Source organism: Lutra lutra, chromosome 14, assembly GCF_902655055.1.
Source record: "Lutra lutra chromosome 14, mLutLut1.2, whole genome shotgun sequence".
Classification (NCBI taxonomy): Eukaryota; Metazoa; Chordata; class Mammalia; order Carnivora; family Mustelidae; genus Lutra; species Lutra lutra.
Window position 1 is genome coordinate 7,327,007 of NC_062291.1, and position 288,358 is coordinate 7,615,364.

The 288,358-nt window shown below is 43.6% G+C and overlaps 3 protein-coding genes and 1 long non-coding RNA gene across 11 annotated transcripts; 3 read left to right on the top strand and 1 right to left on the bottom strand.

The window, feature by feature from the left end:
* Positions 1 to 9,333: 9,333 nt before the first annotated feature.
* LOC125085046 (translation initiation factor IF-2-like) lies at positions 9,334 to 48,626 on the top strand (the record flags this gene model as incomplete). The annotated part of the gene is made up of 6 exons (XM_047703173.1): positions 9,334 to 10,462; positions 17,424 to 17,543; positions 21,298 to 21,381; positions 32,704 to 32,786; positions 40,019 to 40,092; positions 48,565 to 48,626. Coding segments are annotated over exons 1-6 (1,389 nt in total), but the record flags the coding sequence as incomplete, so codon positions are not given.
* LOC125084693 (uncharacterized) lies at positions 48,627 to 59,932 on the top strand. Of its 3 annotated transcripts, XR_007122670.1 has the most exons (7): positions 48,653 to 48,682; positions 48,811 to 48,857; positions 49,956 to 50,141; positions 54,374 to 54,530; positions 55,280 to 55,397; positions 55,580 to 56,417; positions 58,468 to 59,932. It is a non-coding gene; the product is annotated as an uncharacterized LOC125084693 (long non-coding RNA). The 3 variants fall into 3 exon arrangements; XR_007122668.1 differs by lacking the exon at positions 49,956 to 50,141 and having other exon boundaries at positions 48,627 to 48,682; XR_007122669.1 differs by lacking the exon at positions 48,653 to 48,682 and having other exon boundaries at positions 48,704 to 48,857.
* Positions 59,933 to 85,471: 25,539 nt separating this feature from the next.
* GPR137B (G protein-coupled receptor 137B) lies at positions 85,472 to 133,885 on the top strand. The gene is given in 8 exon segments (XM_047702364.1): positions 85,472 to 85,572; positions 85,574 to 86,006; positions 106,439 to 106,488; positions 112,525 to 112,747; positions 114,977 to 115,126; positions 117,881 to 118,009; positions 130,595 to 130,719; positions 132,327 to 133,885. Coding segments are annotated over 8 exon segments (1,308 nt in total). The 5' UTR covers positions 85,472 to 85,486; the 3' UTR covers positions 132,439 to 133,885.
* On the bottom strand, positions 123,647 to 201,252 carry ERO1B (endoplasmic reticulum oxidoreductase 1 beta). Of its 6 annotated transcripts, XM_047702358.1 has the most exons (17): positions 200,941 to 201,252; positions 192,953 to 193,072; positions 189,107 to 189,190; positions 178,859 to 178,900; positions 177,666 to 177,748; positions 169,917 to 169,990; positions 163,358 to 163,478; positions 163,182 to 163,228; positions 160,219 to 160,230; positions 158,307 to 158,333; positions 153,725 to 153,817; positions 153,349 to 153,595; positions 151,953 to 152,022; positions 149,525 to 149,611; positions 148,273 to 148,406; positions 143,571 to 143,627; positions 123,653 to 123,992 (listed from the first exon to the last, which is right to left on the bottom strand). In XM_047702358.1, the coding sequence occupies exons 1-17, from the start codon at positions 201,037 to 201,039 to the stop codon at positions 123,806 to 123,808; spliced, it is 1,584 nt and encodes a 527-aa protein (XP_047558314.1). In that variant the 5' UTR covers positions 201,040 to 201,252; the 3' UTR covers positions 123,653 to 123,805. The 6 variants fall into 6 exon arrangements, with proteins under 6 accessions (XP_047558317.1, XP_047558316.1, XP_047558318.1 ...); XM_047702361.1 differs by lacking the exon at positions 151,953 to 152,022 and having other exon boundaries at positions 123,647 to 123,992; positions 153,453 to 153,595; XM_047702359.1 differs by lacking the exon at positions 192,953 to 193,072 and having other exon boundaries at positions 123,652 to 123,992.
* Positions 201,253 to 288,358: the final 87,106 nt, after the last annotated feature.

The window sequence follows — 288,358 nt, forward strand, 5'->3', positions numbered from 1 at the left end:
GGAGTGTTCTCTCTCTCTCTCTCTCTCTTTAAGATTTCACTTATTTATCTGACACAGAGAGACAGAGAGAGAGTGCAAGCAAGGGGAGTAGTGAGCATAGGGACAGGGAGAAGCAGGCTTTCTTCTGAGCAAGGAGCCTGTCATGAGGTTCAATCCCAAGGCCCAGGATCAGGACCTGAGCCGAAGGTAAGTGCTTAACTGCCTGAGCCACCCAGACACCCCGAGGGTTGGAGTCTTAACTGACTGCACCAACCAGGTGTCCCAAGGAGGCTTTATTTAGAGGTCATGGAATTGAGGACAAACCAGCAAAAAGACTGAGAGGAAAGAAAAACTAAGGTATAGGATCAAAACCAGGGAAGTCATGTGAAGAAAGTGTTTCAAGGAGAAGGTGCTCAGCAGTGCGAAATGCTGCTTTAGGTCAGATCAATGAGTCCTGAGAACTGGCGTTGGTTATAGCAATAAAGAAGTCAGTGGGGAGCTTCCCCAAGAGCAGTTTTGGTGGGGCAGTGGGGGCAAACGTTTAATTTAAGGGAGTTAAGGAGAGAACAAGAGGAGCAGAACTGAACACAGCAAATATAGATAACTAGTTTAAGGAGGGTTCTGTAAAAAAGAAAGACATGGCAGAAATAGGGTCAAGAAAGTGTTTTTAAAAGGTGGGAGTACTTTCACCATGTTTTTAATACTGAAGGAATCCATCAGCAGAGTGGGAAATCCATCATGCAGAACACAATGAGAGAATTGTTAGAGAAATGCCTTTTGGTTGGCAAAGGGAGCAGAGCTGGGTGTAAGGGTGGAGGCACAGGAGAAAAGGCAGATGCTGGTCAGTGGGTAGGTGAGGGAGTGGCTATACTTTGGTTTCTATATGCTTTTTGGAAATGAAATAAAATTTCTGGTTAACATATTTCTTTTATAAATACAAAGATAGCCATGGCAGAGGTACTGACCCTGGGATGAAAAGAGTATCTTTATAATCTGAAAAGTCTGCACATTGCTAATGATGTCACCATGAACAGTGAGACGATGGTGTACTAATATTCCAAGATAGCCCAGTGGCTTTTCTCCTAAATAATTCTTTCTGACACCATTATCTGGACATTTTAAAGTGTTTTCCGTACAAGTCTATTAAAATAACCCCACGATAATTAGTTCTTTTTATCTACACATCAGCCAGTTGTTAGTTTAGATCTTTGAGTCAGAAAGTTTTTCTTGCTATCTCTTTTTTCTCAAAGTGTGTTACATTCCTGTTTCTTGGGCATTAGTATGTGTAGTCTAGTCTATTTCAAAAGTTGGTAATATATGGCTATTGATTGTTCCAGTCATTCAATTTGGAATCTATAGCTACTTTCCAGTTCAAGGTATTAAATGTGGGAACATGGGATAATGGGCCATTTGCTGAATTGTGGGTACTGATGCTCATACTGCAAATGGGAAAGGATAATTCTAAAATGTTTAAACAATGTTAGGAAAAGGCTTTTTGTTTGTTCATTGGTTGAAAAAAAAAGTTCTAAGTAGAGTGCTCTGTTTTTTGAGTGGAATCACTGAAAGTCAGGATTGAAAAACTCTAAAAAATCACCTGGTCTCATCATTCATTTGATTCTTATGCTCCCTTATAATCCCCCCCACTCCCCGCCTGCTGAGTGGTGGCCTGTCCTTAGCTCCATCACCAAGGAAGTGACTACTTTATTCCTCTACGTCATAGAAATTCATCAACAAAAACACATTAGTAGCTTTCTATTCAAAATTACTTTTTGGAACAGTCAAGAGATTTTCCAGTTGTTACTCAAAAAACACAAATCAGAATTAGGCTCTTTTATGTAGATACAAAATGGGATGTGCAGATGGCATACATATCTTGTGGAGTAGGGGGAGGTGCAGAGAATCCTCAGCTAATCCTGGTCTGAAGTGCTAGTCCTTTCATAGGTGAGTGTACATACGGGTATACGGAGTCTGAGCTGTAGGGTGCTATCCCAAAGGAAGGCTATCTTCATTTTCTTTCTTTCTTTTTTTCAAGATTTTACTTCTTTATATGATGAGAGAGGGAGAGAGAGAGATTGTGTGCGTGCGTGTGTGTGTGTGTGTGTGTGTGTGTGTGTGCACGCATGCGCACAAGCAGGGGGAGGCACAGGCAGTGGTAGAGGGAGAAGCAGACTCCCCACCAAGTAGGAACTAGCCCCATGTGGGCTGAAGGAAGATGCTTAACCGAATGAGCCACCCAGGCACCCTATACCTTCAATTTCTTCCATAACCTTGACAGTGCTATAGACACTTCTCTTGTCTCTGCCTTAGTACAAGATATCCATATTGCTACATTCAAAATCCCACCCTCCTGTGTCATAATTGTGGTCAGAAGTTTGAACTGATGATCATTAACGTTTAGTAAGATAACTGGACACCACTACACATCTTTTTTTTTTTTCTCTTGAAATCACATCATGTAGAGTGAAGAGAAAGCTTATTTCAGTTTAGTTGAATTTGATGTTTTGCTTTGTTTTATTCTACATGGTTAGAATTAATTCCGACTGATACAGATTTTTCCATTTATGACATGAACCTCGGGGCAGGAAAGTTGATGAAAAAATGATTTCACTGAGGAGAGAGACACAAATCGAGCACAGGATTTTTAAGGCAGTGAAACTATTCCATCTGATTGGACAAGGGTGGATACTAGTCATTACACATTTGTCAAAACTCATCAGATGTGGGCGCCTGGGTGGCTCAGTGGGTTAAGCCTCTGCCTCGGTTCAGGTCATGATCTCAGATTCCTGGGATGGAGCCCCACATCGGGCTCTCTGCTCAGCAGGGAGACTGCTTCTCCCCCGCGCTCTCTGCCTGTCTCTCTGTCTGCCTGTGGTCTCTGTCAAATAAATAAATAAAATAAAAAAAATCTCATCAGATGTATAACACACAAAAAACAAACCCTAATATCAACTATGGGCTTTGGGTGTTAATGATGTATCGATGTTGGTTCACTGATTATAACAAATACACCATTCTAGTAGGGGATGTTGATTATTCAGGAGGCCGTGCGGGTTGATGGGAGGGGTATAGGGGAACTGTATTTTCCACTCCATTGTGTTGTGAACCTAAAACTACTCTATTAAAAAATAATTCTGCAAACCTTTCAGATACAAACATAGGTTTTTGAAGAACTAGAACCTCTCATTTCCAAAAGTGTTCTCTTGTCATTAAAAACCTTAGAGCCATTCTTGATAAATTAGTAAATTGCTATACATGGCAATTAAAATAGTACAATGAAGGCATTTGAAAAGAGGACTTCTTTGATAAATAATTTTGTACGGCGAAGAATCACGCTAATTTAGTGGTATGATAAGCCCAGGGATGTCTGGGAAAAAGCACCACAGTCTAGGAGCATGAGATTTTAAGACATTTTAAAAACAGAACCTGAAAATTGGGGAAAAGATTGTCTCAAGTAATTGTAAAGTTATCTTTAAAATAACTGAATATTTTCTCTGTGTTTTCTGACTGTTTTATAACCCAGTGGCAATTGCAGCCTTGTAAAAATTGGTAGTGTTTTCTAAGAAATTGTAATTGATTTTATTTTTTTAAAGATTTATTTGTTTATGGGGGGGGGCAGAGGGATTGGGAGAGAGAACCCCAAGCAGACTCCATGCTGAGCACAGTGTGTGATTGGAGGCTCCATTCAAAGACCCTGAGATCATGACCTGAGCTGAAATCAAGAGTCAGATGCTTAACTGAGCCACCCAGGTATCCCTGTTGATTTTATTCTATAGCAATATAGTGAATCCTTGGGATCATGGAAGAAAGGAGAGGCATAAATGACCCATTTCATTCTTGGGGGACTAGAAGAGTCCCAAGGATGTCATAATGTGGTGGGTCATCCTGCTTCTGTGGGGGACTGTGGATAGTCACAAACAATGAGAATACCACTGGGATTCCAACCTTAAGAGGAATCATGTAAAAGGTACTTATAGTGCCTTGAGGAGTATATGCTATGTTCCTCTTTTATTTATTTTTTTTCAGAGAAGAGCATGAGTTTTATGTCAGATTCTAAATGCAAGATACACATCCTGCTCAAGTAGAAGGAGAAGATCCTTAAAGTCTGTATCTATGAGAGATCGTCAGAAGTTCCTAAACAGGAGAAACAAAATAACATAAAATGGAAGCCAGCAAGTATGTGATTCTGTTAAGGCCAAATGGAATCCAAATCTGAATCAAGATGTTGGCCAGTAAGAGAAGTCAAGGCACAGGAGGTAGGGAACCTACACAATAGAAACCAGACTCTAGGGCTGGAGGGAATGGGGAAGAGGAGCCGTAGGGCAGCAGTCTGGGGGCAAGCGTGAACGTGAGCCTCGGAAAACAAGCAGCAGCACCGAGCAAGGACGAGGCAACTGGCTGGACTCAATATGCATATGATACTGATCTCGGGAAAAAAACAACTGGATCTGGAAAAAAATGAAACTTCTTGAGATTCTAATTACTGCATGGGAACACACTGACAGGTGGGAACTCAGTTGGGGCCAGCACAGAAACACCTCCAGCCATCACCAATGGCTACCAGTGTCCTTCCCTGCCTTTGCCTCCCTCCCTCACTGTCTCCATGACCTTGGCCCTCTCTACTTCCTGTAACATTCATCTTCACATCGTGAGAACATCTGCGGTGGTCGCCCTCACACACTGTGCCCTGGATCATACGCAGAGTGGACTGCAGTGAGAGCTGGACCAAAGTCAGATAGTCCCAATGTGCAGGCCAGTGACATAGAACTTTGGGATTATGTGAAGTCTTTGGCATTATAGACATTAGGTGGGAGAGTGAAATTGGCAAAATAATGATTCTCATTTTCCCAGTTATCACATTTAATAGATTTCCCCTGTGATCGCATCATATATTAACTTCTAATATAATGCCATGTGTTTGTTACGAAAAGAAAGTTTTGTGCAAACTGCATATATCTCCGGGTAAACTCCTTCAGAAATGGAAATAATTCTAACGGGCTCAAGTTTATCAGCTTTAATGCTATTAAGTGAAAATACGTGAGCATGTCACAGCTGAGTAAATATTAAAGAAAACCAGTGAATGCTTTATATATATAACTAAGAGCAAGCCACAGGCCAGCCAAGGTCTTTCATTTTAATTTCTTTTAATCCTTATCCCTTGTCAAAAGAACAGGAGATGTCCTCAGTAAAATTCAAGAAATCCTATCACCAAGCCAAAATTCCCTTCATAACTAAGTTACAGGTGGAAATTCACTTTTTAAAAAATTGCCATTGGCAGGTTGTTAACACAGCAGTACTATCTGCAAATACATTTGTTTAAACACAACAGACTGCCTCTACTCAGCAGGCTCATTAATCACAATTCAGCTTGCTATCAGGAGTGAAAATTACTGATGGTATTAAATTTCCACCCCATTACCTTGACTTCCATTTGGAACCACACATCAATGATTTCCTTCACTAGAAGTCACGAGTTCACCAAGCCAAAAAATCATCAAGAAAACACAATACATTTGATGGTATCTTGGAAACCTACAGACCCAGTGCAAAGTCTCTTAAGCATTATAGTAATCTGCTCAAGACCATTCTCACACCATTGCTTCAACAACCTTGGGTGTAGACATTTCAAATAGTGTTTGAGAAAAAAACAAAATGCTTAAAGTAATGAATTTCCAGTAATGGGTTTCAACCAATCCTCTGACAAGTCTGTTACTGTCCTCAGTCTTTTTGATAGTTCCCAAATACACCTCTGTTTAAGGAACTGGAATCCCTCACCTTAATGAAAGGTTGTCAGTTTCTTCTTACTGCCTTCTCCAGGAATGTTCCTGTCCAATGACCCTATTTCCCAGATGTCCACAGGAAACGTTCGGGGGTACCCAATCCAGGATTGGTTCTGAGACAGATATCTTCTGAGAGAAATTGAGATTGTAAGAAATAGTAACCAATACATCAACCAATTCATCAACTATTGTTCATGGGAACTGAGATAGCCACTAAAGAGAATACAGTATAAGAAGACAGAGTCTTCTGAAACCTTACCGTCTAGATGTCTATAATACATGTAGGTGCAGCAAAAGCTAACTCTTAATACGGAATAGCAGATTGTTCATGCTAAATAAGTATCATGGGTGGGAACAGCAATAAGGCTCTAGAAAACTCACTCTAGAACACGGGATGAGATGGGCCATCCTCTCAGAGAAGGGAGAGGTATGGGGTACAAAGGATGGGAAGGGAAACAAAGGGATAGAAAGGGATGGGGAATCATTTGTTTTTGAGAACTAAATGGAGAGATACTGCAACAAATATCAGTTTGGTTTTGTGTGTGCTGTCAGTGTGTCTATATTTCAAAAACGAGTAAGATTAACCTTAAGCACATTTTGACACTATTCATTTTAAAACTTGGGGTGCCTGGGTGGCTCAGTGGGTTAAAGCCTCTGCCTTTGGCTCAGGTCATGATCCCAGGGTCCTGGAATCGAGCCCAGTGTCAGGCTCTCTGCTCAGCAGGGAACCTGCTTCCACCTCTCTCTCTCTGCCTGTCACTCTCCCTACTTGTGATCTTTGTCTGTCAAATAAATAAATAAAATCTTTAAACAATTTTTAAAAATAAATAAATAAAAATAAAAGCTAAACCACACGAGTCATCCTCGGGACACATAGGCTGATTCTGTTTGGCTCCATTAAGAATCATGGGGAAAAGAGTCATGGCTAGCCCTAGTGGAATTACTATCTACACTAAGATTGTTCCTCCAGGCTAACCCCCTCCCATAATCTGTCCCAACCAAATCAATGACAAATTCTCATTGTTTGTAATAAGGGCCTTGTATCGATTAGCTTCATAGCTGGCCTTGCCCCTTCTCAGATTAATAGATCTGGGAGGCCCATAAATTCTTCAATTTCCAAAGTGATGTCACTTTTAAGATACCTTAGTTCCAGAAAATTAGGTCCATCCAGTCCAGACGTGGCTGGTAAATCATAAATTACATAAACTACAAAAGGCAAATTGTTGCTATTTCCAGTATCTGAATACAACCATGTCTTCTTGAAGGGAAGGGTCATTCCTGACCAGCATCTCTTCCATTTTCTTTCTTTCTTCTTTCTTTCTTTCTTTCTTTCTTTCTTTCTTTCTTTCTTTCTTTCTTTCTTTCTCTTTAGATTTTATTTGTTTACTTGGGAAGAGCACATGCATGAGCGGTGGGAGGGGCAGCAGGAAAGGGAGAGAGAGAATGTCAAGGCTCCACATTCAGTGCAGAGGCAAGGCAGGGCTTAATCTCATGACCCTGACAGCATGATCTGAGTCGAAATCAAGAGTTGGAGCTCAATTGACTGAGCCACCCAGGCGTTTCCCCCACCCCTTCCCTTTCTACTAAGAATTGAAGGGAGTAGCACTCACTGTTGATTTGTGTAACATTTTGCTCATTCCCTGTAGACTTTCAGGGTTGTCAGTCAAGGGTCTTGTTCCCTCCCTCCAAGCTAAATTCTAGAAGGAATTTGAATTTTGATAGGAAGGACAAAGGACTACAAGCAATTGGCATTGATGGGTCCAATGGCAGTGTCCTGGGAAAGACTCTGTTTGGTGCCCCTGAAAGCTGTCCTCATGAACTTGCCTTCCTGGAAGCATGAACAGTGAAATCTTCCTTGGTACTATAAGCACGTCTACATTTTCGTCATTTGCTATTTTTTCTTGAAAAGTTTAGCAGGAGCTGGTTTTTCTTTCAACCAATGAGGATTAGTGTTGGCACTTTCTTTCCTCTGTCACAACTTCCAGCCACAGCGTTCAAAGTGGAAAAGTTCAAACTGAGTGTCATCGTGGAACTCTGCTGCAAGCAAGGATGACATCACTGGTACTTGAACAACGCTGGTTTCAGTGTTGTTGATTTTAGGGAAAGCAAAGGTACACAAAGAGGCAGGGGGAGAGGACAAATGGAGCAGTCTGTTCACAAAGGAACAACCCCCCCACACACACTCGTAACAATTAACGCTAAGACAGATCTCGGTAGACGTCATTAGGCATGCATTTGGGTGCACCATATCTCGTGCAAAACACCAACACTTTCTAATTTCACTTGCTTGTTACTTCCTGGGTTTGATAACCAGGAAGACAATAGCTATTGGACCCCCGCACTGGAGTTCTGTGACCCCTTACTTCCTTCCAGCCACTGACCACTCAAATTGTTCTGCAGGAACAAATCTAGAAGGACTCTAACTACAGACCGTGGTTGCTGCCCTTGATTTCAAAAGCACTAGAGGACCTGAGATTTTGTAATAAGAAAATGTATAACCTAAACTTTTTTTCCCTAACCTTTTTTTTTAAAACCAGAACAAAAAATCACCGGGATTTTTTAAATAACATAATCCCACAAAGTATGTGTTAGCAATAAAACCAAACGTGGTGCAGAGATGAGGAATCTTGAAAAAAAAAAAAAAAAACAACTCCATTGGATTGGACAAGAGAAAAGCTTTAGCAGAATTGGGAGAGATCACATTTATATAAGGGACAAAAGGAAATGGGAGGATAGAAAATAGAGGTTTGGCAAAGAAAAGAGGAAGCGTGAAAAAGTAGCTGGAAGGGTCCAACAAAAATTCCAAGTTGCTGAAGAGGAAGAGGACTGACGTGGCTCAGAAGGGCCCTGCACCTGGCTGAATGCTCTGTTGTCCCTGGTTCAAATTCTTACCATCTTTTAAACCAGGACCCTGAATGTTCATTTTGCACAGGCCCCTCAAATAATGAAAGTGCTCAGAAAGGTATAACACACTATGTGTTGGCTGATCAATGTTCCCCAAACATGTGTACACCCTAATCCCCAAAACTTGTGAGTTTGTTACCCTATTGGCAAAAAGGACTTTGCAGATGTGATTAAGAATTTTGGGGTCTGGTGCCCACCTACCTACCCAATAAACAAGCTCTGTCTCCTGAAAATTTAAAAAAAAAATTTTTTTTTTGAGGTGGATAGATTATCCTGGATTATCTGGGTGGGCCCTGTGTAATCACAGGGGTCTTTATGAGAGGGAGGCAGTAGAGTCAGGGTCAGCAAGAGAAAGAATATAACAGTGGAAGCCGAGGGAGTGAAGATGTGACAGTGTGGTGTACAGTTATGAGCTGTAAGGAACGCAGGTGGCTTCTAGAAGCTGGGAAAGGCAAGGAAACATTGTCCCCTAAAGCCTTTAGGAGATGCAGCCCTGCTACTCTAATTCGGACTTTTGATTTTCAGAACTCTAAGATAATGTCTTGTTTACACTACTAAATGTGTGGTCGTTTGTTACAGAAGCACTGGGAGTCTAATACACACCGCATACGTGTAAGCCGGTGTATTGCTAGTTTTCTAGAAATCAAGGCTATTAATAAAACGAATAGCAGCTGTCAGTTGAACTTCCTTTGTGCTGGCGCCATCCTAAGCCCTTTATGTACAGTCTAATGCAATCCTAAAACAGGGTTTGGGTCGGGGATTATTCACGACGAATAGACTGAGGCTCGCGGAGGTTAAGGAACCTTCGTCCGTCTGAAGCCCCATGAGAAACTGGGATGTTTCGGAGGCGGGGGCGGAGCCAGGCCGCAGCCCTCCCAGATCGTCCGAGCGCTCGTTCCCACCCCACAGGTTATGATCAACTCCGGGACTCGTCCCCTTCTTCCGCGCGCGGTCCGCTCCGCAGGGAGTGGGAGCGGACCGAGAAGGGGACCGCGTCCACGCCTGCGGCTGTGAAGTCGAAGAGGAGCCGAGGCCGCCTCGACGAGTGGCCGGTGCTTAGCGAGGCCCCGTCGGGCGCCGGATGCCGCGGCCGCCGCAGGAGACGCAGAACGCGCCCCGGCTCGCAGTGGAAGGCCCCGCGGGCGCGTCCCGGAGTCCTCGGGCTGTGCGGCGTCGGGGACCGGCCACCTAGGCCTGACCCCCGGCCGGGATTCCAGGAGGCACCACCGAGGAGGGGTTGGCGCGGCGGCCGGCCGAGGGGGCCGGAGCCCCTCCCGCAGCGCCTCTTGTTTTGGAGCCTCGCGTGGTCCTGTCCCACTGGCCGCCGCGGGGGAGGCGGAGCGGCCGCCGCTGCAGCTCCAGGGCTACCCTCGCCGCCGGCCCTGCCCCCCAGCAGGAGGTGGGCCCGCGGCCGCGCAGGGACCACAACTCCCACAAGGCCCCGCGCTCGGCGGGGGCGTGGCCGGGGCGTAGGGGAAGCTGGGGGCGGGGCAGCCTGGGAGATGAAGTGGGGGCTCCCGGCTCTCCGGCCTCACTCGCAGCTGCCGGGAGCCGGGGAGGGCGTCCCCTGCGTCCGCACGGCGCGGACCTCTGACCCTGGAGCCTCTCAGCCGCCGGGAGCCATCCCCTTGGGTCGTCGCCCCGGCCGTCCACCCTTCCCGGCCCCGAGGGGCCCAGCCGGCCGCGCTGTGGGGAGATGTCAGCATGAGCCGGGGGGCCCGGCGGGCCGGCGCCGGGCGGGGGCAGCCGAAGTGCAGCTGCTGGTCACCCTGAGCTTCCTCCCGCGCGTCGTCGAGGCCCAGGTGAGCCCAGGGCGTGCGGGGCGGGGCCGCGGGGCCGCGGCTTCCAGGCTCCCCACCCCACCGCCGGCCCCGCCCCCCCGCAGGAGGCGGGCCCACGGGCGCCCAGGGACTACAACTGCCACAAGGCCCGGCGCTCGGCGGGGGCGTGGCCGGGTCGAAGGGGAAGCCGGGGGCGGGGCAGCCTGGGAGATGAAGTGGGGGCGCCCGGCTCTCCGGCCTCACTCGCAGTAGCCCGGAGCTAGGGAGGGCGTCCCCTGCGTCCGCTCGGCCTGGACTTCTGACCCTGGAGCCCTTCAACCGCCGGGAGTCGTCCCCTTGGGTCGTCGCCCGGGCCGCCCACAGTTCCCCGGCCCCGAGGGGCCCAGCCGGCCGCGCTGTGGGGAGAGGTCAGCATGAACCGGGGGGCCTGGCGGTGGGCGGCCGCAGTGTAGCTGCTGGTCACCCTGAGCTTCCTCCCGCCGCGTCGTGAGGCCCAGGTGAGGCGAGGGCCGGCGGGGCGGGGCCGCTGGGCCGGACGCGGTGCTGGCGGCGACCGGGCCGCGGCGGGGGCGCGGGCAGGGCCGGGCTGGACCCGCAGGAGGTTTGGGAACCGCGCGGGCGGGGGCCGTGACCCGAAGCGCCGCGTCCGGGGGCGCCTGCGAGATGCGCGCGGTGACTGCCGGGCGGCGACGCTCGTGGGGCCGGCGGCAGGATGAGGGCGGCGGTGACCATTCCCGGAGGCGTTTCCGCTTCTCTTTCTGGTTTGTGGGGCGGCGGGGCATGTGCGGGAGACCGGGCGGGAGTGGGGACGCCGTCCGCTGTGTGGGGAGGGACGCGCGGACTGGGGGAGCTCGACCCTCACCGGGGGTTCCCCGCGTCCCGCAGGAGTGCCGCGGGCGGGGAGGGACGCCAGACTCCGCGTCCTGGAGCTCTTGGGCTGGAGAGCCCCCTGCTGCGCCCCGGCACTGCCGTCCCTCGTTCTCGGGGCGGCCGAGTTCTCGCCGGCTGAGCGGGTCTGCGGGGTCCGGGTGGCCTGAGGGGCAAGCTCGCGGACACTGCGGGTCGGTGGCGGTTGACGTGGGGAGAGTAGGTCGGCCCGGGGGGCGCCTCGTGACACCTTCAGGACAGAGTGCGCTGGAGGTCGAGGGTGTGGGAAGCCAGAGCCTTTGCCCCGAGAACCCCGTTCGCTGCTTTCCTGCAGCAGCAGGTGCGGCTGTGCCCGGTCGCCCCTGCTGCGAGGCGGCGGAGCCGCTGGGAGGGCAGGTGTCTTGGTGGCTCGAGGGCGAGGGAGATGCTGTTTGAAGCGGTAGGTGCTCCCTGCTGAGCACGGCTGAAGCCGTGAGTGCAACCGTGTAAACGTGCATTTCTGACTTTGTTCACACACTTTCCTCCTGGCGTTATGGTGTCGTGCACTAAATCCCAGAAGGCATGAACATTATATTTGTGTGGATATTTTTTAAATGAATGATTTGGTAAAAATCAAAGGGGCAGACTTTCGGCTTCGTTATTGGTGAGCGTGTTAAAAATGCAGATTCTCTGGCCCCGTTGCCACCTGTGCTGATTTAGTGGCTCTGGATGGGACCCAGCGATCAGCAATTTTAAACAGGCCTTGTTTGTAAGGAACTGCAACGCAGTTATCCTCTGAACTACCTTGTGAGCCCTGCTTAGATAACACTGAACGAATGGAAATCTGGAAATCTTCTAAAAAGTAAATTTTTCAAATTGTCTTTAGCAAAATTATCTTCTAGCGGTGATAGTTTTGGGGTATACATTTAGATGTTTTTCTAAAAGGAGACTTTTCTCATTTTTTTCTTTTTATAGCCTATGTTAATTGTATACTTTGTCATCAATCTGGAAACTTCACTTTAGGTTTTTCTCATCTAATTACATGTGTTACTGTTTTATAATTGCACATTTACTTTTATTATATCCAAATGAATATGTATCATTTTATCATGTCCAAATGAATACATATAGTTCAAAAATTAAAGGTTGGTGCATATTCAAAGGAACATTTTGTGAAACCGTCCTCAAAAGTGGATACATTTGGTTTTTGTTTCCAGTGGTATTTTCTAATACAGTGTTGGAGCATATCATAGATAGTATTTAATCTCCAAGTGTTTCAATATATATTATCTCATTTTATTGGATCTGTCTCCCAGAAGTGGGGCTGGTTTACTGGTAAAAGCAAATATTCATTTCCTCTGGAAGAATTTATTTTCAACCCAGGCCCTAAGGAATTCTTGAAGATACAGTGTCAAGGAGAATAAGCAGCTAATAGCCAAAATCACCAAACACTAGGCACCATGAATGAGGTATTAGAAATATAGACTATGGAAAAAGACCCGTGATTTCTAGAGCTGCAATTAAAAACTCAATGGGTGGATTAGATAGCTGATTATATCCAGCAGAAGAAAGGATTACTGAATCATGCTACCATTTTATGTCTTTTTCTACTTAATCCTCCAACACTTCCCCTTTTCTTACCTTCGTATTTCACTAACAAAATTGGGAGTAATCAGTGTAATCCATATGTGTTTACCTATTAGTTTTTGAATCCACATGTCATGACTTCCGATGGATTATCATAGATGAACTGTAAACTCTTATCAAAGGTCAATCCCTGTCTCTCCTGCATTAGGTCCCATTCCCTCTTTCAAGCATAGGGCTCAACAACTCTTCCCTTTCTCTCCTGGATCATTAGTTTTTCCTTCTCTGATGGACTGTTACTGTCATTCTAAAACATGGTGTTAATTGTAGTTTGCAGTTCCCTCTCAACCTGCCCAACTCTCCTGGCTCTGCTCCATTTTTCTGTTCTCTATCAAAAAAACACATCAAAGGAATTATCCTTACTCCTTCCACGCTGGTTCTCTCTTGAACGTACTCCAGCTCCTCGGAAACTGCTCTTAGAAAGGTCCGTGGTGTCTTCCTTGTTAAAGCCAATAGTGAGTTTTTAAACCTTAGCTTTACCTATAGACAGCAGTTTTTTCCCCAGGGTTCATCACTTACTCTCCTTGAAAGACTTATTTTCTCTGGGCTTCCAGGATGCTGTCCTTTTCTGATTTTGTCTTGTCTTTCTGGCTAGTCTTTCTGGTATCTTTTGCACTGTTCTACCCAGCAGGTAGAACAGTGCAAGGCTTATGTGAGGTAGATTCTCAAATATGTTTAATGAATGAATGAATGGAAAATAAAAGCATGAATTATTCAGAAGGAAGCTCAGCGAGAGAATGGGTTAGTAAATGTTAAAGAGAGCTTAAGAGACACAGTCTAATATAAAATGTCAGGTTGGATTTCCAGAAGAATGTACCAGAATAGTGAAAAAGTATTGAATCCTGCATGTTAATATGAAAAAGACAACCCAGTAGAAAAATGAAAACCAGGTATTTCACAAAAGAAATGCACATGTCTTATGGAACATAAAACATTCTACTTCATCAGTACAAAAATCAGATACTCTTTCCTGCTTACTATATTGGTAAAAATTTTTAAAATATCAAATAATTGTGGTGCCCGGGTGGCTCAGTTGGTTAAGCAGCTGCCTTTGGCTCAGGTCTTGATCCTGTGGTCCTGGGATCGAGCCCCACATCAGGCTCCCTGCTCAGCGGAGAGCCTGCTTCTCCCTCTCCCTCTGCCTGCCACTCTACTTGTGCTCTCTCTCTCTGTGTCAAATAATAAATAAAATCTATAACAAATAAATCTATAATAAATAAAATAAAAATAAGATCTTTTATTTTATTTATTTGACAGAGATCACAAATAGGCAGCGGGGGGGCGCGGTGTAGCAGGCACCCTGCTGAGCAGAGACCCAGATGCGGGGCTCAGATCCCAGGACCCTGAGATCATGACCTGAACTGAAGGCAGAGGCTTAACCCACTGAGCCACCCAGGTGCCCCAAATAAAATCTTTAAAAAAAAATATCAAATAATGGTAAAGATAGGATTTAGCAGTAACTTCTATCTGCTGTTGGTAGGATTGGGAAGTGGTATACCTATTTTGGAAATGAGCTATAGTAATTTCACTTGTAAGCATATAAGCTGGAGAAACTCTTATAAATATACATAGGGAGATAAAGAAAAAAGTGTTTGTGTAGCATTGTTCTTTAACTTAATCAGGGAACAACCTAAATATGGATTGCATTAGTTTCCTGTTGCTGCACTAACAAATTACCACAAATTTAGTGGCTTAAAATAATACAAATTTATGATCATGTAATGCTGTAGGCCAGAAGTCTGAAAATGGGTTTTACAGGGATAAAATAAAGGTATCAACAAAACTGCGTTTCTCCTGGAGGCTCTGGGGGAGAATCACCATTCTTTCCCTTTTCCCGGCTTTTAGAGGCTGCCGGTGTCCTTTTCCTTTGTCTTAAAAGCCAGTAATGTAGCACTTTCTAGTCCGACTCTGACACTGTCTTCCTCTTACAAGGATCTTATTATTGAGTCTGCTTAAATAATCCAGTATTAACTATCATGTCAAGATCTTAATCACATATGCAGAGTCACTTTTGCCATGTACTGTAACATATTCACTGGCTTCTGGAATTATGGCATGGATATCTTGGGGGGCCATTATCCTGCCAACCTTACAGGTCAACAATAGAGTAAATACACTGTGATATTTTTATATAATACAACATTTACAGCAGGGAAAATGAATGACCATAAAACTCATTATGGTGGGTAGCTGTCAAAATATTAGCAAAAGAAGCATGTCATTAATATTAAAGTTCAAAAACAAAAAGAACCCTCTGTATTGTTTAGGGATATATCCTATGTGATGAAATTGCAAGGAAAAGTAATTAACAGAAATAAGTTATTCTACCTCCAGGGGGAGGGAGATGGCTATAATTAGAAGGGGACTTAAAAGATAATAGCCGTGGGGTGCCTGGGTGGCTCAGTGGGTTAAGCCGCTGCCTTCTGCTCAGGTCATGATCCCAGGTCCTGGGTTCGAGCCCCACATCGGGCTTTCTGCTCAGCAGGGAGCCTGCTTCCTCCTCTCTCTCTGCCTGCCTCTCTGCTTACTTGTGATTTCTCTCTGTCAAATAAATAAATAAAATCTTAAAAAAAAAAAAAAAAGATAATAGCCGTATTCTATTTCTATTTTTTTGAAGATTATTTATTTTAGAAAGAGAAGGGGTGGAGGGTGGGAAGAGCGGGAGAGCAGGTTCCCTGCTGATCAGGGAACCTGCAGGGACAGCCTGAGGCTCCATCCCAGTACCCTGAGATCATGACCTGAGCTGAAACCAAGAGTCAGATGCTCAGCCAAGAGGCACCCAGGCACCTCTCTATTTCTGTTTTTAAAAAATTGGTGAGGGCGCCTGGGTGGCTCAGTGGGTTAAGCCGCTGCCTTGGACTCAGATCATGATCTGGGAGTCCTGGGATCGAGTCCCGCATCGGGCTCTCGGCTCAGCAGGGAGCCTGCTTCCTCCTGTCTCTCTGCCTGCCTCTCTGCCTGCTTGTGATCTCTCTCTGTCAAATAAATAAATAAAATCTTTAAAAAAAAATAAAAAATAAAAAAATAAAAAATTGGTGATATGCAGACTTTTGTCTTAGTATTTAAGAGTTAGAAATAAGTATGTGATAATTTTGTATACCTTACCCCAGCCTCTGCCACAATTAAAATATTTTTTAAAAATATGGTGGTTTACTAAAAAGGAACAATTTAAGAAATATTTGTAAGAAAGTGCAGTCACTGGATAAAGTATTTTTAAAACCTAGAAAGTTGTCAGTTGGTATTTCTACTCCCCCGCCCCCACTCTCCACAATTACTTAGAATTTGAAGTTTTACAAATAGTAAGCTAGAGAAATGGAATAAAATTCAATAGAGTTAGTGACAGGATCTTAGTAACTAGGATAGTAAAGCATCTGGGATTCTAGAGCCAAAATTGTGAACGATCCTTTGTTCTTTAAAGATAATATACCTCCGACTCTTTGTGTTGTAGGGAGTTTGGGGACATATTTGCATTCCTAGGGGGAAAACATGAGAAAGAAACAACTGGGAATTTCTGGTTTCCATTTTCTGATCATCTGTGCATAGATTCCTCTAATGGATCACACGAATAACAACCTGGGTCCCTCGCCCCCCCTTTTTTTCTTTTTCTAATTTTAATCGAGGTAAGTGCAGGTTCCATGCAGTTGTAAGAAATAATACAAAGAAATGCCACGTACACTGTATCTAGTTTCACTCACTGGTACCATTTGACAAACATACAGTGCGGTATTATCACCAGGACATTGACACTGATGCACCTTGCTGATCTTATTCAGATCCCTCCTAGTCTCCCTCGTGTCTGTACCTATTCTGTCCACCGCCGTAGTTAAGATGCCAAACAATTTCATCACCACAAGGATCCTTCCTCTTGACCTTTTATAAATAATTTTTTTAGAGAGGGATTGGAAAGGGACAGAGGAGGGAGAGAGAGAATCTCAAGCAGACTGCCCACTGAGCATGGGCCCATTGCGAGTCTCAGTCCAGTGACCCTGAGATCATGACCTGAGCTGAAACCAAGAGTCAAAAGCTCAACCGACTGAGCCACTCAGGCACCTCTCTTCTTGCCCTTTTATAACCACTCTCCCTCCTTTCTACCCCTCTCCCTGACTCCAGTTCCTCTCCCTACTCCAGTCCTTAAGCCCTGGTAACCAATAAACTTTTCTCCATTTAAAAAATGTCTTAGGGGCACCTGGGTGGCTCAGTGGGTTAAGCCTCTCCCTTTGGCTCAGGTCATGATCTCAGGGTCCTGGGATCGAGTCCCGCATCAGGCTCTCTGCTCAGCGGGGAGCCTGCTACCTCCTCTCTCTCTCTGTCTCTCTGCCTACTTGTGATCTCTGTCAAATAAGGCACCCCTTTAATGTTATGTATCTTAAAAAAGACTAGTTACCTCAAATGAATAAACTATCTTTTTATACAATAGTACAGATTTGCTAAGGTTGAAATATCTATAATTTACATATTTTAAATTTTATATGTATATATTCCCCACCCCCAGGTAACCGGAGTCTTGGATGATTGCCTGTGCGATATCGATAGCATCGATAACTTTAACACCTTCAAAATCTTCCCCAAAATAAAAAAATTGCAAGAGCGAGACTACTTCCGTTATTACAAGGTAAAGTTATAATTTTTGATTACATTAGTAGCAAAAAGTTTTACATAGCTCTCTACAGATGTGACTTTTATGACCCTTTTGAAAACCCATTTTGACTTCTCAAAACACTCTGTGTTTTTTGTAATCATTGGAATATATTAAGTATTGTAGTGAAACCTGATCGTCTTTTTGAACACTAAGAACCTGAACCCTCATTCTGGGTTTGGGAAATTCCTCATCTTTCAATTTTGGGACAGAGACTACTTCTACAGAAGCTGAAAGTGCCACAGACTTATCTGTCAGCTTTCGTTGTAATTTAGGCTCCACCATCTAGACCCCTCCCCAGGCTCTGTGTTGTGCTGGTGGCCCCTGTCCTGTGTTAGTGCTGTTCTCAGTATAAGTACCACAGCAGCACATGGTTCCTTCTGGAGCTCACTGGAAGGGCTGCTGAACCAGGCTGAGGGCACAAGCAGAACAGCTTTCGTAGTAATACTGCGGAGTTGATTCTTAAATTGAGTGCTCTGCTCTAGACCTTTACAGAATAACCAATGCTAGTTTAAAGGTAGCAACAATAAGCAATATTCAAAAGCAGTATTTTAAATTGAAGAACAATATTTTAAAAGCTGCTGTTATGCTTTGTTTTGCTTTTGCTCTCAGTATTCAATTGAGTTTATAATTTCTTTGATATTCATTTTTAGTTTATTTTAAAAATTGAGCATGATTTTCTTTTTTATCCTGATTCTATATAACTATCATAGTCTTTAAATATTTCTGAGGATAAAAAAGAAATTAGAGCAGGAACTAATAGCCATTATTTTTATGTCACCACCAAAATTTTGGCACCATTAGCCATTGCCCCTCTCCTTTTATTTTTGAAGGTGACAAAAAAATTTATTACGTCGTGTACCTAGCAAGCAATTCAATAGCCATTTCCCTTGTTTTTGCAACACTCTATATCAAATTTCTGGACAAAATTCCTCCCTAATTTCTGGAAAAACACTTACACAGGTGTCTAATTGGTCTAATTGACCAAAAGAGGGAAAGACACTTTGGTAACAATCGTATTTGCATAAATATAAGGGGGAGTGATTGTTTCTCAAAGGAACGTTAGGGGTTACAGGAGGAGGAAAAATGGAATTTGTGGGGCACCTGGGTGGCTCAGAGGGTTAAGCCTCTGCCTTCGGCTCGGGTCATGATCTCAGGGTCTTGGGATTGAGCCCCACATCCAGCTCTCTGCTCAGCAGGGAGCCTGCTTCCTCCTCTCTCTCTGCCTGCCTCTCTGCCTACTTGTGATCTCTGTCTGTCAAATAAATAAATAAAATCTTAAAAAAAAAAAAGAAAGGAAGTTGGATAGGCAAACATAACAGTGTTCTAAGAAAACGTTCTAATCAATTTGATGAAATTATTCCATATGTAATGGAAATATCCACTTACTTCCCAAGGGAGGGTAATGCAGTGATGTAGTTAATGCATTTGTCTCCAAGTCAAGGATATTCTGGTGATGATTATTCCTTTCCCTTGTTCTGCCAACCTACGAATTAAACAAAAAGGACATGTAACCACCGCCAGTATACTTTCCATACAGTAGGGGGAGAAAAAGAAAGCAAAGAGAATAGGTTAATTTTAAGCATGTGCAAACATACTTATGATTGAGCAAGGATACCTCAGTGGAAGGCAGTCTACCCCTGTCAGCTGCTTAGTTGGCTGCTGAGTTGGTATTTACAGTTTCTTATACTGTCTATTCCATTTCTTTATTCACCGAATATTTATTGAATAATTACTTTGCAATAGGCGCTCTTTTTTAAAGAGTTTTCCTATTTTTATTATTATTATTTTTAAAGATTGTGTGTATGTCAGAGAGAAAGAGAGCACAAGCAGGAGAAGTGGCAGGCAGAGGGAGAAGCAGGTTCCCGCTGAGCAGGGAGCCTGATGCGGAGCTTGATCCCAGGACCCTGGGATCATGACCTGAGCTGAAGGCAGACGCTTAGCTGACTGAGCCACCCAGGCGTCCCACAGTAGGTGCTATTCTAAGTGCTGTGGATACAATAGTGAATAACACAAAGACTCTGACTTCATGAAGCTTTTATCCAGATTAGGAAGGCAAACAATAAACAGTGAAATATAATTTCATATGGTTATTAAGGTTAATGCTATGGAGAAGAATCAAGTAGGAGACAGAATAAATTAATGGGGTGGGGAAGTTAGGTAGCTTTACTTTTAAAGAAGATGATCAGGAAAGGAAGGTATTCGTGCTGTGCCATTTGAGTAAAGACCTACATAACGTGAAAGCCATGAGAAGATACGGAGAGAGAACATTCCAGGGAAGGAGAGTAGAACTACAGGTATAAACGTCTTGAGTGCAGGCATAAAGGTTGAGCGTGTTTGAGGAATAAGTTCAGCCTGGCTGGAGCAAGGTGAGTGAGATATGGAGAGTTGGAAAGTAAGAGCCAGATGAGAAAATCTTATGTAAGGATGTTGAATTTTAGTGTAAGTGTAATAAGCTTTTGGGGGGACTTGTACAAGACAGACTCTCAGGGTGTGAGATAGGAAATAGAGAACCATGTAGGTTTTTGCATGAGACCCGATGGAAAGTGATAGAGGTTGGACTAGGGCGGTAGAGTTGGAAGAAGTGAAAAGTAAGCAAACGAACATCGTATATAAGAGGTAACACCAACAGACTTACCTGATGGGGTGAATGTATGCTGTGAGAGTAGAAGTGAAATCGAGGATGATGTGGAGTTTTGAGCGTATTACAGAAAAATACATCCTGACCAAGTCAATCTTATTCTAAGAATGCGGGAACAAGGCTTTTAGGTCTTCAACACAGTTCAACACACATTCCTGATTTTTAAATATTTAATAGAAATGATTACTTCTTAACACGATCATTTATATCCTAACTTTAGCATTGCCCCCAACTTGCTTGTTGGGAAATAGTTGAGGAATTCTCACTTAGGTGAGGGATCCAGGGTACCCACTCTTCTTTACTGCTGGAGATAATATTTAGCATACCAAACAAGAGAGAGCAACTAGAGGCATAAACATTTTTGAAGAATAAGTAAAACTATCTCCATTTATAAGTGACAAAATGATACTAGAAAACTCAAATAATGAACAAAAATGATTAAAAAATGCATTAAGATAGCAGGCTATAAACTTAAAATACAAAATCCCATATCTTCTTAAATGTAAACAATAAGCTATAACAAACAAAATCCCCATTTACACTGAGCAGTCAAGAAGGTCACTGTCCGTCGGCCCCATTATTTTCCATCACGAAACTCTGGATGTTCTTTGTAGCACTTTCTACAATTTGTAATTAAACAAACATGTATAATTTCTATTCCCTCCAGTAGACTCCAGCTGGGTGAAGTACTTTTTTATATCTCTTCTTTGCCGTAGACCCTACACAGTGCAGATAGTGGGTGCTCAGTGTACACTGAAGCGGGTGGATGCTCGGGAGAACCCTAACGGGTAAGGTGTGACAGAAATCAGAGTATAATGCTGCCCAGGGTCTGCAGGTGAGCAGTGTACTTGGACTTTATTCCTTTTTTGAAGTGTCAGAGGACTAATAACAGTTATTTTTTTAATTAATATTACAACTAGGTGTTTGAAAAACTGCAGTTTAAAAGTTTGAACCCTATAGATGCCACAGGGTAGGAAGCTTTTTCTTCTTCCCATCACCACGTCAGTGGTGCGCAGCACAGGGACCCCTAGAGAGTGTTGAAGAACTGTGCCATACGTGTGCTAACGTTTATCCACTCTTTCTCTCCAGGTCAATCTGAAGCGACCATGTCCTGTCTGGGCAGAAGATGGCCATTGTTCACTAAAAGACTGCCATGTGGAGCCCTGTCCAGAGGTAAAATAAATTAAAAAAATAATAATAATAAGGAAAACATTGCTTCCTCTTGGGCTCTTAGTAAGCATGAATTTATATTTTAGGCCACTGTTAATGGATTTAGACTTGTCCTCAAATTCATAAGCTGTCAGCTCTTTCTTTTTAACCACATTATTGAAGGTTTATTTTATACTTGTCACCAAAATGGGTTTGAAGAAACTCTTGTACCCAGTAGTATTGATCTGTGGTGGAAGTATAGTATGGTTCTAAGCCAGATGGAAGCCTGGGCAGCTTGTTCTAGGACTGGATCTACAATTGACTAACTCTTATTTCATGCTTTATTGAATATGCTTCTTATTTCATAAGAAAAGTGATGCTACCAGACCTTAACTTTTACATTTAGAGTGGGAATTAGAGTGATTTGTAAAGTAGAGGAATTTCAGGCTTGGTATGAGGTCTTCACTTGGTGGTTTTGTTCTATTAAAAAAAAAAAAAAAAGCTATACTTATTTTAGACTTTTGTTTTAGACATATACCATAATTAATTCTTCTTAAACAGTAATTCATTATAAGCTCTGTTTTCATTTCACTTTTTACTTTTCTTACCTAAACAATTAATCTAGTTTGTTATCCTTAAAAATGGGGAAAAAACCTTAACCAATGTCCTTTCTAAAGGGCCAATTTAAAAAATCCTCCTCGGGTGCCTGGGTGGCTCAGTGGGTTAAAGCCTCTGCCTTCGGCTCAGGTCATGATCTCAGGGTCCTGGGATCGAGCCCCACATCCTGCTCTCTGCTCGGCAGGGAGCCTGCTTCCCTCTCTCTCTCTGCCTGCCTCTCTGACTACTTGTGATCTCTGCCTGTCAAATAAATAAAATCTTTAAAAAAAATTAAAAAAAAAAATAAAAAATCCTCTTCATTTTCCTTTAAGAATAAATTTTTTTAAACTTTTTAGTCTGAAATAATTTCAGACCTACAGAAAAATTGGGAGAATAATACCAACAGTCCTCATTTATTTTTATTCAGATTCCCTGAATGTTTATCACATTTGCTTTATTACTCTTTGTATATATTATTTTCTGAACTATTTGGGTGTAAATTACCAACAAGGGGATACATTACCCCTAATTACCTGTGTTTCCTTAAAAACAAGATTATTCTCTTATGTAACCACAACGTAACTAACAAAATCGGGAAGTTAACATTTTTATAATACAAATGTCTAATCTGTAGACCTTAGTCATATATTACTGAATGACTTAATAATGTGCTATATACCTGAAAAGAAAAAAGTGTTAAAATACAGTGTTACATTCACTTCATGTGTACAAAATAGTGCTTCAGTAGTTCCATATACTACTCATTGCTGATGAAGATAAGTGCACTCTATCCACTTCACAGGTTTCAGCCATTGCCTCCTCCTTATCTCCTCTCTGGTAACCATCTCTTTTGTTATCTAGTTAAGAGTTTGTTGTTTTGGTTTGTCTCTCTTTTTTGTTCTTGTGTTTGTTTTGCTTCTTAAATTCCACGCATGAGTAAAATAGTATGGTAATTCTTGTTCTGTAACTGGCTTGTTTCCCTAAGCATTATACGCTCTAAATCCATCCATGTTTTGCAAATGGCAGGACTTCATTCTTTTTTATGGCTGAATAATATTCCATTGTATATGTATACACCACATCTTCTTTATCCATTCATCTATAGATCAACACTTGGGCTGTTTGCATGGGTTGTCTATTGTAAATAATGTTACTCTAAACATAGGAGTGCAGGGTGCCTGGGTGGCTCAGTGGGTGAAGCCTCTGCCTACGGCTCAGGTCATGATCTCAGGGTCCTGAAATCGAGTCCCGCATCGGGCTCTCTGCTTGGGGGGAGCTTGCTTCCTCCTCTGTCTCTGTCTGCCTGCCTCTCTGCCTACTTGTGATCTCTCTCTGTCAAATAAATAAATAAAATCTTTAGAAAAAAAATAGGAGTGTATATATCCCTTTGAATTAGTGTTTTTGTATTCTTTGGGTAAATACCTAGTAGTGTAATTGCTTGACCATCGGGTAGTTCTGTTTTTAATTTTTCAAGGAACCCGTATGCTGTCTTCCACAGTTACTGCACCAGTTTGCATTCCCACCAACAGTGCACGAGTGTTACTTTTTCTCCACGTCTTCGCCAGCACTTGTTTCTTGAGTTTTTGAGTTTAGTCATTCTAACAGATGTGAGGTGATAGTTCACTTTGTTTTTGATTTGCATTTCCCTGATGATGCGTGATGTTGAGCATCTTTTCATGTATCTGTTGGCCATCTGGATATTGTCTTTGGAGAAATGTCTGTTCGTGTCTTCTGCCCATTTTTTAATTGGATTATTTGGGATTTTTTTTGGTGTTGAGCTGTATAAATATATAATTTGGATAGTAATCCTTAGTTGGATATGTCATTGCAAATATCTTCTACAGTTAGTTAGGTTGTCTTTTAGTTTTAATGGTGGTTTCCTTTGCTGGACAGAAGTTTTTTATTTTAGTGTAATCACAATTGCTTATTTTGCTTTGTTTTACTTGCCTCAGGAGACATACCTAGAAAGATATTGTTATGGTCAACATCAGAGAAATTACTGCCTGTGCTCTCTTCTAGGAATTTTATGGTGTCAGGTCTCACATTTAGGTCCCTAATCCATTTTGAGTTTTTGTGTGCAGTGTAAGAAGTCCCGTTTCATTCTTTTGCATGCAGCCATGCAGTTACCCTTTGTTGAAGAGACTTTTTCCCATTAAATATTCTTGCCTCCTTTGTCAAAGATTGACAATAGCATCATGGGTTTATTTCTGTGCTTTGTATTCTGTTCTGTTGATCTAAGTGTCTATTTTTGTGCCAGTACCATACCTTTTTGATTACTACAGATTTGTAATATAATTTGAAATCTGGAATAGTGTTCCCTCCGGTTTTGATTTCCTTTTTCAAGATCGCGTTGGTTATTGAGGGTCTTTTGTGGTTCCATACAAAGTTTAGGATGTCTTTTTTCTAGTTCTATGAAGAATGCTGTTGGTATTTTGATAGGGATTGCATGAAATGTGTAGCTTGCTTTGGGTAGTATAGAAATTTTCACAATATTTGTTCTCCTAATCCGTGAGCATGGACTGTCTTTGCATTTCTTTGTGTCATCTTCAGCTTCTTTCATCAATATTTGAGTAGTTTTCACAATCAGGTCTTTTCACCTCTTTGCTAAGTTTATTCATAGCTGTTGTATTATTTTGGGGACTGTTGTAAATGGGATTGTTTTCTTAATCTCTCTTTCCGCTGCTTCCTTAATAGTGTATAGAAATGCAGCAGATTTTTGTACATCGATTTTATGTCCTGAAACTTTACTGAATTCATTTTTAGATGTAGTCGTTTTTTGGTGGAGTCTTTAGGGTTTTCTACACAGAATATCATGTGTTCTGCAAATAGTGCAAGTTTGACTTCTTCCTTAACCAGTTTGGTTGCCTTTTATTCCTTTTTGTTGTCTGATGGCTGTGGCTAGGACATCCAGTACTACGCTGAATAAAACGGTTAGAGTAGATATCCGTGTCCTTTTTCTGACCTCAGGGTAAATGCTCTCAGTTTTTCCCCCATTGACTATAATGGATTTTCTATATAATGCCTTTATTATAGTTGAGGTATGTTTCCTCTAAACCTACTGTGTTGAGGGTTATTGATCATGCATGGATGCTGTATTTTATTGGATGCTTTTTCTGCATCTGTTGAAATCTGAAGCTTCTTTTCCTTTGTCTTACTGATATGATGTATCACACGGATTGATTTGTAAATATTGAACCACCCTTGCAACCTGGGGGTAAAGGTTAATCAGGGAGAATGATTTTTTTTTTTAATGGATTGTTGGGCTTGGTTTGCTAGTATTTTGTAGAGGATTTTTGCATCTATGTTCATCAGAGTTATTGGCCTGTAGTTTTTTTTTTTTTTTTAATTAAAAAAATATTTTTGTTATTTTTTGTAGTTCTGGTTTTTGTTTTTTGTTTTTTTTTTTTTTTTTTAAGATTTTATGTATTTATTTGACAGATATCGGAAGTAGGCCGGGGTGGGATGGGGGCAGGGGCATGGAGCTGGCTCCCTGCTGAACAGAGAGCCTGAGGCAGGGCTCAATCCCAGGACCTTGGGATCATGACCTGAGCTGAAGGCAGACACTTTAACCCACTGAGCCACCCAGGTGCCCCTGTAGTTCTGTTTTTTTTTTTTTTTAAAAGATTTTATTTATTTATTTGACAGAGAGAAATCACAAGTAGGCAGAGAGGCAGGCAGAGAGAGAGGAGGAAGCAGGCTCCCTGCTGAGCAGAAAGCCTGATGCGGGGCTTGAACCCAGGACCTGGGATCATGACCTGAGCCGAAGTTTTTTTTTGTAGTTCTGTTTTTTAATGGTGTCTTCACCTGGCTTCAGTATCAGGATAATACTGGCCTCAGAGAATGAATTTGGAAATTTTCCTTCCTCTTCATATTTTTGAAATATTGTGAGAAGAATAGGTATTAACTCTTCTTGGAATGTTTGGTCGAATTTGCCTATGAAGCCATCTGGTCCTGAAGTTTTGTTTGTTGGGAATTTTTATTTTTATTTTTTTTAAAGATTTTGTATATTTATTTGACAGAGAGAGATCACAAGTAGGCAGAGAGGCAGGCAGAGAGAGAGGAAGGGAAGCAGGCTCCCCGCTGAGCAGAGAGCCGGATGTGGGGCTCGATTCCAGGACCCTGGGATCATGACCTGAGCTGAAGGCAGAGGCTTTAACCCACTGAGCCACCCAGGTGCCCTATGTTGGGAATTTTTTGATTACTGATTTAATTTCATTGCTGGTTATCAGTCTGTTTAAATGTTCTTTCTTCCTGTTGCTGTTTTGATAGATTATATATTTCTAGAAATTTGCCCATTTCCTCCAGGTTGTCCAGGTTTGGAGTATGTAATTTTTCACAATACTCTCTTGTAGTTGCTTGTATTTCTGTGGTGTCCATTGTTACTCTCATTCGCAATTTTGTTTGGGTCCTCTCTCTTCCTCCCGCCCCCCCCCCCTTTTTTTTTAATGAGCCTGGCTAGAGGCTTATCAGTTTTGTTTATCTTTTCTAGAAACTAGCTCCTGATTTCATAGATTTCTTCTATTTTGTTTGTAAAAAATTTTCTGTATCATTTATTTGTGCTCTAATCTTTATTATTTCCTTCCTTCTGCTGGTCTTGGGTTTTGTTATTCTTTTTGTAGCTCTTTTATGTGTAAATTTAGGTTGTTTGAGATATTTCCTGCTTCTTGAGGTAGGCCTGTGGTGTCCTAAACTTCCCTCTGAGAACTGCTTTTGCTCCATCCGCAAGATTTTGGACCATTACGTTTTCATTTTCATTTGTTTCCATGTAATTTTTTATTTCTTTGAGGTCTTGGATGACTCATTCATTGTTAAGTAGCATGTTGTTTAACCTTGATGAATTTGCGCTCTTTTCAGATTTTTTCCTGTGGTTGACTTCCAGTTTCATAGTATGCTGGTCAGAAAAGATGCATGGTATGACTTCGATCTTCTTGACTTTGTTCAGGCTTGTTTGATGGGCTAATCTGTGATCTGTTCTGGAAAATGTTCAGTGTGCACTTGCGGAGAATATGTACCTGCTGTCTTAGGATGGAATGCTCTGAAAATATCTTTTTAAGTCCATCTGGTCTGGTGAATGAAGCCATTGTTTCCTTGTTGATTTTGTGTTTGGACGATCTGTCCATTGATGTAAGAGGGGTGTTACAGTCTCCTATTGTTATTGCATTCCTATCGATTAGTTTTTTTATGTTCGTTGTTAACTGTGTATTTGGGTGCTCCCATGTTGGGTGCATAACTATTTATAATTGTGTATTCTTGTTGGAGTCTCCCCTTCATCATCATATAGTGTTCTTCTTTATCTCCTGTTAGTCTTTGTTTTATTTATTTATTTTTTTTTTAAAGATTTTTTATTTATTTATCTGACAGAGATCACAAGTAGGCAGAGAGGCAGGCAGCGAGAGAGAGGGAAGCAGGCTCCCCGCTGAGCAGAGAGCCTGATGCGGGACTCGATCCCAGGACCCTGAGATCATGACCTGAGCCGAAGGCAGCGGCTTTAACCCACTGAGCCACCCAGGCGCCCTAATCTTTGTTTTAAAGTCTATTTTGTTTGATTCAAGTATTACTACTCCAGCTTTCTCTTGACATCCATTTGGATAACGAATCTTTTCTTCATCCTCTTACTCTCAGTCAGCAATTGTTTTTATGTCGGAAATGAGTCTCTTGTAGGCAGCATTATAGATGGATCTTGTTTTTTTATCCACTCTGTAATCCAAAGACACCCTATGTCTTTCGATTGAAGTGTCTAGTCCATTTACATTCAGAGTAGTTCCTGGTAGATATAAATTTAGTACCAAGTTGTTACTTGCTTTGTGATTGTTTTGTAGTTTTTCTCTGATCTCTCTCGCTCTTTTTTGTGGTGTTTTGGCTTTCCTCAGTGATATACTTGGATTCCTCTCTCTTTATTCATTGTATATCTATTGCTGGTTTTTTTTTTCTTTATTTCTTTATAGTGTAACAGAATTCATTGTTTATGCACCACACCCAGTGCTCCATGCATCCGTGCCCTCCTTAATACCCACCACCTGGCTCCCCCAACCTCCCACCCCCAACCCTTCAAAACCCTCAGGTTGTTTTTCAGAGTCCATAGTCTCTCATGGTTCATCTCCCCTTCCAATGTCCCTCAACTCCCTTCTCCTCTCCATCTCCCCATGTCCTCCATGCTATTTGTTATTGCCGGTTTTTGATTTGTGGTCACCATTAGGTTTGTATGTAACATCTTCTGCATATGGCAGTCTGTGCTAAGTTGATGGTCATTTAAGTTTGAACCCATTCTTTATTCCTTTTTCTGCTTAACATTTTGGACATATGGTGTCATATTTTGTATCCTTTGTGAATCTCTTGACTGATATTTACAGATATACTTATTTTTAATAATAAGTATTATTTCCTACTCTTACTTACAGTTTTTTCTTTCCACTCAAAGAGTCCCCTTTAACATATGGCTGGTGTAGTAGTCATAAACTCCGTTAGTTTGTTTGTCTGAGAAACTTTTTATCTTTCCTTCTATTCTGAATGATAGGCTTGCTGGAGAGAGTATCCTTGGCTACAGATTTTTCTTTTCAGCACTTGAAATCTGTCATGCCACTCTCTTCTGGCCTACAAATCTTCTGGTAAAAAATCAGCTATTAGCTCTATGGGGTTTCCCCTTGTATGTTACGGTTTTCTTTTCTCTTGCTGCTTAAAAAAATTTTTTTTCTTTATCACTACTTTTTGCCATTTTAACTACTATGTGTCTTGGTGTGGATCACCTTGGGTTGATTTTGTTGGGGGATCTCTCTGCCTCCTGGATCTCAGTATCTGTTTCCTTCCCCAGATTCAGGAAGTTTTAGCTATTATTTCTTCAAACAAAATTTCTGTTCTCTTCTTTTTCTTCTTCTTCCAGGATTCCTGTAATTTGAATGTTATTACACTTAATGGAGTCACCGAGTTCCCTAAGTCTATTCTCATTTTATATAACTTTTTTTTTTCTCTCACATGCTTGGCTTGATTACTTTCCTTTACTCTGTCTTCCAGGTTGTTAATTCATTTGCCTGTTTCCTCTAGCCTACTATTTATTCCATTTAGTGTATTTTTATTTTCATTTCTTGTGTTCTTCATCTCTGATGTGTTCCTTTTTATTTCTGTGTTAGGGTCTCACTGATGTCCTCCATTCTTTTCTCAAGCCCAGCGAGTATGTTTATGATCATTACTTAAAATTTTCTGTCAGCCATACTATTTATATCCATTTCACTTTGGTCTGTTGCTGTGGTTTTGTCCTGTTCTTTCATTTGGGACATATTCCTTATCTCATTTTGTCTGATTCTCTGTATCTGTTTCTGTGTGTTAGCGAAGTCAGCTCTGTATCCTCCTCTTGAAGTTCATGGTCTTATGAATAAGATGTCCTGTAGTGTGCCCTGTGGTAGAGTTGTCCCCTATTCTCCGGGACCTGGCACTTCAGGGACTGTCTCCTGTGTGTGTTGTATATGCTCTGCTCTTGTGTCCTGGCCAGCTTTTCCTTTAGTCCAGTTGTCTAAGAGGCTCTCTTAGCTTGTTGTGGGCTGTGTTTGGTCCCCCGCTGGAGTGCTGCACATTTTAACAAGGTGTGTGCTGGTCTATTTGTGAAACGAGACCTATTTCCTGCACTGGCCGATGGAGGGCTGTGTGGGTGCGGTACCAGTTTCAACAGGATGTGTCTTGAGCTTCTTGCAAGGTCCACAGCTGCCCAGACTGAGGCCCTGCAAAACGTGTGGGTCAGGAGAAGCTGCGCTGGTGATGTTTACTCTGGTCTTCCGTGGGAGGGGATCCAAAAGCAGAACTGACACAAATGTGTCGAAAAGGGGACCTTACTAGGTGTAGGTGGGTGGGGCTCAGTGTAAGCAATTTAGCTAGGAAGCGTTGCATAGTGCTGGTTCCCAAAGGTGCCTATGTGTTTATGCTGTGAGTGGGGGTGCCGAGGTGAGGGAAATGGTGCCTGCCTCCTTTGTTCCTGGAGGCGTCTCCCTGTGATTCCTGCCTTTTGGGACATGCTCTGAGATTAGTAAGTCTCCCTCCTATATGCCCTAGGTGTTTTTCAAATTGCTGCTTCTATGTTGTAGCTACCTGGGCTGTTTGTCCCTGTCCCCCGTCGTCCCCCCCCCCCCCCCGCGCTGTCTGTTTTAAGGGCAGGAACTCTGCTTCCTAATGCATTTCAGCCCTCCCAGAGTGGAGGTGCTGATTTTTAAAAACCAGGCTTCAAGTCCTACTGGTTGTAGGAACTCCTGAAATTTGGAGGCTCTGGCTTTCAAAACCAAAAGTTATGGGGATTGGTCTTCCCGTGCATGTGTGATAGTCTGTTTCTCACCCTTCCCCATACCTCCAGTTCTTGACTGCGGACAGCCACGGCCTGTTCTGTTGCCCACCGCATCTCTACCCTTCCTACCCAATTCGATGTGGCCTCTTCTCTGCCTTTAGTTGCGGCGTTTTTTTCTGCCAGTCTTTGGGTTGTTTTCTAGATTATTTGTGTGAAGTTGTTGTTCTCTAGTTGTATCCATAGGATGAGGTGAGCCTAGGGTCCTCCTACCCCATCATCTTCCCAGCCTCAATCCCAGCTGGTTTATTTCATTCTTGATTTAGTTATTAGTTTTACATTTTCATTACTTCTAATAATTCTCTTCTGTGATTGTTATGTGTTATTCGTGATAATATATCTGTGATGCCTACCCCCGTATTTCTAAAAGGTTTATTGTTAAGATTTGCATAAGTCAAGTTATTGTATTTAGCATCAAACCTTTAGAAAAGCTGCTAAAGATTTTGATTTTAGCATATTATACTACACTAGTCAGAGGACATACTGTAGCCAGCAGTCACTTTTGGTTAGTATTTCTTCCACATTTTAAATTCAGGTTCGTGGCTGTTAGATTTGACTTAAGTTTTATAGTCTTCTCTCTTCTGCCTTCTGGTAGATGTACTAGCAAATACTAAAATAATAAAATGCTGGCAACAGGTAATGTTTTAATCTATTAATCTTTTTATTGATTAGGGAAATATCTCTTATCATTATTTATATTCTTCCACCTGGCAGGAAGATATTTATTCTGAGTATTCGGTTAAATTTACCTAAGCTAAAGTTTACCATGACACATGAAAAGATTTTAGTAGGTATTTTGCTATACCATAGATTCTGAATTGATTAGTTTTTTTTTTTAAATACTTTATTTATTTATTTGACAGAGAGAGATCACATGTAGATGGAGAGGCAGGCAGAGAGAGAGAGAGAGAGAGAGAGGGAAGCAGGTTCCCTGACGAGCAGAGAGCCCGATGCGGGGCTCCATCCCAGGACCCTGAGATCATGACCTGAGCCGAAGGCAGCGACTTAACCCACTGAGCCACCCAGGCGCCCCTCTTTTAAAAAAATTTATAGCTGATTTGGACACTGTTATTCTGTATATGTCGTTCAGTTTGCTAAATTAAGATTTACAAGTCCATAAATGGGTTTATTAGGTAGTATGAAAACAGTTTGAATGTTCATTTTTTCATCATAGAATAAAATAGTCTCTGTATTTGAGCAGTGGCATTACTAATTTGTGAAGAAATCTCAAGAAAAAATGAAGATAACTTCGTAAATTTTTCTTGTTATTCTTTTAAGAGCAAAATTCCAGTCGGAATTAAAGCTGGGTGTTCAATAAGGCGAGTCACTTTTCTTCCTTGAATATTTTTGCTTTACATTGTGAAACTTACCATTTCCTGCTTGACAGTGGTTGCAGAAGAGAACTGTTCTGGATTTAGTTGGCAGTGGGAACATTTTGCTCCATAGTCCCACCTTTCTAATTCTTGCCGCAGGCAGAGAGCTTGTTTTTACAGTTAAATTCTATAGATTCTTTTGAGATACATCAATTCTGTCTTCTGTAGAAGAACTATAGTAGCATAGTATAGCTACAGTATCAGATGCTCTGTGCAACAGGTGTTTTATCATGCATGTATTTTTAGTCTTGTGTTCCAACTAGTCAACCTGTCATCTTCAGGATTATACTGTATAGGGTACACAGTTATCAAGGTATTTGGGCATAGTACTTTTAAATGGCATCAAAATTTTTTTATTTTAAAAATATTTTTTCAGTTATTTTTTATTCTTCATTATGCTTTTGAACATTTGTCTCTGTTGATATATGTAGCTTTGTTAATTTTAATAGTTGTGTAGTACTCATTGTATGAGTATCTCCTTGGTTAGCTCTTCCTCTGCTGATGGGCATTTCAACTGTTTGGAGTTTTTTGCTATTATGAACAGTGATGTGTCAGCATTTTCATCCTTTGTCTCATTGTGTACACATGTAAGAGTAGATAGGTAGATATTTAGGTAGATATTTAGAAGTAAGGTTGCTGGGCCATTGATTATGCCTATATTAGCATGATGAGATAGTACCAAATACTTTCTCAAGTGGTTGTACTTCATTTTTGGTTTTGTTTTTTAGTGTTGCTCTGGATATGGTTTCAGTTATAAGACTGTTGGTTCAAGGGTTTATTCATTTTTATAGCTCTAGATAAATATTGTCAAATTACTTTCCCAAGAGGGTTTTCTTATTTTACATGATCACCAACATACCAGTGGTAATTGTTTTTAATGTCTTCTTTAGTTGGTGGGAATTTGTGACTCATTTTGATTTCCATTTGTTACATATGTGAGAGGTTTTGATACTAGGATGTATCTGTGTCATCATTGACAGATTAGATTGCCAATGGAACTTGAAATAAAGAGAAAGCTAATAATTCTTACTAAACTTACTATGTATTTCCTTTCAGTACTCGAAAGTGGCAAACAATACCAAAGAATTAGAAGACTGTGAGCAAGCTAATAAACTGGGTGCCATTAACAGCATGCTAAGGCAAGTTTAAAAAATATTCTCTTATTTAGTATATTTATATCAGAAATATTCTGTTTTTCTTGTGATTTTGATGAAGCAGTAAAGTTTCAAGTAATTCTTTTTTTTTTTTTCAAGTCACTCTTAAAAGAAGTTATTTTCATCCTAAATTTCATGATTGCTTTGCTTCCTCCTCTTAGTGGATTTGTGCTTAAATTTCAAAAATATATCATCAATAGTGTCTTTATCAAAATGTAAAAATATAGAAGATTGTTCTGCTAGCAGGACTTATGGATCCATTCTTCCTGGATATTATAGTAAAAGGAACTTGAACCTCTAAGTCTTTTGTAAATAGTAATTCAGTGTGTGTGTTACATTTTGAACAGTTAAAATTATGATTACCGTGACTATTAAGTTTCATAGATTTTTTTTTCCTATTGACTTTTCCTTATTTTCTCTACGTAAAACCTGCTTATGAAGGCCAACATAATTTGTGAGTGGTCTCAGATTATGCACTATGAAATGACTGAACATATCTATCATTGAGAGTAGGGAATGGATTATTACTAATCTTTTTAATTTCCCTATTTGCTTAGGTTGGCATTTGTGTACTATAATTGTTAGACTTCATAAAGTTATCAGTCATTATTAAAATATTTTAATATAGAAAACTAGAGAAGATAATATAATAAGATAACATAATGAGATAATAAAATAAATTCATTCCAAGTGAATAGATATTAACTTTTTCTACTGTGTTTTTAAAAAGAGAGAAATATAGATAAATTTGAAATCCTCTATACCCTATTTCCCAATTCTATTTTCTTTCCTTCTTAGAGGTAACTACTGTCATGAATCCATCTATGGTTTTGTTTTTATTATATCTATAAAATGATGGTTATTTTACATATGATTTTATTTTTTCCTTATATAAAATAATACTGAATTTAACATCCAAATTTATTTTTACACTGTACATTTTGCTTTCTAGAGCTGTGTTAAAACATGGGAGATTTGTCTCATTCTTTCAGCTGATGAATGGTTTTTATCAGATGACTATTACCTATTTTACTTATCTGTTCCTCTACTGATAGACATTTGAAGTATTCAGATTTCTTACTTCTACAAATTATGTGACCTTGAGTGCCTTGATAATTTTTTTGGCGTACACTAGCAAGTTTGGCATGCACTAGCGAGATTGCTGAACCTTATGATGCCCCCGTGTACCTGTTCTTGATATTGCCTGAGGGCTTTCCAAAGTGCTTGTACTACTGTGTACTGCCTCTGGGGCTGAGAACTGGCTTTGTTCTCTGCATCCTTGCCAAAAATTAATAATGTTTGCAGATGAAATAGCATCTCATTTTTGTTTAATTTGTATTTTGTTGATTACTAGTAAGTTTGAGCATTTTTTAAATCTGTTTATTGCAATTTAGTGTTTCTTTTTTTGGGGGGTTTCATATTAGTGTTTCTTAATGAATGCCTACAATATGTGTCAAGCACTGTTCTAGAGTAGTATTAAGCATATAGTGGTGAACATGACAAATTCTTTTTCTTATGAAGCTTTTCTTTGGAGATCTGCAGTAAAAAGGTAAAATATATAAGAAGTAAGGAAAGTGGTGATGAGTGCCTGGGAGAGAGATAAAGCAGAGACGAATGACAGAGGGCTAGGGGTGGTGTGGATGGGGTTGGGGAAGTGGCACTGTTTTAGATTGGGTGGTGAGAGAAAGCCACAGCGATAATGGGACATTTGAACAAAGTGCCCATGAAGGCATAAGTCGTAAGTCATAATATGGCTGCCGAGGGAGAAGTATTCTAGGCATGTATAATTGTTAGTAAAAAGGACCTGTGACAGGAGTGTGCCTAGATGATTTGAGGAGTCCCAAGAAGGCCAGTGTGGCTGGAGTACAGTGGTCAGGGGCAAAGTAGTAGAAGACTTAATCAGAAAATGCTAGGGATGGGAGCAGGGGTGGGGTGGGGTGGAGGGCTTGAAGACAGCTACGAATGCTGCTTTTAACCTGAGTGGAATGAAAAGTCGGGGGAGGACTGGAGAGAATGCTTTGAGGCAGCCGGGTGCTATGTTATGTGGTTATTGTACTAATCCAGGTAAGACAGAATGGTGATAGCTGTAGAAATGATGAGAAGTGGTCAGATTCTGGACAGATTTTGAAGAGTGAGCTGACAGGATTTGCTGAAGGATTTGATGTGGGGCATGGAAAAAGATAGGAGCTATAAATGACTACAAGATTGGAAAGTAGAGGCCTCTGCTTCAGCAGCAGCCTAGAGAGCAACAGGGAGCACATCGCTCAGCTTTCCCACGTGTTGCCACCTTCTGTGGAGCCTCTGCCTCCTCTGCTGCACCCCCGGCTTCCTCCTCTCCAGGCTGCGGTTAACCCGTACGCCCACTGGGCTCCACAGTGGCGACCCCAGCATCATGATGAGTGATGATTAACCAGGTGGTGATGTAGACTTATTCTGTATACCTCATCATTATGCTGAGGATTTGGAAAAGGTGTTTATTCCTCACGGAATTATGGACAGGACTGAGCAGCTTACTGAAGATGTGATGAAGACATGGGAGGCCGTCACATCGTAGCCCTCTGTGTGCTCAAGGGAGGCTATAAATTCTTTGCTGACCTGCTGGATTGTATCAAAGCACTGAACAGAAATTGTGATGGATCCATTCCCGTTGCTGTAGATTTCATCAGACTGAAGAGCTACTGTAATGACCAGTCAACAGGGAACATCAAAGTATATGATGGAGATGATCTCTCAAATTTTTTTTTTTTAAGATTTTTATTTATTTGTTAGAGAGTGAGACAGAGAAAGAAAAAAATCAAGCAGGTAGAGTGGCTGGTAGAGGCAGAGAGAGAAACAGGCTCCTAGCTGAGCAAGGAACCCAACACGGGACTCGATCCCAGGATCCTGGAATCATGACCTGAGCCAAAGGCAGTGGCTTAACCGACCGAGCCACCCAGACGTCCTGATCTCTCAACTTCGACTGGAAAGAATGTCTTGATTATTGAGGATAAACTGACACTGGCAAAACAATGCAAACCTTGCTTTCGTTGGTCAAGGAGCATAATCCAAAGATGGCCAAGGTCGGAAGCTTGCTGGTGAAGAGGACCCCTTGAAGTGTTGGCTATAAATCAGACTTTGTTGGATTTGAAATCCAGACGAGTTTATTGTAGGATATGCCCTTGACTATAATGAATACTTCAGGGATTTGAATCATGTTTGTGTCATTAGTGAAACTGGAAAAGGAAAGTACAAAGCCTAAGATGAGAGTTCATGTTGAGTTTGGAAGCACCTGGAGTCCCATTGAAATTATCGGTAGAATGTTCTAGGTCTGTGGCCCTCTGCTTAGTAGAGCTTTACTGCATGTATCCTCTCCGAATTTTATCCACTTTGTATTTTAGAAATGTCCGTTGCTGCATTCCTGAAGTCTTTATTCCCAGTACGAGCCTATAGACTTGTCTGTTCCTCTTTGTGTGGAGTGTTGTTTGACTTGTGAATGAAAAATAATCTCTTAAACCACACCACTGTTGAATGAAAATATTAAAATTTTATCTGTAAGAAACATTTAAAGAGAAGATATATTAGTTTTTTATTTTCTTTCTTTTTTTTTAATTTTTTTTTTAGATTTAATTTATTTATTTGACAGGCAGAGATCGCAAGCAGGCAGAGAGGTAGGCAGAGAGAGAGGAGGAAGCAGGCTCCCCGCTGAGCAGAGAGCCCGATGCGGGGCTCGAACCCAGGACCCTGAGATCACGACCTGAGCCGAAGACAGAGGCTTTAACCCACTGAGCCACCCAGGCACCCCTATATTAGTTTTTTAATTGGTATTTTAATTTTTATATATTCAAGAAAGAACAGAAGTGATTGAATATTGTTAACTATATACCACTGTGTGTTTAGAAGAGTAAGGAACAGTGAGTTTTTGTATCAGAGACAGCATCTATAGTATTAATTCTGTTGGGTAAACCATATGTCTTGGAATTATTTTACTGTTTCAGTAGAATTAGCTGTTTTCTCGTGTTTAGTCAGATGATTTCCAGGGAATCTGTGTCAACAGTTCCTTTTAAATACAAATCAATAAATTCCAAAAAAAGTTAAAAAAAAAATTTGGAACTAGAAAACTAGGAGTTGCCGTTTACTGAACTGGGGATACTTGCAGGAGGAACAAGTTTGATGGAAAATTTTAGTTCAGTCTTGGACTTGCTACATTTGAGCTGCCTATGAGACATCAGTTGGAGATGTTGAGCAGGTAGTTGGATCCACAAGTCTCAATTTCAGGGGAGAGATAAAATGTGGGAGTCATGTGTGAATATATGGCATTTTAAAACCATACGACATTACCCAGGGAAGAATATAACTAGAGAAGTTATCCAGGGATTGGGACTTAAGTCACTATAGAATTTTAAGGTAAAGTGCCTTTTTATATTCTTTGCTGTTGTTTCTCCCTGGTGAAACAACATTGGCGTTGGCATGGGGTGTGGACGTGGGATAGTATGTACTTCTAAAATACTATGAATTTGGGGGCGGCTCAGTGGCTCAGTGGATTAAGCCTCTGCTTTCAGCTCAGGTCATGGTCTCGGGTCCTGGGATCGAGCCCTCTTCGGGCTCTCTGCTCAGCAGGGAGCCTGCTTCCCCCTCTCTCTCTGCCTGCCTCTCTACCTGCTTGTGATCTCTCTCTCTGTGTCAAATAAATTTTAAAAAATAGATTATTTGTAGGCATTCCTCACACAATCTGAACATAATTCTTTGGCTATATGCATTGTTAGGGCTTGTCTTTTAATTTTGCTTATAGATATTTTGTTGAACAGAGTTATTTTTAAATTTTTAAATCCAAGTATAACAGAAACATAATAAAGTATACAACTGTTAAGCATAAAGGTGAGTTTAATTTTACAAAGTGAACCCAGCTCTGCAACAACCATCCAAAACAATGTACTTGCTGCCCTGAAGATTGCTGTGTGTACTTTTCTGGTCACTACCACTGTCCAAAGTTAACCGTGATTTTGAATTACAGTAGCAGAAGTTAATTTTGCCTATTTATATAAAATAATATGGAATGTATTTTTTGTGTCTGGCTTATTTTATTAAGTATCCTGTCGTGAGAGTCATTCATGTTCTTGAACTTAGTAGTAGCATTTAATTCTTTTTTCATTGGTTTCCATGGTTAAAACTGCACCAAAATGTTCCCATCCTATCATTGATAGTTGGAGTTTTCCACTTAGCAGCCAGTCCAAAAAATATAGTGGCGGACATTTGGTGGTTGCATTTGGTATGCAAATCTATATAGAATATACCTAGAGGTGGAATTAAGTAATACTGCCGAGTGGTTTTCCAAAATGACTCCTAAAATACATTGCTACTGGTAGTGTATGAGAGTTCCTCATTCCACAACTTCTCCAGCAGTTGGTACTGTAACTTTTTTTTTTTTAAGATTTTATTTATTTATTTGATAGACAGAGATCACAAGTAGGCAGAAAGTCAGGCAGAGAGAGAGGAAGGGAAGCAGGCTCCCTGCCGAGCAGAGAGCCTGATGCGGGGCTCGATCCCGGGACCCTGGGATCACGACCTGAGCCGAAGGCTTTAGCCCACTGAGCCACCCAGGCGCCCCAGTACTATAACTTTTAAACAGCCTTACTGAAATTTAATTGACATGCAGTATACTGTACCTATTTAAATATGCCACTTGATGTTTTGACAAGTGTGTACACATGAAAATCAGTTTAAACAAGATAGTTATTTTTCTACCACCCTGAAAAGTTTTCTCCTGCTCTTTGGAAATCGCTCTGGCCCTTTCCTTCCTGCCCCTGCATTGCCCACTTCGAAGGCCACTGCTTTTAACCCAGCACCATCTTGACAGGAAGTCCCTGGTAAAGACTAGGAAGTTGTGGCGTAAGTAGCTTGGCATTCGTCTTCCAACTGACTTTTAGAACAGCTAGACTACTTCCCTTCAACCCACCTACATAAGCCAGACCGAGCCAGCTCTGTTCGCATTAGATTAGCCTTCCACATCTTTTCTGCTGTCGTGGCTTTCAGGCAGGGTTTAGGATGAAACGATCAGCAAAGCATCATCACATAAGAATCCTCAGGGATAAAAGTTCCTCATAATCGTATTGTTAACAAGAAAATAGGAATTTATGTCACAATTGCTTTGTTCTTGACTATTTTCAAAGAGAAGACTTCTCTAATTAAGTAACATAACTGTAGTTACCATCTGAGCCGTAACTAGAACTTGCCTTCTTGTTTTATCGCATCCTGTATTCCAGCTGAGTCACCTATGATACAAGTATTTTCATGAACTTGTATTATTAAGTTCATTGAATATTCCCATAGGAGGAAAAAAATTCCCACTGTGAATTAAATCGGCAACGTTTATTGATAGCGGAGTTTGTGCAGCCAGCCTTATGTGGACTTCTAGTGGTTATGTCACGTAACGGTTTCTCACATACAAAATAAATTCTTGGCTATGATAGTAACATATTTAGGAACTAAGTGATTTGTACTTGGTACACAAATAATTTTTTTACCTTGTTTTTTTTCCTGTTGTGTAGCAAATAAAGAAGAAGGTAATAGCTCTCTTATAGATGTTGCTGTTATGTATTTAAGACAGAGATGGTCTGAATATAGGTTAAAGTGAATATAGGTCAGAGTTTACTTGAATGACTGTAGTTGTTCCAAGATCTCCAAGTAGAGATCTTGATCTTCTATTTTATTAAATGTGAGGTAGTATGGAAAGTGAATGATACGCCATGATTAAAGTGACATTGGTGTTACCAGTGAATACCACGTAGGAAGGGAGATCCTAGAAATGCAGTTTTTGGTATTTTTGTCCTATAAATACAGAAGCAGTTTAAGTTAAAGGAATTATGAATGTAAGCTTAATTCCTACTTTAGAAAAAAAATGATTGCTGCTATTTCTAAGTTAGTCGAAAAGGCTAGGTTGACTTTTGTATTTTACTACATCTCCTATATTTTTGTCAATTAATTTTCTAGTGAAAATTATTACTGAAATAGGGCTCACAGTTTTAGTAGAGTTAAATAGAAATACTTCATGGAAGTTAGTATCTATATTTTTCATGTAACTTGTTTATCATTCCTTCAGGTAACCACTAATTGAATTTATGAAACTATCTAAATTAAAGACATGATCTCAGATTATCTGTTTTTAATTATATAAGATACAGTGTAACATTTTCCATTCCCAATTTAAATCATTTTTCTTTTTTATTCCCTCTTTCTCCTAGTAATCAAAGCAAAGAAGCGTTCATTGACTGGGCAAGATATGATGATTCACAGGATCACTTTTGTGAACTTGATGGTAATAAACTATTGTCATGAAGTTATTTTAACCTTCATCCTTTTATAAGAAATGAAAATCAGTGAAAACATAAACAGTTATACCTTGAATACACTGGGTATTGCTGAGTGGATCTTATTATTCAGAATGGCATTTATTGAGAGCTTATGTTCTGGCCGTGTGCTGAGTGCCTTAAGTACATTATTGCTTCTCTTTTAGTTACCTTCATAACTGTGTATTATTTCATGTCCGGGGAAACTGAGTCTCAAGAAGACTAACTTGCCCAGGATCACACAGTAACAAGAGGCTGAGATAGGATTCAATCCCAGATCTGACTGGACCCATACCTATATTTTTCCCATCATGACACATCATCTCCTATGGACCTCTATTTCAAGCCACTTATTTCAGGTCTATGAACATATAAACACGTTCACACTGGAATTTTCTGGAGGTCCCAACCAACATAAAAACACCTTGCAATTTTGGGAAGGACTCTAAATTGACTTCCCACAAGCCTTTTCCCAAGAGTCCCCTGGAATAGTATGAAGAGAGGGCACTGTTCAGCAGTAACTACCATGACTCTTACTTCAGAAGGTAATTGAAGGGACTCAAAAATTTTGCTCTAAGGAGAATATTCCCAAGAATTGGGCCGAGTAAACTTAAATCATTCACTTGGTCTCTCTTCACTTTTTACCTTGATATCATAGGTGGTGGAGAAGAATTTGGGGTTCAGGCATGCATGGCTGGAGGCAGCAGGAGTTCCTCAAAACTTGGAACGCACTCAAGTAGTCATAGAGCTTCCTAGAGGGTTTTAGGGGATCCATCTGTAGAATTGTGCTCGTCCTCCAGTCTGCAGTGGGGCAAGTTAAGAGTGAGCTGCTACAATAGCACAGCAGATTGAGAGGTTGCCAGGATGATATCACCATGGCTTCTAGGGTTTCAGCAAGGACATTTTTTGTTTTTCAAAGATTTTATTTATGAATGTATGTATGTATCTATCTATCGAATGTGAGCAGCCGGGAGGGGCAAAGGGAGAGGGAAAGTAAGAACTCAAGCAGTCTCCGGGCTGAGCATGGAACCTGACTCAGGGCTTGATCTAACCACCCAAAGATCATGACCTGAGCCTCAATCAGGAGTCACACTTTCAGGCGCCTGGGTGGCTCAGTGGGTTAAAGCCTCTGCCTTCACCTCAGGCCATGATCCCAGGTTTCTAGGATCGAGCCCCGCATTGGGCTCTCTGCTCAACATCGGGCTCTCTGCTCAACGGGGAGCCTGCTTCTTCCTCTCTTTCTCTCTGCCTGCCTTTCTTCCTACTTGTGATCTCTGTCTGTCAAATACATAAATAAAATCTTTAAAAATAAATTTTTTTAAGAGTCACACACTCAACCAACTGAGCTGCCTAGGCAATCCCAGCAAGGATTTTTTTTTTTTTTTTTTTTTTTTTTTTAAGATTTTCTGTAGTTGACAGAGAGGGCACAGCAGGGGGAGCAGCAGAGGGAGAAAGAGAAGCAGACCCCCACCCCCCTCCCACACCCAGGTGAGCAGGGAGCCTGTCACAGGACAGACCTGGGATCATGACCTAAGCCGAAGGTAGATGCCTAACCAACTGAGGCACCCAGGAACTGCCCCTGCCGCCAGAAGAATACTTTTAAGAGATCTGAAAAAAAATTTCTTTGGGTATCTGGATAGAATAATGGGAAATTAATAAAATACTCCTGTTACGATATTTAGAATTGGCAAATGTTTCATCAAAGCAAGCTGTTGTACCTAGGTTAAGGATTGACATCACTGCTTACCCTTTAATTTGTTCTCCGGTTGTCATTCTAATTATGCTTAGTGTTCAACACGCACAGTCCCTTCTTGCCAGCTTATCCTTTTACCTATTTTTTGATTAAAATAAAAAACGTTTAGTGCTTAATTAACAGATTTTTAAATTAAAAATCATTTCTGTGAATATTTCTTATAGTAAATAATGTCAGTATATATTTCTTTTATAGGTATTTAACAAAAAATGCTACTCCATTCCAGAGATCACTTGGTATGAGCAATGATGTACTCAGTCACCTCTCATCAATATAGTGTTAACTAATTTTTTAACATTAGCTTCTTATATTATAAAAATGGAAGAGATGTCCTACAAGAATTTAGGATTTCATAATTTAAAAATTAGTAATTTCTATATTATGTGTAGTCCTGAAACCTATAAACCATTTTACTGGTTGGATTACCGCTACTTCTCTGGGTGGTCATCTTTGTGTATGTCCCGATGATTTATATATACAATTTTTAAAAACACTTCAGAGTAGCTTTAGAGTCAACATCTAGTTATTTCAGTTATGTAAAACCTTTTGATTAAAACAATCTAAAGAATATTCACCCCAGTTTATTGGAATATATCTCTACACCCCTGTTCTCCGTTTTGTTTTTGTTCTTTCTTTATTTGAAGAGAAGATGATCCTTATAGATCAAATAGTAGATTTTTAAATAATTTAACAGTTTAAGGTAAGCTCCTCTCCCTACTCCTGTTTTTTTGTTGTTGTCGTCGCTGTTGTCTCTATGCGTGGCCTCTTCTGCTTCGGGATTCTGCTCAAATGTCACCTTATCAGAGAATCCTGCTGTTGCCTGCCTCTAGAAAACAGCAACCACTCTCAGTGTGAGTGTTGACACTGCTGCCCGCTCTGAGTACCAGGAATGACCAGAGAGTGCAGGGCAGTTTATTTAGTTAATCTGTTTATTGTCTGTCTGCTCCAACTAGAATGTCAGCCGCCTGAGGCTTTGTCTTTCAGGTTCACTGCTTTATCCTTAGTGCCTAGAACAGTGCCTGGACTTGGTACTTGCTCAATAAATGTTTGCTGAATGAAGTTGTTGGTTCATAAATAACCTATATAGTATGACAGATTTTTACTTTTATATTTTCCCTTAAAACGTGTTCATTAGGGGTACCTGGGTGGCTCAGCCAGTTAAGCTGCTGCCGTCTGCTCAGGTCATGATCTCAGGGTCCTGGGATCAAGCCCCACATTAGGCTCCCTGCTCAGTAGAGAGCCTGCTTCTCCCTCTCCCTCTGCCTGCTGCTATGCCTACTTGTACTCTCTATCTCTGTGTCAAATAAATAAAAACCTTTAAAAATTAAAAAAAAAATGTTCATTAATAAACTTAACGTATTGTCTAAAACAGTTTCCAAATCTGGCTGTGTGTCAGAATTACTTGGGTGCTTTATAAACTATAGGTCCTCCTCACCTGAATATTTTATAATGCACTTTAATAATGCATTACTAGCAGTCAAAGTTAGAGTTGGTGATAGAGGCTGGGAGGCTCAATCTGAGTCTAAGGCAGTATTTTTTATCTGTGTCCATAAACAAAAAGACTGCACGCTAAGTTGACCTGTGCTATGTTTGAAGAGATATTTGGGTTAGGAGGTGTGGAGGACTGGCTCGCATCCTTGAACATGCCGTGTAGCCTCCTAACACTAATACGCAATTAAGTGACCATGAAAAGAAAATTCATTTGGGGAAAAAAGGTATACTTGAAAAGGAAGAAAAAGCATTAGTTGAAATTGATGAATTCCCAGAATTAGGTATTTTGATTCTGTGGACATTCTTCGAATCCTTTGGGAATGGTTAGCACGGTCAGATGGAACAGTTTGGGAAGAGCTTTACAAAGGGAGCAAGAAGAGAAAGCTTTGGGGAGGAGGAAGACCTATTAGGGGTCCAAAGAGCATTATGCAAATGAATGCTACGCCCTGCAAATGGAAAGAAGTTGTAGTTTCTGAACAGGCTAATTAAAATCGTGTCACAGGTGGCCCCAGGGGAAGGATGGGCGTACCAGCACTGGTGTGTTTGTAGGGGAACTCAACCTGTGGATGCTCCCTCACCCCAACTTCCTCATCTAGTTGCCATGAAGTTCTTGTCAGTGTAGATCAGGGCTTGAGAAACGTTTTCTTCTGTAAATGGACAGATAGTAAAAAGTTTAGACTTCGTGGACTGTATGGTTTCTCTTGCAACTACTCAGCTGTGCCATAATTGTGTGAAAGCAGTGAATGAATGTGGCTTATGTTCCCATAAAACTTTGTTGACAAAAAGTATACAGACCAGATTTGGACTATGGGTCATAGTTTGCTAATCCCTTCTATAAATTAACAAGACCAGCCTTTCATGATTTGAAATAGTATTAAAATTTTTAAGAACCACTTAAACCAGCAATGCACTTTTTTTTTTTCAGCATAACAGTATTCATTATTTTTGCACCACACCCAGTGCTCCATGCAATCCGTGCCCTCTACAATACCCACCACCTGGTGCCCCCAACCTCCCACCCCCCACCCCTTCAAAATTCTCAGATCGTTTTTCAGAGTCCATAGTCTCTCATGGTTCACCTCCCCTTCCAATTTCCCTCAACTCCCTTCTCCTCTCCATCTCCTCTTGTCCTCCATGCTATTTGTTATGCTCCACAAATAAGTGAAACCATATGATAATTGACTCTCTCTGCTTGACTTATTTCACTCAGCATAATCTCTTCCGGTCCCGTCCATGTTGCTACAAAACTTGGGTATTCATCCTTTTCTTTTTTCTTTTTTCTTTTTTTTTTTTTTTTTACAGCTTTATAAACATATATTTTTATCCCCAGGGGTACAGGTCTGCGAATCGCCAGTTTTACACACTTCACAACACTCACCATAGCACATACCCTCCCCGATATCCATAACCCCACCCCCCTTCTCCCAACCCCCCTCCCCCCATCAACCCTCAGTTTGTTTGTGAGATTAAGAGTCACTTATGGTTTGTCTCCCTCCCAATCCCATCTTTGTTTCATTTACTCTTCTCCTACCCCTCGACCCCCCATGTTGCATCTCCTCTCCCTCATATCAGGGAGATCATATGATAGTTGTCTTTCTCCGATTGACTTATTTCGCTAAGCATGATACCCTCTAGTTCCATCCACGTCGTCGCAAATGGTAAGATTTCATTTCTTTTGATGGCTGCATAGTATTCCATTGTGTATATATACCACATCTTCTTTATCCATTCGTCTGTAGATGGACATCTAGGTTCTTTCCATAGTTTGGCTATTGTAGACATTGCTGCTATAAACATTCGGGTGCACGTGCCCCTTCGGATCACTACGTTTGTATCTTTAGGGTAAATACCCAGCAGTGCAATTGCAGGGTCATAGGGTAGTTCTATTTTCAACATTTTGAGGAACCTCCATGCTGTTTTCCAGAGTGGTTGCACCAGCTTGCATTCCCACCACAGTGTAGGAGGGTTCCCCTTTCTCCGCATCCTCGCCAGCATCTGTCATTTCCTGACTTGTTAATTTTAGCCATTCTGACTGGTGTGAGGTGATATCTCATGGTGGTTTTGATTTGTATTTCCCTGATGCCGAGTGATGTGGAGCACTTTTTCATGTGTCTGTTGGCCATCTGGATGTCTTCTTTGCAGAAATGTCTGTTCATGTCCTCTGCCCATTTCTTGATTGGATTATTGTTCTTTGGCTGTTGAGTTTGCTAAGTTCTTTATAGATTTTGGAACACTAGCCCTTTATCTGATATGTCATTTGCAAATATCTTCTCCCATTCTGTCAGTTGTCTTTTGGTTTTGTTCACTGTTTCCTTTGCTGTGCAAAAGCTTTGATCTTGATAAAATCCCAAAAGTGCATTTTTGCCCTTGCTTCCCTTGCCTTTGGTGATGTTCCTAGGAAGATGTTGCTGCGGCTGACGTCGAAGAGGTTGCTGCCTGTGTTCCTCCTCGAGGATTTGATGGATTCCTTTCTCACATTGAGATCCTTCATCCATTTTGAGTCTATTTCGTGTGTGGTGTAAGGAAATGATCCAATTTCATTTTTCTGCATGTGGCTGTCCAATTTTCCCAACACCATTTACTGAAGAGGCTGTCTTTTTTTCCATTGGACATTCTTTCCTGCTTTGTCGAAGATGAGTTGACCATAGAGTTGAGGGTCCATTTCTGGGCTCTCTATTCTGTTCCATTGATCTATGTGTCTGTTTTTGTGCCAGTACCATGCTGTCTTGATGATGACAGCTTTGTAATAGAGCTTGAAGTCCGGAATTGTGATGCCACCAACTCTGGCTTTCTTTTTCAATATTCCTTTGGCTATTCGAGGTCTTTTCTGGTTCCATATAAATTTGAGGATTATTTGTTCCATTTCTTTGAAAAAAATGGATGGTACTTTGATAGGAATTGCATTAAATAGCAATGCACTTTTGATTCAATTAAGGGAATACACATTAAGGACATTGAGAATATAAGTTTTAAGTTAAACATTGATATACTTGATTTTACTCTTGTGATTTTCACTTCCTTAAGGTATAATGATTTAAAATGTAGTTTAATATCTTAATCTTGTTATTTTTCCTTATTGGTTGTTTAATTGCTTTTGTTGGGTTGATATTAGCCTGAGGTGTATATTCATAGATGACCCCTCATATGTGTAACTTACATGCACACATACATTCTTTATACATGTGTACGCACATATCTCAATGAATATATATGCTTCTGGTAGGTTTAGTATTTGTAAATAATCAGATCAGTTTTGCAAATGAGCTTAATGAAGACCACCTCAGAGGAATAAAAAATATATAACAGAAACTAGTGAATTGTAAAACTTCTGTTGAACTTTAAAAGCCACACTCCATAATATGAATCTTTCTTTTTTTTTTAATGAATATTTTTTTAAAATTACTCTTTTTAACTCTTGAACCAGTCCATGTCCTTGGACTGTTTCTGTAAATCCATCTGTAAATTACCTATTTTCTGTGCCTTAACTTAGTGGAATATCTATCTAATGTTAGGGCAGAAATAGAGCCAATATTCTTCAGTTCATGTTTCTATTGTCTGTAAGTGAGATCTAAACTCGTTTCTTCGGTTCTTCCTACTTCCTACAGAAGTACCAAGTACTTGGATGGTATGGATCAGGATGTGCCGTTTTCCTCTTAGAGTTATGGATAATCTCAGTTATGGTCACTGAATGCTCAATGATATTGTTATTTAAAAGGAAAATACACTATTAGTAATGAAAAAAAAGAGGGACCATATTTTAATGGCCATATTTGGCCCTGTTTAATTCAGGTGCCTGCATACTATTGATTTAATCTCATGACATGAAGAGGTAGGACACATACAAATAAAGGAGTACCTCTGTGTCACACAGATAGTTCTTTCGTTTCCATGTCTTATGATATTATGATCATCAACGTGTGAAGCATGATCGTTACACTTTTTCTAAAGGTATGAAAGCATGTATTCCCTTTCTATCCAGAATGTAAACCTTGATAATTAGACCATTTCCTTTATCTTTTGTATCCTTCAGAGACCTCTATTAAATGTCCAAATAGTGAAGAACTAGTAAAAACTCATTTGGATTTCAACACAGAAAATAGTTATTTAGGGGCACCCAGGGTGTTTAGTCGTTGAAGTGTCCCGACTCTTGGTTCTGGCTCAGGTTGTGACCTCGGGGTCATGCCATGAGGCCCCGTATGGGGCTCTGCATTCCGCGCTGAGTCTACTTCAGGTTTCTTGTTCCCTCTCCCCTGCCTTCGCCCCTCCCTGCTTGTGCGCTCGCTCACCGTCGCTCTCAAATAAATAAAATCCAAAAAGGGACGCCTGGGTGGCTCAGTTGGTTAAGCAGCTGCCTTCGGCTCAGGTCATAATCCCAGCGTCCTGGGATCGAGTCCCACATCGGGCTCCTTGCTCATCTGGGAGCCTGCTTCTCCCTCTGCCTCTGCCTGCCATTCTGTCTGCCTGTGCTTGCTCTCCTCTCCCTCTCTCTCTCTGACAGATAAATAGATAAAATCTTTTAAAAAAAATCCTAAAAAAATGAAATAAAATAAATGGTTAATTTATATGTCTTAACAATTTCCTGAAGTTGTGTCTGCTGTATATTGGCTTGAGAGGGCAAAAGTACTCTGTATGAACAGTGATAGAAAACAAACTGTAATGTGTATTTGTTTAAACTAGAGCATTGTGTAGTTCTAAGATCAAATTTGAATCCCGAAGTTATTGAGCCATTTATTTCATAAGTCCAGAGTAAGAATAGCAGGAAAATCTCTCTTTTTAGTATACTATATGCTAAAAAAATGTTCTGAGCCTGTGTTTAGGTAAGTGTTTGCATAGGGAAGAAATCAATCAAGTAGTAGAACAGGTTCTGATTCTGTTAGGTCTTTTCGATCCCAGTTGGTTAAAACGTAGGAATGATGAATGCCTCTCAGAAGGGAAGGGGTGTTCTGTTCCTTAAGAGAGCACTGAGTATCCAAAGGAAAGGGAGGAGTGTTTTTTCCTCTCCGGAGTGTAAGTTATCCCGGGTCAAGTACAGTGGCCATTGTGCTAACCACTCCTACCCGCTCTTTCGCTTAAATTGGACGTTACTTGAAAAGCATAGCCTTTCTCTGACCTTTGAGTAGTTATGTTTGCATTACAGTGTTACATTTCAGACAACTGGTGACCTATGGGTGGTTTTGATGAATTGTTTCTTGTTCAGATGAGCGATCTCCAGCTGCTCAGTATGTAGACCTGTTGCTGAACCCAGAGCGTTACACCGGCTATAAGGTCCTCTGCGTGGAGAGTGTGGAACAGCATCTACGAGGAAACTGTTTCAAGTAACGGAGGGGGTAGGGGAAAGAGGAGGAATGGCTAAAGGGAGGGTAGAGGAAGGGGAGTAGGATTCTGTTGGGAAGAAAATTATGTAAAACCATTTTATGTTTGAGTTTCACACTTGCTTTTTCAGGCCTCGATCTGTTTATCGTCCTTTAAATCCTCTGGCACCTAGCCGAGGTGGGTGTTTCATACATTTCCATGCTTTTAGAGACTATTTTCAAAATTTCTTTGTACCTAAACTTAATCTGAGTAAGTTTTCAGCTATTTTATATTTCCTTTAATTTGATCAAAAGTAAAAGTTTAGTTCACAGTTCAGTATCGTTTTCTGCATGTTTTATGTAATTGCGGGCATTTATTGAGTGCCTGGTATGTGTCAGGCCCTAAATAAAAGAGGAGTTTCATGGTAAATAAATAAAAATATATGAGTAATCCATGTAACAGAGGCTTCTCAGGGAACTCTTAAAAAATCTGGATGCCCAGGCCCTACCCCAGACTAGTGAAATCAAAATCTGTGGGATTAGACCCAAGTGGTGGTTATGGTCTTTTTGTGGTTTTTTTGTTTGTTTGTATTTTTAACTATCCAGATGATTCCAATATGCAGGCACCTTTGAGGACCAGTGGCTCCCAACGTGCTTCTCAGACTTGAGTGTGCATATAAATTACCAGGCAGAGCCTTGTTGAGATACAGGTTCTGATTCTGTGGGTCTTGAGGGAGGCACAGGATTCTAAGAGCTCCCAGGTGACGCCCAGCGTGCTGGCTGTCCACGCACCATGTCTGAGTGCTAAGGATGCAGAGTTGTTCAGATACTCGTGATGCCCGCAGCAGAAATGCTTTCCGGCAGGGTCCCCTGATTGCCCCGCTGGGCTGTTGAGAGCACATGCAGTATGGCCGGAGCAGGAACCAAACTTGACAGTTCACTGAATTTGTTTAAATTTAAGACTGAAGCAGTGCAAAATATTTTGTCATTAAACAGAATTTTATTGTTTTGATAGCTCTGGCCTCACACTCTGATAGCTCTGGCCTGTACGATTATTGCCTTGTAGCACATGTCTGCTTTTTACTTTTAAAATGTGGATCCTAGGGAAAATTTTACTAGCAATTCGCCTTAGAAAAAAAATTGGAAATTATATATGTGGCTGGTATATTATTTCTGTGGGACAAGCATTTTTGGAGATTAATCAAACTTACTGAGCACATACCAGTGTGTTGTCAGCAAGGAGCCAAACCCTGGGAGCAGCCCTGTCATTGACTTGCCATTCTCTTGTTTTCTTTAGACCAGGACTGATCTAAGAACTTGAATTCCCTGGTCTAGTTGTATCTTTAAGACATTTCTGAGACCCAAAGAGACACAGAAAGGTTAACCGAGGGGACTGCCTTCAGATACTGTCTTATAATGCAGCAAATGTTCTTCCGCAAATCATTCTGATACTGCTGGAAAAGGGAATTGGATCATGAAAAAGGTGTGCATGGTTTCTTATCCTTTGCCTGTTTTACACTTATAACTTATAAAAATGGAAACCACACACATACACACTTATAAAAATGGAAACAACACAAACGTTATATAAAGTAAAAAGAGAAAGCTCCCCCTGCCCTGCCCCACTCCTCTGTTCCATATATAGAATTTGGTAGGTATTCTTCAGGTCTTTTTAATGATCACTTGTGGTTTTTCGTTGTTCGTTTTTGTTTGTTTTTATTTTTAGGATTGGAGTTAAATATTTTTTAAAATAGAGGTATAATTAACATGCAACATCACATAGTTTCGGGTGTTCTGTATAATGTTTAGATATTGGTGTATATTGCAGAATTATCACAGTAAATCTAGTTAACCTCTGTGACCATAATTATAGAATTTTTATTTTTGTGATGAGAATTTATAATTTTCACGATACAGTGGTTATTAACTGTAGTTGACAAGCTGTACGTGACAGTCCTAGGACTTACAAGCTGGCACCCTTTGACACCCTTTTGCGTGTCTTGCCCACTCCCCACCGCCTGCCTCTGGCAACCACCCATCTGTTCTTTGGATCTATGAGCTTGGGGGTTTGGTTTTGCTTTTAGATTCCACGTGCAAGAGAGCACAGTATCTGTCCTTCTCTGGCTGACTTCCCTCCGCATGAGGTCCTCAGAGTCCGTCCATGTGCTTGGGGAGTGGCAGAATTCCTTCTTTTTTGTGGCTGAATAATATGATCACTTCCTTTAAAGCAGCGCATATTGTCAATTTAAACGAAACCATCCCATGCTAAGAAACCCCTCACATCCATGTTGTGACAAATTACAGATGTGAGACCACTGGAAAGATGAGAGGAAGGAGAGCAGCACTTAGGAAAAGACAGAGGCAGAGACGGGGGAGGGAAACCCGTCCTAGAAAGGAGGGAGACGGAGACCGGGTGAGGGAAGACGGGGGTCCTGGTTGCAGGTGAGAAGTCCATTCAGCAATCAGGGTGCTCGGGCCAATGCTGTCTGCGTGCTGTTCCCGCCGGGGCGGCCAGTGTTGGCTCCCAGCTCTTCAGCCTCTTAGCCTGGCTGCATGCTCCTCCCGAACCTAATGGTGAGGCTCTCCGGGCTGCCTCCTCCCACAGCTTTTGAAAAGTCGGTACCTTTCATTCCTGCTCAAACACAGGGTCGCCTCGGAAGCAAGGTACAGCGGCCCCAAATAACCTGTCCCTTAGCCCCCACCCCACCGGCCTGAATATCCCCCTGGGGACAGAAGCCCGAGACCCCAACACAACCTCCACTCCAGGCAGTGCATTTCACTTGTCCTCACGACTTGCAGAGGTCGTCTGATGGGTCCAGAGAAACCCGCCTACGTTATGGCCCGCGTGCTGTTGTGATGTTAGGAACCCTTCACCTCCCCAGAGTTTGGAAGGTCACCTGACCCATTCCGGAGGGCTGTCCCAGCCACCACGCCCACTTCTCCTGCCAGCCTGGGACTCTGCCTGCAGAGGGAATTCCCTCATGGCTGCCAGAGGCATGACACTCTAACTGCCCCAGCTGACCTGAGCAGGAGCCCCAGCAGAGGAGGGAGAAGGGACACGGCCCTCGGCTCAGAGAACGAGCCCACATGGCGCTCCACGAGACACGACATCCCTCTGGGAGCCGCCCAAGACAGCGCAGCTAGGACAACAAACTCAGAGCCTTCATCGTATCACAAAGGGCTATAAACGATGAGCCACGGGGCTTTCTCAGACCTGAGAAGGGGCTGTGACCAGCAGGTCAGGCTGACGCGGATATGGGGTTGCTATGGCCCCACCCAGCACCGTGGGCCACCGAGCACAGACCTCTCGGCAGAGGCCAAGGTCCGCACATGCTGGGTTTCCCAGGAGGCATTCCCTGCCTCTCTCCGGCAGCACGTCCTGGGAAGCAGGAGGATGCCTCCAGGGGTGAGATGATCCCTCAGTTCTGAGGGCAAGACTGGAAGCATCTCTCTGTCCGTTGGCTTGGCCCAGCCCTCCACAGATCTCCTCGTTCCCAGCAGGGACCTGGAACCCACAGTCTCCCCTTCCCACGGTTCCCCAGAACCATGCTCCTCAACAGGAGGCTGCCAGGGCCCTGAGAGAGGCAGGCCAGGACTCCCAGAGGGCAGGGGCACCCGGAGCATACCGATTTCCCTCACAAACACCTCCACAGCGCTCTAGATGGGCTCAGACTGATGCTCTTGGAGGCCGCCAGGATGACCCCAAGGGCCGTATTTCTTCACACCTGCAGGTGGAAAGAGACAGGGATCAGGGCGTCGAGAACCACCTCCCTCCTCTCTTGGAACCGACTGAGCTTCTGCGGGCAAAGCCCCGGGGATCCCCAGAGGGTCTGTGTGAAGCGGCATCCGTCCTCCTTCCCTGATCGGGGACTTTCTTCCACTCAGCACAACAGCAGACCCACCCAGTCCCTCACCCAGAGCTGAGGGTCAAGGGGACAGCAGGCTCTCTTCCAGAGGAAGAACAGAGGTGCCAGAACACAATGGCATGGTCTTGCCATTCCTCCAGAATCTCTCTGTGAGAACAGATGGGGAAAGACCCCAGCATCGGAGCAAGAAATGCACTCTTTGGACTCTTGAGTATTTTAAATTGTCATTGTCCAGTGGCTTCTACCTTGCGTTTCTCCTTGCAGCACTACTGAAAATGTCAAAATAACTGTTCCTCCAAGAATGCAAGTCAGCCATCAGGACTACCCAGAAATGAGACCTTAAGTCCCATCGAGACTGGCCATCCTCAATCTTCTTAGCGGGATGAGTCTGAAGACTCAACTAGCTTGGATGATCCAGGAACTAGGATACTGCCACCTTCCAGGGGCAGAAGGGACCCGAAGCAGGATGCCAGCCACCCAGACAGTGAGAAGGATGGTAGGAAATCCCACTCGGATCCTTGCTGTTTTCCCCGTTGGAAGGATGGCAGGAGAAGGTGGACGAGAATTCTCAAGGAAGATTCGGGACGATGGAAGCTTTGCTAAGAGAGCCACTCTGAAACTAGAGTGTGAAGGACAATCAGGAAGGAAACCCTAGGCACATCTCCTGTGTCAAAGGTCCGAGCACTGTGAACTTTTTGACGTCCGGCCCGTGGACCTGCTCCGTGGCAGATCCACCACCACCTGGGACACATCCCTCGACTCTGGACTGAAAGAGAGACAACGCAACGCCTGTTAGCTGCCAGCACTCATCGCCGTCCTTGCAAAACACGTGCCTGTGCTTTTCCCTCACGAACCTGTCCTCCCTGCTCAAAATCGGGAGCACACCTGATTTCTCTCCACTCTGTGTCTCCCAGATGACCGTCCCAGAAGTGTCCCATTTTTTTTCTTTTCTTTTCCAGCACCCACTTCTTGACTGACACAAAGAAGTACCAAGGCAAAGGGCCACGGTACGCTATTCATACATCGTCAGGTGACGGCAAAACCTCAGAGGAAACGTTCAAATGCCAACGTCCACCTCACCTGAAATTCAGATTCCTGAAATCGAGGAGTTTCCAATTCAGTCTTTTTGCAAATTTCTTTCCAAAGAACCAGCCCCGGCTGTCGGAAATAAAATGTCTGTTTTGGGGGTGCCTGGGTGGCACAGTGGCCTAAAGCCTCCGCCTTCGCTCAGGTCATGATCCCAGGGTCTTGGGATCGAGCCCCACATTGGGCTCTGTGCTCCGCAGGGACCCTGCTTCCTCCTCCTCTCTCTCTGCTTGCCTCTGCTTCCTTGTGATTTCTGTCTGTCAAATAGATAAGTAAAAGCTTTAAAAAAACTCTATTTTGACAGAATGTCAGAAATCCATCCAATTTCCTCCATTGTAGTCTCTAAGATACTCTAAATAGCTAGACTTGTCTTCACACCACCACCACAAAGGAAACGCTTGCCAAGTCAAACTCCAATTAATTGTTATCCGACATTTGCCAAAAGGACAGAGATTACTGGATATTATTCAAAACTTAATTTCTTAAAACTTAATTTCTTAAAAAATCATTAAGAAAGGTTTCCAAAACTGCCAGAAAAATGATCTATTTAGATATCAATTGGGTAAAAGGGTATAATTAATTGTGTTACCTGAAGCAGCATGACGATTGTATTGTCGTGTGTAAATACATGCTGTTACTAGTTTGGTTTTGTTCCCCCTCCCATCGTATTACGTTGCAGATCTCATAAAATACCTTAATTTACGTATCATTTTTATTAACTTGTTTGTTTATATTGTAACGATTTTACTCACTTCTTTGGCAGAGAGAGAGAGTTCCCAAGCAGGCAGAGCGACAGGCCGAGGCGGGGGAGAAGCAGGCGCTTCTTCACTGAGCAGGGAGCACGACACGGGCTGGATCCCAGGGCCTGGACCTGAGGCGAAGGCAACTGCTGAGGCAAATGAGAAACCCACGTGCCCCAGGTAGAAAATATTGTAAATAAATCACATTATATTTGCTGCCTGTAAATGCCTACATCCCCTGGGTTGTTTTCCAACGAGTTCTCAGTGGTCAATTTCCAAGAGACCACACGGCAGTGGCCAGGCCCGCAGGGACTTACAATGGATGTGGGTCCCCTGCATGCCAAGCTCCCAGGAGTGCACACAGAAGGGGTGAAACCAGCAGAGAGGTTTGGGGTCCAAACACTCCAGAGTGCACAGACTGAGCTCGGAAGCCAAGAGGGTCCTACCCAGCTGTCACCCGCCTCATCCTCTGTGCCCGTGCAGGGACACCACATGTGCATGCCATGTGTACAGGCCCTGGAGGTGCCATCCAGTGCTGGAGATGACCCCTGTCCACAAAGGGTGACTCTTCCTGCAGACCAGAAATGGAGGATGGGGGGCAGGCAATAGGGAGGTCAGTGCACTAAGGGGCCTTGGAAATCAGACATGCACGGAGAATCCAGGGTTTTTCAAAGGGTATCTGTCCCCTGCAGAAAGGGCACCTTGCGATCCATATGAATGCAGCTCACTGAAAAATGACAGACATAGGTTTGTATCCTTAGCTCGTGGCTCAGGCAGTCCGCCCCACAGACAATATTAGGAACTGTCACCCTTGGCTCCAAGGGGCTCTGGGAAGGCACGCAGGGCCTTCCTGAGGAGGTGGGCCCCGCGGGAAGCCCTTTCCATAGTTTTCCTTTTTTACATTATTTACCTGTTTTCTATCTTTGCAGCGTGACGGGATTCACTGTTCTTGCACCGCACCCAGGGCTCCATGCAATCCGTGCCCTCCTTAATACCCACCACCTGGCTCCCCCAACCTCCCACCCCGCGCCCCTTCAAAACCCTCAGGTTGTTTTTCAGAGTCCATAGTCTCTCAGGGTTCACCTCCGCTTCCAATGTCCCTCAACTCCCTTCTCCTCTCCATCTCCCCATGTCCTCCATGTTATTTGTTATACTCCCCAAAGAAGTGAGACCCTATGATAATTGACTCTCTAGGCCTGACTGACTTCACTCAGCATCATCTCTTCCAGGCCCGTCCCTGTTGCTCCACAAGCTGGGTATTCATCCTTTCGGATGGAGGCATCCTACTGCAGAGCGTATATGGACCACATCTTCCTTATCCATTTGTCTGCTGAAGCGCATCCCAGTTCTTTCCGCAGTTTGGCGACCGTGGTCTTTGCTGCTATAAACATTGGGGTAGAGATGGCCCTTCTTTTCACTCCATCTGTATCTTTGGGGTAAATACCCAGTATGCAATTGCCAGGGTCCTTATTCGACACAGCAGGCATGACTTGGGTGAGGGCAGAATGAGAAACACTCCCCCTGAGCAGGGAGCCTGATGTTAGGTTTGATCCCAGACTCCAAGAGCAGGACCTGAGCTGATGGCCAATACTTAACCCCCTGAACCACCCAAGAATTCCTGGAGCGACTTTGTGAAACAATCTCGTATAAATAGGAGTTTTCCAGAGTAGCAGATAGTAAAATGAACATTTCAGTCTCCTAGTGCCCTCAGGAGTATCCTTTTTAATGTCCAAAAATGGAGTTAGTTAACTTACAGCGCAGTATTGTGTTCCGCAGTACAATTCAGGGACTCATCACTTCTCTCCACCACTCAAGAGCTGATCACAACAAGTGCGTTCTTCAATGCCCATCATCCTTTGACCCCTCCCCAACCCACTTCCCTCCAAGACCCCACAGGGTGCAGGAAGGCCTTCACCCTGAGAGTTCTGTCATGAGCCATCGCCACGGTGACCTGATGACACGCATCCAACCTTCCGTTCCAACTGTCACTCTGTGAGCCGAGCCCTGGCAGTTTGGTGAACAGGAGTAAAGCTCCCCACGATGGAAAACCTCAGCTGTTGTTGTACGGTATGTGCCTATCGATGTTCTCAATTCTCTTCTCTCAAGCTGGCTGCCTCCCTTTTACAGAGACAGGCTTCTTCTCTTTGGCTTTTCCTTTCCACCCTCTGATTTCTCCTCCCGGTCGATGCCTGTATCTGTTGGTTCGTCTGGGTTATTCATTGGATTCTTGGGGAAAGCTGCCTTCTGAGATCGCTTCGACGTTCAGAAAACCGTACTCTTTCTGAATACCCATGTCGCACACAGTCCTACGGGGACAACACACAGGTCACACGCCACACTGTTGTCCCTGGATCAGGAGAATCTTGGTGCGACCTAGCCAACACATTTGAGGGGAACCAATTGCCGGTCACCTCTTCCCGATGGAGACGACAACATCGGAGAGGAACGGTCAGCGGTTGAAAGGCAGCTGTCTTTAGAAGGAGAGATGCTGGAAGATAGCGGGGTGGTCCCATGGGTTGATGTGGAGGGTTTCACGGGCCGTCAGCTTGATGCCTGGGAGTGCACGGGAACGGGCTGTGCCACCGGGTGGGTGGACCGAACACATGGCAGCTGCACAGTGTGGCCAGTCTGCTGGTCTCAAAGATAATGCTGGGCTGGGTTCTCAAGGCCCGGCCTAGGGAGGGAGACAGGAGACTGTTGCCTAAACCTACAGTCTCCACAGGGGATCATGAGACCTGAGAGTAGACAGGGGATGCTGGCGAAGAATGAGAGAGTAGGGAGGGACTCACTCCAGCCAGGGTAGCCTCACTTCCATCCGGGCTCCTCAGGCCATTCAGCATCATCCATCTCCATCCTGAAACCAACCACCCCCAGCCCACATGGCCACCTCCATGTCCGTTCGTACCATCAACTGCTCCTCGGATTGGCCAGTTCAAGGCAAGCGAGTTCTCGGCGGGGTCCTCTGTGACCTCTGGTAGTTTGAATCAGCTTGGGAGCCAAGCAGAACCCCAGAGACGTGGGGTGCAACTGGCCCTCAGGACGGCCTTGGGCGACCGTGCTGACCTTGCAGAGAGGTGAGGGAACGTGGCCCGTGCCACACGTTCCTGGTTCTTCACTAGGGCCCCATGGGGCAGAAACCACCACATAGTTGATGTCAGGGCCCCAAACACAGAGGTGAGGGAGAACTGAGTTTGGTCTCGTGGCACTCACTCTCCCCTACAGAAACACTGGCACAGAGGGATTTGAGACTGTGAGGGCAGCTCCTGGTTCAGGGCTTCAGGACGTTTTCTCAGGGGCCGTGGGTTGGTTTCAGGGCCTGGGGAATCTCCAGCCACAGGGAAACGACGACATTCCTGTCCCAGATCCCATCCCTCATCAAGGTGGCAACTCTGGATGGTCCCTTCACCGCCCTACATTTCAGAGCCCTCCACTGTCCAAGGGGGCTTCCAGCCCGTTGCCACTCCCATGGGCGCTGCTTGGGGGAGGAAAGGAAAAAGGCACACGGATTCTCTGTTGGCTGTCAAGCATCGTTTTCATGGGATGGATAACTAGGGGGCTTCCATCCTCCCGTGCGGTGGAGCCATCCCAAGTCCCACGTCGGGCTTCTTGCACAGCCAGCCGTCTAGCCGAGTCCGGAGGCAGTCCGTTCCTCAACACCTGCCGAGCGGCTGGGAAGCATCCCGTCCTCCCCTAGGTCCCAGGTGCTCCTTGGACTCAATCACTTGGGACACCGTGACGGCACACCAACGTCTAGGCCGGAGGGCAGGGGAACGGGGCACAGAGGGTTCTGGGGAACACTCTCGGGTAGGTGTGGCTGCTCAATGGGATGTGAACCCAGGCCATCGGGCGTGCTCATGGCGCTCTGTTGCATTTCTGTCCTGTCTCTGCTCCATACAAGCCGTTGCCCACAGAACCTGTGGGTGTGGGAGGGGTCGGAATTCAGAGCACAGCACACGGCCATCTCTTCCTAAGTGCCACCTGGAGGGAGGAATGCCTGCTGGGCAGCTGGCGAGTAGGGGCAGGAGACGGATGGACTAGAAGGGAAGAATGTCCAATCCCCCTATGGGCTTTTGATGACAAGATGCTGACACTGCTCTCTATTTCTTGCGTCTCCCAGAAACCTGTGGGGAGCTTCTCCCTCAGAATTTGGAGCCACCCACAACCATGCCGGACCCTCCACAACCACCCATGGAGAGAGTCCGGTTCTCCCTCCACGATGAGGTCTACTCCTTCAAGGTCACCGACGAAGGTACCTTGGAGATTGACTCATTACGTTGCTTGGAGACGCATTCTTTCGTTCAGTAGCACGGACATCACCGAAGCTTTTAAAACTGCTGAGACACATTGTCCTCTGATTTCACTGGTAGCCGTTTCCCTCTATGCTGTCCGTTCCCTTTTAAGTCCACAAGTCACAATGAAATTCTCATTCAAACTGGATCCAAGGGGCACAGGAAAAAAGTGTCTACTAGCTGAAGGGATGGATCTTAGGTCTTTCTGGCACACACAGTTCCCTATAGGTCTCCCCAGAAAACATGCTTCTTAGATGTGTAGGAAGGAAGAGACTATGCTTTCCACCAGGAACGCTGAACAGAATAATGGAACAGAATACGATAGGAGGTTTCACGATCTCCCTCCTCCCCCCCAATCTCAAGGGTTACCCTTGATTATTCCCACTCATGGTCTCTCTCTCTGTCTTTAATTTCTCTATAAAGGTATTGTTCTTTAAGTCATATAAACCAGAGTTCTAAGCCACCTCTTTGAATCACTCTTTCCTATGTAGATGTGAGATATCTGTTAGTAAACTTGTGCTTTGGGGTATTCTGTTTGTTTGTTTTTGCCTTGTTAATCTGTTATTGTACAGTGTCATCTGAGAGTCTATGATGAGTAGAAGAAAATTCTTTCTTCCCCTACAGTCAGTCCAGATTATGTGTGCGTTTGTTTACCTGATAAGCTCCTGGTCAAATGGCCTGTGGCATAACAACATCCTCTTTCTAGTGTCGATAGGGGTCAGTCTCGGAGTGCTGGGGTCTACATCCACTGTAGTATCTCTAATAAGTACAAAGTAAATTTTTCACTTTTTCTGCATGGAAAGAAGTCTCCCAAAGATATGTATTTGGGCATATTAAGTGTCACATGTCTGTTGACATGTTAAAAGTTTCTTCCTTGAAACAGTTGTCACAGATCAAGATGCCCCACTCACCAGTGACCATGACCTCCATCTAGATTACTACATTGGACATAGATTTACTTTGCTGTTTTCTCATGGCATCTCTTTTTTAAATTATTTTTTTATTCAAGTATAATTAACCCTGTGTCATATTAGTTACAGGTGTACAATATTTAATGATTGAACAATTCCTCTACATTTTTCAGTGCTCATCAAGATAAATCAAGATAAATGTACCTTTAATTCCTTTCTCTATTTCACCCATAGCCCCTCCCATGTCCCATCTGGCAACCACTGTTTGTTCTTTGTATTTAAGAGTCTGGTTTTTTTAGTGCACATGGAACATTCTCCAGAATAGATCACATTCTTGGTCCTAAATCAAGTCTCAACCGGTATCAAAAGATTGGGATCATTCCCTGCATATTTTCAGACCACAATGCTCTAAAGCTAGAACTCAATAACAAGAGGAAATTTGGAAAGAACCCAAATACATGGACACTAAACAGCATCCTTCTAAAGAATGAATGGGTCAACCAGGAAATCAAAGAAGAATTGAAAAAATTTATGGAAACAAATGATAATGAAAACACAACAGTTCAGAATCTGTGGGACACAACAAAGGCAGTCCTGAGAGGAAAATATATAGCTGTACAAGCCTTTCTCAAGAAACAAGAAAGGTCTCAGGTACACAACCTAACCCTACACCTAAAGGAGCTGGAGAAAGAACAAGAAGAAACCCTAAACCCAGCAGGAGAAGAGAAATCATAAAGATCAGAGCAGAAATCAATGAAATAGAACCAAAAAAACAATAGAACAAATCAACGAAACTAGGAGCTGGTTCTTTGAAAGAATTAATAAGATTGATAAACCCCTGGCCAGACTTATCAAAAAGAAAAGAGAGAGGACCCAAATAAATAAAATCATGAATGAAAGAGGAGAGATCACAACGAACACCAAAGAAATACAGACAATTATAAGAACATACTATGAGCAACTCTACGCCAACAAATTTGACAATCTGGAAGAAATGGATGCATTCCTAGAGACATATAAACTACCACAACTGAACCAGGAAGAAATAGAAAGCCTGAACAGACCCATAACCAGTAAGGAGATTGAAACAGTCATCAAAAATCTCCAAACAAACAAAAGCCCAGGGCCAGACGGCTTCCCGGGGGAATTCTACCAAACATTTAAAGAAGAACTAATTCCTAATCTCCTGAATCTGTTCCAAAAAATAGCAATAGAAGGAGAACTTCCAAACTCATTTTATGAGGCCAGCATCACCTTGATCCCAAAACCAGACAAGGATCCCAACAAAAAAGAGAACTACAGACCAATATCCTTGATGAACACAGATGCAAAAATTCTCGCCAAAATACTAGCCAATAGGATTCAACAGTACATTAAAAGGATTATTCACCACGACCAAGTGGGATTTATTCCAGGGCTGCAAGGCTGGTTCAACATCCGCAAATCAATCAATGTGATACAACACATTAATAAAAGAAAGAACAAGAACCATATGATACTCTCCATAGATGCTGAAAAAGCATTTGACAAAGTACAGCATCCCTTCCTGATCAAAACTCTTCAAAGTGTAGGGATAGACGGCACATACCTCAATATTATCAAAGCCATCTATGAAAAACCCACCGCAAATATCATTCTCAATGGAGAAAAACTGAAAGCTTTTCCGCTAAGGTCAGGAACACGGCAGGGATGTCCGTTATCACCACTGCTATTCAACATAGTATTAGAAGTCCTAGCCTCAGCAATCAGACAACAAAAGGAAATTAAAGGCATCCAAATCGGCAAAGAAGAAGTCAAACTCTCACTCTTCGCAGATGATATGATACTCTATGTGGAAAACCCAAAAGACTCCACTCCAAAACTGCTAGAACTTGTACAGGAATTCAGTAAAGTGTCAGGATATAAAATCAATGCACAGAAATCAGTTGCATTTCTCTACACCAACAACAGACAGAAGAAAGAGAAATTAAGGAGTCCATCCCATTTACAATTGCACCCAAAACTATAAGATACCTAGGAATAAACCTAACCAAAGAGACTAAGAATCTATACTCAGAAAACTATAAAGTACTCATGAAAGAAATTGAGGAAGACACAAAGAAATGGAAAAATGTTCCATGCTCCTGGATTGGAAGAATAAATATTGTGAAAATGTCTATGCTACCTAAAGCAATCTACACATTTAATGCAATTCCTATCAAAGTACCATCCATTTTTTTCAAAGAAATGGAACAAATAATCCTCAAATTTATATGGAACCAGAAAAGACCTCGAATAGCCAAAGGAATATTGAAAAAGAAAGCCAGAGTTGGTGGCATCACAATTCCGGACTTCAAGCTCTATTACAAAGCTGTCATCATCAAGACAGCATGGTACTGGCACAAAAACAGACACATAGATCAATGGAACAGAATAGAGAGCCCAGAAATGGACCCTCAACTCTATGGTCAACTCATCTTCGACAAAGCAGGAAAGAATGTCCAATGGAAAAAAGACAGCCTCTTCAGTAAATGGTGTTGGGAAAATTGGACAGCCACATGCAGAAAAAATGAAATTGGATCATTTCCTTACACCACACACGAAAATAGACTCAAAATGGATGAAGGATCTCAATGTGAGAAAGGAATCCATCAAAATCCTCGAGGAGAACACAGGCAGCAACCTCTTCGACGTCAGCCGCAGCAACATCTTCCTAGGAACATCACCAAAGGCAAGGGAAGCAAGGGCAAAAATGAACTTTTGGGATTTTATCAAGATCAAAAGCTTTTGCACAGCAAGGAAACAGTGAACAAAACCAAAAGACAACTGACAGAATGGGAGAAGATATTTGCAAATGACATATCAGATAAAGGGCTAGTGTCCAAAATCTATAAAGAACTTAGCAAACTCAACAGCCAAAGAACAAATAATCCAATCAAGAAATGGGCAGAGGACATGAACAGACATTTCTGCAAAGAAGACATCCAGATGGCCAACAGACACATGAAAAAGTGCTCCACATCACTCGGCATCAGGGAAATACAAATCAAAACCACCATGAGATATCACCTCACACCAGTCAGAATGGCTAAAATTAACAAGTCAGGAAATGACAGATGCTGGCGAGGATGCGGAGAAAGGGGAACCCTCCTACACTGTTGGTGGGAATGCAAGCTGGTGCAACCACTCTGGAAAACAGCATGGAGGTTCCTCAAAATGTTGAAAATAGAACTACCCTATGACCCTGCAATTGCACTGCTGGGTATTTACCCTAAAGATACAAACGTAGTGATCCGAAGGGGCACGTGCACCCGAATGTTTATAGCAGCAATGTCTACAATAGCCAAACTATGGAAAGAACCTAGATGTCCATCTACAGACGAATGGATAAAGAAGATGTGGTATATATACACAATGGAATACTATGCAGCCATCAAAAGAAATGAAATCTTGCCATTTGCGACGACGTGGATGGAACTAGAGGGTATCATGCTTAGCGAAATAAGTCAATCGGAGAAAGACAACTATCATATGATCTCCCTGATATGAGGGAGAGGAGATGCAACATGGGGGGTCGAGGGGGTAGGAGAAGAGTAAATGAAACAAGATGGGATTGGGAGGGAGACAAACCATAAGTGACTCTTAATCTCACAAAACAAACTGAGGGTTGATGGGGGGAGGGGGTTGGGAGAGAGGGTGGGGTTATGGATATCGGGGAGGGTATGTGCTATGGTGAGTGTTGTGAAGTGTGTAAACCTGGCGATTCGCAGACCCGTACCCCTGGGGATAAAAATATATGTTTATAAAGCTGTAAAAAAAAAAAAAAAAAAAAAAAAAGAAAGGATGAATCCCCAAGTTTTGTAGCAACATGGACGGGACTGGAAGAGATTATGCTGAGTGAAATAAGTCAAGCAGAGAGAGTCAATTATCATATGGTTTCACTTATTTGTGGAGCATAACAAATAGCATGGAGGACAAGGGGAGATGGAGAGGAGAAGGGAGTTGAGGGAAATTGGAAGGGGAGGTGAACCATGAGAGACTATGGACTCTGAAAAACGATCTGAGAATTTTGAAGGGGTGGGGGGTGGGAGGTTGGGGGCACCAGGTGGTGGGTATTGTAGAGGGCACGGATTGCATGGAGCACTGGGTGTGGTGCAAAAATAATGAATACTGTTATGCTGAAAAAAAAATAAAAAAATTTAAAAAAAAAAAAGAGTCTGGTTTTTGTTGTTTCTCTTTTTTTCTTTGTTTGTTTGTTGGTTTTGTTTCTTAAATTCCACATGGATGAAATTACATGGTATTTGTTTTTCCCTTCTTGATTTATTTCACTTAGCATTAGAATTAGAATCCTAGAGGCTTCTAGTTTCATCCATGTTGTTGCAAATGGCAAGACTTCATTCTCTTCTAAGGCTGAGTAATATTCCATTGTATATATATACCACTTTTCTTTATCCATTCATGTACCAAGGGACACTTAAGTTGCTTCCATATCTTGGCTATTGTAAATAACACTGTGATAAATACAGAGGTGCATATATCCTTTTTAATTAATGTTTTCATTTTCTTTCAGTAAATATCCAGTAGTAGGTCATATGATAATTCTATTTTTAATTTTTTTTTTAAGATTTTATTTATTTATTTGACAGAGAGAGATCACAAGTAGATGGAGAGGCAGGCAGAGAGAGAGAGGGAAGCAGGATCTCTGCCGAGCAGAGAACCCGATGCGGGACTCGATCCCAGGACCCTGGGATCATGACCTGAGCCGAAGGCAGCGGCTTAACCCACTGAGCCACCCAGGCGCCCTATTTTTAATTTTTTTTGAGGAACCTCCATACTGTCTTCCACAGTGGCTACACCAATTTGCATTCCTACCAACAGTGCATAAAGGCTCCCTTTTCTTCACATCCTTGCCAGTGCTTCCTATTTCTTTTTCTTGTCTGATTGCTGTGGCTAGGGCTTCCAGTGTTATGATGAATAAAAGGTGAAAGTGGACATCTTTGACTTGTTTCTGACCTTAGAAGGAAAGCTCTCAGTTTTTTACCATTGAATATCAAGTTAGCTATGGATTTTTCACATAAGGCTTTATTATGTTGAGGTGGTGTCTCTGAACCTACGTTGTTAAGAGTTTTTATCATGATTAGATGTACTTTGTCAAATGCTTTTTCAACATCTATAGAGATAATCATATATTTTTATCTTTTCTCTTATTACTGTGGTGTATCATGTTGATTGATTTGCAAATATTGAACCAACCTTGTATCCCTAGAATAAATCCCACTTGATCGAGTGATTTTTTTTTTTTAATGTATTGCTTGCTTTGGTTTGTTAATATTTTGTTGAGGGGTTTTGCATCTATATTCATCAAAGATACTGGCTTGTAGTTCTCTTATCATTTTTTGGAGTATCTTTGTTGTCAGGGTAATGCTGGCCTCAGAATGAATTTAGAAGTTTTCTTTCTTCTTCTATGTTTTCAGAATAGTTTTAGAAGAATAGATATTATCTCTTCTTTTTTTTTTTTTTTTAAAGATTTTATTTATTTGTCAGAGAGAGAGAGAGCACACACAAGCAGGCAGAGAGGCAGACAGAGAGAGAGGAGGAAGCAGGCTCCCTGCCAAGCAATAAGCCCGATGTGGGACTTGATCCCAGGACCCCAGGATCATGACCTGAGCTGAAGGCAGTGGCTTAACCAACTGAGCCACCCAGGCTTCCCATATTATCTCTTCTTTAAATGTTTCATGGAATTTGCCTGTGAAGCCATTGGGTCCCAGACTTTTATTTGTTAGGAGTTTTGTGATTACTGATTTAATTTCATTGCTAATAATTGGTCTGTTTAAATTTTCTATTTCTTCGACTCAATTTAGAAGGTTGTATGATTTTAGGAATTTATCCATTTCTTCTAGGTTGCCCAATCTGTTGGCATATAATTTTTCATAGTATTCTCATAATATCGTGTATTGCTGTGGTGTGAGTGTTTATTTCTCCTTCATTTCTGATTTTATTTATTTGAGTCCTCTCTTTTTTTTTTCTTGATAAATTTGGCTACAGTTTTATCAATTTTGTTTAATTTTTCAAAGAACTAGCTCTTAGTTTTATTGATCTGTTGTGTTGTTTTTTAAGTCTTCATTTCATTTTTTTCTGCTCTAATCTTTATTTTATCTTTCCTTCTACTGGCTTTGAGTTTGGTTTGTTCTTCTTTTTCTAGCTCCTTTAGGTGTAAGGTTAGGTTGTTTCTTTGAGGTTTTTCTTACTTCTTGAGGTAGGCATGTATTGCCATAATCTTTCCTCTTAGAACAGCTTTTGCTGCATCCCCCAAATTTTGGACTGTTGTGTTTTCTTTTGCATATGTCTCCATGTATTTTTGATATCCTCTTTGATATCTTGGTTGAAAGAAATTGGTTAGTAGCAGCATGTTTTTTAGCCTCTATGTATTTGTGTCCTGTCCAGATTTTTTTTTCTTGTAATTGATTTCTAGTTTCATACTATTTTGTTCAGAAAAGAAGCATGATGTAATTTCAACCTTTTTTAATTTATTGAGACTTGTTTTGCCTAACATGTGGTCAGTTCTGGAGAATGTTCCGTGTGTGCTTGAAAAGAATATGTATTCTGCCATTTTTGGATGGAATATTATTCTGGATATATCTGTTAGGTCCATCTGGTCCAAATGCAAAACTACTGTTGCCTTCCTGATTTTTAGTCTGGATGATCTATCCATTGATGTAAGTGGGGTGTTAAAGTCCCTTACTATTATGTATTACTGTATTATTATGTATTACATTTTCTTACTTTATGTCTGTTAGTAGTTGTTTTATATATTTAGGTGCTCCCATGTTGGGTGCATAGATTTTTGTAATTGTTAAATTTTCTTGTTGGACTGTAGTTACGTAATGTCCTTTATCTCTTACGACAAATAGACTTCAAATTCTATTTTGTCTGATATAAATATTGCTTTCTTTTTGCTTCCATTTTCACGATAAAGGTTTTCTCATCCCTTCATTTTCCATATGCATGTGTCTTTACGTCGAAGTGAGTCTCCTGTAGGCAGCATAGATGGGTCTTACTTTCAGTCACTCTGCCTTTGCACTGGAGCATTTAGTTCATTTACATTCACAGTGATTATTGATTGGTGTGTACTTGCTGCTGTTTTGTAACTTGCTCTATCATTTTTGTAGTTCTTCTCTGTTCCTTTCACCTCTCATTCTTTTCCTTTGTGATTTAATGGCTTTCTTTAGTGATATGTTGGATCTTTATTTTTTTGGTACATCTATTATAGGTGTTTGTTTGTGGTTGCCATTAGGTTCATATATAGCATCTTATGCATTTAACAGTCTATATTACATTGATGGTCACTTAAGTTTGAACGCATTCTTAAAGCATTACATTTTTATTCCCCTTCTTATGTCTTTATGGTATCATACTTTACATTCTTCTATTCTGTGAATCCCTTGACTGATTTTATAGATAAAATTGGTTTTACTGCTTTCATGTTTTATCCTTTGAAGTGGTATTGTAGATGATTAATCTACCTCTTTTATTAAGTTTGCATTTACCTGTGAATTTTTTCCTATCCTATCCTAACTTTATTACTCCTGATGATGGTCTTTTTTGTCCACACAAAGAATTCCCTTTAACATTTTGTATGCCTGGCATAGTAGTCATGAACTCCTTTAACTTTTGTTTGTCTGGAGAACTCTTCATCTTTCTTTCCATTCTGAATGATAGCCTTGCTATAGGCAGAGTACTCTTGGTTGCAGGGCTTTTTTTTTTTTTCTTTCAGCACTTTGAGTATATCATGCTACTTTTTCTAGCATGCAAAGTTTCTGCTGAAAACTCTGCTGAGCTTTATGGGGTTTCCCTTTATGTAATTGGTTTTCTTTTTTTCCTACTGCTTTTGAAACTCTATCACTACTTCTCATCATTTTCATTATTTTGTGTGTCTTGGTGTGGATCCACTTGGGTTGATTTTGTTGGGGGTTCTCTGTGTGTCCTGGATCTGGATGTCTGTTTCCTTGCCAGATTCAGGAAGTTTTCAGTTATTATTTCTTCAAATAAATTTTCTGCACCCTTTTCTCTCTCTTCTCCTGGGATCCTTACAGTCCAAATGTTATTACGCATGATGATGTCGCTGAGTTCTCTTAACCTATTCTCATTTTTAAAAAATTATTCTTTTCTCTTTTTGCTCTTCAGCTTGTTTGCTTTCCATTATCCTATCTTCCATCTCATTGATGTGTTCTTACACCTACTCTAATCTGCTTGATTCCCTCTAATGTATTTTTAATTTTGTCTCCGAGTTTTTTCATCTCTGATTTGTTCTTTTTAATATTTTATTTTTCTTTCTTTCTTTCTTTCTTTTTTTTTTTTTAGAGAGAGAGAGGGAGGGAGAGAGAGAAAGCATGAGTGGGGGTTGGGAAGGGCAGAGGGAGAGAGAATCTTAAGCAGGCTCCTTGCCCAACATGGAGCCCGAGGTGGGGCTTGATCTCATGATACTGAGATCATGACCTGAGCTGAAATCATGAATCAGACACTTAACCCTACAGAGCCACCCAGGCACCCCACTTCTTTTCATATTTTCTCTTTGTTTAAGTCTCACAGAGGTTCTCTACTCAAGTCCAGTGAGTGTCTTTTTTTTTTTTCTTTTTTCTAGTGAGCTTATCTTTATGACCATTACTTTGAATTCTTAATCAGGCATGTTGCCTATCTTTGTTTCATTTAGCTCTTTTGCTATGGTTTTGTCCTGCTCTTTCATTTGGGACACATTCCTTTGTCTCCTTATTTTGTCCAGTTTTCTGTATTTACTTCCATGTGTTAGGAAAATCAGCTGTGTCTCTTGATCTTGTAAATAGTGGCCTTATGAAGAAGAGGTCCTGTGGTGCCTTGTAGCATAATATCACCTGGTCACCAGACCAGCATGCTTCAGGGGTGTCTCCTGTGTGGGTTGAGTGCACACTACTGTTGTAGCTAGCCACATTTACCTTCAGTCCAATACTTCCAATGGCCCATTTTGCCTTTGGTAGGCCCACTGGGCAGGGTTTGGTCCCTGTGATGTTAGGGGGCCAGTCTGGGGTTCTGTAGGCTTGTAGTTGGGTAATGTCAGCAGCTAGACCAGATGCCTGTCCTCAGCCCATCTTCTGGGGCTGTGGTCTCACTGACTGCAGGGTAGTCTCCCTACATTGTCCATTAAGAAGTTTCTGTTGGTGGGCAGGCTGGTAGCCAGACCAGATGTCTGCCCCTAATCTGTTACTGGGACTACAGTAATACTGTTGTATGACTCTCCCCAGGGCAAGAGTCACTTTAGAGGGACACCTCTGAGTGATGTGATTTGGATGGGACAGATTCACAGAAGAACACTGCCCCAGGGCTGCAGTGTCAGCAAGATGGGTGAAGGGTATTCACACTGGTTTCCAGAAGTGTTGGTCTATCTAGGTGGAGGCAAGGGATTGGATGGGGGAGAAATGGTCTCTGTCAGCTCTTTCGTTCTTGGAGAATCTCCCAAAGATCCCTTCCCCCTCAGCACACATTCTGAGGTTAGCAACTATTCACATACACCACACGTGCTTTTCAAACTGCTGCTGCTAATGCAGTATCTTGGTGGAGTTGTTTGTTAGGCTTTTTCTTTAAGGGGTAGCACTCAGTTTCCGATCACCCTCCAGGTTTTCCAGAGCTAAGCCGCATAATTTTGAAAGTATCCAGAGTTAAGCCCTGCTGATTGTAAAAACTTGAAAAGTTGGGGCGCCTGGGTGGCTCAGTGGGTTAAGCCGCTGCCTTTGGCTCGGGTCATGATCTCAGGGTCCTGGGATCGAGCCCCGCGTCAGGCTCTCTGCTCAGCGGGGAGCCTGCTTCCTCCTCTCTCTCTGACTGCCTCTCTGCCTGCTTGTGATCTCTCTCTATCAAATAAATAAATAAAATCTTTAAAAAAAAAAAAAAACTTGAAAAGTTAAGCCCCACCGGTTTTGAAAACCAGTGGTGATGGCGACTTGTCTTCCTGGCGTAGGTTGCCTATGTCTGTGATGCCTGGTGAGGAGTCTCCTCCTCAGATGTCTCCAAGCTTGTGTCCCTCCTGTTTGTGGTCAGCACCGTCAGGAGTTTGGTTCCCAACATGTCTTACCCCTCCTACCATTCTCACTTCTTTCTACAATTAACCATGGAAAGTCTGTTCGGTCAGGTCATTTTCTGAGTTGGTTCAGCTGATGTGTTATCTAGATGTGTCTGTGGGTTGAGATGAACGTAGGAGCCTCCTACTCCACCATCTTCCTCAGTCCTCCTTATGGCATCTCTTTTTTTTTTCTTTGTAGAACTTACTACAACATGTAATGAGATGCTCATTTAATTATCAGCCTGTTTCTCCCAATAGAACATAAACCCACAGAGGTCAGGGACCATGTGCATTTTGTTCACCAGAGACGTAAAACATATTTGTTGAATGAATGCTATAATGACTTCCGTTATCTGCAGACTCCGAGGCTCAACCGTGTATGTAGTGATGACGGCCTCAAACTAGAAATCAGAGAACCAGGCCCCCAGTTCAGGCTTAGCGTGTTGAGTGATCAGTCCACAAACTCTCTCTTGGCCTCTGTTTTTCACTTGCAGAGCAATGACAGTGTTTTCAGTCCCACATATTCTTTTTTTTTTTTTTAAAGATTCCATCCATTTATTTGACAGAGAGAGATCACAAGTAGACGGAGAGGCAGGCAGAGAGAGAGAGAGAGAGGGAAGCAGGCTTCTTGCTGAGCAGAGAGCCCGATGTGGGACTCGATCCCAGGACCCCGAGATCATGACCTGAGCCGAAGGCAGCGGCTTAACCCACTGAGCCACCCAGGCGCCCCAGTCCCACATATTCTTAAAGGAGGTTAGGTAAAGGTGGGATAATTTTCCATTTACCTTGTTGTTAAAATTAAAGCCTAATATGAACATGATGAATGACAGGTCCCCTTGGCCGGGCGCAGGAGTGGTTCATGTCTGACTTTTATTTATTTATTTATTTTTATTTTTAAAGATTTTATTTATTTATTTGACAGACAGAGATCACAAGTAGGCAGAGGCAGGCAGAGAGAGAGGAAGGGAAGCAGGCTCCCTGCTGAGCAGAGAGCCCGATGCGGGGCTCGATCCCAGGACCCTGGGACCATGACCTGAGCTGAAGGCAGAGGCTTTAACCCACTGAGCCACCCAGGCGCCCCTGACTTTTTTTTAAACTTAACTTTTGTGAATAGGCCATACAGACACATGGTTCCCCCCCCCCCCCAAAAAAAAAAAAAAACCAAACATAAAAATAGAGGCCCCTGGGTGACACCATTGGTTAAGTGTCTGAATTTTGATTTCGGCATGTGTCCCGATCTAGGGTCGCGAGATTGAGCCCCACGTTGTGCTTCAAACTCAGCACGGAGCCTGCTTGAGGTTCTCTCTCCCTCTCCCTCTGCCTGTCCCACTCGTGTTCTCTCTCCACTAAGATAAATAAATAAATCTTTTTAAAAACATTAAAATATACAAAAAGACATGCAGTGACGATCCTCCACTTCTCTGTCCCTATCTTCCCAGTCCCACTCTCAGCTAACCATTACTGCTGGTTTGTTTTGTAGCATTCGAGAGGTTTTTTTCTTTTTTTAATCCATATACAAGAAATTTTCCCCCACAGGAATATGTCTTATACCTGCAAGTTTTCCAACTACCTTGCTCTGTGCCCAATACTGAGTAAGGCTTCAGTAGATATCTGTTGATGAAATTAACTAGTAGGTATTGTAACACAGATCGGGCAAGAAAGAACATGACTTTGTCGTGTGTTTTAAGGACGGTGATGTGCTGGATATGGACTGTTGCAAAGAAGAGTCCGCCAGCATCTTTCCTGCTCTGTTCAAGACCACCTCCTCCATCTGGGCCTTTGTTTGCTTTGTTTTGCTTTTTGTCTTTGTTTTTTAATGGAGCTAAGCACTTTATTGGGAAATCTTGATTCATTGATTGCTACAAAGATAAAATTAGTCACTTCATGAAAAGGCCTTGGAACAGTGTCTGGCACAAAGCCAGAACCCAGTGGGTCCTAGAAATTAATATCGTGTGCACTATTACCTCCTAGCCAGGACTCACTTCAAATCACCTATTAATCCTGTCCACCCAGAATTCAGATGTGGAAGTCCTAACCCCTACTGCCTCAGAGTGTGACTGTATGTGGAGATGGGATCTTTAAGGAGGTAATTAAGGTAAAATGAGGTCATATGGGTTGGTCCTAATCCAAAATGACTGGTGTCCTTACAGGAGAAGATTAGGACACAGACTCACACAGAGGAAGACCATGTAACAACCAGGGAAGTGGCCGTCCATGGGCCCAAAGAGAGGCCTCAGAAGAAACCAAACCTGCGGACACCTTGATCTTGGACTTTCAGTCTCCAGAAATGTGAAATGATGAATTTCTATTGTTGAAGCCCCCTACTCCGCGGGACTTTGCTCTGGCAGCCCTGCAAGACTCACACACCTTGCTCAGCCCCTCATTTCCCAAACACATTAAACTAGAGAAGTTTCCTTGTTTTTTTGTTTTTAAAGATTCCATTCATTTATTTATTTGACAGAGAAAGACACAGCAAAAGAGGGAATACAAGCAGGGGGAGTGGGAGAGGGAGCAGCAGGCTCCCTGCTGAGCACGGAGCCCGATGTGCGGCTCCATCCCAGGACACTGGGATCATGACCTGAACTGAAGGAAAAGCCTTAATGACTGAGTCTCCCAGGCTCCCCAGAGAAGTTTCCTTCTTTTGTCACCTGTGAAGGAGTTTCTGTCCAGAAGGGGGGGCAAGAGGAATATGAATCCCAAGGTGGGCCGCAGGGCATCTGCCCCAGGAGCCCTCCAGCTGTGCCTGGGGATGGAAACCTGTTTCCTGGCCAGCTCTTTGCAGGAGTGTGGGCAGAGCTGAGCAGTCACATGCCTGCTGTGGGGAGAAGCTGACCCTCCAGGAGGGGACAGAGAGCAGACACCTCCAGGGGTCCCACCCAGGGTCCTGCCTTCACCCCAACCCCTCCAGCGCCAGCTCCACCTCTGCCTCCCTGAGCTTTGATTCCTTGGCGAATCCATCCCGCTTCTGTAGTAAGTTCACGGGAGGTGGTTTGTGACATTTGCCGCTTAGAGGTCCTAATACAGTCTCTACGGAGTAAGATCCTAACTCTGGGCAGCTTCCGTGCACAGCTGCTGGCCAGGCTCCTCCCTTTCACTGCGGCCCCGCCCTCATGCAGAAATGCTCTGGGGACTGGGGAAGGGCCCGGGGAGGAGTCCTCTCTCAGCCTTGAGCCTCCAGACAGGCCTGCACCCAGAATACGCACGCTCAGCCCTGCGGTGCTTGTTAGCACCCACCAGGTCTACCCTGCTGGTGACTCCTCTCAGGTGCCCCCCCACCCCCGTACACCCCCCACCCCCACCAACCCCAGAGATGGAACCTCCCTCCTCGGAGCTTCCCTGGTCACGTGGTGCACATGCGTGTCTTGGCCCTGCGCTCCTCAAGGCCAAGGCCTGGGCTAACTAGCTCTGCGTTCTCAGAACCTGCCACGGTGCCTGCTGCCTGGGGTGCAGGCGATCAGCGGGGGAGTCTGTGTGGCTCCCAGCTGGCCCTCGGCTCGCCAAGATGCATCCTACTGGCCAGCATCGGATCTCTTACTACTTGCTGTTTGCAGCGTCAAGTGGGATCAAAACCTCGACCAAGCCTGTGAAGCAGCTCATAGTTAAAATGCCATTGCCAAGTGCTTACTTGAGCAGGTCTCACTGGAGTGCAACAGAACAGACTGCCCCGGGCCCTGGGGCTCGCCACCCTTGCCGGGCTGACCAGAGTCCAGCAGGTGGCTACATATTAAAGGACAGCAGGTCAGGTGGGGGCCAGTTACAGTTTATAAAGTCACCTGCCCCAGTGGCCCAAGGCATTGGCTGTGGTCTCATCCTGGATGGGTAGGGGTGGGGGAGGGGATGTGGGGGGTCATCACTGTGCTTTGGGGCAGCATTGTGCCTGGCTCAGAGCTAGACATGAGGCTTCCTAGTCCAGCACTGCCCTCAGAGAGTTGTGTGCCTTCAGGGAAGTCTCGTAACCTCTCTGAGCCTTTCATCACCATTGGCCAGAGAGCACAGCATGTTAAATGAATGGGGATATGCTTAGGAATGCGTGAAATACTATCCTTGAAAAGGTTTTCTTCTAACACCTTAGAGATGATTGTTGTCGGTTTGTTTGCCTGTTTGCTTTTCCTCAAGCATATTTACTTCCAGTCCTTGGCCCTTGTCCCCCAACCTTCTCACGCTCCAGCCTCTGGGGATTACCAAACCTGCTTCCTGTCCTTCCTCACAGCCCATGCCACCTGCCGTATCCGATCCCTTTTCTTTTCTGTCCACCAAACCTCTCTTTTTCCGTGCACTCCTGGTTCTTCCTTGTCCCCTCAGCCCTCCCCAGTGCTGCACTTCCTTCTCTTTCCATCTTAAACTCGTGATTCTCAGCCCCAGAGATGAGGCATCACACAGTCTCCAAGTAACCGCTCATTTCAGGGCACGTGCGGCTGAGTCACTTGCCCTGCAGGGGAGTGAGATCAGAGGGGACGGATCAGCCTACCCCCCTCACCGCCAATGGTCCCCCATTGCCGTCGCAGGACCATCAGTAGCAGCACTGTTCCCTGCCCCCAGATGGTGGAATCTTCCAGATACAGGGCTAAAGGCTCATATGCATATTTTATTTCACTTTTTCACAGTCCACTGTGGGTGGATCACCTCATCACCTAGTTTGGACACCAAGAACCAGGGTTATCAGCAAGGTCGTGTGTAAAGCAGTGAGGCACAGTCCCTGTCGGTTCCACCTGGGGCCCAGAGGGACCCATTTCTGACCCATTTCAAGCAGCTTAGCACTGGGCTTGCCAATGGCCTACCTCCTCCTTTGGGGCTTCTGCGAGCTCCAGGAAGCCGCCTGGCTCAGCCGTCTGCTCAGCGGGCTGATGGGGGGCTCAGGCTGCGTGCCCTTTGGAGGAAGGCTCTCAGCTACCTTATCGCAGGAGACTGTCCAGAAGCTTGGTTGTTGAGTCTGTGCACGCAGAAAGCCGCCAGTGTCCCCTGACCCGAATGTGCTGAGGCAGCATGGTGTGGCCCAGCCAGGGCCGAAGAGCTTGTGGCGTGGCTTTGTGCTCTTCCTGTGGGCAGAGGGGAGTGGCTTAGCCACCCTCTAGATCCTTCGTTTAGCTGGTGCTATGAACCGAATTAGGTCTCTCCCAGAATTCATGTGACAAAAGACTCACCCCCATGGGATTGTGTTTGGAGTTGGGGCCCTTGGGAGATAATTGGGTCAGGAGAGATGATGAGGCTGGGGCCCTCGTGGTGGGATTAGTGTCCTTGTAAGAAGCAGCGCCAGAGAGCTCACCTCCACTCCCATGTGTGGAGACGCCGCAAGCCAGTGACTGGGGAGAGTCCTCGCCAGGACCCCCGGTGCTGGCATCCTGGTCCTGGACTCCCAGCCTCTAGAGCTTCAAGAAAATGCCTTTCTGTCGTGTAAGCCACGTGGCCTGTGTTACTTCATTATGGAAGCCCAAGCCAACTCCTACATTTAGTTTCCTTATTCTCGGGGCAGTGCAGGGGTCAGCATGATTGCTGTGGGATTATTATCCTCGGTGTGGCTTCCCATTTTGGGAGCACCATGGACAAGCATTTGGCTGTGGATCTGCTACTAGAGCCTCTGCCCCGCGTTTAAATTCTCTGTCTCCTCTAGAAGCGTGGGTCTGTTCCCACGGCATCTATCTGCTGAAATCCTACCAGCCCTGACCACGTGGACTGCCAGGAACCCCACCCCGCCCTCCGCAGGGTCCCTAAGTTTGCCTGTTTTCCTTCTGTTTCTCTCCCTGTTGGCCTGGTCTCCAGACTGCATAATGGTGGAGGCTGCTCCCTGGCACCGTGGGCAGGGAGCGCATTCTTCCCTTTCCAAGTAGAAAACGTCACTGTGCCCAGCCTCACAGGAAAAATGCAAATGAAGCTCTGGGTGTGGCCAAGCCTTGGGGCCCCAAGTGCTGACCTGCGTTTTTTCCTGCTGTGGCCTTTGTTCTCCTTTGCAACAGATGGGACTTATAATATAATATAAAAAGAACTTAAACTTTTCATAGCCCCTGACAGGGCCATCACCACCCACTGGGTTATGAGAGCCATTGATTCAGACTCCTTAACACTCAGCACTGCCCAGGAGACCTGGACATGCCCCCAAAACTGTGAACCATAAGTGAGAGCAAGCTCACTGATGTTTTCCCAACCGGGCAGGAATCCTAAACATCGACATAACTCCAGTTAACTAGCTGTGAAGTCGCAGTTCGCCTGACCTTCAGTAATAAAACTGGTATCCGATTAATCGTGCTAGAGAAAAGAATGACCTTTCTACTGTCTCCACAGACGATGACACTGCAGAGTCTTTCTTCCGTGAAGAGGTGCAGGCAGCCAGAAAATATAGGGAACAAAGTGTGTGGAAATGCCTCAGACAATTCATTAGTAAAATCGCTGCATTCTTCCTCTGGATTTTGTAATATTTGTGGGACTGCTTAGCTTCTTAAACTTTAACTAATTTTTATACTTGTAGTTTTGTTTTTCTTTCCTTAAAGAAGGTCTCCCAACAGCAAGGAAGCTTCAGGACCCGTGAAACCCAGCTCCAGCCCAGCCTCTGAAACTTTCTCCAAATGACTTGGGACGCACACGCTTCACCTTCCTTCCTTCTGCCCTGTGCCGTGGCCAGAAGCCAGCCTTTCTGCAGAACAGATTCCAGCTACTCTCAGTGGCTAACCCTGTGCACGCCCGGGAGACCTGGGGTATAATTTTAATGACTAATTTTCCCTGCTGTGCATGAACCTTCTACCCCTGAATAAGATATGGTTCTTCTCAGGCCCTGAGACATTATGAAATGCCACAGATGGACTCGACTTTCTCTGCCCAGAGGAAAGCACTGCATTTTCTAGAGACAATAATGGGATATGAAAAGGATGGGGGGCAGTGGAAGGCTGCTTAAACGACTTTCCAAGAAATCCTGGAAAGAACTGGATTGAGTTTTTCCCCCGAAATTTGAGCAAACCACTGAAAAGTACTTCCCTGGAGCAGGGTATGCTTTCAGGTTTTCAACAGTAGTTAACTTTTCGTTCTGTTTTCAGGCAAGTAGGCAATATTCTATGCTCTTGACCTCTGTGGGCCCCAATTTGTACTAAATCCTTTTTTTCCCCCCAGATCCACTTAATATCAAACTTTTAATGAGATGATTGAATTATGAAAAGGGCACTTCTGAGCAACCCTTAGGAGGGCTGTACTTTCTGTCTGTTTGCTTAGAAACCGGTTAAGCATTGTCCTAGATCTGGAGTTTGTTACCCATAACCTCACTGTGGCTACCTGACTGAGTTAAAATCTGATATGCTTCCTACTGCGGGGGGGAATGAAACCTTTTTTTTTTTTTTTAAAGGATTTTATAATTTATTTGTCAGTGCACAAGAAGGGGGAGCAGCAGGCAGAGGGAGAAGCAGGCTCCCCACTGGGCAGGGAGCTGATGTGGGACTCCATCCTATGACCCCGAGATCCTGACCTGAGCCTAGACCAAGAGTTGAATGCCCAACTGACTGAGCAGCCCAGACGCCCCGCTAGTCTTTTAATTTAGGAATTACAAGCATGAGGGAAAAAAAATAGGTGCGTAAGTCATTCATATTTCATAACAGGTAAGATTTATTTGTTGAAATAGGAACTTTTGCCCCAGAGTAATCTGAGCCAGCGAAACCCTTCTCACTCACACTGCTTCACCTACTCCCCCTTGAATCTCTCAGCGTTCCCGAAATCTTTGAAACCCTTAGCGTTGAAAGTTTAAGACTGCTGTTTAGACCAAAACCCCCACAAGAAATGGCTAAAACAGAAAGGACAGCCAGCGGGTCAGTGGCTCGTCTGATCATGAATCAAACACCTACTACGTGCTGGTCACGAAAACGAGGTGATCATCGTTAGGCTTTTCTGTCGGTTTCGGTCGGCAAAGCAGTCCCAACCTATCCTCGCTGAGAGCAGAAGAGGAATCTTTCAGGAGTGGGATCTGGCAAGCCACATGACACAAAGTTTTTAGGGGTTGAATTTTTAAAATGTAAACCAGCAGTAAATCTGGGGCAAGTGGGACTGTTGAGAGGTTTTGTCTAACAACCTACACCTATGAATATTGATAAGTGGCTGTCGCCCGGGGGTGGGGGGGCACGCCTCCTTCCGCTGACTTCTTCCCCCATGAGTGTGGGCCTTCTGGGCGCCTTTATTAATATCCTAGATGGAGCGGGCTCCGGGGGTTGTGTGGTTTCTAATTATCCTACATTTCTGCAGAGGAATCAGCATGGAATAGGGTGCCTGTCCTACTGACTAGGATAGGGTGCTTTTCCCCAGGAGAGCACCAGCAAAGATCTGTTTATCTAAATGAGCTCCTTCTTGCCTTGGAAGTCTTAGTCCTCTGGACAGATGCATTTTAGGGGGCATGGAGCATGGGGAGGGTATGCAAAGTCCTGCAGGGTGGGGACACTGTGGTCTGCAGGCCCAGGGCACTTGTGCAACTGGTGGGGGAGATCCTGGATAGCTGTACCCTCAGTTGGGACAGGAAGTTCAGAGCTGGAAGAGATGCCTCATGGCAGCAGGACCTCAGCAACCAATCAAGGGGCAAACAGATTTCCTTCTTTGGATGCTTTCTTCTCACCCTTTAATATTTGAATGAATTCTGAGGACAGCTGACAGATAATTTTTTAAAATGATGACGTCACGCAAATGTTATGTCTGTTTCCCCAAAAGTCGATTCTGAACTTTTTTTTTTTTTTTTTAAGATTCTTATTTATTTATTTGACAGGCAGAGATCACAAGGAGGCAGAGAGGCAGGCAGAGAGATAGGGAGAAGCAGGCTCCCTGACGCGGGGCTTGATCCAAGGACCCTGGGATCATGACCTAAGCCAAAAGCAGAGGCTGAGCCACCCAGGCGCCCCTCGATTGTAAACTTTTAACCATGTGGAGATGATGATCTGGGAAGGTCTATAACAATGCAGGAAGATCTCTGTCTCCACGTTGGCCCAGCAGCATCTGAACTCCCTTCCCACATTGGGGAACTTCCTACATTAGGAAGTAGGAGTTCCCACCATAGACAGTGAAGATGCTAGATGCTTATGTTTCCAGCCACCATGGCTGCTAGGATATGGGAACTTGGTCTGGGTTCTGCCAATCAGATGGCCTTGCCCCAGACTTTGCACTGAAAGTTCTTGATTCAGAGAAGCGTGAACTTCATCCTCTTACTCTAGAGAGAGAGTCCCTTGCCCAACATCCTTTACAACCCTTTCCCTCATCTGCCCCTACTATAGAACTCGATCATGCCAGAGGTGTGTTTTCTCAGTTCCCTTTGCATCACTAGAGGAGTGTATGATGCACTACAGGTGGAGGTCTGTCTTGAGATTTCTGGGGAAAAAAACTTATCTTCCTGCTATGGAAGTCACCCTTTCTGTCTTCTCCCGATTTCTGCCTTGGCCATGAATGTCTTATCTAGGGCTGCAGCAGCCATGTGGCCACCACGAGGGCACAGCACTGAGGAGCTGTCAGAGCCGGTGTGCCGCTGGTGGTAGAGAGATCAGAAGAGCCAGAGTCCTTGGCAGATTTCTTGGACAGTCGAATCCATGTTTGGCAGCAACTGACTTCTACAAGACCAGTGCTCTAACCCCTGAGCTATGGAGCCTGCAACTGACTTCTAGATATGGGAGAAAAAGAAGCACTTCTTTTTAACCTATTAGTCAGGTTTTCTGTTCTCTGCAATGATTTTCATTCCCAGCAGAAACAGGCAGTTCCCAGTGTCCAGCGCTGGTGCAGTCTGTGATGCAAAGTACCGCGTGAGAGCCGGTGGTGGTAGTACTCGGTTGTTCCGCAGCATGGTTTTGGGCATCATTCCTCTCTCGTAGCCTCCAAATTCCACATTCCTGCAGAAGTCCGGAAGATCTTGTAAGCCACGTAATGCACTTTTTGATACATTCTTTTTCTGCTTAAACTAACCAATGTTAATAAAAAATTAAAAAGATGAGATCTTAGCATGGGTCCTGATCCAATATGATGGCGACCACATAAAAGGAGGAAAATTGTACAGAGATGCCCAACTATTTCTATTGCTTGCCACCAAAAACCCTGAGAAATACAGAAACTGACACCAAGAGGGCTGGCCGCAACACCCCCTCAGGAAATGGGGGAGAATTTGAGCTTGATTATCTAGCCTTGTTGGATTTAATGACGATGAAAATTCAAGTCATATTAAGGCAGCTCATGCACAAATGATTACTTGTGGTAGCTTGTAGCAATTATCCAGTACAATGAAGGTCCCACCGAAGTTAGGGCATTGAGAAGCCTAGTGGTTGCTTCCAGAGCACAGCATGAGGGCACAAAGAAGTCACAAACTGTGGGGTAGAGTGGTTGATCCCAATGGCTGGAAAGATTAAGTGGCGAATGACCAAGTCTTAAATGATAGTTCAAGGCACAGTCTGAAAACAAGGGGCTTTCAATGATTACTGAAAGACTATCTTATCTTTTGCAACAGCATCTGAAACCAAAAGGCAGATGTTGTGGGTTCCTGATTCACAACATCTGTTAGAGTCACAGCCTCCTCTCATCTCTCACTGGTGGTGAGGAGACTGATTGGAAAGAGTGGGAATGGGACACGTGGGACTGAGGATTCATAGTGGACAAATCTTCCCTTATGTTAGGAAGTAGCTCCTTCTCCCTATTGTTCTTCACTTGCTTGAAGACCTATAATGTTACATTGCCAGTGGGCGGGGGGGGGGGGTGTCCAAGTCTCTTTGTATCTCCTCTCTTCTCATTGTCTTGGTCTCACTGGTCTTCAGACCAAAACCAGAGCTAAATGTCAACATGTCCCTCATGTTATAAAGCCAAATCTAAATGGGGGGAGATTTACACACCAAAGTAAGTGCAAGATTTTGGTCTTTATATTGGTGAAAGGCTTGGGGATACATGTGCGAATCAATCCTGAGCGTGGTAAACCAGGGAGGGAGGAACGGGATGTTTCTTTCCCAAGGGATTCTAGCTCAGTGAGCTTCCTGGAGCAGGGGGAGTGGTTCTGTTTGCTTGCTTACTTGGTAGAGTGAAACCTGGTGGCCCCCACCAAGAGAAGTTGAAATGCATGAATTCCTTTGGCCTAATGGAGAAGCAGGACCCAAGGAAATAGGAATGCCAGTGTGGCTATATTGTGTATGACCCATTCACCCATCTCCTAACTCAGTTCCCTGAGAGGGGCTGGAAAGATGCTCCTTTCATCAGGGCATTAAGAAATCCACTGGTGAGGGAAATGCCACCATCTCTCAGAAGTACTGTTATGGTTGGTTCATGTACACCAGGGATGCTGTTGAGAGCTGCCAGAGTTCAAAAGAGTCCCTCACATTTGCCAGGATTCCAGGTGCCAGAGGTCAGTGGTGGCACAACCACTGGGAGAGGCAAGGTCATCTCAGTGGAAGGCATGCTAACTGTCACCATTCTCAAGGCCAGTCTGGAAATCAGAATTGTCTGCACATCAGATATCTTAGGCAGAAACTAGTTAGTTGATCATGAGCCCTAGCACCAAAATAGATGGGTGGTTCTCTGTGGCCTTATATAATCCATATGACAGAAGCAAACCAAAATGCTCCAGATCTGACAAGTCCTCAACAGACAGCTTGTATCCCTATGCAATTCTTAGGCCTGACCTTGAATGCTACAGGAGTAGTAACTTCCTACAACGTGTACATTTAACTGTCCAGTTGATGTAGAAGATGGACAGGTCTTGGAGAGTGACAGTGGTTAACATAAGCTTATAAGGTGGAAACTTTGTACAACAAATCCACACAGCCCATGGAGGAAATGCTCTTTCTCATTTCCTATTAAGCAAAGAACTCCACATGCAGCGTTGTCTCATCTGGCAAGGACAGCTGCCCATCTCGTTTCAAAGTTATATCAACTCTGATTCCATGCTACAATTTGGTCTATCGAAGTTGTAATCATCTCACCATTCTCGAGGACATCACAGTGACCACAGTGACTACTACATTGATGATATCGTGCTTGAGGACCTAAAGAGCACGCATCCTAGTTATTCTATATATGTTAATAAGAAACATGCACATCATAGTGTGGGATCTAAGTTTCATGAGCCTCCAGGGTCCTGTGACTTTAGGAGACAATTTGAGAGAGTCTAGCGATCTAGGTAGGTTAAGATAGCTTCTCCAAAGCAAAGGAGGAGCTGTTGTACCTCACACAACCTCCCACAGGAAAAAGAGAAACAATGCTTCAAAGTTTCCTGTGGAAGCAACATTTGTCACATTAGGTGTGCTTCTCTGACCCACTTACTGGGTGACTCAAAGGGAGCTAATTTTGAGGAATGGCCCAGAGACAGAGAAGACTGTCCATCTTGTTTGGGGCACAGTGCAGTCTGCTCTGTCACCTTTGGCTCAGTGGATTCAATGGTGCTCTGAGCGTCAATGGTGATTGGAAGCATGTGTGGGACTTGTGACAAGCCCTATTAGGAGAATCACAGTGTCAACTCTCAGTGTTTTGGGAAAAAAACCCTGGCTTCTTTCTCAAGTGACTCTTTTCCTTTTGAGCAAAGTATTTGGCTTATTCCTGGGCCATGGAAGAAGCCGAATGCCTATCAAGAAAGTCCGTTTACCATGCAGTTTGAGCTGCCCGTCTGGAGCCTGCTGTTATTTTGATCCGTCAAGCCATCAAGTCAGGTCACCAAAAGACCCAGTGACACTAGAGACTCTCAGTGTTCAAGAGGACAGGTTAACTTGTCCCGTGGGTGCAAGTCAGCTTCTCTCCCTAGCTAACCCACTGCTTATTCCTTCGGTCGTGGACACATGGACCACGTAGGTAGAGACTGAAATTACCTAGGTTTCTAACAACTTAGACTTCCCCTGCCAAGGCCAATCTAGCTTCTTTCCTGCATCACTAACCAACTGTGAGTGTCCTGAAAGGTACCAAAGTCAGAGGAGGTCCTACACAGCCGCCTGGAAGCCGAGTACACAGACTTCTTTACTCATGGAGGGGATCAGTGATTTGTCTTCACGGGAATAGACAATGCTTCTGAACTCGGATTTACTGCCTTTGCCCACCATGCCTGTGCTGTCATGCTCAGGCTTTCTGAGCACTCGTCATCATGGTACTCCAAAAAAAATAAACATACACAGATCCCTCAGATGTGAGGATTATTTCCTGATTAGCTGAGATGGTTAATAAAAGAAAATGAAGATTTTATAACAGGCATTTAAGAGAGGAGTCCTAGGGGCACCTGGGTGGCTCAGTCAGTTAATCGGCTGCATATAGCTCAGGGCATGATTCCAGGGTCCTGGGATCGAGCCCTGCATCGGGCTCCCTGCTCAGCAGAGAGCTTGCCTCTCCCTCTCTCTCTGCCTGCTGCTCTGCCTACTTGTGCTCTCTCTGTCAAATAAATAAAATCTTTTAAAAAAAGAGAGGAGTCCTAAATTGATATAGTTTTATAACACTTATAGTCTTGTGACCACTTGCAAAAATAAGGTCTCTAACTTCTACTTATGTTTTCTTTCTTGCTGTGTCATATGTATATTTATGTGTATTTTAACTAATTCCTTTTTTACTTTTAATTTTCTTCTGCTTATATAGGATAAGTTAGTAATAGATAATCTAGAAGATCAGAATATTGAGACGGGGTCGTGGCAGGATTAAATGAGGAATGACTATAACCCACAGGTCCTGGACTTCAAGCTGGACACAGAAAATGATCCTTCAGTGTGACCCCTTTGTGGGGAGGAGTGAAGGTATTTTGCAAGTGTACAAAGTATGTTGCATTATATTAAGAGGAAGCATTTAGGTGGTTTTTATTTCCGGATATGTCAGAATAGTAAAAAACACATTTGATGCTGGTAAAGATGGCTAGTTCCTTCCCAAATGGAGTCTCCTCTTTGTCCATAATAACAGAACTTTGACTTTTAGCCATATGGAATAAAATCTACATTTCCTAATCTCTCTTGCAGTTGTCTCATTAGGGTAACTAAGTTCTAACAATGAGGTGAAAGTGGATGCTTTCTGTGGTATTTCTGGGAAGGCTGGCTCCATAAACAGGAAGGGACAAGTGCCTGCTAGTTCTCTCCTGTCTTTCCTAATGCCAGCCCTGGAGGTGGATGTAATGGTTGGAGAGGCAGCAGCCATCTTGGATCGTAAGGTAGTGTTTTGAATAGAGGTTTTACAGATGAGGAGTAGTATCACAGCCCGAGCCTCTGATGACAAATTACATTCTTTCAGCATAAGAAAACATAAACAGATATTTTTTTGAATGCCCAGGCAAGCACAGGGAAGACATTGGTAAACAAGGCATAGTTTCTAGCCTAAGGAAACTTACAAACAAGTCCAGCGGCAGGCCAATTATACAAGGTTGCTTGGTGAGCACATAGGTGCTCTGACCTAATCCTGAGCAGATGGTGGGCGGTGAAGTCTGGGAAAACTTTCTGGAGGAAGCAACCTCCTTATAGATGAATAGTATTTGGCCAGTTGTTGGAGGAAGGGGTGGAAAGAATTTTCCAGGTGTAGGGGAGTTAAGGGGTGTTTAATACTCTGTAACACCTCTTAAGAGAGACAAGTCAGGGAGGTGAGCTAGGGTAGGAATGTGGACTGTATTCTCCAGAAGATGAGGGGCAAGCAAAAGGAATTAAGCGTGGGAATGACAAAGAAAAGAAAAAAGATCACTCCAACTGCCCTGTGCAGAAGGGATTGAGGGGACCAAGGTCAGAGGTGGGGGCACTGTTTTCTCTCCGCGATGGAAAGAGAAAGAGGAAGGAGAAAAGGAGCTTGACACCAAAGGCACACTTGGCCTTGACAAAGCACCTGAAATGGATTGGCAAAGTGTAAACACTAATTTGGAGGAAACATAGAGCTGGATCCAGGCTCCACGGGGCCGGTTCAGAAAAAAACATACAATTAGGCACGAAGCTGACTCTAAAGATGAAAAAAAGGAGTCACAAGGAATTACTGGAGCCTTGCAGACCGGGCCTCTTTCCTCTGTTTGTCCAGACTCCCTTCCAGAGGTCAGCCTGGCATCCCTTCTCTACCCCGGGCACTCCCCAAGTCCAGGCCCCGCAGACGTCCTGGGGCGTCCAGAAAGTCAAGTTTTCCGTCTGGGAGGAGCGACCCTCTCGGGGGTGGCAAAAGAGCGGCCGTGGGGTCTGGCTGGCCGGGCTGGGTTGGAGCAGGAGCCCGCGAACGCAAAGCAGTCGCGCTTCACCCGGAGTCCTGCGGCCTCGGGGGGCTCCAGCCCAGCGCTCGCCGCATTATCGCGCTGCCGGGAGGGGTGCAGCTGGCGCGGCGGGTCTCCGGGGAGGACTGCCCTGTCCCCCCGTAGACGGAGCTGGAGCCACAGGAACCAGTTCGCTCGCTCCGGCGTGCGCGACCCCACAAACACGGGCTTTCGTGCAGGGCACTTCTGGATTTAGAGTCGGCGGAAAAACGCCCGGCCCTTCACAGCCAGTTTTACTTTTAATGAAAAAAAAAAAAAAAAAAAAGACTTAAAGTTTGTTGTTTTGAGATAAAAGAATTAACTTCTGCGAAACAAGTCAGTCATCGTCGGCGGAGAGCTGGGGGCCGCGGGGAGTCCTGAGCGGGGCCGCGCGGTCGGGACTTCAGGTGCTGAGCGCGGCGGGACGCGCGGTGTCCGGGGCGGGGGCGGAGAGGGCGGTGGAGGGGGCGGGGCGGCGCCTGGACCCGGCTGTGCGGGACACGCGGTGTCGGTGGGGGGGCAGAGTGGGCCGCGCGGCTCGGGGTCTGACGTGGGGCAGTGCGGGGTGCTGCTCGGGGTCCGACGTGCGGCTGCGAAGGGCGGAGGGTAGGGCGGGGGCGGGACGGGTGGGCGCGCGGCGAGGCTGCGGGGCAGGGCAGGGGAGCGCGGGGCGGCGGGCGCGCGGGGGCGGCGGGCGCGGCGCCGCCCCTCCGGGCCGGGGCCGCCCGCTGATCATGTGGTGCTGCGGGAGGAAGTGCCGCTTGTTTTCTTTCCTGCGGGCGCCGGGCTCCGGGCGGGGCGCGCGGCTCCGAGACCCCCCGGGGGCGGCGCGGGCCGCGAGCGCAGATGAGGCGCCCCCGGCCCCGCCGCGGTGTCCCGGGTCCGATGGCGGCTCCGCCGTGGGACCCGCTCCGCAACGACTCGCTGCCGCCCACGCTGACCCCGGCCGTGCCGCCCTACGTGAAGCTCGGCCTCACCGTCGTCTACACCGCGTTCTACTCGCTGCTCTTCGTGTTCATCTACGCGCAGCTCTGGCTGGTGCTGCGCTACGGCCACAAGCGGCTGAGCTACCAGAGCGTCTTCCTCTTCCTCTGCCTCCTCTGGGCCTCCCTGCGGACTGTCCTCTTCTCCTTCTACTTCAGGGACTTTGTGGCGGCCAACGCGCTCGGCCCCTTCGTTTTCTGGCTGCTCTACTGCTTCCCCGTGTGCCTGCAGTTCTTCACGCTCACGCTCATGAACCTCTACTTCACGCAGGTGAGCGGGTCGCGCGGCGGGGGGCCCTGGGGAGCGCTCACCTGACAGGGAGGGCGCTCACCTGGGGGGGCGGGCGCTCACCTGACGGGGAGGGCGCTCACCGGGCGGGATGCTCACCTGGCGGGGCGGGCGCTCACCTGTGGGGAGGACGCTCACCTGGGGGGGAGGGCGCTCACCGGGCGGGATGCTCACCTGGCGGGGAGGGCGCTCACCTGGGAGAGCGCCCCCGCCCCGCGCGCTGAGCCAGCTGCAGGGCCTATGGCTGCCGGGGGCGGTCGCGGAGCCCAGAGGGTGGGCGGAAGGCACTGGCTCTGGGGTCTCCTGAGCCCTGTCCTACCTGCAGGCTGTTCTCCCCCGACCCGCCCATTTCCAAATGAGGCGACAGAGAGAGAGAAAGTGAGGGCCTGCCCCGGTAGCCACCGGTGGGTTTTGGGCCCGTCATGTCCGTGCACAGGGGCCGCTTCCCGCCACATTAGAACGCGGCCTGCCCGGAGCTGTGCCCACCAGGGAGGCTCTACCTCTAGTCCGGTCATCCCAGAGCACCTGACCTGAGCCTGGAAAGGTCATGTGCACGCTGGCCTCCAGATTGGGGTCAGAGCTGATATTTTTGAGTAACGGCAGGACGGGACTGCCCCATTTGGAGTGAGATGTTTTTGATCTCCAGCTTCGAGCCCTGCTGAATGAACTAGAGCTTGGGACTTCATTTCTCAGGGCTGCTGAACAGTCTGGGGGTGACACCCAGCTCCCCAGCTGCTTCCAGGGGAGGTCAAGGCTTGCTGTCTGAGCTGGATGGAGAGGCCCCAAGAAAAAACCATAAAGTTTACCAGGGCTCTTTTATGGACACAGAGGAGCTAGTTTATGAGGCCTATTTTTAATAAGCTAATGGGAGAACATGTGAATTGACTGGGCTGCTGTGACTTAAGGAAAGGACGGTGATTGTAAAGTGCTTTGTAAATACCATGTCAGGTATTGCAAAAAGGTTTAATTACACAATGCCCTCATCATCATCTTTGATTCTCATTAGCTTTCCAAGCCCTGAAATGTCCATTTTCACAAGGACTCTGCAGGTGTCATCTGGTGAGGGTAATTGAAGAGCTCTCTCACCAACAGACGCAGGCAGGCATTCTCCTTTTTTAACAGTGTCCCTGTTCTCTAAAGAAAACGTCTTTCAAAAAAAGAAAGGCAAGAAAAAGTAGAGAAGGATTGCTGTACTGTGGGAGCCCCAGAGACAATTGGCAGGAAACAGGTCTGGCTCCAGAATAGCTGGGTACTAGTTAGTAGCCATGATAGTCTTATAGAACAGCTCTGCACTCACAGCCTTCTGATAAGTCTGGTGTAGCCACATATTTTTCCAGTGCACGAGTCATAGGTATTACCCGTCCAAAAATTACCTTGGAGACCAAAAGCTGGTTACTCAGGCAGTCCTCAGCTCTACTGCTGACACTTTAGCTTTTTAATTGGATCCAAAGGGGTAGTTCCAGCAAGATACAAAGGTCAGGTAGGCTAACATTACTTTAAGAACTGTGACTGTGATCGTGTTTTGTATTTAGGTATATGTGTTCCTTTCTAAGAGGAAAAAAAAAAAAAAAAGGAAAACGCAGGCCAGGGCCATGGCTCTGTGCTAATCACATGCAAATTCTGCACTAGCTGGCTTAGGGGCAGGGCCGCACATTTTCTGCACCCTCTGCTGGTTGGCAAGTAAATGCTGAGCGAGGAAAAGAGTGGCCAGGCAGACAGAGCCACTCCAGCCAAGAGGCCTCAAGCCCTGGCCCGGGCTTCTTTGTATCTTCCACCTCTTGTTGCTTTTCATATCTCCGGGGTGGCTGGCAGGAAAAGGAGGTACCTAAGTGCTGGTCTTTGAGGCTCTGTAGAGCAAAGCCATCCTCTGGCTTCCTGACAAATACTCGGATATTTCTGGGGAGCTAGAAAGGGGGTCACCCTTCCTTTGACTCTCAGCTCTGACGTCTCTTCCTACCTCTCCTTCCTGCGTGCCTTCTCTTCGACAAGGTTCTCAACCACTGGAATAGCCCAGGGAGCTTTTAAGAATTACCGCTTCCCTGGGGCCCATCTCAGAACAAGTCCATCAGATCTGGGAGGGAGGGGGTGAGCAGCAGATAATGGAAAAGCCCAACTGGGTGCCAGGCTCCGTTCGAACTGGTTTGGCCTCTTCGCAAGGGCCCTCTGATGGTAGTGATGAGATGGTCCCCGTGTTGTGGATGGTCAGGTTCAGTGGCTCGCTCAAGGTTACCTGGTCGGGGCATGGAAGCGCTGGGAGGTCCCCCACATCTCTGGCATCTGAGTAATGGCCCATGCTTTGTGGTATAGTGTTAGAGGGGAAACATACTCTACCGTAGTTGCAGCCCCTGTTTGCTGGGAGCCAAACCCCTGGCTAGGGGGTATGAACCTTATACCCCACCCAGTTAAGTGATAACTCAGGGGACCTAGGTGGTGTATATTTAAGCTGTGGGAGGCTTCCGTGGGACCCGAGCCCTCAGGAGTCGGGTTTTTGGCAGCTGGGGAGGTCGGTGGGAAGAATGAGAGGGCTGTGGCAGAGGGGCACCATGGCAGAAGTTTGGGGAAGAGCTAGAAGGTGCTCTTGGAGCTGGAAGGAGTCTCATCTGTCATTGTCCTGTGCTCTGTGCCTGGCCCAGCGCCTGGGGCTGGCTTAGGCGTCTGTGTGGAGCCTCCCTGATAACTGGGGAGAAGGTGTTACCATCTTCCCTCTGCGGGGCGGGGTGGTCAGGAGCTGGCCCATCGTGCCCCGCAGCGTCCGTGGCACCTCCTCTTGCCCTGGCTGCTGGAGGGCCATGGTCCCTTCTGTCCAGGGCTCGAAGTGCAGGGGAAGGGTGTGTCCTGAGTGCTTAGCCTCGCCCCCCATCTTTGGAATCTGGCTCTTCTGGGGCTGGCCCGAGGAGGTGCAGGGTGGTTTTACGGGACGCTCTGCCTGTTCACTGCTGGCTTTGATCCACCTTGGGCTCTGGGGGTGACCCTGTCATGGGGCTGCGGCCACATGGCAGACTCTGTCTTATCCTGGCTCCCTCTGCCTGTCCACCTTCCACCCAGTCCCTTCTGCAGGTGTGGCCACACAGGTCAGGGGCTAGTGCCCACCCTTGGTCTCCTCCCAGGTTCCCATCTGCCCTCTATCCTTCTCTGCCACCTACAGAAATCCCAGGTGGAGGTAGATACCCCCCCACCCCGCCCCGCCAAAGTCCTGGTGCCCTTAGACCTCCACGGCACAGGTGGGCCTCTGCTGGGACTCTCCAGAATCCGCTTGTTGTCATGTCTACACCCCTTGGGTCTGAGCCTTCCCATCTCAGCACATCACTGTCCATGGAGTGAGGTGATGAGGTTCCTGCTTCCTAACCCCCCTGAGCAGTTCCTCTGGGGTTTTCTCCTCAGTCACCCGGGATGAGGGTTGCATCTCCTAGCATGAGCACTGCTCTCCTGCTGGGGCTGATGACTCCTTTCTCCGCTCTCCAGCTCCTGTGACAGGCTGGAACGTGGGGAGGAGGCTGGTGGTAGGACTGGTTCTGCTGACTCTTAGCAGGCCCTGTGTGAGGTGTGTGACTGGCCCCAAACGTCTGGGGCTGTCTTTGGAACATGGGGTGTTGGGTACCTGTCGTATCTGGCTCTGGTCCCCCAGTACCAGTCCTGGAGACAGCCAAACTCCCACTTAGATCTTTTCTTCTTCTTCTTCTTCTTTTTTTAATAAGATTTTATTTGTCAGAGAGACAGAGCATGCATACAAGCAGGGGGAGCCGCAGGCAGAGGGACAGGGAGAAGCAGGCTCCCTGCTGAGCAAGGCACCCACCACGCAGAACGGGATCAGAGGACCCTGGATCATGACCTGAGCTGAAGGCAGAGGCTTCACCGACTGAGTTGCCCAGGCATCCCTCCCACTCAGCTCTTTGCTGCACCAGGAAGTGGTGGGGCGGAGGCTTGAACGGAGGTACGTCCTCCGGAGCCTGCTCTTCTGGCACCATTTGCCTCAGTCGGAGGTTTGGAGCAGAACAGGACCCCGAGAGTGCACGGGAGTCTCTTCGCTTGGGCTGTTGGGGTGCCCTCCACACCAGGCTGTGGGGTTGAGGCCCAGTAGAGAGGCTACCAGCTTCTGCGCCCAGGCAGCCCCTGGGCCAGCAGGTCTGTCTATAGAGCTCCTGGTGTGGCCATGGGCTCAGCCGTCCCTTCCAGCCGTTTTCCCTTGGAATCACAGGTCTGGACCTCAGACTCTTAGGGACCCGAGTTTGGTGGAGTGGAATGGGCTCAAGGTCCCACTGGTTCCGCTCTGTCTTGAGCCCAGTGACAAATTCCTGCCACGACTGAAGGGTATTTTGAGGAAGGAAAAGGAGAAATGAACTCTGGGGATGGGGCGACATGGGCTGTGGTTAATGGATGCTGACGCAGAAGTCGGCATGACAGTGTGTCTCGAGGGCGGCTGGGAAGCTGCTACAGGGCCGTTGGGGGTGGGGAACTGTGGCTCATGGGGGGTGTTGGAGCATATCATGGGAGTCTGGGGTCCCGGTGTGCCGGCAAAGGCCTATAAATGAGGGGGTAGCACTGCACATGGAAGGAGGGGGTACCGTGTGGGCAGGACCGAGTTCGATTTCCGGCTTCACCCCTAGTGTAGCTCCCGTGGCTGGTTACTGACATTCCTCATCAGGAAAGCAGCGACCCCGGGGGTGCATCTCCCTGGTGGGAGCTGCTTTAAGGAGAGCCTGTCTGTGTTGTACCCTCTGCACCTCAGTTAAGTGCCCTTTCTGCATCTAACAAGAGTGATTCTGGCTCTAGCCCAGATACCAAACCACGGTCTTGAAGGTCTGACCCCCGGGGCCGGCTCTGCCTTTTATCCCCCCACCGTGTCATCCAAATGACTTGTGGTGCCATGCTGCAACATTTCTGTTTATAAAGTGGCAGGGAAACTTGACTCTCCCTTAGCGGGAGCGTGGAAGAGAACAGCTCACTGCTGCAGCTCCTGGAGCCGAGAGCTGGGGGAGGGGGTCCGGCAGCCCAGCCCTTCCTCTTCCAGATGAACCGACCGAGGCCTGGAGGCTTCTAGGAACTTGTCCAAGGTCACCAGCCTGGGATGAAGAGTGGGGTAGAGGCCCGGCACCCGTGAGCCTGTGTTTGCTGCACATACCACCCCAACTCAAAATGCACTCCGTCCCCATCTTTGGTGATAGGGAACCAGGAGGCAGTCAAAATCTAATCAGGGACCATCTCTCCCTCCCCAACCAGGAAAAGGGGATGTTGATCTTAGGAATAAGTGAGTCTTGCTGGGGTTCTGGGCAGTCCACTTAATCAAGAAATGTTTACCATGGGGCACCTGGGTGGCTCCTTTGGTTACCTTTGGCTCAGGTCATGATCCTGGAGTTCTAGGATCAAGTCCCGCATCAGGATCCCTGCTCAGCAGGGATCTGCTTCTCCCTCCAGTGCTCTCCCCTCTCATGCTCTCTCTCTCACTCTCTCTCAAATAAATAAAATCTTAAAAAAAAAAGTTTTACCAAATACTATTGTGTGCCGAGTCGAAATCCTGGAGGTGTGAGGAGGGACGCTTCTAGGCCTGTACGTGATTATGAAGAAGTAAGAAGCTTAGGAGCACACAGACAGGCCTTTGACAGTCCGCAAGTACCTTATTTCAAAGCTGGGACCAAAGTCACACCAGGGCAGGGACTATGCTGACCTCACCTCTGTATGCCACACCCATGACCTCTTGTTCCCAGACACTGGCCTCTTGTGGTCACTCAGTGGCTTATGTGTATGTACCTGTGTGTGTACCTGTGTATGCTTATGGGCATTCCTCTCTGTGTGTACCTGTGTGTGTGCTTGTGTGTGAGCCTCTGTGTGCATGCCTATGTGTGCGCTTGTGTGTGTGTGTACCTGTGTGTGTGTGCCTCTGCAAGAGCAGGCACACATGGAACCTAAGAGAAGTTTCCTTATTTGCATTCAGTTGACCATCCACCACCAGCCCCTCCTAGGAAGTAGCTTCCGAGCCTCACTTGTAAAAATTTCCCTAAGAAGGGGCCTTCTGATTCTACAGCCCAGTTGCCCAAGATCTCTCACTGGAGCGCAAGCTTTTAATTCTCTCTGCTCCGGTTATCACTGTTTCAGCGCTGGCCTAAGCTGAGCCACGTTTCGTGAATGCCCTCAGCACTCTTGGGAGACGTCAGACTCCGCCGACCCCAAGTCCTGTTTCCCTGACTCTGAGGCCTTGATTTCCCAACAGCAGAAGCAGAGCCGAGCCTCCTAGCTGTGTTCTTGTGTGCTGAGCATGGACCTGCAGCTCCTGTCTCCACCAGGAGCCTTGGTCTGGGTCCCACACACCCTGCCACCTACGAGGTTTTGTGGCATCTTTTTGTGCCCCTGTCTTTCCCCGGGTCAGACAAGCAGGACCTAGTGGGGTGGGGGATGCCCACGGCTGAGTCCAACAGCATGTGCCCTCCCCAACCAGGGACAGTCGCGTGTCCCTCATCTCGGCCCCCGAAGGCCTCCAGCGCCGGGGAGGACAGTGTGCCGGAGGTGACGCCATCAGGGCGGTGAGGGGCAGCCTGCCTGGAGAAGGCCGTTGGCAGAGTGGAAATCTGCTCGTCCGGCGACATCACTCGGAGACTCAGGTGTTTGAGAACAGCAGATCACGTGATCTGGAGAGCGGCATCGGTCAGTCGGTTCCTGTTGTCCTTGTAGCTCTAGCGAGGGGAGGAGCCTCTTCCTGGTTTGTGGGTCCGTCTCAGGCCTGACATTTGGGCAGGTCAAGTTTTCTCGGGACAAATATTCTCAGCCAGTGGTCGTGATGATGCCTGCTGCACTGGCACTCAGGGAGCCTGCAGAGCCTTGTAAATACTTTTTATTTATCCCTGGGCTGAGGTTAAGAGTCTGTTCAGCAATGAGGATAGATGAAGTCCGAATGGTTTTTCTCCACAAGTGGGTTGATTTCCTCAAATTTGTGTGCGGAGGGCCTCGAGAAAGGAAGGAATGCAGGGTGCCTGCGTCCGTATCTTAGGCCTTCTGAGCCCCGTGTGATCTCTGTTGTGTGTTCTCTGTGTGTGTGCGTGTGTGTGTATTTATCTTTCAAAAGATAAAAACTGCTCTTAGCTCACAGGCCATACAGAAACAGGTTGTGAGCTGGATTTGGTCCTTAGCCTAAGATTAGAACAGACCCAGCGTTTATCACCAAGCTCCCACCCCATCTTTATCCTGTTGTTTTTGCTGGGACAAGTTGGAAACGGGTTTGGGTTCTCATCTCCTGCTTAGAGAGTGCCGTTCCAGAGGCAGTAAGTTGGAATTTCTTCCCCGAAGGGCCACTGACTATGGGGAAGGACAGACATGATGTCACAAGACATCAAGCCGGTGCAGGGCCCTTGTCTGTGTCTCCCCAGCCCCTGGCTGCCAGGAGACAGGTTCCCTTCTGTGGCCGGCATGTGACATCATCAGCTCTCTACCCCTTTCATGGCAGACACTTGTTAAGCATGATCTGCAGGGCAGAAATCCCCACACACTATGGGATACACTCCCTAGGCTGCCCCCTACCTCCTGCTGCCCTTTCGGGGGTTTCCAGACCAAAGAGCTGTGGGGGACTGCATTGCCCATCAGGCCTTGTGGGTGACCGGTGGCAGACGCAGCAGGGAGAGAAGCGCACAGAATGTCAGCACCACTGCTCATTGCGGGCTGAGCCCCCCCGTCAGGGCTGCACTCCTGCCCCAGGGGACGGTGCACACATCTGTCCATGCACAGTTGTCACACGGTGGCCCCAGTTTCCACTGCAACCTGGAGACTCCTCCGCTCAGTCAACGAGCATGTTTTTAAAATCAAGGTGGAATTCACACAACATAAAAGGAACCATTGTGTTTGTATAGTTTGGTGGCATTTAAGCCCCTCCTGCTCTGCAGCTGTCACTTCTGCTCACTTCTGAAACGGTTCCATCTCCCCAAACCCTTCCCCTCACGCCAGCTCCGGGCAGCCACAAGTGTGCTTTCTGTCTCCGTGCAGTGACCTGTTCAGGATGTTTCCCACCAAAGGCATCCCCCCGTCAGTGGCCTTCTGGGCCCGGCGTCTCTCGCCTAGCGTGAGGTTTTCAAGGGTCACCCATGTCGTGGCAGTTGTCATGACATTGCTTCTTGAGGCTGGAGGCTGTTCCGTAGGTGTCTGCCCCTGTTGGCCACCCTTTCCCCCACTGACGGACGTGGAGGTGGGCTGTCGTGTGTTTCTGGGAGCCTGTGACTCTCTGGATGCTATGTAGATAGGACTGGGAACAAACATGGCTCCTGCCTCGATGGAGGTGAGTGTTGAGTGGGAAAACAGACCACGTGACGAACATCGCTTGTGCTACTGGCCAGCATTACTTGGGGGACAGTCCTTACAGTGGTGACACAAAGTGGGATGTTTCCAGCAGAAGGTTGGGGACTTAGGTCCCTCCTTCATCTCTACGATTCTCACTGTAGGGTGCTTGTTGCATGTTTTTAAAAGAACCAGTGAATCTGTCACTATTTAAATGTAAGGCAAATCAATTTGCTCTGGTTTGTTCCCAGAGGCAGCTTCCTGGGGTTCAGAGCACTGGACGGAGAGGAGTTGCCTGGGGGACGTCTGCTTGGCTCCCATTCCTGCCCTTGGGGCCCTTCTGAGCAGATACAGTCCCTCCTCCCGGGATAGCCCTTCACAGATATGGTGGCAGAGGTCTCCTCCCAGGTCTTGTCCTCGTGGGCTGTGCCATTCTCAGTTCCTTTCTTTGTTTCTGATGGGATGTGGGTTGTCCCTCACCATCCTGGTCCCTGCCGGCCCCACCCAGTGGCCCACGGTGAGCCGGGGCAGCTCCGGGAGCAGAAGGAGGCCTCAGTCCCCGTGTCCCACCATGTTGCTTCCTCTCTGGGATGTCCCGAGGGTCCGTCCTGTCAGGGGTGGATATGAGGAGCACCGTCTGCGCTGTCTTGGGCTCCCCAGGCTGCTGTAACCAAACACCATGGGGGTTTTGCAGCAAATTATTCTCTTAGTTCTAGAGCTGGGAGTCTGCAGTCAGGGTGTCACCATGGTTGGGCTCTGGTGAGAGCCCTTCCAGGTTGCAGATGGCAGCTTCTCCTTGGGTCCTCATGTGGTGGAGAGCAGAGAGAGCACTGTATGCCCCTCATGAGGGCTTCACCCTCCTGACCTAACTGCCTCCCAGAGGCCTCGCCTGCTGACCGAGTGGTGGGACTCCACGTGATGTGGGGGGACACCCGTGGGCGGCCCACAGCCAGCCCTGCACTGCTCCCAGCCAGGGCAAGAGTTCCCGGGGAATGTCAGAATTCTGACATAACTTCTGAGGCAGAGTTATTTTGGGGAGGGAAAGACGCCCGCGGCATCTTCCCTGCTATCTTACATTGTCGTTCTAGGGGATTCGGTGCAAGGATTGTGGCCGCGGTAAGATGTGGGCCCCTGTGGTCACATGGGGCCTTTCTTCCTGGAGCCGTTGGGCCTAGCTGGCCGCTGACCCGCCAGCTAAGCTTCCCGAGCCGGAAGAGGTCTCCTCCCTGCTACGAACGTGCGTGTTATGCACGTCTGGAACAGTCGCAGGCAGGGCCTCCACCGGCAGATCGTGACCTGGGGTGGCGGTTGCCGTAGGAGCGGTTTGGAAACGTAGTGATGATCGTGGCACCTTGTGTGGTCAAGGTCCTTTCCGTTCACGAGGCTGAAGAGAGAGGATCCCGCCCGGGAGGCCAGTCTGCACGGTCAGTCTCCATCTGTCCCAGCGAGATGGCGGGTCTTCTCCCTGTGGCCTCTGCCCTGCGGAGTTGGTGGGCCTGGGGTGGGACTGGGCTTCTGTGGCCCAGGCTGTTGTGGGGGCTGCTGGGCCCGGCTCCTTCCTCCCCCTGACAGGTGGGGCCCACGCCCTGAGAAACGGGCTGCAGCAGCCCGGGTGGTGCTTCCCAGGCCCCAGGCTGCCCTCCGGCAGGGCCCTTTATGTCCTAGAGTTTTAAAGGTAGAAGGCACCTGAACAAGTTTTGGGACAAACCCTTTTGTCTCACGGAGGAACACCAAGGCCCAGAAAGGCAAAGAGAAGTCATCAGGGCTGAACCAAGCAGGTTGTCGGTTGTCTGGCTAGCCACATCCCTGAGGCTGCTCGGGTGCCTGCCAGCGAGGGCAAGCAGGGACTGAGGGCCAGGCTCGGTGTGCTGCTGGCGGACTGCGAGGGGCGCTCTCCGGGCTTCCACTGCCCCTCCTGGGCTGCCTGCCGGCCTAGAGCCTAATGGGCGGTCTGGCTGGTGTGGGCACTGTCTGATGGAACCCAGTTCTGTTGACGAGGACAGGGAGGCTGTCCTGAGCCACTGGGGGCACGGAGGTGGGAGCCGAACTTGCCGAACGGGTAGAAACTGGAGACAGGAGAGGATGGGAGGAAGCAAGTGAAGGTGCTGCTTTCCTGTGAGACCTTTCCCTCTGCTCCCCGAGAGAGCACTGAGGGTCGGGGCACTCCAGGCGCGAGGCCAGTCCTGCTCCTTGCCCCGCTGTGCGGCATTTCGGGTGTCGGGTCAGCCTGACGGGACAGGACAGCAGAGCGGTCAGGAGGGCGGGACACAGCTAGCACCACTTGCTGGCGAGTTCAGAGGCAAGGCAGGGTCCACGGTCCTTCCTGAGGGCACATGCAAAAGCAGCTCACTTCATTGCTGGGGACTCTGTCTGTGTTCTTCGGGGCAGCATGAGGCCGGGAAGTGAGCCGGACTTGCTCCTCTGGCTGTGAGCTGGCCAAGTTCAAAGGCAGGAGTTGAAATGGTGACGACCTGACCCTGGAGCCCCGTCACCTCCCTGGAGGCCCCTCACATGGGGCCCGCTCAGGACCCAGACAGAGCCCACCTGTCTTCAGGCTTCAGGCTATCGAACCACAGAATTCTATGGCCTTTTTCCTCCATGGATTTCCATGGCTTTAAATGCATGGTCCGTCTCTGCGTCCATGAAGACACCAGGCTCGCCCTCACTTTCATAGAGAGCTGACCTGATGGCCAGCCCCCTAGAGCTTATGCACGTCCTCGGATTCCTGCAGAAGGGGAGAAGTGCCCCCTTCAGGTCTCAGAGACTGTTGTTGTCCTGTAACCCTGCTCTGGTGAGTGAGGGTGCTCAGCACAGAGAAGTTCAGAGGGAGGCAGCTGACCGCCGACTGTCACCTGGGCAGACCAGCGTCTCAAGCTTGCATAATATCCCCGATGTATCAGGAAGTGGGCAGCATGGAGGGTCCATAAGCGCGAACAGCGAATGTGTCTTGGTTCCTAACCTTTCAGAGTGTGAAAGTTCCTTTTATGGTCAAGAAGGGTTCTGTGGTCACGGTTTAGTAGTTGTGCATTTAGAGTCATGGTTTGAGAACATGTACAAGGACTAGTAACAGCAGAAGGGCTAGCAAACACCTAAACACGGAGTGTCTGCGAGGTGACCGGCATTTGTCTAAGTGCTGGATGTGTGTTAGTTCACCTAATCCTCTCAGAAACCTGCGAGGTGGGTACTTTCATTTGACAGATGGGGTACTTGAGGCACAGAGACGTTACATAACTTTTCCAAAGTCACACAGCTGCCAACTGTTGGAGCCAGGATTCAGGTCCGGGTGAGCCAGCTCAAGTCCACACTCTTAACCATCTTTACGTGTCTCTGTGCCAGAGAAGGACACACAGCTGCGGCCTGTGGACAGGGGGACACTGGGCCTCAGTGAGAATGTGTATTCCAACGTTCAGACGTTGTGAACCTGTCAGGATGGGCAAACAAACAAGTTGCAGAAGGGTGTGGAGAGTGTTGATGTTGTTCAGATGAAGTGAAAAACCACCCAGGATGGTACTCTGTATTTTTTATATGTAGTATATTGATATACTGTGAGTTATTTGTGAATGCATGCACTCATAGTAGAAGTGTAAGCCTTCCTGGGCAGGGTAAGGCTAGATTCGGAAAGTGATTACCTCTGCAGAGGAGGGAGGGATTAGAACTGGGGAGAGAGATGTCTGGGGCATCAGTGATATCTTTTTTATTTATTAAAAATAAAACTGAGCTGGAGCAAAGATGATTGTGTTGCAGGTTGAACTGTGCAATGGGTACATGAGTGTGAGCTAAATCGTTTCTTTTTTTTTGTGAAAATTTTTTTTAATTTGTCAGAGAGAGAGAGCACAAGCAGGGGAAGCGGTAGGCAGAGGGAGAAGCAGACTCCCCGCGGAGCAGGGAGCCCGGTACGAGACTCCATCCTGGGACCCCAGGATCATGACCTGAACTGAAGGCAGACGCTTCACCGACTGAGCCCCCCAGGAGTCCCTGAGTTAGGTAGTTTCTTTGGGTATATGTGACATACTTTATAATGAAGCTTAAACCTACCATAAATTTGTAACATTTTCCTGTTTTTCTTTTTTAAAAATTTTATTTATTTGATAGAGAGAGAGACATTGAGAGACGGAACACAAGCATGAGGAGTGGGAGAGGGGGAAGCAGGCTTCTGACGGAGCAGGGAGCCTGATGCGGGGCTTGATCCCAGGATCCTGACCTGAGCTGAAGGCAGATGCTTAAGGACTGAGCCACCAGGTGGCCCAAAATTGTAACATTTTCAAGTGAATTTGCATATATACATTTAAAGAGAGAGTGTGAAGAGACATACTGGTTTCTTTTGACTTCGGCCTGCTTGGCTGCTGGGAGGGTCTCCCCGGGGCCTCAGCCCGTGGCCGGCCTCTGGCACAGCAGGTCAGGTGTGTGCAGCCTGGAGCCTGCTCGGGCTGGGACAGGTGGGGAGTGTCTGTTTGGCCTGTTCCATTTCCAGGGAGCGGTGGCCCCGAAGGGCAGACGCAGGGACCTGGGTCAGGCAGGGCGGTGTGTGGAGCAGGGCGACTGCGTACAGAGCCTCTGAACCGAGTGCGAGTCTGGAAGCAAGGGCTCCATTCAGCTGCGGACACGGTGGCCTCTGGGGACAGCGGTTACTTTTGTTTAATTTCGCTGAATGCACAAGAGACACTGTCATACCCACAAAGAAGAGCATGGGACATTCTGCCAGAAGCAGCCAACATGACATTGGGAAAAATGATCATGAGGCAGCAAATGCCAGCGTGAGTGAGTGGGAGGAAAAGCAGGCAAGTGGGAGTTCAGAGAGGAGGACAGTTGCTGAGAGGGTTGGGAACTGTGATTTATGAGGGGAGGGGACAAGGTCAGCAGCTGCTCGAGAGACTCTGTGCTTCTGTCCCAGTGAAGACGTCATCCACTGGGCCCTCTGGCATCCTGTGAAAGGTGGTACAAGGGGCCTGGGGTTACCGACGGCCCCCAAGGCAGGCTCGCAGGTGGGCCGGGCTTGCCCGCATTCTGTTGCAGCCTCAGGGGTCTGCCGGGGCTTCCAGCTTCCCCCTCTTGCCTTCCTGGAACCTGGTCTTAAATCAGAACCCAAGGGGCCAGGATGGCTCACGGTGTCATCCGCAGCCCTGGGTGACCTCTCGGGAAGTCACCCAGCTTTCTTCCCGTGGTACAGTTTTGGGCGGGACTTTATACCACAGTGGAAGTGATGCTGAGACCAACGGGCATCTGCGAGGGGAAATGCTGTCTTTCTGAGAGGCAGTGGCAGTTTCTGAGGGAAGTAGCCGCTGCTCCCACCCCGCCCGGCGTTCCAGCCCTCACGGCAGCGACCGCTCTGGAAAACCCCGCTGTTCTCCCTGATCTCCCTGACTCTGTACACACCAGCGGGACAGCAGGGAAAGACCTGGTACCTTTGTTCGCCTTTCTCTTTCCCCAGGAAGCACCTTGGACTGTCCCTTCACGTCAGGGTTCCAGCCAGACCGCACAGTCCCCCAGGGCCACTGGCCATCCCCGCGACCCCTCTTGGGCCCCCTCAGTTTCCCGCCATCCGCCTCCCTCTGGGGCACTGTCAACCTCCCTCTGCTGTCCGGCTTCTCCCTCCCTCAGTCTGACATCGAGAGCCCTTCTCATTGTCTGGGTCTCCCCAAGCTAAAACCATGGTCCCAGCCGCTGTGCGGGGCCTCCCTCTTTCATTTCCCCAGAGCACCCCCCACCTGCAGTGCTCCCCTCTCCCCCGCCGGGCCTGACCCCGCCCAGGCCCCTCCGTCCCTGCTCCGCTGCTCTTTCCCTGCCGCTCCTGTGTGTTTGTGGGGACACAACCCCCCTTCCAGGCAGCGCCCCGTTTCAGGGACGCTGTATTCCCAGCCTTGCGCAGCCTTCCCGCTGCCGATTTTGGAAGATTTTCATCAGTCCCGAAAGAAACGCTGTAGCCTGAGCAGTCACTCCCTGTGTCTCCCTGACCCCCAACCGGACCATTCCTCACTTACCTTCTGTCTTCGATTTGCCTCTGTTTCCCCTTCCTGCTCAGCCCACAGAGGCCCTTTGCATCTCGTCCTCACCTCTGCACCCTGATTGCTGACTGGGTCACCCCCATCCCACCCTCCTGCGTCCTGCTGCCCAGGCCCGATGGGCGTTCCCAGCCTCGGCCGCTGCCTTACGGCCTAGCCCTGTGGCTGTGATGCTGCCCTCCCCAGGGCGCTGAGGTGCCCCTTGCCCGGCAGCCTCCTCTCCTCACACCTCCCTGCCTCATGCCTCCTCGTGCCATATCATGTCTCCTCACACCCTCTCGTGCCCCCTCACACCTGCCATCTCTCACCTCCCCACACTCTCTCCTACCCTCACGTCTCATCACACTTCATCCGCCCCCTCCCACCTCCCACCTCATATCTCCTCATACCCCTTCACACTTCTCATGCCTTCCCATATCCCGTCACACCTCCTCCTGCCTCTGCATACCTCTCCACACTATCTCGTGCCTCCTCACATCTTCCCATACTGCTCACACCTCCAGAAATCCCCTCACACCTTCTCACACCTTCAGAAATCCCATCACACCTCCTCACACCTCCTCACACCTCCTCACCCGTCCTCACCCGTCCTCACCCCTCCGTGCAGCTCCCTGCACCACCTCAGCCTCCTTGCACCTCCCCACACCTTTGCACATCCCCCTCATACCTGTCCACATCTCCCCCCACCTCCTCAGATCACCTCACACCTCTCTGCCCTCCTCCCACCTCTGGTGTGTGTGTGTCTGCTTGTGAGTTTCTTGAGGTCAGAGACCAGCTCTTCCCCATCTTTAGTTCTCGAGTCCAGATTCTGCGCACCACGTTGCCGACCTGGTGTGCGCTCCGTCAGTCTGAACGCGAGAATGGCACGAGTTTTCGTCCGGCCTCAAGAGTTCCTCAGCTTCTCTCACGGTCTCTGTCTTCGTCCTCTCCGATTTTCTGGGTCTGGTTTTGTACCAAACAGGCAGAGCCCGTGCTGTCAGGAGCACCATAAAGTAGGGACGGGTGATTAATCTTCGTCTGCCTCTCCCTCAGGAGCTGCCTCCTCCCAGCCCAGGCCCTGCTGCAGTCAGGGGGAGCCAGTGCAGACCGTAGGAGATGGGCAGTGAGATAAGGGACCCCCCGGCAGGCCAGAGATCAGCACTTAACCAGCGCATTTAGCTCTAGTTCTGGGCACGGATCAACATTCAGTGACGTCTCTTGAAGCACAGATTGGGGTGGGGGTGAGTAGGAGAGTTTGGATTTATGTTCCTGGAGACTCGATCCGGATATTTATACACCTTAAGTAACGGAGGTGGACACCGTGTTGTAAAAATGTGCATATGTGTGATTTGTACGTGTGTGGGGGCGTGTGTGCATGTGTGTATACATACATTGCAGTTCAAAAATGCCAGGAATTTAAGTGCAACTTGAAGGACCTTAACATTAAGAATTAACTTAAAGAATAAAGGAGGATTTTCTCAGCTCGAGTACACCCAGCTACATTAAGACCTAGCTGTGTCACGGATGATCGGCCGTGGATTGAGTTTTACAAATCCTGGTCAGGCTTGTCTTTTGATGTGGTTGCCACTTCGGCTGTTAGTTTCGAGAGCATCAGATGATTTACTGAAGATCAGGTTGTTTCTTTCCCTGGCGACGACTTTCCCTCTCCAGGCAGGGACGAGTTTGAGCTCTGTGGGTGAGGCTCTGGGGCCCCTCAGGGTGGAACGCCTCACCCACGGGCCCCTCGAGCTCTGGGGGCTGCATGGCTGGTGGCCCTGCGTAAGTGGGGGGGGGGGTCTGAGTATTGTTTTAAAGTTACCCTTCTTGTTTATTGTGTTTTAATCACCGTGACTTTTACTAAGGCTGTGGTGAACAGTGGCATGGGCAGTGTCTGTCCATGCTTGGTGGCTAGGGCAGTGTTTCCCAAACTCTGTTCCTCGGAACACTCAGAAGACTGTAAGTGGCCAAGTAAGTTCGGAAAACTGCCGCGTGCTACATGTTTTCTCGATGATTTGCAGCAGTCCTTTAAAGACTGGGAAATTCCTGTGGGAAAACCATGTAGCCTAGCAGTTTCTAAATTTATTTGATCATTTGACGCTTAATTTCCAGGAGCATTTATTAGCTCTCAATCCTGTAGGAACGCCCTGAGAAGCCCTGGCTCAGAGTGAGTGTGTGCAAGGGGAGGTGTTGGGGCAGAGCGCGTGATTGCCGACAAGGCTTACATGCTAGACTGCGTATTTGACCATCACAGCTGGGAACCCCATCCTTCCCTGTGTTCCAGGAAGGGTGTTCCGGGTCCGGGCTGGCCTTGGACGCCGGCCTCCCGCACCCGGCTCTGTGCAGTCCACTCCCAGCAGAACGTGTGTGGATGGGGCTGCGGGGACCGGGGACAGAGGAGGCCGAGGTGCCCCCCACGAGGTGGTGCCCACCCGCTCACTGCCTGAGCTCGGACCAGCAGAGGCTACAGCCTTCTGGTCTGTGTCCCGGCTCGTCACTTTTAGGTCTTTCCATTCTAGCTGTAGGCCTGTTGGAGTCAGGACTATCACAGTTTTCTCTCAGTCCTGCCAGCGCTTTGCTCAGAGCTGAGTTGGTTGTGACCCCCTCATTGTCCCCTGTCTGGGGGATGCTGTCCTGTGGAGTGTGCTTGGGCCGTGCCTGGGAGCACCAGGGTAGGCCTGGCGGGTATGAGTAAACTGAGTCACTCGGGCTGAAGTTACCCACCACCAACCAGGCCCACTAAGTGTGGCACAGTATTAAAAATATTTGCATATTGACAAGGTCAAGCACTTTTTAAAAATATTGTAGTGTCTTCTCTGCGCTTCGATGTCTGTGAATTTTTTTTTTTAAAGATTTTATTTATTTATTTTACAAAGAAAGAGAGAGCACAAGCAGGAGGAGTAGCAGGCAGAGGAGAGGGAGGGGCAGGCTCCCCTCCAAGTCGAGAGCCCAATGTGAGGCTGGATCCCAGGACCCCAGGATCATGACCTGAGCTGAAGGCAGATGCTTAACCAACTTAGCTGCCCAATATCTGTGAATTCTTAGTTAAAAACTACTAACATTTTTAAATAATAAAGAATTATTAAAAGCAAGTTCCCCAAGTACTATTTAAGGAGAATTTTTCCAAAACCATTGTTCTGTGTTGCGTGAAACGGTCATATTTTGTAGCAAATCTTTGGAGTCCCACATTAATCTGTTCCTAAGAGAGGTTGTTTTGTAACATTTCTCCTTACAGGCTACAGAGAAACAACAAAGGTGATGGGACTTGCCTAAAATCCCAGGGGAGATTGTCAGGTGAAGCCGGACTAAGGATTTACCCTTTACAGTAAGGGCAGATATTTGCCCTTGCCCAAGGACAAATATTTGCCACATATTTGTCTAATTACCAGACATTTCAATTTATTTGTAATGTCAACTCCTACTTCCTACTTCCTTCGAAAAACAGTTTGGGACAGATACAGAACTCATGTCAGAAGCAAAATCATTTGTAGGTTCAGAATGCTTACCTATGAAGCTTGGAAAGTGTGGTTTAAGTGGGGGCAGGGGGATGGGTAGATTTGCTTCCTGTAAAGTCTGTGGGAGTATCTGTGTGTCCCGCTCCCCAGATACAGAGTCTGTTCCTGAGAGTCTCCCGTGGCAGCGCGTGACTGGACATCGGAGGGAGGTCTGGCTGGAGGGCTGTGCGTGGACCCCCAGCATCCCCTGATCTCCAGTCTCTGCGCTGTGTCCTGACTCTCCGTGTCATCCGGTTACTGCGATCGCCTCTTTCCACGTGTTGTTGTAAGTGAATGGTTGTGAAGCTACTCAAGAGGTGGTCCTTGGACTAGCTGAGTCAGAATCACCTGGGCTGGGGAATTTAGTGACATGCAGGTTCCTGGGCCCCTTCCCAGACTCCTTCCCAGGTGGGGCTGTGGGATTTGCATCTTTAGCAAGTTCCCCAGGTGATTCCTTTTTTTCCACTTTAATTGAAATATAATTGACACACAGTGTTATAATAGTTTCAGGTGTACAACATAATGATTGGGCAGGTCTGTGCATTACTCTGCGCTCACCATGAGTGTGGTCACCATCTGTCACCGTACCACGTGATTGCAATACTGACTATCTTCCCTGTGCTATACTTTTCATCTCTGTGAGTTATTTATTTTATAACTGAAAGCTTGTACATCTTAAACCCCATCACCTATTTTACCCATCCCCCCACCCACCTCTCCTCTGGCCACCACCAGTTTGCTGCATTTCAGAGTCTGCTTGTTTGTTTTTGTTTTTTTTTCAGATGCCCCATTGATGTGAAATCATACAGTACTTGTCTTTCTCTGACTTATCTCACTTAGCATAATACCCCATAGGTCCATCCACGTTGTTGCAAATGGCAAATCTCATTCTTTTTTAAGACCAAGTAATATTCCATTGTGTATACATACCTTGTCTTCTTTATCCAGTCATCTGTTGGGGGATTCTTAGGTTGCTTCCATATCTTGGCTGTTGGAAATAATGCTGCAGTGAACATAGGGGTGCAGATATCTTTTCAAATGAATGTTTTTGTTGTCTTTGGGTAAATACCCGGTAGTGGAATTACCAGATTATATGATCTTTCTTCTTTAAATGTTTTGAAGGCTCTCCATACTGTTTTCCACAGTGGCTCTTGTGCACATATAAATCAGAATTACCTACTGAGGGTCCTCAGGGCAATGCCTTTTAGAAGGCCCCCAAGGGAAATGGCTTCTCCTGTTGCAGATGTGTTCTGGGAACTGACCCAAACAGTCCCCATGGAGGCTCCCTGTGACCTCTGCGTCAGCACGCTTAGCCACATAATTGGGATCCACCAAAGAATCTCCTGGGGTTACTTCAGATATCCCTCTTGCACACGGATTTCTCACTGAGTCTTCCTTAGGTGGGGGGCAACAATATTTAACTCCTATGTGGCCTCAGAGGTCCCAGAGCTGCCTGTTCGCTCCTCCCTTCCCCAACTCACACTGCCCACCCTGTTCTCCCTTGTCTTTCCCTCCATCCAGCTCAGGCAATGTGTCAGCCCCTTAGCTATTTTTAGGCACTGAGCAAAATGTGGGAGAAGCCCCGAACGCAAAGAGAGCTGAGAAGTGGGAGAGTGTGTGAGGTTGGTGGGGAGGGGTGGGTCCGAGAGGGCCGGTGGGCCAGGCTGAGGCTGGGAGCAGGTCTGGGAACTCGGTGCAGAGGCCTTGCTGGGCAGCAGAGGACGCGGGTCCCGATACGACCCACAGCAGGGGCTTCGCCCTTCTTCCAGGGTTGCCCCTGCCCCATGGATACCAGGGATCTGGGGAGAGCACAGGCATGAGCACATTACCCCATCTCAGTCCCCCAGCCAGCCCCCCAACACCTCTGGGGGCCACCTGCGCTTGCCTCAGAAGCCCCCATGTGCACGTGCTGTGGCCATAGAGGCCACATTGCAGCTGGGGCTGGAGTGGGAACTGCCACCTACCTTCCCTCTCCTCTGCCTCCTCAGAGGCTCTGCCAGGCTGGCCGCTGCACCCTGTGTGGATATATTGGCAATGGGGCAGGACACGAAAGATGTGGAGAGATTCTGACACATGATGTTTTCTCCTGTAAATAATGGTCGTTTGATGCTTCGATAGCCTGGAGACGTTGGAAATGGGCTGCCCAACCTGAGACCTGGGTGGGTGGAGCTTCCGTTCAAACAACACGGATTTGGTGCCAGTGAAAATTCTAAGGAAGGGTGAGGGCGGAACTGTTGATCTTTAGGGGAAGTACAGGTGTGAATCTTATTAAGAGAAGTACTTGGCTATGGTAGACCAGTAATACCTTTATTTCCCCCGCCTTTTTTTTTTAACCCTTTCCATTATTTTTTTTTAAATATTTTATTTATTTGATAGAGATAGCGAGAGAAAGAACACGAGCAGGGTGAACGGGAGGGGGAGACGGAGCCTTCCCACTGAGTGCGGAGCCTGATGTGGGACTCCGTTCCAGGATGCTGAAGGCAGACGCTTAATAAATATCTTTACTTTTGGAATTGTGTGGAGAGCTTGAAAAGTCTTTAGCTTAACAGACACTCTCACAAAGCTGACGTCTCAGTTTCAGAACCGGGGCCCTGGCGGCTCGTGTAAAGGGAAGGAGGACTTGCGAGGGACGGTGCTGGGTTGTCGGTAATGGTATACTGTGTCCCAACTCCGATGTTGTCTGTCATTGCAGGTGATTTTCAAAGCCAAGTCAAAATATTCTCCAGAATTACTCAAATACCGGTAAGTACCCGGGGGGATTTCTATCCTCATTTGGAAAATATATTTTCGACTATTTAGGACTTGGTTAGGCAGCCTGAGGCAGAAATGTAGCTTGTGTCCTTGAGGAGCCAACACCCTGTGCAGGTGTCCTGAACAATGCTGAAACTCCCAGAACCCGATGAAGCAGGTGATGTTTGGGGGATTGGGCAGTCTCTGGCCTGGGCTGCTGTGTACTGTGAGAGCCATAGGAGTTTCGTGGAAAGTCAGTCAGTGCTGGGCTGAAAGGGCAGGCTCGTAACCTGGAAGGGAGTGCCTTAAATTACGTGGCAAGTTTACATGAAGAGTTGGATAGGCTTGTTTTTCCTATAGAGAAGTTTTGTAGGTTTCCCCAAATTTTCAGAGGTCTGTGACTCCAGCACCCCCAAGAGCAGAGAAACCGGTGGCTTAAAGAATGGTCAGACTTGGTCAAAGGGGAAAGGACGCAAGGCATTCAGAAGACATGGGGCAGGTGTGTGGCGTTCTGATGTCCCTGCTCACGTGAGCTCCAATGTCATGAGCAGACATTTCTGGGAAAGCAATTTTGGCCACTTACCTTCTTAAATCAAAATGAATAATTATTTTGTGGCTTTAAAAATATGTAAAAATGTGTGCATATTGTATTTTATTTAAATATGTAATTTTAAATTTATGAACACTTTTTATTTAAAATTCTGGAAGTGTATTTTTCTCAAGATATAATTGACATACAACATTATATTAGTTTCCAGTATCCCACAGGATGATTTGATATTGGCCTATTGCAAAATGACCACTTCAGTAAGCCTAGTTAACCTCTATTACCGAACATGGTTACAAAATTTGTTGTTTCTTATGATGAGAACTTTTAAGATCATGAAAATGTATATTTTGATCTCAATTTTATATCCAAAGAAACTGAAATTCAGAAAGTAATACGACAGTACTGGGACCAAGAGAGAAGTCATGAGACTCAGGGTGCCATGTTTGTTTTTCTCACCTAAACTTGAAGTCTTTGTTCAGTACTTTTTGGGTAGTTTGGTGCATGTTTCTACTAGACTACTCAGCTGGGACTTGACGGTCCACCAAGAAAATATGTTGGTCTGAAGGAGAACCCTTTAAAGGAGCAATTCCAAGTACACAATCCCTTCCCTTCTCTGGTAAGAAAATAGCTGGCCTTTCCTCCACACCCATAATCTAAGCCTCCAGCCTCTTGACTAGAAATATGGATCAACCCAGGGACTGGGGAGCCAAGAATGAGTGAAGACTGGGGAGGAGGAAGAGATTCTGATTGGATCGTGGAGCTGGTCTTATCTTGGAAGTCGTTGGTTGAAGCTGAGGTAGTGTGGTGTCTTCTAGAAGTGGAATATGAAAGCACTGGTCAGAAAGGAAGGCTGGTTCAGAAGTTTTCAGCCTCTGAGCCCTTGGGGGGTGGGGTCCATTGATGTGAGGGGGTGTGTGTGGGGGTGCAATTCTTGATCCTGGAACCGAAGTGCAGACACCAGGATGGGCTGTTTTCAGTGGGAGGGGTTTGCGGAGACGGAGAGAGAACACCAGGAGAAAATCAGCTGGGTGAGATGTTCGGGCTGGAGAAGACGGAAGAGTTTCTTGAAGCCAGGAGGGTGAGAGTCCGGTGGGAGGAGCCTCTTGACTCCTACGTCATAATAAAGAAATGCTCAGAGTTATTCGTGTTTATGCCCATCTTCCATCTTCTCTGTTTGATCCCCCACTTCTTTTTCTTTTTAATATTTTATTTATTTTTTGAGAGAGAGCGAGAGAGGGAACACAGGCACTGGGAGCGGGAGAGGGGGAAGCAGGTTCCCCGCAGAGCAGGAAGCCTGATGCGGAACTCGATCCCAGGACCCTGGGATCGTGACCCGAGTGGAAGGCAGACGCCCAGCGACCGAGCCCCCCAGGCGCCCCAATTCCCCACTTCTCTTAATCCAGATGCTGCTGCACACATTTCAGTCCATGATTTATCCCTCGAGGTGCTTTGGTATGTTGGCTTTTGAACAGGCCGGCTTCCCTGACTGAACCACAGCTCACTTGGAAAGAAGCACAAGCCGTCGCTCTAGAAGTGGTGGCAGCTTCTCCCCTCAGCTGCTCTGGTAGCCGCTCCGAGTCTCTGAAGGTGGTTTATATTCAGCCCCGCCAAGAACCACTTCATTTCCCCTAAGTCCCCTCTCTCCCTGACACACCCGCACACTCAGCTTTGCTGGAGTTGGTGCCCATGTGATTCAGTTTTTCTCTTTCTCGGGCTCTGCTTGTCAGTCTTCGGCTTAGGAGGCGTGAATATCGCGCTGGGGGGTGGCTCAGAACACTTCGATTTTCAGCGTTTTTAACTGTTTTCCCTCCATCTTTGAGTAAAAAACACAACGAACCGGGCTTTGCTTTTCCCATTCTGGAAGGAATCTCAGATCTCAGAAGAGAAATTTAACCCGCGCTTTACAAGCCACTGACACTCTCCCCTCAGCATCGGAGGGAGCAGAGTTCTTGCACGTGGAGCTCGCGGGCGGCCCACAGGCCAGGCACCGAGGTCCCCAGGCCCTGCGGTCAGCGGCCTCAGCGACTGTCTGCACTTGCAGACCCGCCCGATCCTTGTGGGCTCACAAGCAGAGTCATCCTCCCGGATGCCCGGTCCCACTGATTTCCTTTTCCTTTGGTCTTTTTTCTCATTATAGGCTGTTTATCCTGACCCTGTGTTTGAGCTGAGAAGTAGTCATTCTGGGGCAGGTGGTCAAACACTGTTGCCGTGGAAATGCCCCCTTGCCATAGGATTTGTTCTGCACCAACCCCGCCCCATGCTCTCTCCACACCTCCCGATCTCTCCCCATCTTCCAGAGCTGCAGGCCCCAGGGGAAGAGTTAAGTTTTGCAAGGTTTTTTTTTTTTTTCATTATGAAAGTTATATAAGCTCATTAGAAAAAAACATAGAATAGAAAAGCATTGGAAATTTGTGAATAGAGACATGTGGAAAGAAAGAAACCAAATCTAGTGCAGCCCGCGCCCCCGCCCCGCCCTACAGAAACCCCATCCAACTCTGAGGAGACACAGTAATGTTTTCCATTGTAGGTTTTCGTCTGCCTTTCCCAGAACAGAGTTGTTTTGCCACATTTATGATTTTGCTCTCTGACGTTGACCTTAATGTTGGATTGTAAGTACTTTGCCCATGTTGTCTCAAGCCTCCCAACACAGCTGATTTCTTTGAGACAAAATCAGGCAGTTCAGCTCAGGTCATGATCCCGGGGTCCTGGGATCCAGCTCCATGTCGTCATCAGACTCTGTGCTAGGAAGGGAACCTGCTTCTCCCTCTCTCTCTGACCTTCCCCCTGCTTGTGTGCATGAGCACTCCCTCATTCTCTCAAAAATAAATAAATAAATAAATAAAATCTAAAAAAGAAAAAACTAAAAAATACTGGACGGATAGGATTCTGTTTAGCAGGTGGTCCTAGTGGCTCATGGAGTGGGGTAGGCTAGAAAGGGAAGGGCAGGAAGGTTTTAAGCAGAAAGCTCCGCTTGTGTAAAGACAGAAAGATGGGGACAGCTGGATGGGCTTCTGGCCAACACACAGGCCAGCTGATTAGGATTGGGGGTGCCCATTGGTTGACCTGGCTCTGGAGACTGATTGGAAGTATAGGGGACTGGAGGGTGCCAGAGTGAAGTCGAGGGTGGGGGGTCAGTCTGGACACCGTCACGTTGGTTTTAGACAGAAGCACAAGGCCATACAGTCGGTGACGATGGGAAAGGGGGGCCCACAACAAGGGGAGCAGGAATAAAGAATCTGTTGAACTTGACAGCTGGTTAAACTGGGGTGTAATCCAAGATCTTTATTGTTTAGAAGTACAAAGAAATTGTGGTGCCTTTTGGAGAAATAGGAAAGCCGAGAGGAGTAGTGGAACAGGAACTTTGGTAGTTAGGCTTGGACATGGTCTGAGGGGACAGGGCTTCCGTGGCGGGCTGTTTGGAATGTGAGTCTGAATGTAGGACAGGGCGGTGGCTTTAGATGGGCGTCTGAGGCTGTAACTGAGGCTGCACGAGTAAGTGCGTTTCCCGGGGTGGAGGAGAGCGCCATGGGTGTCGTCACTTTGGGGGAGGAAGAGGAACCAGGGCTGTGCAGGGGCAGGTCAGACAGGAATGGGAGGCAGGCGTAGGGCCATGGAGTGATGGACAGCAGGGCTCCAGGAAGGCAGGGAGAGACGGCAACTGAGAGCTGACCCCTTTTGGTTTGGGAGTAGGTCATGGGGACCTGGGAGAGTGTGGGGTCTGCAGGGGATGACCTGGGAGGAAAGGGTGATAGGGTGACATGAAGACTTTCTAGGAGCTGCTGCTGACCAATGGGGAAGCTGGGGTGAGGCTGTGAGGCCCCTTGGGGTAAGGTCAGAGGACTGATGCGGTAAGAAGGCACAGAACCCAGTGGATTCTCACGGCGGCCCTTTGAGGCAGGCTGGGAGACCTCATCTCTCTTCTGTAGGTGAGGACACGCAGCCCAGAGTGGGCAGGAGAGACTGGCCTGATGTCTTGGCTCCGTGTGTCTCTGGGTCACACTGGGCAGTTGAGGGTAGGGGGAGGGGAAGGAAGGAAGGTGGGATGGAGGCTGGGTTGCCATTGTGTGAAAATCCAAGATAGAAAGGCACGGCAGGGAACTGGGAACATCGACCGTGCTAGCTGTCGTGGGCACCACAGGGTTGGCATCGAGTTATGCCCAGCTTCTTCACACTTTCCTTACAGTTATCTCTCTCCCTGTGTCCCCTCCCCCCTGCTGTGGGTCCTATCAGTGACAGTGTCTAGAGCTGGGACTATCAGGAGTCTTTTTTTTTTTTTTTTTTTTTTTTTTTAGGATTTTATTATAGGAGAGAGAGAGGGAGCATGAGTAGTGGGGAGAGACAGAGGGAGAGGAAGAAGCAGGTTCCCCACTGAGCAGGGATCCCGACATGGGGCTCGATCTAAAGACTCTGGAACCATGACCTGAGCCGAAGGCAGACACCTAATGACTGAGCCAGCCAGGCGCCCTGTCATCCCGGTTTTTTTTTTTTTTTTTTTTTTTAGATTTTATTTATTTATTTGACAGAGAGAGATCACAAGTAGACGGAGAGGAAGGCAGAGAGAGAGAGGGAAGCAGGCTTCTTGCTGAGCAGAGAGCCCGATGTGGGACTCGATCCCAGGACCCTGAGATCATGACCTGAGCCGAAGGCAGCGGCTTAACCCACTGAGCCAGCCAGGCGCCCTGTCATCCAGGTTTTTGTGTCCCGGTCTGTTACATCTTTAGAAGATACTCTAGCTTCAAAACCGTTTTTATTTTTTTTATTTTTATTTTTTTAAACTATTTATTTATTTGATAGAGACAGAGCGAGAGAGGGAACACAAGCAGGGGGAGTGGGAGAGGAGAAGCAGGCTTCCCCCTAAGCAGGGAGCCTGATGCAGGACTCGATCCCAGGACCCCGGAATCATGACCTGAGCTGAAGGGAGACGCTTAACAACTGAGCCTCCCAGGCGCCCCTCAAAACCGCTTTTAGTCGAGAGTTTTCTTTTTCTGGATTTACAGACATAGTCAACATAGACCCAGTCTGATTTTGAGCCCCGCATGTCTGTTCCTTGTTGGCGTGTTTCCGAAGGAGGTAGACACCACGGGCTGTCCTGAAGCAGTCGGAGGCTGGGGCCTTGGGTTTCAGTCCGTCCGAGAAGTCCACTGGCCGCGCACCGGTCACAAGGAAACGGGCGGCTCCGGGAATCTGTGGGTCACAAACAGCCGGGGACCCAGCCAGCTGGTGTCCGTTCAGCCCCGGGCAGGGGCTGCGGCAGATCTGACCACCTCCCAGCGGCAGGAAAAGCAGGGCTCGGGCAGCTTTCCGAGGGCACCATCTGTAGCCGCTTTGTGATCCCCACGTGAGAGCAGCTGCTCCGCAAACCCGAGCTCTGTGTGTCCGCGCTGGCGCGTCCGCTTCCAGCCGTTAACAGAACGGGCCGCGCTTTTCTTGCGGGTCGATCCGGAAGCGCAGCCAGCAGGCAGGGCGTGGGGCTGACCACGCTCTCTGGTTCTCCCCAGGCTGCCCCTCTACCTGGCCTCGCTCTTCATCAGCCTCATTTTCCTGTTGGTGAATCTGACCTGCGCGGTGCTGGTGAAGACAGGCGGCTGGGAGAGGAAGATCATCGTCTCGGTGCGCGTGGCCATCAACGACACGCTCTTCGTGCTGTGTGCCGTCTCCCTCTCCGTCTGTCTCTACAAAATCTCGAAGATGTCCTTGGCCAACATTTACTTGGAGTCAAAGGTAGGTGGACATGTGGTCAAGATCTCTTCGTTAAGCCAACTCTAAAACAGTCTCCCGGTCTCAGACAGAACTCAGCAGACACCTCCCACACCTGACCTGCAAATGGTTGGCCGCACCCTAGCTGCCAAAACCTGGAATGGTGTCGTTCCTTGAACTTCGTCCGTGAGAAGAGTTGCTTTGTAGTGTGGGAGTGTGAGGAATTACCAGCAGGGAGGCGGCCTGTGCATAGACACAGTGTTTAACCAACATTTTATTTTATTTTATTTTATTTTATTTTTAAAGATTTTATTTATTTATTTGACAGAGAGAGATCACAAGCAGGCAGAGAGGCAGGCAGAGAGAGAGAAGGAAGCAGGCTCCCTGCTGAGCAGAGAGCCCGATGCGGGGCTCGATCCCAGGACCCTGAGATCATGACCTGAGCCGAAGGCAGCGGCTTAACCCACTGAGCCACCCAGGCGCCCCTTTAACCAACATTTTAAAGGACTCACCGATTGCTTGTGCTGATGAGACTAGTAGAACACTCACCTAGTGTCCCCTGTGTTCCAGGCACTTTGAGATCTGCATTCAGCCTGCGTAAGCTCATGGTGTCCTCCCAGATCTCTGGGAGACCAGGCCCTGGAGGTCAGTACCTGGCGTTGCCCTACGCAGCCCGGAGACAGAGAGCCAGGCTTCAACTCACGGTCTGGCCGCAGGCTCTGCAGATGTGGATGGAGGCTCCCCTCAGGACTGACTGATATGCCCAGGAGAGGACCGTGGACACTCCAGGGAGGACACTGCCCCCTGGAGTTCAGGCTGGCCCCTGCACTGAGCTCTTGGTGGGAGATGGAGGCAGCCAGCAGGAGAGGCCCGCTCTGTTTGCTATGTGCTATGCACCCTAGAATGCCTATTTGCTCTTCCTTTCCCCAGAGTTCTAGAGAAGAGCTGACATGCTTGTGGGCCCCCGATTGGCCTCACCCCGAGTCTCCCTTGGTTGGGAAGCCCAGGGAAGAGTGGAGGCTGGGGAAGGGGCCTTGGTTTTTGTACTTGTGCAATGATTGGATGATTTCTGTAATTCCTCTGCTTCTAACCATGTCCTCTGGTGGATCCCGTCTGGCTGACCCCCCTGTCTGGGGTACTCCCGCTGTCTGGCAGACCCCCCTGTCTGGCCGACCCCCGTGTCTGCCTTCTTTGCCACGTGGCCCACCTGGCTATAATTAGTCTTATGTCTGAAGACCGTGGGGTGCTCTGTCCCCCACGATACTGTGCCTTCAGTAGTGAGTGACCAGTAGACTAAAATCTGACCTCAGAAACCCCAAGCCTTCACAAGGCATCCGTGATCAAGCTGACCTCTGGTGAGGTCCCTCGAGACTTGAGTATGGCAGGAGTAGTTTTTCTCATGTATGAGTTTTGACAGATTTCAGACTTGATTTTGACACAAGTTTTATCTGTTTGTACTGTCTCCCGTGTGAGGGCTATCCAAGACTTTAAAAAAAAAACAGAATCGTGGTTTTTATGGGAAGAGTTACATTTCGGTTGCCAAATAACCATTTAGATCAGCCCTGTGGCAAACACGCTGTTAAACTGCTACTGGCAAAATAAAATAGTATCTTGTTGATGTATGATTTCTCAATGCAAATCTCAAAAACTCATTTCATTTTTTTTTGGTCACGTTAACTATACGTTTCTAGCTTAGGGCCCTTTAATGGACCGTAAATTGATAGCTTCATAAATGGGGGTACAAATCACCAATTTCCATGTAATTCCAAGTCTGGAGTGAGACCAGGGCTTCCAGCCTAGAAGATTCTGGAATTTGAGGAAGTGCTCCCTGCCCAGGGCCATGGTCCACAGGACCGCTCCCCCAGTTGCCACCCTGCTGGGGTTGGTTGTCCGTGGACCGGACGCTGGGCAGTGGGCTCCCAAGTTGAGAGATCCTGGAGATGGAACAGCATAAACCATCTGACTTTCTCATTCTTACAAACCTGGGCTTTAGGCAAATGGCCCCTATTTTAAGGCTTCTCCAAACCAACTCCCAGATTTGGAAGCGTCTGTATGGAGATCCTTTGACATTTGAGGAGGGGGTGTGGGGTGAGGTGAGGTTTGGGTGTGGGTTTATCGGTGAGAGCGGACACCGCGGTTTGTGCCCCCGAGAGCTGAAGGGTTTACTAGGTATGAAGCCAGGGCAGGTTCTAGGATGAGGCTGGTGTGTTGGACCTGGAATGGGTGCTCCCCTCATGGCTCCCTCTTTTCCAGGGCTCCTCTGTGTGTCAAGTGACAGCCATCGGAGTGACCGTGATCCTTCTCTACACTTCCCGAGCCTGCTACAACCTGTTCATCCTGTCGTTCTCCCAGAGCAAGAATGTCCATTCCTTTGATTATGACTGGTACAATGTCTCAGACCAGGTCAGTGGGCACCGGTGATATGTCCCCTGAACAGTGACCCTTTGCTTCACAGCACCCCATGTGTCAGAGAGAGGCTCCTTGCTTTTGCTCCTGCATTGCTGGGTGACCTTGACCATCACTTACCTGTGTGGTATCTGCGTCTGTGTCTGTCAGATGGGGTCATAGTACCTGGCTTGTCCTAGCTCACATCTTCTGAGACAACTAGCATCTAGGTGCACACGTGCGCATGCACACACACACACACACACACACACACACACACACAGTAATTTCTGGGGCTCTTGACAAACGGTACTTAAAACATTTTTAAGTGCTTCCATATAAATGTAAGATGGTTTTATTAAAGGGTGAAGTTTGCCTTGGTGAAACAGATTGTATGCAGATTTCAGAAAATACATAAAACCATGGCTTTATTTTTTTAAGATTTTATTTATTTGTCAGAGAGAGAGCGAGCACAAGCAGCAGCAGTGGTAGAGGCAGAAGCAGACTCTCCATGGAGCAGGGAGCCAGATGCAGGGCTTGATCCCACGACCCTGGGAGCACGACCTGAGCCGAAAGCAGATGCTTAGTGACTGACCCATCCAGGCATTCCTAAAACTATGGTTTTTTAAAAGTGGAGCATGGAGACAGCATTTGAGGAGATTGAGACAAAAATGACTGGGGGGTTGAAGGTGTGAGTAAAATCTCATTTTGCCAGTGGTCACCCCATGATATTCTCGCCCTTTTAATATATGCTAGAAACTTGTGAGTCATAAGTTATAAAGCCGTGAACAAAGGTAGTGACATATCATCTGGCATTCTCGTTCACAAAAGCCAAAAATAAAAAAAGAATGGGAATGAGGTCGCATCCTCTCATTTGAGAAATACCGGTTCGTCTGTCATGCAGGACAGAGCGCTGGGGGTACAAACGTACACAGATGGCCTCCCTGCCCCACAGCAGGAGTTTATGTCCCCTGAGGAAAACAAACACACAGATAAGCCATTACAACACGCAGAACTTCTGCTTTATAATAGGCTCTACTGGATTGAAGAAAGCTCCTTAACTGTCCCTAGAACAACACCGAATGCTCAACTCTAGAAAACGCACGTCTCCAGTTCCAGCAATGCTCCCTCCCTGGGCTGGATTCACACTCCAGAAGAAGACATTAAGTGACCCCGATAAGCATGGGAGGACAAGATGAAATTTGGAAGGGGCACAGGGAAGGGGCTAGAATTCGGAAGGGTTCAGACCACCACTGCCCAGACCAATCCCACCTGTATAGGATGGGAGAGATTTGGGCAAGGCACTGCCAAAGGTGTGCCCTGTTTGGAGAAAATCAAATATATAAAAATTGAATCTTGGAACAATAAATGAGAGACTTACTCATAAGACCTGAAGGATTTCATTGTAGTGAAATGTCCATCAATGGCTACTATCGTAACAACTTTTGGGCAGACGGCAGCAGCCTGGCATTCAGTACTGTCCCCTTGCTGGGCAGCTGTCATCGCTGTCTGTCTCGAGAACGTGCTCGTCCTCCCAAACCACAACCTCATACCCATTAAACACTAGAGGTTAGGTTTTAACAAAATAATTATTTCAGTTTTTCTTTCTGGTAAGGCTTATAATGGTAACAAACTTAAAAATAACACAATTTTTAAAATTCTGTTGTTTTTAGGGGGAATGTTTATTTATGAATATCTAGACCTGTGTGTTGCTGGCCCCAAGCTGCACATTATCCACGTAGAATGGAAGGGACAAGCATGCTACCCAGCTGAGTTAGAGAAGGGAAGCGAGATACAGAGATGGGGAGATGGTTTCCTGGAGGGGCCTGATCTGCTCGGGCTACTGCCTCCAAACACAATGCAGGTAGAAGGTAGAAGGTAGAAGAAGAAGGTAGAAGGATTATTTAGGTGATCGGCTTTTCATGGCTTGGTTTTGGTGCACTTTGTCTGAAACACTGCCCTTTGTGGGAGAGCTGCCCAGATGCGACCCTGTGCACTTATCCTGGGCCCTGAAGACGGGGGACAGACTACACACCAGGCCCGTTTGGCCATCCCACTGGTCCAGACAAACATCCTGGACTGGAAACAGTCTTTTTCCAGGTGATCTCCCCTGCAACCAGCTTTAAAGGATAAAGAATAGGATATGGGGAACAGGAAGAGAAGTTTAAAAATTGATGGGTTTATCCCAGGGATGAGACAGAGGGTGACAGTTACATGCTGTCCTCAAAGATATGGGAGGGAGGGTGCCTGGGTGGCTCGCTGGTTAAGCAGCTGCCTTCAGCTCAGGTCATGATCCCGGAGTCCTAGGATCGAATCCCGAATCAGGCTTCCAGCTCTGCAGAGAATCTGCTTCTCCCTCTGACCTTCTCCCCTCTTGTGTTCTCTCTCACACACACACTCTTTCTCTCTTTCAAATAAATAAATAAAATCAATCTTTGAAAAAATGTGGGAGAGACCTAACATCTCCCTATTTGATTGTTGAAGGAAAGAAGACTTACATTCAAGAGACTTAGCTTGGATATGAGGTGGTTTTTGAGGGTGACTTAAGAACCGTCAGAGATGGGCAGTTCCCACCTTTGACTGTTTTGAAGAAAAGAATTCTCTGCCCTGTGTGGTTGGAATGACTCCCCACCTGGGTTATTACCTGATTTCCACATGCACGTTGCAGGGGCAGGAACTGCACTGTATTAGAATTAGCCTTTCTTCACGTTAGCAAGAACCAGAGCAAAACCTCAGTATGCTGACTGCATGCCTCCCCTCGCTTTTCAACAGGCAGATCTGAAGAACCAGCTGGGAGATGCTGGATACGTGGTGTTCGGGGTGGTCCTCTTCGTGTGGGAGCTCTTACCCACCACCTTAGTTGTTTACTTCTTCCGAGTCAGAAACCCTGCGAAGGACCTTGTAAGTAAACCATCTTCTAGTTGTGGAAACTGTCTCCTGCTTCTCATCACAATGCATGCTGTTGGGGCTTGACCTTAGATTTTCAGGAGCATGCCTCTTTCATCCTGTTGTGATATAAAAAATTCCCTTGTCTGCCTGAGATGGTCTTCTCCCTTAACTCTGATTTATTTAGTTGTTTGTTTATTTTTATTTTTTAAAATTTCTTTTCAGTGTTCCAGAATTCATTGTTTATGCACCACACCCAGTGCTCCATGCAATCCGTTCCCTCCACAATACCCCCCATCAGGCTCACCCCACCCACGTCCCCTCCAAAACCCTCACATTGTTTTTCAGAGTCCGTAGTCTCTCATGGTTTGTCTCCCCCTCTGATTTCCCCCAACTCCCTTCTCCTCTCCATCTCCCCATATCCTCCATGTTATTCCTTATGCTCCAAAGATAAGCGAAACCATATGATAATTGACTCTCTCTGCTTGACTTATTTCACTCAGCATAATCTCTTCCAGTCCCATCCATATTGATACCATAAGTTGGGTATTCATCCTTTCTGATGGAGACATAATACTCCATAGTGTATATGGACCACATCTTCCTTATCTATTCGTCCATTGAAGGGCATCTTGGTTCTTTCCACTGTTTGGTAACTGTGGGCATTGCTGCTATGAACTTGGGGGTACAGATGGCCCTTCTTTTCACTATATCTGTATCTTTGGGGTAAATACCCAGTAGTGCAATTGCAGGGTCATAGGGAAGCTCTATTTTTAATTTCTTAAGGAATCTCCACACTGTTCTCCAAAGTGGCTGCACCAACTTGCATTCCCACCAAAAGTGTAAGAGGGTTCCCCTTTCTCCACATCCTCTCCAACACACGTTGTTTACTGTCTTGTGAATTTTGGCCGTTCGAACTGGTGCAAGGTGGTATCTCAATGTGGCTTTGATTAGAATCTCCCTGATGGCTAGTGATGATGAACATTTTCTCATGTGTCTGTTAGCCATTTGTATGTCTTCATTGGAGAAGTGTCTGTTCATGTCTTCTGCCCATTTTTTGATGTGATTATCTGTTTTGTGTGTGTTGAGTTTTAGAAGTTCTTTATAGAGCGTGGATATCAGCCCTTTGTCTGTAGTGTCCTTTGCAAATATCTTCTCCCATTCTGTGGGTTGCTTCTTTGTTTTGTTGACTGTTTCCTTTGCTGTGTAGAAGCTTTTGATCTTGATGAAGTCCCCAAAATTCATTTTCGCTTTTGTTTCCTTTGCCTTTGGAGACATATCTTGAAAGAAGTTGCTGTGGCCAATATCAAAGAGGTTACTGCCTATGATCTCCTCTAGGATTCTGATGGATTCCTGCCTCACATTGAGGTCTTTTATCCATTCTGAGTTTATCTTTTTTTTTTTTTTTTTTTAAAGATTTTATTTATTTATTTGACAGAGAGAAATCACAAGTAGGCAGAGAGGCAGGCAGAGAGAGAGGAGGAAGCAGGCTCCCTGCTGAGCAGAAAGCCTGACGTGGGGCTCGAACCCAGGACCTGGGATCATGACCTGAGCCGAAGGCAGCGGCTTAACCCACTGAGCCACCCAGGCGCCCCTTGAGTTTATCTTTTTGTATGGTGTAAGAGATTGGTCGAGTTTCATTCTTCTATACATAGCTGTCCAATTTTCCCAACACCATTTATTGAAGAGACTATCTTTTTTCCACTGCATATTTATCTATTTTAATTTCTTTTTCCTTTTTTTTTCCCCTTAACTCTTTTTGAGGGAAATTCATTTTTTCAGCTTTGCTCTTTCTGAAGAAATGAAAGTTGCCTCTCAAGGCATAAAGATAGTGACTGACTGTTTTCCTAGTGCAACAAATCTCACTGGTATCTGAGCCTTGACTTGGAGTGAACCAAATATATAAGCTTTTATTTTTGGAAAGGGAAATAAAAACTGGTACTTGAGTTCTTCAGCCCTGTGTTATGCTGGACAGTGAGTTGGGAACTCGATGACAGGGAAATAAAAACATCATGAGGGTTGCTAACCCCACTCCCCTGGTTTGGTCCCATTTCTGCTGGGCCAGCTTTGCATAATTGTCTTTCTCAGGACATGACAGAAAATGCACAGCTTGCGAGAGTGAGGAAACTCCTGGGCGCTTGTGCTCCATGAATTATTCTAGCCACACTAACGAGGGGTAGTATTTTGAGTCGCTGATCTATGAAGCCCCCAGAAAAGTATAGAGAATGTCTTTTGGCCAATGCGAGCCAAATGTGGGAGGGCAACAAGGAAAGCAGATACAATTACCAACCAACCAGTTGTGTTCTACCCTGTTTCTTTTTCTTTCTTTTTAAAGATTTATTTATTTGAGAGAGAGAATGCTAGAGGCAAGGAGGGGCAGAGGGAAAAAGAGAACCCCAAGCAGATGGCCCGCTGAGTGCAGAGCCCAATGTGGGGCTCCATCCTATGCCCTGAGATTATGACCTGATCCAAAACCAGGAGGTGGCTGCTTAACTGACAGAGCCACTCAAGCACCCTGTGTTTTTTTCTCACTTTTCTCTTATTCATCTCTGGATAGTCACCGGTCAGCCAGAAACGGTGGTGGGCAGGGGAGCTTGCCTGGCCTAGGGCGTGTGGGGCAGCCCAGCCTGACTGCGGCCCCTGCAGAGAATGCAGTGGGTAGCGTTTTCTAGACCGTGGGATCCGCTTCCTCTGCTTCCATTATTTGTAGCTGCAGGACCATGGCCGTGCGCTTCCTCTGACCTTCACTTGCTGTGGAAACAGCTGGAGGCATCTGTAGAGTCAGATCCTAAACACTTGAAGCTCCCTGACGCAGAAATGGGACAGGTAGGCCCCAGATTCTAGGCTGAGAGACCAGGTCCTTATTTTCCTTCCTTCTCTGAAGTTTTCTGGGCACCTTGTGGTACCATGGGATTGTGAGGGGTCACTGAAGCTGACTCCCGGAGCTTGTGGAGGCCTTCCCCGGCCTCTGCGTGTACCTTTTTATCAGCTCGTGTGTCGGAGGCTTCAGAACTGGGCTCCCAAAACCCAGAGTAGACGTCCAGATTAAACAAGAGGAAGGCTAATGTGATAGTGTCCATGTTCTTCTACTAAATGAATACAGAGTAATGTCTGCTGTGTACTCGCAGATGTCATTATCCAGGGACACCTGTCTTCGTTAACACACTCCATGTAGATGCAGTTACTTGGTTATTGGGCTTGAATAGAGTTCAAGGTGTTCTGAGTATTTTCTAGAGCCATGGTTCTTGAACATGGTGGTCTCGGGACACTTTACATGGATTAATTTTTTTTTAAAGATTTTATTTATTTGACAGGGAGAGCATGAGCAGGGGGAGCGGCAGGCAGAGGGAGAGGGAGAAGCAGGCTCCCCGCTGAGCAGGAAGCCCTATGCGGGGCTTGATCCCAGGACTCTGGGATCATAACCTGAGCTAAAGGCAGACGCTTCACCGACTGAGCCACCCAGGCGCCCTGTGATTAATTTTTTTACTGAGCCGTGATTGATGTACTAGTTTCAGTTGTACAGCGTAGTGAGTGGGTATCGTAGCTGTTACACAGCAATCCTAACAAGCCCGGTTGCCATCTCACGACACGGTTATGGTGTTTCTTCTTGGGCTAACTTTCAAGGTCCGCTCTAACTGCCTTCAGATGTGCAGCACACTGTTATTACGTGTGGTCAGCGTGCTGTACGGGGTCCCCAGGACTTAGTCACTGTGTAACTGGAAACGTGTACCTTTGACCCCTTCCGCATGGTTCGCCCACTCCCCATCCCCACCTCAGGCGACCACCGTCTCCTCTCTGTACCCACGCTGGGGTTTTCTCTGCATGCTCCGAGATTCCACATATGCGAGATCATACAGCGTTTGTCTTATTCTGACTTACTTCACTCAGCATAATGTCCTCAAGGTTTATCCATGTTGTTGCAAATGGCAGGATCTGGGTGGGTGTGTGTTTGTTTGTTTGTTTTTTGGTGGTTGAGTAATATTCCAGTATAGTTCCTTATCCTTTCATCCACTGATGGACTTTTGGGTCATTTCTGTCTCTTGGCTCTTGTAAATAATGCTGTGGTGAACACGAGGGTGGAGATATCCTGTCAGATTAATGTTTTCATTTCCTTCAGATAAATGCAGAAGTGGGATTGCTGGATCACAGGCTGGGTCTATTCTTACTTTTCTGCGGACCTTCTGCTGTTTCCCACGGTGGCTGAGCCCATCTACGTTCCCACCAGCAGCGAGTGTGAAAGGGTTCCTTTGCACATCCTGGCCAACACTGGTTATTTCCTTTCTTCCAATTTCAGCCATTCTGACAGGCATGAGGTGATCGCTCACTGTAGTTTTGATTTGTATTTCCCTGATGGTGAGCGATGTTGAGCATCTTTTCATGTACCTGTTGGCCATCTGTAGGTCTTTGGGAAAAATGTCTGTTCGGGTCCTTTGCCTATTTTTTAATTGGATTATATTTTGCCGTGGAGTTGTAGGAGTTCTTCATATGTTTTGGGTATTGACCCTTTATCAGATACATGATTTACAAACATCTCCTAGTCAGTCTGTTACCTTTTCATTTTGTTATGGTTTCCTTTACTGTGTTGGAGCTTTTTCATTTGATGTGGCTTTACGTGTTTATTTTTGCTTTTGTTGCCTTTACTTTGGGTGTCAAATCTAAATCATCATCCCCAGTACTGACGTCAGGGAGCTTACCACCTGTGTTTTCGTTCAGGGGTTTTATGGTTTCAGTTCTTACGTTCAAGTGTTTAATCCACGTTGAGTTAATGTTTGTGGGTGGTATAAGAAGACAGTGGTCCAGTTTCATTCTTTTCCACGTGGCTGACCATTTCCCAGCACTCTTCATTGAAAGAGCTGTCATTTCTCCCATTATATAGTCATGGCTGCTTTGTTGTAAAGCACTTGACCATGTAAGTGTGGATTTCTTTCTGGGCACTCTGTTCTTCCATTGATATGTGTGTCTGTTTTTATGCCAGTATCATATTGTTTGGATGACTGTAGCTTTGTAATATCATTCGAAACCAGGGAGCATGATGCCTTCTGCTGTGTTCTTCTTTTTCAAGATTCTCAACTCTTCAATGTTACACTGATAAATTATTGAGGACCTACAAAAGCTCTTGTTTGGAGAGGGGTGTGCGTGTGTGTAAAATTTTTAAAAAATTAATTCTCTATAAATAATAAACCCATTATATGTTACCATAAAATTTATTTCTGAAAAAGAACGTTTTTCCAAAACAAAGTAGGAGAGTAGCATTGTTGTAAAATTCTCAGATTTTTTTCGTATCTGATTTAATAGAAGACAGCTGGGTTCTGTCTGCTTCTACATTCAGTCTGTTGTGATACATTATTTTGATGGGGTATGTGAGGAAAATCCAGCCTTACAGAAATACATATTTGCAATAAGGTAGAGTAATTTAATACCCTTTAACATAATTATGGATATTTTTCTTTGAAGTGCATCAAAAGTGAATGAGTTGTGGTTTCCTAACAGTCACTTGCAGTGTGGAATCTAAAACCATAGCAGTAAACTCCTCAGACTGTGTCAACACTAACATCCCTCGGTTTATCTTGCATTTTGAATGGATCTTCTACCCACGCACGGCTTTTTATATTGGTCACTTGGAAAATACTGGTGTTTCAGACATTAAAATTCACTCATTAAATATCACCACTGATCATTTCAGGAGAATCTTTGAAGTCCTGGGATGCCCTGTGGCTCGTGGTGGGGGATACCAGTTTTCCAAAGCTTTTTCATTGTTGCTGAAAAGCTCATATTTGATCAATGATAAATACTGTCCACCCGTCTGACAGTTCACTTCAGATACTTTCGAGACAGGGTCTGCCAGACACTCATGTCTGAAAAAGCCTGGTTTGTAAGAGTTGTGAAGTGGCATGAAGAAATGTAGCTATGACCCAAACAGCTGCACGAGGTCTTTCCCTGAAAACAGCTTCTGCACAGTAGATGCGCTATGTGCGTACTTCCCGTGTTGTCATGTAACCTATTAAAAACACAGAGACTGAGATTTAATATAACTAATATTGTTTAGGGCTTTGTTACAGCTTTTTTTTTTTTAAGGTTTATTTATTTTTGAGAGAGAGAGTGTATGCAGGCAGGTGTGGTGGGCAGGAGCGGAGAGTCTAAGCGGATTCCCCACCAAGTGTGGAGCCCTGTGCGGGGCTCAATCTCATGACCTTGAGGTTACGACCTGAGTTGAAATCAAGTCAGACACGTAACTGACGGTGCCAGCCAGGCACCCCTAGCAAAGGCATTCTCGAGGAAAACGGCCTCTAACTGATGGTGTAGCCGTGGGCAATCCAGGGTCGGCCGGGGTGGTTGGTGCCACCATTGCAGAACAGCCGGAGTGTCAGGCTTGCATACCATCTGCGCTGGTGTTGAGACCGTGGAAAGGGCAAGTCACGTCTTAACCCACTAATTACAAAAATAGTTACAACCTTGCAGGTGCCGGAACAGATCTCAGGGACACACTGAGGCTAAGCCTCCATGGACAGCAGCTTAGTCGTGAATTAAAATGATTCTCTGTGCTCTGAACAATGTTTTCTCCTGATTTACCCCAAGGAAGTGACTTCAGTAGGAGGAAGGCATAATCCTAAATAGAAAAACATTTTTCCCTTTTCTACTCAGGAAGGAAATCTCATTAGCAAGGAATGTGGGTGTCAGATTGGGCTTGGGGTGTTCGTGAAATCTCCTTAGGTGAGACTCCTGGAAGGAAGTCCGTCTGGTCGCGTAGAATTTGGTCAAGTGAGCCAGGCATGGTGGAGCGCTTCCGTGTGCCAGGCATGGTGCGGAATGGCACTTTAGATATATTTTGTGTTCTAATGCTCACACTCAGCCTCTGAGCTGGAAACCATTATCACACTCAGATGAGGAAACAGGTTCCAGATCATGGGGCTTGTCAGAGGCAGAGCTGGGATCGCACCACGGCAGTCTGGCTCCCGAGTCCATAAGGATAATTACTGGGCTGCACTGTGGCTTTCTTTGGCGTAAGGTCTGGAGAAACTAAGTTGCTGCTGTGTGTGACTCGGCAACAATCTTACCGCTATTTGTAATTCCTGTAATTGCTTGGAGAAAAAAACAGTCTGATATTCCTCTGCGTGGGTGGGTGGGGCGATTTATAATCCAACTCCTGTTCCTGGACTTTAAAAGAGCCCGTTGCAGGTGGGGACTTTCTTCAGCTGTGATCGGACCGTCTGGATGCGCAACGCAGTTGCTGCGAACACGCCTCTCCCCCGGCTGCCTCCTTGCACAGGGTTCATGTGTGTCATAGCACGTATTAGTACCTTATTCCTTTTTATGGCAGAATAATACTTTGTCATATGGTGGTCTCACATCTTGTTTCCAGTTCTTTGCTCCTAGGAGCAGTGCTGCTCTAGACATCCGTGTGTAGGTTTCTGTGTGCACATGTCTTCCGAGGTGCCTGGGGGACTCAGCTAAGCATCGGACTCTGGGTTTAGGCTCAGGTCATGGTCTCAGGGTCCCAAGAGTTGAGCCCCACATCAGGCTCCCTGCTCAGCGTGGCGTCTGTTGGGGTTTCTCTCTCTCCCTCATGTTGCCCCTTCCCTCCCCCCCACAGGCACACTTTCTCTCTCTGTCTCTCAAATAAATCAAACTTAAAAATAAAATATGTCGGGGCGCCTGGGTGGCTCAGTGGGTTAAGCCGCTGCCTTCGGCTCAGGTCATGATCTCGGAGTCCTGGGATCGAGCCCCGCATCGGGCTCTCTGCTCTCTCGGGGAGCCTGCTTCCTCCTCTCTGCCTGCCTCTCTGCCTGCTTGTGATCTCTCTGTCAAATAAAAAAAATAAATAAATAAATAAAAAATAAAAAATAAATAAATAAAATATGTCTCTTAGGTATATATCTAGGAGTGCAGTTGCTAGGTCATATGGTAACTCTATATTGAATTTTTTTTTTTTAATTCTAGTGTGGTTAACATGCAGTGTTGTGTTAGTTTCAGGGGGACGGTACAGTGACTCTGTCCTTCCACACATCCCTAACGGCTCATCAGGACAAGTGGCTCCCACTTCTCCTCATGAAGCTCCCCATCCCCCACCAGCCTCGCCTCTGGTGCTCTGGTGACCCTTTGTTTGTTCCCTGTAGTTAAGAGTCTGTTTTGGGGGTTGTTCTTTTTTTTTTTTTTCTTCTTTTACTCATTTGTTTTGTTTCTTAAATTCTATATGAGTGAAATCATGTGGTATTTATCTTTCTTGGACTTACTTTGCTTAGGATTATACTCTCTAGCTCCATCCATGTGGGTGCACATGGCAAGATTTCATTCTTTTGATGGCTGAGGAATGTTCCACTGTATATGTACACCACGTCATCTTCATCTGCTCATCCATCAGTGGACACTTGGGCTGCTTCCACAGTTTGGCTATTGTAGATAATGTTGCTATGAACATAGGGGTACAGGTATCCCTTCAAATTAGTGTTTCTGTATTATTTTGGTAAATACCCAGTAGTGAAATTACTGGATTTGTAGAGTAGTTCTGTTCTTACTTTTTTGAGGAACCTCCACACTGTTCTCCACAGTGGCTGTACCAACTTGCATTCCCACCAACAGTGTAGGAGGGTTCCCCTTTCTCCGCATCCTCGCCAGCATCTGTTGTTTCTTGTGTTGTTGGTTTTAGACACTCCGACAGGTGTGAGGTGATCTCTCATCATGGTTGCGATCTGCATTTCCCTGAGGATGAGTGATGTTGAGTATCTTCTCATGCATCTGTTGGCCATCTGTTTGTCTTTTTTGGAGAAATGTCCGTTCATGTCTTCTGTCCATTTTTTAATTGGATTATTTGTTTTTTGGGGTGTTGAGTTGTATAAATTATTTATATGTTTTAGATGGTAACCCATTATTTTCCCAGTGAGTAGGCTTTTAGTTTTGTTGGTCTCCTTTGCTGTGCAGAAGCTTTCTATTTTGATGAAGTCCCTGTAGTTTAGTTTTGCTTTTCTTTCCCTTGCCAAAGGAGACATGTCTTGAAAAATGTTGCTGTGGCTGGTGTCAGAGAAATGACTCCCTGTGCTCTTTTAGAGGATTTTTACAGTTTCATGTCTCATATTTAGGCCTTTAATCCATTTTGAGCTTCTCTTGCGTATGGTGTAAGAAAGTGGTTCAGTTTTCCTAATACCATTTGTTGAAGAGACTTTTTCTCATTGCATGTCCTTACCTTCTTTGTTGGAGATTAATTGACCATATAATTGTGGGTTTATGTCTGGATTTTCTGTTCTGTTATTTTTTGTTTTTTGTTTGAGAGAGAGAGAAGAGAGAAGAGAGGGTGAACCCCTGTAAGCTGGGGGAGGAGCAGAAAAGGAGGGAGAGGAAGGAGAAGAACGGAAAGCAGACTCCGTGCTGACGGCAGAGCCTGATGTGGGGTTCGATGCCGCAGCTCTGAGATCATGACCAAGGTGAAACCAGGAGTCAGATGCGTAACCAACGGAGCCACCCAAGTGCCCCAACATATGTGTATTTTGTGCCAGTCCCATAGTTTTGATGACTACAGCTTTGTTATCGAACTTGGAGTCTGGAATTGGGATACCTACAGTTTTTCTTTTCCAAGATTGCGTTGACTGTTTGGGGTCATTGGTGGTTCCATTCAAATTATAGGAGTGTTTGTACTCTTGACTGCAGACTTTCCTCTTTCAGCACTTTGAGTATGTCACGCCACTCCCTTCTGGTCGACAACGTTTGTGCTAAAAAAGCAGCTGATAGTGTTGTGGGGTTTCCCTTATATGTAATGGTCTTTTTTTCTCTTGCTGCTTTAAAAAAAATTTTAGCTGTATTTTTTGCCATCGTAATTACCATGTGTCATGGCGTGGACCTCTTTGGGTTAATTTGTTTTGAAGGGTCTCTGTGCCGCCCGGATCTGGATCTCTGTTTCTTCCCTCAGCGTGGAAAGGTTTCTGCTGTTCTTTCTTCAAATAAATTTTCTGCTCCCTTTTCTCTTCTTGTTCTCCTGGGATCCCTGTAGTGCCACGGTTACTATGCCTGATGGAGTCACTGGGCTTCAGAATCTGTTCTCATTTCCGTGTTTTTCCTCACCCCTCAGCTTGCTTTCCATCTTCCTCTCGCCCGTGAGCTGTTACACCAGGTGTGCTTTAAGTGTCATGTGTTCTTGCCCCCTGATTCTTTTTTATCTCCGTATTACGGGTCTCGCTGATGTCCTCCCCCCTTTCTCAAGTCCAGTGAGTCCTTTATGATGTTACTTTAAGTTCCTATTGGTCAGATGTTTCAGTTAGGTCTTTTGTTGGGGTTTTGTCCTTTCATTTGGGACACAGTCCTCTGCTCATTTTATGTAATTCGTGGTGTCTGTCTCTGTGCAGATAGTCCGCGACCTCTCCAGCTCTTGAAGGTAGGAGGTGGGGTGCACACTTTCGGCAAGGTGGCCCTGTCCTCTTACAGAGGGGTGGCGCCCCTGCCGCCAAGCCCGGGCCGCTCCACGAAGTGTGCGAGTGGGATGGGCAGTGCCCGCTCTGCGCGCCGGCACTCTGCCAGGGGTGCCCACAGCTCCGAGTTGACAGGCTGGCCAGGGCCGCTCTGCAGGGCACGCGCAGGGTGTGCATTTTTAACAGGGAGCGAGCATCCTCCATGGGAGGTGACCCACGGCTGCTGCTGGGACCGAGGCCCTGCAAAACCCTCAACGGGGACACGGCACGTTGGCAAGGTTTGCATGGTCTTCTGGGGAGGGGACCCGCCACACCAGGGCTGAGGCAGGTCCAGCTGCGGGGTTGGGGGACAGGGTACCATGTGAGCAGGTTACATACTGGATGCTGGCCCCGTCCAGGCTCTGCGTGGGGGCCGGGCGGGGCAGTGGTGCCTGCCAGCTCCTTTGTTCCTGGAGGAGTCTCCGGGGGAAGTCTGTCCCTCTGGTCAGGGCTCTGAGATCAGTGAGGAACTCGCTCTCCCATCTCTCTCAAACTGCCCTTGCTGCTTCTCTGCTCTCCCCCCAGCCTCCCCAGAACGGAGCCTGTTGGTTTTTAAAGTTCCAGGCTTTAAGTTCCAAGTGGTTGTAGGAACTTGCGGAATTTGGCCCCCCTGGTTTGCAGACAAATGTTATGGGAATTCGTGCCCTGCAGGCTCCCAGGCGTGAGGATCTGTCGTCTCCCCTCCCTGTGTGCTCTGGTCCTTCCTGGCTGCAGGTGGCCTTGGCCCCTAAGCTCCCAACCACGTGTCCGCTCTCCCCACCCACCCTCATCTTCTCTCCATGGCGTTGTGGTCTTCGGGTCATTTTCTGGGTGACTTAAGTGGACATGTTATCCTTGTGTCCATGCGCCAAGGTGCGCATAGGGCCCTTCTCTGCCATCTTCCTGGAAGTTAGGGCTGCACTTTTTTAAAAAAACCTGCCAGACTGTTTCTCACAGTGGGTGTGCTGTGTGCCATCTGCTCGTGCTGGGAGGGCAGGAGGCTTCTGGGTCCTCCTCTTCCCCAGCACTTGTTATGGAGGTTTTGATTCTAGATGTCCTGGATGGCTGTGCCTTTCGCCTTGATCACTAATGAGGTCAAGCATCTTTTCATGTACTTATTGGACATTTGTATCTTTATCCAGATCTTTTGCCCATTTTTAATTGAGTTGTATTGTTTTAAGTGTTCTTTATGTATTTTAGATCTAAGTCCCTTGTTAGATACAATTCTGCAAATATTTTTTCCCCTTCTTGTGGCGTTTTTTTCATTCTCTGGATGGTATTTTGAAGTTTTTAATTTTGGTGAATTTTATATTCGTTGTTTATGCTTTTGGTGTCTATTCAAGAATCCTTTGCCAAATCCTGGGACATGATTTGTCCCTATATTTTCTTCCCAGAATTTTATAGTTTTTACTCTTATATTTAGATTTTCGATCTATTTTGAGTTACTTTTTGTATAGGTGTAATGAGGTTAGGATCCAACTTCTTTCTTTTACGTGGACATTCTTGAACTGCTGCAAATCGTAAATTTTCAGGCATCCCACCTTATCTAGGATATATTTTGTTTCCTGTATTTGGCTAGATTAGTCTTAGAAAAGGAGGAGTTTCCGTATCAATACTCATGGTATAGCGAGCAACCTTGTTTCATACCCTTGTTTAACTTTAAAATAGACCACTGACAATAGGTCCAAGGACCTCAAACAAATTCGGGATTTTATGCCAGCTTTGAGTTGCCTTATAAGACAGTTTTGATCTTCTGCTTACTTGAAACCATTTGAAATTTTTTGAATGGTGAACTCAGCTTGAGGACAGAAACGGGGGAAATGATTATAGAAGCAGGAAATGGAAACTTATTTGATCATTATGATCATTTCATTATTTTAGCTTGCAAATATCCACATTACTATATGGTTTTATAGCTACTTTGGGACTATCTAATTTGGTTAATTTGGGCATCGCCTTGTGTTTCAGTAAGGGATTAAAACGATGGTAATTCATGGCTGCACGCGGAACTCTGAAAGAAGACTTTGTCCATCCTGAGAAAAGAAAAAGATAACTTCTCTCAAATATAAACACAACTGAAACGAGCACTGTAGCGGAACAGGTCCATCCTCCTTTGAGATGAGAACAGCATCTGCAGAGAGATCTTATCTTTGTCTCGAGCACACTGAACAATTAATTGTCTTTCTAGAGCAACCCTGGAATGGTCCCCAGCCATGGATTCAGTCCCAGATCTTACTTCTTTGACAATCCTCGAAGATACGATAGTGATGATGACCTTGCCTGGAACATTGCCCCTCAGGGACTTCAGGGAAGGTAAGACCCTGGTTTGTGGTAGAGAGACACGGTGAGGAGGCTGAGCATGGCACCCATGAAATCGGTTCAGTCCAAGAGAAAATCCCTGGAGTCAGAGGGAGGGTGAGGCACACAGGAAATGGAGGGGAAGCCCCTGAGAACGAGACAAAGTGTCACCAGAGTAGCGCCCCACTCCCAGGATTCTGCTTCCATAGGTGTGTGGCGGACAGGAGCGGTGGGTGCTATTGGGGTTCCCTGCGCTCTCCTGTGACACTTCAGCCACCCTCCATGGCCCAGTGGTCATTATGTCCCCTCCTCCTGCCTGTCTCCTCCTCCACCCTGAAGGTGGGCCTTCAGGGTGAGCAGAGCAGAGAGAAGCAACAAGGGCTGACCCAGGGCTCCCTGAGCTCCCTCCACTCTCTGCTTGTGCTTCCAGGATCTGGTGCAGTTCCTGGGGAAGGGAGGCTTCCGGCAAGTGAAAGCTTATTGTTGGCCATCCTTTGTACCTTTAAAAGCAGTCATTAACATTTTAATATAAACCACCCCCCAGTCCCAGGTGGAATGATACAAGAGAAGATAGCCTGGCTTTTCTGCTCCTTATTATGAACAGTGAATGTCCTTGGAAAACTTTAAAAGAGCTCTGAAAAGAGCCCTTGTTTGGGGACCCAAGAACAGAGAAGCTGGGAGGGTATCCTGCTTTCTCAGTGGACAAGGGAGCAGGGAACCAGAAAGAATGTAAGATGGTGCTTGGAGAAGAGAAAATGCAGCCCTGCACAGACCAAGCCAGCAGATGTGCAGAACACAGAGGTCTGGAAGCAGACCAGTAAACAAGGACTCCTGAGGTCCAGAGCTGCTCAACCCCTCACCCCAACACTGCTCTCTTACCCAGTTACCCCACTGCACGTCCTTCTGGGGCCCGTGGGAGCAGCCCTATCCCCCCATCTGCCCAAGGCAGCCTAGAGCCGAGTGCCCTCTCTCCTGAGGTAGAAGATCCCCCTTCCACTCCCTGCAGGAGGAGAATAAGGAGATGCACACTAGTGAGTGCTTACTGTGTATTAAGGTACTGTTCTAAGCACTCGATAGGTATTAACTCACAGAAGCCCAGCAAGGCAGGTACTGAGATCGCTAGTATTCTGCAGATGATAAAGCTGACACACAGAAGTTATTTTTCCAGACGTACCAAATACGATTTTTTGGCAAAATATTTTGTTACATGTAGTGATTGGTTTATGGTTCTAGTATTACTATGCTTCTAGGCTCTGTGGAGCTCAGTGTTTTTTTTGTTTTGTTTTGTTTTAGAGTGAGCAAGCCTGAGTAGGGGCAGGGGGAATCATAAGCAGGCTGTACACACAGAGCCCAAGTAAGGCTTTATCTCTCAAGCCTGAGGTCAGGACTTGAGCCAAAATCAAGAGTTAGATGCTTGATGCTTAACCGACTCCGCCACCCAGGAGCCCTGAATTCACTACGTAGGTGAACTTGTAGCCACTGCATGTGGGCTTCAAGAAGCCACTTTAAAAACTGGGATTATCTACAATTTATACAAAATCCCAGTTCTGTCCAACTAAAATAGAGAGGTCATTGATAGAAAGTATAATGTTTCAAGTCACCAAACTATCTCTTTTTTCAAGTTTTGCTCCAGACTACTATGACTGGGGACAACAAACTAACAGCTTCCTGGCACCAGTGGGAACTTTCCAACCAGACCCAGTTTTGGATCCTGACAAACCAAGCCATGGGTAGTATCAGTCAACAATTCTGTGGAAGATTCCTCAAGTGAAGACCTTCAAAGAGATTAACTTCATGACAGCTGAATTTTTCTAAGGCACTTTTCCTTAAGAAATAGGACTTGGTTTTTGTTACAGGTTTCTAATGGCTCCGTAGGACTAAGCAATAATTTAGATTGATAAAATCTTATTTTAGTACTAAAAAGTGAGCCTGGCTGCCTATTTCAGTGGGTATAATTTAAACTTTTAAAAAAACTGTACTTTTATAAAGATGTATTTTACATAACTTAAATAATAATGCTAAAATATATACTAGGATTTTTTGAGAATGTTATTGCAATATATGTTTGTAGTTTGCACGGACTTTTATGCATAATCCACTTTAAAAGTCCACAGTACATGGTCTGATGGTTGTTTCAGGCTTTCGGACTAACGTATCTTCAGATCCTTACCTCTTCAGGTGGTGCAGGGGCTGAGCCGGGTAGATTCGAAACCCAGCTAACATCTAGAAAGCCAGTTTCGACTCCAGTGTTAAGTTATACTGTAGCAGATTATCAACAGACTACAGACAAGGTAATTGGCTCCTTCCTTCGAGTTCTTTAAGGTCCGGAATCTAAAGAAAAGAATCTAAATTTTGACAAAAATGTGGTACTCCTTTGAGCAGGGCCCTAATGTGTACCCTTCAGCCATAAGTGGATCCCTTAGAAGCAGAGATAGAGCTGACCCACACTGCTAAGCCTTCTCTGCCGTATTCAGAACCTTTGCCTAGTTTTTCCGCCCAGGGAAATCTAGGCTCCGTTACCTCAGTCCTTCCCACAACGGCACCTTTCCCAAATCACGGACCGTTCATTCCAGTCCAGAAGCGGAGGAGAGGTTCTCCGCCCTCCATCCGGCAGGCTGTACGCAGTCCTCAGTCTTCCTGCACTTTCCCACCGTATTTAAAATAACGGCCTGCATTTCTAAGTAGCTCCGAAATCAGGCTACTGGCAATAGCAGCTTTAAAACGGGAGTTGCTCCCTGGTACGCAGGAGCACGATTCCTGTCCCTTGGCCACGTGAAGAGGCACATTCCAGACGACGGCTTCAATGAACTCAGCTGGGACTCCCGCCACGGTGCAAGTCTAAAACCTCCAAGATCTATCCAGGTACCACTGCCTACGATGGGAAACTGTGTCAGGGAGGTTAAATGCTCGGATTTTCTGTAAAACAGAAGGTACTGGAGGAAGGATGGTTACCAGAGAGACGTGATCTGCTCTGCCTAGGAAATCTCACTGCTCGGGACAGGAGGAGGAGGAGCAGACGGACAGACAGTTATGCTCTGCCTTCAGGATGAAACCCATTGCCGGTATCTCTTATTTCTCATTATGGTCTTCAGAAAGGATTTCTCTCTGGGCATTGATTTCACAGAGATCAAGTCTACTTCTCTTGATGGTGATTAAAATTGCCATCTCAAGTTGTAAAAAATGGCTTGTGACTGGGTTTTTCATTTGTTCAGAATGCCTTTATCCTGCATCATCCAACATAGTGTTCTTGCCTTTCAGTATATGGAAGAATTGGCGTCACATGTCACTGAAAATAGTGACTGTCAGAGCAAATTCTAGACTGAAGCAAAATTTGCACTGATTATTTGGGTTGCCTTAAAATATTGTAAGTTGTTATTATTCTAAATAGCTTTAAGAACACCCTACTTGTCATGCTATCTTTGTTAACTAATACTTAGGAGAATTTAAAGGCAGACCAAGCATAGACTTAAAAACTTTAAATCATGCTTTCAGAAAGTACTTCAATTAGGTCATTCAAGGGTAGGTATATTTTAAAAAATACAGTAATTAAAAAATCACTAAAATCATCCAATTATTACACTCATGCTGTATCAACACATTATCCTGTTATTACTGGCAGGAAAGTCGCAATAACCAGCATTAAGTGATGAAAGCCATAATCTATTTTTATGATAAAGCTGCTACTATTTGAACTATTTTCTTATTGGAAAGGATAAAAATGTTCTAAGAGCTTATTTTTCTCTTTCCCTTTTTAAAAAGTTTTGCTTAAACACAAGTATTGTAAACACATCTAGAATATTAATAGGATTGGATTAATCTTTTTCTCATAGTAAATGACCATATGTACCCTGTGAAACATTATAGGTATGGTAGGTATGAAAAGGGAAATTAAAATTTCTTCAGTTTCCTAATTGTGTTACGGTGTTAAATAGGTTCACTAACAAAACTTCTCCTTAATGTGAAATATTAAAGGCCCAAAGAAGGCAAAGAACAGAGATTACTGGTTATAAAACACCGAAAATGTCCTTTTTTTTTTTTTTTAAATTTACTTGACAGAGAATACAAGTAGACAGAGAGGCAGGCAGAGAGAGGAAGGAAAGCAGGCTCCCTGCTGAGCAGAGAGCCCGATGCAGGGCTCGATCCCAGGACCCTGGGATCATGACCTGAGCCAAAAGCAGAGGCTTTAACCCACAGAGCCACCCAGGCACCCCGAAAATGTCCTGTTTTAAAGCAACATAATGAAATTAAAACCTTGGTCACTTGAAAGTTAAAAATATATGGGGAAGAGGCAGTGTCACTGGAAATTTTGTACTAAATCTGATTCAACACTAAAGGCTGCATGTGAGTATTTCTAGACACCTGTTGGAAATAGGCATAAAAGGGGTCTTCTTCTGCAGGTTAATTGTCTAAAAATGCCAACTGATTTGTGTAGATATCTTGCACTGGCTCTTTCTTTCTACAATTAACCCATTTAGCTGAGCCACTGATTACAACATCCAGAGTATGTTACACAGGGACCTGTGGACTGTAAGGAGTTTTTCTTTGACTTTTACAGTACACACATCATGGTTATGCCAGTTCGTTCTTGGATGCATCAGGTGTGTTGTTAAAACTATGCTGGTTACCATGTTTAGCGGTGTAGATCATCAGGCACATTCACTAGTGTGTCCCCAAATATTCTCTTTACTCAAAACCCATTAGAACTGCTCTTTAATTCCTTGAACACTTAATTCCTATTAAGAGAACAAGCATTAATTCCAAGAGAACAAGCACTAAATTCCAGAGCATGAAAAGTGCTTAGAGAAAAAGGTTCTCATTTATATTTATAGTAGATATTACTAGAATTTTTATTTTTTAGAATGAATCTTTTTTTAATAAGGGTAAACTTACATTAGAATTAAATGGGTCTTGGGGCGCCTGGGTGGCTCAGTGGGTTAAGCCGCTGCCTTCGGCTCAGGTCATGATCTCGGGGTCCTGGGATCGAGTCCTGCATCGGGCTCTCTGCTCAGCAGGGAGCCTGCTTCCCTCTCTCTCTCTCTCTCTCTCTGCCTGCCTCTCTGTCAACTGTGATCTCTCTCTGTCAAATAAATAAAAATTAAAAAAAAAAAAGAATTAAATGGGTCTAAATATTTGGTTTTTTAGCATTTCCAACTGGAGAAACTTTATTAAAAAGTCTTCACTTTAGGGGACTGTATGATAAAATCTAGACAAGTGCAGGTCTGATTGAAGACATATCTAATACACTTTTCCATTTTTTGTCCTGGGGAGAATTTTATTTAAAAAAGTTCTAACTGTGCATAATGCTATTTAAGACTTCTCATGGTCCAGAGGAGCTGCTGGAAAGGATCAGGCTAAAAAGTGGAATTCTCATCAAAAACTCTAATCCAAGTGAGGAAACATTTAAAAGGAATGAAGGGAGTGGAGTTCAGTCAGTGTCTACCAAGTGCCTACTACATGCCAGATGCTGGGACGACTAGGGGTTTGCCAGTCTGTAAATTCAGCCACATCCCTCTTTTAACCCTACTTTACAGCCCAGTAGGGATATATGGAAAGCCCTTGCACTAATGGCTCAGAATACCGGGAAGTATGCCAAAGCTATACCCATGCCCCCAACCTAGATCTCTGTGCGGCTCTCTGCGCCTAGGCACTGACCTGGGTTCCTTCAGTGCAGAGCTCTGCCTGGGTCATCAAGTAGGGATCAAAGTCCTCAGATTCAAATCCACTGACTCAGCAGCTCCTAGTGGTATCTGCCTGTTTCCTCTAATGCCGGATTTCTTTCATCTGTTCCTTGACCTGGGACTGAAACCTGTCCTCTACTTTTCCAGAAACAGGTTAATACCCCTGTAGCCTCCAGACTGGTCTTCCCTTTTGCATCCTGGTTGCCCGACTACTTGGAGCATTAGACACGACCTCCAGAACGTATTTGCTGCCTCTGAACTTTGGTGTAGTCGGAACAGACCAAACGCCTCCCCATCTAGATTTGTGACTTCCTCCTCTTTAGTCCATGTCAGCTTCAACGTCCTTCCCTTTCTCTGAACCTCAATTTCCCATGAATCTTATTAACCTGCAACTGTCCCTCTGGTCCCTAGTCATGGTGTTCCTTTAAGGCATTAATTGAGATATAAAAAGGCATGTCTGGGTTAAACAGATGGTTTGCCAGGGCCATTTTGTGTTGCTGCGGATCCTTGGCTGTCCCTGTAATGAATTCACTAGCCCAGAGCCTAGGCTTTAGGTCTATAGACTCAATACCTACCCAAGGGAGAACACTTACCATTTAGAGGTATCTTCTGTGAAGGAAATCCATGTGGAAAGGGACATAATGTACCCAGGTGCTGGCTGAAGAACTGCAGACTCTGACCCAGGAAAGTTAGTTTGATGGTTTTAGTCTGCGACAACGGGTTGGCACCATTAAGCGGACACTAAATTTCACTCACACTGAGAGCATCGTCTCACTGAACAGGTTTCCATTAGCTGTTCCTCTTCAGCTGCTCTGTTCCTCTCTGGTGAGCTCTCACTGTGAACCAGACCCAGCCTAGTTAGGTGACAGAATTCATAAGCTGCCTAATGGCAGGGATATCTGTTTTATTCACTGCTATGTTCCCAGTGTCTACAACAGTGAATGGTCAAATCCTGTTCTTGTGGTAGGCCGTGTCTTTCTTTTTTTAAGGTAACTTCTTTCACTTGCATTTTCATCCACGGAGTATGGATTAGGCAACTATAATACTCATGTAAGGGCCTATCCCTGTTTTCTCAGATATCCAACTTTTGGGTAGAGAATTCATAATGGAATTAAAAAGGACATAAGGACTTTACATAAGGATAGTCTCTGGGAATGATCTGAGAACTCAATCTTAAAACAGAAGCACTGAGATAAAATTCTGTCTAAACAGGCACCTCCCGTCCTGTCTCTGCCCTTGCGTGTTTGGGCACCGGCAAACAGAATCCTGAAATAACACAACAGGAAGTAAAAAGTAGATCTTTATCTGATAAAGTATAAAATTAAGAGAATAGGGACACATTACAGTGGTTAAAAGTGCAACTCAAGAGGAAACACTGAACGGGGCAGAGTTCCAGCATGATCTATAGGTTAAAGAATTTTTTTTAAAGCTCATACGGAATGCTCAAGCCCAGCTAAAGAAAACTGCTTTTAAAAAGGGCAGTAGGGGGGCGCTTGGGTGGCTCAGTTGGTTAAGCAGCTGCCTTCGGCTCAGGTCATGATCCCAGCGTCCTGGGATCGAGTCCCATATCGGGCTCCTTGCTTGGCGGGGAGCCTGCTTCTCCCTCTGCCTCTGCCTGCCATTCTGTCTGCCTGTGCTCGCTCGCTCTCCTCTCTGACAAATAAAATCTTAAAAAAAAAAAAAAAAAAGATCTTTATCTGATAAAGTATAAAATTAAGAGAATAGGGACACATTACAGTGGTTAAAAGTGCAACTCAAGAGCAAACACTGAACGGGGCAGAGTTCCAGCATGATCTATAGGTTAAAGAATTTTTTTTAAAGCTCATACGGAATACTCAAGCCCAGCTAAAGAAAACTGCTTTTAAAAAGGGCAGTAGGGGGGCGCCTGGGTGGCTCAGTGGGTTAAAGCCTCTGCCTTCAGCTCAGGTCATGGTCCTAGGGTCCTGGGATCAAGCCCGACATCAGGCTCTCTGCTCAGTGGGGAGCTAGCTTCCTCCTCTCTCTCTCTCTCTGCCTACTTGTGATCTCTGTAAAATAAATAAATAAAATCTTTTTTAAAAAAAAGGGCAGTAGGGTATGGAGAGAAGAGGGGACCAGCACACCAGATATTTAACCACAGACCCTGAGTAATTAAAATGACTGTGTGTCCTGGTGTCTGAGTGAACAGACCAGTGAAACAGAGAACCAACCCCGGTGCGGAGCTAATGCCGTGTGCAATGTCATATACGATAAATGTAGCATCGCAAACCAGGGAGGACGGGACAGACTGTCCAGTCAATGGTATTGTAATAATTGGGTGACCACCTACGAAGCCTAATTAGGCTGCATCCATAATTTACACCCTACACTGAGGGACACACTCAAAAGGGATCAAAACGTAGATTGAAAAAATCATGAAAGCTCTAAAAGAAACTGTAGGTGAATTACTGCTGTGAGAGGAAGGTGTTCGAACTATGACTCAAAGTCCGAAAACACTGAGAAACTGAGAAACTTAAAAAAAAAAAAAATTGCATAACAAAAACCATCATAACAATTCAAAAGACAGACACCAAACTGGGGAAAAAAAAAATTAGAGCTCATCACAAAGGATTACCATCTGTAAGCAGTACTCCTAGAAACTGATAAAAGATCAACAGTGCAGTAGAAAAATGGGCAACATTATGAACACAAGTAACTACAGTTGGATCTTAAACATGTTGAAGGGAGTCAACCTCATTTGTATGAAAAATAGAAACTAAAACACAATGATATGTAATTTTGTATCGATCAGAATGGCAAACATCAAGCCCATGTCTACAGAAGCAACGGGGGTGGGTTAGCAGGTGCGGTCTTTAATTGCAGGTGGATATGAGGACCAGTAACTGCCTCTAGGGAGGGAAATACTCTACTATCATGGTCTGTGACTCCAAAATTCTATTTTGGGGACTTTATTCTACAAGTACATATTTATGTATGTGTGAAATGACATATATACAAGGTGTGGAAATAATCCAATGCCCATTAATAGGGGATTGGTTAATTAAACAATTATACATTCATAGAATGGAATACCAAGCAGTTGCTAAGGAAAGAAAACTTTAAGCTGTCTAGGGACGTGGGAAGACTACCATGAAAACTAGAGTGAGTAAAAGCAAATGGTATGTATAGGGTGCCACTCTGGGTAAAAATGAGAGGGTAAAACTAAGACTTTACATTTGTATTTGTTTGTATATGCCTAAAAATGTATGGATGGAAACATAAGGAACCAAGAACCGAGACACGGGGCGAGGGGTTGGGGGAGATATGCAGTATGACCAAGGGGCCGAGGACAGGAAGACATTCCACTGTATAGCCTTTCCTATTTCTTGGTCTTTGAACCATGCGAATGTATTACCTATTTGAAAAATAAAGGAGATTTAAAAAGCCTTACGACTCTGCACACATCAGAAGATACTAAAAGTCCCCAGTTTTTAGTGGTATAGTAATAAGCCAACTTATGTAGTAACACAGATACAGGACATGCTAGCTAAGGACCTGGGGTCAGACTTTTTGGTTTTTGTTTAAGATTTTATTTATTTGACAGAGACACAGCGAGAGAGGGAACACAAGCAGGGGGAGTAGGAGGGGAGGAAGCAGGCTTCCCGCCGAGCAGGGATGTGGGGCTCGATCCCAGGACTCTGGGATCATGACCTGAGCTGAAGGCAGACGCTAACAACTGAGCCACCCAGGCGCCCCAGACTTTCTGGTTTTAAACTCTAGCCCCACAACCTAGAGTTTGTGACTACAAACGAGTTAGTCACTACTATCCTCAGTTTTCTTAAAAAACGGGCTAGTAATTATACCTGCCAACTAGTCCCACTAGCGCAGCTGTGAGGATTAAGGAACCCATAGAAAGCCCTTCCGACAGTGGCTGCCGACGCCTGCCACGGTAAGAAACAAGCTCACACTCCTTATGTACTTCCTCCACTCTCCACAAGTTATAATCAAATCCTCAGCTCCTGAGTGGGATCATTTCAAAGGGGGGAACGGAACAAAAAAGAAAAATTGCAGAAACATTTATTTAACTCACATTCGCTACAGTCTGGTGGGCACAACAACAAATTAGTTGAACAAATGGAGTTCAGAATCAAAGCCGCACCTGTCGACGTTAAACCAGAACACTCGCTCACCTGTGTGTATGTGTCTGCGTGTGTGGTTTTACCAGAAAATTTCCATGACACCACATGACCGGTCTGTGCACTCGCGTGACCAGCTACGGTTTCTGCAGATACTTTACTCTGCATTCTGCTGAAAGGTTTACTATAAACTTAAACTGTTCCCAAACTTCCAGCTGAAGGCAATGCTGATGAAGATCAAAACAGCTGTCCTGCTGGGGCGCCTGGGTGGCTCAGTGGGTTAAGCCTTTGCCTTCGGCTCAGGTCATGGTCTCAGGGTCCTGGGATCGAGTCCCACATTGGGTCCTCTGCTCAGCGGGGAGCCTGCTTCCTCCTCTCTCTCTGGCTGCCTCTCCGCCTACTTGTGATCTGTCTGTCAAATAAATAAATAAAATCTTAAAAAAAAAATATCTGTCCTTTCTTATTTACACTGGCACCTGGGTAAAGTTGGAGAATTTGGCAGTGTTTCATGGTCATACAGGGACTACAAGTATCGAGTAAATTCACAATGTTACAATGTCACAGCATTTGACTTAATCAAATTCCAAAACTGGGAAAACTTTTACTATTCTGTCTGATCTTTGTAATCTAAGAATGAACACAGGAGAAACATTCAAATTTCACCAATTTTAATATATAGTATTTCTAACTTACATAGATGCCACTTAAGGAAAAAAAAAACTCATGCCATTGAAGGAAGGAATTCTTTTCCTTCATTTTCATGACTCTGTCAGCTGGTACAATCATTTCTGTCAGTTATATTATTAAGTGCTGGACTTTGAAATTAGGTGATGAGATCAAGACAAAACGAGAGAGGAATTACCAGCCAAGCGTTTGCACAAGGCAGTCAGTTCTCTAGCGTCTCTGCATGACAAAGGGCCTGGGACATAGAAAAACAGGTTATATCACAAAGATCATACAGTATCACCAGGCTACAAAACAGTCCTACACCTATACAATCATTTAAGAAATACACACGGACACAAAAATGTAGGCTCCCCCCCGACAATCCAATCTGTGGTAAAATCGAGTTAGTCAAATTTCAGCTTAAGAATACTTCATTCATTTATTTTCTCGGTGGCACAAAAATTCATTAGACACTGGAGAAGAACTTTTAATATTAACCTTTTAGTTTCCTAGAACTCATTCTAATATACAACTTTTTCCTAAGCTTGAAACAAATCACAGTAAAGAAAAAAAACAAAAACAAAAACAACAATCACTGGAAATGACCAAGGATTTTCTCTGGTTAACAGAATTTAAATAATAGCTTTTCACTGAGGGAACAGTGAAGTAACACTACTAAAAAGATTTTTAAACTTACAGTAATAATAGACAAAGTGCAAAGCTTTCACATTTTCTTAAACTCTGAATAAACACTAAGAATAATTCTTTTTAATTTACCAGCAAGATTACTTATTCACTTTTTAGACAAGTTTACCTTAAGGTTCCCCTCTCCTACACACAATACTTACATCCCTAAAAATGAAGAAATGGAGAAGGCTCCAATCAAGCCTGTTTTATTCAACTTAACAAACAAAAAGTCACCACCATCAACAACAACAAAAAAACCCTGGGTCTATAAAGGTTGAAATTGGGCAAGAAAATAATTAGTGAGACTTTACACCTTTCAACCATATCCCTCCAAGGGATGACCAAATATTTTTAAAAGAGGGGTGAGCCGACTAAAGACAGTTTAAAATACACCACTAAGTCATGGAGGAACACGCTTCAGACTCTGGCAGGTAAGGTGTGGGTTTAAGAGCACTTACTTCATAAAAGACTGAAGTCGAAGGAGAAACTCTAGGTTTTGTACCCGCATTACTTCACAGATGCCTCCTTCCAAGTTAATCACATTCTATCTCTAACAGCTTTTAAAAGAATACTTTAAATATTGGAGGATATTTAAATCTCAGCTTTAGAAAATGAGCTTAGGACATGAAGGTCATCTGTTGGTACAAGTCACACAAAGTCCCATTTATATAGGATGAACCAAAATGAAAAGAAAGGTAGGGAGAGGGGAAGCTTCACGAGGCTTGAACTCTGTTTAAATAACCTGCCAAAGAAATTCAGGTTGAGAGAGGATTGCATAGATTGTATTCTAAAATAAAATCCTTTAAAAAAAAAAAACAAAAACACTCAAAAGGGTGAATTTTATGTATACTGTTTTAAAGTGGCATTATAAGTCCATATATTCAAATTTTATCAAAGTGAAACTTACATATTTATGCAAATTTTTTTTCTCAAAGTAGACAAAAATTTTCTAAAATTAGAGACAGGACAAAGAAATGCAAAATCAAAAGAAATGGATACATAGTATGGGTTCTAAGTAAAGAACCCTCTGGAGCAGCCCATGACACACATGGGCTGTCTGGCTGGGCAGCTAAGGGAAGGGATAGTACACATTTGCCTTTACTGAAGCAGGGCCTTTAGACCAAAACAAAACAGCAACAACAGCAGCAACTAAAAATCTTAACTGAAAACCAATGAAACTGAAGTTGAAGTCCTAAGGATTCTTCAGTCCCTCCGTAACCACACACTGAAAGGACCGTTCATCACACTGACACTTCCGGGTTACAGAAGGTGACATCAGGCAAGGCTAAGAACCCAAAAGTCACTGAGAAATTTTTATCACTGGTCCTAATCCGAAGCAACATTTGTTCTCTAGCTCTCCTTTTCCATAACAGACTGCTAACAGTGTTTATTAGGATGATCATTTAAGTCCGACAACTGGAAATAAAGAACAGAATAAGAAAAAAACAATTCTAAACAAACAGAATAGCAGAATATTCAACAGATGGAAACATGAAATTAAACACAGAATTAGTATAACTTACATGTTTTAAAAGTATATACTTCATTTATAAATATCTCTAATTGACAATCTATTAAAAATCATAAATATTCAAGTGAACATTTGAATTTTCTCCTTAAGAGTTCAGAATTCCTTCTTCATGTCTTTGAAGATTAGTCTCCTTCTGCTGAATGTCCAAGACCAACAGGCTTCACACAATCAGATTATGTCTCTAATTAGACATAGAAAAGCCTTTATTACCTACTGTGTTGCAGTAAGACTTTGAAATTCTGTAACTCTCTTATACTTGTAGAAAGCCTATAGAGGAAAAAAAGAACGTATCAGTATAGTTCATGTGTGTACATATTTCAAATAAGATACTCTTCTTATTTTGAAAGCAAAATTCAAAATAAAAGAATATATACAACACTAACCAATAAAACTTCCATTTTTAAATGCGTGTGCTGTAATTACTTATTAAAGACTGACGAAACACCCAGCTGCAGTTCTTCACTCTTGGGTTAGAAGGGGCAGAGGGAGCCAGGTACTTGTTATCAGTAGATTCTAGATTAATGATGGCAACAGTGATACGAATAACTCATTACAATAAAGAATCTCTAATCATTTACAAGTGGTCTTATAAGTTCACTCTGCACATTCCTCTCCAAATGTCCACTCCTTCGTTGTTGTCCCCCAAACACCCTACACATGACCCTTGAACACTATGGGTTTGAACCGTGTGGGGCACTTACACAGATTTTTTTCAATAAAGATAGGACTATAAATGTATTTTCTCTATTTTTTTTAAGATTTTATGTATTTATTTGACAGACAGAGATCACAAGTAGGCAGAGAGGCGGGCAGAGAGAGAGGAGGAAGCAGGTTCCCTGCTGAGCAGAGAGCCCAGTGTGGGGCTTGATTGATCCCAGGACCCTGGGATCATGACCTGAGCCAAAGGCAGAGGCTTAACCCACTGAGCCACCCAGGTGCCCAAAATGTATTTTCTCTTATGATTTTCTTAACAATTCCTTTTCCCCAGCTTATCTTGTTTTCGGAATATAGCATATAATACATACAACATATGAAATATGTGCTAAATGACTGTATTATCAGTAACGCTTTTCCGATCAACAGCAGGCTAATTGTCATTAAGTTCTCGGGGAATCAAAGTTGCATGGAGTTTTGACCACATGGAGGGTAATGTTAGCTCCACAGGGGTAATGACTGTTTATTTTATCTACTGCTGAATACCTGTGCCCTACATCCACCACTATTTACAGTGTTAATAATAAGTAATTACTGAACGAGTGAATGAATGCTGGCATGCTTTTGGGCCCAGGCCCAGAAGTAAAACTTTGGAATGGGAATAATAAAAAAACAATTCTATAAGCTCAGTTTAATGATAACATACAATTCAGGGTTGATATGATAAAAATCTAATGTTTTTCTTTCTATGACATAAGATGACGTAGTACACAGTGTTAAGCTTCTTTCTTTAGTCTAAGTACTTAATAAATAAGAACTTCTCTTATACCAAGAGGTTAGTATGTCAGGCAATTGTCCTGAGCATATCACACACATATTCTCAATCATTATAAAAAAATTCTACAAAGTAGATAAAATTAACTCTGATGTTCCAATTTGAGGAAAACTGAGACTGAAATAAATTAAGTAATTTTTCAGGGTCACCAGTTCATCCTGTCTCATGATTATATAACCTCTCAAAAAGTCCGTGCTCTCTAGAGTTTCAACCTTTTCTTTTTACTCTTGCAAGTTGGAATTAGCAGAAAATGAATTCTTACTCTAATCATCAGAATACGAAAGGATCCAGACAGTTTTTAATTATTAGGAAAAACAACAGAATATGATTATTAAACAAATGTGTAAAATCATATGCTGTACCTTAAAGTACCTATTTAAAAAAACAAAACTGTCAAATATATATGAAAATACGGTAAAAAGACCAAGGCCTAAAACAAAAAAAAGAGAGCCCAGGTAAGCAGCAGGAGGTGTGTTCAGAATGAAAAAGTACACTCAAAGTCTGACTTAGACACAAATGGGAGACGATCAGAGAAGTCAAAGGTGACGGCCAAATTAAGGACAGGAGGACTGATAATCAGGTAGAAGATAAAATGAAAAGATCCCATTAATAATTATTAAGAAAAACTGTAACATTCTCTATGGAAAAAGTAGATGTACAGAATCCATATAAATTAAAAAGTAGGGCTCAACTAAGATTAAAAGGAGAGTGGCTAAGTAAATTGTGGTATGTCCTTGTAACAGAATATTGGCATATAGTGAAAAGAGAGAGCTACGAACCAAGAAACAGACACTTAACTACAGAGAACAAACTGATGGTTCCCAGAGGGGAGCTCAGCGGGGGGCCTGGGGATGAAGGCAGGCACTTCTGAGCGGCACTGGGTGTTTGGGGAACTGCTGAATCACTGTATTGTACAACTGAATCTAGTATTACGCTCCATGTTAACTATACCGGAATTTAAAGCTTAATAAAAAGTAAAATAATGCTTATGTATTTGGAAGTTGCTAAGAAAGTAAACCTTAAAGCTCATCACAAGAAAAAGAATTCTGTAGCTGTGTGATGGGGATATTAACTAGTCTTACTGTGGTGAAAGTTCCACAATATATATACAAGTATCAATTCATTATGTTGTGCACCTAAAACTAATATGTTACAGTTTCTTCTCAAAAAACAAAATAATGTTTATGAAAAAAATTTAATAATATCAGGAAATGATTATGATACAATGCCAAGTAAAACAGGAGAGTACACAAAAAAATTGCTTTCAACTCTGTTAACACATACATATATAAACATATACATACAAACACCTAAATATTTTACTTACAAGTCGAAGGAAAATACACATTAAAAATAAAAATACACATTAAAAATACATCGAATGCTGAAACAGTCCAGGATGGTGGGGATAATTATTTTTAAATTATGCTTTCATACGTTTTTCCAAAATTTTATGATGACTTTGAATTATTTTTATAACTGGGGGGGACAGGGAAAGAGGATTACTTTAAGAACTTTAATTAGCACATGGATAAACTGGTGTTTGTTTTTCCCTGGAGGGGAAAAGGGGAGATTAAATTAGGCTGTACCCTTACTTGTGTAAGCATTCCACTCCAAGTGTCACTGCCCTTAGGAGAAGAACAGTTTTCACAGACAGTATCTTAAGCACTGAAAAACAAGAGCACCAGCCATCCAGGGGTTTGTAAAGCAGCATCACAGCCCCAGCTGCCATCTTGTAGTTTGGAAAGTGCACTTACATTGAACCTCAGGTCATCCTCATGTTAACTCTGGAGAAGGCTTTCTATTGCCCTCACTTCACAGCACGTGGAGGGGAGCCGAGTGACCCGCCCGAGCCCGTGTGGACAGCGCACAGCAGGCCCAGGCTTGCAGAACTCCAGCACGGCTGGCTCGGAGCCCAGTTCTCTGCACTTTCCTTCAGCAGAAGGAAATACCAGACTCTAGATGGAGACCTGAAGCCTATGGGGTTGCCTTTATGGATGTTTTCTTTAAGACTCAGAGACATTCTGAGGAAGTCAACATCAGTTTTTCTCTCAATTTAATCTTATTTGAATTTAAAATGTGTAAATTGTTGAAAATACTTTTTACTTAAATTCCATTTAAATACTCTAAATTTAATTCAATTTCTCCTGTTTTATCTTATTTACAGGCCTCATAAGTGAGTGAATGAAATTCTTCAGGAAGTACTAATTACTGATGGACACCCTACGCCTAGCTTATGCCTGAAATCCCAACCTACACAGCCTGCTGTAAATACATGGCAACAACAGGAGAAATACACAATGGGGAAGGAACAATTTATTTTTCACTTCACTGCCCCTTTTTAGCTCACAAATGCTTGTTAAGAAAACATAAGAAACAGGGGCACCTGGGTGGCTCAGTGGGTTAAAGCCTCTGCTTTCGGCTCAGGTCATGGTCTTAGGGTCCTGGGATCGAGCCCCGCATCGGGCTCTCTGCTCAGCAGGAAGCCTTCCTCCTCTCTCTCTGCCTACTTGTGATCTCTGCCTGTCAGATAAATAAATAAAATCTTAAAAAAAAAAAAAGAAAGAAAGAATCTCTGTGTCCCTTGGCTCCCCGGCCTTAAAAAACAAAGACAAAAACAAAAACAATTCTTCCTTGACTTTTTATTTCCCAGGGCAGCATAGTTTCTCTTATTTTTCTCGGATTCTTTTCCTTCTGTTCTATATTCCTCCGTTAGTTGGTACCATATATATCTCTGCAGGCAAATTCATATTCTGTTTGAAACCATGTGTGGCATAAACCAAAAGTAAACTATAGGTCTATGCAGGGAAAAATGGGGTTAAGAATGAACAGAGGGAAAATGCCTCCTCAGCTTAAAAAATAAAGAGCAGTGCGTGCACACTGGGTGGCTCAGTGAAAGCTTCCAAGCCCTGGTTTCAACTCAGGTCATGATGATCTCAGGGTCATGGTATCGAGCCCTGAGATGGGCTGGATGGAATCTGCTTGAGATTCTCTCTCTCCCTCCTCATCTGCCCCTACCTCCCTGCTCCTGTGTGCATCTGCTCTGTCTCTCAAATAGATAAAATCTTCAAAAAAAAAAAAAAAAAAAAGCAATGGGGTTTAATCTCTTCTCTTTCATCACCATCTCAACCAAGCTTTCCTTTCCTGACCCTTATTGTACTTGACCAAGCTATAACCAGCTGAATATTAGGGTATCTTCCCCATAAAATTGAGAAGGTTATCAGAAACACTGCCAATCTCACACTAAATTTTTCCCATGACCTGCTGAGACCCTGGCTTGTGAGTGTGGATACAACAGTATATAACTCTTCCTCTCTGTCGACCAAATAAAGCAAAACAAACTACTTTAGCAAGAAGATGATCTTTGAAGTTTGCTGAAACCAGCAAAACCCAGCAAGTCTTCACTGTGAAAACCATTCTTACCTTCCGAAAGCATTTAAAAGAGCAACTATTTCCTGTCGAGTGAGTTGGAAGCCTTTAGATGGGCTGTTTTCTGGAAGCTTCTGGATTTCTTTTTCAGAGAATAGTATCTTCAGGGCAGTTCCTAAACCCTGAGTCTAAAGAAAATAGATACACATAACAATTAATGTAATAATTACTATAAAGGTTAAAAGGAATATGCAGCCGCTGTGATGAGAGTCACAAAATTTAGGTGAACTGAACTTCTCACCAAAATGTTAAACTGCATAATACAGTTTCTACTTCCTCATACTTATGCATGATAAGTTTATCTTAACTGTTAAGGAATCTGAAGAGTTCAACATTTGTTGGACATAAATTACTAAAATGCCTTTTCTTAACCTAGAAAATATCACATTAGGATTACAATATTCAATATGTAACCTTGAAAACATTTTTTTTTTTTAAAGATTTTATTTATTTATTTGACAGACAGAGATCACAAGTAGGCAGAGAGGCAGGCAGAGAGAGAGGAAGGGAAGCAGGCTCCCTGCTGAGCAGAGAGCCCGATGCGGGACTCGATCCCAGGACCCTGGGATCATGACCTAAACTGAAGGCAGCGGCTTAACCCACTGAGCCACCCAGGCGCCCCACCTTGAAAGCATTCTTGACAGCTCCTAACAATTCAAAACTTAGAAATTATTAGTGATAACTACACTTAAAAATTTACCAGTTATTAGAACTAAAGAAGATGTATTAAAATAATTAAAATAATTCTGTCTCCTGATTTTTCTATCATCTTTGTGAGAAAGTAAGATAAAATATCAAACAATCCTTTTTACACTGAATACATATAGAGAGAATGGGGCCTTCTTGGCACAACTTTCTTTGTGACTAGATGGTCTTCTTTTGGTCACTAAAATAAATTCAGTGATGGAAGCCTGATAATTAAGGCTTTTTATATTTTATTTTTATATGGGTCTACAAAATACTAATATTCTATTTATAACTACCAACTTCAGAAATGAATCTCAAGACTGTACCAATAGAAACAGATACAATAAAGCCAGAATCATTAGCATAGAATAGGGAAAACATTCTTACATATACAATACAGATTTAATATATTCAGCTTTTACATCAATAAAGCAGAAATGCCATACTTGAGATCTTCTGTTTCAACGAACAGTGAGGGTATTATAATAAAAACTTGCAAGTTCCCAGCAGGAATATTTAAGTTTAGTAATAGTTTTAAAACAGAAAACAAAACACAAACCTGCAATTTTCCCCATAATCTGCATTTGTCGCATCCAACGCAGTCCATTATACGGGAGATATTCTTGAAATGTAAGCGGAATTCCTCCTAACATGCAGAAAATATTTTTATTCTCATTAGAGTTTTATAAATTAAACTGCACTTGGATGATTTACAAGAAATAATAGTTCTGAAGATTAATGAATGACTTGTGTTTTTCAACAGTCAAGAAGAAAAATGATTGGATTTGCATGGCATAACATGGCACTAAAACAACTAGCCACGGAAATTCGTAACATTCATTCCACATGCTGATTCAACGAACTTTTTATTGAGATGCTACTCTGTGCAAAGCACCAACAAAGGCATGATGGGAAAAACAAAAGTAAGTGATACATGGTTTTTACTTTTAAGGAATTTTACTGCTGCCCCCATTTGATATCTGCATATAGCCAGTGGTAAACATATCTGTACTATGTTTGACTTATTTTTTTTAATTTTTTATTTCTTTTCAGCGTAACAGTATTCATTGTTTTTGCACACACCCAGTGCTCCATGCAATCCGTGCCCTCTCTAATACCTACCACCTGGTTCCCCCAACCTCCCACCCCCCTTATTTTTCATGTATTGCTCATGTGAGTCCAAATCGGAAAGTCAGTCTTAGACCAATGATCAGTTTTCATCTTCCTCCTTAGGACCACACACTGTTTGCAACGGGGGCTGCATCAGCACCGGTGATCCCAGGGCTCTATGATGGGTGTGTTCTCTCTGTCCCCTGCATTTGCCAGTAGGCCTCTCCAGGGATGTTTGCTGACTGGATCCTTGCTTCCTGTTGGGTGGGGGAAGGCCCCTATTCTTCTGCCTGTGAGCAACTGGGCATGGTTTCTAGGACTCTAAGGCCAGTCACATCGGAAGCTAACAGTAGCTAAGAGTTTCCTCATCTTTTCCATGTGATAAACGCAGAAAATAAATTTCATCTTATTGTACCGAGGTAAACATTTTATTGCAAAAAGCTAGAGGATAGCAGCCCAAAACTCTGGCCACCAGAAGCCCTGCCCGGCTGCTTTCTGAAGAAAGGTTCCAAAGAAACAGGACCCTGGCTAAAAGACAATATACAGAACACAGAAGTCCTTTGCTCCTCATTCTCATGTAATTCATGTTCTTGGGAGGAAATGGAAAAAAAGGACTTAAGTTCTCCTTTATACACCTTTGAAAAATAGAAAACACAATTTCCAGCAATTCATAGATGACAGTTAGTTCTTTTCTCACTCCTATCTTCCTCCTCCACAAAGAGAACCAGAGTTAAATACTTAAAAAATAGGAAGCCTTACAAAAACAAATTAATGTTATAGTCAATACCACAATAGCAATATACCCTAAATAATCATAAAACAAAACCACTTTCCAAAACCAAAATACAGTTGTGACTAAGTTATTTCACTTCAGAAACACCAAGAGACTCTTACCAGTGGAGGATCACTCAGTGCTCATTTATCAGTGAGCATCTAAAACATCTCAGGGCCAGATGTGTTTAAGAATTCCAAATTTTAGAACTATAGTACATGCATTATTTATGAAACACCCCACCAGAGTGTGTAGCAACACCTAGCAATCATATACATTAACGGTTCTGTAGCAACACATAATATTCAAACAAAGCACAATTTTTAAAAAAGCACTATAAATAGTCTTATGTCAGTAAAGGTCAGGTTTTGCCGACAAATTAACTGGCACCAAACATAAGAAAATTTTTCAGGTTCTGGAGTTTTCTGCATTTCAGAACTACATATATAAGACCTTGGAGCTACAAACAGAAGACTATTTGCCATTCAATTTCAAATACTTTTATGAACATTTTAAGGCTATAATGTATTCCTTGATACGCTGTAAACAAATGAAAACAAAGAGCTCCCAACATGAAGTTTGAAAATGTTCCTAAAATACATTCTCCTTTGATATCGCAGGGTAACAGGTAATTTTTGCCTTTTATGTTAGAGTCTATAAAGACAAAAACGTAATAGCTCCAGAAACTCGAACATCCCATAAAATATTCCATAAAATAAACTTTAGGAAAATACAGTATTTATTGCCTTCAAAGTGGTGAATAGTCATGATTTTTAAAATCAAAACAATATGCACTGTGATTTTAAAGTAAGAAAACTTCCTCTCAAAATAACACCCTTTAAAAAACCTTTACAAAGGTGCCATATTCACTGGTCAGTTAACAACAGAAGCTTCACTAAGAGGTGGCCAAACTTTCTCAGAAAAGCGAAAGGAACTGAAAAGTCTGGAGAAGGGGCTTTCTGTGCCATTTATAGTAAAACCCAGTCAGACCAACTTCAACGAGGTGGAAAGCTGGGCAAGATGTGTTTGGATGTAAGGGATTAAAACCCAGCTGGTCAACTGCTCTCCCCTCCCCAACCCCGTCCTCCAATCAAGAACTTTTTACCTTTAATGACTTGGCCCCCTTTTTGTCACCTGCAAACATGGATTTCTCGTCAAAGTGCATGGGAAAGGACCTGATGAAATGACAACACTAGAAGTTACAGATGAAAAATTCATGTACTATGTAGTAGAGCTCTGGCATAATTTTCTATCCCCACAAATATTTACAATTTGTAATTTACTTGTGGGTAAAGTTTAATAACACAGGAAGGTGGCACATAGTTCACATGTAAACTACTCAATAAAAGAGTAAAGCAACATAAGATGGCTTTGTAGTTTATAAGACTGTAATGTTTTAAAGAAATTACATGATAAAAATCATCAAAAATTGAACTTAAAAGCAATTTATGTGAAAAATGTGCAACACTGTTAAAAAGATGTTTTAAGTTTTAATGCATAATTTGAACACTTTTTTTAAAAAGGTTTTATTTATTTGAGAGAGAAAGAGAGCAAGTACACCAGCACAGGGGAAGGGCAGAGGGAGAGGGAGAGGCAGACTCTCCTGCCAAGAAGGGAGCCCGACGCCAGACTCAATCCCCAGGACCCAAGGACCCCAGCATCATGACCTGAGCCGAAGGCAGACTCCTAACCAACTGAGCCACCCAGGCGTCTCTAAACACTTCTTAATCCAACTTTGGTTCATGCTCATTTTAACAACCAGTGAACTGAAATTTTATAGAGAGCATTTTTTAAGAAGAGGTATATTCTAGAAGGGAAAGCTAATGTTCTCTTAGGTATCTACTTTCATGTGGATAGCACCATCTGAATTTAAACAGCAACTGAGGGTTTTGGAGGGGAGGGTGGTGGTGGTTGGGTGAGCCTGATGGTGGGTATTACGGAGGGCACGTATTGCATGGAGCACTGGGTGTGGTACATAAACAATGAATCTTGGAACACTGAAAGAAAAAGTTAAATTTTTAAAAATTGGTTAAAAAAAAAACCCCATTAAAATCACATTAAGCTTTGGGGCACCTGGATGGCGCAGTCAGTTAAGAATCCTGCTCTTGGTTTTGGCTCAAGTCATGATCTAAGGGTCCTGGGATCGAGCCCCAAGTCGGGCTCTGCAATCTGCCTAGAGTCTATTTAAGACTCTCTCTCTCTCTCTTTCCCTCTCACTTGCTGACGTCCCTTTCCCTCACTTGCTCTAAGATAAATAAATCTTCAAAATAAAATAAAATAGCATTAAACTTTGATACTACATAAAACTCGAAGTTCTGTTTGAAAATAGAGCCGATTCTGAAGTGTGACTAGGCTGTTCTCCTATTCTACTGACCACGTTCCTTCTCAGTTCTAATTTTCCCTCTTCCTAACTTTTTGGAGTCAGTTTCCATTTTATTTCAAGCACTACCTCATTCCTATTCAGAGTGCAGAATTTCAGATCACGGATACTCAATTCTTACTTTGTATCTTGGAAGATATTCAGTAGAAGCGTTTTTGTGTCAGCATCTTCTTCTACATTTCCAGTGTAAAGATCGACAATTGAGCGCTCAAAATACGGGGCCACCTTTGATAAAGCACGAAGCTCAATTAAGTATAAGAAGTATAGATTTTTAAGCCTTCTTGGACCTTCTCCCTTAGTTTCCACAGGGTCAAAGCGGCGTTTAAATTCCTTCATATTAGGTCCCCAGCTAGGTTTACCCCAGGTTTCTAAAGAGAAAATGAATACAAAATACAGCTTTAATAAATAGGATTTTTTTCTCTAGAGAATATATATACCCACCTCCAAGAATTTTTACACTAATGGAAGGCAAGGTTTGTAGATAAAAATGTGATTACCTTCCAAAAGATAATTTGCACACAGATGTAAATTGATACTAGCATGAAGTCCGGATATAAGCTTATAGAAGACTCTCTTCTCCAGGCACAAACCTATTCAGAAAAATATTGAAAAAGAAATCACATCCATTTAGATAACAGAAATACTGAATCAAGAAGATTCAGTACACACGCTTATTTTTAAAGTTAAGTTTCAAGGACATTAAAAATAATCAAGGTATAATATAAAATTATTAGATCACGATGCTCTCCCTAGAAGATAAACTAAGATTCTGACTTTAGAATGGAGTTATGACTATGATAACTTAATGCAGAATGAGGCAGAAAATGTGGGGCTCTGGAGGTCAAAGCACTTTGGATGTACCTGGCAAGCTCCCATGCTACCTAGAAGGCAAGAGCACAGATTTTTCATGGGTTTGGCTAAACTAAAGCAAATGTAATTCAAAGTCACTGCTCTGGCTTAACAATGGCTGTTTCTCCCCTTCCCTTCCCTAGAGATGTTCTTTCTGTGAACCTACTGGATCGTGGAGGAAGAAGAGACTGCATTCCATTTCTCCTCTTCCTCCAGATTCTTTAGTGTGTCTTACTAATCCTCTGCCCTAGAATTCTCCAGGTCTATTTAACTGTATGGTCCACTTGTAAGGAGCTCAAACCTGGAAAAGAGTCATCTAGGAATTTTAACTGATAAACAATATATGTTGACTATCTACCATGTGAACAGAATCATATCAGATGGAATGATGGAATATGATGGAAAATTCTTTTATGTAGACTTCTTAAGCCTTTTGCTCAAATGGAGGTCAAGATAATTCCACTCTCCTATCCTACCTGTGCCTCAATTTTAAAAGATTTTTTTTTCTTAATATAAGAGTAATATGCATTGTAAATGTACTTAATGACACTAAATTTAAGATGGTTAAGATGGTAAATTTTATATTATATATATTTTACCATAATAAAAAGAGAAAAAAAATTCTAGAAAAGGTTCTTTATAGATAATTTTTTAAATAAAGAAAAATGCAAAGACCTAAGTTTTAAGAATCCACTAAATTCAAAGCAATTGGCGATTTCCTTTCCTTACCATCCAACAGCATTTTAGGGCTTATGTCATTTTTTTTAACTACTCCTGAGGAAAATGGGCTTCAATACTGGGAAGGAACTAAGAAATAACCTCATTTATAAGCTGAGGGATTTTTAAAATGTAAGAGTATATAGTTAGCTTACTTTGCATTTTTTCCCAAGATCTTTTAGATCTTCAATTTACTCTATGTTCTGCCCTATACAGCTCTGAAGCAAGTATTTTCTCGTAGGAAAAAAGAATTCTTTTGAGATTTCATTCTCTAATTCAGAATTCTTGCTAGAATATTCCCATCTTTACAAATGGGGACCAAAAAGTAAAAATTAAGTTCTTTTTTGCAGCTTCTTCTAAAAGTATATGGGCAATTTTGAATGTTCAGGGTGCAAGGGATATAAACATCATGAACAAGTTAGATAAAATATTAGTTACTGACTTTTCTTCTAGTAAAACTTTCAGTCAAATCTGTTACCAAACAGCAAAATGATCAAATCTGAAGTTCACTTTCTCTTCCTTCTAAGCAGTACTTACACCCAGTAAGACATCTAAAGATCAGAGAAGGAAAAACAGACAAAGCAAAGCTTGTGAAGATTCATATGCTTAGAATAAGAGCATAAACCAGGAGGCCATTCTCCTCCGTAAAGCCCTCAAAGTGCTGTACTTGAAATGGGGATGGATAAGTGAGAGTGAGGAGTAGAAAGGTACTTCCGTAAACTGAAAATTAGGTAACTTCAAGCAAAATGGTAAAAATAAAACATGTGCCAATTGAGTGTACAGTAAGACCCATAATACAGTCGGCAGGAAAATGCTGGACGCCTTTTCCCTGGTGATGCAGTTCCAACTGCAGAAGTCCCGACGGAAGTGTTAAATAACATAGTAGGCAACACAGTAAGGTTACGTAAAATGATTTTCCATTATACTCCTGCACTCCATCTGATAGGATTCTGCTCATATAGAGCTGTCAATGTACATTGCTTACTGGCTGAAATTCCTGGATGACTGTTAAGTAACATCTGCAAGGACTGATTTACAAAGTAAAAATTTACCAGCTTCTATTTCTTTTTTTTCCTGATTAATATTTTTTTTATTATGTTTGTCACCACACAATGCATCACTAGTTTCTGATGTAGTGTTCCATGATCCGTTGTTTGTGTATAACAGTGCTCATCATAACACACGCCCTCCTATTACCCATCAGGAGGGCACCCATATCTCTACCCTCCTCCCCTCTGAAACCCTCAGATCATTTACCAGAGTCCATAATCTCTCATCTCCCCCTCTGATTCCTGCCCCCTTCAGTTTTCCCTCCCTTCCCCTAATGTCCTCCATGCTATTCCTTATGTTCTACAGATGCGTGAAAGCACATAAAATTGTCTTTCTCTGTCTGACTTGTTTCACTTAGTATAATCCCCTCCAGTTCCATCCATATTGATGCAAATGGTCATCCTTTCTGATGGCTGAGTAATATTCCTTTGTTTATATGAACCACAACATCTTTATCCATTCATCTGTTGAAGGGCATCTCGGCTCCTTCTACAGTTTGGCTATTATGGACACTGCCATATGAACGATTGGGGTCCATGCGCCCCTTCTTTTCACTACATCTGTATCCTTGGTGTAAATACCCAGTAGTGCAATTGCTGGGTCATAGGGTGGTTCTATTTTTAACTTTTTGAGGAACCTCCATACTATTTGCCAAAGTGGCTGTACCAGCTTGCATTCCCACCAACAGTGTAAGAGGGTTCCCCTTTCTCCACATCCTCTCCAACATTTGTTGTTTCCTGCCTTGTTCATTTTTGCCATTCTAAGTGGTGTACGGTCGTATCTCAATGTGGTTTTTATTTGAATTTCCCTGATGGCTAATGATATTGAATATTTTTTCATGTGTCTGTTAGCCATTTGTATGTCTTCTTTGGAGAAGTGTCTGTTCATGTCTTCTGCCCATTTTCTGACTTGATTATTTGTTTTTTAAGTGTTGAGTTTCAGAAGTTCTTTATATCAGCTTCTATTTCTAACAATACAGAGCAAATTCAGCTATCCAAGTTAGAGAGTGGGTCTCTTTCTTTTGGATTTAATTTCGTTAAATTTACCTTCATCAAGTGATGTATAAGACACTGACTATAATTTTTTCTCTCACAAAAGGGCTAGATTTACTGTAATAAGATTATGTGACATTTGGACACTATGTAGGTAAGATGGTTGGCAATTGTCAGTTTCATGGCCCAGATGAGAAAACAATCTCAGAAAAGTTGAGTCAGTTGCCTATAAAAATAGGAGTGTTCTCTGAAACCATATATCAATATTCAGGGGTTCCCATCAGTAGGATAGTACAAAAGTGGTTAATACAGAATACCCTAGAATTCATTATTGCCCATACATTTCACTTCCATCTTCCACTATCAATATTCAGAGTCTCTCACCACCTCTTTTAAGCTAAATACTACTTTTCACAATTTGTGTCTTTACAAGACAGCTAATGGAACAAAGTTAAGAATTGTCTTCCCCATGGGCCATTTATCAATATCACTCCTAGTATTAGTGGCATATCAATAACATTCACCTTAAAAATGGCCAATATATGTAGACACTTCATTAAAAACAAAGAGAAATTATGTTCACAAGTTGACATCACCAATTAGCAAACATTAAATAGAATTAAGTACTTAGTTTTACTCTGTAGAGTTCCTATAAGGTTATGATCTCCTGTATCATTCAACTTGCTTATCTTTCATTAATACTTTTTAACTTTTGTTTTCATAAATGAATGGCAATCTGGTAAATTTTTAAAAAGCATCATATATCCAGTTTTTTAACAAAGCTATTAAAATCCTAGAATGTCTCGGCTTTCCATTAATAGCATTCGTATTTTCAACACTAGAAAACATAAGAATGCAAAGTATCTACTGGGGTCTATATTGCTTTATCCTTTAATTAGACAAGTTTAGGCTATATTAACATGTGTAAATATTGTTTAAAATCTTCTGAAATCAAATTTACTTTCCCTCAACTTCATATATATATAAATTTTATATATAATTATATAAAATGTATAAAATACACAAATAATATATAAATATATAAATAAAATATATATGTTATATATGATTTTATATATATATATAGTACTTTCTTCCAAAAAGAAGGTCTCTGTTTACAAAGTAGGTTTGCATAATAGTTACTAGAAAGCAGTGTGGATGAGTGGTATATACAGAATTAATTTTCATACAGAATCAAAATAACACTGAGAAGCCAGTTACAAAAACCCGAGGAAAGTATCGGTCCTGTGTATTTCACTAATGCTGATTATTCTTGGCTGAGCAACAGCCTCAAAATTTTTAAGCCATTGTATCCTACAATACAGTAACTTAAAATACATTATTCTCTTTCAAGCACTGTTACAATTAGTTGTCTAGGTAATGAATCCTGAACTTACAAAAATATATTAAATTAACCCATAGATTTTTAACAAGAATCCAATAAATTTAAAATGCAAACATGTAAGTTTACCTTCCAGCCACGTGTAGAACGATTCTCCTTTAAAAACAAACAAAAAACCAACACACACACACACACACACACACACACACACACACACACAGATTTGGGTTAAAATATTTTAAATAGTCGTTTACAAATTAGAATAAATTAAGTATATAAAATATTTTCTATGACAGACTAAGGATTATCTTCAGAAGTGGCCACTGCTTCATGTGAAGTAGAGAAATAGGGATATGGTTCTAGGAAATAAAGCCCTCAAGTAATCTGAGTAACTCTGGACAATTTTCTTATAAATGACATTTAACTAAGCAAAAATTTTAAGAAACATTTCAGTCAAAATATTATGTAAATCTTATTCATTAGAAGGATTAAATATCCATAAGTATGGAAGGTTAAAAATCTTAAATTTGCTTTTGATAACAACCACAGAACTCCTCTCCTTAAAAATTCTGGAAAAAACAAAGTGAATTATAATACAAAAATCAAAATAGCAATTATTCCATTTGTTCCCTGAGTAGTAAAGCTGTGTATATTTCCTCAATTATCTAAGACTACTAAATTTCAAGGAATATTTTAAAAATCCCTTAATTTTCAAAATAATTTTTCAGAAAAGTCAATGACTAGAATACAGAGGGATCTGACTTACCTATGTACTAATGCTAAAAGATCTATTTCTAGATCAGTACTATTCTGAGAGGAACAAAAATGGCAGTCAATACAGATCAAAATGGTTAATGTACTTTGTAAGTTACCTACTTCTGTTTTAAGAAAAGCAAAGCATGAGAAAAACTCAACACATAGACGACTGAGCAAGGATCCTAGGGGATAAACTAGATGGTGAGGAATTGCTTTGTTTCCTGAGACTCTTCACACTTTGCAAAACTACACAAACATTTTCCCACATACTAATTCACTCAACAAACTCTTCCTAAGGGCCAAGATCATGATCTGACTTGTTTACTCGAGAAACCCCAAATGCTATCAGGAAAAGTTGAGCCCCCAAGTCCTCAATAATCTGGCCTCCCATCCTGCAACTACTCCTACATAAAGTTTTCCCTACTGCTAACAGGGTCTCCTCAAATATGCTTGATTCTTCCCTTTCCAACTCCTTGGGCCATGCCATTTTCTCCACATGGCACACAGGATCCAATTCTACCAGACTACATTTGTCCCATTACTCAAAACTCATCTCAATTATTACTTCCTATAATAAGCTTTCCAGATCCCTCCAGAGAGACAGGCTCTGTCCCACCTCTAAAGAGCTCTACCACCTACTGCTTATGTAGTCTGTATGTGCACACTTCCTGTCACCATGCACAGTGCTTATCACTCCTGCTACATACTGTCAGCTCCTGGAGCGAAGGCGTAACGATTTACACATATTTCTATCCTGCACAATGCCCATCACTGTGTCCCTGAACACAGATAAGTAAATATCCACTTGAAATAATTATTTTGATGTTTTGGGGCAATTTATTATGACATTCATCTGGTATCCTTGAAAAACCAACTGTTGATAAATCACTATTCACCAGATTAAGTATTGTAACAACAGATTATAAATTACAAAGTCAGGAAGAAAATAAAGTCACAAGACAAATTATCTGGTAAAACTATCTTAACTTCTCTCCATTTCTTCAGAACGTATTTTAGTAGATTATAATAGCCAGAGAATTGGGAAGTTGGAATGTCATCCTGGTTTCTATATGAAACACCTCAGAAAAAGGGAATTCATAGTTTTTTTAAACATAGGGTAAATTTACATTATAAAATCTTTTTGTCACCATTTGTTGGTAGTCATTTCTGAAAAAATAGGATAAACATTTTCTTTTTAATTAAATAGAGGAAAAATCAAATTTTGATCATTAAAAACATTTCCTTTACACTTAAGTCATACCCAAACATAAGAATTTTAACTCACCATCATCTTCTCCTGAAAAAGAAAACAATGAACAGGATTTTAGAAACTGTCCTCCAGAGTTCAGATTCCAATTCTATTTACTTTAAAATGAGATTAAAACTTACTGTGTGTTGAACTATTAGTTATACTACAGACTGTGGTCAGGGGGTAGTCACCTTGCAAATGAGACTTCTTAATTAGAATACAGGCCCAAAGCACAAGATCTTCATATGTCTTATACAGTAAATAAGACCAGAAAAAATAAAAAACTACACGTAAAGATTACTAGATTCAGTAATTAACAAATGGACACAGGCACTCCTTTCATCATTGTACAAACAATTCCTCTTCTCTTCCAAATTACTGCTCCTCCACCTACATGCACTTTAAGAAAAGTATTTCCCAAACTGGGGTCAGTGAAACCCTCACTGGGGTGCCACGGAGCTGCCCACACAGCGGGAAGGAGCCAGAGGTTGGGCTGCGGAGAGCCACAGCAGCTCTGCCTTTACCGGCTTTAGATGTGGGATTCTGGGCCCAGGTTTCCTTTCTGGAAAGAAAGGTCCCGTCTTTCAAAAGCTGTGGGAGAGGCTGCCAGAGAGCCTCACCTTTCAGCTCGGCAGGAGGGCGCGGCCAGGCTGAGAGGCTGAAGAGCCAGGAGACAACACTTGCCGCCCCAGCGGGAACCGCACGCAGACAGCATTGGCCCGAGCACCCTGATTGCTGAATGGACCTCTCACCTGCAACCAGGACCCCCGTCTTCCCCTCACCCGGTCTCCGTCTCCCTTCTTTCTTAGGACCGGTTTCCTCCCCCTCTCTGCCTCTGTCTTTTCCTAAGTGCTGCTCTCCTTCCTCTCATCTTTCCAGTGGTCTCACATCTGTAATTTGTCACAACATGGATGTGAGGGGTTTCTTAGCATGGGATGGTTTCGTTAAATTGACTATATGCGCTGCTTTAAAAGGAAGTGATCATATTATTCAGCCACAAAAAAGAAGGAATTCTGCCACTCCCAAGCACATGGACGGACTCTGAGGACCTCATGCGGAGGGAAGTCAGCCAGAGAAGGACAGATACTGTGCTCTCTTGCACGTGGAATCTAAAAGCAAAACCAAACCCCCAAGCTCATAGATCCAAAGAACAGATGGGTGGTTGCCAGAGGCAGGCGGTGGGGAGTGGGCAAGACACGAAAAGGGTGTCAAAGGGTGCCAGCTTGTAAGTCCTAGGACTGTCACGTACAGCTTGTCAACTACAGTTAATAACACTGTATGTGAAAATTATAAATTCTCATCACAAAAATAAAAATTCTGTAATTATGGTCACAGAGGTTAACTAGATTTACTGTGATAATTCTGCAATATACACAAATATCTAAACATTATACAGAACACCCGAAACTAATGTGATGTTGCATGTTAATTATACCTCTATTTTAAAAAATATTTTAACTCCAATCCTAAAAATAAAAAACAAACAAAAACGAACAAACGAAAAACCACAAGTTATCATAAAAAAGACCTGAAGAATACCTACCAAATTCTATACTATGGAATAGAGGAGTGGGGGCAGGGCAGGGGGAGCTTTCGCTTTTTTCTTTATATAACTTTTGTATTGTTTCCATTTTATAAGTGTGTGTGTGTGTGTGTGTGTGGTTTCCATTTTTATAAGTTATAAGGGTAAAACAGGCAAAGGATTAAGAAACCATGCACACCTTTTTCATGATCCAATTCCCTTTTCCAGCAGTATCAGAATGATTTGCGGAAGAACATTTGCTGCATTATAAGACAGCATCTGAAGGCAGTCCCTTCGGTTAACCTTTCTGTGTCTCTTTGGGTCTCAGAAATGTCTTAAAGATACAACTAGACCAGGGAATTCAAGTTCTTAAATCAGTCCTGGTCTAAAGAAAACAAGAGAATGGCAAGTCAATGACAGGGCTGCTCCCAGGGTTTGGCTCCTTGCTGACAACACACTGAGTATGTGCCCAGTAAGTTTGATTAACCTCCAAAAATGCTGTCCCACAGAAATATAATACCAGCCACATATATAATTTCCATTTTTTTCTAAGGCGAATTTCTAGTAAAATTTCCCCTAGGATCCACGTTTTAAAAAGTAAAAAGCAGACATGTGCTACAAGGCAATAATCGTACAGGCCAGAGCTATCAGAGTGTGAGGCCAGAGCTATCAAAACAATAAAATTCTGTTTAATGACAAAAATATTTTGCACTGCTTCAGTTCTTAAATTTAAACAAATTCAGTGAAATGTCAAGTTTGGTTCTGCTCCGGCCATACTGCATGTGCTCAACAGCCCAGCGGGGCAATCAGGGACCCTGCCGGAAAGCATTCTGCTGCGGGCATCACGAGTATCTGACCAACTCTGCATCCTTAGCACTCAGACATGGTGCATGGACCAGCCAGCACGCTGGGCGTCGCCTGGGAGCTCTTAGAATCCTGTGCCTCCCTCAAGACCCACAGAATCAGAACCTGTATCTCAACAAGGCTCTGCGGTAATTTATATGCACACTCAAGTCTGAGAAGCACGTTGGGAGCCACTGGTCCTCAAAGGTGCCTGCATACTGGAATCATCTGGATAGTTAAAAATACAAACAAACAAAAAAAACACAAAAAGACCATAACCACCACTTGGGTCTAATCCCATAGATTCTGATTTCACTAGTCTGGGGTAGGGCCTGGGCATCCAGATTTTTAAGAGTTCTCTGGGAAGCCTCTGTTACATGGATTACTCATATATTTTTATTTATTTACCATGAAACTCCTCTTTTATTTAGGGCCTGACACATACCAGGCACTCAATAAATGCCCGCAATTACATAAAACATGCAAAAAACGATACTGAACTGTGAACTAAACTTTTACTTTTGATCAAATTAAAGGAAATATAAAATAGCTGAAAACTTACTCAGATTAAGTTTAGGTACAAAGAAATTTTGAAAATAGTCTCTAAAAGCATGGAAATGTATGAAACACCCACCTCGGCTAGGTGCCAGAGGATTTAAAGGACGATAAACAGATCGAGGCCTGAAAAAGCAAGTGTGAAACTCAAACATAAAATGGTTTTACATAATTTTCTTCCCAACAGAATCCTACTCCCCTTCCTCTACCCTCCCTTTAGCCATTCCTCCTCTTTCCCCTACCCCCTCCAGTTACTTGAAACAGTTTTCCTCGTAGATGCTGTTCCACACTCTCCACGCAGAGGACCCTTTATAGCCGGTGTAACGCTCTGGGTTCAGCAACAGGTCTACATACTGAGCAGCTGGAGATCGCTCATCTGAACAAGAAACAATTCATCAAAACCACCCATAGGTCACCAGTTGTCTGAAATGTAACACTGTAATGCAAACATAACTACTAAAAGGTCAGAGAAAGGCTATGCTTTTCAAGTAACGTCCAATTTAAGCGAAAGAGCGGGTAGGAGTGGTTAGCACAATGGCCACTGTACTTGACCCGGGATAACTTACACTCCGGAGAGGAAAAAACAACTCCTCCCTTTCCTTTGGATACTCAGTGCTCTCTTAAGGAACAGAACACCCCTTCCCTTCTGAGAGGCATTCATCATTCCTACGTTTTAACCAACTGGGATCGAAAAGACCTAACAGAATCAGAACCTGTTCTACTACTTGATTTGATTTCTTCCCTATGCAAACACCTAAACACAGGCTCAGAAACATTTTTTTAGCATATAGTATACTAAAAAGAGAGATTTTCCTGCTATTCTCTACTCTGGACTTATGAAATAAATGGCTCAATAACTTCGGGATTCAAATTTGATCTTAGAACTACACAATGCTCTAGTTTAAACAAATACACATTACAGTTTGTTTCTATCACTGTTCATACAGAGTACTTTTGCCCTCTCAAGCCAATATACAGCAGACACAACTTCAGGAAATTGTTAAGACATATAAATTAACCATTTTATTTTATTTCATTTTTTTAGGATTTTTTTTAAAAGATTTTATCTATTTATCTGTCAGAGAGAGAGAGGGAGAGAGAGCAAGCACAGGCAGACAGAATGGCAGGCAGAGGCAGAGGGAGAAGCAGGCTCCCTGATGAGCAAGGAGCCCGATGCAGGACTCGATCCCAGGACGCTGGGATCATGACCTGAGCCGAAGGCAGCTGCTTAACCAACTGAGCCACCCAGGCGTCCCTTTTTTTGGATTTTATTTATTTGAGAGCGAGTGAGCGAGCGCACAAGCAGGGAGGGGCGAAGGCAGGGGAGAGGGAACAAGAACCTGAAGTAGACTCAGCGCGGAATGCAGAGCCCCATACGGGGCCTCATGGCATGACCCCGAGGTCACAACCTGAGCCAGAACCAAGAGTCGGACACTTCAACGACTAAACACCCTGGGTGCCCCTAAATAACTATTTTCTGTGTTGAAATCCAAATGAGTTTTTACTAGTTCTTCACTATTTGGACATTTTAATAGAGGTCTCTGAAGGATACAAAAGATAAAGGAAATGGTCTTAATTATCAAGGTTTACATTCTGGATAGAAAAGGGAAATACATGCTTTCATACCTTTAGAAAAAGTGTAACGATCATGCTTCACACGTTGATGATCATAATATCATAAGACATGGAAACGAAAGAACTATCTGTGTTGACACAGAGGTACTCCTTTATTTGTATGCGTCCTACCTTTTCATGTCATGAGATTAAATCAATAGTATGCAGGCACCTGACTTAAAACAGGGCCAAATATGGCCATTAAAATATGGTCCCTCTTTTTTTCATTACTAATAGTGTATTTTCCTTTTAAATAACAATATTCATTGAGCATTCAGTGACCATAACTGAGATTATCCATAACTCTAAGAGGAAAACGGCATCCTGATCCATACCATCCAAGTACTTGGTACTTCTGTAGGAAGTAGGAAGAACACGAAGAAACGAGTTAGATCTCACTTACAGACAATAGAAACATGAACTGAAGAATATTGGCTCTATTTCTGCCCTAACATTAGATAGATATTCCACTATATAAGTTAAGGCACATAAAATAGGTAATTTACAGATGGATTTACAGAAACTGTCCAAGGACATGGACTGGTTCAAGAGTTAAAAACAGTAATTAAAAAAAATATATTCATTAAAAGAAAGATTCAAATTATGGAGTGTGGCTTTTAAAGTTCAAACAGAAGTTTTACAATTCACTAGTTTCTGTTATATATTTTTAATTCCTCTGAGGTGGTCTTCATTAAGCTCATTTGCAAAACTGATCTGATTATTTACAAATACTAAACCTACCAGAAGCATATATATTCATTGAGATATGTGTGTACACATGTATAAAGAATGTATGTGTGCATGTAAGTTACACATATGCGGGGTCATCTATGAATGTACACCTCAGGCTAATATCAACCCAACAAAAGCAATTAAACAACCAATAAGGAAAAATAACAAGATTAAGATATTAAACTACATTTTAAATCATTATACCTTAAGGAAGTGAAAATCACAAGAGTAAAATCAAGTATATCAATGTTTAACTTAAAACTTATATTCTCAATGTCCTTAATGTGTATTCCCTTAATTGAATCAAAAGTGCATTGCTGGTTTAAGTGGTTCTTAAAAATTTTAATACTATTTCAAATCATGAACGGCGGGTCTTGTTAATTTATAGAAGGGATTAGCAAACTATGACCCATAGTCCAAATCCGGTCTGTATACTTTTTGTCAACAAAGTTTTATGGGAACATAAGCCACATTCATTCACTGCTTTCACACAATTATGGCACAGCTGAGTAGTTGCAAGAGAAACCATACAGTCCACGAAGTCTAAACTTTTTACTATCTGTCCATTTACAGAAGAAAACATTTCTCAAGCCCTGATCTACACTGACAAGAACTTCATGGCAACTAGATGAGGAAGTTGGGGTGAGGGAGCATCCACAGGTTGAGTTCCCCTACAAACACACCAGTGCTGGTACGCCCATCCTTCCCCTGGGGCCACCTGTGACAGGATTTTAATTAGCCTGTTCAGAAACTACAACTTCTTTCCCTTTGCAGGGCGGTAGCATTCATTTGCATAATGCTCTTTGGACCCCTAATAGGTCTTCCTCCTCCCCAAAGCTTTCTCTTCTTGCTCCCTTTGTAAAGCTCTTCCCAAACTGTTCCATCTGACCCTGCTAGGCATTCCCAAAGGATTTGAAGAATGTCCACGGAATCAAAATACCTAATTCTGGGAATTCATCAATTTCAACTAATGCTTTTTCTTCCTTTTCAAGTATACCTTTTTTCCCCAAATGAATTTTCTTTTCATGGTCACTTAATTGCGTATTAGTGTTAGGAGGCTACACGGCATGTTCAACGATGCGAGCCAGTCCTCCACACCTCCTAACCCAAATATCTCTTCAAACATAGCACAGGTCAACTTAGCGTGCAGTCTTTTTGTTTATGGACACAGATAAAAAATACTGCCTTAGACTCAGGATTGAGCCTCCTAGCCTCCATCACCAACTCTAACTTTGACTGCTAGTAATACATTATTAAAATGCATTATAAAATATTCAGGTGAGGAGGACCTATAGTTTATAAACCACCCAAGTAATTCTGACACACAGCCAGATTTGGAAACTGTTTTAGACAATACGTTAAATTTATTAATGAACATTTTTTTTGAATTTTTAAAGGTTTTTATTTATTTGACACAGAGATAGAAAGTACAAGTAGGCATAGCAGCAGGCAGAGGGAGAGGGAGAAGCAGGCTCTCTACTGAGCAGGGAGCCTAATGTGGGGCTTGATCCCAGGACCCTGAGATCATGGCCTGAGCAGACAGCAGCAGCTTAACTGGCTGAGCCACCCAGGTACCCCTAATGAACACGTTTTAAGGGAAAATATAAAAGTAAAAATCTGTCATACTATATAGGTTATTTATGAACCAACAACTTCATTCAGCAAACATTTATTGAGCAAGTACCAAGTCCAGGCACTGTTCTAAGCACAAAGGATAAAGCAGTGAACCTGAAAGACAAAGCCTCAGGCGGCTGACATTCTAGTTGGAGCAGACAGACAATAAACAGATTAACTAAATAAACTGCCCTGCACTCTCTGGTCATTCTTGGTACTCAGAGCGGGCAGCAGTGTCAACACTCACACTGAGAGTGGTTGCTGTTTTCTAGAGGCAGGCAACAGCAGGCTTCTCTGATGAGGTGACATTTGAGCAGAAACCCAAAGCAGAAGAGGCCATGCATAGAGACAACAGCAACAACAACAACAAAACAGGAGTAGGGAGAGGAGCTTAAACTGTTAAATTATTTAAAAATCTACTATTTGATCTATAAGGATCATCTTCTCTTCAAATAAAGAAAGAACAAAAACAAAACGGAGAACAGGGATGTAGAGATATATTCCAATAAACTGGGGTGAATATTCTTTAGATTGTTTTAATCAAAAGGTTTTACATAACTGAAATAACTAGATGTTGACTCTAAAGCTACTCTGAAGTGTTTTTAAAAATTATATATATCAATCATCGGGACATACACAAAGATGACCACCCAGAGAAGTAGCGGTAATCCAACCAGTAAAATGGTTTATAGGTTTCAGGACTACACATAATATAGAAATTACTAATTTTTAAATTATGAAATCCTAAATTCTTGTAGGACATCTCTTCCATTTTTATAATATAAGAAGCTAATGTTAAAAAATTAGTCAACACTATATTGATGAGAGGTGACTGAGTACATCATTGCTCATACCAAGTGATCTCTGGAATGGAGTAGCATTTTTTGTTAAATACCTATAAAAGAAATATATACTGACATTATTTACTATAAGAAATATTCACAGAAATGGTTTTTAATTTAAAATTCTGTTAATTAAGCACTAAACATTTTTTATTTTAATCAAAAAATAGGTAAAATGATAAGCTGGCAAGAAGGGACTGTGCGTGTTGAACACTAAGCATAATTAGAATGACAACCGGAGAACAAATTAAAGGGTAAGCAGTGATGTCAATCCTTAACCTAGGTACAACAGCTTGCTTTGATGAAACATTTGCCAATTCTAAATATCGTAACAGGAGTATTTTATTAATTTCCCATTATTCTATCCAGATACCCAAAGAAATTTTTTTTCAGATCTCTTAAAAATATTCTTGCTGGTGGCAGGGGCAGTTCCTGGGTGCCTCAGTTGGTTAGGCATCTACCTTCGGCTTAGGTCATGATCCCAGGGTCTGTCCTGTGACAGGCTCCCTGCTCACCTGGGTGTGGGAGGGGGGTGGGAGTCTGCTTCTCTTTCTCCCTCTGCTGCTCCTCCTGCTGTGCCCTCTCTGTCAACTAAAGAAAATCTTAAAAAAAAAAAAAAAAAAAAAAAAATCCTTGCTGGGATTGCCTAGGCAGCTCAGTTGGTTGAGTGTGTGACTCTTAAAAAAATTTATTTTTAAAGATTTTATTTATTTATTTGACAGACAGAGATCACAAGTAGGAAGAAAGGCAGGCAGAGAGAGAGAGAGGAAGAAGCAGGCTCCCCATTGAGCAGAGAGCCCAATGCGGGGCTCGATCCTAGAAACCTGGGATCATGGCCTGAGGTGAAGGCAGAGGCTTTAACCCACTGAGCCACCCAGGCGCCTGAAAGTGTGACTCCTGATTGAGGCTCAGGTCATGATCTTTGGGTGGTTAGATCAAGCCCTGAGTCAGGTTCCATGCTCAGCCCGGAGACTGCTTGAGTTCTTACTTTCCCTCTCCCTTTGCCCCTCCCGGCTGCTCACATTCGATAGATAGATACATACATACATTCATAAATAAAATCTTTGAAAAACAAAAAATGTCCTTGCTGAAACCCTAGAAGCCATGGTGATATCATCCTGGCAACCTCTCAATCTGCTGTGCTATTGTAGCAGCTCACTCTTAACTTGCCCCACTGCAGACTGGAGGACGAGCACAATTCTACAGATGGATCCCCTAAAACCCTCTAGGAAGCTCTATGACTACTTGAGTGCGTTCCAAGTTTTGAGGAACTCCTGCTGCCTCCAGCCATGCATGCCTGAACCCCAAATTCTTCTCCACCACCTATGATATCAAGGTAAAAAGTGAAGAGAGACCAAGTGAATGATTTAAGTTTACTCGGCCCAATTCTTGGGAATATTCTCCTTAGAGCAAAATTTTTGAGTCCCTTCAATTACCTTCTGAAGTAAGAGTCATGGTAGTTACTGCTGAACAGTGCCCTCTCTTCATACTATTCCAGGGGACTCTTGGGAAAAGGCTTGTGGGAAGTCAATTTAGAGTCCTTCCCAAAATTGCAAGGTGTTTTTATGTTGGTTGGGACCTCCAGAAAATTCCAGTGTGAACGTGTTTATATGTTCATAGACCTGAAATAAGTGGCTTGAAATAGAGGTCCATAGGAGATGATGTGTCATGATGGGAAAAATATAGGTATGGGTCCAGTCAGATCTGGGATTGAATCCTATCTCAGCCTCTTGTTACTGTGTGATCCTGGGCAAGTTAGTCTTCTTGAGACTCAGTTTCCCCGGACATGAAATAATACACAGTTATGAAGGTAACTAAAAGAGAAGCAATAATGTACTTAAGGCACTCAGCACACGGCCAGAACATAAGCTCTCAATAAATGCCATTCTGAATAATAAGATCCACTCAGCAATACCCAGTGTATTCAAGGTATAACTGATTATGTTTTCACTGATTTTCATTTCTTATAAAAGGATGAAGGTTAAAATAACTTCATGACAATAGTTTATTACCATCAAGTTCACAAAAGTGATCCTGTGAATCATCATATCTTGCCCAGTCAATGAACGCTTCTTTGCTTTGATTACTAGGAGAAAGAGGGAATAAAAAAGAAAAATGATTTAAATTGGGAATGGAAAATGTTACACTGTATCTTATATAATTAAAAACAGATAATCTGAGATCATGTCTTTAATTTAGATAGTTTCATAAATTCAATTAGTGGTTACCTGAAGGAATGATAAACAAGTTACATGAAAAATATAGATACTAACTTCCATGAAGTATTTCTATTTAACTCTACTAAAACTGTGAGCCCTATTTCAGTAATAATTTTCACTAGAAAATTAATTGACAAAAATATAGGAGATGTAGTAAAATACAAAAGTCAACCTAGCCTTTTCGACTAACTTAGAAATAGCAGCAATCATTTTTTTTCTAAAGTAGGAATTAAGCTTACATTCATAATTCCTTTAACTTAAACTGCTTCTGTATTTATAGGACAAAAATACCAAAAACTGCATTTCTAGGATCTCCCTTCCTACGTGGTATTCACTGGTAACACCAATGTCACTTTAATCATGGCGTATCATTCACTTTCCATACTACCTCATATTTAATAAAATAGAAGATCAAGATCTCTACTTGGAGATCTTGGAACAACTACAGTCATTCAAGTAAACTCTGACCTATATTCACTTTAACCTATATTCAGACCATCTCTGTCTTAAATACATAACAGCAACATCTATAAGAGAGCTATTACCTTCTTCTTTATTTGCTACACAACAGGAAAAAAAACAAGGTAAAAAAATTATTTGTGTACCAAGTACAAATCACTTAGTTCCTAAATATGTTACTATCATAGCCAAGAATTTATTTTGTATCTGAGAAACCGTTACGTGACATAACCACTAGAAGTCCACATAAGGCTGGCTGCACAAACTCCGCTATCAATAAACGTTGCCGATTTAATTCACAGTGGGAATTTTTTTCCTCCTATGGGAATATTCAATGAACTTAATAATACAAGTTCATGGAAATACTTGTATCATAGGTGACTCAGCTGGAATACAGGATGCGATAAACAAGAAGGCAAGTTCTAGTTACGGCTCAGATGGTAACTATAGTTATGTTACTTAATTAGAGAAGTCTTCTCTTTGAAAATAGTCAAGAACAAAGCAATTGTGACATAAATTCCTATTTTCTTGTTAACAATACGATTTAGAGGAACTTTTATCCTTGAGGATTCTTATGTGATGATGCTTTGCTGATCGTTTCATCCTAAATCCTGCCTGAAAGCCACGGCAGCAGAAAAGATGGGGAAGGCTAATCTAATGCGAACAGAGCTGGCTCGGTCTGGCTTATGTAGGTGGGTTGAAGGGAAGTAGTCTAGCTGTTCTAAAAGTCAGTTGGAAGACGAATGCCAAGCTACTTAAACGCCACAACTTCCTAGTCTTTACCAGGGACTTCCTGTCAAGATGGTGCTGGGTTAAAAGCAGTGGCCTTCGAAGTGGGCAATGCAGGGGCAGGAAGGAAAGGGCCAGAGCGATTTCCAAAGAGCAGGAGAAAACTTTTCAGGGTGGTAGACAAAATAACTATCTTGTTTAAACTGATTTTCATGTGTACACACTTGTCAAAACATCAAGTGGCATATTTAAATAGGTACAGTATACTGCATGTCAATTAAATTTCAGTAAGGCTGTTTAAAAGTTATAGTACTGGGGCGCCTGGGTGGCTCAGTGGGCTAAAGCCTTCGGCTCAGGTCGTGATCCCAGGGTCCCGGGATCGAGCCCCGCATCAGGCTCTCTGCTCGGCAGGGAGCCTGCTTCCCTTCCTCTCTCTCTGCCTGACTTTCTGCCTACTTGTGATCTGTCTGTCAAATAAATAAATAAAATCTTAAAAAAAAAAAGTTATAGTACCAACTGCTGGAGAAGTTGTGGAATGAGGAACTCTCATACACTACCAGTAGCAATGTATTTTAGGAGTCATTTTGGAAAACCACTCGGCAGTATTACTTAATTCCACCTCTAGGTATATTCTATATAGATTTGCATACCAAATGCAACCACCAAATGTCCGCCACTATATTTTTTGGACTGGCTGCTAAGTGGAAAACTCCAACTACCAATGATAGGATGGGAACATTTTGGTGCAGTTTTAACCATGGAAACCAATGAAAAAAGAATTAAATGCTACTACTAAGTTCAAGAACATGAATGACTCTCACGACAGGATACTTAATAAAATAAGCCAGACACAAAAAATATATTCCATATTATTTTATATAAATAGGCAAAATTAACTTCTGCTACTGTAATTCAAAATCACGGTTAACTTTGGACAGTGGTAGTGACCAGAAAAGTACACACAGCAATCTTCAGGGCAGCAAGTACATTGTTTTGGATGGTTGTTGCAGAGCTGGGTTCACTTTGTAAAATTAAACTCACCTTTATGCTTAACAGTTGTATACTTTATTATGTTTCTGTTATACTTGGATTTAAAAATTTAAAAATAACTCTGTTCAACAAAATATCTATAAGCAAAATTAAAAGACAAGCCCTAACAATGCATATAGCCAAAGAATTATGTTCAGATTGTGTGAGGAATGCCTACAAATAATCTATTTTTTAAAATTTATTTGACACAGAGAGAGAGATCACAAGCAGGCAGAGAGGCAGGCAGAGAGAGAGGGGGAAGCAGGCTCCCTGCTGAGCAGAGAGCCCGAAGAGAGCTCGATCCCAGGACCCGAGACCATGACCTGAGCTGAAAGCAGAGGCTTAATCCACTGAGCCACTGAGCCGCCCCCAAATTCATAGTATTTTAGAAGTACATACTATCCCACGTCCACACCCCATGCCAACGCCAATGTTGTTTCACCAGGGAGAAACAACAGCAAAGAATATAAAAAGGCACTTTACCTTAAAATTCTATAGTGACTTAAGTCCCAATCCCTGGATAACTTCTCTAGTTATATTCTTCCCTGGGTAATGTCATATGGTTTTAAAATGCCATATATTCACACATGACTCCCACATTTTATCTCTCCCCTGAAATTGAGACTTGTGGATCCAGCTACCTGCTCGACATCTCCAACTGATGTCTCATAGGCAGCTCAAATGTAGCAAGTCCAAGACTGAACTAAAATTTTCCGTCAAACTTGTTCCTCCTGCAAGTATCCCCAGTTCAGTAAACGGCAACTCCTAGTCTTCTAGTTCCAAATCTTTTTTTTTAACGTTTTTTGGAATTTATTGATTTGTATTTAAAAGGAACTGTTGACACAGATTCCCTGGAAATCATCTGACTAAACACGAGAAAACAGCTAATTCTACTGAAACAGTAAAATAATTCCAGACATATGGTTTACCCAACAGAATAATACTGTAGATGCTGTCTCTGATACAAAAACTCACTGTTCCTTACTCTTCTAAACACACAGTGGTATATAGTTAACAATATTCAATCACTTCTGTTCTTTCTTGAATATATAAAAATTAAAATACCAATTAAAAAACTAATATTTCTCTTTAAATGTTTCTTACAGATACAATTTCAATATTTTCATTCAACACTGGTGTGGTTTAAGAGATTATTTTTCATTCACAAGTCAAACAACACTCCACACAAAGAGGAACAGACAGTCTATAGGCTCGTACTACGAATAAAGACTTCAGGAATGCAGCAACGGACATTTCTAAAATACAAAGTGGATAAAATTCGGAGAGGATACATGCAATAAAGCTCTACTAAGCAGATGGCCACAGACCTAGAACATTCTACTGATAATTTCAACGGGACTCCAGGTGCTTCCAAACTCAACATGAACTCTCATCTTGGGCTTTGTACTTTCCTTTTCCAGTTTCACTAATGACACAAACATGATTCAAATCCCTGAAGTATTCATTATAGTCAAGGGCATATCCTACAATAAACTCGTCTGGATTTCAAATCCAACAAAGTCTGATTTATAGCCAACACTTCAAGGGGTCCTCTTCACCAGCAAGCTTCCGACCTTGGCCATCTTTGGATTATGCTCCTTGACCAACGAAAGCAAGGTTTGCATTGTTTTGCCAGTGTCAGTTTATCCTCAATAATCAAGACATTCTTTCCAGTCGAAGTTGAGAGATCAGGACGTCTGGGTGGCTCGGTCAGTTAAGCCACTGCCTTTGGCTCAGTTCATGATTCCAGGATCCTGGGATTGAGTCCCGTGTTGGGTTCCTTGCTCAGCCAGGAGCCTATTTCTCTCTCTGCCTCTGCCAGCCACTCTACCTGCTTGATTTCTTTCTCTCTCTGTCTCACTCTCTAACAAATAAATAAATAAAATCTTAAAAAAAAAAATTTGAGAGATCATCTCCATCATGTACTTTGATGTTCCCTGTTGACTGGTCATTACAGTAGCTCTTCAGTCTGATGAAATCTACAGCAACGGGAATGGATCCATCACAATTTCTGTTCAGTGCTTTGATACAATCCAGCAGGTCAGCAAAGAATTTATAGCCTCCCTTGAGCACACAGAGGGCTACGATGTGACGGCCTCCCATGTCTTCATCACATCTTCAGTAAGCTGCTCAGTCCTGTCCATAATTCCGTGAGGAATAAACACCTTTTCCAAATCCTCAGCATAATGATGAGGTATACAGAATAAGTCTACATCACCACCTGGTTCATCATCACTCATCATCACTCATCATGATGCTGGGGTCGCCACTGTGGAGCCCAGTGGGCATATGGGTTAACCGCAACCAGGAGAGGAGGAAGCCAGGGGTGCAGCAGAGGAGGCGGAGGCTCCACAGAAGGTGGCAACACGTGGGAAAGCTGAGCGATGTGCTCCCTGTTGCTCTCTAGGCTGCTGCTGGAGCAGAGGCCTCTACTTCCCAATCTTGTAGTCATTTATAGCTCCTGTCTTTTTTCATGCCCCACATCAAATCCTTCAGCAAATTCTGTCAGCTTACTCTTCAAAATCTGTCCAGAATCTGACCACTTCTCATCATTTCTACAGCTATCACCATTCTATCTTACCTGGATTAGTACAATAACCACATAACATAGCACCTGGCTGCCTCAAAGCATTCTCTCCAGTCCTCCCCCGACTTTTCATTCCACTCAGTTTAAAGCAGCATTTGTAGCTGTCTTCAAGCCCTCCACCCCACCCCACCTCTGCTCCCATCCCAAACATTTTCTGACTCAGTCTTCTACTACTTTGCCCTTGACCACTGTACTCCAGCCACACTGGCCTTCTTGGGCTTCCTCAAATCATCTAGGCACACTCCTGTCACAGGTCCTTTTTACTAACAATTATACATGCCTAGAATACTTCTCCCTCGGCAGCCATATTATGACTTAGACTTATGCCTTCATGGGCACTTTGTTCAAATGTCCCATTATCGCTGTGGCTTTCTCTCACCACCCAATCTAAAACAGTGCCACTTCCCCATCCCCATCCACACCACCCCTAGCCCTCTGTCATTCTTCTCTGCTTTATCTTTCTCCCAGGCACTCATCAACATTTTACTTACTTCTTATATATTTTACCCTTTTACTGCAGATCTCCAAAGAAAAGCTTCATAAGAAAAAGAATTTGTCATGTTCACCACTATATGCTTAATACTACTCTAGAACAGGGCCTGACATATATTGTAGGCATTCATTAAGAAACACTAATATGCTAGGGCGCCTGGGTGGCTCAGTGGGTTAAAGTCTCTGCCTTCGGCTCAGGTCATGGTCCCAGGGTCCTGGGATCGAGCCCCACATCAGGCTCTCTGCTCGGCAGGGAGCCTGCTTCCTCCTCTCTCTCTCTGCCTGTCTCCCTGACTACTTGTTATCTCTATCTGTCAAATAAATAAATAAAATCTTTAAAAAAAATTTAAAAAAAATAAAAAAATAAAAGAAACACTAATATGCAATAAACAGATTTAAAAAATGCTCAAACTTACTAGTAATCAACAAAATACAAATTAAACAAAAATGAGATGCTATTTCATCAGCAAACATTATTAATTTTTGGCAAGGATGTGGAGACCAAAGCCAGTTCTCAGCTCCAGAGGCAGTACACAGTCGTTCAAGCTCTTTGGAGAGCCCTCAGGCAATATCAAGAACAGGTACACGGGGGCATCATAAGGTTCAGCGATCTCACTAGTGCATGCCAAACTTGCTAGTGTACGCCAAAAAAATGATCCAGGCACTCAAGGTCACATAATTTGTAGAAGTAAGAAATCTGAATACTTCAAGTGTCTATTAGTAGAGGAACAGATAAGTAAAATAGGTAATAGTCATCTGATAAAAACCATTCATCAGCTGAAAGAATGAGACAAATCTCCCATGTTTTAACACAGCTCTAGAAAGCAAAATGTACAGTGTAAAAATAAATTTGGATGTTAAATTCAGTATTATTTTATATAAGGAAAAAATAAAATCATATGTAAAATAACCATCATTTTATAGATATAATAAAAACAAAACCATAGATGGATTCATGACAGTAGTTACCTCTAAGAAGGAAAGAAAATAGAATTGGGAAATAGGCCATAGAAGATTTCAAATTTATCTATATTTCTCTCTTTTTAAAAACACAGTAGAAAAAGTTAATATCTATTCACTTGGAATGAATTTATTTTATTATCTCATTATGTTATCTTATTATATTATCTTCTTTAGTTTTCTATATTAAAATATTTCAATAAATAATGAATGATAACTTTATGAAGTCTAACAATTATAGTACACAAATGCCAACCTAAGCAAATAGGGAAATTAAAAAGATTAGTAATAATCCATTCCCTACTCTCAATGATAGATATGTTCAGTCATTTCATAGTGAATAATCTGAGACCACTCACAAATTATGTTGGCCTTCACAAGCAGGTTTTACGTAGAGAAAATAAGGAAAAGTCAATAGGAAAAAAAAAATCTATGAAACTTAATAGTCATGGTAATCATAATTTTAACTGTTCAAAATGTAACACACAGGGATGCCTGGGTGGCTCAGTTGGTTAAGCGGCTGCCTTCGGCTCAGGTCATGATCCCAGTGTCCTGGGATCGTGTCCCACATCGGGCTCCTTGCTCGGCAGGGAACCTGCTTCTCCCTCTGCCTCTGCCTGCCTCTCTGTCTGCCTGTGCTCGCTCGCTCTCTCTCCCTCTGTCCCTGACAAATAATAAATAAAATCTTTAAAAAAAAAAAAAAAAAGGTAACACACACATTGAATTACTATTTACAAAAGACTTAGAGGTTCAAGTTCCTTTTACTATAATAACCAGGAAGAATGCATCCATAAGTCCTGCTAGCGGAACAATCATCTATATTTTTAAATTTTGATAAAGTCACTATTGATGATATATTTTTGAAATTTAAGCACAAATCCACTAAGAGGAGGAAGCAAAGCAATCATGAAATTTAGGATGAAGAATAATATCTTCTTTTAAGAGTGACTTGAAAAAAAGAAAAGAATGACTTGAAACTTTACTGCTTCATCAAAATCACAAGAAACACAGAATATTTCTGATATAAATATACTAAATAAGAGAATATTTTTTATTTTTTTATTTTTTTTTAAAGATTTTATTTATTTATTTGACAGAGAGAGATCACAAGTAGACGGAGAGGCAGGCAGAGAGAGAGAAAGAGGAGGAAGCAGGCTCCCCGCTGAGCAGAGAGCCCGACGTGGGACTCGATCCCAGGACCCTGAGATCATGACCTGAGCCAAAGGCAGCGGCTTAACCCACTGAGCCACCCAGGCGCCCAATAAGAGAATATTTTTTAAACTTGCCTTAGCGTGCTATTAATGGCTCCCAGTTTATTAGCTTGCTCACAGTCTTCTAATTCTTTGGTATTGTTTGCCACTTTCGAGTACTGAAAGGAAATACATAGTAAGTTTAGTAACAACTATAAGCTTCCTCTTTATTTCAAGTTCCATTGGCAATCTGTCAATGATGACACAGATACATCCTATTATCAAAACCTCTCACATATGTAACAAATGGAAATCAAAATGAGTCACAAATTCCCACCAACTAAAGAAGACATTAAAAACAATTACCACTGGTATGTTGGTGATCATGTAAAATAAGAAAACCCTCTTGGGAAAGTAATTTGACAATATTTATCTAGAGCTATAAAAATGAATAAACCCTTGAACCAACAGTCTTATAACTGAAACCATATCCAGAGCAACACTAAAAAACAAAACCAAAAATGAAGTACAACCACTTGAGAAAGTATTTGGTACTATCTCATCATGCTAAGATAGGCATAATCAATGGCCCAGCAACCTTACTTCTAAATATCTACCTAAATATCTACCTATCTACTCTTACATGTGTACACAATGAGACAAAGGATGAAAATGCTGACACATCACTGTTCATAATAGCAAAAAACTCCAAACAGTTGAAATGCCCATCAGCAGAGGAAGAGCTAACCAAGGAGATACTCATACAATGGAGTACTACACAACTATTAAAATTAACAAAGCTACATATATCAACAGAGACAAATGTTCAAAAGCATAATGAAGAATAAAAAATAACTGAAAAAATATTTTTAAAATAAAAAAATTTTGATGCCATTTAAAAGTACTATGCCCAAATACCTTGATAACTGTGTACCCTATACAGTATAATCCTGAAGATGACAGGTTGACTAGTTGGAACACAAGACTAAAAATACATGCATGATAAAACACCTGTTGCACAGAGCATCTGATACTGTAGCTATACTATGCTACTATAGTTCTTCTACAGAAGACAGAATTGATGTATCTCAAAAGAATCTATAGAATTTAACTGTAAAAAACATACAAGCCCTCTGCCTGCGGCAAGAATTAGAAAGGTGAGACTATGGAGCAAAATGTTCCCACTGCCAACTAATTCCAGAACAGTTCTCTTCTGCAACCACTGTCAAGCAGGAAATGGTAAGTTTCACAATGTAAAGCAAAAATATTCAAGGAAGAAAGTGACTCACCTTATTGGAACTCCCAGCTTTAATTCCGACTGGAATTTTGCTCTTAAAAGAATAACAAGAAAAATTTACGAAGTTATCTTCATTTTTTCTTGAGATTTCTTCACAAATTAGTAATGCCACTGCTCAAATACAGAGACTATTTTATTCTATGATGAAAAAATGAACATTCATTCAAATTGTTTTCATACTATCTAATAAACCAATTTATGGACTTGTAAATCTTAATTTAGCAAACTGAACGACATATACAGAATAACAGTGTCAAAATCAGCTATAATTTTTTTAAAAGATTTTATTTATTTATTTGACAGAGAGAGAGAGATCACAAGTAGAGAGGCAGGCAGAGAGAGAGAGGGAGAAAGCAGGCTCCCCACTGAGCAGAGAGCCTGATGTGGGGCTTGATCACAGGACCCTAAGATCATGACCTGAGCCGAAGGTAGAGGCTTAACCCACTGAGCCAACCAGGCACCCCCAAATCAGCTATAATTTAAACTGTAATGCAGTATGGAATAGTTCACATAATTTTTAGGTTAAAAAAAACTGACAAAAATCACTTTTCCATAAACCTTCCTACCACAGAAACAGAAGCTTTAAAAATTTTCAAAGTTCTTTGAAAAATTTTATGCTCAATCTTAATTTCTGCTCTAAACGGACATCTAAAGTGAAGGCAGTTTGGGATTAATACTGACAGAATCAGTTCCTTGGTGCACAGGATTCACCTCGCTTTACCAATCTAGGTAATCAGGGTTTACTAACAGAAAATCCCTACATCCAGCTTTCTTTTCTACAAAGCTTAGTTTTTAGTTTTAGTTTCAGGTTTTAATAAGCAAACCTAGAAATCATTATAACTGGTTCATCAGACACAATTTTAAACAAAAAACCCTATCTAAAAGCAGAAAATCACAGGTTGATCCTCTAATCAATCTAGGGGACTGATTTCCAGCATCAGAATCTATGGTATAGCAAAATACCTACTAAAATCTTTTCATGTGTCATGGTAAATTTTAGCTTAGGTAAATTTAACCAAATACTCAGAATAAATATCTTCCTGCCAGGTGGAAGAATATAAATAATGATAAGAGATATTTCCCTAATCAATAAAAAGATTAATAGATTAAAACATTACCTGTTGCCAGCATTTTATTATTTTAGTATTTGCTAGTACATCTAACAGAAGGCAGAAGAGAGAAGACTATAAAACTTAAGTCAAATCTAACAGCCACGAACCTGAATTTAAAATGTGGAAGAAATACTAACCAAAAGTGACTGCTGGCTACAGTATGTCCTCTGACTAGTGTAGTATAATATGCTAAAATCAAAATCTTTAGCAGCTTTTCTAAAGGTTTGATGCTAAATACAATAACTTGACTTATGCAAATCTTAACAATAAACCTTTTAGAAATAGGGGGGTAGGCATCACAGATATATTATCACGAATAACACATAACAATCACAGAAGAGAATTATTAGAAGTAATGAAAAATGTAAAACTAATAACTAAATCAATAATGAAATAAACCAGCTGGGATTGAGGCTGGGAAGATGATGGGGTAGGAGGACCCTAGGCTCACCTCATCCTATGGATACAACTAGAGAACAACAACTTCACACAAATAATCTAGAAAACAACCCAAAGACTGGCAGAAAAAAAACGCCGCAACTAAAGGCAGAGAAGAGGCCACATCGAATTGGGTAGGAAGGGTAGAGATGCGGTGGGCAACAAAACAGGCCGTGGCTGTCCGCAGTCAAGAACTGGAGGTATGGGGAAGGGTGAGAAACAGACTATCACACATGCACGGGAAGACCAATCCCCATAACTTTTGCTTTTGAAAGCTAGAGGCTCCAAATTTCAGGAGTTCCTACAACCAGTGGGACTTGAAGCCTGGATTTTAAAAATCAGCACCTCCACTCTGGGAGAGCTGAAAGGCATTAGAAAGCAGAGTTCCTGCCCTTAAAACAGACAGCGCGGGGGGGGGGGGGGGGGGGGGGGGGGGACGGGACGACGGGGGACTAGGACAAACAGCCCAGGTAGCTACAACATAGAAGCAGCAATTTGAAAAACACCTAGGGCATATAGGAGGGAGACTTACTAATCTCAGAGCATGTCCCAAAAGGCAGGAATCACAGGGAGACGCCTCCAGGAACAAAGGAGGCAGGCACCATTTCCCTCACCTCGGCACCCCCACTCACAGCATAAACACATAGGCACCTTTGGGAACCAGCACTATGCAACGCTTCCTAGCTAAATTGCTTACACTGAGCCCCACCCACCTACACCTAGTAAGGTCCCCTTTTCGACACATTTGTGTCAGTTCTGCTTTTGGATCCCCTCCCACGGAAGACCAGAGTAAACATCACCAGCGCAGCTTCTCCTGACCCACACGTTTTGCAGGGCCTCAGTCTGGGCTGCTGTGGACCTTGCAAGAAGCTCAAGACACATCCTGTTGAAACTGGTACCGCACCCACACAGCCCTCCATCGGCCAGTGCAGGAAATAGGTCTCCTTTCACAAATAGACCAGCACACACCTTGTTAAAATGTGCAGCACTCCAGCGGGGGACCAAACACAGCCCACAACAAGCTAAGAGAGCCTCTTAGACAACTGGACTAAAGGAAAAGCTGGCCAGGACACAAGAGCAGAGCATATGCAACACACACAGGAGACAGTCCCTGAAGTGCCAGGTCCCGGAGAATAGGGGACAACTCTACCACAGGGCACACTACAGGACATCTTATTCATAAGACCATGAACTTCAAGAGGAGGATGCAGAGCTGACTTCGCTAACACACAGAAACAGATACAGAGAATCAGACAAAATGAGATAAGGAATATGTCCCAAATGAAAGAACAGGACAAAACCACAGCAACAGACCAAAGTGAAATGGATATAAATAGTATGGCTGACAGAAAATTTTAAGTAATGATCATAAACATACTCGCTGGGCTTGAGAAAAGAATGGAGGACATCAGTGAGACCCTAACACAGAAATAAAAAGGAACACATCAGAGATGAAGAACACAAGAAATGAAAATAAAAATACACTAAATGGAATAAATAGTAGGCTAGAGGAAACAGGCAAATGAATTAACAACCTGGAAGACAGAGTAAAGGAAAGTAATCAAGCCAAGCATGTGAGAGAAAAAAAAAAGTTATATAAAATGAGAATAGACTTAGGGAACTCGGTGACTCCATTAAGTGTAATAACATTCAAATTACAGGAATCCTGGAAGAAGAAGAAAAAGAAGAGAACAGAAATTTTGTTTGAAGAAATAATAGCTAAAACTTCCTGAATCTGGGGAAGGAAACAGATACTGAGATCCAGGAGGCAGAGAGATCCCCCAACAAAATCAACCCAAGGTGATCCACACCAAGACACATAGTAGTTAAAATGGCAAAAAGTAGTGATAAAGAAAAAAAATTTTTTTAAGCAGCAAGAGAAAAGAAAACCGTAACATACAAGGGGAAACCCCATAGAGCTAACAGCTGATTTTTTACCAGAAGATTTGTAGGCCAGAAGAGAGTGGCATGACAGATTTCAAGTGCTGAAAAGAAAAATCTGTAGCCAAGGATACTCTCTCCAGCAAGCCTATCATTCAGAATAGAAGGAAAGATAAAGAGTTTCTCAGACAAACAAACTAACGGAGTTTATGACTACTACACCAGCCATATGTTAAAGGGGACTCTTTGAGCGGAAAGAAAAAAACTGTAAGTAAGAGTAGGAAATAATACTTATTATTAAAAATAAGTATATCTGTAAATATCAGTCAAGAGATTCACAAAGGATACAAAATATGACACCATATGTCCAAAATGTTAAGCAGAAAAAGGAATAAAGAATGGGTTCAAACTTAAATGACCATCAACTTAGCACAGACTGCCATATGCAGAAGATGTTACATACAAACCTAATGGTGACCACAAATCAAAAACCGGCAACAACAAATAACATGGAGGACATGGGTAGATGGAGAGGAGAAGGGATTTGAGGGACATTGGAAGCGGAGGTGAACCCTGAGAGACTACGGAGTATGAAAAACAATCTGAGGGTTTTGAAGGGGCGGGGGGTGGGGGTGGGAGGTTGGGGGAGCCAGGTGGTAGGTATTAAGGAGGGCACGGATTGCATGGAGCACTGGGTGTGGTGCATAAACAATGAATTCTGTTACACTGAAAAGAAATAAAGAAAAAAAAAACCAGCAATAGATATACAATGAATAAAGAGAAAGGAATCCAAGTATATCACTGAGGAAAGCCAAAACACCACAAAAAAGAGCGAGAGAGATCAGAGAAAAACTACAAAACAATCACAAAGCAAGTAACAACTTGGTACTAAATTTATATCTACCAGTAACTACTCTGAATGTAAATGGACTAGACACTTCAATCGAAAGACATAGGGTGTCTTTGGATTACAGAGTGGATAAAAAAACAAGATCCACCTATAATGCTGCCCACAAGAGACTCATTTCCGACATAAAAACAACTGCCAACTGAAAGTAAGAGGATGAAGAAAGATTCGTCATCCAAATGGATGGCAAAAGAAAGCTGGAGTAGTAATACTTGAAATCAAACAAAATAGACTTTAAAACAAAGACTGTAACAGGAGATAAAGAAGAACACTATATGATGATGAAGGGGAGACTCCAACAAGAATACACATATTATAAATAGTTATGCACCCAACATGGGAGCACCCAAATACACAGTTAACAATGGACATAAAAAAACTAATCCATAGGAATGCAATAACAATAGGAGACTGTAACACTTCTCTTACATCAATGGACAGATCGTCCAAACAGAAAATCAACAAGGAAACAATGGCTTCATTCACCAGATGGATTTAAAAAGGTATTTTCAGAGCATTCCATCCTAAGAGAGCAGATACATATTCTCCGCAAGTGCACACAGAACATTTTCCAGAACAGATCACAGATTAGCCCATCAAACAAGCCTGAACAAAGTCAAGAAGATCGAAGTCATACCATGCATCTTTTCTGACCAGCACACTATGAAACTGGAAGTCAACCACAGGAAAAAAATCTGAAAAGAGCGCAAATTCATCAAGGGTAAACAACATGCTACTGAACAATGAATGAGTCATCCAAGACCTCAAAGAAATAAAAAATTACATGGAAACAAATGAAAATGAAAACGCAATGGTCCAAAATCTTGCGGATGGAGCAAAAGCAGTTCTCAGAGGGAAGTTTAGGACACCACAGGCCTACCTCAAGAAGCAGGAAATATCTCAAACAACCTAAATTTACACATAAAGGAGCTACAAAAAGAATAACAAAACCCAAGACCAGCAGAAGGAAGGAAATAATAAAGATTAGAGCACAAATAAATGATACAGAAAATTTTTTACAAACAAAATAGAAGAAATCTATGAAATCAGGAGCTAGTTCCTAGAAAAGATAAACAAAACTGATAAGCCTCTAGCCAGGCTCATTAAAAAAAAGGGGGGGGGAGAGGAAGAGAGAGGACCCAAACAAAACTGCGAATGAGAGAGAGTAACAATGGACAGCACAGAAATACAAGCAACTACAGGAGAGTATTGTGAAAAATTACATACTCCAAACATGGACAACCTAGAGGAAATAGACAAATTCCTAGAAACATAAAATCTATCAAAACAGCAACAGGAAGAAAGAACATTTAAACAGACTGATAACCAGCAATGAAATTAAATCAGTAATCAAAAAATTCCCAACATGGGGTGCCTGGGTGGCTCAGTGGGTTAAAGCCTCTGCTTTCAGCTCAGGTCATGATCCCAGAGTCCTGGGATCGAGCCCCACATAGGACTCTCTGCTCAGCGGGGAGCCTGCTTCCCTCTCTCTCTCTGCCTGCCTCTCTGCCTACTTGTGATCTCTGTCAAATAAATAAACAAAATCTTTAAAAAATAAAAATTCCCAACAAACAAAACTCCAGGACCAGATGGCTTCATAGGCAAATTCGACCAAACATTCTAAGAAGAGTTAATACCTATTCCTCTTACAATATTTCAAAAATATGAAAAGGAAGGAAAATTTCCAAATTCATTCTCTGAGGCCAGTATTATCCTGATACTGAAGCCAGGTGAAGACACCATTAAAAAACAGAACTACAGGGGTACCTGGGTGGCTCAGTGGGTTAAAGTCTCTGCCTTCAGCTCAGGTCCGGATCCCAGAGTCCTGGGATTGAGCCCTGCCTCAGGCTCTCTGCTCAACAGGGAGCCAGCTCCCTGCCCCCGCTCCTCCCCCCACCCCGGCCTACTTGTGATCTCTGTCAAATAAATACATAAAATCTTAAAAAAAAAAAAAACAAAAAACCCAGAACTACAAAAAATAACAAAAAGATTAAAAAAAAAAAAAAAACTACAGGCCAATAACTCTGATGAACATAGATGCAAAAATCCTCTACAAAATACTAGCAAACCAAGCCCAACAATCCATTAAAAAAAAATCATTCTCCCTGATCAACCTTTACCCCCAGGTTGCAAGGGTGGTTCAATATTTACAAATCAATCCGTGTGATACATCATATCAGTAAGACAAAGGAAAAGAAGCTTCAGATTTCAACAGATGCAGAAAAAGCATCCAATAAAATACAGCATCCATGCATGATCAATAACCCTCAACACAGTAGGTTTAGAGGAAACATACCTCAACTATAATAAAGGCATTATATAGAAAATCCATTATAGTCAATGGGGGAAAAACTGAGAGCATTTACCCTGAGGTCAGAAAAAGGACACGGATATCTACTCTAACCGTTTTATTCAGCGTAGTACTGGATGTCCTAGCCACAGCCATCAGACAACAAAAAGGAATAAAAGGCAACCAAACTGGTTAAGGAAGAAGTCAAACTTGCACTATTTGCAGAACACATGATATTCTGTGTAGAAAACCCTAAAGACTCCACCAAAAAACGACTACATCTAAAAATGAATTCAGTAAAGTTTCAGGACATAAAATCGATGTACAAAAATCTGCTGCATTTCTATACACTATTAAGGAAGCAGCGGAAAGAGAGATTAAGAAAACAATCCCATTTACAACAGTCCCCAAAATAATACAACAGCTATGAATAAACTTAGCAAAGAGGTGAAAAGACCTGATTGTGAAAACTATTCAAATATTGATGAAAGAAGCTGAAGATGACACAAAGAAATGCAAAGACAGTCCATGCTCACGGATTAGGAGAACAAATATTGTGAAAATTTCTATACTACCCAAAGCAAGCTACACATTTCATGCAATCCCTATCAAAATACCAACAGCATTCTTCATAGAACTAGAAAAAAGACATCCTAAACTTTGTATGGAACCACAAAAGACCCTCAATAGCCAAAGCGATCTTGAAAAAGGAAATCAAAACCGGAGGGAACACTATTCCAGATTCCAAATTATATTACAGGGCACCTGGGTGGCTCAGTGGGTTAAAGCTCTGCCTTCAGCTCAGGTCATGATCCCAGGGTCCTGGGATCAAGCCCCACATCGGGCTCTCTGCTCAGCAGGGAGCCTGCTTCCTCCTCTCTCTCTGCCTGCCTCTCTGCCTACTTGTGATCTTTGTCTGTCAAATAAATAAATAAATAAATAAAAATCTCAAATTATATTACAAATCTGTAGTAATCAAAAAGGTATGGTACTGGCACAAAAATAGACACTTAGATCAACAGAACGGAATATAAAGCACAGAAATAAACCCATGATGCTATTGTCAATCTTTGACAAAGGAGGCAAGAATATTTAATGGGAAAAAGTCTCTTCAACAAAGGGTAACTGCATGGCTGCATGCAAAAGAATGAAACGGGACTTCTTACACTGCACACAAAAACTCAAAATGGATTAGGGACCTAAATGTGAGACCTGACACCATAAAATTCCTAGAAGAGAGCACAGGCAGTAATTTCTCTGATGTTGACCATAACAATATCTTTCTAGGTATGTCTCCTGAGGCAAGTAAAACAAAGCAAAATAAGCAATTGTGATTACACTAAAATAAAAAACTTCTGCCCAGCAAAGGAAACCACCATTAAAACTAAAAGACAACCTAACTAACTGGGAGAAGATATTTGCAATGACATATCCAACTAAGGATTACTATCCAAATTATATAAAGAATTTATACAGCTCAACACCAAAAAAAATCCCAAATAATCTGATTAAAAAATGGGCAGAAGACACGAACAGACATTTCTCCAAAGACAATATCCAGATGGCCAACAGATACATGAAAAGATGCTCAACATCACGCATCATCAGGGAAATGCAAATCAAAAACAAAGTGAACTATCACCTCACATCTGTTAGAATGACTAAACTCAAAAACTCAAGAAACAAGTGCTGGCGAAGACGTGGAGAAAAAGTAACACTCGTGCACTGTTGGTGGGAATGCAAACTGGTGCAGTAACTGTGGAAGACAGCATACGGGTTCCTTGAAAAATTAAAAACAGAACTACCCGATGGTCCAGCAATTACACTACTAGGTATTTACCCAAAGAATACAAAAACACTAATTCAAAGGGATATATACACTCCTATTTTTTTTCTAAAGATTTTATTTATTTATTTGACAGAGAGAGATCACAAGTAGGCAGAGAGGCAGGCAGACAGAGACAGAGGAGGAAGCAAGCTCCCCGCCAAGCAGAGAGCCCCATGCGGGACTCGATTTCAGGACCCTGAGATCATGACCTGAGCCGTAGGCAGAGGCTTAACCCACTGAGCCACCCAGGCACCCTACACTCCTATGTTTAGAGTAACATTATTTACAATAGACAACCCATGGAAACAACCCAAGTGTTGATCAATAGATGAACGGATAAAGAAGATGTGGTGTATACACATACAATGGAATATTATTCAGCCATAAAAAAGAATGAAGTCCTGCCATTTGCAAAACATGGATGGATTTAGAGAGTATAATGCTTAGGAAAACAAGCCAGTTACAGAACAAGAATTACCATACTATTTCACTCATGCGTGGAATTTAAGAAGCAAAACAAACACAAGAACAAAAAAGAGAGACAAACCAAAACAACAAACTCTTAACTAGAGAACAAAGAGATGGTTACCAGAGAGGAGATAAGGAGGAGGCAATGGCTGAAACCTGTGAAGTGGATTGAGAGTGCACTTATCTTGATCAGCAATGAGTAGTCTATGGAACTACTGAAGCACTATTGTGTACACATGAAGAGAATGTAACACTGTATTTTAACACTTTTTTTTTTTTTAGCTATATAGCACATTATGAAGTCATTCAGCAATATAGGACTAAGGTCTATAGATTAAGACAGTTTTATTATTAAAATGTTAAGTTCTTGATGTTGTTAGTTACGTTGTGGTTACATAAGAGAATAATCTTGTTTTTAAGGAAACACAAGTAATTGGGGTAATGTATCCCCTTGTTGGTAATTTACACCCAAATAGTTCAGAAAATAATATATACCAAGAGTAATAAAGCAAATGTGATAAACATTCAGGGAATCTGAATAAAAATAAATGAGGACTGTTGGTATTATTCTCCCAATTTTTCTGTAGGTCTGAAATTATTTCAGACTAAAAAGTTTAAAAAAATTTATTCTTAAAGGAAAATGAAGAGGATTTTTTAAATTGGCCCTTTAGAAAGGACATTGGTTAAGGTTTTTTCCCCATTTTTAAGGATAACAAATTAGATTAATTGATTAGGTAAGAAAAGTAAAAAGTGAAATGAAAACAGAGCTTATAATGAATTACTGTTTAAGAAGAATTAATTATGGTATATGTCTAAAACAAAAGTCTAAAATATAAGTATAGCTTTTTTTTTTTTTAATGTAACAAAACCACCAAGTGAAGACCTCATACCAAGCCTGAAATTCCTCCACTTTACAAATCACTCTAATTCCCACTCTAAATGTATAAAAGTTAAGGTCCAGTAACATCACTTTTCTTATGAAATAAGAAGCATATTCAATAAAGCATGAAATAAGAGTTAGTCAATTGTAGATCCAGTCCTAGAACAGGCTGCCCAGGCTTCCACATGGCTTAGAACCATACTAGACTTCCACAACAGATCAATACTACTGGGTACAAGAGTTTCTTCAAACCCATTTTGGTGACAAGTATAAAATAAACCTTCAGTAATGTGGTTAAAAAGAAAGAGCTGACAGCTTATGAATTTGAGGACAAGTCTAAATCCATTAACAGTGGCCTAAAATATAAATTCATGCTTATCTAAGAACCCAAAAGGAAGCAATGTTTTCCTTATTATTTTTTTTTAATTTATTTTACCTCTGGACAGGGCTCCACATGGCAGTCTTTTATTGAACAATGGCCATCTTCTGCCCAGAAAGGACATGGTCGCTTCAGATTGACCTGGAGAGAAAGAGTGGATAAACGTTAGCACACATATGGCACAGTTCTTCAACACTCTCTAGGGGTCCCTGTGCTGCACACCACTGACATGGTGGTGGGAAGAAGAAAAAGCTTCCTACCCTGTGGCATCTATAGGGTTCAAACTTTTAAACTGCAGTTTTTCAGACACCCAGTTGTAATATTAATTAAAAAAAATAACTGTTATTAGTCCTCTGACGCTTCAAAAAAGGAATAAAGTCCAAGTACACTGCTCACCTGCAGACCCTGGGCAGCATTTTACTCTGATTTCTGTCAGCACCTTACCCGTTAGGGTTCTCCTGAGCGCCCACCTGCTTCAGTGTACACTAAGCACCCACTATCTGCACTGTGTAGGGTCTACGGCAAAGAAGAGATATAAAAAAGTACTTCACCCAGCTGGAGTCTACTGGAGGGAATAGAAATTATACATGTTTGTTTAATTACAAATTGTAGAAAGTGCTACAAAGAACATCCAGAGTTTCGTGATGGAAAATAATGGGGCTGGCAGACAGTGACCTTCTTGACTGCTCAGTGTAAATGGGGATTTTGTTTGTTATACCTTATTGTTTACATTTAAGAAGATATGGGATTTTGTATTTTAAGTTTATAGCCTGCTATCTTAATGCATTTTTTAATCATTTTTGTTCATTATTTGAGTTTTCTAGTATCATTTTGTCACTTATAAATGGAGATAGTTTTACTTATTCTTCAAAAATGTTTATGCCTCTAGTTGCTCTCTCTTGTTTGGTATGCTAATTATTATCTCCAGCAGTAAAGAAGAGTGGGTACCCTGGATCCCTCACCTAAGTGAGAATTCCTCAACTATTTCCCAACAAGCAAGTTGGGGGCAATGCTAAAGTTAGGATATAAATGATCGTGTTAAGAAGTATCCATCATTTCTATTAAATATTTAAAAATCAGGAATGTGTGTTGAACTGTGTTGAAGACCTAAAAGCCTTGTTCCCGCATTCTTAGAATAAGATTGACTTGGTCAGGATGTATTTTTCTGTAATACGCTCAAAACTCCACATCATCCTCGATTTCACTTCTACTCTCACAGCATACATTCACCCCATCAGGTAAGTCTGTTGGTGTTACCTCTTATATACTATGTTCGTTTGCTTACTTTTCACCTCTTCCAACTCTACCGCCCTAGTCCAACCTCTATCACTTTCCATCGGGTCTCATGCAAAAACCTACATGGTTCTCTATTTCCTATCTCACACCCTGAGAGTCTGTTTTGTACAAGTCCCCCCAAAAGCTTATTACACTTACACTAAAATTCAACGTCCTTACATAAGATTTTATCATCTGGCTCTTACTTTCCAACTCTCCATATCTCACTCACCTTGCTCCAGCCAGGCTGAACTTATTCCTCAAACACGCTCAACCTTTATGCCTGTAGCTCTACTCTCCTTCCCTGGAATGTAGCTCTACTCTCCTTCCCTGGAATGTTCTCTCTCCGTATCTTCTCATGGCTTTCACGTTATGTAGGTCTTTACTCAAATGGCACAGCACGAATACCTTTCTTTCCTGATCATCTTCTTTAAAAGTAAAGCTACCTAACTTCCCCACCCCATTAATTTATTCTGTCTCCTACTTGATTCTTCTCCATAGCATTAACCTTAATAACCATATGAAATTATATTTCACTGTTTATTGTTTGCCTTCCTAATCTGGATAAAAGCTTCATGAAGTCAGAGTCTTTGTGTTATTCACTATTGTATCCACAGCACTTAGAATAGCACCTACTGCGGGACGCCTGGATGGCTCAGTCAGCTAAGCGTCTGCCTTCAGCTCAGGTCATGGTCCCAGGGTCCTGGGATCAAGCTCTGCATCAGGCTCCCTGCTCAGCGGGGAACCTGCTTCTCCCTCTGCCTGCCACTTCCCCTGCTTGGGCTCTCTTTCTGACATACAAACAAAATCTTTAAAAATAATAATAATAGGGGCGCCTGGGTGGCTCAGTGGGTTAAAGCCTCTGCCTTCGGCTCAGGTCATGATCTCGGGGTCCTGGGATCGAGCCCCGCATTGGGCTCTCTGCTCAGCGGGGAGCCTGCTTTCCCCTCTCTGCCTGCCTCTCTGCCTACTTGTGATCTCTCTCTGTCAAATAAATAAATAAAATCTTAAAAAAAAAAAAAATAATAATAATAATAATAAAAATAGGAAAACTCTTAAAAAAAGAGCGCCTACTGCAAAGTAATTATTCAATAAATATTCCGTGAATAAAGAAATGGAATAGATAGTATAAGAAACTGTAAATACCAACTCAGCAGCCAACTAAGCAGTTGACAGGGGTAGACTGGCTTCCACCTAGGTATCCTTGCTCAATCATAAATATGTTTGCACATATTTAAAATTAACCTATTCTCTTTGCTTTCTTTTTCTGCCACTAGTGTATGGAAAGTATACTGGTGGTGGTTAAATGTCCTTTTTGTTTAATATGTAGGTTGGCAGAACTAGAAAAAGGAATAATCATCACCAGAATATCCTTGACTTGGAGACAAATGCATTAACTACATCACTGCATTACCCTCCATTGGGAAGTAAGTAGATAATTCCATTATATATGGAATAATTTCATCAAATTGATTAGAACATTTTCTTAGAACACTGTTGTTTGCCTATCCAACTTCCATTTTTCCTCCTCCTGTAACCCCTAACGTTCCTTTGAGAAACAATCACTCCCCCTTATATTTATGCAAATAGGATTGTTAACCAAAGTGTCTTTCCCTCTTTTGGTCAGTTAGACCAATTAGACACCTGTGTAAGTGTTTTTCCAGAAATTAGGGAGGAATTTCGTCCAGAAATTTGATATAGAGTGTTGCAAAAACAAGGGAAATGGCTATTGCATTTCATGCTAGGCACACGACGTAATAAAATTTTTTTGTCACCTTCAAAAAAAGGGGGGGGGGCAATGGCTAATGGTGCCAAAATTTTGGTGGCGACATAAAAATAATGGCTATTAGTTCCTGCTTTAATTTCTTTTTTATCCTCAGAAATATTTAAAGACTAAGATAGTTACATAGAATCAGGATAAAAAAGAAAATCATGCTCAATTTTTAAAATAAACTAAAAATAAATATCAAAGATATTATAAACCCAACTGAATACTGAGAGCAAGAGCAAAACAAAGCATAACAGCAGCTTTTAAAATATTGTTCTTCGATTTAAAATACTGCTTTTGAATATTGCTTATTGTTGCTACCTTTAAACTAGCATTGGTTATTCTGTAAAGGTCTAGAGCAGAGCGCTCAATTTAAGAATCAATTCTGCAGTATTACCACGAAAGCTGTTCTGCTTGTGCCCTCAGCCTGGTTCAGCAGCCCTTCCAGTGAGCTCCCCAGGAACCATGTGCTGCTGTGGTACTTACAGTGCGAATAGCACTAACACAGGACAAGGGCCACCAGCACAACACAGAGCCTAGGAAGGGGTCCGGATGGTGGAGCCTAATTTACAACGAAAGCTGACAGATAATTCCGTGGCACTTTCAGCTTCTGTAGAAGTAGTCTCTGTCCCAAAACTGAAAGACGAGGAACTTCCCAAACACAGAAAGAGGGTTCAGGTTCTTAGTGTTCAAAAAGACGATCAGGTTTCACTACAATACTTAATATATTCCAATGATGAAAAAAACACAGAGCATTTTGAGAAGTCAAAATGGGTTTTCAAAAGGGTCATAAAAGTCACATCTGTAGAGAGCTATGTAAAGATTTTTGCTACTAACGGAATCAAAAATTATAACTATACCTTATAATAACGGAAGTAGTCTCGCTCTTGCAATTTTTTTATTTTGGGGAAGATTTTGAAGGTGTTAAACTTATCGATACTATCGATATCGCAGAGGCAATCATCCAGGACTCCGGTTACCTGAGGATGGGGAATATATACATATAAAATTTAAAATATGTAAATTATAGATATTTCAACCTTAGCAAATCTGTACTATTGTATAAAAAGATAGTTTATTCATTTAAAGTAACTAGTCTTTGTTAAGATACATAACATTAAAGGGGTGCCTTGGTGGCTCAGTTGGTTAAGTCGATTAAGTCGTTTTAAGCCGGTTAAGCCTCTGCCTTCAGCTCTGGTAGAGATCCCAAGGTCCTGGGATCAAGAGCCCTGCTCAAGAGGGAGCCTGTTTTTCCTTCTCCCTCTGCCACTCGCCCATTCATTCCTTTCCTCTCTCAAATAAAATCCTTTAAAAAGGATACATAACATTATAACAATCATTTACTTTTTACTATAGCCAATTACATAAAGAACAATAGAAGGATTAGATATACCTATTCTGAAGAACTAAGCATTATTGTTTAGTGGCTACAGAAATATATTGAATGTTCCTCCCCTTCCCCAAACATACATAAAATCCAAGTGTAGTAGGAATGCTAAAGCAATTTCTTCCAAGACTAACCTAAAAGTCACAGACTGTAATAATACTGCTGTAGTAACCTCATCTTTCTTTTCTACTGCCATTTATGGAACACTTATGTGATAGGCATAGTGCTAAGAACATTACATGTTACCTCATTTATTCTTTAAATATTCTATGAAATAGGTATTATTATCCTCATTTTACATATAAGAAAATTAAGGCTTAGCATAGTTAAAATAATTTTTCCAAAGTAAAAATGAGACTTAGTCCCAAATAAATACACTTAAAAATACATGCTTTATCCACTACTCAAAGTATACATTAACTGAACAGAAAATGATATTTACAAAATGAGTTCAGAATCCAAAATTTCCATTAAACATTCTTCAGGTAAATTTAAAAATGGGACTCACTGACATCCACATCTCAGATGAATCTTCAGGGAATCAGGCTGAGTGAAAAAAAGTCAACCTCAAAATGTTACATATTATGTGATTTCATTTATACAACATTTTTTATTTTTTATTTTTTTTAAAGATTTTGTTCATTTATTTGACAGAGATCACAAGTAGGCAGAGAGACAGAGAGAGAGAGAGGAGGAAGCAGGCTCCCCACTGAGCAGAGAGCCCAATGTGGGACTCGATCCCAGGACCCTGAGATCATGACCTGAGCCAAAGGCAGAGGCTTAACCCACTGAGCCACCCAGGCACCCCTAAGACATTTTTTTAAATGGAGAAAAGTTTATTGGTTACCAGGGCTTAAGGACTGGAGTAGGGAGAGGAATTGGGAGTCAGGGAGAGGGGTAGAAAGGAGGGAGAGTGGTTATAAAAGAGCAAGAAGAGAGGTGCCTGAGTGGCTCAGTCAGTTGAGCTTTTGACTCTTGGTTTCAGCTCAGGTCATGATCTCAGGGTCATGATTCTCTCCCTCCTCTGCCCCTCTCCAATCCCTCTCTAAAAAAAATTAAATTATTTTAAAAAGGGCAAGAGGAAGGATCCTTGTGGTGACGAAATTGTTTGGCATCTTGACTACAGTGGTGGACACGTAAAAGTGGACAGAATACGTACAGACACGAGGGAGACTAGGAGGGATCTGAGTAAGATCAGCAGGTGCATCAGTGTCAATGCCCTGGTGATAATACCGCACTGTATGTTTGCCAAATGGTACCAGTGAGTGAAACTAGATACAGTGTACGTGGCATTTCTTTGTATTATTTCTTACAACTGCATGGAACCTGCACTTACCTCGATTAAAATTAGAAAAAGAAAAAAAGGGGGGGGCGGGGGACCGAGGTTGTTAAAGATCATTCGTGTGATCCATTAGAGGAATCTATGCACAGATGATCAGAAAATGGAAACCAGAAATTGCCAGTTGTTTCTTTCTCATGTTTCCCCCCTAGGAATGCAAATGTGTCTCCAAACTCCCTACAACACAGAGTCTGAGGTATATTATCTTTAAAGAACAAAGGATCGTTCACAACAATTTTGGCTCTAGAATTCCAGATGCTTTACTATCCTAGTTACTAAGATCCTGTCACTAACTCTATTGAATTTTATTCCATTTCTCTAGCTTACTATTTGTAAAACTTCAAATTCTAAGTAATTGTGGAGAGTGGGGGGGGGAGTAGAAATACCAACTGACAACTTTCTAGGTTTTAAAAATACATTATCCAGTGACTGCTCTTTCTTACATTTATTTCTTAAATTGTTCCTTTTTAGTAAACCAACATATTTTTTAAAAAATATTTTAATTGTGGCAGAGGCTGGGGTAAGGTATACAAAATTATCACGTACTTATTTCTAACTCTTAAATACTAAGACAAAAGCCTGCATACCACCAAATTTTTAAAAACAGAAATAGAGAGGTGCCTGGGTGCCTCTTGGCTGAGCATCTGACTCTTGGTTTCAGCTCAGGTCATGATCTCAGGGAACTGGGATGGAGCCTCAGGCTGTCCCTGCAGGCTCCCTGCTCAGCAGGGAACCTACTTCTCCCACTCTTCCCACCCTCCATACCTTCTCTTTCTAAAATAAATAATCTTTTAAAAAAATAGAAATAGAATACGGCTATTATCTTTTAAGTCCCTTTCTAATTATAGCCATCTCCCTCCCCCTGGAAGTAAAATAACTTATTTCTGTTAATTACTTTTCCTTGCAATTTCATCACATATGATATATCCCTAAACAATATAGAGGGTTCTTTTTGTTTTTGAACTTTAATATTAATGACATGCTTCTTTTGCTAATATTTTGACAGCTATCCACCATAGTGAGTTTTATGGTCATTCATTTTCCCTGCTGTAAACGTACTATTATATGAAAATATCACAGTGTACTTATTCTATTGTTGACTTGTAAGGTTGGCAGAATAATGGCCCCCCAAGATATCCATGCCATAATTCCAGAAGCCAATGAATATGTTACAGTACATGACAAAAGTGACTCTGTATATGTGATTAAGATCTTGAGATGATAGTTAATACTGGATTATTTAAGCAGACTCAATAATAAGATCCTTGTAAGAGGAAGACAGTGTCAGAGTCGGACTGGAAAGTGCTACATTACTGGCTTTTAAGACAAAGGAAAAGGACACAGGCCAGGAACACAGCAGCCTCTAAAAGCCGGGAAAAGGAAAGGGTTGATGATTCTCCCCTAGAGCCTCCAGGAGAAATGCAGCTTTGTTGATACCTTTATTTTATCCCTATAAAACCCATTTTCAGACTTCTGGCCTACAGCATTACATGATCATAAATTTGTCTATTTTAAGTCACTAAATTTGTGGTAATTTGTTAGAGCAGCAACAGGAAACTAATGCAATCCATATTTAGGTTGTTCCCAGATTAAGTTAAAGAACAATGCTACACAAACACTTTTTTCTTTATCTCCCTACGTATATTTATAAGAGTTTCTCCAGCTTTTATGCTTACAAGTGAAATTACTATAGCTCATTTCCAAAATAGGTATACCACTTCCCAATCCTACCAACAGCAGATAGAAGTTACTGCTAAATCATATCTTTACCATTATTTGATATATTTTTTAAAAGATTTTATTTGGGGCACCTGGGTGGCTCAGTGGGTTAAGCCTCTGCCTTCGGTTCAGGTCATGATCTCAGGGTCCTGGGATCTGAGCCTTGCATCTGGGTCTCTGCTCAGCAGGGAGCCTGCTACCACACCTTTCTGCCTACTTGTGATCTCTGACTGTCAAATAAATAAAATCTTTAAAAAATCTTATTTTTATTTTATTGATTATAGATTTATTTATTATAGATTTTATTTATTATTTGACACAGAGAGAGAGAGAGAGACAGCGCACAAGTGGACAGAGTGGCAGACAGAGGGAGAGGGAGAAGCAGGCTCTCCGCTGAGCAGGGAGCCTGATGTGGGGCTCGATCCCAGGACCACAGGATCAAGACCTGAGCCAAAGGCAGCTGCTTAACCAACTGAGCCACCCGGGCACCACAATTATTTGATATTTTAAAAATTTTTACCAATATAGTAAGCAGGAAAGAGTATCTGATTTTTGTACTGATGAAGTAGAATGTTTTATGTTCCATAAGACGTGCATTTCTTTTGTGAAATACCTGGTTTTCATTTTTCTACTGGGTTATCTTTTTCATATTAACATGCAGGATTCAATACTTTTTCCCGATTCTGGTACATTCTTCTGGAAATCCAACCTGACATATTATATTAGACTGTGTCTCTTAAGCTCTCTTTAACATTTACTAACCCATTCTCTCTCTGAGCTTCCTTCTGAATAATTCCTGTTTTTATTTTCCATTCATTCATTCATTCATTCATTCAACATATTTGAGAATCCACCTCACATAAGCCTTGCATTGTTCTACCTGCTGGGAGAGCAAAAAGAGAAGAAAGGGGGAAAAAAAAACAGACAAAAATCTCTGCCCTCCATGAGCTTACATGCTCATCGGAAAGGGGGAAAAAAAAAAAAGAATGAGCCAAGTACAGAGTCTGTCAGATGGTAATAAAGTAACAGGGAAACCAGGGAATAAGCATTGCAGGACTGAGTTGCTACTATTTTCAAAAGGAGACTTACAAAAGGTCTCAGTCAAATTTTGGCAATGTTTGAAGGAGGAAAAGGAACAAACCACACAATTTGGGAGAGTGGGGGAAAGCACTCCAGGCATTGGGAACACAAACTATAAATGCCCCGAGGCAGTCAGCTTGCCCAATATTTCTGAGGAACAATAAGGGGGACTATGTAGTAGGTGAAAGGAGAAATAGGAGACCATTATAAGACTTTGGCTTTACTGGAACCTGGGGTTTTCTCACACCAACCAAGTCTCCAACTCTCCAACACCAACTGAGTGCCCAAATCAGTTTTGATACCACCTGGAGTCAGAGCAGACCTCATGGAATTAAGGGCTCAGACACACAGACTGTCCCCACCTTAGATATCTGTCCCAAGTTCCAAGCCACCTGTACTTCTGACTGACCAGCTATAAATCGGGATTCCCATGACTCTCTTCTCTGGTTCAGTAATTTGCAATGGCTCACGGGACCAGGAAAACGTTTATGTTTACTGTAAAGGATACAACTCAGGAAGTACCAAATAGAATAGATAGGGGCATAGGGCAAGGTATAAGGAGGTGCCAAGTACAGACCTTCTCTACCTCCAACGCACCCTCCCAGCAAGGGTCTATTCGCCACCTGGAAATGCCTCAATCTTGTTTTAAGAGCTTTTACAGAGCTCCATCTCTAGCACCCCTATCCCCATTCTAGTGGTCATGGGTGGGGCCCAAAGAGGAGTAACAAGCGAAAGGTACCAGAAAGACTAGCCAGAAAGACAAGACAGAAATCAGAAAAGGACAGCATCCTGGAAGCCCAGAGAAAATAAGTCTTTCAAGGAGAGTAAGTGATGAACCGTGGGGAAAAAACTGCTGTCTATAGGTAAAGCTAAGGTTTAAAAACTCACTATTGGCTTTAACAAGGAAGACACTACGGACCTTGCCAAGAGCAGTTTCCGAGGAGCTGGAGTAGGTTGAAGAGAGAACCAGCGTGGAAGGAGTAAGGATAACTCTTTTGATGAGTTTTTTTGATAGAGAACAGAAAAATGGAGCAGAGCCAGGAGAGTTGGGCAGGTTGAGAGGCAACTGTAAACTAGAATTAACACCATGTTTTAGAATGACAGTTAACAGTCCATCAGAGAAGGAAAAACTCATGATCCAGGAGAGAAAGGGAAGAGTTGTTGAGCCCTATGCTTGAAAGAGGGAATGGGACCTAATGCAGAAGAGACAGGGATTGACCTTTGATAAGAGTTTACAGTTCATCTATGATAATCCATTGAAAGTCATGACGTGTGGATACAAAAACTAACAGGTAAACACATATGGATTACACTGATTACTTCAATTTTGTTAGTGAAATAAGAAGATAAGAAAAGGGGAAGTTTTGGAGGATTAAGTAGAAAAAGACATGAAATGGTAGCATGATTCAGTAATCCTTTCTTCTGCTGGATATAATCAGCTATCTAATCCACCCATTGAGTTTTTAATTGCAGCTCTAGAAATCTCGGGTCTTTTTCCATAGTCTATATTTCTAATACCTCATTCATGGTGCTTAGTGTTTGGTGATTTTGGCTATTAGCTGCTTATTCTCCTTAACACTGTATCTTCAAGAATTCTTTAGGGCCTGGGTTGAAAATAAATTCTTCCAGAGGAAATGAATATTTGCTTTTACCAGTAAACCAGCCCCACTTCTGGGAGACAGATCCAATAAAATGAGATAATATATATTGAAACACGTTGGAGATTAAGTACTATCTATAATATGCTCCAACACTGTATTAGAAAATACCACTGGAAACAAAAACCAAATGTATCCACTTTTGAGGACGGTTTCACAAAATGTTCCTTTGAATATGCACCAATCTTTAATTTTTGAACTATATGTATTCATTTGGACATGATAAAATGATACGTATTCATTTGGATATAATAAAAGTAAACGTGCAATTATAAAACAGTAACATGTAATTAGTAGATGAGAAAAACCTAAAGTGAAGTTTCCTGATTGATGACAAAGTATACAATTAACATAGGCTATAAAGAAAAAAATGAGAAAAGTCTCCTTTTAGAAAGATATCTAAATGTAAACCCCAAAACTATCACCGCTAGAAGATAATTTTGCTAAAGATAATTTGAAAAATTTACTTTTTAGAAGATTTCCAGATTTCCATTAGTTCAGTGTTTTCTAAGCGGGGCTCACAAGGTAGTTCAGAGGATAACTGCGTTGCAGTTCCTTACAAACAAGGCCTGTTTAAAATTGCTGATCGCTGGGTCCCATCCAGAGCCACTAAATCAGCACAGGTGGCAACCGGGCCAGAGAATCTGCATTTTTAACACGCTCACCAATAACGAAACCGATTGCCCCTTTGATTTTTACCCAATCATTCATTTAAAAAATACCCACACAAATATAATGTTCGTGCTTTCTGGGATTTAGTGCACGACACCATAACGCCAGGAGGAAAGTGTGTGAACAAAGACAGAAAAGCACGTTTACACGGTTGCACTCATGGCCTCAGCTGTGCTCAGTCCGGAGCACCAACCGCTTCAAAAGGCATCTCCCTCGCCTTCGAGCCACCAAGACACCTGCCTCCCCGTGGCTTCGCCGCCTCGCAGCAGGGGCGACCGGGCACAGCCGCACCTGCTGCTGCAGGAAAGCAGCGAACGGGGTTCTCGGGGCAAAGGCTCTGGCTTCCCACACCCTCGACCTCCAGCGCACTCTGTCCTGCAGGTGTCACGAGGCGCCCCCCGGGCCGGCCCACTCTCCCCACGTCACCCGTCACCGACCGGCAGTGTCCGCAGGCTTTCCCCTCGGGCTCCCCGGACCCCGCGGACCGGCTCGGCCGCACTGAGAACAAGGGAGGGCAGAGCCGGGGCGCAGCAGGGGGCTCCACAGCCCGAGAGCTCCAGGACGCGGGGTCTGGCGTCCCTCCCCGCCCGCGGCACTGCTGCCGGACGCGAGGACTCCCCCCCCCCCCCCCCCCGGTGAGGGACGGGCTTCGCGCGTCCCTCCCCACACAGCGGACGGCGTACACACTCCCGCCCCGTCTCCCGCACACGCCCCGCCGCCCCCCAAACCAAAAGGAAAAGCGGAAACGCCTCCGGGAACCGTCACCGCCGCCCTCATCCTGCCGCCGCCTCCACGAGCGTAGCCGCCCCGCACTCGCCGCGCGCGTCTCGCAGGCGCCCCCGGACGCGGCGCTTCGGGTCGCGGCCCACGCCCGCACGGTCCCCAACGCCCCTGCGGGTCCGGCCCGGCCCTGCCCGCGCCCCCGCCGCGGCCCGCTCGCAGCCAGCGCCCGCGTCCGGCCCCGCGTCCCCGCCCCACCGACCCTCGGCTCACCTGGGCCTCGACGAGGCGCGGGAGGAAGCTCAGGGTGACCAGCAGCAGCACTGCGGCCGCCCACCGCCCAGCGCCGGCCCGCCGGGCCCCCCGGCTCATGCTGACCTCTCCCCACAGCGCGGCCGGCCGGGCCCTTCGGGGCCGGGGAACGGCGGGCGGCCCGAGCGACGACCCAAGGGGACGGCTCCCGGCGGCTGAGAGGCTCCAGGGTCAGAGGTCCGCGCGGTGCGGACGCAGGGGACGCCCTCCCCGGCTCCCGGCAGCTGCGAGTGAGGCCGGAGAGCCGGGTGCCCCCACTTCATCTCCCAGGCTGCCCCGCCCCCGGCTTCCCCTTCGCCCCGGCCACGCCCCCGCCGAGCGCGGGGCCTTGTGGGAGTTGTGGTCCCTGCGCGGCCGCGAGCCCGCGTCCTGCGGGTGGATGGTGCCCGAGGCGGGGGGAGCCCGTGAGCTGCGGCAGCGGCCGCTCCTCCTCCCCCACGGCGGCCAATGGGATAGGACCACGCGAGCCTCCAAAACAAGAGGCGCTTTGGGAGAGGCTCCGCCCCCCTCGGCCGGCCGCCGGGCCAAGTACTCCCCGACGGTGGCTCCCGGAATCCCGGCCTGGGGTCAGGCCTGGGTGGCCGGTCCCCGACGCCGCACAGCCCGGGGACTCCGGGACGCGCCCCGCGGGACCTTCGACTGCGAGCCGGGGCGCGCTCTGCGTCTCCTGCGGCGGCCGCGGCCTCCGGCGCCCGGCGGGGCCCCGCTAAACACCGGCTCCTCTTCGACTTCACGGCCCCCGGCGTGGACGCGGTCCCATCCTCGGTCCGCTCCCACTCCCTGCGGAGCGGACCGCGCGCGGAAGAAGGGGACGAGCCCCGGAGTTGATCGTAACGTGTGGAGTGGGGACGAGCGCTCGGACGACCTGGGAGGGCTGCGGCCTGGCTCCGGCCCCCGCCTCCGAAACATCCCAGTTTCACACGGGGCTTCAGACTGACGGAGGTCCCTTAACCTCCGCGAGCCTCAGTCTGTTCGTCCATGAATAATACCCCACCGAAACCCTGTTTTAGGATTGCATTAGGCTCTGTACGTAAAGGGCTTAGGATGGCGCCAGCACAAAGGAAGTTCAAGGACAGCTGCTATTCGTTTTATTAATAGCCTTGATTTCTAGAAAACTAGCAATACACCGGCTTACACGTATGCGGTGTGTATTAGACTCCCAGTGCTTCTGTAACAAATGACCACACATTTAGTGGTGTAAGCAAGACATTTATTATCTTAAGAGTTCTGAAAATCAAAAGTCCACATTAGATCAGCAGGGCTGCATCTCCTAAAGGCTTTAGGGGACAATATGTTTCCTTGCCTTTCCCAGTTTCTAGAAGCCACCTGCGTTTCTTACAGCTCATAACTGTACACCACACTGTCACATCTTCACTCAGCCTCCATTGTTACATTCTTTCTCTTGCTGACCCTGACTCTACTGCCTCCCTCTCATAAAGACGCCTGTGATTACACAGGGCCCACCCAGATAATCCAGGATAATCTACCCACCTCAAAAAAAATTTTTTTTTATTAATTTTTCAGGAGACAGAGCTTGTTTATTGGGTAGGTAGGTGGGCACCAGACCCCAAAATTCTTAATCACATCTGCAAAGTCCTTTTTGCCATATAGGGTAACAAACTCACAGGTTTTGGGGATTAGGGTGTACACATGTTTGGGGAACATTGATCAACCAACACATAGTGTGTTATACCTTTCTGAGCACTTCCAATATTTGAGGGGCCTGTGCAAAATGAACATTCAGGGTCATGGTTTAAAAGATGGGAAGAATTTCAACCAGGGACAACAGAGCATTCAACCAGGTGCAGGGCCCTTCTGACCCACGTCAGTCCTCTTCCTCTTCAGCAGCTTGGAATTTTTGTTGGACTTTTCCAGCTACTTTTTCACGCTTCCTCTTTTCTTTGCCAAACCTCTATTTTCTATCCTCCCATTTCCTTTTGTCCCTTATATAAATGTGATCTCTCCCGATTCTGCTAAAGCTTTTCTCTTGTCCAATCCAATGGAGTTTTGTTTTTTTCAAGATTCCTCATCTCTGCACCACGTTAGATTCTATTGCTAACACATACTTTGTGGGATTGTTATTAAAAAAATCCCGGGAATTTTTTGTTCTGGTTTAAAAAAAAAAGGGGGGGGGGAAATAGTTTAGATTATACATTTTCTTATTACAAAATCTCAGGTCCTCTAGTGAACCTTTCATCTCAGGTCCTCTAGTGCTTTTGAAATCAAGGGCAGCAACCACGGTCTGTAGTTAGAGTCCTTCTAGATTTGTTCCTGCAGAACAATTTGAGTGGTCAGTGGCTGGAAGGAAGTAAGGGGTCACAGAACTCCAGTGCGGGGGTCCAATAGCTATTGTCTTCCTGGTTATCAAACCCAGGAAGTAACAAGCAAGTGAAATTAGAAAGTGTTGGTGTTTTGCACGAGATATGGTGCACCCAAATGCATGCCTAATGACATCTACTGAGATCTGTCTTAGCGTTAATTGTTACGAGTGTGTGTGGGGGGTTGTTCCTTTGTGAACAGACTGCTCCATTTGTCCTCTCCCCCTGCCTCTTTGTGTACCTTTGCTTTCCCTAAAATCAACAACACTGAAACCAGCGTTGTGCAAGGTACCAGTGATGTCATCCTTGCTTGCAGCAGAGTTCCACGATGACACTCAGTTTGAACTTTTCCACTTTGAACGCTGTGGCTGGAAGTTGTGACAGAGGAAAGAAAGTGCCAACACTAATCCTCATTGGTTGAAAGAAAAACCAGCTCCTGCTAAACTTTTCAAGAAAAAATAGCAAATGACAAAAATGTAGACGTGCTTATAGTACCAAGGAAGATTTCACTGTTCATGCTTCCAGGAAGGCAAGTTCGTGAGGACAGCTTTCAGGGGCACTAAACAGAGTCCTTCCCAGGGCACTGCCATTGGACCCATCAATGCCAATTGCTTGTAGTCCTTTGTCCTTCCTATCAAAATTCAAATTCCTTCTAGAATTTAGCTTGGAGGGAGGGAACAAGCCCCTTGACTAACAACCCTGAGTCTACAGGGATGAGCAAAATATTACACAAATCAACAGTGAATGCTACTACCTTCAATTCTTAGTAGAAAGGGAAGGGGTGGGGGAGACGCCTGGGTGGCTCAGTCAATTGAGCTCCAACTCTTGATTTCGACTCAGATCATGATGTCCGGGTCATGAGATTAAGCCCTGCCTTTCCTCTGCACTGAATGTGGAGACTTGAGATTCTCTCTCTCCCTTTCCCTCTGCCCCTCCCACTGCTCATGCATGTTCTCATTCCAAGTAAACAAATAAAATCTAAAGGAAGAAAGAAAGAAAGAAAAAGATAGAAAGAGAAAGAAAGAAGAAAGAAGAAAGAAAGGAAATGGAAGAGATGCTGGTCAGACATGACCCTTCCCTTCAGGAAGACATGGTTGTATTCAGATACTGGAAATAGCAACAATTTGCCTTTTGTAGTTTATGTAACTTATGATTTACCAGCCACATCTGGATTGGATGGACCTAATTTTCTGAAATTAAGGTATCTTAAAAGTGACATCACTTTGCAAATTGAAGAATTTATGGGCCTCCCAGATCTATTAATCTGAGAAGGGGCAAGGCCAGCTATGAAGCTAATCGATACAAGGCCCTTATTACAAACAATGAGAATTTGTCATTGATTTGGTTGGGACAGATTATGGGAGGGGGTTAGCCTGGAGGAACAATCTTAGTGTAGATAGTAATTCCACTAGGACTAGCCATGACTCTTTTCCCCATGATTCTTAATGGAGCCAAACAGAATCAACCTACGTGTCCCGAGGATGACTCGTGTGGTTTAGGTTTTATTTTTTATTTATTTATTTATTTATTTTAAAAAATTTTTTAAAGATTTTATTTATTTATTTGACAGACAAAGATCACAAGTAGGGAGAGAGACAGGCAGAGAGAGAGAGGTGGAAGCAGGTTCCCTGCTGAGCAGAGAGCCTGCCGTGGGGCTCGATTCCCGGACCCTGGGATCATGACCTGAGCCAAAGGCAGAGGCTTTAACCCACTGAGCCACCCAGGCACCCCAAGTTTTAAAATGAATAGTGTCAAAATGTGCATAAGGCTAATCTTACTCGTTTTTGAATAATAGACACACTAACAGCACACACAAAACCAAACTGATATTTGTTGCAGTATCTCTCCATTTAGCTCTCAAATACAAATGATTCCCCATCCCTTTCTATCCCTTTGTTTCCCTTCCCATCCTTTGTACCCCATACCTCTCCCTTCTCTGAGAGGATGGCCCATCTCATCCCGTGTTCTGGAGTGAGTTTTCTAGAGCCCTATTGCTGTTCCCACCCATGATACTCATTTAGCACGAACAATCTGCTATTCTGTATCAAGAGTTAGCTTTTGCTGCACATACATGTATTATAGACATCTAGACGGTAAAGTTTCAGAAGACTCTGTCTTCTTATACTGTATTCTCTTTAGTGGCTCTCTCAGTTCCCATGAACAATAGTTGATGAATTGGTTGATGTATTGGTTACTATTTCTTACAATCTTAATTTCTCTTAGAAGATATCTGTCTCAGAACCAATCCTGGATTGGGTACCCCCGAACGTTTCCTGTGACAGCTGGGAAATAGGGTCATTGGACAGGAACATTCCTGGAGAAGGCAGTAAGAAGAAACTGACAACCTTTCATTAAGGCAAGGGATTCCAGTTCCTTAAACAGAGGTGTATTTGGGAACTATCAAAAAGACTGAGGACAGTAATAGACTTGTCAGAGGATTGGTTGAAACCCATTACTGGAAGTTCATTACTTTAAGCATTTTGTTTTTTTCTCAAACACTATTTGAAATGTCTACACCCAAGGTTGTTGAAGCAATGGTGTGAGAATGGTCTTGAACAGATTACTATAATGCTTAAGAGACTTTGCACTGGGTCTTTAGGTTTCCAAGATATCATCATCAAATGTATTGTGTTTTCTTGATGATTTTTTGGCTTGGTGAACTCGTGACTTCTAGTGAAGGAAATCATTGATGTGTGGTTCCAAATGAAAGTCAAGGTAATGGGGTGGAAATTTTATAACATCAGTAATTTTCACTCCTGATAGCAAGCTGAATTGTGATTAATGAGCCTGCTGAGTAGAGGCAGTCTGTTGTGTTTAAACAAGTGTATTTGCAGATAGTACTGCTCTGTTAACAACCTGCCAATGGCAATTTTTTTAAAAGTGAATTTCCTCCTGTAACTTAGTTATGAAGGGAATTTTGGCTTGGTGATAGGATTTCTTGAATTTTACTGAGGACATCTCTTCTCCTGTTCTTTTGACAAGGGATAGGGATTAAAAGAAATTAAAATGAAAGACCTTGGCTGGCCTGTGGCTTGCTCTTAGTTATCTATATAAAGCATTCACTGTTTTTCTTTAATATTTACTCAGCTGTGACATGCTCAAGTATTTTCACTTAATAGCATTAAAGCTGATAAACTTCAGCCCGTTAGGATTATTTCCATTTCTGAAGGAGTTTACCCGGAGATATATGCAGTTTGCACAAAACTTTCTTTTACGTAACAAACACATGGCATTATGATAGAAGTTAATCTATAATATGATCACAGGGGAAATCTATTAAATGTGATAACTGGGAAAATGAGAATCATTATTTTGCCAATTTCACTCTCCCACCTAATGTCTATAATGCCAAAGACTTCACATAATCCCAAATTTCTATGCCACTGGCCTGCACATTGGGACTATCTGACTTTGGTCCAGCTCTCACTGCAGTCCACTCTGCGTATGATCCAGGGCACAGTGCATGAGGGTGACCGCCGCAGATGTTCTCATGATGTGAAGATGAATGTTACAGGAAGTAGAGAGGGCCAAGGTCATGGAGACAGTGAGGGCAGGGAGGCAAAGGCAGGGAAGGACACTGGTAGCCATCGGTGACGGCTGGAGGTGTTTCTGTGTTGGCACCAACTGGGTTCCCTCCTGTCAGTGCTTTCCAATGCAGTCATTGGAATCTCAGGAAGTTTCTTTTTTTTCCAGATCCAGTTGTTTTTTCCCGAGTTCATTCTCATATGTATATTGAGTCCAGCCAGTCGCCTCGACCTTGCTCGGTGCTGCTGCTTGTTTTCCGAGGCTCACGTTCACGCTTGCCCCCAGACTGCTGCCCTACGGCTCCTCTTCCCCATTCCCTCCAGCCCTAGAGTCTGGTTTCTATTGTGTAGGCTCCCTACCTCCTGTGCTTGCTTGACTTCTCTCACTGGCCAACATCTTGATTCAGATTTAGATTCCATTTGGCCTTAACAGAATCACATACTTGCTGGCTTCCATTTTATGTTATTTTCTTTCTCCTGTTTAGGAACTTCTGACGATCTCTCATAGATACAGACTTTAAGGATCTTTTCCTTCTACTTGAGCAGGAGGTGCATCTTGCGTTTAGAATCTTACATAAAACCTCGTGCTCTTCTCTCAAAAAAAAAAAAAAATTTAAAAGAGGAGCATAGCATATACTCCTTAAGGCACTATAAGTACCTTTTACCTGATTCCTCTTAGGGCTGGAATCCCAGTGGTATTCTCATTGTTTGTGACTATCCACAGTCCCCCACAGAAGCAGGATGACCCACCACATTATATGACATCCTTGGGACTCTTCTAGTCCCCCAAGAATGAAATGGGTCATTTATGCCTCTCCTTTCTTCCATGATCCCAAGGATTCACTATATTGCTATAGAATAAAATCAACAGGGATACCTGGGTGGCTCAGTTAAGCATCTGACTCTTGATTTCAGCTCAGGTCATGATCTCAGGGTCCTGGAATGGAGCCTCCAATCACACTCTGTGCTCAGCATGGAGTCTGCTTGGGGTTCTCTCTCCCTCTCCCTCTGCCCCCACCAATAAACAAATAAATCTTTAAAAAAATAAAATCAATTACAATTTCTTAGAAAATACTACCAATTCTTACGAGGCTGCAATTGCCACTGGGTTATAAAACAGTCAGAAAACACAGAGAAAATATTCAGTTATTTTAAAGATAACTTTACAATTACTTGAGACAATCTTTTCCCCAATTTTCAGGTTCTGTTTTTAAAATGTCTTAAAATCTCATGCTCCTAGTCTGTGGTGCTTTTTCCCAGACATCCCCGGGCTTATCATACCACTAAATTAGCGTGATTCTTCGCCGTACAAAATTATTTACCAAAGAAGTCCTCTTTTCAAATGCCTTCATTGTACTATTTTAATTGCCATGTATAGAAATTTACTAATTTATCAAGAATGGCTCTAAGGTTTTTAATGACAAGAGAACACTTTTGGAAATGAGAGGTTCTAGTTCTTCAAAAACCTATGTTTGTATCTGAAAGGTTTGCGGAATTATTTTTTTAATAGAGTAGTTTTAGGTTCACAACACAATGGAGTGGAAAATAGAGTTCCCTTATACCCCTCCCATCAACCTGCACGGCCTCCCGAATAATCAACATCCCCCATTAGAATGGTGTATTTGTTATAATCAGTGAACCAACATCGATACATCATTAACACCCAAAGCCCATAGTTGATATTAGGGTTTGTTTTTTGTGTGTTATACATCTGATGAGTTTTGACAAACATGTAATGACAAGTATCCACCCTTGTCCTATCAGATGGAATAGTTTCACTGCCTTAAAAATCCTGTGCACGATTTGTGTCTCTCTCCTCAGTGAAATCATTTTTTCATCAACTTTCCTGCCCCGAGGTTCATGTCATAAATGGAAAAATCTGTATCAGTCAGAATTAATTCTAACCATGTAGAATAAAACGAAGCAAAACATCAAATTCAACTAAACTGAAATAAGGTTTCTCTTCACTCTACATGATGTGATTTCAAGAGAAAAAAAAAAAGATGTTAGGGGCGCCTGGGTGGCTCAGTGGGTTAAGCCGCTGCCTTCGGCTCAGGTCATGATCCCAGGTCCTGGGTTCAAGCCCCGCATCGGGCTTTCTGCTCGGCAGGGAGCCTGCTTCCTCCTCTCTCTCTGCCTGCCTCTCTGCTTACTTGTGATTTCTCTCTGTCAAATAAATAAATAAAATCTTTAAAAAAAAAAAAAAGTTGTGTAGTGGTGTCCAGTTATCTTACTAAACGTTAATGATCATCAGTTCAATCTTCTGACCAAAATTATGACACAGGAGGGTGGGACTTTGAATGTAGCAATACGGATATCTTGTACTAAGGCAGAGACAAGAGAATTTTCTATAGCACTGTCAAGGTTATGGAAGAAATTGAAGGTATAGGGCACCTGGGTGGCTCATTCAGTTAAGCATCTTCCTTCAGTTTAGGTCATGTTGCCAGAGTCCCAGGATGGAGTCCCGCATGGGGCTAGTTCCTACTTGGTGGGGAGTCTGCTTCTCCCTCTACCACTGCCTGTCCCTCCCCCTGCTTGTGCGCACGCGTGCACACACAGACACACACACACACTCCCTCTCTTATCAAATAAACAAGTAAAATCTTTTAAAAAAGAAAGAAAGAAAATGAAGATAGCCTTCCTTTGACATAGCACCCTACAGCTCAGACTCCGTATACCCGTATGTACACTCACCTATGAAAGGACTAGCACTTCCATACCAGGATTAGCTGAGGATTCTCTGCACCTCCCTCTACTCCACAAGATATGTATGCCATCTGCACATCCCATTTTGTATCTACATAAAAAAAGCCTAATTCCGATTTGTGTTTTTTGAGTAACAACTGGAATATCTCTTGACTGTTCCAAAAAATAATTTTGAATAGAAAGCTACTAATGTTTTTTTGTTGATGAATATCTATGACATAGAGGAATAAAGTAGTCACTTCCTTGGTGCTGGAGCTAAGGACAGGCCACCACTCAGCAGGCGGGGAGTGGGGGTGATTATAAGGGAGCATAAGCATCAAATGAATGATGAGACCAGGTGATTTTTTAGAGTTTTTCAATCCTGACTTTCAGTGATTCCACTTAAAAAACAGAGCACTCTACTTAGAACTTTTTTTTTCAACCAATGATCAAACAAAAAGCCTTTTCCTAACATTGTTTAAACATTTTAGAATTATCCTTTCCCATTTGCAGTATGAGCATCAGTACCCACAATTCAGCAAATGGCCCATTATCCCATGTTCCCACATTTAATACCTTGAACTGGAAAGTAGCTATAGATTCCAAATTGAATGACTGGAGCAATCAATAGCCATATATTACCAACTTTTGAAATAGACTAGACTACACATACTAATGCCCAGGAAACAGGAATGTAACACACTTTGAGAAAAAAAGAGATAGCAAGAAAAACTTTCTGACTCAAAGATCTAAACTCACAACTGGCTGATGTGTAGATAAAAAGAACTAATTATTGTGGGGTTATTTTAATAGAGTTGTTAAGAAAAACACTTTAAAATGTCCAGATAATGGTGTTAGAAAGAATTATTTAGGAGAAAAGCCACTGGGCTGTCTTGGAATATTAGTATACCATTGTCTCACTGTTCATGGTGACATCATTAGCAATGTGCAGACTTTTCAGATTATAAAGATCCTCTTTTCATCCCAGGGTGAATACCTCTGCCATGGCTATATTTGTATTTAAAAAAGAAGTATGTTAACCAGAAATTTTATTTCATTTCCAAAAAGCATATAGAAACCAAAGTATAGCCATGTATCCCACTCCCTCACCTGCCCACTGACCTGCATCTGCCTTTTCTCCTGTGCCTCCACCCTTACACCCAGCTCTGCTCCCTTTGCCAACCAAAAGGCATTTCTCTAACAATTCTCTCATTGTGTTCTGCATGATGGATTTCCCACTCTGCTGATGGATTTCATCAGTATTAAAAACATGGTGAAAGTACTCCCACCTTTTAAAAACACTTTCTTGACCCTATTTCTGCCATGTCTTTCTTTTTTACAGAACCCTCCTTAAACTAGTTATCTATATTTGCTGTGTTCAGTTCTGCTCCTCTTGTTCTCTCCTTAACTCTCTTAAATTAAACGTTTGCCCCCACTGCCCCACCAAAACTGCTCTTGGGGAAGCTCCCCACTGACTTCTTTATTGCTATAACCAACGCCAGTTCTCAGGACTCATTGATCTGACCTAAAGCAGCATTTTGCACTGCTGAGCACCTTCTCCTTGAAACACTTTCTTCACATGACTTCCCTGGTTTTGCTCCTATACCTTAGTTTTTCTTTCCTCTCAGTCCTTTTGCTGGTTTGTCCTCAATTCCATGACCTCTAAATAAAGCCTCCTTGGGACACCTGGTTGGTGCAGTCAGTTAAGACTCCCCAACCCTCGGGGTGTCTGGGTGGCTCAGGCAGTTAAGCACTTACCTTCAGCTCAGGTCCTGATCCTGGGCCCTGGGATTGAGACTCATGACAGGCTCCTTGCTCCCAGGAAAGCCTGCTTCTCCCTGTCCCTATGCTCACTGCTCCCCCTGCTTGCACTCTCTCTCTGTCTCTCTGTGTCAGATAAATAAGTGAAATCTTAAAGAGAAAGAGAGAGAGAGAGAGAGAGAACACTCCAAATCTTGATTTCAGCTCAGGTCATGATCTCTGCACTCAGTGGGGAACCTGCTTGAGATTCTCTCTCTCCCTCTCCTTTTGCCCCGCCCATGTCCCCCCCCCCCCACTCATGAACACACTCTCTCTTTTCTCAAACGAATAAATGAATCTTTAAGTACGGCCTTCTCTTTTCTTATTTACTCTCACTCCCTTGCGATTTCTTCCCAGCACTTTGAATGCTGTCCTATGATAGTGGCCAGTTTAGACGTCTGCATTCAGTTGCAAACACTTGTCCTTCTGTGCCTGATACACATTTGTTTTGATGTCTGACAAGCATCCTGCTCTAAAATACTCTTCTTGACGTCTTCCCCATGTCAAGAAATGGTGGCTCCCTACTTCCAGAGAGTCAGCCCCAAGTTCTTGATGCTGTGTTGTCCTTTCTCTTTCTTTCTTTCTCACCCCAGTCTGGTCCAATACCAAATCCTGCCGCTCTTTCCTGGAAATACATCGAGAATCTGATCCCTTCTCACCATTCCCACCACCGCCTCCCTAGACCAAGCCACCATCATTCCTCATGCAGATATGGCAAAAGCCTCCTAACTTGTCCTCCTGCTCTTTCCTTATTTGCCTTTAACTTTTCCTCAAACACACCACAGCATTCTTGTTAAGAACAGGTCAGATCATGTCATTCCTGTGCACCTAACCCTGCAAAGGCTCCCTTCTTGCTCCTCATAAAAAGCCTGAGGATTTACAGTGACCTCATGTGATCTGACCCTCATGATTCTCTAACCTCGTCTCTATTTACTTTCTTCTCAACACGTTCATCTTCAGCCAGATCTGCCTTTGTTGTTCTCCAGACACACTGAGAAAGCTTCCGCCAGCTTTGCAACTCCTGTTCTCTGGCAAACTCTCCTTCAAATACCAAAGACCTACGTGCCTGCTCCTCCTCCTTCTCCAGATACGCACTCAAAATTCAATTTCTCGGGGCACTTCCATGCCTAGAATTGCGATTTCCCCAGCCTGGTACTTCCTCTCTTTCCTCTGCTTTAGTTTCTCCTTGGGACTACTTGCAAATACTACCCATTTCACTTCTCTTGTTTATTTCCTTTCTTTTCAATTAAAAAAGCAAGATTCCTCTGCAAACGGAACAGCACCTGACATGTAGTAATCACTCAATAACTATTTGTTGAACAGGTGAGTTAACAGTGTAGACTTTATGTCCAGCGCTTTCTAGCCCATAATACAGATAGGTCCTACAATCCTCATTTACAAAAAATAAGCTTGTGAGCTGTTAGGATAAACTAATTGCCTTGGCCAAGGATGGGAGTAGGGTTCCTGTTTAGAATAGCTAAAACAGTGCATGGGAAAAAATGGTGCTAGTCACCCCTGAATGATTTTTCTGGTGCTCCAGGTCATGGGAGAGTACTGAGGGAAATTACTCTCCAAGATAGTTATACTACTGCTGGTTCAAATTCAGGAGGTAAGACGACATAAGTATAATAAGCCCAACATTGTATAATCTGTTATTTAATACATGACGAATGATTCCCTGCTTCACTTCTCCCGGGTCTCTCTGAATGGGGACTCACGTGGTGGGCACACAAATGGAGTCAGGCAGAAAAGGAAGAGTTGCAAAAGTCCAACTGATCCATGAAGCATAGCGCCTTTTGTCAAAGTCACCCAGCCTGGGGATGGGTTTTAGACAGTGCGGAGTTGATCCAGACACAAATGTTTCCAGCTCTAATCTTCCTTTTCACCCTTTAGCAAACAGGAAAACATTTCCTGTAGTAATACTTACCTTTTCCAGTGTTGTGTCATAGTGCAAAATTCGTAGATATCTACCTGAACAGGTTTAAGCAAGGAAGACTATATTACAAGGACATAGGAGGGACCCACGGACCACAAGAGCAAGGAAGAGGCTAGGCTGTGAGAATAAAATGGAATTAGGGACCCCCAATTCATGGGGAAACAGTGTTTCTCATCTCTTTGCTCTTTCCTGGCTGTCAACTTGTCTTTTTCACCGCACAGCAGCTTTCTCTGCTTCTCGTTGCATAGACAAAAACCATGGCAGAAACCCTTTCTCTAAGATTTACTTCTCGTCGTCTCTACAATAAGATTATAATCTCTTGGTCCCAATTCCAAGTTTCCAGAAACTGCCTGAGCCTGGTACCCACTTCTGAATCACTGTATTTGTATAAACATGGATACTTTTATTTGAACGGGGTGGACAACCATAGACAGTTGCCAGAACATCTGGGAGAAGTTTGGGCGCAGACTGGTCACGGCAACCCAGCAGACATCCAATCTATTTAGGCTTCATGGATGTTCATGATAAAAATGTTCTATTTGTAATACTACCCTTTCTCCTACCTCTCAGTTTAGGGTCAGTCTGACTTCACAAAGAAGGCAGTAATTATTTTACAGTAAAGTTGGGGCAAACCCTATGAAGTCAAATAGGGGAGAGAGTGGGATTGTCAAAAGGAAGAGAAAACTTTAAGCTCAATGAGCACATGGAAGGACCATGCCTGACTAGTTTACCACTGAATCCATGCTCCTAGTATCAGCCTGGGAATAGGACTCTGTGAAGGTTAGTTGTTACTATTACAGTAAGAACTCAACAAAACTGGGGCACCTGGGTGGTTCAGTGGGCTAAGCCTCTGCCTTCGACTCGGGTCATGATCTCAGGGTCCTGGGATCAAGCCCTGCATCGGGCTCTCTGCTCAGTGGGGAGCCTGCTTCCCCCTCTCTCTGCCTGACTCTCTGCCTACTTGTGATCTCTCTCTCTCTGTCAAATAAATAAATAAAATTTAAAAACAAAAAACTCAACAAAACTCATTGAATGCTGTGGATATGGAGGGGGAAAAAAGAGTTATAAGAGTGTCCCCCATAAAAGCCTCTGATGGCACAAATATTTCCATTTCTCCGACCTCATTATAGAACCAGGATGTGTGGTGGAGGTGGCAACTGACAGTAGCCAGGAGGATTTAACAGTATTAGGGCTCATCGCAACAGAACAAGATAAATTAAACAAATGAATAGCTAAACCAAGAGGCTCCATATGACATAAGCCAACAAACGTAAGTAGACTTGGCAACCAACCCGTCCCTTACATCCATTGAATCAGTCCCTCCAGAGATGGCCATCGTGTCAGTGTCTCTAATTCTTTCAACCTGTGTCTGTAGTCTGGGATAGGATTTTCATCCTTGGTAATCTTGTATGCATTCTTATCACAACAAACAGACATCTGAAAGGAAGATCGGATATCACTAGTGATGACTCTTGGCTTAATTTCTCTCTCCTGCTTGACATATTCACAGAAATGGTAACAAAAACAACACACCCTTGTTTTACTTGGGGGAGAACAGGAGCTCCTACCAGGAATGGGCTCTCTGCACGGATCGCTGCTCTGTCACCAGGACTCCTTTCTTCCCTCCAGCGGAAAGGTAAAGTAGCCTCTCTTAAACCAAGAATGGAGAAAGCTCACATCGTCAAAAAAAGACAAAACAAAACAAGGTCTTATACTGCAAGGAAGAAGAAGTGGACCTGTACTTTATACTGGGAAGAAGTTATTCCAACAATAGACCGCCAACCAAGGAAAATAAACTATTAAAAGGGCTAGTGAACTGAGAGCTGATTGTTGAGTAGAAAACAAAGGAAATTTGTGGTTTCGCCTTGGGCGGTTGTAGATGACACCACTCTGGTTAGGAGGCTGCAGGATGAAGTCGTGCGACCTCAGGGCACCCATTTAACCAAGATCCTCAAACCCAGCTCCGGTGATGTCACCTGCTCCTGGTAGCTAATAAACTCAAACGCTCTCTTGAAGGAAAACAACTCCCATAAAGGGACTCCAGATTCCCGCATGCTCACTTCAGTCAAATGGGAACTCGCCATTTTGGAAAAAATCACCAAGCATATGTGAAGCATTGGCTATCGGTAAAAGTCAGCAGAAACAACAAAGAGCAGATTTATGCCTCGAGACTCCAAGTATGGGAACGGATCAAATTCTGAATGCAAAATAACTACATAAGACATGGTTTTGGTATAATCAAATTAAACGAAGACCCAATTTTAAACATAAATGAACAGTAGGGGATGATTGAAATTGATAAAAAACAATAACAAAAAAAGTTTTAAAAATGCAAAATATAAGTGTTGCAGGATTTCTTTTCCCTCAGTGCCCGCAGTTCTTAGTTATGCCACCGGGAAGAACGGAGAGGTGGACCGAAGGCTGGCAGGCAGCAAAACAAGGTTTACTGAGCGATAGTAGAGGGGTTTACTGGGCCATAGTACAAAGCTCCTCGGGAAGGAGGGGGACCCGAGGGGGTCGCTGATTTGGAGGTTAAATCTAGACATTTTTATGGGCTTTTTGGTGTGGGATGTTTTAATATGATTAACCCTCCCTGTGCCAGTCACATGATCAGGTTTTTGTCTACATGCTCAGCTGCCTATCAGATAGTCCTCTGTTCACGTGGGACAGGGTGGAAGTTCTTAGCTTTGGGGATCAAAAGGGTGTGGCCGCCATGGCTGTAACACGTGCCTGCCAGCCTTGGGCCACCAGATGAAGCTCCTTGTTTAAATATCCCACTGGCTGTGGAGCTGGCCCAGGACCTGGGTTACGACATCCAAGGCCATTCCCTTCCTGTCACATAAAACTTGGAAAGTCCTCCCAGTAGGAAGACTTAAAGCTCGGGTACTTGGTAAAACCTAGAATAACAGAATGGGGTCTTTTTGGTTTGAAGGATAGTTTTCCATTAGGACCGAGGCCCCTGTCCCTGCCTGCCTTTCTTCCAACCATCCTCCATCATAAGCAGGGATCTTTCATACTCACACTAGATTAAAGAGTAAACTAGACACAGGTGAGAGATTTAGTGAACTGGAAGATAATTCTGAAAAAGTACCCAGATTTCAGCATAGAAACTGAAAGATGGAGAATCTGAAAAAGAGGGTTAAGAGACATGAAATCTACCCTGAGGAGTTCCACAAAAACTGAACTGAAAATGTCAAGAGAAGAGAAAAGACAAAATGAAAGAAAGGGAATATTCAAGTAGATAGTGACCAAGAATTTCCTAGAAATGATTAAATATGCCTATCCACAGGTTTAAGAACTTCAGGGAATCTCAAGATGAGTAAAAAGGAACTCACATGCACATGCTTTGTGGTGAAATTGCAGAATAGGAAATGAGAAAAAACGTCTTAAAAGCAATCATGGAGAAAAGGTGGACCACTTCTGAAGGAATAACAGAGAATTAAATTAGGCCACAGACTTCGCGAAGCAGCAGTGTGAGAACAGAGTACAATAAACAACTTCAAAGTCTGAGAGAAGTACATGGCAACCTAGAATTATGTATCATCAAGTCTATCTTCCAAAAATGAGGGCAAAGTAATGACATTTTTATATTAACGAAAGCCAGAGAGATTCTTTTTTAAAAAACCCTCCTAGTCTGGGGGCACCTGGGTGACTCAGTCGGTTAAGCATCTGACTCTTGATTTTGGCTCAGGTCATGATCTTAGGTTCATGAGATCAAGCCCCACGTCAAGCTCTGCGCTCAGTGGGGAGCCTGCTTGAGATTCTCTTTCTCTCCCACTGTGTCTCCCCATGGTGCTCTCTCTCTCTTTCTAAAAAATAAGTAAATCTTAAAAAAAAAACCATAGATGAAACTTCCCCCAGATGAAAGTCTGACATGAAAGAATGGATAGGTGGTCAGTCAATACAAATTAATATAAACACACACTGTCTAGTTTTTCTTTTTTAAATCACATTAATACCAGTCTAGGGGTGCCGGGGTGGCTCAGGGGGTTAAGCCTCTGCCTTCAGCTCGGGTCATGATCTCAGGGTCCTGGGATCCAGCCCCGCATCGAGCTCTCTGCTCAGCAGGGAGCCTGCATCCTCCTCTCTCTCTGCCTCTCTCTCTGCCTACTTGTGATCTCTGTGTGTCAAATAAATAAATAAATAAATAAATAAATAAATAAATAAAATCTTAAAAAGAATTACATTAATGCCAGTCTAATGAGGCATTTAAAAAGACAATAATACTAAGGAAATTGGAAAGGAATGATGAGGTAATGTTCTTTTTTTTTTTTTTTTTTAAGATTGATCTCTTTGAGAGAAAGAGAGAGCACGATCTGGGGAGGGGAGGAGCGGAGGGAGAGGGAGAAGCAAATTCCTGGATGAACAGGGAACCTGACGTAGGCCTATCCCAGGGCCCTGGATCATGACCTGAGCAGAAGGCTCCCCAGTAATGTTCTATTTCTTAAAGTCACTTTGTGAAAAAGAAGGTATATATTTATGTCTTTTGCACTCTTCTGGATGTGTGTTATACTTCTGTAAACGTACACATATGTATGTATGGGTATAAATGCTGATCTATTTTCCTATTGTGTATTTTTGCCTGAAAGAAGAAAAGTGCTTGTACCAGGCTTGTTTAAAAGCAAGTTTTACCTAAACTTGAAAGGAATCCATCATTCCAAATTTGTAAAATGTCTGGAAAGTAAAGACAGGGTAAATAGACTCTAATCTGTTCTGCTAGACTAGCATAACCGTAATAGTAGAGCCAGAGAAGGACCATACAGAAGAGGAAAATGACAGGCCAGTCTCAGTCATGAATGAGATGTCAAAATCTCAAAACCGTATCTGTCAGGATATAAATAAGATGACAAAGTTCAGTTTATTACAGGAATATAAGAATGGAATAACATGAGATAATTAATTAATACAATATACTAACAGACTGGAGGAGAAAACCTATATAATCACCAATAGATGCAGGAAAATAAAACACTCAGCAATTAGCTTTAAGAGGGAAAAAAGTCTTAGTAAATTAAGAATAAAAGGAACACCTTTTTTTTTTTAATTTCTTTTCAGCGTAACAGAATTCATTGTTTTTGCACCACACCCAGTAGTAAGGAATCCCTTTTTAAAAATTTTTATTTTTATTTTATTATTTTTATTTTTTAAATTTATTATTTTTTTTTAATTTATTTTTTATTTTTGTTTTTTATTTTAAGTAGACTCCATACCCAACATGGGGCTTGACCTCATGACCCCAAGATCAAGAGTTGCATACTCCACCAACTAAGTCAGCCAGGCTCCCTGAAGGGAACATCTTTTAGTCAATAAAGTTTCTATGACAAAAAGACAGCAAACATTATACATAATGGAAGATCTTTAAGACAGTAAACAAGGTAAGTGATGCCCAACATCATTGTTACTATTGAACATAGTCTTTCGAGGTCCTGATCTACACTACATTGTAAGTAAAGAGGTTAAAAGATGTGTACTTATATAGAAGATGGTCTGAGGAAAAAAAAAAAAAGGAAAGATATCCCATGATTTGGGATGGAATACATCTATATTACAAAAACATCAATTATTTCCAAATTAGTCTCTAAATCTAGTGCCATTCCAAACAAAATTCCAGTTGAATTTTTCTTGAGAAACCAAATAAATGTATTCTCTGGGAGAAAGACCAAATACGGAAGAGAACGCGTAGTCAGGGAATGATGGGTATGATGTAAGGGGAACTGCTCACTGGTTTCACGTGCTCGGGCCCCTGTGAGGCTCATGGCATACACTCAGGCAGTTATCGAAGCCATTACCTTCTCAACTAAAAAGAATCTCGAAAGGCTGTCGCTATTGGGTCAGAATTCCTGAGAAGCCAGAATGGTATCCGTGGGCCAATGTAATGAGAGAAAATGGGATTTAACTCGCTTTGTAAACCTTCTCAATTAAAGTTTCTGTTAGTTTTCTTAGAGACTTTATTTGAGAAAGAGAGCACAAGTAGGAATGGACAGAAGGAAAGAGAGAGAGACAAGCAAACTCCCCACTGAGCATGGAGCCCTATGCGGGGCTCCATCCCAGGACCCTGAGATCATGAGCTGAGGCAAAGGCAGACACTGACTGAGCCACCCAGGCACCCCTAAATGAAGTAGCTTTATACAAATTTAATGTAAGATAGAGGAATAAAATAAAACTATGGGTAAAGGAATTTTATGCATGAAGTCTTCAATCCCCTTGAACTGCGTAAGAATGTGCCTTGGATCTGGAACATTTCTTACCAAGAGATAAAAAGTCACCACATACTCTGTTGACCTTGTCACCTTGTGTGGGAATATCGTTCTCTGTTTCAGACTCAGTGTGTGATCCTTGGTCCTGCTTAAGCATCATATGGCACCAGGCCAACCCACTGCTGTATCTGTCTCTTGTAGGGAGGGGATGGGGTCCTTCTGCTGCAGTTCCAGAGGGGTGCAGGGGAGCCAACTGCCCCATAGTGGTTGGGGAGGGGTCTGCTCACAATGCGATACCAACATCCACTACTGAAGCTGAACTTACTGTCCCTTCTCCTCATGAGTAAAGTAAATTCCATCCAGTGCTGGACTGCACTGTGTTCTCCTTGGTGACTCCAAAAGCATGATACAGTGGGCAGAAGTGTTCACACTTTTACTCCTCTTAATAAGCAACCAATGTGACTTGCTCAACAAAAACTTAAAGCAAACCCTAAGGCAAATATAAAAATTAGAGACAAATTTGGAATTGTGAATGGTGATTCCCCAGGCTGTTGAACTAAAAGTACTGTTGCCTAGAAATTCTGAATTATGTTTATCACTAGAGTAGGAGTTATTATTTTGTTATTTGCTCTCATTCAGATGAACATTAGCCCCCTATTTCTAATTTAATATAAACAAAGACCAATATAGAAATAGACTATGCCTTAAGAAAGTCTCCCCTCATTTGTCTCCATTCCAAAGGAAAAAATCAAAGAAGAATCCTTCCATGGATCCTTGGAGATACTTCCACGAAGTTGCCAGAGACTGGAAGTGGGTGCCATAACTGACAAATTCTAAGACACTGGGTTGCGCTTTAGTGTAGTGCTTCTCAAACTCTAGGGAATGTCATTAAAATGCTGTTTCAGACTCAGGAGTTCTATTGGAAGCCTAAGATTATGCACTTCCTTTTTCTTTTTCTTTTTAGGGTTTAATTATTTATTTGACAGAGAGAGCACACAGGAAGAGTAGCAGGCAGAAGGAGAGGGAGAAGCAGACTCCCCACTGAGCAGGGAGCCTGTTGCGGGGCTTGATCCTAGGACCCTGAAATCATGACCTGAGCTAAAGACAGATGCTTAACCAACTGAGCCACCCAGATGCCCCAGATTCTATATCTCTCACAAGCTCCCAGGTGCATGCAGCTGATGCTGCCGGTCAACACAGGCACTCTGAGTAGCAAGGTCCTAGCTCTTGGTTTATCTTCTAGTTCATGGTTTTACCAGTTGTGGTTCTGAATGAGCTGAAGAGCTACAAAGAGCTTCAGTATATAAATTCCACCTTTCTGAGGAGCAAATCTAAAACCAAGCAAATCCGGGTGCCTCGGTGGCTCAGTGGGTTAAAGCCTCTCCCTTCGGCTCAGATCATGATCCTCAGGTCCTGGGATCGAGCCCTATGTTGGGCTTCCTGCTCAATGCGGAATCTGCTTCTCCCTCTCCCTTTGCCCATCCTTGTGCTTGTTCTCTCTCTCTCTCTGTCTGTCTAATAAATAAATAAGATCTTTAAAAAAATAAATAAAACCAAGCAAACTTAAGACTACAGTGAGGGGCTGAGTTATGTACAATGAGTGAGCATAGAATCTAAATCTCAAGGAGCCCCCACTCCTCTTGTTTGCCCACCATGCTAGATATGATTCAGGGAAGTGGGTTTTAGACTATGCTCTGCCAGTGCCAAGCCAGCTGCATTTATTTCTTGCATTTACATCTTATCTAAGCTTCTGGAAGGAAAGAATGGCCAACTGAAAGTAGAGAAACTTCAGGTGAACAAGACAGATTGTGAAGCTATCATTAGCATTCAGTGGGTATCTTTCCAAGGTAAACATGCCTTTTCCTGTTAAAATGGCTATTCTCCATCATGGAGCTACATGGGTAATTTCATTACAAGACCACAAATCTCCAAAAGCACATATTCTGATGTAAATAATATTATACTCTACTGTACTTGCCATTTTTATAAGATCGTTTTGTAAGTGTACATTTAAATCAATCTTTTCTCTTTTTTTAAACTTTAGTTTTTCATGGGTCATTTATTTTTTCTCTTTTCCAAAGACTTTTATTCCTTCTTCCACTTGTACCTATAACCTCAACTCTAAGGACTTCCTGTGCCTAAATGCTAGGCTCGTACCCATCTCCCTTCTACTCCCTCTGACCCACAAAGAAAATAATTTCTTATAAAAACTTCATTCTTCAGTTGAGGGTTCAACTATAGAGCTATGGTCTTTGATTTTTCTTCTTTTAGTTCAATCCTAAACCTTTTAACGCAATAAAATGAGTGTTTACGTCAGCTAGGGTATTATTATTTACACACAGACTTTTTTTAAAAAAAAGATTTTATTTATTTGAGAGAGAGAAAGAACAGGAGCACATATGAGAGAGCATGAGTGAGAGATGGAGAGAAAGAGAGAGCACACAAGCAAGGGGAGGCAGAGGGGCAGAGGGAGAGGGAGAAGCAGACACCCCACTAAGCAGGAAGCCCAATGTGGGGCTTGATCCCAGGACTCTGGGATCATGACCAGAGCTGAAGTCAGACACTTAACCTACTGAGCCACCCAGGCACCCCAATTTACAGATATCTTTTAAAAATAAAACTGAACCTAAAAAAAAATAATAATAATAGTAAAATAAATAAATAAATAAAAAATAAATAAAACTGAACCATGATTTAAAGCTACATATGATATTTGTACATATATGGATAAGATCTGGACAAAAAATATGGACAATTGAAAGCAGTTTGATACACTTGCAAGAATGTAGGTACCTTTTATTTTTTTATTTAGATTTATATTAATAGAGTTACTTAATATGTGAGCCCCTTTACTCAGTTGTCTTACCAAAATCCCCCCTGAAGAAATCTTTTTCAGAGACTTCCTGTGTTCTGAAAGTTTGGACTTAGGGCTGTTTCCTAGAGTTGGTAGTGAAGCATCAAGAATAGGAAAGGGCATGTAGGTAGTCAAAAGTTTACTTTGGTTTAAAAGATCACAGTCTTCAGGGGCTCCTGGGGAACTCAGTCAGCTGAGCATCCCACTCTTGATTCTGGCTCAGGTCGTGATCTCCAGGTCATGAGATCGAGCCCTGCCATGGGTCCCCACTCAGCACAAAGTCTGCTTGAGTTTCTCTCTCCCTCTCCCTGTCCCTCTGCCCCTTCCCCTACTCACTCTCACTCTCGTTCTCTCCAATCAATCAATCAATCAATCAATCTTTTAAAAAACGTAACTTAGGGGCGCCTAGGTGCCACAGTCATTTGAGTGTCTGAATCAGTTTCAGCTTCGGTCGTGATCTCAAGGTTATGAGATCCACCAACCACACCATGGGCTCTGTGCTCTGCATGGAGTCTGCTTGAGATTATCTCTCCCTCTGCTCCATCCCACGGAGCGTGCTCTCTCTCTTTCTCTCTCTAATAAATAAATAAATATTTTAAAACACCCATAATTTAAAATAGCAGTCCTTTTTTATAGGCTATAAAACTTGTCTACCCCATAGATAACAATACAGTTTCTTTAAGAAAATTAATTATTTGCCCTTGATATTGCCAAACAAGATTCTCTCTGATGGAAATACTGAAGAAAAGAGGATAAAAAAGTTAAGTTAATCTATCAGAAGCATTTTTCCTATTTTCATACCCATTTTTCAGATGTAGAGATGGAGGTGGGGGAAACCATCCCGGGGGAGGACCAAGAAAAACAGCCAAGCTGATCAGTTGGGAGACTGAAGCAAGAGTAGTCTAGTCATCTGGGTCCCCCTCTGTCCCCTTGTGGTGTTGGGGCAGTAAGAGGCGAGGCAAACCAGCCTCTAGCCTGGAGTTGTGCGGGTGGAGAGCACATCCAGCCTCTCCCTCATCCTCACTAGAAATTGGCCAGGATTTGTCTGTGGTGCTCCCTGAGACTCTCATTCCCCATCTGAAATGGATGTACAGAGACCATAGACATTCTAGAGAGTCTCAACTAGGAAGATAAGTCCATGATCTAAAATTACCAAATATCAGCGCTAGCTGACACTATGGAAGAGAGAAAATATAGGGACCTATTGGCCAATAGGACATTAGACATTAAACAGTACATTAAAAGAATTATTCACCATGACCAAGTGGGATTTATTCCTGCGCTGCAAGGTTGGTTCAACATCCGCAAATCAATCAATGTGATACAATACATTAAGAAAGAGTAAGAACCATAAGATACTCTCAATAGATGCTGAAAAAGCATTTGAAATGCACAGCATTCTTTCTTGATCAAAACCCTTCAAAGTGTAGGGATAGAGGGCTCATACCTCAATATCATCAAAACCATCTATGAAAACCCACAGCAAATATCATTCTCAATGGAGAAAAACTGAAAGCTTTTCTGCCAAAGTCAGGAACATGGCAGGGATGTCCATTATCACCACTGCTTTTCAACATAGTACTAGAATTCCTAGCCTCAGCAATCAGACAACAAAAAGAAATTAAAGGCATCCAAATTGGCAAAGAAAAAGTCAGACTATCACTCTTTGCAGATGATATGATACTTTATGTGGAAAACCCAAAAGACTCCATTCCAAACCTGCTAGAACTTGTACAGGAATTCAGTAAAGTGTCAGGATACAAAATCAATGCACAGAAGTCCATGGCATTTCTATACACCAACAACAAGACAGAAGAAAGAGAAATTAAGGAGTAATCCCATTTACAATTGCACCCCAAACCATAAGAGGCAAAGAATCTGTACTCAGACAACTATAAAGTACTCATGAAAGAAATTGAGGAAGACACAAAGAAATGGAAAAATGTTCCATGCTTATGGATTGGAAGAACAAATATTGTGAAAATGTCTACGTTACCTAAAGCAATCTACACATTTCATGCAATCCCTATCAAAATACAATAATTTTTTTTCAAGAAAATGGAACAAATAATCCAAAAATTTATATGGAACAAGAAAAGACCTTGAATAGTCAGAGGAACGTTGAAAAAGAAAGCCAAAGTTGGTGGCATCACAATTCCAGACTTCAAGCTCTATTACAAAGCTATCATCATCAAGACAGCTTGATGCCAGTATGGTATGGGCACAAAAACAGACATATAGATCCATGGAACAGAATAGAGAGCCCTTTTTCATGTGTCTGTTGGCCATCTGGATGTCTTCTTTGCAGAAGTGTCTGTTCATGTCCTCTGCCCATTTCTTTTTTTTTTTTTAATAATTTTTTTATTTTTTCAGCATAACACTATTCATTAATTTTTGCAAAACACCCAGTGCTCCATGCAATCTGTGCCCTCCACAATACCCACCACCTGGTGCCCCCAACCTCCCACCCCCCACCCCTTCAAAATTCCCAGATCGTTTTTCAGAGTCCATAGTCTCTCATGGTTCACCTCCCCTTCCAATTTCCCTCAACTCCCCTCTCCTCTCCATCTCCCCTTGTCCTCCATGCTATTTGTTATGCTCCACAAATAAGTGAAACCATATGATAATTGACTCTCTCTGCTTGACTTATTTCACTCAACATAATCTCTTCCAGTCCCGTCCATGTTGCTACAAAACTTGGGTATTCATCCTTTCTTTCTTTTTTTTTTACAGCTTTATAAACATATATTTTTATCCCCAGGGGTACAGGTCTGCGAATCGCCAGATTTACACACTTCACAACACTCACCATAGCACATACCCTCCCCAATATCCATAACCCCACCCCCTCTCCCAACCCCCTCCCCCCATCAACCCTCAGTTTGTTTTGTGAGATTAAGAGTCACTTATGGTTTGTCTCCCTCCCAATCCCATCTTGTTTCATTTACTCTTCTCCTACCCCCTCAACCCCCCAGGTTGCATCTCCTCTCGCTCATATCAGGGAGATCATATGATAGTTGTCTTTCTCCGATTGACTTATTTCGCTAAGCATGATACCCTCTAGTTCCATCCACGTCGTCGCAAATGGCAAGATTTCATTTCTTTTGATGGCTGCATAGTATTCCATTGTGTATATATACCACATCTTCTTTATCCATTCGTCTGTTGATGGACATCTAGGTTCTTTCCATAGTTTGGCTATTGTAGACATTGCTGCTATAAACATTCGGGTGCATGTGCCCCTTCGGATCACTACGTTTGTATCTTTAGGGTAAATACCCAGCAGTGCAATTGCTGGGTCATAGGGTAGTTCTATTTTCAACATTTTGAGGAACCTCCATGCTGTTTTCCAGAGTGGTTGCACCAGCTTGCATTCCCACCAACAGTGTAGGAGGGTTCCCCTTTCTCCGCATCCTCGCCAGCATCTGTCATTTCCTGACTTGTTAATTTTAGCCATTCTGACCGGTGTGAGGTGATATCTCATTGTGGTTTTGATTTGTATTTCCCTGATGCCGAGTGATATGGAGCACTTTTTCATGTGTCTGTTGGCCATCTGGATGTCTTCTTTGCAGAAATGTCTGTTCATGTCCTCTGCCCATTTCTTGATTGGATTATTTGTTCCTTGGGTGTTGAGTTTGCTAAGATCTTTATAGATTTTGGACACTAGCCCTTTATCTGATATGTCATTTGCAAATATCTTCTCCCATTCTGTCAGTTGTCTTTTGGTTTTGTTCACTGTTTCCTTTGCTGTGCAAAAGCTTTTGATCTTGATAAAATCCCAAAAGTTCATTTTTGCCCTTGCTTCCCTTGCCTTTGGTGATGTTCCTAGGAAGATGTTGCTGCGGCTGACGTCGAAGAGGTTGCTGCCTGTGTTCTCCTCGAGGATTTTGATGGATTCCTTTCTCACATTGAGATCCTTCATCCATTTTGAGTCTATTTTCGTGTGTGGTGTAAGGAAATGATCCAATTTCATTTTTCTGCATGTGGCTGTCCAATTTTCCCAACACCATTTATTGAAGAGGCTGTCTTTGTTCCATTGGACATTCTTTCCTGCTTTGTCGAAGATGAGTTGACCATAGAGTTGAGCGTCTATTTCTGGGCTCTCTATTCTGTTCCATTGATCTATGTGTCTGTTTTTGTGCCAGTACCATGCTGTCTTGATGATGACAGCTTTGTAATAGAGCTTGAAGTCCGGAATTGTGATGCCACCAACTTTGGCTTTTTTTTCAATATTCCGCTGGCTATTCGAGGTCTTTTCTGGTTCCATATAAATTTTAGGATTATTTGTTCCATTTCTTTGAAAAAAATGGATGGTACTTTGATAGGAATTGCATTAAATGTGTAGATTGCTTTAGGTAGCATAGACATTTTCACAATATTTATTCTTCCAATCCAGGAGCATGGGACATTTTTCCATTTCTTTGTGTCTTCCTCAATTTCTTTCATGAGTACTTTATAGTTTTCTGAGTATAGATTCTTAGTCTCTTTGGTTAGGTTTATTCCTAGGTATCTTATAGTTTTGGGTGCAATTGTAAATGGGATGGACTCCTTAATTTCTCTTTCTTCTGTCTTGTTGTTGGTGTAGAGAAATGCAACTGATTTCTGTGCATTGATTTTATATCCTGACACTTTACTGAATTCCTGTACAAGTTCTAGCAGTTTTGGAGTGGAGTCTTTTGGGTTTTCCACATAGAGTATCATATCATCTGCGAAGAGTGATAGTTTGACTTCTTCTTGGCCGATTTGGATGCCTTTAATTTCCTTTTGTTGTCTGATTGCTGAGGCTAGGACTTCTAGTACTATGTTGAATAGCAGTGGTGATAACGGACATCCCTGCCGTGTTCCTGACCTTAGCGGAAAAGCTTTCAGTTTTTCTCCATTGAGAATGATATTTGCGGTGGGTTTTTTAATAGATGGCTTTGATAATATTGAGGTATGTGCCGTCTATCCCTACACTTTGAAGAGTTTTGATCAGGAAGGGATGCTGTACTTTGTCAAATGCTTTTTCAGCATCTATGGAGAGTATCATATGGTTCTTGTTCTTTCTTTTATTAATGTGTTGTATCACATTGATTGATTTGCGGATGTTGAACCAGCCTTGCAGCCCTGGAATAAATCCCACTTGGTCGTGGTGAATAATCCTTTTAATGTACTGTTGAATCCTATTGGCTAGTATTTTGGCGAGAATTTTTGCATCTGTGTTCATCAAGGATATTGGTCTGTAGTTCTCTTTTTTGTTGGGATCCTTGTCTGGTTTTGGGATCAAGGTGATGCTGGCCTCATAAAATGAGTTTGGAAGTTTTCCTTCTATTGCTATTTTTTGGAACAGTTTCAGGAGAATAGGAATTAGTTCTTCTTTAAATGTTTGGTAGAATTCCCCCGGGAAGCCGTCTGGCCCTGGGCTTTTGTTTGTTTGGAGATTTTTGATGACTGTTTCAATCTCCTTACTGGTTATGGGTCTGTTCAGGCTTTCTATTTCTTCCTGGTTCAGTTGTGGTAGTTTATATGTCTCTAGGAATGCATCCATTTCTTCCAGATTTTCAAATTTGTTGGCATAGAGTTGCTCATAGTATGTTCTTATAATTGTCTGTATTTCTTTGGTGTTCGTTGTGATCTCTCCTCTTTCATTCATGATTTTATTTATTTGGGTCCTCTCTCTTTTCTTTTTGATAAGTCTGGCCAGGGGTTTATCAATCTTATTAATTCTTTCAAAGAACCAGCTCCTAGTTTCGTTGATTTGTTCTATTGTGTTTTTTTGGTTTCTATTTCATTGATTTCTGCTCTGATCTTTATGATTTCTCTTCTCCTGCTGGGTTTAGGGTTTCTTTCTTGTTCTTTCTCCAGCTCCTTTAGGTGTAAGGTTAGGTTGTGTACCTGAGACCTTTCTTGTTTCTTGAGAAAGGCTTGTACCGCTATATATTTTCCTCTCAGGACTGCCTTTGTTGTGTCCCACAGATTCTGAACTGTTGTGTTTTCATTATCATTTGTTTCCATAAATTTTTTCAATTCTTCTTTAATTTCCTGGTTGACCCATTCATTCTTTAGAAGGATGCTGTTTAGTGTCCATGTATTTGGGTTCTTTCCAAATTTCCTCTTGTTATTGAGTTCTAGCTTTAGAGCATTGTGGTCTGAAAATATGCAGGGAATGATCCCAATCTTTTGATACCGGTTGAGACTTGATTTAGGACCAAGAATGTGATCTATTCTGGAGAATGTTCCATGTGCACTAGAGAAGAATGTGTATTCTGTTGCTTTGGGATGAAATGTTCTGAATATATCTGTGATGTCCATCTGGTCCAGTGTGTCATTTAAGGCCTTGATTTCCTTGTTGATCTTTTGCTTGGATGATCTGTCCATTTCAGTGAGGGGAGTGTTAAAATCCCCTACTATTATTGTATTCTTGTCGATGTGTTTCTTTGATGTTGTTATTAATTGGTTTATATAGTTGGCTGCTCCCACGTTAGGGGCATAGATATTTAAAATTGTTAGATCTTCTTGTTGGACAGTTCCTTTGAGTATGATAGAGTGTCCTTCCTCATATCTTATTATAGTCTTTGGCTTAAAATCTAATTGATCTGATATAAGGATTGCCACTCCTGCTTTCTTCTGATGTGCATTAGCATAGTAAATTCTTTTCCACCCCCTCACTTGAAACCTGGAGGTGTCTTCGGGTTTAAGATGAGTTTCTTGTAGGCAACATATAGATGGTTTTTGTTTTTTGATCCATTCTGATACCCTGTGTCTTTTGATTGGGGCATTTAGCCCGTTAACATTCAGGGTAAGTATTGAGAGATATGAATTTAGTGCCATTGTATTGCCTGTAAGGTGACTGTTATTGTATATTGTCTCTGTTTCTTTCTGATCTACTACTTTTAGGGTCTCTCTTTGCTTAGAGGACCCCTTTCAATATTTCCTGTAGAGCTGGTTTGGTGTTTGCAAATTCTTTCAGTTTTTGTTTGTCCTGGAAGCTTTTAATCTCTCCGTCTATTTTCAATGATAGCCTAGCTGGATATAGTATTCTTGGCTGCATGTTTTTCTCATTTAGTACTCTGAATATATCATGCCAGCTCTTTCTGGCCTGCCAGGTCTCTGTGGATAAGTCTGCTGCCAATCTAATATTTTTACCATTGTACGTTACAGACTTCTTTTCCCGGGCTGCTTTCACGATCTTTTCTTTGTCACTAAGACTTGTCAATTTTACTATTAGGTGATGGGGTGTGGACCTATTCTTATTGATTTTGAGGGGGGTTCTCTGAACCTCCTGGATTTTGATGCTTGTTCCCTTTGCCATATTGGGGAAATTCTCTCCAATAATTCTCTCCAATATACCTTCTGCTCCCCTCTCTGTTTCCTCTTCTTCTGGAATCCCAATTATTCTAATGTTGTTTCGTCTTATGGTGTCACTTATCTCTCGAATTCTCCCCTCGTGGTCCAGTAGCTGTTTGTCCCTCTTTCGCTCAGCTTCTTTATTCTCTGTCATTTGGTCTTCTATATCGCTAATTCTTTCTTCTGCCTCATTTATCCTAGCAGTGAGAGTCTCCATTTTTTATTGCACCTCATTAATAGCTTTTTTGATTTCAACTTGGTTAGATTTTAGTTCTTTTATTTCTCCAGAAAGGGCTTTTAAATCTCCCGAGAGGGTTGCTTTAATATCTTCCATGCCTTTTTCAAGCCCGGCTAGAACCTTGAGAATCATCATTCTGAACTCTATATCTGACATATTACCAATGTCTGTATTGATTAGGTCCCTAGCCTTTGGTACTGCTTCTTGTTCTTTTTTTTGTTGTGAATTTTTCCGCCTTGTCATTTTGTCCAGATAAGAGTTTATGAAGGAGCAAGTAAAATACTAAAAGGGTAGCAACAACCCCAGGAAAATATGCTTTAGCCAAATCAGAAGAGATCCCGAATTGTGAGGGGGGAGAAAGGGGATAAAAAGGGGTTCAGAAAGAAAGAAAAAAAAACTATTAAACTATTAAACTATTAAAACTATTAAAGACTATTAAACTATTAAAAAAACTATTAAAAACTATTAAAAACTATTAAAAAACTATTAAAACTATTAAACTATTAATCTATTAAAAAAAAGAAAGCCGATAAAGAAAAAATATAAAAAGAGGAAAAATAAAATATATATTAGATAAACTATTTAAAAAACGCTAAAAAAAGAAAACGGTAAAAGTTAAAAAAAATTTAGCAGAAGAAGAGAAAAAGAAAAAAAAATTGAAAAAGAAAAAAAAATTAAATTAACTGCAAGGCTAAAAAATCATGGGGAGAAAGCCATCAGTTCCGTGCTTTGCTTTCTTCTCCTCTGGAATTCCGCCGCTCTCCTTGGTAGGTGAACTTGGTCCTGGCTGGGTTTCCCGTTGATCTTCTGGGGGAGGGGCCCGTTGTAGTGATTCTCAAGCGTCTTTGCCCCAGGCGGAGTTGCACCGCCCTTACCCGGGGCCGCGCTGAGTCATCCGCTCGGGTTCGCTTTCGGGAGCTTTTGTTCCCTGAGCGCTTTCCGTAGAGTCCGGAGGGCGGGAATGAAGATGGCGGCCTCCCGGTCTCCGGCCCGGAGGAGCCAAGAGCCCGGGGCCCCACTCCTCAGTGCGCCCTCAGAGAACAGCGCCCAATGACTCCCGCCACCCTGGCCTCCGGCCGCGCTCCGAGCTGACCGAGCCTGCGACCGGTTCAAGGCAACCCCGAGCTGAGAGTCACTCCTCGGCTCTGTCTCTGTAGCCGGCTTCCCCGTTCTAATACCGGTAAGTTCTGCGACACTCAGACACCCCCGATCCTTCTGAGACCCTGCGGGAGCTGAGGCCGCCTGACCCCGCCTGGGCTTCACCCCAGTTAAGCCTCTGGAGCGATGTCCCTCAGCGGAACAGACTTTTAAAAGTCCCGATTTTGTGCTCCGTTGCTCTGCCGCTCGCCAGGAGCCGGCCCCTCCCCCCGCGGTCTATCTTCCCGTCGCGTGGGATTCACTTCTCCGCCAGTCCTACCTTGCAGAAAGTGGTTGATTTTCTGTTTCTGGAATTGCTGTTCTTCTTCTCTTCAATCTCCCGTTGACTTTGTAGGTGTTTGCAATCTTTAGATAAGCTATTTAGCTGATCTCCCGCTACCCGAAGTAGTCTCAGCCTGCTACTTCTCCGCCATCTTGACTCCTCCTCCTAAGTTGTCATTTCTCCACCAAGATTGGGAAGCTGTGCCAACAGGCAGGTGTGCTATCCAGAAAGTAGACGAAGTGCTAAATAAAACCACAAATGAGAGGAGAAATAACGACTAACTGCACAGAAATACAAGCAGTTTTAAGAGAATATTATGAAAAACTATATGTCAACAAGTTGGACAATGCAGAAGAAATGGATAAATTCTTAGAAACATATAAACTACCACAACTAAAACAGAAAGAAATAGAAAACTTGAACAGACCAATAACCAGCAAAGAGATTGAATCACTAATTCAAAAACTCCCAACAAATAAAAATCCAGGCTAGATCAGTTCACATTTAAAGAAAAGTTAATACTTATTCTTCCCAAACTATTCCAAAATACGGAAGAGGAGAAGGAAAACTTCCAAATTCATTCTATGAGGCAAACATCGTCCTGACACCAAAACCAGATGAAGACACCACTAAAACAACAGAACTATAGGCCAATATCTCTGATGAACACAGAGGCAACAATTCTGAATAAGATGCTAGCAAACCAAATCTGACAATAAATCAAAAAAATCATTCACCACGATCAAGTAGGATTTATTCTTGGTTTGCAAGGGTGGTTCAATATTCCCAAGTCAATCAATGTGGTACGTCACATCAGTAAGAGAACGGGAAAGAACTGTATGATCATCTCAATAAATGCAGAAAAAGCATTTGACAAAGTACAACGTCCATTTATGATAAATAACCCTCAAAAATAGGATTAGAGGGAGCATACTTCAACCTAATAAAGGCCATGTATGGAAAACCCATGGCTAACATCATCCTCAGTGGGGAAAAACTGAGAACTATTCTTCTACAGCCAGGAACAAGATGGGGATGTCCACTCTCACTGCTGTTACTCAGCATGGTACTGGAAGGCCTAGACACAGCAATCAGACAACAAAAAGGAATAAAAGGCATCCGAATTGGTAAGGAAGAAGTATAACCTTCACTATTTGCAAATGACATGATACTTTATATGAAAACCTGAAAGACTCCATTAAAAAACTACTAGAACTGGGGCACCTGGGAGGCTCAGTTGGGCATCTGACTTCAGCTTAGGTCGTGATCCCGGAATCCTAGGATCAAGCCCTGTGTTGGGCTCCCTGCTCAGTGGGGAGTTTGCTTCACTCTCTCCCTCTGTCACTGTCCCTGCTTGTGCTTGCTCTCTCTCACTCTCTCGCTCTCTCTCTCTCTCTCTGTCAAATAAATGAAAAAAATTTTTTTTAACAGCTAGAACTGATAAATTCAGTAAAGTCACAGGATATGAAATCAGTGTACAGAATTAAGTTGCATTCCTTACACTAATAAGGAAGCAGGAGAAAGAGAAGTTAAGGAACCAGTCCTATTTACAATCACTCCCCAAACCGTAAGACACCTAGGAGTAAACCCAACCAAAGAAATGAAAGACCTGTATTCTGAAAACTTTAAAACACTGATGAAAGAAATTGAAGATGACACAAGGAAATGGAAAGACATTCCATTCTCATGGATTAGAAGAACAACTATTGTTAAAATAAAAATATACTACCCAAAGCAGTCTACACATTTAATGTAATTCCTATCAAAATTCAACAGGATTTTTCACAGAGTTAGGACAAATAATCCTAAAATTTGTATGGAACCACAAAAGACCCCACATAGTCAAAGCAACTTTGAAAAAGAAAAACAAAGCTTGGGGCACCTGTGTGGCTCAGTCGGTTAAGCACCTGACTCTTGATTTTGGCTCAGGTCATGAGGTCGAGCCCCATATTTGACTCCATGCTGGGCATGGAGCATGCTTAAGATTTTGTCTCCCCCTCTTCCTCTGGCCCCTGCTCACAATCTCTCTCTCTCTCTCTCTCTCTTAAAAAAGGAAGGAAAAGAAAAGAAAGGAAAAAAGAAAAGGAAAGGAAAGAAGAGAAAAGAAATGAAATGAAACTAAAAAAGAGAAACAAAGCGGGAGGCATCACAATTCCAGACTTCAAGTTATATTACAAAGCTGTAGTGATCAAGACAGTATAGTATTGGCACAAAAACAGATGCATGGATTAAATGAAACTAAAAACCCAGAAATGAACCCACAACTATATGGTCAATCTTTAACAAAACAGGAAAGAACATCCAATGGGAAAAAAGACAGTCTCTTCAACAAATGGTGTTGGGAAAACTGGACAGCAACGTGCAAAACGATGAAATTGGACCACTTTCTTGCACTGTACACAAAAATAACTTCAAAATGATTAAAGACCTAAATGTGAGACCTGAAACAATAAAAATTGTTGAAAAGAACACAGGCAGTAACTTCTTTGACATTGGATGCAGCAATTTTTTTCTAACTATGTCTCTTGAGGCAAGGGAAACAAAATAAAAAATGAACTACTGGGACTACAACCAAAATAAAAAGTTTCTGCATAGTGGAGGAAGCAATCAACAAAACTAAAACCCAAGCTACGGAATGGCAGAAGATATTTGCAAATGACATATCCAATAAAGAGTGAGTATCCAAAATATATTTAAAAACTAATAAAATTCAACACCCTAAAAGTGAATAATCCAATTTAAAAATGGGCAGAAGACGTGAATAGACATTTCTCCAAAAAGATAGGCAGATGGCCAACAGACACCTGTAAAGGTGCTCAACATCACTCATCATCAGGGAAATGCAAATCAAAACAACAATGAGCTATCACCTCACACCTGCTGGAATGGCTAAAACCAAACAACACGAGAAGCAATAGCACTGGTGAGGAGGTGGAGAAAGGGAAACCCTCATGTACTGTTGGTGGGAGTGCAAACTGGTGCAGGCACTGTGGAAAACAAAATGGAGTATCCTCAAAACGTTAAAATGGAACAAGCCTGTGATCCAGTAATTTCATTACTAGGTATTTACCCAAAGAATACAAAAATACTAACTCAAAGGGGTATATGCACCCTGGTGTTTATAACAGAATTAACTACAGTAGCCCAAGTGTCCACTGATTGAATAATGGTAAAGAAGTGGAATATTACTCAGCCATAAAAAGAATGAAATCTTGCCATTTGCAATAACATGGATGGAGCTAGAGTGTACAATGGTAAGCCAAATAAGACAGCCGGAGAAAGACAAATACCATATGATTTCATTCATATGTAGAATTTAAGAGACAAAACAAACAAACAAAGGAGGGGGGAGAGAGAGAGACAAGCAAAAAAACAGATTCATAACTATAGAGAACAAACTGATGGTTCTCAGAGGGGAGGTGGGTGGGAGTTGGATGAAACAGGTGATGGATAGGAATTAAGGAGTGCACTCGTCATGATGAACACAGGGTGACGTATGGAAGTGTTGAATCACGACATGGAACTCCTCATATTACACTGTATGTTAACCAACTGGAATTTAAATAAAATTTTTTAAAAAATAATAAGAAGTGGATATTGTAGTTTGAAGTCAATCCTAGTCCTTGATGTATCACATTTGATGCAATTAAAATTATTTTCTGTCCTTTAAATACTTATAAAATAACTCATGGTTTTGGTTTACCTTTAATTTTCACAAAACATTTTAACCACATTACATCAGAAAGGCAGCAGCCATGTACTTATTATACTGTATGGAATGCCCAAAGCTCTCTGCCACTCAGTGTCACTAGGCTTTGACAGTCCCCCAAATCACAGTTGTTAGAGATACAAGGTGCTGTGAACAAAATCTGTCTCACATTGGTGTCATCTCAGCTCATAAAACCACATTTCTGCCTGTCTGTCTGCAATCTCTGTCATCTTTGATTTACCCCAACTCCAGTAAGCAATAAAAATTGGTGTCTTCACGAAAAAATATTCATCATCACTAACCATCAGGCAGTTTCAAATCAAAACCACATTGAGATACCACTTTACACCAGTTAGAATGGCCAAAATTAACAAGACGGTAAACAACGTGTGTTGGAGAGGATGTGGAGAAAGGGGAACCCTCTTACACTCTTGGTGGGAATGGAAGTTGGTGCAGACACTTTGGAAAACAGTGTGGAGATTCCTTAAGAATTAAAAATAGAGCTTCCCTATGACCCTGCAATTGCACTCCTGGGTATTTACCCCAAAGATACACATTTAGTGAAAAGAAGGGCCACCTGTACCCCAATGTTCATAGCAGCAATGGCCACGGTTGCCAAACTGTGGAAAGAACCAAGATGCCCTTCAACAGACGAATGGATAAGGAAGATGTGGTCCATATATACTATGGAGAATCATGCCTCCATCAGAAAGGATGAATACCCAACTTTTGTTATCAACATGGACAGAACTGGAGGAGATCATGCTGAGTGAAATAAGTCAAGCAGAGGGAGTCAATTATCATAGGGTTTCACTTATTTGTGGAGCATAAGAAATAACTTGGGGGACATGGGGAGATGGAGAGGAGAAGGGAGTTGGGGGAAATTGGAGGGGAGATGAACCATGAGAGACTATGGACTCTGAAAAACAATCTGAGGGTTTTGAAGGGGCGGGGGTTGGGAGGTTGGGTGAGCCTGGTGGTGGGTATTATGGAGGGCACGTATTGCATGGAGCACTGGGTGTGGTACATAAACAATGAATTCTGGTACACTGAAAAGAAATTTTAAAAATAAAAAATTAATTTAAAAAACCTGGTGTCTTCTTGGATGCCGGGGTGGCTCAGTGGGTTGGGCCTCTACCTTTGGCTCAGGTCATGATCTCAGGATCCTGGGATCCAGCCCCACATTGAGCTCTCTGCTCAGCAGGGAGCCTGCTTCCCCCCTCTCCCTTTGCCTTCTCTGTGTCAAATAAATAAATAAAATCTTTTTTAAAAAATGATGTCTTCTTTATTTTTCTCCATCAGTAACATTATTACTGTTGCTACTGTTTCCTACTCTATTTAGACCAGTAGTCACCAAACATTTTTTTTTTTTTGGTAACAGCCTTATTGAGATGTAATTTACATATCATATAATTCACCCATTTAAAGTGCCCAATTCAATGCTTTAATAAATTCACAAAATCGTCAAAACATCATCACAATCAATTTTGGACCATTTCCATCACCCCCAAAAGCAACCCCATACCCATTGGCATGCATCCCCCATCTCCTTCCAACCCCTCAGCCCCTCACTGTCGGTCTCCATAACTTTGCCTATTCAGGAGATTTTATATAAATGGAATCATACAATATGTAGTCTTCTGGGACTCACTTCTTTCACTTGGCGTAATATTTTCAAGATTCACCTGTGTTCTAGCATGTATTAGTACTTCATTTCTTTTTACTATCAAATATTATTTCATTTTATAAATATGCCACACTATGTGTCTAAAGATACTAAGTATTTCAATAACATGGAATGATGAGAAATTTGCTGTATTCCTAAAGAAAATTTTTCAAACATTGTGAAGAGCAACTGGTAATACCATTATAGTTTAAAAAGTGCATAACTAAGGACACAGCAATTACAGTCTTAGGTATGAAGTCTACAGAAATGTTTGCACAGCTGCACAAGACACATACATGTACTCTCAGCCTTGTAATTGCCAAAAGTATAATCTTCTTACTATTCATGAAGAAGAAAATGGGTATACCATTCTCATGAACAGTATATTCATTCAAAGGACCATTTCATAATGAGCTATAGACATAGATGAAATCTGAAACATATGCCAACAGCACAGCTTTCCAGAACACATATAATGTGATCTCTGTATGTAGTTTTTTAAGATTTTAAATATTTTAAGTAATATGACATAGCTACTTTTATATTTCTCTAAAAACATTTATTTTTAAAAACTCGCCCCATCACCCCTCCTCAGCTAGGGTTCTATGAAGTTTATAAGCAATAGAATATAACTCTAAAATTTTTCAAAACAAAGGGACACATTAAGATTATACCAAACAGTCCGTATGGTCAAAGAATGTGCCAAACCGTAAAAATCTTAAACGGAAATTATGGCAGCACCAAAGTCCTCAGCAGCAGGAACTCCTCTCCAGGCCTTGCTGTGGTGACTCTGCTTCTGACCTTAAGTTTGTTGCAGATTTTCTCCTTAGAAACTGGAAAATTCAAAAATGTCCAGGAAATTGAAATTCTTGAAAAGTATATCATTGACTTAGTCTCCCTTCCCTTGTGGTAGGAGTGTGTAGGCTGGCATGTTCCCTTCTCTTACCGATTGTGCAGGCAAGATCTCTGACTGCAGGGTCCTGATGTCGTGACTCCGTGTTCAGGCTAGCTCAGAGCCCATGCTCCCCGCAGGCTGCTCCCAGCCAACCTGTGAGCTCCGTAGGGACTGAGGCCAACCTGGCAGTATCCAGGTCTGACAGCTCTCCCACACTCTCCCAGCTCCCCCTCAATTTTCTCTCATAAGCATTTCCCCCGAGGAAATCGCTTTTAATCCTGTCTTGCCATCTGATCTCCAAGGAACTGAGCTAACATCTCAAGTACCATATGGAGTGGGCGAAGACAGCTCTCCAAGGATGGGTGCTGGGCCAAAAATACACACCTGTGTTCCAATAGCACCACATTCCAGTATGTAACTTCCCAGGTCACACACATACATACTCTAAATCATTCTTCTCAGGCTTTCCAAAAATGTTCCCGAGAGCCTGCAAGTTTCCACATACAACTGTAAACACTCTCATCCCCTTACTAGTGAAAGGCAGCCCAAAGTCATGCCTACCTCTTGCATCTAGAAATAAAGACTTCAGCGTTTTCTGAGTTTACAAGCTCCCAATAATGTCCATTCTATTTCTGATTCCATCCCAATATTTTCTTAATATTCTGAAGTCTGTGGTGAATTTAACCATTGCCCAAACTACGGCTAATAATGTGAGAGGTAAGCGTAAAGAGAAGGAAAAATTTTCTAATAAATGGAAGACAAAGAAAATAAAGAAATACAGACTGAAGTAAAGCATAGCCAAAGGATACAGCTGGTGCTTATCTCTTCCCTCCTCCACATCTGGCCAGCAGCTCTACTGGTCAGGGGTCTGTGTTCAGCGGAGTTTCTGAATGCTTTATTCCTGAGGACTCTGGGACTGTGATCCTCCTGCCACTGTAGGGTAATCTTAGTCCTCACGCACCTTTGCTATTAGGGCCAGTGATTAAGGAAAATCCCAGAGTGGATCTCTGACTCTCACCATTCCCTTCATGACCTCATTGTATTACAATGTATCAATATATTAATATAGAAAATCTCCATCTAAAACTGAATCAGAAACAATAAACTATTTTTTCAAGAATAGGAAGTCAGAAAGTAGATTAAGTTCTAGGCACATTTTGGCCAGAGCTCCTGCTCCATTTCTGGAATCTTCTCTTTTGTCCTCCCCCCTTTGTGAGTCAGATTTATCTAGCTACCAAGGGTGAAACGATGGGGGATTGGGTGATGCCTTTCAGATACCTTGAATTAGTGACACATACAGTTTTATTCCCCCATAGAAGAATGCGCAGATGCAGGAAGCCAAGAGAACTGGGTGAAGGAGAGAAGAGGACTCTTCCCACAGTCATAGCTCACGAAACACCTGCTTCGTTTCCCCAGGACTCTCGGTTCTGTAGCTCTAAAGGTTTTACTAATGTGATCTCCCTCTCTCTACACCGCCTCAGCCCAGGACATAGTAAGTTTTTCACTGAAACAGAAGTTGCAGTTGACACCTGGCTGTATTTGTTTTTTGGCTCAACCAGGAAAGCAGACATCAAGGGGGGAGTTAGAGTCCCAATGTTGGCAAGTAGGTGGCTCTGACTCTCTTGACAAGGGAAAGAGAATTTGCTCCTTGTGGACACTCTTCCCTCAGCGTCTATCCTCCCTCCCTCCTTTGCATCAGGTCCCCAATTTTCATCAATCATTTTTTTGTACCCCTTATGAATCACGTGGTTCTGGAGATGATAATCTCATTCCTAGCCACAGGGGTGGGTCCTGATCTGACGAAGACAAGTCTGCTGATTTCACTGGACTATGATTATAGAACGAGAAACCAAAGTTAGAAACAATCAATACATGACACCCACAGAAAATTATCATTGGTTCAAGGTGGGGGAAGCGACCAGTGTTGGTCCAGTCAGACTTCTGCAAAGAGTTTTTAGTCTTTGACCAGGATGGAGGTAAGTGAAGAAGTGTCTTGTCTGACAAGCTACTAGCAGCTCTCTTGTGATCTTGAGGGAAGGTAGTCTGCAATCTTGTCTGCGACATTGCTTAAATACTTAATAAATGTTATTGCATTCATGTTTACACAATTCATTTCTAATTAATTTTAAAAGCACACTGCTCAAAATGGAATTCTGTTTTCCAAAATAATCAAAAGAAAGTCAGAAATGACTTAATTCCTTAACATTTCAACTTCTAATCCAATGCCTGTTTAAGTAAGGCAACTGATCTCTTGCAATTTAATAATATTTCTTTTCCATAAGCAACCAAGTTTTAGCCACAATAAAACAATTTTTAATCAGATTTATAATCTTAAAAAATCTTCTGATTATTCTTCTGACATGTTCCACTGTTTCCCAGCCTCAAATGTCTTGTCCCATTACTTGATTATCAATCATTTCTTGTTGCAAAAGAGAGAGCACACAAAATGATGCTGGGGGAGGCAGGGCAGATAGAAAAGGCAAATCCAAATGCAGAATATTTCTTTGCTGGTGAAGAAAAATTCCTGCCTTTTCCAACAAGAATGAAGTCCAAGGTCCCTGCACACCTCTAGGTAGCTGGCTGGTCATCTCAGACCAGGGTGTCAGATGAGGGTTTCAGGGTGAATGATGGTGGCCAGCAAATTAGGCAAATTAGGCATTGCACAGTGACAGGTTTGGTGATCAAAAGTCCACATTACTGAACTTTCACATAACTTGAATCCGTGCCATTGAGCATAATGGATTCATGAACATGCTGGGTTGGTAAGGGAACCAGGAGACTAACACTCAAAACTCAGGTTGTCTTATGTCCTTGATTAAAAAGTTCCTCTGCAAGGGATAAAAATAATCTTCTTGTCCTTTTTTGTAGCATAGCAAGGGCATGAGAATAACATTCATATGGCTCACAGCCAATATTCTCAACATGCCAAGTTTTAGCATTCCTTCCTCTACACCAGGGTTTCTCAAACTTAGCACTACAGTCATTGGGGGCCAGATAATTCTTCATTGTGGGGGGCTGTCCTGCTCATTGTAGGATGTTTAACAGCACCTCTGACCTCTATCCTGGAGCACTCTCTCAGTCGTGACAACCAAAAATATCTGTAGACAGCTAATTGAGAACCACTGTTCTTTCATACCAAAGGATTTCTAATCTATTTATATAACTTAACATGGGCACCATGAGGTCCAAGCTTGCAATGGGGAACCTAGAAAACTGTTGAAATGTAACCATCTACTACGGTTGGCATACTGAATGCACACTGCAGTGATCATGACAGTAGTAACACTTTTATCTGGATTCAAATTTATAATCCTCTTGGTCTGGGGCTGATTGGGTGGGTCAGTTGGTTAAGGGTCTGCCTTTGGCTCAGGTTGTGATCCCAGGATCCTGGGATCAAGCCCCATGTCAGGGTCCCTGATCAGCTGAGAGCCTGCTTCTCCCTCTTCCTCTGCCTGCCCCTCCCCCTGTTTGTGCTCTCTCTCTCTCTCTCTCTCCCTGCCAAATGAATAACTAATTTTTTTAATTACAATCCTCTTGATCAAACACTTTTAAAATTCAAGTCTCACAAATATTCCCCCAATTTCTAAGAAATAAAGTGGTGAATTCTTACAGTTTTTTTTTAAATCCTTGTTCTGTGATCCTGTAGACCCCTACCACACCAGGGCCACACTGAGTTTGCAACTAGATTACTCGGTTAGCACGTATTACCCTTACTACAGCAGCTGCCTCTAGCACTGTTCCATGGCTGGCATTGTGCTTTTCAATATTTTTAAGTACTTTATAAGCATTACAAGTATTAACTTATCTATATACTTTTATATATCTATATAATTATTTTTATAATTTTTATATATAATATTTTATATTATTGTTTTTATATATTTATATGTAACATATATGTGTACTATATATTATATATACTATATATTATATATATTATAAAATATGTACATATTTTATATATAATAATTTTTAATATATCTATATAATTATATATTACAAGTATTAACTTATCTAATTCCCCCAACAACCCCAGGGGTTTCCTACTGATATACGAAGAAGTTATACTAGTTGCCTGAAATCACTCCACAAATTAGTGGCAATGCCGTGGGTGGGGGGTCATTTGCTTTTTCTAGCAAGGAAGGCAACTCTGGCTAACAAAGAGGGAAGGGATGAGAGGGTCTGGGTTTTCTTCTTGAGTTTTCAACAAGCGAGGGATCCTGAAGAGTGTTTGTGTCCAGGTAGACACTCATGTAATTCTTTCCTAAACTTTTTAATTGGGTTGCTTTATTTCTGGAGCCCTATATATTCTTTGTTCTGATCTGGACTAAAAAATCATGCCTCGGGGTGCCTGGGTGGCTCAGTGGGTTAGGGCCTCTGCCTTCAGCTCAAGTCATGATCCCGGGTCCTGGGACTGAGCCCCGCATCGGGCTTTCTGCTCCACGGGGAGCCTGCTTCTCCCCGTCTCTCTCTGCCTGCCTCTCTGCCTGCTTGTGATCTCTCTCTGTCAAACAAATAAAAAAAAATTTAAAAAAAACCATGACTCAAGTCTGAGACTGCAAATCTCTAACCAGCAAATCTCTAATTAATGAAATTCTCTGAAGTAAAATGATCAGTGACCCAAGTAATATTAGAAGGCAATGAGAGACTATGGACTCTGAAAAACAACCTGAAGGTTTTGAAGGGGCGGGGGGTGGGAGGTTGGGGGAACCAGGTGGTGGGTATTTAGGAGGGCGGTATTGCATGGAGCACTGGGTGTGCTGCAAAAACAATGAATACTGTTATGCTGAAAAGAAATTAAAAAAAAAAAAAGAAGGCAACATCTGCACCTTGCTGCATTTTAAAAGATTGTTAAATATACGAAGGCTGAGAATTTTCTTTAAGGCTTGGTGATGGCAAGATTATAAATCCTCATTCACATTGAAGCAAAGTGATGGATATGAGACAGGGGGTTGGCTTGAAAGTCTAGGATACAAGAGATAAAGGATGAAGGAGGTCCTGGTATAGAGTCATTTCATTATTTTTTAAGATTATATTTACTTATTTATTTATAGTGTGTACATGTGAGTGGGGGTGAGAACAGAGGGAGCGGGAAGGAGAGAATCTTTTTTTTTTTTTTAGATTTTTATTTATTTATTTGACACAGAGAGATCACAAGTAGGCAGAGTCAGGCACAGAGAGAGAGAGAGAGGGAAGCAGGCTCCCCGCTGAGCAGAGAGCCCGATTCGGGGCTCGATCCCAGGACCCTGGGATCATGACCCGAGCCAAAGGCAGAGACTTAACCCACTGAGCCACCCAGGCACCCCAGAAGGAGAGAATTTTAAGCAGACTCCTGGCTCAGCATGGAGCCAGACTCAGGGCTTGATCCTGGGACCCTGAGATCATGACCTGAGCCAAAACCTAGAGTCAGATGCTCAACCAACTGAGCTACCCAGGTGCCCTTAAATTTAATTAAAAAAAAACAAACAAACAAGTATACTTCCTTGAGAGGATAAAATCAATGATGCAAGCCCTTTTGAGAAATCAACACTGAACTTGTCCTTACTCTTGGACAGAGAAAAAGAAAGAGAAACAATATTTACTTTATTAGTCACCATGACACAAAGAGAAAAGAACACTGGCCAATTGGGATTAAGGAAGGCTGAATATAGTCTGATTTTTATCATTATGATGTTGTTTTTGGCTAATTTTTTGCTCTGAAGGGTGAAACAATCTCTCGTAATAATCTATTTTTAAGTACGAAAATGTTTTCCCTCTCCTGTGGAATTTAATTCTTTTTTTTTTTTTAATTTATTTATCTGACAGAGATCACAAGTAAGCAGAGAGGCAGGCAGAGAGAAAGAGAGGAGGAAGCAGGCTGTCTCCTTAGCAGAGAACCTGATGTGGGGCTTGATTCCAGGACCCTGGGATCATGACCCGAGCCGAAGGCAGAGGCTTTAACCCACTGAGCCACCCAGGCTCCCCTGGAATTTAATTCTTTTTTTTTTTTTAAATTTTATTTTTTATAAACATATATTTTTATCCCCAGGGGTACAGGTCTGCGAATCGCCAGGTTTACACACTTCACAGCACTCACCATAGCACATACCCTCCCCAATATCCATAACCCCACCCCCCTCTCCCAACCCCCCTCCCCCCATCAACCCTCAGTTTGTTTTGTGAGATTAAGAGTCACTTATGGTTTGTATCCCTCCCAATCCCATCTTGTTACATTTATTCTTCTCCTACCCCCTCAACCCCCTATGATGCATCTCCTCTCCCTCATATCAGGGAGCTCATATGATAGTTGTCTTTCTCCGATTGACTTATTTCGCTAAGCATGATACCCTCTAGTACCAACCACTACGTCGCAAATGGCAAGATTTCATTTCTTTTGATGGCTGCATAGTATTCCATTGTGTATATATACCACATCTTCTTTATCCATTCGTCTGTTGATGGACATCTAGGTTCTTTCCATAGTTTGGCTATTGTAGACATTGCTGCTATAAACATTCGGGTGCACGTGCCCCTTCGGATCACTACGTTTGTATCTTTAGGGTAAATACCCAGCAGTGCAATTGCTGGGTCATAGGGTAGTTCTATTTTCAACATTTTGAGGAACCTCCATGCTGTTTTCCAGAGTGGTTGCACCAGCTTGCATTCCCACCAACAGTGTAGGAGGGTTCCCCTTTCTCCGCATCCTCGCCAGCATCTGTCATTTCCTGACTTGTTAATTTTCGCCATTCTGACTGGTGTGAGGTGATATCTCATGGTGGTTTTGATTTGTATTTCCCTGATGCCGAGTGATATGGAGCACTTTTTCATGTGTCTGTTGGCCATCTGGATGTCTTCTTTGCAGAAATGTCTGTTCATGTCCTCTGCCCATTTCTTGATTGGGTTATTTGTTCTTTGGGTGTTGAGTTTGCTAAGTTCTTTATAGATTTTGGACACTAGCCCTTTATCTGATATGTCATTTGCAAATATCTTCTCCCATTCTGTCAGTTGTCTTTTGGTTTTGTTCACTGTTTCCTTTGCTGTGCAAAAGCTTTTGATCTTGATAAAATCCCAAAAGTTCATTTTTGCCCTTGCTTCCCTTGCCTTTGGTGATGTTCCTAGGAAGATGTTGCTGCGGCTGACGTCGAAGAGGTTGCCGCCTGTGTTCTCCTCAAGGATTTTGATGGATTCCTTTCTCACATTGAGATCCTTCATCCATTTTGAGTCTATTTTCGTGTGTGGTGTAAGGAAATGATCCAATTTCATTTTTCTGCATGTGGCTGTCCAATTTTCCCAACACCATTTATTGAAGAGGCTGTCTTTTTTCATTGGACATTCTTTCCTGCTTTGTCGAAGATTAGTTGACCATAGAGTTGAGCGTCTATTTCTGGGCTCTCTATTCTGTTCCATTGATCTATGTGTCTGTTTTTGTGCCAGTACCATGCTGTCTTGAGATGACAGCTTTGTAATAGAGCTTGACATCGGGAATTGTGATGCCACCAACTTTGGCTTTCTTTTTCAATATTCCTTTGGCTATTCGAGGTCTTTTCTGGTTCCATATGAATTTTAGGATTATTTGTTCCATTTCTTTGAAAAAAATGGATGGTACTTTGATAGGAATTGCATTAAATGTGTAGATTGCTTTAGGTAGCATAGACATTTTCACAATATTTATTCTTCCAATCCAGGAGCATGGAACATTTTTCCATTTCTTTGTGTCTTCCTCAATTTCTTTCATGAGTACTTTATAGTTTTCTGTGTATAGATTCTTAGTCTCTTTGGTTAGGTTTATTCCTAGGTATCTTATAGTTTTGGGTGCAATTGTAAATGGGACGGACTCCTTAATTTCTCTTTCTTCTGTCTTGTTGTTGGTGTAGAGAAATGCAACTGATTTCTGTGCATTGATTTTATATCCTGACACTTTACTGAATTCCTGTACAAGTTCTAGCAGTTTTGGAGTGGAGTCTTTTGGGTTTTCCACATAGAGTATCATATCATCTGTGAAGAGTGATAGTTTGACTTCTTCTTTGCCGATTTGGATGCCTTTAATTTCCTTTTGTTGTCTGATTGCTGAGGCTAGGACTTCTAGTACTATGTTGAATAGCAGTGGTGATAACGGACATCCCTGCCGTGTTCCTGACCTTAGCGGAAAAGCTTTCAGTTTTTCTCCATTGAGAATGATATTTGCGGTGGGTTTTTCATTGATGGCTTTGATAATATTGAGGTATGTGCCGTCTATCCCTACACTTTGAAGAGTTTTGATCAGGAAGGGATGCTGTACTTTGTCAAATGCTTTTTCAGCATCTATGGAGAGTATCATATGGTTCTTGTTCTTTCTTTTATTAATGTGTTGTATCACATTGATTGATTTGCGGATGTTGAACCAGCCTTGCAGCCCTGGAATAAATCCCACTTGGTCGTGGTGAATAATCCTTTTAATGTACTGTTGAATCCTATTGGCTAGTATTTTGGCGAGAATGTTTGCATCTGTGTTCATCAAGGATATTGGTCTGTAGTTCTCTTTTTTGATGGGATCCTTGTCTGGTTTTGGGATAAAGGTGATGCTGGCCTCATAAGATGAGTTTGGAAGTTTTCCTTCTATTTCTATTTTTTGGAACAGTTTCAGGAGAATAGGAATTAGTTCTTCTTTAAATGTTTGGTAGAATTCCCCCGGGAAGCCGTCTGGCCCTGGGCTTTTGTTTGTTTGGAGATTTTTGATGACTGTTTCAATCTCCTTACTGGTTATGGGTCTGTTCAGGCTTTCTATTTCTTCCTGGTTCAGTTGTGGTAGTTTATATGTCTCTAGGAATGCATCCATTTCTTCCAGATTGTCAAATTTGTTGGCGTAGAGTTGCTCATAGTATGTTCTTATAATTGTCTGTATTTCTTTGGTGTTCGTTGTGATCTCTCCTCTTTCATTCGTGATTTTATTTATTTGGGTCCTTTCTCTTTTCTTTTTGATAAGTCTGGCCAGGGGTTTATCAATCTTATTAATTCTTTCAAAGAACCAGCTCCTAGTTTCGTTGATTTGTTCTATTGTGTTTTTTTGGTTTCTATTTCATTGATTTCTGCTCTGATCTTTATGATTTCTCTTCTCCTGCTGGGTTTAGGGTTTCTTTCTTGTTCTTTCTCCAGCTCCTTTAGGTGTAGGGTTAGGTTGTGTACCTGAGACCTTTCTTGTTTCTTGAGAAAGGCTTGTACCGCTATATATTTTCCTCTCAGGACTGCCTTTGTTGTGTCCCACAGATTCTGAACCGTTGTGTTTTCATTACCATTTGTTTCCATAAATTTTTTCAATTCTTCTTTAATTTCCTGGTTGACCCATTCATTCTTTAGAAGGATGCTGTTTAGTCTCCATGTATTTGGGTTCTTTCCAAATTTCCTCTTGTTATTGAGTTCTAGCTTTAGAGTGGTCTGAAAATATGCAGGAAATGATCCCAATCTTTTGATACCGGTTGAGAGTTGATTTAGGACCAAGAATGTGATCTATTCTGGAGAATGTTCCATGTGCACTAGAGAAGAATGTGTATTCTGTTGCTTTGGGATGAAATGTTCTGAATATATCTGTGATGTCCATCTGGTCCAGTGTGTCATTTAAGGCCTTGATTTCCTTGTTGATCTTTTGCTTGGATGATCTGTCCATTTCAGTGAGGGGAGTGTTAAAATCCCCTACTATTATTGTATTCTTGTCGATGTGTTTCTTTGATGTTGTTATTAATTGGTTTATATAGTTGGCTGCTCCCACGTTAGGGGCATAGATATTTAAAATTGTTAGATCTTCTTGTTGGACAGTTCCTTTGAGTATGATAGAGTGTCCTTCCTCATCTCTTATTATAGTCTTTGGCTTAAAATCTAATTGATCTGCTATAAGGATTGCCACTCCTGCTTTCTTCTGATGTCCATTAGCATGGTAAATTCTTTTCCACCCCCTCACTTTAAACCTGGAGGTGTCTTCGGGTTTAAGATGAGTTTCTTGTAGGCAACATATAGATGGTTTTTGTTTTTTTATCCATTCTGATACCCTGTGTCTTTTGACTGGGGCATTTAGCCCATTCACATTCAGGGTAAGTATTGAGAGATATGAATTTAGTGCCATTGTATTGCCTGTAAGGTGACTGTTATTGTATATTGTCTCTGTTTCTTTCTGATCTACTACTTTGAGGGTCTCTCTTTGCTTAGAGGACCCCTTTCAATATTTCCTGTAGAGCTGGTTTGGTGTTTGCAAATTCTTTCAGTTTTTGTTTGTCCTGGAAGCTTTTAATCTCTCCTTCTATTTTCAATGATAGCCTAGCTGGATATAGTATTCTTGGCTGCATGTTTTTCTCATTTAGTACTCTGAATATATCATGCCAGCTCTTTCTGGCCTGCCAGGTCTCTGTGGATAAGTCTGCTGCCAATCTAATATTTTTACCATTGTACGTTACAGACTTCTTTTCCCGGGCTACTTTCAGGATCTTTTCTTTGTCACTAAGACTTGTCAATTTTACTATTAGGTGACGGGGTATGGACCTATTCTTATTGATTTTGAGGGGGCTTCTCTGAACCTCCTGGGTTTTGATGCTTGTTCCCTTTGCCGTATTGGGGAAATTCTCTCCAATAATTCTCTCCAATATACCTTCTGCTCCCCTCTCTGTTTCCTCTTCTTCTGGAATCCCAATTATTCTAATGTTGTTTCGTCTTATGGTGTCACTTATCTCTCGAATTCTCCCCTCGTGGTCCAGTAGCTGTTTGTCCCTCTTTTGCTCAGCTTCTTTATTCTCTGTCATTTGGTCTTCTATATCGCTAATTCTTTCTTCTGCCTCATTTATCCTAGCAGTGAGAGCTTCCATTTTTTATTGCACCTCATTAATAGCTTTTTTGATTTCAACTTGGTTAGATTTTAGTTCTTTTATTTCTCCAGAAAGGGCTTTTATATCTCCCGAGAGGGTTGCTTTAATATCTTCCATGCCTTTTTCAAGCCCGGCTAGAACCTTGAGAATCGTCATTCTGAACTCTATATCTGACATATTACCAATGTCTGTATTGATTAGGTCCCTAGCCTTTGGTACTGCTTCTTGTTCTTTTTTTTGTTGTGAATTTTTCCGCCTTGTCATTTTGTCCAGATAAGAGTTTATGAAGGAGCAAGTAAAATACTAAAAGGGTAGCAACAACCCCAGGAAAATATGCTTTAGCCAAATCAGAAGAGATCCCAAATCGTGAGGGGTGAGAAAGGGGATAAAAAGGGGTTCAGAAGAAAAAAAAAAGGAAAAAAAAAGAAACTATTAAAAAAAGAAAGCCGATAAAAAATATAAAAAGGAAAATATATATATATATATATATATATATATATATTAGATAAACTATTTAAAAAACGTTAAAAAAAGAAAACGGTAAAAGTTAAAAAAATTTAGCAGAAGAAGAGAAAAAAAAATTGAAAAAGAGAAAAAAAAATTAAATTAACTGCAAGGCTAAAGAATCATGGGGAGAAAGCCATGAGCTCAGGCTTTGCTTTCTCCTCCTCTGGAATTCCGCCGCTCTCCTTGGTATTGAAACTGCACTCCTCGGTAGGTGAACTTGGTCCTGGCTGGGTTTCCCGTTGATCTTCTGGGGGAGGGGCCTGTTGTAGTGATTCTCAAGTGTCTTTGCCCCAGGCAGAGTTGCACCGCCCTTACCCGGGGCCGCACTGAGTAATCCGCTCGGGTTTGCTTTCAGAGGTTTTGTTCCCTGAGCGCTTTCCGTAGAGTTCCCGAGAACAGGAAGATGGCGGCCTCCCGTTCTCCGGCCCGGAGGAGCCGAGAGCCCGGGGCCCCACTCCTCAGTGCGCCCCCAGAGAACAGCGCCCAATGACTCCCATCACCCTGGCCTCCGGCCGCGCTCCGAGCTGACCGAGCCTGCGACCGGTTCAAGGCAACCCCGAACTTAGAGCTCACTCCCCAGCTCTGTCTCTGTAGCCGGCTTCCCCGTTCTAATACCGGTAAGCTCTGCGACACTCAGACACCCCCGATCCTTCTGCGACCCTGCGGGACCTGAGGACGCGCTGACCCTGCCCGGGCTTCACCCCAGTTAAGCCTCTGGAGCGATGTCCCTCAGCGGAACAGACTTTTAAAAAAGTCCTGATTTTGCTCCGTTGCTCCACCGCTCGCCGGGTGCCCCCCCCCCCCCCCGCGGTCTATCTTCCCGTCGCTTTGGATTCACCTCTCCGCCAGTCCTACCTTGCAGAAAGTGGTTGATTTTCTGTTTCTGGAATTGCTGTTCTTCTTCTCTTCAATCTCCCGTTGGATTTATAGGTGTTTGCAATCTTTAGATAAGCTATTTAGCTGATCTCCCACTACCTGAAGTAGTCTCAGCCTGCTACTTCTCTGCCATCTTCTCCTTTCGGTCCTGGAATTTAATTCTTAATCCTGAGTTTAGGGTTATAAGTTTGTTGTAAGATACTGTTTTTATTACGTGTTTATTACAGAGAAGTAAAAGAGAAGAGAAGTTTTGGGGCACCTGGGTGGCTCAGTGGGTTAAAGCCTCTGCTTTCGGCTCAGGTCATGATCCCAGGGTCCTGGGATCGAGCCCCGCATCAGGCTCTCTGCTTAGTGGGGAGCCTGCTTTCCTTCCTCTCTCTGCCTGCCTCTCTGTCTACTTGCATTCTCTGTCAAATAAATTAAAAAAAAAAAAAAGAGAGAGAGAGAAGAGAAGAGAAGTTTTTAAAATCATGTATTATAGAAATTCAATCTACTTTCCCAAGCTTTCATGAATATGCCATCACTATGATGATGAGCTTATCTTTGTTTTATAACTTCACTGGTATGCATGTGGCATGAATTTGCTTCCTAGGCAGAGAGCACTAAGGCACACTGTCTTGACAGTAATTCTCAAGCCTTGTTTCAGAAAAACACATGTTATGATCTTAACAGACTTGCCTAAATAAAACATGAATCTTGTTTCTCCAATATCCTAACTATTCCTCTTAGATACCTTGCGTACGGTGATTCTTGAAAAGGCAGTCCTATGAAAAGGGGTCTTTCATCAGCAAAGGATTCGCCTTCTTCCAAAAGTTCACCAGAGAATCAAAATGTCTAAATCATTACTCTCAGTGTTGGTACTGTAACCAAACCCAAGTTGCCAGCCCAGTGTGCAGCAAAGACCATCTCTGAGACATCAAGAATGCAGCAGGGAAAGGGTTCATCTGAGAGGCAACCCAAGGAGAGGTGGGAGGGAGAGCCTTAAATCTGCCTCACCTGAGGAAAAGAGGCAGGGAAACCGAAAGGCCAATGAACAAGGCCTGAGTGAAAAGTTGAAGCTCTCATTAGTTCAGAGCTGTGCTTATTAGTCATCAGCCTTATGGTTACCCATTTCAGCACCAATATGAGAAACCCCACCAGCTCTAGGTTTTCTCTGAAGCGCTCTGTTAAATGGCCAACAATTAAGTAAATAATAATAACAAGGGCTTCAGGCCCTCTCGGTGGATCTGACAGTTAAGCCACTGCCTTTGGCTCAGGTGGGCATCCCCTGGTCCTTGGGGGTCCTGGGATAGAGCCCCTGGTCAGTGTGGAGTTTGCTTGTCCCTCTCCCTCTGTCCTACTCCCCTACCCCTCTCTGGTGCACCTGCACAGGCGCTCACGTGCACGGTCTAATTAAAAAAAAAAAAATGTTAAAAAAACCAAAGGCTCCAGAGCTGCTTGTTGGATTACCACAGTGTAAGAGATTGTTTGAATTAATTCGCACTGTTTGCCTTTCTGTAACTCTAGCAAATGTCTTGCCATTCTACCGTGACTGCTTTTCAGCTGACTTGTCTTTTTAATGAATGAGGAAACAGTTGACGGAACAGTTCTTCAACCTGAAGGTGTTGCGATGAAGATGTAATGATACACTTTGTATTTTTAATGGCAAGATGAATTTGTAAGAGTGAACCAGCTGAATACTGGTGCTTACAAATACAGTACTGTAAAAGGGATAGCGGTGACTTGTTTCTGGATTTGTATGTGACTCGTATGAGTGACTTTTGCCTTTTCTCAAGGCAATTCTCTTTCTTTTAAAAAATAATAGGAATGAAAACTAACCCAAGTGAAAGACAATTTTTCATCGCACAGTACTTTTTGAATATAAAACTTCCTTCTATCAGACAACAGAGGAAAACATGAAATAATTCAGAATCATTAATAACTCTAAGTTTATACAAAGAGAAATGCCACATGAAGAAAGATCTTTTTACTTTATTTTTTAAAAAATATTTTATTTATTTAGTTATTTGATGGAGAAAGAGCACAAGCAGGGGGAATAGCAGAGAGAGAGGGAGAAGCAGGCTCCAGGGTGAACAGGGTGCCCACTGTTGGGCTCAATCCCAGGCCTCCTGAGATCATGATCCGAGCAGAAGGCAGACGCTTAACCAACTGAGCCACACAGTCTCCCCAAGAAAGATCCTTTAAAGATCATCAACATTTTGACCTTGTCTGGCATTCAATGTGCTAGACATGTTTAAGAGACTCTAACATTTAATAAACTGGTAAATCTCATGCCATTATTCTGTTCCCTTTCTTTACCCGTTAACTTCTTTTTTTTTTTTTTAAAGATTTTATTTATTTATTTATTTGTCAGAGAGAGAGAGAGGGAGAACACAAGCAGGGGGAGCAGCAGGCAGAGGCAGAGAGAGAAGCAGGCTCCCTGCTGAGCAAGGAGCCCCATGCGGGACTCGATCCCAGGACCCTGGGATCATGACCTGAGCCGAAGGCAGCGGCTTAACCAACTGAGCCACCCAGGCGTCCCTACCCGTTAACTTCTATGAGGCAACTCTTAGTAAGATAAAGAGTAAGGTTACGTAAGAGTAATGTAGCAGAGCCAGCACATTAAGACCCTTTGCTCCTTTTCTCTCTCTCTCTTTTTTAGATTTTATTTATTTGCGAAAGAGCATAAGTGAGAGGAGAGCAGTTGGGGAGGGAGAGGGACAAGCAGACTCTGAGCTGAGTGCAGAGCCCCAGGAGGAGCTCCTTTCCAGGACCCTGAGAATCCTGACCTGAAAGCAAGAGTCGAAGCCTTTAACCAGATGAGCCACCCAGGAGTCCCTGAACCTTTTCTTAACTCCTCCCATTTTCCTGCTCTCCCCAACTCCACCCAGGACCCTGGACTAACACCACAGCTGTTTAGACAGTGCAAAGTAAACATTGCCTGGGGGAGCCCGGGGCAAGGTCATGGAGATATTGGCCGCAGACCAGGAAGGGCTGATTGCTGTGCCGGTCATAGGTGGCTGGTGGAGGTGAGTTTGTTTTGGCACCGAGCTTCTCCCTCCATCAGTCCGTACTCCAAGGCATCAAGAACCTCGCAACACTGAGCGTCAACGCTCACCTGCGAACACCTTAAGGTCAATGCCTTTTCACCTGTTCATTCAGAACCGCACTGTTTGGTTCCCTGTGGTTGCTCCCTTTTGCTTTGTGCTTCCTCTTCTCCAAGGATCAGATCTGTCACTCCCCTGAAGAGCCTGGTAGTTCCTGTGCAGGCTCGTGGAGCAGGTCTCTGCTCCCAACTTTGTGCCTCCCATCTCCACTCAGGGGTAGGGTCCCTTCTGCCCTGTTGCTATTCTCTGTCACTGGTTTCCATTCTCTGATCCTGTCAAGGACTTCACCTTCTCCAAAGAAGATTGGGGCTTATATTTCCAATCCTGCAGTCTTGTTTGGATAAAAGACAACAGAGTACGTGTTCTGCAAGTCTTTAACACAGTCCTTTGAATGTGATCCTTAAGTGAGTACTTGAGAGGACTTTCATTTTGGGGTGTCACTAATGGGAGCAACTGCCAAGCTGACCCACATGAACTGTGCATGTGCCCCAGTGTGAAAGAAGCCATTTATGCCCCCCCTTTCCTTCCAGACCCCCCCAAACATCAGCTCTTCAGCACAATCAATGGATGTCTAATCTTACTATCTGACTTTTTAGCATAGTCAAAGTAGGAATTTTTGAAATAAAAAATTTGAGTTCTTTCATAAGAGTTGCTCAGGAAACCAAGTATCTAAATACAGGTTATACCTATTATAGTTATACATATTATAATTATATTCTGTATTATAATTATGTATGGTTATATGAATCTCATATATATAAATTAAAGTGAATGCTCTGTAATGCTTGGTGACAAACAGCACCGTGGAAGGTAAGTGAGAAATTGCTTACATGACTGGTTCTAATTCCAATAGAGGTCCCTTGGAGTTCCTGGAGTTCCAATCTGTCCCTGCCCAGTTCCAGGGCACGGAGCATCTTCTGAGGGTGGGGAGGTGGTATAAATGCCCCTCATACTCTGCTCTGACACCCTGAGGACAGGGTGTCACCTGCGCCATGGTAGGTCCCACTTATTCAGCATTTGCTGAGTGCCAGGCACTGTTCCTAGTGGCTTATGTGTGCCGAACATTGTTAACTCGACCAGCAACCCCTCAGAGCTCTCTTTCCTTGGAAAAGTGTAGGAGCTCTACTCAAGGTCGTATTCCTATAGATTTGTGCACCCAGGATTTACACCAGTGGGTCTCTCTCCAGAACTCTGTGCTTTTACTTTTAGGCAGTCCTGCCTTAATCATATCTTATACTGGTTTTTACCTTTCTTCTAAGGGACAAGTGTAGAAGGAGAGAAAATATCTCATTCCAAAATATCATTGACTCCTGGAATATACTAGCACTGACTTTGAAACAATGCTTCTAAATTTTGTTTTCTTTTCAGCTTTTAGCAAACAAGAAAGTATTTTCTTTGAAATGCTAAGGCTGGTCTTATCTCTTTCATGTTCTGGTGGCTGAAGTTGGTGTATGCCAGTGGGGGTGCGGGGCATCTAATCTCAGAAACAAACTGGAAGTGGGCCACCGAACATGGCCATAACCCACCCCCTTGTACCCCCGTCCTTCTCTGAACATGTCTTCCCCTCATCTCGTCCTGCAGGACCAGCCCTTTCTGCTCCCCAGTTTAGACAGAAGGACATGGAAGGCCCCAGTGGCCAGGCTTCCCCTGCCTCCCTTTTCAAAGCCCTGTGATCTGAGAGGGAGTATCTTGGTAATCCATTTAAATTCTCGGGAAAGGCACATTAATTGGCTCAGTGTGGTCAGGTGTAAACTCTTGGGTCAGATCCTGGGCCCAAGGCAATGCTGTGTCACCCAAATGCGGCTGCTCCCTCAGCCAACCTGCTGGGGATCTGTTGGTATGGTTTTTCTGAAAAAGGATGAAGGTTAGGGGTGCCAGTGAGAAGGATCAACAGACCATCTCATAGGTATCTACTACACTTTGATTTCATTGCAGCTCAACCGGGAAATAGTCATTAGACACCCATCTCTTCCAAACCCACTAGCTTTGGCTTAGTTTTATGAATTAACAGAATAAGCAGTGGTCATTTGATTGCAGGATCTGAAACCATTTCCCCCTGTGGCATTAAGTAAAAGCAAAATAAGGACAGTCTGCGGGGATAGCAAGCTTTCTTAGGTCTCCTTAAATGGAAGATCCATCGCTCCTACTGCCTGCCCGGACACAGAGCTGACAGTTCCTAAGTAGTAGCTGCTATTTTAATTTCTGGAGAAGGCATGAAACGAGTAGTATTAGATGTTGTCAAAGTGGGGTTCCTGAGATGGGTGCTGGCACCCTCTCCAGACCAAAGCCTGTCACAGAGCTATCAACCGACAGTACTCAGTAAACCTGAATATTACAGGGGTGCCAGGGTGGCAGTCAGTTAAGCTTCTGAGTCTTGGTTTCAGCTCATGTCATGATCTCAGGGTTGTGAGATTGATCCCCGCATTGGGCTCTGTGTTCAGCATGGAGTCTGCTTGAAGATTCCCTCCCTCTGCCCCCAACACATGCAAGTCTGTGCAGGCAAGCACTCTCCCTTTCTCTAAAATAAAAAAATCTTTTTAAAAAAAAAAAAACCCTTAATATTATAAAGGACCATGTTACTTGCGTACTGGATGTGGCTGTCGTGAAGACCTCAAATCCTATAGTTCCAGAAATCGGGAATTATGGATAGACCAAAATCGCAGAAACAGAGGGTAAGATGGTGCTTCTTAATGTATAGCACAGAACCTCTCAGGGTGTAATTGGCGCCAGTGTTCTCTTCTGAGGGGGGCAGGATCAAACCGTTTTATTGAGGGGCTTCAGGGAAGGGTCAAAGGGCTAGGAGGACAATGAGATCCAGTATCCTCAGCCTGGCTAGGATCTCCTCAGTGTCACAGTTGCCAAAAAAAGTCCAAATGTCCTCTTAAGGCCCACATTCTAAAATGTCTTTTTGGCATTTGGCCTGCTGGTAACTATTCACTCGAGAACCACCACATGGTGCCAACAAGGACTTGGCTTCCCATAGCGTAGGACTCCCAAACTTCTCTACCCTGTGCGCCATCTTCCCAGCTCTCCTTGCCTAAAATTCATATCTTCCAAACCAAAAAACAACAAGACAGACTTTCTAGTTTTTAGTTGGGGAAAAACAGCCTATCTCAGATCTCAGGCCAGAGAAGGCTGTGGCGTGCGGCAGGGGGACGCCCAGCACTGGCTGGAGGGCTGGATTCAGCCACTGCAGTCACCCCACTTGCCAGTGTTTTTTTCTCCAGCATAGTGGGGCCACCATGCTACATTCTAGGTGCCTGCCCTGAAGTCAGGAAATCGTCCCTAGACAGAGCGCTAGGCAATTGTAGGAGCCATCTCCTGAGTGTCCCTTCTCTCAGGGGCTGTAGTCTGTGTCACTTTGGCATGGTGCTTAGAAACTCTGTCTCATGTATTTTGTCTGTTTTAATAGAATTTCCTCTTTGTGGCAAGACAAAATGGAATTTCTAAAAAGGAAAATACTACGTTTTTAAAATCTTGGTGAGACTAAAGGCCCCTGGGTGGCTCAGTCAGTCAAGTGGCTGCCTTCAGCTCAGGTCATGATTTCAGGGTCCTGGGATTGAACCCCACATTGGGCTCCCTGCTCAGCATGAGGGTGGGGGAGTCTGCTTCTCCCTCTCCCTTTCCTGCTCCCCCTGCTGTGCCCTCTCTATCTGTGTCAAATAAATAAATAAAATCTTTTAAAAAATCAGATACGTAACCAACTGACTCACCCAAGCACCCAAAGCGTATTTCAATTTTATGCGGCTTCAGAGATTCACGGTCAATAACATGGTAGGATCAAAACTAATAATTCATTTCATCGGCATTCAGAGATTTTTATTTGAAGGGTTGTTGTTACCAAAAACTTTGAGGAAAGATAGATGATCCTTCTGTTGCTAGTTTAAGTATCAGTTGGGAACTGGAAAAGAATATTCTCTGAGGTCATCTGAAGCCTACATTTGTATCTACAAGATGACTTAAAAGAAATCAATTCTTTATATATTTGACAGCACAAAGTATCTTTTTTTGCCTAGCAGTTTCTCTTAAAAAAAAGTAATTTCTAATACGTTGTACATTTTTATTTGACATTCCTGTAATATATGCCGGATTACTTCTCAGTTATGAAGAGACATTAAAAATGCCAAATTCTTTGACACATCCAATCACCCTATCATCGCCATGACATAAAGATGGGGAAAGAGAACTCCAAGGCTTCGTGTCTCACTTGGAGCCAGGCAGCAGCCTGGGACTGGTCGACTTCAGGTTCGAGCTCCTCCCACCCCACCCTCTGTGGTGTGGAGACTAAGACCTCAAGTTACCAGCGACTCTCAAGTCAGGTTTGTTAATAACCAGCACTCACTTACTTACCTCTGAGGAAAAACCAGCATCGTGAAAGAGAGATGACACCCTCTATAAGCAGGTCATCTTTTAACCCCGAATGGGGCTCTAAAATACCTATAGGTAATCTCTTTACTGGCTACGAGTGAGACAATGGCACGTGCAGAAAACAGAGGAGGAAGAACCTAGGCTTAGGGTTAGGGGCTATGGGCATGGCTGCACTGATCTGAAAGCACTGTGGTGAGGCTTACAGGGGCCTGTGTCAGTGAGGAACCTGACACTGACCCTGTGTCAGTGTCAGGTTCCAGGTCTGTGTCCAGGGGACTGCTGAATGTGGGCCTCTCAGGACAGAAACCTCAGAACAGAACCTAGGGTTAGGGTAAGGGCCTAGGGGCCTGGCAGGTCTGGGACAGCATGCTCTGTCCATCTTTATGGGGGGCTGTTTTGGGGGCATGGTTCAGGGGGAGTGTCAGGTTTCGATTTGTGTCCAGTGGCCCGCTGAATGTGTGGGCCCCCCAGGAAGCTCACAACAAGACCTGCAGATCTCTGCCATGCCTCTAGGCCCTACACCTAACAATAGCTGTAGCTTTGAGTCCTCTGTCCTTAGGGACCTGGCTCCCAAGCTTTAGGGACTGCAGAGACCTGAGCATCCAAGAGGACTCTGCCGGCCACGCAGAAGGAAACCGAGCAAGTTGGAACTCTGGAAAGGATTCAGAACAGGAGAAATCTGCAAGTCCACATGAGACCATTCCCAATGACCACGGCCCCCCGGACACAAACTTGGAGTCTAACACTCCCTTGACCCAGGCCCTCGACTCCACACCCCAGGAAGCTCACCTCACCTCCTGCTGAATGAACCTGCCATGCCTCTAGGCCCTTACCCTAACTGGAGCTTGGACTTTGAGGCTTCTATCCCCTGAGGCCTGGTTCCCAAGCCCTACAGACTGGTGACATCAGAGCAAAGCCAGCGAACTCTATCTACGACCCACAAGGAAACCATGCCTTTTTGAACTCTGGAAAGAATTCAGAGAAGTTGAAATCTGCATGCCAACCTGAGGCCAACCCCACATTCAGTGGCCCCTGGAACTTGAACCGGAAGCCTGCCCCTCACTCTGACCCAAGCCCTCAACTCAGCTACCAAGAAGTTTGCCTCAGCTCTGGTCTATTTGGTATGCTATGCCCCTAGGCCCTGTCCCTAACCCTCAGTTGGACTTTGAGGCTTATGTCCCCAGAGGTCTTGCAGCCAAGCTCTACACATTGCGGATATCTGAAAATACCACAGGACTCTGCCTGTTACCAGAAGGAATCCCTGCCATTCAGAACTCCAGAAAGGATTCAGAGCAGGACACATCTGCATTCCCACTTGAATCCACCTCACATTTAGGGGCCCCTGGACACAACAGGGAGCCTGACATTCCCCTTAACCATGCCCTCAACTCGGGCCCCAGGGAAGCATGCTTCAGGGCCTCCTGACCTCTGCCATGACCCTAGGCCCTAAACCTAATGATTAGTTTAGTTTTGAGTCTTCCGTCCCAGAAGCCTGGCTCCCAAGCCCAAAGACCGGGCACACCTGAGCAAACCCAGAGAACTTTGCCTGCCACGCAGAAGGAAATTGTGCCACTTGGAACTCTGGAAAGGATTCAGAGCAAGAGAAATCCGTATGCCCCAATGAGGCCACTCCCAATGACCACAGCCCCAGGACACAAACTTGGAATCTGACACTCCCCTGACCCAGGCCCTCGACTCCACACCCCGGGGAAGCCTCTGAGGCTTCACCTCACCCCCGACAGATCAGGCCTGCCATGCATCTAGGCCCTTACCCTAACCTGAGGTTGGACTTTGAGGCCTCTGTACTCCAAGGCATGGATCCCAAACCCTACAGACTGGGGACACCTTAGCAAAGCCAGAGAACTCCGCCTGCCATCCACAAGGAAACTGTGCCATGCTCTGGGAAGGATTCAGAACAGGAGAAATCTGCATGCCTACCTGAGGCCACCTCCACATTCAGTGGCCTTGTGCACTCAAACCAGAAGCCTACCCCTCACCCAGACCCAAGCCCTCAACTCGGCCCCCAGGAGTTTGCCTCAGCTCTGACTGATTTTATCTGCCATGCCCCTAGGTCCTAACCCTAACCTTCGGTTGGATATTGAGACTTCTGTCCCCAGAGGCCTGGCAGCCAGCTGTACACTTTGGGGATACCTGAGCAATACTACAGGACTCCACCTGCCACCCACATAGAAACCATGCCACTTGGAAATCCGGATTCAGAGCAGTTGAAATCCGCATGTCAACCTGAGGCCACCTCCATGTTCAGTGGCCCTCTGCACTCAAACCAGGAGCTGGCCACTTTCCCTGACCCACGCCCTCAGCTCATCCCCCAGGAAGTTCACCTCAGCTCTGGCTGATCGAATATGCTATGCCCCTAGGCCCTAGCCCTAACCGTTGGTTGGACTGTGAGCCTTTGGTCCCCAGAGACCTGGCAGCCATATCTGAAAAATACCAGAGGACTCTGCCTGGCACCCAGAAAGAAACTGCGGCATTTGGACCCATGAAAAGGATCCAGAGCAGGAGAAATTTGTGGGCCCAGCTGAACCCACCCCACCTTCAGAGGCCCCCATCTGATGAGGGAACAGAAGGCAGTCTGAGGACAAAGCAGAAGCCGGCAGCCTTTAATTACCCCCGCCCCCACCTTGGGATATGTGTGACAGTCCTCAGGCATTCCTGCTGCCCTAAAGGGAAAACAAATACAAACTTGTAGAGATCACAATTCTACCAGACCTGAGTCTCCCTCCTAGTGATTTACAAGGAAGAATTCTTATCAATAGCTTAACTTTCAAAGACACAGATCTCAGTTCTTGAAGCCCTAACACTATCTTCCCCTCCCTAAAATGGAGAGAGGCTGAGGCAGAGGGAAATGGAAATAAAGTTAAATTTCCTCTAAACCTAAAGCTCATTGATAAGAATGTGTGATAGCAGGAGTGTGCCATTCCTCCAGGAAGCTCCCAACTATTTTACTGTTAATGTCTTACTAAAAGGAAAAACACCTTAACCTGACAGTGGCAGGGCCTCTGGTATCTCACAGTCCTCTTTAGCATATGAAAGTTCTTTTGAAACCTCCCTTTACCTTACCTCCCCAACCTCACAGTCTATAATCAGCCACCCCCACAACCCAGGTTCAGCAGCTCTTTCTACCCAGGGGTCTCGTTGCTTGAATAAAATCACCTTTTTGCACCAGAGACATCTTAAGAATTCTTTCTTGGTCGTAGGCTCTGAACCTCCAATGTATTGTAAACCTCATCACAGCTACATACTCCAGAGCCTGACGCTCACTCTGACCATGCCCTCAACTCAGGACCCCAAAAAGCTGGCCTCGGTACCAGCAGATCAGGTGTTCCATACCCCTAGTTCCTAAACCTAACCCGCACTTGCTTTGAATGCTTGTCCCCAGAGGCCTGGCACCCAAGCATTCCACATTTGGGGATACGTGACCAATACCACAGGACTCCACCTGCCAGAAGGAAACTGTTCCATTCATAACTCCACAAAGCATGCAGAACAGGAGAAATCTGCATGCCAGACTGAGGCCACCCCCCACATACAGTGGTCCCCTGAACAAAAGTCTGGAACATGACAAAAAGCCTGACCAATGCCCTCAACTCAGCCACCTGGAGAGCTCACCTCAGCCCCGGCAGACCGGGCCTGCTATGACCGTAGGCCCTAACCCTAAGTTGGGTTTTCAGTCTTCTGTCCCCAGAAGCCTGGCACCCAGGCCTTCCAGACTGGGGACACTTGAGCCATACTGCATGACTCCACCTTCCACCCAGAAAGAAACCATCCCATTTGGAACTGTGCAAAGGATTCAGAGCACGTGAAATCTGCATGCCTACCTGAGGCAAGCTCTATATTCATTGTCCCCCTGGACATTTAGCTGGATCTGACACTCAGCCCTGACCCACATCCTCAACTCAGCTCACTGGGGAGCTATCTTGCCATGCCCCTATTTCCTAAACAGAACCCAAGTTGGGTTTTCAGACTTCTGTGCCCAGAGGCCTGGCACCTAAGCCCTCTGGACTGGGGACACCTGAGCCATACCAGAGGACTCCACTTGCCACCCAGATGGAAACAGTGCCATTTGGAACTCTGCAAAGGATTCAAAACAAGAGAAATCTGCATGCCCACCTGAGGCCTCCACACACTCTTCGGCCCCTAGGACACGAACCAGGAGCCTGACACTCAGCCTGACCCAGGCCCTCAAATCAGCCCCCCCTGGAGAGCTCAGCTCAGTGCCAGCAGATCAGGCTCTTAGACCCTAACCCTAACCCTAGAGCGGGTTTTCACGCTTCTGTCCCTAGGGGCCTGGCACTCAAGCCCTATGAACTGGTGATACCTGAGCCATATGGCATGATTCCATGTGCCATGCAGAAGGAAACCATGCCATTTGGAACTCTAGAAAGGATTTAGATCAGTAGAAATCTGCTTGCCCACCTAAGCCCTTTGCACATTCAGTGGCTCCTGGGACACAAACCCAGAGCCTGACACTCAGCCTGACCCAGGCCCTCAACTCAGTCCCCGGGGAGATGGTCTCAGCACTGGCCAATCAGGCCTACCATGACCTTAGGCCTTAACCCTAACCCTAGGTTCTGTTTTCAGGCTTCGGTACCCAGCACTCTGGCACACAATCCCTCCAGACTGGGGACACCTGACCAAGACCAGATGACTCCGCCTGCCGCCCAGAAAGATGCTGTGCCATTTGGATCTCGGCAAAGGATTCAGAGCAGGAGAATTATGGATGTTCATCTGTGGCCACCCCAATTTCAGTGGCCCCCTGGACACAAACACGGAGCGTGACACTCACCTGACCCATTCTCTCAATTCAGGCCTCTGCGGAGCTCGCTTCAGCACCAGTAGATTAGGGCTGTCATGCCCCTAGGCCCTAACTGTAATTCTAGAATGGGTTTTCCAGCTTCTGTCCCCAGAGTCCTGGCCACCAAGCCCTATAGACTGAGGACACCTGAGCCATACCACAAGACTCCACCTGCCACCCAGAAGGAAACCATGACATTTGAAACTCAGCAGTGGATCTAGAGCAGGAGAATTCTGCATGCCCACCTGAGACCACCCCCATATTGAAATAGCCCTTTGGACACAAACCTGGAGTCTGATACTCAGGCTGATCCCCGCCTTCAGTTGGGCACCCCGGGGAACCTGCTTCAGTGCAGTCAGATTGGGCCTGTCATGCCCCTCGGCCCTAACCCTAACCCTAGGATGAGGTTTCATTTTTCTTTCCCCAGAGGCCTGACCTCTAAGACCTCCAGATTGAGGATACCTGAGCCATACTACAGAACTCCTTCCACCTGAAAAGAAACCATGCTATATGGAACTCCAGAAAGGAGTCAGGCAGGAGAAATATGCATGCCCACCTGAGGTCCCTCCACATTCAGCACCCCCTGGACATTAAACCAGAGCCTGACAACCTGACCCATGCCATCAACTCAGCCACCAGGGAGCTGCCTCAGCCCCCACAGATGGGAAGTGCCATGCCCTTAAGCCCTAACTCTAACCCTAGGTTGGGTTTTCAGGGTTCTGTCTGCAGAGGCCTGGCACCCAAGCCCTCTGGATTGCAGACACCTGAGCCATATCACACGTCTCCACCTGCCACCAAGAAGGAAACTGTGCCATTTTGAACTACTCAAAGGATTCAGAGCAGGAGAAATCTGCATGCCCACATTAGGCCATCCCCAATTTCAGTGCCCCCCTGGACACAAACCCGAAGCCTGACACTCAGTCTGACCCATGCCTTCAACTCAGCCCCAGGGAGCTTGGATCAGTGGAGGCAGATCAGGCCTGCCATGTCCCTAAGCCCTGTTACTAACCCCAGTTTGGGTATTCTGGCTTCTGTCCCCAGAGGCTGACACCCAAGTCCTCCAGACTGGGGGCACCAACGCCATACTGCAGGACTCTGCCTGCCACCCAGAAGGAAACTGTGCCATTTGGAACTCCAGAAAGGGTTCAGAGCAGGAGAATTCTGATTGGAAGAATCAGCCAATCCCTCTTTATGTGTATGTCAGTTACCATACTGAACACAAACACTCAGCCTAATACTCTCCTTAATTGTAGCCCTCAAATCAGACCTCCGTGGTGTTCTCGTCCTGTCAGCAGATCACACCTTCTATGCTCCTGGGTCTTAACCCTAACCCTAGCTCAAGACATGGATGAAAACCTGAACAAGTATTCCCTGTAGGCCATATAGAAGTGACTAAAACTCACAAGGAGTGCTCAGCATCACCAGCCACCAGGGAAATACAAATCAAAATCAGAAGATACCACTTGATCCCAGGTAGAATGGCTAAAATTATCAAGTCATGAAATAACAAATGTTGTTGAGGATGTGTAGAAAGTGGAACCCTCTTCCACTGCTAGTGAGAATGCAAGCTCTTACAGCCAGTCTGTAAAATGGTATTGAGTTTCTTCAAGAAGGATAAAAGAGAGATATCTTATGGCCCAGCAACTGCACTACTGGGTATTTACCCTAAAGATACAGAATGAGTGAAAAGCAGTGGCACCTGTGCTTCAATGTTCTTTGCAGCAATATCTACTGTAACCAAACTGTGGAAAAAACCCAGATATCCATGGGCAGATTAATGTGTAAGTACAATGGAATATTACTCAGCCATCAGAAAGGATGTATACTTACCATCACACCCACCTGGATGGAACTAGAGGGTATTCTGTGGAGCTAAATGAGTCTATCAGAAAGAAAATTGTCATAGGGTTTCACTCATATGTGAAACAGAAGAAAAACAGAGCATCATAGGGGAAGGGAGGGAAAATTGATGGAAAGTCATCAGAGAGGGAGAAAAACCATGAAGGACTCTTAATTACAGAAACAAATGGAGGGTTGCAGGAAGAGAGGTGGATGGTGGATGCGTAACTGGGTGATGGGCATTAAGGAGGGCATGTGATGCAATGAGCACCCAATTGATCTATTATTGAACACTACATTTGAAACTAATGATGTACTCTAAGTTGGCTCATTGAATTTAAATTTAATGAAACAAAGAACTCAAACACCCCCTAAATGTATGGAACCACCAAAGACACTGAATAACTAACACAATTTTGAGAAAGAAAAACAAAGCTGTAGGAGTCACAATTCCAGATTTCAAGTTGTGCTACAAAGCTGTAGTCATACTAACAGTATGGTCCTGGCACAGACATGCATGCAGTGACCAAGGGAACAGGATAGCAGCTTAGATATAAACCCACAGTTATGTGACCAATTAATCTTCCACAAACCAGGTAAGAATATCAAAAGGGAAAAGGGCAGTCTCTACAAAAAATGGTGTTGGGAAAACTGGACAGCTCTGCACAGAAGAATGAAATTAGACCACTTTCTTATGCATACAGACAAATACACTCAAAACAGTTTCAAGACCTCAATGAAGACCTGAAGCCATAAAAATCCTACAAGAGGGCACAGACAGTAACTTCTCTGACATAGACCATACCAACATTTTTCTAGACATGTTCCCTGAGGCAAAGGAAACAAAAGCAAAAATAAACTACTGGGACTATATCAAAATGAAAAGTTTCTGCACAGCAGATTAACAACGGAAAAGTAATAATCATAAGACAACCTACTGAAAGGGAGAAGATATTTGCAAATATCCTATGGAATGAAGGGATAGTGTCCAAAATATATAGAACTGATAAAACTCAACACACAAAAAACAGAATACAGTTTAAAAAAATGGGGAGAAGATATGAACTGACATATCTCCAAGGAAGAAATAAAGATGGCCAAATGGGGACGCCTGGGTGGCTCAGTTGGTTAAGCAGCTGCCTTCGGCTCAGGTCATGATCCCAGCGTCCTGGGATCGAGTCCCACATCGGGCTCCTTGTTTGGCGGGGAGCCTGCTTCTCCCTCTGCCTGCCATTCTGTCTGCCCGTGCTCGCTCTCCTCTCTCTCTGACAAATAAAATCTTAAAAAAAAAAAAAAAAAGATGGCCAAATGTCCCATGAAAAGATGTTCACCATCACCCATCATCAGGAAAATGCAAATCCCAAGTACAATGTGATATGACCTCGCACCTGTCAGAATGGCTTACATCAACAGCACAAGAAACAACAGGTGTTGGGAGGATATGGAGAAAGGGAAACCCTTGTGCACTCTCGCTGGGAATGCAACCTGCTGCAGCCACCATGAAAAACACTATGGATGTTCCTCAAAAAATTAAATATAGAACTACCCTATGAACCTGCAGTCACATGACTGGCGTTTACCCAAAGAATAGGAGAATAATAACTGAAGAGGATATATGTAGCCCTGTTTCTGGAAACATTATTTATAATATAACAATGGGGAAGAAACTCAAGTGTCTATTTATAAATTAATAAATGTGATGATAGCTATGTACACACACACGGTAGAATACTACTCAGCCATAAAAAAGAATGAAATCTTGCCCTATTCAGACACATGGATGGAAACTAGAGGGTGTGATCCTAAGTGAAATCAGTCAATCAGCGAAAGACAGTACCCTAGCATGTCACACTTATGTGGAATCTAAGAAAGAAAAAATAAAGGAGAAAAAAGAGACATCAAAATACAGACTTTTTTCCAAAAGATTTTATTTATTTATTTATTTATTTATTTATTTATTTATTTATTTATTTGACAGAGAGCTAGAGAAAGAGCACAAGTAGACAGAATTGCAGACAGATGGAGAGGGAGAAGCAAGCTCTCTGTTGGCAGGGAGCCCGATGTGGGGCTTGATCCCTGGACCTTGGAATCACAACCTGAGCCGAAGGCAGAAGCTTCACTGACTGAGCCCCACAGGTGCCCCACAGACTCTTCACAATCGAGATCAAACTGATGGTTACCAAAGGGGTGGTGGTTAGAGGAATGAGTGAAATAGGTGAAGGAGATTAAGAGTCTGCTTTTCATGATGAGAACGGAGTAATATAGCAAATTACTGAATCAATCCATTGCCCATCTTAAACGAGTATACCACTGTATGTTAAGTCAACAGGAATGAAAACAAAACATACAGATTTTTCTTTCAGTAAACTACTTGAGAAGGCTTTTGCTGTGCAATGTTCATAAGCCTTACTTGGGAGTATTTCCTCGACAATATTTATTCACTCTATGCCTTGAATTCAAATTTCACTGCGTTCTTATACTTTAACCGTTATTCCTAGCCCACAGGAACCATAGTCCCTTTCTGTGACGGCTCAGCACCTAGGCATTCAACAGTGTAAATACAGACCGATGCCACCTCACAGTCCAGAAAGCTGTTATTGTTTCTGTTTTAGTGTGAGATAGTCACAGAGTGTGGGATAGGTTTAGAGCAAGTCTGTTCGCTATTCTGGAGCTCTAATTCAATGGTCATTCCCTAGATCCATTTGGCTGATAGGTTCCCTGTGGATTGGCTTCCTTCCAAGCACATCCATGGAAGATGCAAATGTGGGTGGGATGGGTGCAGGACAGGAACAGGTCAAGGTACAGAAAAAGGTACGATCGCTCCCCTGATCCAGGAACTGCCATGGGAGCGGGTATGGGAAGTAGAAGCGCCAGGAAACCACTGAGGTCACCAAATGAAGGCAGGCGACACAGGTCACAGAATCTCAAGATGCAGGGCTTCTTGGAGGCTGCTCTGAGCTAACTCTGGGAAGGAGGTGGGGGTAAAGGAGTGAGAAAGAGAAACTGTCTGCCCCGGACCATGCTGGCTATCCACCATCCTGGCACACATCTGTCTACACAGCTGACAAAGGGCCTGGGCTCAGGATGGGCTGGCTTATGTCCATCAACCCTCAGTGGGACAGCTGGCCCCAGAGCTCAGTGACATGCTGAGGGAGGTGGGAGGGAGGGTTGCATCTCCCACGTCATCTCCTCTTTGAGCAGACAGCCTTGCAGGACTGCTGAAAACCCACTAACAGGTTTGAAAGACATGCCGTGGATGAACTAAGGCATGGAGATATAGAAAACAATATTGGTTTTTAAGGTCAGAGCGGTCAGCTCAGGAAGTGAGCTGAGGAGGACTGAAGGGAGGTCAGGCCAGGCTGAAAAGGTAAACATAGCTCTCCTGATTGGGGAAGAGCAGCCCCCTTCCAGGGAAGGGCACCTTCCTCACCCCACAGGGCATCCATGAAAGTGTTCCATCGGGCGACTGACAGAGCTGCCTTTTGAGAAGACTATCCTAACATCGGGTTGCAGAGAGCCCCAGGGAGGAGTGCCAGATGGATGGAGGCAATATCCCAGGGGCCATGGGGAAGAGCAGAGGCTCATGACCATGAAGATGATGAAAAGTAGGAGGAGGCAGCCTGGGTGCCAGCTTGAAAGTACCATGGGCACCATGACCCCAGGTAGATTGACTGGGTGCCTTCTGAGCCAGGCATGGCTGACCTCAGTGGGCTCCAGACTGGTCCTGACCACAACCCTAGGAAGTGTGCACCACCACTGCCCTCCTCTCCCCATGCTGCTGTTAGGGATCATAGTCACAGATCCCATCAGTTTTTATGGAAATGAAGGAGTGGCTCCCCCCGCACACTGCCTCTCTGGTGGTGATCCAGTTCAACCTTTGTGCCTGGTCAGAGAATGCTCTTTCCCTGTCTCCACACAAGTCAAAAGACAGGGATGTGTCCCTGAATTCTACAGGAAAAGAGACAGATCCACAGGCCCCACTACCCCATCCGCAACCAAAAACCACTGGGTCACTTGGGACCTCAGCTATTGTCATAAAACTCACCATGCTATGTTTCTTTCACTTCCAACAGAAAGTTGGGTTCTGATCCCCCAACTTTCCGTACATCCTGGTTGCTGACCTGGGACCATGCCATGAACCCACATGGCTGCTTTCTGTTAGAGAAGGCACCTTGCACCTCCTACAAAATGTTTCTTTTTTAAAGATTGTGTTTATTTATTAGAGAGAGAGAGCATGAGAGGGGAGAGGGCCAGAGGGAGAAGAAGACTCTGCTGAGTAGGGAGCCTGGCTTGGGATTTGATCCCGGGTCCCTTGCTTCATGACCTGAGCAGTAACCATCGTTTAACCACAGAGCTACCCAGGTTCCCCTACAAAATGTTTCTAAGGAAGTACAAGTCCATCAGGACTACAGTGTGAACAGTGGTAGTAGTCAGTAATTCTAACAAGGGTTGACCCCCACCACCATCCCAGTCTCACAAAATGTTCCTGTCTCCATGAAACATGTGGTCTTCCCTCAGAAAAAAACCCCAGGAAACTAACCATTAAACTGAATGCTCCCTTCACCCTCTGTTTTAAATCTTGTCCATCCACAATGGTATGAAAGTAGAAATCAGTCACAAGAAGAAAATGGGACAGTCAGAATTATGTGGAGATTTTTTTTTAAACATTTTATTTATTTATTTGACAGAGAGAGATCACAAGCAGGCAGAGAGGCAGGCAGAGAGAGAGAGGAGGAAGCAGGCTCTCTGCTGAGCAGAGAGCCCGACGCGGGGCTCGATCCCAGGACCCCGAGATCATGACCTGAGCCGAAGGCAGCGGCTTAACCCACTGAGCCACCCAGGCGCCCCGAATTATGTGGAGATTTAACAACATGACACTAAATAACCAATGGCCAAAGAAGAAATCAAATGACATTTTAAAAGTACCTTGAGACTAATGGAAAAGAGAACCTATGAAAACTTATGGGATGCAGCAAAAGTCGTTTTAAGGGGGAATTTCATGAATTTGAGCTCTCCAATAAACGACCTAATTTTACATGGGAAAGAAGTGGGAAGAGAAAAGAAATCAAAGCCCCATAGCAGAAGAAATAAAGAAATTTAAAGAAGGAATGTGGAAATCCAATGAAGACAAAAAGACAAAAGTTCAATCAAAATACAAGTTACCTTTTTTTGGAAAGACAAAACTGATGAACTTTTAGTAAGACTCACCAAGATAGAGAGAGGAGTCAAATACATCGGGAAAGAGATAATCGATTCCCGCCTCAGATCAAGATCCCCAAGGAGAACACAGGCAGCAACCTCTTCAACCTTGGACACTGCATCTTCTTGCAAGTCATGTCTCTAAAGGCCAGGGAAACAAAAGCAAAAATGAACTATTGGGACTTCATCAACATAAAAAGCTTCTGCACAGCAAGGGCAGCAATGAACAAAACTAAAAGGCAACTTACAAAATGGGAGAAGATATTTGCAAGTGGCATTATGGGTAAAGGTCTACAAAGATCTACAAAGATCTTCTCAAATTCAACACCTAAAAGGCAAAGAACCCACTCAAGAAGTGGGCAGAAGACAGAAAAAGACACTTCTCCAAAGAAGACATCCAAATGGCCAACAGACCCTGAAAAAATGCTCCACATCACTTGTCATCAGGTAATTCAAAGCCACAATGAGATATCATCTTACAGCAGTTAGAATGGCTAAAAGTAACAAGTCAGGAAACAACAAGTGTTGGCGAAGATGTGGAGAAAGGGAACCCTCTTACATTCTTGGTAGGAATGCCAGCTGGTTCATCCACTTTGGAAAACAGCATGATGTTCCTCAAAAAGGAAAAATAGAGCAGCCTATGACCCAGCAATTACACTCATGGATATTTACCCCAAAGATACAGATGTAGTGAAAGAAGGGATACATGCACCCCAATGTTCACAGCATCAGTGTCCACAAGAGCTGAACTGTGGAAGGAGCCAAGATGTCCTTCAACAGAGAAATGGATAAAGAAGATGTGGTACATACATACCATAGAATATTACTCAGCCATCAAAAGGGATGAATACCCACCATTTGCATCAACATGGATGGAACCAGAGGGGGTATACTAAATGAACTAAGTCAAGCAGAGAACAATTATCATATGGTTTTCTTCATTATGTGGAACAAGGAATACTGTGGAGGATCACAGGGAAGGGAGGGAAAACTGAATGGAAAGAAATCAGAAAGGGAGACAAACCATGAGAGACTTTTTTTTTTTATTTTATTTTTTATAAACATATATTTTTATCCCCAGGGGTACAGGTCTGTGAATCGCCAGGTTTACACACTTCACAGCACTCACCATAGCACATACCCTCCCCAATATCCATAACCCCACCCCCCCTCTCCCAACCCCTCTCCCCCCATCAACCCTCAGTTTGTTTTGTGAGATTAAGAGTCACTTATGGTTTGTCTCCCTCCCAATCCCATCTTGTTACATTTATTCTTCTCCTACCCCCTCAACCCCCTATGTTGCATCTCCTCTCCCTCATATCAGGGAGCTCATATGATAGTTGTCTTTCTCCGATTGACTTATTTCGCTAAGCATGATACCCTCTAGTACCATCCACGTCGTCGCAAATGGCAAGATTTCATTTCTTTTGATGGCTGCATAGTATTCCATTGTGTATATATACCACATCTTCTTTATCCATTCGTCTGTTGATGGACATCTAGGTTCTTTCCATAGTTTGGCTATTGTAGACATTGCTGCTATAAACATTCGGGTGCACGTGCCCCTTCGGATCACTACGTTTGTATCTTTAGGGTAAATACCCAGCAGTGCAATTGCTGGGTCATAGGGTAGTTCTATTTTCAACATTTTGAGGAACCTCCATGCTGTTTTCCAGAGTGGTTGCCATGAGAGACTCTCCTTTTTTTTTTAAGATTTTATTTATTTATTTGACAGAGAGAAATCACAAGTAAGCAGAGAGGCAGGCAGAGAGAGAGGAGGAAGCAGGCTCCCTGCTGAGCAGAAAGCCCGATGTGGGGCTCGAACCCAGGACCTGGGATCATGACCTGAGCCGAAGGCAGCGGCTTAACCCACTGAGCCACCCAGGCGCCCCAACCATGAGAGACTCTTAATCATAGGAAACAAACTGGAGGTGAGGTAGGTTGGGGGGGGTGGGTTAATTGGGTAGTGGATATTAAGGAGGGGACATGTGGTGAAGAACTCTGGGTGTTACAGGCAACTAATGAATAACTGACCACTACATCAAAAACTATACCTTGGCTAATTGAATTTAAATTTTAAAAATGTGAAAAACTTATTTAAAAAAAAGGAAGTAAGATGAGCCATTACAATGAATACCACAAAAATACAAAGGATCGTAAGAGAGTACTATGAGCAAGTATAGGCCAACAATTTGGACAACCTAGAAGAAATGGATAAGTTCCTAAGAACAACCTAGAATGACTGAACTGTGACGGAACAAAAACATCTGAACAGACTGATCACTAGTAAAAAGATCGGTTCAATAATTGAATCCTCCCAATGAATGAATGCTCAGTTTCACTGAGGAGTTCAACTGGGGGGTAGAAGAAAAATTATTACCAACCCTTGTTAAACTGTTTAAAAGATAGGAAAGAAGGGCATATGTCTAAACTCATTTTATGAAGGCAGCATTACCCTGCTACCAAAACAAGACAAGGATGTTACACGAAAAGGAAAGGCCAATATCCCCCACGAACTGAGATGCAAAAATCCTCAACAAATTATCTGTAAAATTAATTCAACGATACATCAGGAGAATCAAACAACACAATCCAGTGGGATTTATTCCAGGAATACAAGGATGATTCCACATCTGCACATCCACCAATGGGATACACCATCTTAACAAAATAAAAGATTGGAAAAAATCCTAGGATTGTTACAATAGATGCAGAAAGAACACTTGATAAGATTCAATATGTATTTGGAGGAGGGGCAAGATGGTGGAGAAGTAGGAGACCCTGTTTCAACCTGTCCCCTAAAGTGACCTAAAGAGAACACTCGGAACACCCAGGAAATCAGCCTGAGATGTAAGACTATACACTTCTGGATCTCTACTTCTTGATCTGGATCTTATACTTCTGGGGACAGAAGACGTCAGTGGAGAGGTAAAGCAGAGTGGGGATGCTTGGACTGATATTGGAGAATAAACAGAAGGGTGAGGGAGTCACCAGAAGCGACCCATTGGAAAGTAATACCCCAATATGAAAGTGCCCTGTGGTTGGGGACCAGCAGTAACTTGGAGCCTGGTTAAAAGCACTCAAAAAGAGCAAAAGATCTTATAGGGCAACTGGTGGAATTGGGCGGTCACGGGCATGGGCTTAAGCCCACGGACCAGGATGGCCACCGCAGCAACCACCCATGCCAGAGAGAGTGCAGTGGAGCCTCCAGGCCATGGTCCCTAACCGCACCCCCCGCCCCCGCTTTCCGCTGCTTGCACCACTGCTCAGCTGGGTGCACTCCCACCCATGCTTGAGAAAGCTTGGTGTGGGTCCAGCTGGTGTGCTCTATGTCCACAGCCTTCTGCACTCTGCACTCCCTGCATGACTGCAGGGTCTGAGTGCACTCCCGCCCATGTCTGAGAGAGCTTGGTGTGGGCGCCAGCTGGCAATCTCTAGGACCACGGCCTTTTGCCACTGGCTGAGGGTCTGAATGCAACCAGCATGCTTCTGAAAGAACCTGGTGCCATCTCTGGTTGGGATCCCATGGCGGCAGCCTTCTGTGACCCGAGCGACTGTGGGGTCTGTACAAACCCTGCATGGGCCTGGACTCCAGGCAGCTGTTCCAGAAAAGGCAGCCACCAGAAGGCAGGCTCCCTGGACCAATATCGCTCACAGTTTTAGTGGCAGAGGGGTGCAGAGTCAAGTAGGTGCCTCAGGAGACCACTGAGACAGTGGCTGGGGGTGCACACCACCTTTGTTACACTGGAGGTTGTACTGTTCAGTGGAGTTCGCAGAGGGGGAGTCTGTGAGTTCTGGACCAGAACTGCTCCAGAGGGGAGCAGACTGAGGCTTCTCTCTGAAGCAGAGGTGTGGGTGAAGTTTGCTTTCCACTAAACCTCTGAAAACCCACAAAAAAACACCAAAGAACAAAAACCTCCAGAGAACAAAAGCCTGAAAAACCAGTTTTCACAGAGCCCAGCCCCTTGATAGAGGGCAGGACGACTCAACCCAAGCCAGACTGACTGAAAAACAAAGGGGTAGGTCCCTCCCACAGAAGGCAAGCCAAAAGAATGAGAGGACAACCACCACAGGATCCCCATAAAACTGTAAAACCCCAACATCAGGAAAAAACATTATATTAAGTTCATACTATTGCACTAAAGCCTGTATATTTCATAGATACAACTTTTTAAAAAATTTGTTCCCAGGATTCTTATTCTTTTCACTTTTTTAACCTACTTACTTACTTTTTTAACCTACTTACCATTACAACTAGAGGTTTAATACAATATATTCCGTAATAACCTTTTAACTTGAACTTTTTTCATACATACACCTGTGTTTTTCTTTTTTTAAGTATACATATAGATATAAGCTTCAAGGAATCCTTTTCCCCTATTCAATATTACCCCTTTATATAAACCAGCTTTAGTCTCCCTTTATCTTTGGAAAGTTGAGTCTTTTAACAAAGATATCAAGATACACCCAGGAAGAACCAGAATAACCTTCTTCACCCACATAGAGGACTTATAACCTTTTCTTCTGTCAGTGTTTCTATGTATTTGTTTTTGTTCTGGTACTACACAAATATTATTCTTGAGGTTCATTTTGGCTGGGTTCTTCTTCTTCTTCTTTTTTTTCTTGTCATTTAACTTTTGTCAGTCTTTTTGTTTGTCCATGTTTCTTTCCATTTTTTTTTAAAGATTTTATTTATTTATGTGACAGACAGAGTTCACAAGTAGGCAGAGATGCACGCAGAGAGGAAGAAGCAGGCTCCCTGCTGAGCAGAGACCTCGATTCCGGGCTTGATTCCAGGAACCTGAGACCATGACCTGAGCTGAAGGCAGAGGCTCAACCCACTGAGCCACTCAGGAGCCCCCATTTTTCTTTATATACTTCATAAATCTTACTTTTGGGGCTCATTTGGCTGGGTTTTCTCCGCCCCCCCTTCTCTTTCTTTTTCTTTTTTCTTTCTTCCTGTTGGTGACCTCCGATTGTTCCAAAACTTTCCAGGGTGCACCTTGCCTGGATTGTGGTTGATATATTCAGATACACATCTCCTCAACCACCTCTCACCAAAATGAGTAGGAGCAGGAACACCCAACAGAGGAAAAATTCAGACTGTGTCCTCTCCCACAGAACTATTGGATATGAATGTAAACATTATGTCAGAAAGAGAATTCAGGGTAACAATTACCCAGGCAATGGCTAGGTTGGAGAAAACCATTAGTGACAACATAGAATCTCTAAGGGCAGAAGTGAGAGGCAACCTGGCAGAAGTAAAAAATGCTATCAATGAGACCCAATCTAATCTAAATACTCTAACATCTGGGGTAACTGAGGCAAAAGATAGAATTATTGATCTAGAGAACAATCTGATAGAGAGAAAGGATCAAGAGGAGGCCTGGGACAAATAGCTTAGATGCCATGAAAACAGAATTAGGGAAATAAATGACACTATGAAATGTTCCAACGTCAGAATTATTGGGATCCCTGAGAGGGTGGAGAAAGAGAGAACACTGGAAGATACAGTTGAACAAATTCTGGATAAAAATTTTCCCAGTCTGGGGAATGGAACCAGCCTTCATGTCCTAGAGGCAGAAATAACACCCCACAAGATCAGCAAATCTAGAAGACCTTGAGAGGCTTGATTGTGAGACCAATGAATCATAATTTTAGACAAGAGCTTCTGAGGGCAGCCAGGGGGAAGAGATTCCTTATATACAGAGGAAGGACCATCAGAATAACATCAGCCTTGTCCACAGAAACCTGGCAGGACAGAAAGGGCTGGCAAGACGTATTCAGGGCACTAAATGAGAAGAACACGCAGCCAAGAATACTTTTCCCAATAAGACTGACATTCAAAACGGATCTAGAGATAAGGAGCTCCCAAGACCGGCAAGGTTTAAAAAGGTATGTGACCACCAAGCCGGCACTACAAGAAATATTAGGGGGGGGGTTCTATAAAAGAAGAAAGAACCCAAGAATAACATAGAACAGAAATTTACAGAGACAATCTATAGAAACAAGGACTTGAGAGGCAACACGATGTCAATTTAAACATCTTTCAATAATCACTCTCAAAGTGAATGGCTTAAATGCTCCCATAAAACAGCACAGGGTTGCCCACTGAAAAAATTTAAAATTAAAAAATTTAAATTTAAAAAATTTAAAATTTAAAAAAATTTAAAAATAAAAAAAGATTCAGTATGTATTTATAATAAAGGCCCTAAACAATCTGGATATTGAGGAATATACCTCAACCAAATAAAGGCCCTATATGAAAAGACCACAGCTGACATTATACTCAAGGGTGAAATGCTGAAAACTTTTCCACTACCATCAAGAACAAGAGAAAGATGCCCACTCCTAGCACTTGCATTCATCATAGTATTGAAGCCATAGCCAAACCATTTAAACAAAAAACAAAACAAAAAAAGATATGAAATCTAAATAAGAAAAGAAAATGGCTGCTATTTACAGATGACATGATAGTATATGTAGAAATCCCTAGAGTACACCAAAAAAACCAGTTAGAATAAACAAATTCAGTAAAACTGAAGGATACAAAGTCAATATACAGAGACCTGTTGCATTTTTTTAAAAGAATGTATTTATTTGACAGAGACATAGAGAGAAAGAGAAAGAGAGAGCACAAGCAGGGGGAGCAGCAGAAGGTCAGGGAAAAGCAAACTCCCTGCTGACCCAATGCCAGGGTCATTACCAGAACCCCAGGATCATGACCTGACCTGAAGGCAGACACTTAACTGACTGAGCCACCAAAGTGCCCAAACTTGTATTTCTATATACTGATGACCAAGTTTCACAAAGCAAAATTAAGAAAGCAATGCCACTGACAATTGCATCAAGCAATAAATAAATAAATAAATAAATAAATAAATGTAACCAAGAAAGAGAAAGACCTAGTATACTGAACACATGGTGGAAACAGAAGGAAAAACATGTGCCTGTTGGCAGGTTAATGTATGGGCCAAAGATTTCGAATATGACACAAATAAGTGGAAACATATGCAATGCTCATTAACAGGAAGAGTTATTAATGTTAACAGGTCCACCATACCCAAAGTAATCTACAGATGTGATGAAATCCCCATCTGAATTTGAATCGCATTATTCAAAGAAATAGAAGACAGTCCTAAAATTCATATGGGATCAGAAAAGACCCCAAATACCCAAAGCAATCTGGAGAAAGAAAAGGAGAGTTCAAGATGGCGAAGGAGTAGGAGACGTTAATTTCATCTGCTCCTTGGAATTTAATAGATTACTATCAAACCATTCTGAAAACCTACAAATTAAAGCAGAGACCAAAGAAAAGAACAGCTGCAACTTTACAGACAGAAAATCAACCACTTTCCACAGGGTAGGAGGTACTTAAATGTGAGGTTAATAGGCGGGATGATAACTGTGGGGGGAGATAACCTCTGTCAGTCAGCTACCGCCAAACAACAGGGACAGCAGAGCACAAAATTGGAAATTTTAGAAATCTGCTCTGGTGAGTGTTGTCACTCTGGAGGCTAAGCAGGCGTTGAAACCCTTGATGAGACAGTGTGGTCTCAGGATCCTTGGGGTCCCCAGACCAGGGGTGTTTGAGGGCAGCAGAGCTCCCAGGTATCAGAGTGGGGAAGCCGGCTGCAAAGAGTGAGCCCAGGAGTGGGCTCTAAGTTGGAGGTTGCCATAAACTGTGATTCATGGCACAGTCTGGATGACACTTCTCTTTGAGAATGGGCCCAAGAAGTGGCACAACTGGGGAGAGCCCCTTTCCCCCCCAGGAGGAGTGGTCCCTGTACATGCTGTAGGAGTCTGCTGGGTTTAGAGACTCCAAACGGGGTCATGTGCCAGAGAAATGCTTGGTCAGGGGTCTGGTGAGCACGGAGTGTGGACAGAGACCAGGCAGACATGAATGACTGACTGCTTTTTCTGTGAGGGTGTACTGAAGAGTGGGGCCCCGAGCTCTCAGCTCTGGGGTCAGAGATTGGGAGAACGCCCTATTCATTCTCCACCCAAAAGATTGGGATCATTCCCTGAATATTTTCAGACCACAATGTTTTGAAAATGGAACTCAATCATAAGAGGAAAGTTGGAAAGAACTCAAACACATGGAGGCTAGGGAGCATAACTAAAGAATGAATGGGTCAACCAGTCAATTCAAGATAAATTTTTAAAATTCATGGAAACACATGAGAATGAAAACACACTGTTCAGTATCTTTGGGATACAGCAAAGGCAGTCCTAAGAGGGACAGATACAACACTACAAGCCTTTCTCAAGAACCAAGAAAGGCCTCAAATACACAACCTAACCCTACTCCTAAGGGAGCTGGAGAAAGAACAGCACAGGAAGCCTAAACGCAGAAGGAGAAGAGAAATAATAAAGAGTAGAGCAGAAATCAGTGAAGTAGAAGCCAAAAGAACAGTAGAACACATCAAAGAAACTAGGAGCTCGTTCTTTGAAAGAATTAATAAGATTGATACAACCCTGGGTAGACTTCTCCAAAAGAAAGGGGGAAAGGACCCAAATCAATAAAATGAATGAAGAAGGAGAGATCACACCCAACACCAAAGAAATACTAACAATTATAAGAACATAGGATGGCAACACTATGTCAACAATTCAGGCAGTCTTGAAAAAATAGATGCCTTCCCAGAAACATAGAAATGACCAAAACTGAACCAGGAAGAAAAGGAAACCTGAAAAGACCAATAATCAGCAAGGAATTTGAAGCGGTCATCAAAACTCCCCCAGGAAACAAAAACCCAGCAGCAGATGGCTTCTCAGGGGAATTCTACCAAACATTTCAAAAAGATTTAATACCTCTTCGAAACTTTTCCAAAAAATAGAACTGGAAGGAAATTTCCAAACCCTATTGATGAGGCCAGCTTTACCTTGATCCCAAAACCAAAGACCCCACCCAAAAAGAGAATTACAGATCAATATCCCTGATGAATACGGATGCAAAAATTCTCACCAACATACCAGCCCATAGGATCAAACAATCCATTAAAAGGATGATTCACCATGACAAAATCAAATTTATTTCTGGGCGGAAAGGGTGGATTGAAACCGCAAATCAATGTAATACCCTACCTTAAGAGAAGAAAGAACAAGAAACATAGGATCATCTCTACAGATGCAGAAAAAGCATCTAAGAAAGTAAAGCATCCTTTCTTTTTTCAAAACTCTTCACTATGGAGGGAGAGAGGATCCCTCCTCATCATAAAGACCATCTATGAGAAACCCACAGTGAATATCATTCTCATTGGGGAAAAATCTGACAGCTTTTCCCTTCAGGTCAGGGACAAAAGAGGGATGCTTATTCTCATCACTATTGTTTAACATAGACTAGAATTCTTAGCCTCAGCAATCAGACAACAAAAAGAAATAAAAGATGTCCAAATTGAAAACGGACAAGTCAAACTCTCATCCTTTGTAGACAAGAGGATAATTTCTGTGGAAAACATAAAAGGCTCCACCCCAAAATAACTATAGTCCACCCAGGAATTACATAAAGTAGCAAGAGAGAAAAATCAATGCACAGAAAATGCTTTAATTTGCCTACAGCAAATACACGACTGAAGAAAGAAAAATTAAGAAGTCGTTTTCAGTGTATGTGTGGAAACCCAAGGAAAGTGCCTTATGCTGAACTTTGAGAAACAAGTCTACATAGAAAGCTTCATTCAAGTAACATATTCTTTCGTGAAGATAAGGTGATTACTACTGTGTGGTTGCATGCATAACAAAAGTGCCATATACTGAATCTATCAAAGAACTGTGTATAGACACCTACTCAAGAGCATCTTCCAATGAATCTATGTGTGGAGGTAAAAGAAAAGTGCCAACTACTGAGATAAGAAAGAACACCATGGAGAAACCATCTTTCAACACCCATCTTCTGTCATGAAGATGGAGGCATTTGCAAAAGCATGCATCAGGAAAGGGCCATTTATTTACTTCACTCTGAGAAGCAAGCCCTTTGTGCAAAGAGAATGCACCCTCGAATCTAACATCTTGATTCGTGACGATACAAGTGTTTCCAAATGCGTGTGTTGAAGCTGAAGGAAAGGGTCATTGACTTAACTCAAATAAACAACAGAGCCAAGAAACTGCCCTTCCACTAACGGGTTCCTTCCTGAAGATAGAAGTACTTCCCCAAGTGTGTCTGACCCACGAGGAAAAGGGAAGTAGACTTTACTCAGAGGACCAGGCCTGTACAGAAGGCAAACTGGAACTACTCTCTGGTTTCATGAGGTTAGAGAAGTGCTTTCAAATGTATGTATGGAAGTGTAAGGAAAGTGCCCTCAACGAGACTTGGAGGAACAAGGTGGGAGAGAAACTGCATTTCAGCTGACATCTTCTCTCCTGAGGGTGGAAGCACGTTCAGACTGTGTATGAAAGTAGATAGACAGGGCCATGCACTTACCTCTGAGAAACAAGTCTGTGTAGAATGCGTCTTGCTACCAACATTTTGTGTATGAAGATAGAAGCAATTACAAAGGTATAGGAGGAAGCCCAAGCAAAGGGACATAGACTGAACTCTAAGAAACAGCACGGTAGGGGAAAACGATTTCAACAGACATCTTCGTCCCTGAAGATGGATGCCCATTCCAAACGTGTGGGGGTGACAGCATAAGGAAAGTGCCATAGAGCTAACTCGGAGAAGCAACCCTGTAGAGAAGGCATCCTTCCACTAACATCTTTCAGGAAAACGGGCGTGTTTTCAGAACTGTGTGTCAAAGCACAAGGAAAGGGTCATCTGCTTGACTCTGAGACACAAGTTCATATGGCATGGAGCGTTTAACCCACATCTGATATGATGAAGACAGATGGTTTTTCCAATGTACACGTGGAAGCCAAAGAGACTGTCATTCATGGAAATCTAAGAAACAACCCTGTAGACAAAGCTACCTTTCAACAAATATCCTCATTCCTGAGGACGGGGGCATTTCCAAGTGTGTGTGTGCATGCGCGTGTGTGTATGTGCGCTCACGCGGGTGTGTGTGTGTGGGTGTGTGAAAGCATGAGGAACACGTCCTACTCTTAACTCTGAGGAGGAAACAAGTCTGTATCGAGTGCACCTTTCAACGCACATCTGGTTTCATGAAGATAGAAATGGTATCAGTGTGTGTGAGGAAGCCTAGGGGTCCCCCACTTATCTCTAAGAAACAGCGATGGAGGGAATACCGTGTTTCAACTACACCATCATTCCTGATGATAGACGTAGTATCAAGGGTGTGTGTGTGTGTGAGTGTGTGTGGGAAAGCATGAGGAACATATATACTTAACTCTGAGGGAGCAGCAAGTCTGTTCAGAATGTGGCTTCCAACTCAGATCCAGTTTCATGAAAATAGAAATGGTATCAATGTGTGTGTGTGTGTGTGTGTAAGTCTAGGTGCCATCCACTGAAGGCTTACGAAACAACACGAAACGCTTTTCTGAGCAGCACCTTCTCTCCGGTAGATAGAACTATTTTCCAGAAGTGTGCGTGAATGCAGAGGAAACAGCCATCGGCGTCCCATCTGAGAAAGGAGGCTGTGACGAAGGTGTCTTTCCCCCACGAGTCTGAGGAACGGAGGAGGGCGGGACAAAAGAGCGATGTGGGCTTCGGCCTGCGCAGAAGAAGGCCGAGGCAGCGCGCGCGGACAGCTAGAAGGGTGGACCTAATAGGCCGACTGTGAGGAAACCTGGCACCTGACCCCACAGATCAAGCCCTCACCCTGGCTTCCACCTCAAACTCCCCTAAACTCTGACCTCAGGGCCCGTCTTCACACCGCCGGACAGACGCTACCGCCTCCCAGCCCGGCCGTGGTCCTCGCCCTCGCCGCGGCTGAGGAGGTCACGGTGCGAAGCTGAGCTGTGAGGGCGCAGTGGGTTTGGCTCCAAGACTGACGCCAGAGGACTCAGTGAGGAACGCGGAAGGCAAGCGCGTCACTTGCAGTCGGCGGCTGTTCCCGGGCAAACAGGACGCCAGCCCCAATCGTGGAACTCGGCAACACTGCGAACATTCCCCGGAGGCCCAACCCGGAGGCCAAGCCTCATTCGGAGACGACGGTCCGCTCAGCCCTCACGCGGGCCGCTGCCCTTCCACCGAGCCCGCCCCGCGATGCTCTTCGAGAACTCAAAGCCCGCCCGGGAGTGGCGACGCCCGGAAGCAGTGGCTGCATAGGAGGCTCCGGAGGATTTGGGACGCCTGGGCCAGGCCAGGCTCCCAGGGTGAGAACAAGAGGAGGAGAGCGCGGGAGGGGCAGCCCCCAGCTCGACTCCAGGAGACCAGGGCAGACCCGGGACCTCATCAAGGATGGCAGCAGCCGCTGAGGCCGGACGCTCTCCCAGCTGCGCCCTCCCAGGCGAGCCCTCAGCGGCCCCAATGGGGACACTTTTCTGCTCTGCGGAGGGCGAGGTGCCGAGCGTCGCCTGGATTCCTACCCTCGGGCCCTCCCTGGGCCGGGATGTGAAGGCTGCGGGACGAAGGGACCGGCCACGCGAGATGCATGCGGGACAAAGCCTTCAGGGACGCGGAACCAGTCACGCCGCGGATCACCACCGAGGCGGCGCTGGGAGCAGTTGCTGGCCAACACGGGACCGAGCCCAAAATAGGGCCTAGCCCCGTGACCAAACAATAATCATGAGCTTCACGCTCAAGCCTGCCCTCAACTCGGGGCTCAGGGCAGGCCTGCACGCTGCTCTCAGGCTCCCGCCATGCCTGAGCCGTCGGTTCCTGGCCTGGCCATGGAGCACAACGTGCCCGAACCCTAGACTTCGGGGCGCAGTGGGCCGGCCTTAGTCGACTGACGCCGGACTCACTCGACGCAGGAGCACCGAAGGAAGCGGCACCACGTGCAACCCCTGGGCGTGGTTGGACAACAGGATTCGAGCCCCAAAACTGAAACTCAGCGCCACTGTGAGCAGCCCCCCACCCCCCGAGGTGAACCCTGAAGCCTGAGCCTCCCAGCCCTCCACAAAGTACTCTCTCCAGCCCTGGCCTTGGCCCCTAAGCTCTTCAAGACTGTATCCCAACCTCTCGCCCGTTAGTGGCCCTGACCAGACCCGATTTCTCCTTGTGAGTCCTCAAGGCATTTGGTGCCGGTGGCCCATGCCAGGCTAATCAGGCAAGCACAGGGAAGGCGGAACCATGTGACTAGCAAACCCAGAAGATGGGGCTGGAGCTAGACTAGTGAAGACCCGAAACCTCAGGAAGACAAGACAGAGACGTTTTCTTAGGTGAGACAGCTCAGGGATATTAGGGCATGTAGGATGTTTAGTGCAGCACTGTGAGTTGGCCACAGAAGGGAATCCCATCAAAGTCCTGCATCAGTGAAGGGCTCAGTGCCTGTAATAAATGATTGGCCTTCTGCAGTGTTGTGCAGTGAGGCCCTTGCTCCTGACCCTGGAGGGGCCCAAGGGATGTGTTTCTTCACAAACAAAAGGCAGAGGAAGAGACATAGTACTATGGGACCCCCGTCACTTTGGGTAAAAGTCTCTCAACTCACCACGATCATGTGCAAGACTTGCAGAACTTGGAGAAGGACTGTCAAGACAATGGGAACACCTGGCAGCACGACTTAGGAAAATGCATAACACAGGGCAAAAGGATTCTCGATGAACGGGATGAGACAGGGCTTAGAGTCTCTTTTCTGATATTCCTACAACTATGTGGACAGTGAAACTGCATCTGGCCAGGGCGGGACAGGGCCATGGAGGCAAGTTTGGGGAGGCAATGGGGATGCAGATTGATGTGGGTTCAGGACACTAGGAGGGAGCCCAGGGCACCACTAGGCTGGTTTCTGGACATGGGACCCTTTTTTTCTGCTGTGGGGCCCTGAGGGTTGGTTCTCCTCAGCACCTGCACTCACCCTGAGCCAGTGCTGGACTCTGTTGGCAGTGTGGGGCACCTTCTTATCCTTCTGGTAGATCAGAGACTGTCGTCATTTAGCTCCTGCCCCGTCTCCTGTGTGGAGCTCTGTAAAGACAGAGCCCCGCAGCCAGTCCGGTTGCCTCAGAGCCCTGTCTGGCTGCCTTTGCTGGCCCTCAGACCCAGTATGCACACACCTCCACCAAGAAGACAAACATGGACACCACATTCTGCTTCCAGTCCTCTCGCACAATAAGACGGCACCTCACAATTCTTTTTCCACCATGCCCACCGTGACTTTGTTGTGAAAATAAAGGGATCACCAGGGTTTCCATTCTTCTGCAACCTCCTCCAGCCCAGTGGCAGGAAATCCCGACTATCCCTCTTTTCCAGAAAATCAAGAGGAGGGAATGGCGCTGCCCTGGGACGGCTCAGAGAGTGGCTTGACCTAGACTTGGCCTAGGCTCCTCTGTACTACCCAATGGAACCTCCTGCCAAATGCCCTGAGTCGTTGGAGGCGAGGTTTGGGCCAATGTCTGCAGCATGTAAAAAAGCCATTCCCTGGGGCTTTTGGAAGCCAGAGCTCCTGGAAGTAAGCATGCAGCAAGAGAACTTCTTTCCCTATCAGATGTCTCCAGCCAAGTAACTGTGGTACTGGACTACACTAGAATGTGGGTGCCTGGTATCGGGGTTCCAAATTCTGTTGGGGTCTGCGGTCAAGGAAGTGGCTACACTGCCTGAGATCACCTATCCAAGTCCATGCTGGATTATCACCTACACAAACAGTGCTCAGGGTTGCCGTTTGCTCATCTTTCTGCGTGCAAGGCCACATGTGTACACAAGGACACCAGCACACCCCTCTCCACAGGCCCCCAAGGAAGGGTTGAGTGCAGCAGGGCCCCACCTAGCTTCAGACACTAATCTCCACTCTTACCTCTTTGTGACCCTGGATAAGCCGTTATCCCTGCAGGATTGGTCTGCATCTTGTCTGTACAATACAGATAATTCTAGCATGGATTTCCTCCACGTGTCCACAGGCATTTGTGGAATAATATCTACGATATTGAAGGAGTGGTGTCACATGTAGGAAATACCTCCAAGCACATTTTCCTCATCTTCTCACTTTCTCTGAGTCTGCTACTCATCAGATCCCACCCTAGAGTCCCTAATGGTGTGTGTGTGTGTGTGTGTGTGTGTGTGTGTGTGTGTATGTGGGCATGTGAGTGCATGCAGAGTCGCTCCCGTGGGCACACATCTGTTCATCAGTGCTCACATTCTAGAGTCCCAGAAGGTGATGGCCCCATCTACAGAGGGGTGGGCCATAGTTACTGAAGACCTTAGGCTTTCTAATTTTCAAAGAAAACCCTTAAAGAAGGGATTGGAGCCTTGGCCCTTGATGGTCAGAATCCACCCTTACCACTAGAGACTGCATATCCTGTGCTGAGAACTATTACCTCCTTTCCAATGGGTGTCATGTGGATAGGAATCCACTCAGTGGGTTGCCATGACCTGGGCTCCCCCTCAGACAAGAACTTGCTGGAATGCCTCCTGTCTACGATATCAATGCTCACCCTCACCCTTATACCATCTCCATGTCTGTGGCCCCTGCCTTCAACACAACTTTTTCCAGAGCCCTCTGGTGAATGGCTATGTGCATCCAGGGCCTGAACTTTGAGGACACTCACAAAGAGCTGCGTTCATGCCTGGCTCAGCCTTCCTACCAGTCTGCGATCCTGGGCAAGGCACTAAGCCTGCAGGGGTCTTCACCTTCTCCTCCCAGTGGTTCCCCAAAATCTCATATCCTGTTTAAACATCTTTGTGTAACCATGGAGTGTGGTCTGGACTTAATGATTCCTTCCATTCCACAGAACATGGCCACGAGACCTAAAAGCCCCATCTGAGATTTAGTTCTAAAAGCTCATTGCCCTTCCCCATGTTGCCTCTTTCTGGTGTTCTCTCTCAGATCCTGACCCTGGAATACAAGCCCCTATGCTGAACCTTGACACATACACATGTGCACATGACATAGCAATGAGGGCCAACAACAGACAGAAGAACTCAGGCCTTTTGAGATGGACTGAATCCTGCCAACACCCCTAAGTGAGCTCAGGTTATCAGTGAAGCAGGTCCTGCCTTGGTGTTGTCAATAGACCCAAAGTACTGAGGGGCTCTGGCAGAAGCCTCTAGCTGAGGCTTGCCAGATTGCTGTACTGAAAGTATCCTCTGAGACTGTGAGACAGTGTTTGTTGGTTAAGCAACTTCGTGTAGGGTAATGTGGTCGTACAGCACTAGGAGCAGGGTACTGGTACTGTCCACCTGCCCTGGGCCTTGGCCCTCCTCCTCTTCCTCCAATCACCCTGGCATCCTTTCTAACCCCTCCTCTGGGAACATCATATTCTGCTTCCAATCCTCTGCACAATGGTACCCTCGGCTGGGCTAAATACACTCAGAGGTGGACATAGCTGTCTCCTTCTTTTCCTGCCAGAGGAAAGCTCAATGTCATCTCAGCATAGCCTTGTCGGACCCCTCACCTGGTGGGGCTCAGGACCCAGTTATAGTCCCTTGCTCTTTTCTTATGGAGCAAATGCTCTTTTCATTCACCTTTTTGATTCATGTTTGTCCATCTGGCCCTCTAGACCCTGATCACCTAGAGGGAGAAACTAGTTGCCTGAGAAGCACTGGCACCACCTGAGTGTTCAGGGCCCAGTGGCTGAATGAACAGGAGAAAGCATCCAGCCCACCACCGTCCAGATCTATTGTCCAAGCCCAATTGATCTGGATCATGGGTAAGTCCTGTTGTTTTGTTTCCTACATCAACTTTCCATGTAGGACTCAAACTTATGACCCCGAGATCAAGTACCATATGCCCTACTGATTGAGGAAGCCAGCTGCTTCTCTTGTCATTTTTTTGAGGTTCTAATGTCAAAACTATTGAAGTTTACTTGTTTATTTATGCATGTTGTAGGTATATTATGTTATGTTGAATTACCAAATAACTCCCCAAATTATGGTGGCATGTGACCATAGATTTCCCCACAGGACTGTGCTGAATGGATCTTCAGGTTGGAGACTGAACTGATTCATGTGGACTTTTAGGAACCCAGAGTCCATCCACCATGGGCCTTCTCACTCCCTGGGTTCTCATGCACATCTGACGCCATCACCCCATGGGGAACATCCCTGACTTAAAAGTGTTCAGGTGGTGAAGTGGGGCAGAATCCCAGGTGTGTCAGTATGATCACAGGACCTCAGGGGTCACAGGAAGAACAGTGGGGGCCTGAATGCCTCAGTCCTCAGATATCAGCTGGGGAATTCTGGCTGAAAACCGTGAGGCTAGGTTGTGGCTTTCTGCTCTACATAGCCCTAAACTTCAAATCCTAGCACAGCCTGGTGACCGTATTCATGGGAGGAGTCCACACAGAAGCCTGGGAAGACCTCCAACACCCGGGAGGCACAGCGTGACTCTGTGCCACAGGAATCCACAGAACTTGGGAGTTCTAACTCAGTCACATTCCTGAAAAAAAATGCTTTGACGGGCGCCTGGGTGGCTCAGTGGGTTAAGCCGCTGCCTTCGGCTCAGGTCATGATCTCAGGGTCCTGGGATCGAGGCCCGCATCGGGCTCTCTGCTCAGCAGGGAGCCTGCTTCCCTCTCTCTCTCTCTCTGCCTGCCTCTCCATCTACTTGTGATCTCTCTCTGTCAAATAAATAAATAAAATCTTAAAAAAAAATAAAAAAAAAATGCTTTGTCACTGGCAGTGTGAACACAGAGTTCTGACAGAAGCCAATGAGATAAGACTGATGGGTCGCTTTTCTATGAGGGCTCACTGAAGGGTTGGGGAGCAAATTTTCAGCTTCTGGGAAGAGAGCATTGTACATCCATATTGACCCACCCTATTCATACTGCAAGGCTCCAGGGAGTAAAACAGGGCCACATGCTAGAATCCAGGATTGATTACATGGAGGCCTGACTCTGCTTAGGAGAGGTGCATTTGCACTAACTGAAGTACCTTTGAGAATCAGTGCAACAGGCCCCTCCCTCAGAAGACCATCACAACCTCACTCCTAATAAGTTTACTGATCATAGAGGGCTGCAAAGCTTCAAAAAAAATTTTTTTTTGCAAAGCTTCAACTTTTAAGGTAAACACTAAGTAGCATTCTTTGTATTTTTATTTTTTAGACTTTTATTTGTTTTTTTTTTCAGTTTTTTTCTTATATTACCTCTTTTTGAATAGTTTTCATTCTTTTATATATATGTATATACATACATACATACATACATACATGTATATGTATATCTATACACACACACACACATATGTATGTGTGTGTATAGATATAGATATATAGTTTGATTTATTTCATTGTATTTTATTTTTTTGTTCTTCTCCTCTTTTCTGGACACAATGAGGAGATGGAGAAATTCACCTGAAAAGAAAGAACTGGATACCTCCGGTACTCGCTATCAGTGATTGAATCACTCTCAGTATAAGTCAAATGTCTGAACTAGAATTAAAAACAATGATTTGAAAGATACTAGATGGGATAAAAAGAAGCATAATAGACACTAGAGGATCCCTTATGTAGAAATAAAAGAACCGAAATCTAGACAGACCTAAATTAAAAATGCTATTTCAGAGATTCAGTCTGAAATGAAGACTATGAAAAGGACAGTGAATGAGGCAGAAGAGGAAGTCAGTGATATAGAATATGAAGTAATGGGGAAAAAAGAAGCTGAAAAAGAGAGAGAGAAAAACTATTGGATCGTGAAGGGAAGTTTTGAGAACTCAGCACTTTCATAAAGTGAAATAATATCCAGATGATAGGGGTCCCAGAAGATGAGGAGAGGGACAGAGGGGGAGAAGATTTATTTCAGCAAATTGGAGCCGAGGGCTTTCCCACCCAGGGGAAGGAAACACGTACTCAAGTCCAGGAGGCACAGAGAACCCCTCTCAAAATCAATAAAAATATGTCAATGTCTTGACATCTAAGAGTCAAACTTTCAAATTGCAGTGATAAAGAGAAAATCCTGAAAGCAGCTCAGGACAAGAAAGCCTTAACTTCTCAGGGTAGATACATAAGGGTGACAGCACACCTGTCCATAGACTCCTGGCAGTCCAGAAAGGACTGAATACGATATTCAATGTGCTAAATGGGTAAATTATGCAAAACAACTCCTTTCTAGACACGCGTCCAGAGGCAAGGGAAACAAAACCCAACATTGAACCATTGGGACTTCATCAGGAAAAAAAAAAAAAAAAGCTTTTGCATGACAAAAGAAACAATCAACAAAACTAAAAGGCAGCCTACAGGATGGGAGAAGGCATTTCCAACTGACCTATCAAATAAAGGTCTCATCTCCAAAAGCTAAGAAGAACTCATCATGCTCAATACCCAAGACCCAAAAAATCCCATCAAGAAATTGCCAGAAGACATGAATAGACAAATCTGCAAAGAACACATAAATG

What these genes read in the sequence shown, in the direction of transcription:
- ERO1B (XM_047702358.1), bottom strand. Translation starts at nt 201,039, where the DNA reads ATGAGCCGGGGGGCCCGGCGGGCCGGCGCTGGGCGGTGGGCGGCCGCA. An exon ending in AAGCTGGGAGTTCCAATAAG is followed by an intron (nt 177,749 to 178,858) that starts GTGAGTCACTTT and finishes ATTTCCTTTCAG; the next exon opens with TACTCGAAAGTGGCAAACAA. An exon ending in AGGGGGCCAAGTCATTAAAG is followed by an intron (nt 149,612 to 151,952) that starts GTAAAAAGTTCT and finishes TCTGCATGTTAG; the next exon opens with GAGGAATTCCGCTTACATTT.